The 247,144-nt window shown below is 43.2% G+C and overlaps 1 protein-coding gene and 1 pseudogene across 4 annotated transcripts; both read left to right on the top strand.

Annotated features, from left to right (window-relative positions):
• The first annotated feature begins 11,785 nt into the window (after positions 1 to 11,785).
• LOC308532643 (zinc finger CCHC-type and RNA-binding motif-containing protein 1-like) lies at positions 11,786 to 12,407 on the top strand (annotated as a pseudogene). The gene has a single exon. The product of its transcript is annotated as a zinc finger CCHC-type and RNA-binding motif-containing protein 1-like (transcript).
• Positions 12,408 to 24,044: 11,637 nt separating this feature from the next.
• On the top strand, positions 24,045 to 144,304 carry MAP2K4 (mitogen-activated protein kinase kinase 4). 3 transcript variants are annotated; one of them, XM_081110264.1, is made up of 13 exons: positions 24,055 to 24,224; positions 36,018 to 36,050; positions 59,665 to 59,767; positions 83,965 to 84,139; positions 98,372 to 98,491; positions 103,799 to 103,840; positions 119,191 to 119,310; positions 121,801 to 121,852; positions 125,552 to 125,679; positions 136,133 to 136,210; positions 138,601 to 138,749; positions 139,711 to 139,756; positions 141,673 to 144,304. In XM_081110264.1, the coding sequence occupies exons 1-13, from the start codon at positions 24,113 to 24,115 to the stop codon at positions 141,784 to 141,786; spliced, it is 1,272 nt and encodes a 423-aa protein (XP_080966390.1). In that variant the 5' UTR covers positions 24,055 to 24,112; the 3' UTR covers positions 141,787 to 144,304. The 3 variants fall into 3 exon arrangements, with proteins under 3 accessions (XP_080966391.1, XP_080966390.1, XP_080966392.1); XM_081110265.1 differs by lacking the exon at positions 103,799 to 103,840 and having other exon boundaries at positions 24,045 to 24,224; XM_081110266.1 differs by lacking the exons at positions 24,055 to 24,224; positions 36,018 to 36,050; positions 59,665 to 59,767; positions 103,799 to 103,840 and adding an exon at positions 74,632 to 74,722.
• The last annotated feature ends 102,840 nt before the right edge of the window (positions 144,305 to 247,144 follow it).

The raw sequence follows: 247,144 nt of genomic DNA, 5'->3' as shown, positions 1-247,144 counted from the left end.
GAGGGTCCATCAAAGGAGAAAGAGATGGACGAGCATTGAGGTAGTAGGAAAACAGAGAGGGATGTCCTGGAAGCCACATGCACAGAATGTTCAAAGAAGGAGGAGGGAATAATCACTGGATCAAAGGCTAATGATCAGATGTATGATGAGGATTGAGAATTGATCATTGGTTTTAGCAACAGGGGAAACATTAGTGATTTTAATGAATGTACCTGAGAGTAGAAAAAGTCTGAACGGAGCAAGTTCAAAGAGAATGGGAGGAGAAAAATTGAAGCAACAAATGTAGGCAAGTTATTCAAGAAGTTTTGCTATAAAAGGAAATATCCAAACAAGACAAATTAGGGGCTATTAGAGCATGTTTTTATGTTAATTAGAATGATTCAGGAGGGTGGGGGGGAAATCATGTTGTGGGGGAGGGAAGGGGCAAATACTGAACAGTGTCCTCCAGCAAAGAAGTGGTTGATTCTCTAATAACTAGGTTCTTGGGTATTCCTACAATCGAGGCCATGTGGGGCCCCTAGAGAAAATATTCTCTGATGAAGAGGAGCTTAACGTCAAAAATTAAGAGGCACACCATAAACAATCCATCAAAAGGGACAGTCACCAGTTTCAAAAAAAAGGACGAACTTGTACCCCAAGAATTAGAGATAATAGAGCACTCTGAAAAAATTTAAAATAAATATTCTGAGTTGCTCGAATAGGCAAAGAAAGAGTATAAACTATAAAACAAAAGAATAAAATTATAGGAAAGGGGAGGAGAAAGGATGGGGAGAAGGAAACAAAACTGTGGGGTCAGGTATGTATTTCACAAACTGAAAGATATTCACTTTTTAGAAAAGAAAAGGTCTAATTTTCATGATGGTCAGAAACAGCAAATATCCTTGTGTTGGGGGCAAAAATAGAATATTGGAGACTAGCTATCGTCATAAGAAATATGAATCATGCTTTGTTAAACGTGATTGTTTTATTCTGATTAAAGAAAGCACATTCTAACCTGGCTGGGAGCTGTATGCAGACCTGGGAGCTCACCTGGAAATGCTGCCCATCCTCCCCATCCTGAAGCTGCCTATTATCATGGAAAGATCAACAACCTTGTTGAGGAAAGGAAACAATGCAGTCCCGGATGCCCCCTGCCCTTTGCAAACTCTCCCCTCCCCCTCCACATCGCCCACATTGCCTGTAATCTGTAACCACTATATCCATTCATATTCCTTTTGCCCACTTCCCATGTAATCTTTGTCCTTGTACCCCATATAAGCAGCTGGCTTATGTTGGGGGGTGCAGAGCAGATTTTTATGGATGACCTGCTGTTCTCCTATACTGCCGGCATTATTGGAATAAACGCTCATATATGATTCAACCCCGTCTCTGCTTAATTGGCTCAAGTAGTGACAGGCAGTCCGAACCCATTGGTTGTCTGGTTTCAAATATAATTGGCTGACTCACCCCTCATTTGCCATGTTGAGCAGAAGAGTCACCGTGTGGGAGGTGCTGTGGGGGAAGAGGAGAGATTCCATGCAATCCAGCAGTTGACAGTGGGGTCCCACATTTTCATTTGCTTGCAACATATTGAGACATATTTGAAAGGTGAACATGGTGGTGGGCGTGGGTAGGCTAAGTAGCCATCTCAGGTGGTGATTTAAGAAAAATTGAATTTATTTAAGGAGAAGTGTTGGATTCAGCGGATGTATCGATTATATTACCCAGGTTTAACTAAACTAACCCTAACAAAATGAGCACGTAGTTTCAAAAGTTTTCTGCAAAGTAATCTCAGTTTGAAGTTTATGGTAATAATGCAGGCACAGGTAAAAAAGAAGAAAATGGCAGGAGTGCACTTCTAGTTTGAGCCCTTTTTCCGATACACTGGGGAGCCATGGCCTGCCAAGCTAATCAGACACTGCCAACCTAATGACACTGCCAACCGGACACAAACTATTTTCTTTTTTTAAAATACATATTTTTTATTGATTTCAGAGAAGAAGGGAGAAGGAGAGAGAGAAACATCAATGATAAGACAGAGTCATCGATCGGCTGCCTCCTGCACACCCCCCACTGGGAATCTGCAACCCTGGCATGTGCCCATGACTGGAATCGAACCCGGGACCCCTCAATCTGCAGGCCAACGCTCTATACACTGAGCCAAACCAGCCAGGGCTTACACAAACTATTTTCAAATGTTAAGAAGTCTTCTAGACATGTGTATTTATATCCACTATCATTGTGATGAATGTCACCTTAACTATACATGTGTAGATATGTATACTTATATATAGTATATACACTTATATATACTGTATGTAAGTATGTGTATAATATTTATCTACACTATATGTAAATATACATGTATACTTACTACTGTAAATATGTAAGTATATATACTAGTATAAGTATATATAGTTATATAACAGTATATATACAGAGTATCAAATATACACAAATTATGAATAGATATAGATTCTATGTCTACACAGATTATATATATATCTCCAGACCACGAAGATAATTTTTTAGCATTGTTTAAGGTCATACAATATTCTATCAGGAACTTTATGAAATTTCATTATATCTAATGGAAAAATGTTTGGTAGGGCCAACTGGCATGGCTCAGTGGCTGTCGACCTATGAACCAGGAGGTCAGGGCACATGCCCAGGTTGCTGGCTGGATCCCCAGTCAGAGCATGCAGGAGGCAGCCAATCAATGATTCTCTCTCATCATTGATGTTTCTATCTCTCTCTTCCTCTCCCTTCCTCTCTGAAATCAATAAAAATATTTTTAAAAAAATGTTTGGTAGCCTCTTTGGATCCTAATAAAGGAAAATCAATACACAAAATTGTTCCATAGAAAAGGTTTCAGTTTTATATTTTAAATCTGCAGGCTAAAATGATTAAAATTCAACATATCTTACAACTAGTTTGCAAGAGCCTCTGACTTACATCAGGGACTATGAAAATTAATAAAAAATTAATTTAAAAAAGTATTGTTTGACTAGCAGATGGTATTGGAAAATGAATAGTGTTGCCAATGATGTGTTTTTTCCATTTGGAGGTATTGCAAATTTTCTTTTTTCACTTATAACAACCATTAAAACTAAGTGTGAAAAGCAAACTAAACTGAGAATCGGGCCTGAAAAATCTCTAACAGAGTGCCAAACCAAGATTTGCTCTATAAATAATGAGGAAAATTCTATCTCAGTGTTAATTATAGATTTAGTGGAAACTTTATTCAAAGTCATAAAATACTAAAATATTATTTTTCATTCTTACCCCAGCTTTTCTTGACTTTTATTTTTACATATATACTATGTAGGCAAAATAGTACCTGTATATTATTTGTGGATAAACACATATACAAATAGTGGTTATTCCGCCTAAAAATAATTTTACTTCTAAGGAGTGCTCGATGAAGAACGTGGAGAGCCCACTGCACAGAATGAGGGCCTCTCAAATGTGTGCTTCTCAAACGAGTCCCAGCACATCGGACTCACACAGAGGGCACGCTAAGCTCAGATTTCTTCCCTTCTCCCCTAATCAGATTCTCTGAGAAGCAGAGCTTAGAAATATGATTGGTGAGCATTTCTAAAGTGCTGTTTTGGGCAGTGATCTGAGAGGCATTACAATGCACGGCTATGAATAATTGTCTATGAAATCAAACGTCAAGAGACAAACATATCTAGTTAGTTGCCAAACATTCTATGGGCAGGAATGATGATAACACAACACAAAGAGTAATACAGGTCACTGTAATTGGATGCCTTTGGGAGAAGTTAAAACAGAATAAGCTTTCAGTGCCGACTTTTCTTCTTAGCATAGAAATCCTGTGAGTATACTAGCTCCCCACCTCTGTGCTTCAGTTCTCTCCTCAGTAAAATGAGAGGTATGAGAACCACCTACTTCTTAGGATTAAGAGAATTAAGTGAGATAATATATGTAAGATGCCTGCAATGGTGTCTGGCATGTAGTAAAATCTTGCTGTTACTGATATAGTTTTTGCTTACCATCCATTTTAGAATAGGAGATTCCTGGAGAGAATGGCAATAAAAATTATTATATCTGAGCATAAACATTGTTTTTACCACACTTTTTGCTACAGTGTTGCAACATAATGTCTAGATATCTGAGAAGAAAAAAACTGATTTGTAACTATTAGAAAGGCAATAAAAGTCTCAATTAAATGAATTTAGTTATATAAAAAATTACATATTCTGCAAAGTGTAATAAATATCACATTTTTTTCAAGACTAAAATTAAACCCAAATGAAAATGGTGAGATCATCTCATAGAGATACCTACCTACCACTAATGCAGTTTTCTATGACAGGCCAATCTTTATTTTATTTTATTTCTGTCTTTTTTAAAAAATATATTTTATTGATTTTTTTACAGAGAGGAAGGGAGAGGGATAGAGAGTTAGAAACATCAATGAGAGAGAAACATCAATCAGCTGCTTCCTGCACACCCCTCACTGGGGACGTGCCCGCAACCAAGGTACATGCCCTTGACAGGAATCAAACCTGGGACCCTTCAGTCCGCAGGCCGATGCTCTATCCACTGAGCCAAATCGGTTACGGCTCTGTCTTTTTAAAAAAATATATTTTATTGATTATCTACAGAGATGAAGGGAGAGGAATAGAGAGTTAGAAACCTCGATGAGAGAGAAACATCGATCAGCTGCCTCCTACACACCGTCCACTGAGGATGTGCCTGCAACCATGACACATGCCCCTGACCAGAATCGAACCTGGGACCCTTCAGTCCGCAGGCCGATGCTCTATCCACTGAGCCAAACCGGTCAGGGCTATTTCTGTCTTTTTAGACTGAGCCTGTGCCTCTGAGCTTAATCTCTGGGTTTGTAAATATCAAGATTCCAGCTTGAATCCGTCAAGAAGGGAGTTAGGGCTCCAGTCACAGAGCCTAAAATTGACTGGATGCTGGGATCTCAGCTGGCCAAAACTCTCTCTATCATGTTGATCTCCTTGTTTTGTTGTTGTTGTTAATCTTCACTGAGGATATTTTCCCATTGATTTTTAGAGAGAATGGAAGGGAGAGGGAAAGACAGAGAGATGTGAGAGAGACACAGTGATTGGTTGTGTCCCTCATGCACCTCCCACATGCACCCTGACCAGGGCCGGGGCTCAAGCCTGCAACCGAGGTACATGCCCTTGACAGGAATTGAACCCAGGACCCTTCGTCCATGGGCCAATGCTCTATCCACTGACCCAAACCAGTCAGGGCTTGGTCTCCCTTTTGAACTACAATTCATGACAGAAACTGAGTTCCAGCCTTCAGAAGTAGATCTGGAAAGCTTCTGATTCTTTTTTGGCAGAGAGAGAGAGAGAGAGAGAGAGAGAGAGAGAGAGAGAGAGAGAGACATGGATCGGTTGTTTTCTGACAGGAGATAGAACCTGCAACCTATACATGTGCCCTGGCTGTGAATGGAACCCGCAACCTTTTTGTGGATGGGATGACACTTCAACCAACTGGGCACCCGGCAGGGCTATAGGTGATTTTTTAATTTCATTAACTGACCAAAGCCTCTCCAACACTTGGGGAGTTCTATTCAGGTGAGAGTCTTAGAGGGATTTGGTTGCAGGCCCCATACTCCTCTCAACCTTCTACCACCAGAACTCTCCTTCTGTGGTCCCCACCAATGCCTCGTGACCCCTTTGCAACTGACTTCTACTTTTTCGCATGGTCGTTTGTTGCCACCATGGGCCTCCCTCACTTTATTTTTAATTTTTTAAAAATCATTTTACTTTTATTTTTTTTAATATATTTGTATGATTTCAGAGAGGAAGGGAGAGGGAAAGAGTGAGATAGAAACATCAGTGATGAGAGGGAATCATTGATTGGCTTCCTCCTGCATGCCTCCTACTGGGGACTCAACCCTCAACCCGGGCATGTGCCCTTGACCGGAACTGAACCTGGGAGCCTTGAGTGCTCAGGCTGATGCAGGCTGACACTCTATCCACTGAGCCAAACCGGCTAGGACAGGCCTCCTTCACTTTAAGCTGCTGGACCCTTTTCTGGGCTGATGACTCTGCCAAGTTCGGACAGCCAGACTTTGCCCTTGCTGGGCCTGTGACATTTACCTCGACTAAAAGGCCAGACTCCCAAAAATCCCATCAGCATTGAGCAGTGGGAAGTCCCATCTGTCCCTGCTGTCTGATGCTGGGGAGGCTGGACACCTGCCCACGTTGAGCTTCTGTCTGCCCTGGGTTTTCAGAGTGAACTTTCCTCCCTCAGACAGGAGCCCCAGAACCTGTGGTGACTCCTGAAGGTCTCCCAGATCATTAAGAGACGCAGCTTTTCCTTCCGCTGGGAAGACAGCAAGACCAGTGACTCATGTGTCACTGCTAATGAGCACAAAGGGTCTGAACATTGGGGAACACAGAGAGAAAAGGACTGAGATTAACCAGACACCAGGCTTTTAATTTTTTCCCAGAACACAGCCTATTTGTCATGCGATGTTAGAAGGACAGAGAAAATAAAGTTAACAAGCAGCCGTTGTCTGTTTGAGAAAGTCTTTTTTTAAAAATATATTTTATTGATTTTTTTACAGAGAGGAAGGGAGAGGGATAGAGAGTTAGAAACATCGAAGAGAGTGAAACATCGACCAGCTGCCTCCTGCACACCCCCTACTGGGGATGTACCCACAACCCAGGTACATGCCCTTGACCAGAATCGAACCTGGGACCTTTCAGTCCGCAGGCCAACGCTCTATCCACTGAGCCAAACCAGTTAGGGCAAGAAAGTCTTAAAGAAAGCCACCGCAGAGAGATGTGGGTTGCCCGTGGCGATGTGCAGAAGAAACAGCGGGTAGCCAAAGATACCAAACATAAGCTCCATCTTGGGAGAAACTGGTTACCAAGAATTAGGCTCGAAACGCATTCATTAAAGCTTGCAGAATTCCACCCAAGAGCCTCTCCTCTCATGCTGACATGGATACCCCAAATCAGGAGTTGGTAACTGGAAGCCTGTATTTCATTCGGCAAGTGCAACTTTAAAAATCCTCGCTTTGGTCCTAGCCAGTTTAGCTTAGTGGATAGAGCGTCAGCCTGTGGACTGAAGGGTCCCAGGTTTAATTCCTGTCAAGGGCATATGCCTGGGTTGCAGGCTCAATCCCCAGTAGGGGGCGTGCAGGAGGCAACTAATCAATGATTCTCTCTCATCATTGATGGTTCTATCTCTTTTCCTCTTCCTTCCTCTCTGAAATCAATAAAAATATATATTTTTTAAAATCCTCACTTTGAATGTGAACATGTTTTGTGGTGCATGCAATTTCCTGTTCTCCATAAGTTTGACCTTCCTTTTACATCAGGTTTCTTTACATATTTTACAGTGCTTTACTAGCTGGCCTCCGAAGGCATTTGACCTAGATTGCTCAGTAATATTCTCTAGAAAGCAAAGGAAATGAGAGGCTAATGATGCCCAACTTGGATTCTGGCTTTTGGAGCCCATTAGGGATGCTAGGGCTTGCTGGTCAGAGCTGGTCTAGGGGGATTCAGGCTGACTACTGCAGACTGGGCAGGGCACTGAGCTGTCATAGCCTTTATCCCACAGTACACTCACAGCTTGCATAAAAGTCTGTTGCCTCCACTAGGCACTAGGCATCTAAGAACATTCAATTTCTCAATATTCCCATTTTGGGGGGAACTCTCAAAAGAGAAATACTAAGGAATTGGACAAGGTCAATAACCCAGGTGTACTGTTACTGTATTTCCAGAACCAAAATTCAGATCTCATGGTTCAAACTTGGAAACATAGCATTGGAAACTGTGACTGCCCTGGACAATTCTTCACATATGAGCACTAGAGCTGTATAGAGCTTAGCCACTGTCCAGTGGGGGTTGGGGGTGGTACCTGGGAGAGGGAGACACGTTTTCAGGGTTACACTCGCCTGTAAGTTGGGATCTGGACTTCTTTCTCAGTGAAGAGTACACTGAATGATCTCGGATTTCCTCCAAACACCTGAAAACATACATACTGGCAGAGACATGACTGGTGTAGAAAACCTTTTATGCGGCCTGTGCGTCTCTATAGGTCTACTGCCGGAACCACCCACACCACCCAAGGTTCCGGGACGACAGCCTTGCAAACACATTCCCTTTACTCCAAATTGCATGACTGGGACATCCACAAATAATGACATGAATCCTCTTTAGGCTCCTGCAGAAACCTCTGGTCCTCCCTAATCAGATTCCATCCATCTTTGTGTCATACACTCCTGGCTCTTTAAAGATCCCGTAGCTCCTTGCTCCTTGCCTGGCTGAGAGGGAAAAGAAACAACAAATTCCTTAATTCTGCTTCCTGAAAACCACTCAACTCCACCAAACTATCTAAAAATATGTTTCTGAATTCTAATGCATAGACTTATGAGAGGGTAGAAAAGCTAGCTAAAATAAGGCTTATATGTGTAATCTCAGGAGAGGGTAGTTTAGAAATGACTATAAGAATATCACTTTTTCCTTGACTGCACATGGGGCCTGGCGTTAATAAGACACAATGGACCAAAAGTAGTTGAAAGCACTATAGCAGCACCCATGAAGAATAGGACAGGATAGACAAAGAGATGGGAGGGCCACCTAACAGGACTTTATTCTCAGTCCTCAGGACAACCAATGAAGACTTTTAAGTAAAACAGTTCTATCAATGAATTTTACTCTGTTAATCTAGTAACAAATGTTTACTACTTTAATTCTTACAGGATTAATCATCTATGTATCTTATAATTCTTTGCTATTCAAGAAGAATCTGGGAGAAAATAGAAACTTGGTGCATTCATTTCCTGGTTTAATAAAGGGGGGAAATCATTTTGTGCAAGTAAAAGAGAATCTAGCCCTAGCTGGTTTGGCTCAGTGGATAAAGCGTCGGCCTGCAGACTGAAAGGACTCAGGTTCGATTCCGGTCAAGGGCATGTACCTTGGTTGCGGGCACATCCCCAGCGGGGAGTGTGCAGGAGGCAGCTGATCAGTGTTTCTCTCTCATCGATGTTTCTAACTCTCTATCCCTCTCCCTTCCTCTCTGTAAAAAATCAATAAAATATGTTTAAAAAAAAAAAAAGAGAATCTATACTAATAAAAGGGTAATATGCTAATTAGACCTGGAGACCTTCTGGATGTTCTTCCGGACAAAGCCATGGTGGTGGGGCCGAGGCAGAGGCAGTTAGGGGTGATCAGGCCAGCAGGGAAGGGTGGTTGGGGGTGATCAGACCAGCGGGGGTTGGGGAGGGGAGTTGGGGGCAAGCAGGCCAGCAGGCAGAGTGGTTGCAGCGGTTCTCAACCTGTGGGTCGCGAACAATGAAAATACATCCTGCGTATCAGATATTTACATTACGATTCATAACAGTAGCAAAATTACAGTTATGAAGTAGCAACAAAAATAATTTTATGGTTGGGGGTCACCACAACATGAGGAACTGTATTAAAGGGTTGTGGCATTAGGAAGGTTGAGAACCACTGGTAGGGCAATCAGGCAGGCAGGCAGGTGAGCGGTTAGGAGCCAGCTGTCCCGGATTGCAAGAGGGTTGTTCCACAGGGATCAGGCCTAAACTGGCAGTTGGACATCCCCTGAGGGGTCCCAGATTGGAGAGGATGCAGGCCGGGCTGAGGGACACACCCTCCTTCTCCCGTGCATGAATTTCATGCACCAGGCCACTAGTATATTTATAAGGAAAATACATACCTTTTTATAAAACAGACAGTTCAAAAATAATTTGGTTTTTGCCCAGCTGGTGCGGCTCAGTGGTTGAGTGTCGACCCAAAAACCAAAGAGTCACTGATTGGATTCCCGTCAGGGCACAAGCCTGGTTTGTGGGCTCCATCCCCAGTAGGGGTGCATACAAGAAGCAGTTGATTGATGATATTTCTCTCTCATTGATGTTTCTATCTCTCTCCCTTCCTCTCTCTCTAAAAACCAAATTAAACAAATAATAATAATTTGGTTTTGAGACAATTTTTAAATAAAACTGTTTAAAAGTATATAAATATGTGGTAATAAACATTTTGTAATTGTTTATAAGACTGCTCATCACAACAACAAAAGGACAGCATTGCTCCTGATTTAGCTACATATTCATTTTCATTAGCTATTACCTTCACAATGTTCACAATTCATAAGCGACCAAAGACTATATAATGAAAGGACTTTTTCCCAATCCTGTTGCCCAGTCACCCAGTTTTGCTACCTTGGGACAATCAATATTTTTAGTTTTTGGGGGGTATTCTCCCAAATATATTTTAAAAAAGCGAGTGTATATTAAGTATATTTATCCTCTTTCATACAAATAGAAATATACTAAGCATGGTGTTTTTATCTGGCTTTTTTCACCAACTATACATATTGGCACTCATTCCACATCATAACCTAAAGAGCGTCCTCATTTTCATAGCTTCACACAGTGCTCCCTCTGTATTCACTTAATCATTCTCCTACTAAAGGCCATTTAGGTTGATTTACTATTTTGCTGTAAAAATGCTATCTGCAAGAACCTCTACATGTCTCATTTTGCAAACATGTAAGAATATCTGTAGGAATAAACTTTTAGAAGTATAAATTCTGGATTAAAGGGTATATTCTTTTGTAATTTTGATAGCCATTGCTAAATTGTGCTTTACCAAGTTGCACAAAAATGCATTTCTAATTAGTCCTTTCATTGGCCAGTTCCATAATGTTAATTATTGTAAATTTAAAATATTTTAATATATGGTAGAGCTATATCTCTTTATTTTTAAGGGTTTTTTTTGGGGGGGGGGGGAGAGGAGGACTCTTTTGGTTTATTTATTTTTAATATGAATTTTATAATCAGCTTGTCTAGTTTTATTCAGGCTATGAATATAAAATCTTTTTTTTTTCTATAAAGTGTGACCAACCCATAAAAAAGAATAGTGAGTTATATAAAAAGTAACTTCATTTAGGTTTTATAATAATGACATGTTTAATTTCATTCTCTGAATGAAAGAAATGGATTGAGCCCTGGCCGGTGTAGCTCAGCTGGTTAGGCTTGTCCTATGCACCAGGAGGTTGCCAGTTTGATTCCAAGTCAAGGGCACATGCCTGGGTTGCCGGCTGGATCCCTGGTTGGAGGGTGTGCAGGAGGCAACTGATCGATGTTTCACCCTCCCATTGATGTTTCTCTCTCCCTCTCCCCGCCTCTCTAACTCAAAATCCATATACTATTTTTAAAAAAAAAAAAAAAAAGTGGATTGAGCCATGACCGGTTTGGCTCAGTGGATAGAGCGTCAGCCTGCGGACTGAAGGGTCCCAGGTTCGATTCCAGTCAAGGGCATGTACCTTGGTTTCGGGCACATACCCAGTGGGGGTGTGCAGGAGGCAGCTGATTGATGTTTCTCTGTCATCGATGTTTCTAACTCTCTATCCCTCTCCCTTCCTCTCCGTAAAAAAATCAATAAAAATATATTTTTTAAAAAAGTGAATTGATAAAATTCCACTTAATAAATGTAATAAATTAAGAAAATATACTTCAAATCCATATTAGGGAGAATTTGGGTCAGTGTTTCTCAATGAGGGGCAATCTTGCTCCAAGGGACATTTGGTGAAGTCTGAAGACTTTTTAAAAATTTTTTTTTATTGATTTCAGAGAAAAGGGGAGAGGGAAAGATAGAAACATCAATGATGAGAGAGAGGTGCCTGCCTGGCCCATGCCAATATCAAGCAAGAGCCAGGAAGAGGCTGTGCAGCAGCTGCCTTCTTGTCTGGGGTACTGGAACCTTCCCAGTCCCTGAAACCTTCCTAGTCCCTGCGATGATGCAATGATGCCAAGGCCCCTATGAGGGGCAAGGAGTCGTTGTGGCTGAACCCCACTGAGCCGACACCTCACGCTCTTCCCATTGCCCGGCCCGCCCCACCTGAAGAAATAAGTGGTGGATTGGCCCCAAATAAAAGCACAGTGTATGTATCCAACTTGCCCTTTTCCCTGACAAACAATGACTTATACTGGATATTTTCCAAGTATGGCAAAGTTGTAAAGGTTACTGTAATGAAAGATAAAGATACCAGGGAGAGTAAAGGTGTTGCACTTATTTTCTTTTTGGATAAAGACTGCACAAAATGGTACCAGGACAATAGGCAACAAAGTTATTTGCTAGTGACAAAAGCAAGCATTGCTTTGAGAATGGAAGAGCACCTGATGCCCCCCGAAGACAAAAGTGCCTTGATAAATCTAAGGGCTATGAATGTGGGGAGAGTGGACACTTAAGTTATGCCTGCCCTAAAAATATGCTTGGAGAATGCAAACCTCCAGAGAAAAAGAAGAAGAAAAAAATTCCTGAACCAGAAGAAGAAATTGAAGAAGTAGAAGAAAGTGAAGATGGAGGAGAAGATCCTGCTCTTCATAGCCTCAGGCCATAACTTTCCAGCAAGCCGAAACTGAAGAAGAACAAAAAAAGTAGACCCCAGCCTCCTACTTCCCCACCCCTGTAATCCCTACTTCCCCATGTAATCCTTGTCCTACCTTATATAAGCAGCTGGTGTATGGGGGTGGCAGAGCAAATTTTTGTGGATGACCTGCTGCTCTCCCATACTGCTGGCAGTATCAGAATAAATGCTCATATATGATTAAAAAAAAAAGTGGAAACCTACTTAAGGGGATCCCTCAACCTCTAATGATTCAAGACGCCCAAGGATAAAGAAAAGCACATATTTCAGTGATGAGGAAGAACTTAGTGATTAAAATTATGTTTTTTATTATGTAAATACTAGAGGCCTGGTGCACAAAATTCGTGCATTTTGGGAGGGTGGCTCCCTCAGCTTGGCCTGTGCCCCCTCGCAGTCCAGAAGCCCTCAGGGAGCAGGCCTAAGCCATCAGTCGGACATCTTTAGCACTGCCACGGAGGTGGGAGAGGCTCCTGTCACCGCTGTTGCACTCGCCAGCTGTGAGCCTGGCTTCTGGCTGACTGGCACTCCCTCTGTGGGAACACATTGACCACCAGAGGGCAGCTCCTGCATTGAGCGTCTGCCCCCTGGTGGTCAGTGCACGTCATAACGACCAGTCATTCTGCTCTTTGGTCGATTTGCATATTAGCCTTTTATTATATAGGATTAAAAAAAATTTTTTTTAAATATATTTTATTGATTTTCCACAGAGAGGAAGGGAGAGGGATAGAGAGTTAGAAACATCGATGAGAGAGAAACATCGATCAGCTGCCTCCTGCACACTCCCCACTGGGCATGTGCCCGCAACCAAGGTACATGTCCTTGACCGGAATCGAACCTGGGACCCTTGAGTCTTCAGGCCGACGCTCTATCCACTGAGCCAAACCGGTTAGGGCGGATTAAAATTTTTAAAAAATGATGAGAGAGAATCATTGATCGGCTGCCTCCTGCATGCCTCCTATTGGGGATCAAGCTCAGGCATGTGCCCTGACTGGGAATCAAACCATGACCTCCTGGTTCATAGGTCTATGCTCAACCACTGAGCCAAACCAGTTAGGCTGAAGACATTTTTGATGGTCATGCCCAGGGGTAGGGGTGTTGGTGCTCTGAACATCTATTGGGTAGAAGCAGAGATGGTGTTAAACCTCCTGTGATGAGCAGGACCTGTAGTGCACCCACAACAAAGCATTGAAGACAAAAATGCCCATAATGCAGAGGCTGATATACCATGATTTAGAGAGAGAAGCAAGAAGATAGTCTCTTATTTAAAGGAAAATATAAAGGAAGGGGGAAATGGAGATGATCTATGGGAAGGCAAAGGTAAACAAAGGCAATAGGAAGTGTAAAATTCTAGTTCTTTATGAAATTTTAGTTATTTATTCATAAAAAATTTGATGTAGTATCATGTGAAAGTCTAACAACTCTAAATTGGTATTAGAGTGTACCTATATTTTGGGAGCTATCAGGGGCAGTATGCCAATTTCTGTCTGATAACTGACACAGAATCAGGGAGAGAATGACTGAATGAAGGAGTTAAAGATGACCTTTTTTGAACTAATGGGAGCTTGTGTCTGAGATAGTTCATATGTTAGAAAGGTCAAAGAAAAATACATCATCAAATATTTTTATATTTGTCAATTTTTAAGGAAAATATTATACATCATTATTGTTTGTTTTGATGCATGCTACTAATGAGATTCAGAATCATTGATTTATTAGCTATTTACATTTATTTACATTTTACTTATGTCTACTGCATTGTTGGTGTTCATTCATTGGTTATTGTGCTGTTTAGATATTAAAATAAATTAAAGTTTGTGTGCCACTTTTGTATTACAAACAAACAAAAATATGATGTGCTCTTGCAGTATAATGGTTGATAGTTTTCAGAGATATCTTTAGAGCATCTGACTAATATAAGGTAAGTTACATTTTGCTAAGTGTCCACTTTGTCTTTTTGTAAAACCAAATTCAGATTTTTATTGTTCTTATGACATCTTTCCTGCTTATTAACATTTTTGTGCTATGTGTAGCATATAACTTTATTGTCAATTCTGATGTTGAGTAATTCATTTTTAACATTGCAAAAATAGATAAATTTTTGTGCCCAGCAATAATTCTGCAATTAGTCTATGTAGCGGATAAAGTACTTCAGCAAAAATTAATAGGAATTTTTTAGTATTTTATTTTATTTATTTTCCTTTTTAAAAAAATATTTATTGTTGAGAGTATTATAGATGTCCTCCCTTTTTTTCCCTATTGCTCCCCTCCAACCAGTTCCTGCCCCACCCCAGGTTGTCACCACTCTATTGTCTGTGTCCATAGGTACTGCATATATCTATATAAGATCTTTAGTTAATCTCTTCCCGTACTACCCCCTTCCCACTGAGATTCATCAGTCTGTTCCATGTTTCCATGCCTCTGATTCTACTCTATTCATCAGTTTATTTTGTTCATTAGATTCCTTATTCATTTATTTTGATTTTTAGATTCAATTGTTGATAGAAATGTATTTATTGCCCATTTTATTGTTCATAGTTTTTTTTTTTTCCTCATCATCTTCTTCCTCTTCCTCCTCTTCTTAAAGGATACCCTTCAACATTTCATGTAATATTGATTTGGTGGTAATGAACTTCTTTAGCTTTTCTTGTCTGTGAAGCTCTTTAACTGATTCTCAATTCTAAATGTAGCTTTGCTGGGTAATCTTGGTTGTAGGTCCTTACTATTCATCATTTTGAATATTTCTTGCCACTCACTCCCTTCTGGCCTTCAAAGTGTCTGTTGAGAAATCAGCTGACAATTGTATGGGCCCTCCCTTGTAGGTAACTAACTACTTTTCTCTTGCTGCTTTTAAGATTCTCTTTGTCTTCGCATTTTAATTATTATGTGTCTTGATGTGGGCCTCTTTGGGTTCCTCTTGTTTGGAACTTGTTAGTCCATTTCTTTCACCAGATAGGGGAAGTTTTCTGTTATTATTTCTTTAAATAGGTTTTCAATATTGTGCTCTCTCTTCTCCTTCTGGTACTCCCATAATGCAAATGTTGGTACGTTTGAAGTTGTCCCAGAGGTTCCTTACACTATCTTCATATTTTTGGATTCTTTTTTTCTTTTTGCTCTTCGAATTGGGTGTTTTTGCTTCCTCATATTCTAGATCATTGATTTGATTCTCATAATCCTCTATTCTACTGTTGAATAAAAATTATTCTTTATTTCAATTACTGTGTGCTTAATTTCTGACTGGCCCTTTTTCATGTCTTTGTTATTCTCACAAAGATCCTTGAAAGTCTCACTAAGTCCCTTGCAGCTCTCATTAAGTCCCTTGAGTAACCTTATAACCATGGTTTTGAACTCTGTATCTAGTAGTTAGCTTGCTTCCATTTCTTTCATTTGTGACACGTTTCTCTGTCTCCACATTTTGGTTGCTTCCTTGTGTTTGTTTCTATGTATTAGGAAGAGCTGCTATGTCTCCTGGAATTGGTAGAGTGGCCTTGTGTAGTAGGTGTCCTGCAGGGCCAAGTAGCTCAGCCTCCCCAGTCATCTGAGCTGGGCACTCTAGGTGTACCCCTGTGTGGGCTGTGTGAACAGCCTTGTTGTAGTTGAGTCTTAATTGCTATTGGCGTCACTGGGAGGAGTTGACCTCCAGGCCAATTGGCTGTGAGGACCAGCTGTGACTACAGTGGAAGTGCTGCTGTGTAGGAGACACACCTATGGAGCAGGGCTTGTTTCAGTGGGCTTTGGTGTTCATTGAGTTTGCGCCTTGAGTGTATTGCTTGTGGATCTATAGAGTTGTAATCTGGTATAGTCTGAAGTTTTCCATTGAGTGTACTGGCTCTGGGGTCTCCTAGGAGGTGCAAAGTCAGCAACTGCCTGGGGTCATCCAGCAGGAGCTACAGAGAGATCTGCAGATGGCTGCTACTTGCATTGGGCTTGTAAGTGCCCAGGTGAGACCCAGCACCCAGCTGTAAAGAAGGCAGGCTGGTGCTAATGCTGGGTCTTGGGCTGTTTATTGAAAGATTTGGGGCCGCTGATGTCAGCTGCTGCTTGTTTGAGAGATTTTAGCAAGTCTGAAGCCTGAGCCAGGACAGGCCATTCATATGAAAAAGCTGCTGCACATAGCTTGGGTGGGGCTGTAAATTGAATGGGGTGGGGTCTCAGAGAATTATCAGGGCAGAAAGAACAGTGTGGGCCACACTGATGAAAACTCAGATATGACTGCCAGTCAGCTCTGTGATGGGGAGATCCCAGCACAGGAACAATGATCCCTGCGAGCACCCCCATATGGGAGAAAGCCACCCCCGAGTTTTCATCTAAATGCCAGACAACCCAGCTCCTTCTCGTTTGTACCTGGATCCCCCAAAGCAATCACCTGGCACTGGAGCTCAGAGGGAATAGGGACCATGTAAGCCATGCACCAGCCCTTTAAAAGGAACTGCTTGGGTCTCCAGCAGCCTCAGTGTCATTCAGCCACACTCCCTGCTGGTTTTTACAGCTGGTAACTTCTCTTTCCAGCTCTGGAAACTTGGGCTGGAGGTTTGGTGTGGGGCTTGGACCCCTTGCTTCTCAAGGGAGGCCTCTGCCATGGAGATATCCCTTCCAATTAACAAAATGCCAAACATGGGAGTTAGCCTGTTCTGTGCCTCCGTCCCTCCTCCTAGTCTCAATGTACTTTCTTCTTTACTTCTCTTGTTGTAGGACTTTCATTCAGCCAGATTTCAGGCAGTCCTGAATGATGATTGCTCTGTATTTTACTGGTAATTTTGATGTGGTTGTGGGAGGTAGCAAATACCTATGCTGTCTTCTTGGTTCTCTAATAAAAGTTTAGGTACCCATTTCTGATCATTAGAGCAATCCAAAAACTCTGTGTGTAGCTATGGTAAAATAGGTAGATTATAGTAAGTGCTGACTAAGATGTGGAGTAACTGGAACACTCATACACTGCTGGTGGGAATGTAAAATGAATGGTTCAGCAAGTCTGGCAGTTCTTCAAGTGGTTGAACATAAAGTTACCATATGATCCAGCAATTCCACTCTGAGGTATGTACATAAAAGGTTAGAAAACGTATATCCATACAAAAACTTGTACACAAATGTTCATGGCAGAATTATTCATAATAGTCAAAAGGTAGAAACACTCAAAATTTCCATCAGTGGGAATACAAAAAAAAAGTGCTATATTCATACGATGGAATATTAGTCAGCCATGAAAAGGAATGAAGTACTGATACAGGCTATCAATATGGATGAGCCATAAAAATGTTAACTTCAGTGAAAGAAATCAGATAGAAAAGGCCACATATTGTATGATTTAATTTATATAAAATGTCTAGAATAGGCAAATCAGTGGGGACATGAAGCAGATTAGTGGTTGCGTAAAGCTGGAGTGTGGGAGGTTGGGGCCAATGGTTGAGCCCCAACATAAAAAGAGCCTACAAATGGTATAGAGTTTCTTTGGGAGGAGTGATGAAAATATTTTAAATTTGTTTATCATGAGGGTTGTACAACTTCATGAATATACTAAAACTCACTGAATTGTACACTTCATTATATGGTATATGAAATATATATAGCTCAATATACCTTTTTTTAAAAAAACCAATGAAACAAAAAAATGTTACTAAATTCAAACCAGATACTTTTACTTAATCTCAAAAACAAAAACCAAAACCACAATATCTTCCCTTAAGTAGTTATTAAATTCTACGATATTGAGTTAGTCAGAGATGCTTGTGTGGTCTCATGCAAACCCACAGTGACCTATGTCCTCACACATGAGGACCCTGCATGGCTGTCCCTGAGATGATGTCTTTCTTTTATTATTATTATTGTTTTAAAAATATTTTTATTGATTTCAGAGAGGGAGGGAGAGGGAGAGATAGAAACATCAATGATGAGAAAGAATCATTGATCGACTGCCTCTTGCAGCCCCCACACTGGGAATTGAGCCCGCAACGCGGGCATGTGCCCTGACCTGGAATTGAACCATGTCCTCTTGGTTCATAGATCCACACTCAACACTGATCCATTTCCGCCAGTCCAGGCTGATTCTTTTTTTTTTTTTTAATAATTTTTTTCTTTATTGACTAAGGTGGTACATATGTGTCCTTCTCCCCCCATTGTGGCCCCCACCCACTCATGCCCTCACCCCCCCCTGGTGTCTGTGTCCATTGGTTAGTCTTATATGCATGCATACAAGTCCTTTGGTTGATCTCTCCCTCTTATCCCCACCCTCCCCTACCTTCCCTCTGAGGTTTGATGGTCTGATCGATGCTTCTCTGTCTCTGGATCTGTTTTTGTTCATCAGTTTATGTTGGTCATTCCTTTTGTTTGTTTGTTTTGTTTTGTTAATCCTCACTTGAGGATATTTTTTCCATTGATTTTTAGAGAGAGTGGAAAGAAAGGGAAGGAGACAGAGATGTGAGAAACACATCAATTAGTTGCCTCCCACATGTGCTCTGACCAGGGCTGGGGATCAAGCCAGCAACCTGTACATGCCCTTGATCGGAATCCAACCCAGGACCCTTCAGTCCACAGGCTGATGCTCTACCCACTGAGCCAAACTGGCTAGGGCTGATTCCTTTCTTTTAGATGAGGAGTTTCAATATGTCCTGATTTTTATAAGAAAACTACCCAATTAGGCAAATTAGTTAGACAAATTTATTCTTAGTCATTGGAGATTTTATTATTTAGTTTGTAAGATTAGCTCTAGGGGGCAATATAATTTAGCAATATGTTTAATTTTTGTGTGATTTTTAGATTTTAAATTGTTTTTCATTTCCACCTGAAAGTATAAAAAATTCAAACATACAGTTGAAAAAATTGTACTTAACATCAGCCAACCCACCACCTAGATTTTACCATTAACATTTCATTTTGCTGATTTGGGCACATATCTATCCACCAACTTATCTCACTTTTCTTTCATTCATCTCTCTTGTTACTGACATATTTCAAACTAAACTGCAGATAGCAGTACATGTCCTCTTGAATACTTTAGCATCTATGCTATTAACTAGAATTCAATATTTATTTATTTATTGTTTTTTCTTTCAAGGTATAATTTATATACATTGAAGCAGACAAACACCAGCATTATTTGCTGCATTTGACAAGTGCAAACATTTGTGTCCCCCAAACCCCTATCAAGGTGTAGAGAATGATCATTCCTTTTGAAAGACCCTTCCTGCCCCTTTCCAGTCAATCATGCTGCATTCTGTCCCCTCCCCGTCTCCGGCCAAACACATATGCCCACTGTTTTCTTTTTTCCAATTTAGTGCCTTTAAAAAATTACTGCGAATAGAGAAACAGAATACAAAATATGAGGACAGGCTGTAGGCATAGTCTTAACAGATGAGAATCATATCTTCTCTTTGATAGCATAAACCAGTCAAACTTCCTACATGCCCTTTATTTTCAATTACATGCAATGTTCAACCAATTTCCAGAAACCTGCCCAGCGTGTAGCCCTCTGCCTAGAGAGGCAAAAGCAGTCATTGCATGGCCTGGTTTTGAGCTCTCAGTGATTTGGGAATGGACAGAAGATGATGGATTGTGCTCAAAGCCCACTGCTCAGCATTTACAGGGAATACCTGATGATTGTTCCAGCCAAATAGAAGTGTCTGACCCTTCTTATTATCTTCTCAGAGGCTGAAATTGGGATCTTAAGGTGAAATCCAGTTGTCACTTACTTTTAATTTATTTGGAACATGAATTGAAAAATGACTTCTTGCCCTAGCCCGTTTGGCTCAGTGGATAGAGCATTGGCTTGTGGACTAAAGGGTCCTGGGTTCTATTCCTGTCAAGGGCACATGCTTGGGTTGCAGGCTTGATCCCCAGTAGGGGCCATGCAGGAGACAGCTGATCAATGATTCTCTCTCATCATTGATGTTTCTATCTCTCTCTCTCTCTCCCTCTCCCTTCATCTCTGAAATCAATAAAAAAATATATTTTTAAAAAAGGAAGAAAAATGTCTTCTTAATCTAACCACTGAGACAGATGTATCAAAAAGAACCGGCAAGCTAGATTTCTAAACAGAGGTGCTCTAAGCAGGGGAAATACAGATGTTACTCTCCTCTCCATCCTCTGTCAGGGCAGGACGCTCTGATCTTGCCATCAATTATTGATATCAATGGTCTTAACCTGTTATTCCCATCCTCTAGTGCAGTGGTTCTCAACCTTCCTAATGCCGCGACCCTTTAATACAGTTCCTCATGTTGTGGTGACCCCAATGTCATTGTTACAAATTGAACATAATTAAAACATAGTGATTAATCACAAAAACAATATGTAATTATATATGTGTTTTCCGATGGTCTTAGGCGACCCCTGTGAAAGGGTCGTTTGACCCCCAAAGGGGTTGCGACCCACAGGTTGAGACCCGCTGCTCTAGTGGGAAGGAAAAGTCACTACATGACAGAGCCAAGAATTTTATGCCCATTTGGGGATTTTCCTAAGGAGCTCTTATAAATGTGAATTTGCTGGTTATTGATACACATTACCTAATTGCCTTTCCTTCTCCCCAAAGATTATGCCAATTGTTATTATTATTATTATTACTAAAAAGGCTACACTTCTTTTAAGCCATTCATTGTTTTGAACCATTTGTGAGTTAGGTAGGGCTGCCATAACAAAGTATCACAGACTGTGTGGGTTAAAAAACAGAAATTCATTTTCTCACAGACCTGAAGGCTGGAATTCTAAGATAAAGGTGTTGGTGGGGCTGGTTTCTTCTGAGGCCTCTCTCCTTGTAGATGGCCCTTTCTCCCTGTGTCCTCACACAGCCTTCCCTCTGTGTGTTTGTCTGTGTCTTAGTCTCCTGATAAGAACATCAGTCTTATCAGAATGGGGTTCACTCATATGAGCTCATTTTGCCTCAATTATCTCTTTAAAGGACTTATTTCCAAATATAAGAACTTTCTGAGGTATTGGGAGCTAGGATGTCAACATACAAATATTTGGGGAACACAACTCAGTCTATAACAAACCATAAAATACTTAAGGGAAAAACTTCATAAACCCATAAGAAAAATATGAGCGAAGCAAAAATATGAAAATGTAAAAATCTCATAACTTCATCAGTTTGAACAAGTCAAGGTCCTTTCTGATTTTGCCCATATGCAGACCTCATTGATGGTTCTTTTTCCAGACTCTTATCCAGCAGTTTACAATGCAAACATCAATGCAAGTGTTCTGTCAGTTTTTTTAAGTATATATATTTTTTATTTTTATTGATTTCAGAGAGGAAGGGTGAGGGAAAGAGAGATAGAAACATCAATGATGAGAGAGAATCATCAATTGGCTGCCTCTTGCATGCTCCCTGCTGAGGATTGAGCCCGCAACCCAGGCAATGTGCCCTGACTGGGAATCGAACCGTGACCTCCTGGTTCATAGGTCAACACTCAAACCACTGAGTCACTCCAGCTGAACTGGGTTTTATCACAAATCCAGCATTAGGTATTATTAAATAAAATATAAAAATCCAAATTAGTTATATATCACTCTTTTAATTTTCCTGAATGAATGTCCTAGGTTGAATGCTTTCCTTAAGTTTATTTGTTGTATATATTTTTCTTATTTAAGTTTATTTCACTATATCAGGTTTTTCTTACTTTATTAAATTTCATTTGGACAAACTTAAGTGTAACCTATACATAGTCTAAAACAATATCGGCAAACTGTATGTTTTTTTTTTTTAATATTTTATTGATTTTTTACAAGAGGAAGGGAGAGGGACAGAGAGTTAGAAACATCAATGAGAGAGAAGCATCAATTAGCTGCCTACTGCACAGCCCCTACTGGGGATGTGCCTGCAACCAAGGTACATGCCCTTGACCGGAATCGAACCTGGGACCCTTCAGTCCCCAGGCCGATGCTCTATCCACTGAGTCAAACCGGTCAGGGCAAACTGTATGCTTAAGAAAATTTTTTTTCTGGTAGTTGCCTAATCTGTACCATTGCCTCTAGGATTTCTAGTAAAGAATCAGTAAGTTTCTATTACAGAAATACGTATAATTTGAAAAGGGGGCTTGTAGCACTTTACATAGGCTATGCATATGTTAATTGTCCACATCAAAGAATGGGGAGGGATTCTAGAACTAGAAACAAGAAATGAGACACACACACACACACACACACACACACAACAGTGACATTTAGGCAACAGGAACTGATGGGGAACCCTACTGGCAGGTACTGGAATAAAATGTCAGAAAATGGTTCAAATTGAACTATTTGGCATCTGGTTATCCTGCAATTGGAGCTTAGCGATGACAGGATCCTGCACTGGGTTCATTTGCCAGCAAACTAAGGGGCCACTGATGCTTTTTCTCAGTATATCAAAGTGTGGAAATGCAAGGTGTGTGTTACTCTATTTTTCTGCATTAATCTTTTCTAATCTTTGGCAAGTTGTGTTGATGTTTTGAAAGAAGAATCTCATTTGATTATTGATGGTAGCTCTTCCAGGCACTAAAAAGTAAGCCCCACAGAAAAGAAAGCCATCTACCAATCTTTACTTTAACAGGGGACACTAGTAGGGAGCCAGGTGTCTCCTTTTCTTTTGTCATGTGTTATGTCTCTTCTATCAGCACCAGGCAGATGATGTAGATAGCAAAAAAAAAAAAAAAAAAAAAAAAAAAAAAAAAAAAAAAAAAAAAAGTCTCTACTCTGCGCTGACCAGTCTGAATGGGAAACTTCCCTTTCTGGTTCTGGTAAAATTTCTCCTTGAAGGAGCCCACATTTAGGATCCCCCAGGACCAGCAGGAGCAAGGTGGGCTACTGACTCCTTAGATGGGGGATTTGGCCATTTTTATAATGATTTGGATTTGGACATATTGTTCAGTCAGCCAAACCCTCTGAGGGGAGTGGCAGATGGAATGTAAAGGCTCTCCACTTAAGGACACCTTCCAGCTCTCACCTTCAATTTGTCTTTATTGCTCCTATCTGTAGCCACTGCCAGCATCTGAGCAATGAAGTTGATGGCTGAGGTTGGGTTTGGAAAAAGAAAGCGGACTCTTTTGATTGAGGACCCATTTCCAGCATGCTATGAGGAAGTCCGAGCACAGGTAATGTCTGGGTGGAAGGAGGTTGGAGAAGGAGATCATGGTATATATGTATATTACCTAGGGATATAATTAAATTGTAGATTCTGATTCAGTAGTTTTGGGATGCAGGAGTTTGGGACCGCCCAACTCCCACCAAAAAAGGCAAAGAGAGGGTGGGGTGCTAGGTGGGGCTTCACAGGAGTTTCAGATGGAACCAGAGCTAGAGCCAACTGCCCCCTGGAAGGTCCCTGTAATCGCTTAGACAAGCAACATGATCCCTGGGGTCCCTTTCAGCTTCTCCATTCTGATTTTGGGTTCTGAAATCTAACAAGTGGGTTCTTAAACTTCTGGGGTCACAGACATCTGTGGGAACGATACAAGCTAGGTATCCTCTTGTTTCCCCAAATACACACACACTCCTTATTCTGCAAAGCGCTTTAGGCCCCGCGGGCGGCCCCGCAGCCCGGGTGCAGAACTTCTGCCCGCCCCGCTTTCGGGGGTTGCACCCGCGACCTGGGCGGGTCCAGGGCTCAGCATCTGGCGCGGCTCCGCGTCAGCCCGGGCGTGGGCGTGGCCACAGCGGGCGTGGGCGTGACCACGGGCGGAGACCACGCCCCTCGCCGAGGAAAGGCCGAGCTTGCTGCATTGCAGCCGCCGCGGCGCCGCTCGGCTCCTCACTCCCAACAATGGCGGCTCCGAGCCCGAGCGGCGGCGGCTCCGGGGGTGGCAGCGGCAGCGGCTCCCCGGGCCCCATGGGGTCCCCGGCGCCGGGCCACCCGGCCGTCAGCAGCATGCAGGGTAAGGAGCGCGGCAGCGCCGAGACCCCGGCTCCCCGGCGCGGCCGTCGGCGGCGTCGCGGCCTGTCGCCCCGCGCGGACGCCCCCCGACCCGCCGGGGCAGCCCCCGGAGCCGCCGCGCCGGCCCCCCGCCCACCCCCGCGGCTTCCCGCGCCGGGCCTGCCGCGGCGGCTCGGCCCGGATCCGGCTGGGGCTCGCGCAGGCCCCGGCCGCGGCCTCCGCCCGCGCTCGGCCCTGGGCCTGCCCGACGCCCCCGCGGTCCCCGGCCCACCTGGCGGGAGCGCCCCGCCGCGGCGGCTTACCTGGCGCGCCCCGCCCGCCGGCCCCGGACGCGGGCTCGGGCTGCGGCGGCGGGGGCGGCGGGGGTGGCGGGGCCTGGCCGCGCTCCCGGGGCGCCCAGGTAGGCGGCGGCGGCGGCGGCGTCCCTGCCCGCGCCCTCGGCCCTCGGCCCGCTCCCTCGCTTGGTCCCGCCGCCGCCCGGCCTCGCGCAGGGCCATCTTGGTTCCCTTCGGCCACCGCTGCAGCCGGACCCGGGTTGACCTCCGGGCTCCGCGGTCCGGTGGGACCTGCGTTTCCAAACTTATGCGGGGTCTCGGCGAGCAGGGAGGGGGTGGGGGTTGCTCGGGCCTGTGCCACCTGGAAGGTAGTGAGACAGCCACTGGCCTGGTAGCAGCCATTTATTCCGGCCCGGGGATCCCAGTGTGAGCCTTGCGTGCAGAAAGGAATAGATAAGGAGTGGGTTCGGGTGTTGGAGAGGCAGGAGAGAGGAAGGCAGGGGTCAAGGTGCGCTGTGCAGTGTCTGGACCTCGGAGGCAGCCTCCTAAGGGATGGCTTTCCCCCCTGGAAATGCTTATTAGCCGCGTGTGGCCCTTGACAGCGGTCCTGTGAAAACACCAGGCCCCAGCCCATCAGGGACCGTTTCCTTGACTTTACTGGGGAATTTCGAGGAGCAATGCTATTTTTAAAAAAGGGAATCTCAGAAATGTCTTGACAGCTTTAGCAAACTGCTTAGCTCAATTATTAGCAGAATCAGGTGGAGTGCTCCTGGTAGTGTGACCATAGTTATTCTTTGATTAAAATCTTCCTAAAGGGCTCCTCCTGGGTCCCTCTGAACTGGGTGTCTAGTTAAGATCATTTACTGATTATTTCATGTGTGTGAGAACGTGTGTGATTCAGGAAGCAGAGACAGGGTTGTATTCATTTTTATAATCCTGTCACCCTCCCCAGGAGGCGATTTTAATATACATAAAGAACAGCGATAGATATAGAGAGAGGATGATGTCAGAGCTCAGGACACTTTCTGTGCAGGCCCTCAGGTAATTAATTCAGATTGAATTAGTTATTGGATGCCACTGTGTTGCAAATCACAGCATACAGCCGAAGTGCAATTTGGGTTTCCTGATCTTACAGCTTTACAGCTTAGTTGTTGGTGGGAGATGAAACAGCAAAACGACAATTTAGGATTGTAATGCTTATCCAAAATGGATGACATGAAAATAATGTGATTTTGGGTGGTGGTGGTTTTTTTTGGGGGGGCGGGGAGGGGAGAAGGGGGAGAGAGGAGTTGACCTGTCTCTTATATTGGAGAAGAGACTTCCAATTCTCAGCAGAAAGAACCATTTGTGTGAAGTTTCCAAAGTGGGAAAGAGCTTGGAATAGTCTAGGAATTCAAAGGAAGTCATTGCATTGAGGAATTATTCTGATGCTCTCCATTCTTCCTTCCCCAACCCTGTGTTTGTATCCTAGTAAGCTAAACTTTTTAATAAGCTGAACTCACTTTAAAAGGGAGGAGGCTTCAAACTTTTCCTTTAATTATCGATGAATTTTCTTTTATCAGTACTGTGTGTAGGCTTGATTGATTCAGGAACCTGGTATGTCAGTTCTTAACCTCTTCTGATTATTCAGAATGAAGAGATGTGTTTGAAATTCTCAGGATGTTGTCTAGCTGAGTTCAGGTTATAAAACATGAGCTTAAGCAGCAATTTAGGATCTCTCTTTTTTGTTTGTTTTGTAATATTAAAGCCTACCCTCCAATACTTCATCTACCAAGACCTTTAGCTTTAGGTCAGACTTCATAGAGATGGTCCCTAAAAGATGTATTTACACCCCCTTCCCACCATTTGCTTCTATTTGCCACCCAAATATTGCTTTTCGGGGAGTTGTTAATGACCATGCTCTTTCAAACAGCGGGACTCAGTTTTGGGACGTAATGGAAAGCATTTCATATAACAGATAGTGGTCCTTTTGTGTGATAAGCACTGCATGGGGCACTGGATAACTCTGCACACCTTTTCCCAACTTGGACCATTCTTGATGTTTGTGACTCAGGAGTGGTCCAAGTTAGGAAGTATTGTTTGCTTTTTTAATATATTTTTAACATTGATTTCAGAGAGAGAAAAGATGAGGGAGAAATAGAAATATCAATGATGAGAGAGAAAATCATCAACTGGCGGTTGCCTCTTACATGCCCCTGCTGGGGATTGAGCCCCCAACCCAAGCATATGCCCTAACTGGGAATCATGAACTCCTAGTTTATGGGTCAACGCTCAACCACTTGAGCACACCAGCCAGGCTGGGAAGTATTGTTTTCTTAATATCATAATGCTTACGAGCCAGAGCTCTGGAGTCCTGGATTTGAATCCCATATCAGGACTTAAGATATTTGTGACCATGGGCAAGATATTTAACCTCTTCAAGCCACAGTTTCTCAATTGGAAAGTAGGATTAATGCTTACCTCACTGGTACTCTGAGAATACATATAAATATATGCATGGGACTGGCATATACTAAGGGTGCTATACATGTTAGCCATCATCATTGGTAAAAACAACAATACTTTTATTTATAATGGTCTCATTAATGGTCTCTTTCATTATTAATAGACGAGTCCCTAACCGCTCATGATCCACTCAGTTTCTTAAGCTTCATTATTAATGGGTCCTGTCTTTCTCTTTAACCTGTTGATTTCCATTTTTTCACTATTGAGCATTCCCCTTCAGAATATGCTTGATGAATCTTTATTCTACCTGGGTTCAGGTAACTGTTCTGCCATATACAAGCTCTGTGACCTTGGGGAAATTACCCACCTTTTCTGAACTGAGTATTTCATCTGTTAAAATAGGAATAATACCTACCTTATAGGGCTATCATGAGAATTACAGTAGAGTAATGAATGTGAAAGTGCTTTGAAAATAATAAGTATATAAGAATTGTTATCAGAGATGATAACCTGCTTTAGTTACTAGTCACTTAAAATGTAATAGATGTAAAAGATCTCATAAACACAAGAAGTTAAATTTATTATAGAAGAAAAAGCAGGGAAATATTAAAAAAACTAAGAAATGTCAGTTTTTTAAAACTTAAAAAATTGCTTAGAATCAATAATTGATTCTCAAAAACATGGAGGCATTTGTAAAGTACTTGTTATAGGAAATACAGAATATGTTGTAGGTGCCTCTGATTCTCTTGATATGCTAGTTTAAACAGTTATTCCTTTTTTCTTGGTAGGTTTCAAATATAGATGTATAACAAAACTTAGGGACATTTTATAAATATCAATTGAAGTAACTGATAGTGAGATTCTACTTTTAAAAAACATTCAAAACTTTCAAGTATAATGAAGCATATCTGTTAAGAAAAAGTGAACATTTAAAATCAATATGCTTTTTCTTACAATAATATTGGAATATATACAATATGTATGAGATGCCCTATGTGTGATTCTATTGGACTATCTATTCACCATTTAGTCTGTGGTTTTCAAGAACCACAGGAGGGTGCCTTTATCTTAATTTTAAAGAACTGAATTGTGTGGACATTGGTTATACATAGTTCTAAATCCTAGAATTGCTTGCCTTTCTCTGTATTGCATACTATTTCTTTTACCATTTATTTGCTATAACCTGATACCATTCCAGCTCAGAAAATTAGTTCCCTCTGAAAGCACATATTGCATTCTCTATGTTCCCTTAAAAATGAGAGCAACCCTAGTGTTCAGTTTTTTTTCTCACTTGAGGATGTTTATTGATTTTTTAGAGAGAGAAGAATGGGAGGGAGGGAGGGAAAAACATTAATGTGAGAGTGAAACATTGATCATTTGCTTCTTGTACTTGCTTCAAGTACGGATTGAACCAGAAACCTACGTATGTGCCCTGATAGGGAATTGAATTCACCATCGTTTGGTGTATGGGACAGCACTCCAACCAACTGAGCCACCTGGCCAGGGTCCTAGTGTTAAAAATTAAAATGTAGAAAAACATTGCTTTTAGTATACTTCTTTTATAACATTTCCTTTTAATGTATCTTATCACAGTGAATGTATGCTGAAAGTTGTTGAAAGTGGGATATTAGTTAATCCTGTATTTTGAGTCATGTGTTCTTTTTTTGTGAAGTTCTTTCTTTTTAAAAAAATATATTTTTATTGATTTCAGAGAGGAAAGGAGAGGGAGAGATAGAAACATCAATGATGAGAGAGAATCATTGATTGGCTGCCGCCTGCACGGATCAAGCCTGCAACTTGGTCATGTGCCCTTGACCGGAATTGAACACTGGACCCTTCAGTCCGCAGGCCGACGCTCTATCCACTGAGCCAAACCGGCTGGGCATCATGAAGTTCTTTTTAAAATTATGTTTCTTTTACCTAATTTGAGAAGCTGGATTGATTTGGGCCCATAGAATTTTCCTTATTTTTCGGGGTCTGGAGATCATAATTAACTTCATCATGCATAATCCAGGTCAATCTCTTTTGCAGTCTCCCTCTCTGGAAGATAGAGATGGCCCAAATGATACAACCTGTGAAACTTTAATTCAGACTTATAATGGGAAACTAATAGTTACAAAAGCTCTTTTTCTCTATCCTTACCTAATTTGATGCTCATATGCATCTGTGAAAGGGTAGTTGGCATAGTCTTCTTTCATAGATCAGGGAAGTGACTTTTAAGTAATTTGCTCTAGTAGAGGTGGGTTTAGACCACCTGTATGACTGATAGCTCTTGTTCTTTTTTCTACTCTACTACACAGGTTCACGTGGTTCTCTGAGCTCTTTTTAAGTCATTTTATTTTTTTAAAATATATTTTTATTGATTTCAGAGAGGAAGGGAGAGGGAGAGAGAGAGATGGAAACATCAATGATGAGAGAGAATCATTGATTGGCTGCTTCCTGCACACTCCCCACTGGGGATCAAGTCTGCAACCTGGGCATGTGCCCTTGACTGAAATCGAACCCAGGACCCTTCAATCCGCAGGCCGACGCTCCGTCCACTGAGCCGAACCAGCTAGGGCTCATTTTAACTGTTCAGAGCTGAGAGAAGAATCTTTGCCAGAAGTGAGGCAGATTCCGGAATAGAAGGGTACGATCACTTTAGGCTTCAGTTAGGGGTGGAACGCTAAGCATTTAGCCACACTTGGGTTGATTTTGGAGCTGTGGTGCTTGTTGATGCTCCTGTATGAAACAGATGTGAACTTGTTGGAAGGTTTCCAGCTGCATTTTGAATTTGGAGGCATTTTGACTGGGAATTTACAAGTAAGTAGAAAACCTGAATTAGGCCTTGAGGCCCAAGAGGTCAGTGTAAAAATGAAAGGTAATAGAACTCTTTGAGCACTATATATAATATATAAAAGAAATTCATTTAGCATAAAAGTTAATACCACGTGTTGCCATCCTGGATAAGTCTGCCATCTGCTTACGGGCATGGGTTAACTTCTAGCCCTTCACCCCCAACTCCAGAAAGTCTTCATGTATCTCTTCATACTTTTAGGTTTGGGAACTAATGGATACTTATAGACAGGATTCAAGGGCAAGGAGCGATAAGATTGGCCTAACCTTGCTATACAGTGAAAAGGAGCACTGGCCAGTAGTTAAACAGAACTCAAGTTGGACCTTTTGAAAGAAGATATCAGTCACAGCTTGATTCTTGAGGATCAATACATCATTCTCACCACAGGGAAAGATGATTGATGTGGATACCACAGTAGTTTTCCACACCATATTTTATCTTACCAAAAATCACTCCAAATTTTAAAAAGGGAAAACAAGGTCAGTGTTGCCAGAGATAGCTCTGCTATGTATTTGACATGCCTGTGTCTGTTCATTGCCTGGCTTTGCAGACAAAGACATTAAGTAGTTCCCCTAATATGTTTGCCAGTATTCCTGGGATCTGGTTTAGGTTCCTGTCGGGGAACCTGGGGAAGTGTTTCCTTTTTGGAGTTGTTAGGGTCCTCAGGACACCAGACAGTGACTAGGAAGGGCTGTAGCAGGAACGTAGAGAGCCCTGGCTCAGTGGCTCAGTTGGTTGGAATGTTGTTATACCAAGAAGTTGGGGTTTGATTCTAGGTTATGGCACATTACCAGGCTTCATCCTGGTTGTGGCTCGTACAGGAGGCCACTAATGATGTTTCACTCTCACATAGATGTTTTCCTCTCCCCCCCTCCTTCCTCTTTGTCTCAAAAAAAATCCTCGAGTAAGGATAAAAAAAAAAATACTAAAAAAAAAAGAAGATGACGTGTAGAGAGTGGTTTGGGGATCCCCAGGCTCTCCAGAGTTCTTCCTTTTTAACTGTCTTAAGTTGACTGGGAATGTAAGGAGAGGGAGGGACTGGCTTTGTGTAGGTTAAGCTGGTCTGGTAGGGAAGGTGCCACAATCATTGCTCACCTGAGGGAGAGGCCAGGAATTATAATGACTGTGATAATATTAACCTGCTTTATTCCAGGCTCTGTGTTGGGCATTTTAGATATATTGCCTTACTTAATCATCACAAAACACATTTCTGTAGTACTATTCTATTTTACAGATGAGAGAATTGAGGCTTGAAGAGGTTAGATACTCTCCCTGGGTGTCCTAGGCTTCATTGAAAAGGCTTGAGGTCCTCACTGGGTAGCTCATTTGGTTAGGCTAGAGCATTGTCCTGAGACACTAAGGTTCCGGGTTCGATCCAAGGTCAGGAGGGCACATACAAGAATCAACCATCAAGTACATAAAAAAGTGGAACAACAAATTGATGTTTCTCTTTCCCTTCTTCTCTCTAAAAAAATTAATTAAAAAGAAAAGAAAAGAAAAGGCTTGAGATGATAATACAGCATTAAAGTTACATAACCAGAGTCAGTCTTTGGCTACAGGGAGGAAAAAGGACTGGCATATTTGACTAATATTTATAAAATCATGAATGGTTCTGGATGATGCAGACAATCTGGAGTTACTAAATTAAGGTGACTCCCTTTTAAGTTTGAGAGAGGTGCAAGGAAAGTTAAAGAAATAACACAGCAGGAAATAAATCGTGTGGAGCCCATTCTGAGTACAGCGGAAGTAGACATTTTGGATAAGCTTAGATAAATTCTTAGCTGAATGATATACTGCGAGTGATTTTGCCAGCATTTTGAGGTTGAAGCTTTAAGGCAGCAAACAACTAGACTTTTCATGTTTGTGTCAGAAGGAAGACTTGGTGGATTGGTCTCTGAGCATGACCCAATAAGGCAGCTCTGAAATTCTTACATTAGTGTGGCTTATTCTGTGTTCACAATCCATTTTCAGTAGTGCCAAAATCCAGGATGTCCAGGAAACCATAAGGAACTACTGAGAAGGTGGGAAACCACTTATGCCCGTGCTTTGCACCTTCCTGGATTATACCATCAGCCGAGAGGAAGGGGAACGGGGGAACTGTAACACCCCATGAGGGCAATTACTCAAGCAAAATTAGGTGTTCGCACACTGTTTTCAAATTCTGAGATAAGATTATGATTTAAGTTCACACTGTAACTAGAACCCTGGTCTCCTGGAATTCATTTCATTTTCTGCTTTATCAAACACTGTTTACCTTTATTTTTGTATATGCTCACACCCATCCTAAACAGCCTTGTAAGCCAGTATGGGCATGCTCACTTTACTTGGTAAATACAGTGGATTGTAGGTTTCCAGGTATGGCCAAGTTAAGTGCTCTCAAGATAGGTAAGAGGGTGAGAATGAGGGGAAAACGTGGGAAAGAGGCTGGGAGAGGCCTAATGACAAAAAAAGGGGGAAAAAGCCCCACGTAGCTTTATTTCTTTTATAGGCATACTAGCTAGCACTCTGCCCAATACATCATTATTTTTAAAATCCTCACCTGAGGATTTTTTTTTTTTTTTGGCATGTGTGCGGTTTTTCTTTGATTCTAGAAAGAGAAGAAGGGAGTGGGGGAGAGAGAGAGAAAGAAACATTAATTGATTGTCTCCTGCACACACCCTGACCAGGGATCAAACCTACAACCTGGATATAGTGCCCTGACTGGGAATCAAACCTGAGACTCTTCAGTGCATGGGATGATGCTCTAACCAACTGAGCCCACCGGCCAGGGTTACCCAATACATCTTGATTTAATGAAAATAAACTTGCCTGGAGCCAGATTAAATGAGACTCAAATTTGAAGGAGAAGATTGTGTGAAGTTAAGTCCCAGGGTACTGGTAACTCAACAGGATAAAAAAGAGGCATCTAAGATTTCAGGAAATAACTGCGTATTAGCAACAGATTCAGCTGATATTTAGTACTTCTGGAGATGTGGGACTTGAAGGATGTGAATGGAAAGACGTCATTTAGACAGAATTTTTGATACAAGGAGACCTAAAAAATCGAACATCTCTGAATGAGTGTTAATGGACTAATTGTAGCATAGCCACAAAGTTGATTTTTATAAAATTGAGGCTAGTGGAAGGTTTCCTCTGCATTACCTTCCCACCCCATCTTTCTCTTTGCAAGAGTGCTGGTTGTCCCCTACAGCCCTCCCTGTCCCTCGGGTGTGATGAGGTAGGAGAGCTCTTTGGTACTTTCCAAATCTGTACTGCAAGCACCAACTTTCTGATCTCTGCAGGTGCTTTTTCATATGTACATAAAATCTCTTTATGAATATAGTCATATAGAGAGTCTATATATACATAGTCTTTTAGAGGTCTAGAAAGATTTAGCTAAATAGCTTTTTATCTGATTTAATTGATACAATTAAACGGAATTCCAAGGAAAAGGTGAGCTATTATGTTCCATTTAGTTTAGCCCTTGCTTGCCTGGTGGACTCTGGGTCAGTTAGCAGTTTAGGAAGTTTTTTCTGAGTGAGAAATAATGCAGACATGGATGTTGGGATGAGGCTTAGAGTCCGTTTACCTGGTTACTTCATCCATAATTAAGTAAAAAGAGCAAGTCTGTAGTTATGCTTTGAGAATTTCACCCCCTTCCTTTTTAGCTACTTGCATTGTTTCTGTACTGGCAGGACTTAAAGTTTTGAGAATTTTTAAGACTTAAAAAAGTGTGCTTAGTGAGTCAGTGGTTGAGCATTGACCCATGAACCAGGAGCTCAGTTTGATTCTCAGTCAGGGCACATGCCCAGGTTGTGGGTTCAGTCCCCAGTAGGGGGCATGCAGGGGATAGCCGATTGATAATTCTGTCTTATCATTGATGCTTCTAGCTCTCCCTCTCCCCCTCTCTCTAAAATCAATAAAAGCATATTTATAAAAAAAAGAAAATGAGGAGCATGGATTTCTCTTATTCCCAATTCATTATAAAGAAAAAAGTGGGCTTAACCTCTAAATGTTAGAACAGTAATTGGTGACATTTTAACATCCTCAGTTACATACACCTTTAAAATTTGTTTCAATTTATTTTGCTTTATTCTGTCACTTATTTTTATACAACCATATGTATAGATCCAACTTACTCTTTTTGTTATTAATCCTCATCCGAGGATGTTTTTCCATTGATTTTTAGAGAGAGTGGAAGGGAGGGGGAGAGACAGAAACATTGATGTGAGAGAGACACATCGATTGGTTGCCTCCTGCAGGTGCCCCCGATCAGGGCTGAGATCGAGCCTGTTACCAAGGTATGTGCCCCTGACTGGAATGGAATCAAACCTGGGACCCTTCAGTATGTGGGCCAATGCTCTGTCCACTGAGCCAAACCAGCTAGGGTCCAACTCAATCTTTTTCATACTTTTCAAATTCTTGTTCCTTTCCCTATTCATATTGCTGTTTTATTTACCTTTTTCCCTCACCTTTTGTTTTTGCTACCTAGCAGCAACTGTTAACTCTGTTTAGAGCTAAAAAGAGAAGAGGGCAAAGGTTTGCCCCTTATTGCATTAAAATTGTTTGTGTTTCATCAGTTCCCTCTCCAGGAAAAGAGGTGCAGCGTCTCTTCCTTCTAGTTGGAGAAGGTGGGCATTCCGCTTCTGCTCTGTGGCTCAGGCTCCTCTGCGCTTGATCCCACTGCTGCTTCCAGAAAGCCAGTTCCTTTTCCTCCTGCCTTGTTTGTGCTCTGCTCATTTATTCAGGAGGCTGGCTGACTTTTAGCTTCTTAGGTTTATAAGACCCATGCATGGGTCTTTGATTTTTTCCTTTCTGAAGTCTTGCTGCTGCTCATCTGGTAAGGTGTCACATACCAAGCTTCAGTGGTGGTGTCTGTGCCCTGCCTCCAGGTTTGCCCCCAGTACTTCTGCCCCATGCGGTCTGTATTCCCACCTCCTCCTGTGTTGCCATTTGTGCCGTTAGGCAGTAAGCAGTGGGTTACTTTTGTCAAAGTAGCTGCACTAGCATTTTTCAGGTTTTCTACATTATCTTTTTGGAATCCCAAGCACTTTCATAACTAGATGGGAAAGACTACTTATACATATTCCTTTAGTCCTGGTTCTTTTTCCTGCAAGTTTTGGCTGAGTTCGTATAAATACAAGCTTGAGTGATACTCATTCTAAATTTACTTTCCCTGTTTTGTTCCCCAAAGCAGTAATAAACACAGGCATAGGTAGACTACTGAAATGAGCTATCCACCCAGTGAACTGGCAGGTGAAAGAATATTTTGAAATGGCTATTTTTTAACTTAATTTTTAAAAAGTGTTTTAATATTGATTTCTAGAGAGAGACGAAGGGAGAGGGGGAGAAAGACAGAAACACCAATGAGAGAGAAACATCAATTGGCCGCCTCCCGCAAGCCCCCAGTGGGATTGAGCCCACAACCTGGGCATGTGCCCTGACCAGGAATTGAACCAGCAACCTCTTGGTGCGTAGAACGCTGCTCACTCAACTGAGCCACACTGCTGGGCAGAGAGGCGTTTATTTTAAACAGCTTATTTTAACTGGGTGTAGTTTACAAAAAATTTTTATCTGTATATACTGTATGCATAAGGTACAACTAGATTCAATTGGTTTTGAAAAATGTGTTCATGTTTCTAAGGCGAAGTTACAGGTTTTTTTTCTTATAACTAACTTCCTACTCTGTCTTATTCCTAGGGACGTGGTCTCTTTTTAAATCAGGCCTATTCTAGAGAATTTCAGCACCTCTGAAATAGTTCATTGTCTTGTCATTTAGAGGTAGCTAATTGTCTAGAAAATGTTTAGGTTTCACAATTTATGAACCACAAAAGTTTTTGAATCATAGGTAGTTAATCATGAGCAGTTCTAAGTCAGTAATTTGAATTAATAAAATTGTAATATTTTGAATTTACAGAATGAAAGAATTGACAGATATATCTTAAAAAATACTCTTAGCTTCCAAGAGTTAATAGCTATTCTTTTTATTGAATAGATCTGAAAAATAAAGGTAAAGACAATGTAACTCTTATAATTTAAATTTGATTTCAGTTCTATAATAAAGTACACCTACATCAGAAAAAGCTGAATTATTAAAGAATCGTCTTATAGTTGTATCTGTGATAGTGGGGGCTATGTGATTTGAACTGTTCTTAAATTACTTTTATTCAAAATGTAATATAAAAATGCAATGTCATGTTCTAATTTTGGTTTGTTTGATTTACAGTAAATGAACTGGAACTTATCTCTTTTACTTTAGGCTTTCAGATAAACTTCTGTGAAAAGGCACAAAGTAAGCTATACATTTTATGATACTATGCTACTTATTTCTTTCATATCCATCTTGGTATTGGGAATGTGTCTACTATTGTTTTAACTAACCAACCATGGCAATTTTACATTAAAAGAGCTTCCATTTTTCATTCTTTTTCCAAATGTAAAAAAAATTTGTTATGTTCTTATATTCATTTGAAATTGAAATACAAGACATACATATTAGGAATTCAAAAGTATATGGGTATAGAAAGATTTTTATATATACTGCGTGTGTGTGTATGTGTGTGTGTGTGTGTGTATATATATATATATATATATATATATATATATGGTCCCAAAAATGTATACACACACTTTGAATAATTATAAAGGTAGTGTTTATTAACACACATTTCATTTTCAAAATTGAGCTATCAGTTGTTAAAAGTGTGTATACATTTTTTGGGGACACCCTGTATATTCAGATGTATATAGGTATAGAAAGATATGCTGACTTTAGAAACGTATGTGGTATAGAAAGGTATATATAGGTGTTCATGTGTAATAGTGTTAGAAGGATGTACACAAGTATTTGGACTTAACTATAATTTATGTTATATTAATTAGGTCACAAGTTGAGAAAAGTTCACTTTTAAATTTGCATTGCAAAAAGTATATAACTCTATCAAAGGTCTCATGCTTTAAAATTAATTTATTTAAACCATACATTTAATGCATTTTATTTTTTCTTTAAAACAAAGCTGTTCTTCCTCCTGCCTCTCCCATCCCCCCAAATAGACTAGTGTTTTATATTCTTACACTAGTTTTCATAGAATACAGAATATGGTTACAGCATTTATAAATCTAAAACAAATGCATTTTAAGCTTAAATATCACTGTATAAAATTCTATTTAAAAAATCCCAACTCAAGGAGACTATTCTCCAGTTAACATAAAAATATCAAAATAAATGTAACTAGTTTCATCTGCTTATTTATTCATAGAGTGGGGAAGACTGACCACTTTTTTAAAAAAGTGTCTTTGCTTTACTCCCCCCCAACCCTCCCCCCAATATATTTTTATTGATTTCAGAGAGGAAGAGGGAGAGAGAGAGGAAGAGGGAGAGGGAGGGAGAGAGAGGGAGAGAGAGAGAGAGAAAGAGAGAGAGAGAGAGAGAGAAACATCAATGATGAGAGAGAATCATTGATCAGCTGCCTTCTGCATGCCTCCACTGGGGATCGAGCACGTGACCCGGGCATGTCCCCTGACTGGGAATTGAACCTGTGACCTCCTGGTTCATAGGTCGATGCTCAACCACTGAGTCATGCTGGCCGGGTGACCATTTTTCTATATGTATTATTCCTTTCCCCTCCTAGCCTATCTATACTAATAAAAGGGTAATATGCTAATTAGACCAGGTCAACCAGACATCTTCTGGTCAGTCCTGCCTTCCTTCCAGACAAAGCCACGGTGGCGGGGGCTGAGGTAGAGGCGGTTAGGGGCGATCAGGCAGGCAGGCAGGTGAGCAGTTAGGAGCCAGCGGCCCCAGATTGCGAGAGGGATGTCTGACTGCTGGGTCCCGGATTGGAGAGGGTGCAGGCCGGGCTGAGAGGAACCCCTCCCTCCCCCCACCCCCCCCCCACCCCCCGCACAAATTTTGTGCACCGGGCCTCTAGTTGAAATATAATTGACAGTTAACATTGTGTAAGCTTAATGTGTATAGTGTTGATTTGACACACATATATTATGAAATGATCATAACAGTAGGGTTAGTCAACACTTTCATCACCTCACATAATTTTTGTTTGAACATTTAAGATTATTCTTTTAAGTATAATATATATATATATATATATATATATATATATATAATATATTTTTATTGCTTTCAGAGAGGAAGGAAGAGGGAGAGAGAGAGATAGAAACATCAATGATGAGAGTCGTTGATTGGCTTCCTCCTGCAAGCCCCCCACCCCAGGGACCTAGCCTGCAACCCAGGCATGTGTCCTTGACCGGAATTGAACCTGGGACTCTTCAGTCCACTGGCTGATGCTCTGTTCACTGAACCAAACTGGCCAGGGCTGCTTTATGCTATCTTTTAATTTTAACATGACAATTTTTAGCTTTTATTTACCTTTTAATATAAAATATTTCTGTTTAATATTTAATACAATTTTTAGTTTTTATATATTGACATAAAATCTATACAAATGTGCCAACAATTTTAAAATTTAAAACTGCATTCACATTGTTGCTCTTATTTTCTTAGTTCCTATTGTGGGCATAAAACAAGAGAAACATATTGATTTTATTAAGTTTAAAATATGTACACATTGTCTATAAATAGCTTTGTAGGTAGATTAAAAATGCTATTAGGTTGTTTAAATGGTCCTGTCTCTTTCCCATTGTTATAGGAATGATGATACGTTTGTGTCATTGCCTACTTTAATACACAGGAAGAATCTAACACAGGAGCACGTATATTTCCACTTTGGATTGCCTTCACTACCATGTCATACTGTCACTACTTTCTCACATGTCTCTTTTTATTTCTACCTCTCTGGGAGGTCCTCTTTATTTTTCAGCTTTTGGGATTCAACAGTTTTATACATTCATTCACAAAGCACATATTGGACACCTAGGTACCATAAAGTGAGGAAGGTTATTGGTACAGAAATGAATAGAATTGGTGCCTGCCCTTAGTGGGCTCACTCGAGTTGATCCTGGTTGGTTGTTCAGTGCTTCACTACTGATGCTGCATTGATAGTACCTAGGGCCTGAGTGAGGCGGTGCAGGAGCCGCCGTGTCCTGGGCACCTTGGCTGCTGCTGGTCTCTCATGAGAGAGGACAAGTCTGAGGGCGATTGGAGACCATGGCTCAGGGCATTGGGCCTGCCCTGCTGTGGAGTTAGCAGAGCCGCCTGTGCTGGCTGGACTTGAGTGGAAGACTCTAGAAAAGGGAGCACACATATGAGGAAGGGTTGGAGCTGTTTTGTTGGTGGGGATGGCTAGCTCTAAGTTGACAGCATTTGTGTTTGCATTGTTGGTACCTATATTTTAGGACAAGTTTTCAGTTGTTTACATATATTAACACTTTCCCCCCAAAACTGGTCTTGTGATTGATATGACTTAAAAGTTAAAAACTGCGATTTTGTAATGTTTGCAGACATTCAGTGTTCCAGTTTGCTCTGGAATATAGACATTAACTTTACCTTAAAAGTAGTCACTCATTTCTATAAAAATAGAGGGCTTGAAATGACCAAAGCAGTGTTTTCTCACCTGTTAGGGCATACTGTAGTGTCAGAATCTCCAGTTTTGTTTTCAGGGTGTTTTAAGATGATCAGAAAAACTTATATTTACTTCATTAAAAATAATTACACAGGGTGGGCAAAAGTAGGTTTACAGTTGTTCATATGGAAGATAATAAACTGTTTTGCGTACTCACAACTATAAACCTACTTTTGCCCCCACCCTATATCATACAGCAGTTGTAGGGGGAAATGGGGCGAAAGAGTTCAAAATTAGATATTGTTAAAAGTCCAATAAGTTTGACTACTGCTGCTTCAAATGCTCAGTTCTCCATCACAAATCAAAGAGACTTGTAAGATAATTCTGATGACTAATGGAAGCTCTGAAGGTTTAATTTTTTCCATTGTTTGACTTTCACATAGTTATTGTTTTTTATATTGCTACATCACTATTGCCTGTTATAAGTTAGTGGAGTTTTATTGGAGATGTATGTGTAGGTATTTACACACACAAGCAAATAGTGTGAGATTATATATTTAATTTTGGAACCAGATTTTTATAGAAATTCAATAAAAATCCACTTTGTACCTCATGTTCTTCTTTATCAATTATAGTTTGCATTTATTGCTTTATATATATATATATTTAAGAATATATTTAAGATAATAAGTAATAGAGTTATAATTATTATTATTTTAAAATCTTCATTGTAGAAAGTATTACATATGTCCCCTTTCCCCCCATTGACCCTTTCTAGCCCTCCCCCACCCTTCACCCCAGGCCTTCACCACCCTATTGCCTGTGCCCATGGGTTATGCATCTATGCTAAGTTCTTTTGTTGCTCTCTCATCCACCCACCCACCCCCTCTTTTCCTCTGTGGTTCAACAGTCTGATCCATGCTTCTATTACTCTGAATCTATTTTGTTCATCAGTTAAAGTTATAATTATTTAAAAAACATTATATTTCTTTTAACAACTTAAAACAACTTAAGGGAAAACATTATGATATAGAGCTACATTTAGAAGGTTGATTAAGTAATCATTTATCATTTGAAGATGATAATTTTGTATTTTTAAAGATGTTTATGTGATTTATGGCCAAGTTTGAATGATTATATCTCAGTGGCTTTAATGAGCTAACTTGTAAATACTGTTGTCTTGAATATGATTTAATTTGCTTTATAAAACCAGTTTTTTGAAGGGGGTTATAGATTTGCCTAGAAACAAAGTTTTTGAGGAATTACTTTATAAATGTCAAATTTACCTGAGTTGTATCAGCATTCTGATTTTTTTATTCAGGCGGAAATTGTGACCCATTAATCTTCCAGGGGCATAGGGCTTCTCCTCAGAAAATGCCTGACAATCCTGTGCTGATGCAAGTGAGTGCAGGTAGCAGTTTGGCAGCCTCTGTTGATAGTTCTGTTTTCACACAAGCGCTCTCGTAGCCCTTTCCCTTCTGTACTGCAGTATTTTTAGCTCTCAGCTGAAGAGTTCTTGAGTGCTAAAGACAAGTTTGGATAGTGTTGACTTTCTGTAGCTTTGCCTTTTACACTTTTGGTAGTTTTAAAAACTTTTAGTGGCTTTAAACAATTGTTTTACTTGGAGATGTTTGCATAGCAGTGGGGTCTTTATTTAGAAAGTTATATGCTCTAGAGCAGTAGTTCTCAACCTTCTGGCCCTTTAAATACAGTTCCTCATGTTGTGACCCAACCATAAAATTATTTTCGTTGCTACTTCATAACTGTAATGTTGCTACTGTTATGAATTGTAATGTAAATATCTGATATGCAGGATGGTCTTAGGCGACCCCTGTGAAAGGGTCGTTTGACCGCCAAAGGGGTCGCGACCCACAGGTTGAGAACCGCTGCTCTAGAGGAAATTTGATTGCAGATAGTGACTGCTTTTGCACACTGCACATCAGAATATTTGGAGAAAAAATGAAGGTATCCTAATGACAGGTTCTCATTTTATTGTGAAACTGTTCTTTCAGGTTAAGTATCCCTAATTGTTTTTAAGTTGGTAATAATAAAAAAGAAACAATAAAGAGGAAGAAGGATGTTTCTTAAATCTTTATAGAAATTTGAGTATGTCACTAATAAGTTTACTGACTTAATAAGAAATGTCTATAACAGATAATATTGGGGGTTGGGGGAGAAAGGGATCCTCATGTAAGGTGACAGTAAGGTGGTGGGCACACAGTGCAATATACAGATCTTGTAACATAGAAACCCACACCTGAAATGTATGTATATGTCCATGTTGACCAGTTGTCACCCCAATCAATTTAATAAATAAATATTAAAACATAAAACATACTAAACATGCATTAAAACAAAGATAATGTTTTGCTCAAGGAAGTATTTGACTTTTTTGGAGGTGGCATATAAAAAACCAGGGAAGGTAAGGAGCAAAGGACAGGGACAAACCACCCTGCATTTAAAATGAAGAGCTTGCCCTGACTGGTTTGGCTCAGTGGATAGAGCATCGACCTGTGGACTCAAGGGTCCCAGATTCGATTCCAGTCAAGGGCATGTACCCTGGTTGCGGGCACATCCCCAGTAGGGGGTGTGCAGGAGGCAGCTGATCGATGTTTCTCTCTCATCGATGTTTCTAACTTTCTATCCCTCTCCCTTCCTCTCTGTAAAAAATCAATAAAATATATTATAAATAAAAAAAAAAATGAAGAGCTTAGCCCTAGCCGGTTTTGCTCAGGGGGTAGAGCATCGGCCTGCAGACTAAAGGGTCCCAGGTTCGATTCCAGTCAAGGGTACATACCTTGGTTGCAGGCTCCCAGCCCTGTCAGCATGCAGGAGGCAACCAATCGATATGTCTCTCTCACATCGGTGTTTGTCTCTGTCTTTCCCTCTCCCTCCCACTCTCTCTAAAAATCAATGGAAAAATATCCTTGGGTGAGGATTAAAAAAAATAAAGAGCTTAGAAAATTCAGCTGGCTAAATCTCCAATTTCCCAGAAAAAGAATGACCACATTTGCTACTGCTGGAGTGTTAACAAGGCTTATCTAAATTAATATAGATGCTGAAGTAAGTTGAAAATAAGACTTTTGTGGGACTTGCCATAAGCCCAGCTAGCATCCAAAGACAGTCATCACTATCTTTGTGGACCATGATGAACTGCCAGAGGAAAGTCCATCTGCTTGGAAACAGCTTTTATACTAATTAAAACCCAAGGATGGTAGTATCGGAATAGGCAGAGCTGAGATTTACTAGTCCCTTTATACGTTATGCCATTCCAAGGGGAATGTTGCCTAATTATCTCTTATCTTGAGGTGGTAGAAACATTAATTTCTCCTAAAAAATGGTTTTGGTGCTAGAAGAAGGAAAGTTTCATTTCAAACAGCTATTGAACCTTTAAAATAATTTGGAGAAGCTTAATGTGTGATGTTTTGAGCGATAAAAAAATTAGTAATGCACCCACATTGCAAAAAGTTTCCTTTCAGCTGCCAGTTGAACTTGACTCTTAACAATGAAGGGATATATGACAGAACTTTCGAGGTTGAACAGATATAGGGCAGAAATGGTTTGGAAAGTTTCTAGAGAGTTTCCCAATTAATCAAAGTGGATTTTAATTTAGCTTATAAATTTAGGGTGATAGTTTTCAAATAAGGTGTAGGAAATGCTTGAATTCTCACTAAATGATTTTGAGTGCTTTCAAAATCCAGTCACAAGTGTCCAGATGAAAAGATTAATACTAGCCATGTTGGTGTTTATCTTCTCATTAGGTAGAATTAAGTGCATATTAATCAGAAATGAAACTCAGGTGTATTCAAGCATATTCACTCCTTTTTAGGGAACCTTTTGTAACATTAAATAAATAGAGGCATAAATGTAACACTTAACAAATATCTGTGCATCACTGATGGTCAGAGGTATTGGGTTTTTTATGATGAATTAAATCTAGAGCCTACTCTGAAGCAGCTTATGTTTGAGAGATTGAACATGAGACAGACTATTTGGTGGTAGTAATAAATAACTTATTTACTGCATGCCAAATCCCATTCTGAACACTTTATATTAACTCCTTTAATTCTCATAACAACCTTAGGAAGTGAGTATAATAATTATTTAAATTGAAACACAAAAAGATGAAGTAAATTTTCCAAAGTCATACAGTTAATGAATGACAGAATTGTGTGACCTTAGTCTAGTCCAGTGATGGCAAACCTATGACACGTGTCAGAGGTGACACGCGGACTCATTTTTTTGGTTGATTTTTCTTTGTTAAATGGCATTTAAATATATAAAATAAATATCAAAAATATAAGTCTTTGTTTTATTATGGTTGCAAATATCAAAAAATTTTTATACGTGACACGGCACCAGCGTTAAGTTAGGGTTTTTCAAAATGCTGACACGCTGAGCTCAAAAGGTTCGCCATCACTGGTCTAGTCACAGGTTACATGCTATAAACCATAGTGTTTTATGGACTCTTGAAAGAAAGCACTGGGCACTCATCGGAATGGTTTTTGAGGGGTGTTCACTCGCAAAGGCTTATGGGAACAGGACTTATGATTGATAATAATTTTTTTATTTTCTGGCTCCAGAGAATTTGACATTCCTATCTAATAAGCCTGACAGGACATTAAATGCAAAGATTTCTTGTTGCTCTAAAGCTAAGGGACATAGGGGATCTATCAATAGGGAAAAATGTTTAATCAAAAACTCCAGGTTATTCTGGCCTAGACAGATGTAGAAAATGAATTGCCTTGGGATCCTCCGATGACTTAGGTGTGTCTAGAAAACAGCTGATCAAGATAAGTGGTCAGGAGACTTGGTAGTCAGTGAACAAGATGGCCTAGCCATGCATTGCATGGGGATGGACTTGTATCCTATCTAATAAAAGAGAAACATGGTAATTAGCATACGACCGCTACCCTTCCCATTGGCTAATCAGGGCGATATGCAAATTAACTGCCAGCCAAGATGGTGGCCGGCAGCCAGGCAGCTGGAAGCGAACATGAGGCTTGCTTGATTCAGTGACGGAGGACTCCAACGTTCCCCGCCTGCCTTGCCGGCCTCTGAGCTTGCAGTTTGAAACATTGTAACAAATATAGAAGCTAAACAAAACCCCAGAAACCTGCTTTCAGCGAGCCGGGATCTCAGAGCTGGAGTTGATACAGTGTTTCGATTATAGAACACAAACCAGATACCTGCTTTCAGCAGCATAGGCCTCAGAGCTGGAGTCAGAGCTAAGCTGGCCCAGAATAAAAAAAAAAAAGGAAAAAAGAAGCGGTTGGGAGCTTCAGTCACCCGCCAGCCTGAAAACATCCCTCAGCCTCTCACCCAGACTGGCCAGGCACCCCAGTGGGGACCCCTACCCTGAAGGGTGTGTGACCAGCTGCAAACAGCCATTGTCCCCTCATCCAGGCTGGCCAGGCACCCCAGTGGGGACCCCCACCCTGATCCAGGACACCCTTCAGGGAAAACCAGCCAGCCCCCACCCGTGCACCAGGCCTTTATCCTATCCTATAGAGTAAAAGGGTAATATGCCTCCCAGCACCAGGATCAGCGGAGCTGCGAGGCCTCCTGGCACCGGGATCAGCGTGACAGGGGGCAGCGCCCAAACCCCCTGATCGCCCTGCGGCTCTGTGTGTGACAGGGGGCGGGGCCACAACCTCCCTATCCACCCTGCTCTGTTCGTGACAGGGAAGGCGCCCCAACCCCCTGATCAGCCCTGCTCTGTGCCTGATAGGGGGTAGCTCCCCAACCCCCTGATCGCCCTACGGCTCTGTGTGTGACAGGGTGTGGCGCCCCAACCCCCTGATCGGCCCTGCTCTCTGTGTGACAGGGTGCGGCCCCCCCCCCCCCCACGGGCCCTGCTCTGTGTGTGATGGGGTAGAGCCATAACCTCCCCATTGGCCCTGCCCTGAGTGTGACAGTGGCGGCGCCCCAACACCCTGATTGGCCCTGCGCTGTGGGTGATAGAGGGTGGTGCCCCAACCCCCTGATCTGCCCTGCTCTGTGTGTGACGGGGCGGTGCCCCAACTCCCCTATCGGCCCTACTCTGTGAGTGACAGGGGGGAGCTCCCCAACCCTCTGATTGACCCTGTTCTGTGCGTGACAGGGTACAGAGCCCCAACCCCTCTGATGGGCTCTGCTCTGTGCGTGACAGGGGGCAGTGCCCCAACCCCCTGATTGGCCCTGCTTTGTGCATGACGGGGTGGCGCCACAACCTCCCCATTGACCCTGCCTTGAGTGTGACAGGGGGCAGTGCCCCAACCCCCCAATCGGCCCTACCCCGAGCATAACTGAGGGTGGCATCACAACCTCCCAATCTGCCCTGCTCTGTGCATGACAGGGGGCAGCGCCCCAACTCCCCAATCGGCCCTGCCCTGAGCCCGACCAGGGGCTGCACCTAGGGATTGGGCCTGCCCTCTGCCACCCGGGAGCAGGCCTAAGCCAGCAGGTCGTTATCTCCCGAGGGGTCCCAGACTGCGAGAGGGCACAGGCCGGGCTGAGGGACCCCCCTTCCCCCCCAGTGCACAAATTTTTGTGCACCGGGCCTCTAGTATATATATATATAGACCCTCTTAACAATGAGTTGATGCTTTTAGCAAAAATACTTATGTCCCTCCTACTTTCTTTTACTTAGAGGTGGAAGAGAGAACATTATTTAATTTTTAAAAACTTTTAATTATGGAAGTTTTCGAACATATAAAAATAGAATAGTATAATGAACCCCTATGTGCCCATTACATAGCAACAGTTATCAATATATGGCTAATCATATTTCATTTGTTCCTTCTCCTGCCATCTATCTCTCCTGAAATATTTTTTTTTTAAAATATATTTTTATTGATTTCAGAGAGAGGAAGGGAGAGGGAGAAAGAGATAGAAACATCAGTGGTGAGAGAGAATCATTGACCAACTGCCTCCTGCATGCTCTCCACTGGGGATCAAGCCCACAACCCAGGCATGTGTCCTGACAGGGAATTGAACTGTGATCTTCTGGTTCATAGGTTGATACTCAACCACTGAGCCATGCCAGCTGGGCTCTCTGGAAATATCTTAAAGCTGATTCTGTTTATCATTATTTCATCCACATATCTGTCAGTCAAAAAACTTCTAAGTGATGAAAACTCTTAAATACAAAACCTAAATACCATTATTACATCATTAAAAACCCCCAAAATATTTCAGATAGCCACTCATGTTCAGATTTCCTTCAGTGCCTTACAAATGCTGTGTTTATAGTTGATTTGTTCAAGTCGAGATCTCAACAAGGTCCACACATACTGCACTTGGTTGATTATCTCTTAAGTTTCTTTAGATCTAGAGCAGTTTCCTCTTTTCTTTTTTCTTGCCATTTATCCATTGAAAAAATTGGGTCATGTGTTTTGTAGCATTTTGCACATTTAAATTTGGCTGATTATATCCTTTTAGAAATTAGTGTTTCACATGTTCCTCTTTGTCCTGTATTCCCTGTTAATTGGTAGCTAGATTGAGACTTGATCACATAGAAGTTAAAATAGATAGAGCTGTGTGTTTTTTGTTGCATCATATCAAGAAGCAAATGATTTCTGGTTGTTGGTCATGTTAAGATTGGTCAGTGGGTGTAAGAGCTGTCAGTGTGATTCATATAGGCTAACTTTCCCCATCACCTTCAACCTGGTCGTTTGGCCACCATCAGGGATTTTTGTCTAAATTAAACATGGTTAATTTGTGTTTCCAAACATTTGTGGACTCTGCAAATAGTAGCTGTAGTCAGCTCAAAAAAAAAAAAAGTTTGTGTTTGGGGCATACCATCGAATGCAAATTTTAGAGGTAAGCATTGACCATTTGTGACTTAAATGTGAAATTATGTGTATATATGCACACATATATAAAAACATTTATCATGATTTTCTGTACTTTGAGATGTGGACAAAAGGGACCACATGCTAACCTGACAAGCTCAGGGAAGGCCTGCATGCATTCTTGCAAACTCAAAGACCTAAAGTAACCACAAAGGATGCTGAAATTAAACTTTAACTAAAAGCGGTTATGATGGATAGTCAAGCCCTAGGCCAGTAATCTTTCCTGACAAGGCCAATCTTTACCTTGAGGCTATTTTTTTTGCATCTATGATAACATATTCTTGAAATGTCAGGGTAACTTGAAACTTCCCTTTTTGCTGGACCCCTCAGGGCACAACCAAATGCCCTGGGCACCAGGACACAACCATATATTCCTTCATTGTTATTGTTACCATGTTAATTGTTGACTGTTAACTATTCTGTACCCACCTAAGTAAAAGAAGTATGTGTCTATCATTTTATCTTTTATCCAATCCCAGAGGTTCCTCCCCCACCCCCCACTTTGCTTTCTCCCGCCTCCCTAATCTATCACCAATGGATTTCATGTAACCCACTTAGTCTCCTCCTTTGATGCAATGTATAAAAATAGGTGAAAAACCACCATTCTTCAGAGCATTATCCCAATCCATTGAGATTCTACTTCCTGGCAATTGTCGACAGTTTGGCTCAAATAAACTCAAAAATTCTTTACAGGTTTGAATGTTTTTATGTTAACAGAATTAAAACTGGACATTTATCCTTCATACCCTGGAATACGAGTTGACATGTTCATTAATCAGGGTTCTTTTTTTTTTTTTTTTTTTAAATATATTTTATTGATTTTTTACAGAGAGGAAGGGAGAGAGAAAAAGAGTTAGAAACATCGATGAGAGAGAAACATCGATCAGCTGCCTCCTGCACTCCCCACTGGGGATGTGCCCGCAACCCAGGTACATGCCCCTGACCGGAATCGAACCTGGGACCTTTTAGTCCGCAGGCCGACGCTCTATCCATTGAGCCAAACCGGTTTTGGCAATCAGGGTTCTTTTTAACTTTTAAAAATCTTCTAATCTCTGAAGATAATGAAAAAACATGTCAAATAATAATTCTTGATATTTTTGATGAAGTTGTAGAACCAGTGGGTATGTTAGACTAGATCTATTAAATTAAGATCAATCTTAAACTGGTATAAGCTTTGTTTACCAATTTATATTCAGTGCTCAGAATGCTCAGGTCCTTCCAGTCATTACCTTCCCCAGTACTTGGGATCCAGAATTAGTCATTGAAGAGCAGGCACTTTGGTTATAGTAGAAGTCAGAGTTCTCATTCTTTTCAGTGACTGGTATATTCTTGTCCAACAGTGTAATTATTCACCCTTCCGTAGTAACAATTTCTTAACCAGTTCTCCTTGTTCACTATTCTGTTTAGTCACCCATCTTGTAACTAAATTATTGAAGTCTCTCCTTCATAGTATTCTAAAACGGACTTGCTCTTGCACAATTTGTAAATAACAAATTCGAGAAAATTCAGTCTCATGTACTTATACATTCAGGAAGTAGATAGAATACAACAGACCTCCTTGAGTGCAATTTACTCTTGATTAATATAACTTTAGTCTAACTTTTAAAAAACTTCAAATTATAGAATATATTTATGGGCAACAAATAGTACTTGTGTTCACTAAGAAAAGAAAGTGTTATTCACATCTTAATGATTTTTAAATTGGGAGGTGGTATTCATTGGAATCCAAAGAAGCTATTCAGACGCTGGTGAGAGGAGTATAATAGTGCTGTAGTTATTGCTTGTATATATACAATATGAGCTTTGTGTAGAAGATGCTTATTCGTTTTCCACCTCTGTTATTTGCTTTGGTAGTGACACAGTGGATCTGAATTTAAATTGTAAATCATAAAATTTCTTAAAAAGATATATAGTATAATGTAGCAGCGAAATGGAAAAAGTTGAGTATACCAAAGATTGTCACATGCCGTGCAATTTGAGACAATTAAAAATGGCAAATTATCTTTTTAAAAGCCAGAAGATGGCTGACTAACACATGTCATGAGGTTCTATCAGTAAGTAGCATTTTTTCAGTCAAAGCTTCTGGCTAACTTTTTCAAAGAACCTACATAACTTCTATTTGTGCATATTCTGATTGAGAAAAAAAATGAAGCAACAAATTAGATATACCAAGAAAAACAGATAAAACCCCCAATTGAGATATCTGTGTGAAAACTATTTGTTCTAAAGTTGTTAAGTCAAAAACTTAAGCTTGGATTATTAATTCCAGAATGTTCGAGTTGCTGTTATACTCCAGGTGCTGTTATGTAAAGTACTGAGTCACTGGGCTGCTGTATCTAATTTCCAGTGGACAGAGGCATCCAGTGAATGTCAGGTTCTGCATGTGAAGAATGCATATGCTCAAATGCTGACTGTGTGCCTGAAAAAGAAAGGGCTTATTATATAGATACTAGGGTCCCTCGGCCTGGCCTGCGCCCTCTCACAGTCCAGACCCCTCGGGGGATGTTGGATAGCCAGTTTTGGCCCTATCCCCGCAGGCCCGATCCAGGCAGGAGGGAGCCCGATCCTGTGTGTTGAGCATCTGTCCCCTGGTGGTCAGTGTGCATCATAGCGACCAGCCATTCTGGTCGTTCCAGTCATTCCGCTGTAAAGGTCACTTAGGCTTTTATAAATATAGATAGCTAAAAATTACAGGGTGTGATTTTCTGCGTGCCCCTCCTCTGCAGTTGTTAAATTATTGCTAAACTGTTGATGTGCTTTAGAATTGGGAAGTCATCTTTGAAATAAAGCTTTACTTCTGCTTTAGGTGGGACAAGCTACCAGAACACAGCTTATATCCTATTGCTTCACAGCAGTGACTCGCTCTCCTGTTTGAGTGCAGGTTGTCTCCAGCCACAAATGGTCAGGAAAATTGAGCCTTATTGTCATTTAAAGGTGCCATTTAGTGGTAAAAGTTTACAGGAAGGCTTTCCAATTTATCATAATTGCATTAAAATATATGCAAATTGTCGTGTATGAACAAAATTGATTCCTTTTGTCTTTCTGAATTCCTAAGGAGTATGCTATAAAGCAGGGTTATTATAGGTAAAGTTTTATATGGCGATGGTATTTGCTTTGGGGATAAGGTAATTGGGTAGTAGGATGAGGGAGTCAAATGTTCCCTGGAGAGTAGAGAGAGGTCATAGTTAATGTGAACCATTATAGAGCCAAGTAGAAAGGAAAAAAAGTAAATAAGACCCTCTTTGATTTTCCTGAGTCAGCATTATGTGGTCATGTTCATGTTTTGCTTTAAAAAGACCTTTATGAAATCAGGAGTTTGAAGGATTTTTGACTTGATAATTCTTGATAATGTGTTATATTTGTTTATAAATCAACTATTGATATATGAGAGAGAAAAATATATTTATGAATAATACCTTTCCACTTTATCTCTAATTGGATTGGAATATTTTATACTTGTTTTTAGGCTTGCTTATAGATTTTGATAGTATAAAATGTCAATTACAAATATTAATGGAAATAAAAAGATTTCTTGAAACTGACTTCTGTTGCTTTTAGAAAATCTTAATATTCTTTACTTCTCAGTATTCCAGATGTTAGCACTCAGGTGTTTTCTGACACCAACTGAGTGTCCAATAGTTCACTTCAGTTCTGACACTATCTACCTGGAGTTAGCATAACATCTCATCAGTTAAAGGGTTTTGCCTCACAAAACTGCCCCTGCTTCAGATCCATCTGTTACTTGCTTTGCTAGCAAATGTGGTGCTCCGGTTACCCACACTTCTGCTTGGTTCTCTACAAATCAGAGGATTCCCTTGATACCCCCTCCTTTGCCTCCTGCACCCACATTCAGTTATTTTCTAGACCAGCTCACAGAACTCATGTTTACTCTGTATTAGAAAAGATACAACTCAGGAACAACCAAATGGAAGAGATACATAGATCAAGGTGTGGAGGGAGAGGTGGTGCAGCACTTCTTTGCCTGCTTTGGGTGCAGCATTCTCCTAGCACTTTGATGTGTTCACCAACCAGAAAGCTCCCCAAATCCATTGCTTAGGAGTTTCAATGGAAGCTTAATTACCTACTCAGGATTGATTAAATCATTGGTCATTGGTGATTGAACTCCATCTCCAGCCCTTTTCCCCTCTGGAGTTTAGGAGGCGGGGCTAAAAATTATAACTCTCTAATCACTTAATTGATTTCTCTGCAGATCTGCCCCCACCCGGAAATTTTGTAGGGTCTCTCCTAACCCTCATCTCTTATTAGCGTAAAGTCTGGTTTGGTTGAAAGGGGCTTGTTATGAATAACAGAAGACATTCCTTCACTTAGGAAATTCCTTGGGTTGCTGCAACCTGGGACTCATACCAAATATGGGGTTCCCTGTGAACATATATGCTTTTACTAAAATGATAATTTATTAGACACATTTCTTATTGTCTGATTTAAAAAACCCCTACTATTTATTAACATTTTCTGGTGTCAGTAGGCATCTACCTGTATTTTTTTTGTGTGTGTAGTATTCCGTTTTTTTTTTTTTGTGTGTGTGTAGTATTCCATAATTTTTATAACTAATCTAGTGTAAATACATATAACTAATATCATAGTAATTATTTTTTCATAACTACTCTTTTTAAAAAAATATATATATTTTATTGATTTTTTTACAGAGAGGAAGGGAGAGGGATAGTTAGAAACATTGATGAGAGAGAAACATTGATCAGCTGCCTCCTGCATACTCCCTACTGAGTATGTGCTCGCAACTAAGGTACATGCCCTTGACCAGAATTGAACCTGGGACCCTTGAGTCCGCAGGCCGATGCTCTATCCATTGAGCCAAACCAGTTAGGGCTCATAACTACTCTTTACCAGCCATTGTATTTTTAAGGTATAGTGATCCTCACCACAGCAGTACTGCCAAGTAAGGAATTGTTTTTATCTTGGGTTTACAGATGTGTAAATGACTATACTGTAGAAATATCCCTGTTTTTATTCTTACCAGTATTTCAGTGGTGATCATTTAGCATCTAGCAGAAATAAAATTTCCCCCTATTCCTATCCTTTAGCCTCCTCCTACCACATTCCTTTACAATTTTGGCAGGATGCCAAACAAAAATTTTGTGGATAGGTCATTTTGTTTCCACTGCCTGGCATACTACGATTGTGTATAATTGTGATATTTCTGCATGTATGGCTATGTAAATTATTATATTGCACTTCTCCAAAACCCATCTTATACTAAAGTGTTAAAATATGTTAAAAGGGTAGCTGTTGGCATATTTACTTGGTTTCTTAAACTCAGAACATTCAGTTTTCAAAATGCATAGCTGCATGGATCAATAACAGTGTTTTATTTTATTGATGGAGTTCAGAGTTCCAAGGGAGAGTTATGAATTTTTGCTCACTGTTAGGTATCAAAGATGGAAGAGGAGCGGGGCAATATAATATTAGCTGATAGTTGCTCATTTAATATTTGGAATGCCTGAGATTGCAAGTGTAAGATAGAACTGACAGTTTTCCATTTCTTATATTCCAAGCCCAACCTACTTCCTCTCTTATTCTCTGGAACTTATGAAATAAATTAGGGCACTCATTACTGTAGTAATTTAGGCAGCAGAGTAAATGAAATTAAGTTCTTGTCTACTGTTCTATTTCCTCATTTCTGAAATTGTTTGAATATACCTAGTAATGTTGTAGTTAGAATTGTGTATTCCTCATTTCATAATGAGTGATTACAAATAATTATTTACATAAAGTTATTCTGGATTCTTGTTCTGCTTTGAAAATAAGGTACTAAGAATGAAAGCCAAGGGAGAAATGAGAATTTGAGAATTCAGTGTTACCCCCCCCCCCCCCCCCCCCGCCCACACACACACACCTTAGGTGGGATGCTCTGAATACTTGCAGGTCAGTCACCAATATTCTTGAAGGTATTATATGAGTGACTCGTTCATTGTACTGCAAGTTCTCATTTTCTGCTATTCTGGGTTCCATGGAATTCCCGTGGGGGCAGTGGGGGCACTTAAGAGGGACTGACTATTCCTACCTAGTTCCTTTGGCCTGTGAGCAGTGGTGTAAAAGAGCAACTATTTAATTTTTAAGATTCTATTAGCTGAGTGGCAGTTCTGCTGTTCTCTCTTGAGCTCACTCACATGTCTGCATTCAGTTAGTAGATCTGTTAGGGCTGACGAAGCTCAGCTGGGATGGCTGGTATTTCTGGACCTCTTCCCCCTGTGGTCTTTCATTACCAAGGAAGCCAGACCGAACTGCTTTGTGTTTAGATTCTGTCACTTTCCAAGAAAGTAAAAGTGGAAGCCACAGGCCTCAAAGGCTTAGTTTTGGAAGTCATTAAACATTCCTTCTGCTTGCCATATTTTTCTGATCAAAGCAAATCCCAAGGCCAACCCAGATACAAGAGGTAGGAATATAGACTTTACCTCTTAATGGAAGGAACAGTAAAGTCATATTACAAAGAAGTATGGACACAGGGAGCTTTGAATCATTGGTGACTAGTTTTATAAGGGTCTACCACATAACACCCAGTGATTCCTTAGTATTATATAAAAAAAACGTTCCTTTAGAGGCAGCTATTACACAGTACAGGTCCTTCAGTGATCTTTATTGCCATCCTATATAATAAAAGCCCAGCGACTGAATGGCGGAACAGCCATGACTGGTCGACCAGTCACTATGACGCACACTGACCACCAGGGGGCAGACGCTCAACGCAGGAGCTGCCCCCTGGTGGTCAGTGCACTCCCACAGATCAGCCCGCAGCGGGAGCAGGCACTCAGGGCGGGTCCACAGCCACTCGGCTGACCAGGATGAACGACGCCCCCCCAATAGTGCACGAATCCCGTGTACTGGGCCTCTAGTCAGCAATAAGAACTTTGCTATTTACTATTTCAAATTTGGTGAGATCATCGGTGTTGAAAATATGTAGATTGACTAAAATATTTTACAGATGGTCTCCATTCTTACAGGTTGGGTGGGAGCATTCTAATCATTATGGTAACAATCTTGCTTCCCTATCTATATACATAAAAGCCTAAGTGACCGGCTGACCATTCAACTGGCCAACTGGTATCTATGACGCACACTGATCACCAGGGGGCAGACGCTCAAAGCAGGAGCGGTAACCACAGGCATGGAAACATGGGACAGACTGATGAATCTCAGAGTGAAGCGGGGAGGGGGCAGGGTGGGAAGAGATTAACCAAAGATCTTATATGCATACTAGAGGCCTGGTGAATGGATTTGTGCACCGGTGGGGTTCCTTCGCCTGGCCTGCACCCTCTCCCAATCCAGGACCCCTTGGGGGATGTCAGAGAGCCAGTTTTGGCCCAGTCCCTGCGGGCCAGGCCGAGGGACCCCACTGGTGCACAAATCTGTGTACCGGGCCTCTAATGGTACAATAAAAGAAAAGCCCACTAGCTTGTATGAGAGGGTAGTGCAATTTTTATTAAAAAAACAACCTAGTAATTCTAATTCAATAAATACTGGGTGTTCACAAAAATGTATACACACTTTAACAGCTGACAACTCAATTTTGAAAATGAAATTTACTTAATGAACACTGCCTTTATAATTATTCAGTGTGTGTATATTTTTATGGGACACCCTATATTTGTTGAACTGCTATTCTAGTTACCTATTACAGATGATTTGCAGAGCTTAAAGATAAATCAAAATAGTTAAACATTTAGAACAGAAAATAGTACACAATTTGATGATGGGAACAGCCTTGAGGAGGATGAGAGAGGACCCAGATAAAAGTGGACCCAGTGTAAACATAGTATCTCTCTGAGGATGGACTGGTTTTGGTGGTTTTGGAAACTACATAATGCTGCTGCTTAATAAATAACAGGGAAATGACACCTTTTTCTTATCTATGGAAGGTGGGGGAGAGATGCTTTTGGTAATCTAGATTGCAGAGAGTGGTCATCTTCCATATTTGAGTGGTAGACTCTCTACTGCCCTTCGTGATATCTTTGACCAAGGCTGAACTCAACTGTTGGCTCAGCTTAGAATATTATGAAAGTGATGTTAAAGGTTTGTATTACTTGAGAAGATAAATGGAGGGATAATATTCAGGGCTCTTTATCTTGCTTAAGGCCAAATACAGCTGAAAGATACCTTCCTTCTAACTTTAATATTGTGTGACCCTGTGAGATGCTCTGTAGTCAGAATTACAGCAAAAGATATTCTTAGGCTTGAGTGAATATGGATATGCTTGGACAAATTTTTGTTCTTCAGTCATAGTTCTGAATATTCTTAAAGATCCCATGCTTGGGAATGCTTCTCTCATGAGAACTGTTGAAGAAGAAATTGTCTTAGATGATGATGTGAGCAAGGTTGTTTAAATTGTACTGGGTGTTCTCTTAAGGGAGAGCTTTGAAACCAGAATTTCAATGGTGGTGCAGAGATTGGTACCCTCAGATCTTGGAATGGCTGAGTGGGGCCTGAGGCTGCTGATCCACTAGGCCAGCCTCTGGACTAGCTATGACTCTAATTTTCCCAGTGTGTTGAACAAACGTCCTCATTTTCTCCATAAGCCAGAGCATGAGACAGTTAGGCAGTGCTGCCCTAAAGGATATAGCCATGCTTTGCAAACATTTTGGGTTGAGGACAGATACTGTTTTTTTTTTATCAGTCGGGGTTCTCGGTGGCAAACAACAGAAACTTATTCTAGCTAATTTAACCCACACTGAGTTGTCTGGGGCTGTCCATGTCAAATTTATTTTCAGATCAATAAACATTTGAGAGCATTTTCTACATAAGGCACAGAACTTAGGCTTTAAATATATAAAGACAATCTTTTCTTTTAGGAGAGAAGATATTTTCTCCTGCCACTTAAATAATTTAAGATGTTTGATCATACCTGGTTTCTAGCCTGTTGTAGATAAAGGGGAGGATCTGTTTATCTCTGCTGACTGGTTAGGAATTGGTTATTTGGTGACAGTCTCACCAAAGGGGTAATTATAATCACAAGTTTATAATCTTTCTTGATCAAGTACTTTAAACCCTGCCGTACAAATATTTTAATTCCTCTTAGCTTCTAACAGTCTCCACAGCCCAGTTATAGTATCACTTCTTTCCCTGTACCCTTTTCTTCCTATGGAAGTTGTTGCAGGCTTTTGGAAAAAATTCATTTTAGTCTAATGTCTTATTTATAGTTTTGCCATTAAAAATATCTGAATACATGGTGACAAGTTGCCTTTAGGGTTTAGTTTTTGTGGCCTTTGAGAAAGAGAAGTAAAGACGAGAAAGACCAGTACTTGAGGTTCTTAGAGAAAGTTAATGAGAGGAGAGATGTTTTAAACAAACAAACATAAAAGGCTCATGCCTACAGATCTACAGATAGCCAGGAAACTCCTTTCCGGAGTGTTGTAGAGTTGCCTCTTACTGTCCTTCCCTGAAGCTCACCTTTGATTGACTTTCCGGGCTGTTCCTTTTCCTCCTCACGCTGCCTTGTGAGTTCATCTTAACTCATCATTTGGAGAGTTGGGGGCACTATGGAGAACAGGTTATGTAACTTGATCTTATCCTAAACTCCCTGGCACCAGCTTTAGGCTCTCAGTCACCTCTGCTTAAAGGAGCTTTGAAGTTTATAGAATTATTTAATGTATTTTGCTAGTGAAAGATCAGGATATATACTGGGTAATTTTCAAGATAGCTGCAGGTGTTTCTGAAGTATAGAGTGTGTTTACATCTAATTTATGCAAGTTAAGTCATATTCCATTACACATGTGCTTATTCATTTTTGCAATAAATGTCCTTTGAAGACCCCAATTAATTTTTGTTTAAATGTGATTGCAATGTTGAAAAAGAACCTGTGTTGTGCATTATATATAAATATTTATTTTCGATAAAACAGTTTGAGTAAGTTTTAATTGTAGTAATATATTTTGTTTGCCTGCAGAGGTGAGCTACTCTCCTCTAAAATTAGGCTTTTGAAGGAAGGACCAATTTTGATTTTTTTCTTTGGGTAGTTTTCACAATGAATCTTTGTTGTGTCATTGTCCTGCATTTGATCTTAGTCTTTTATCATTTTCACCATATAGAGGTGATGGACCATGTACTGGGTGGTTTCAGATGTACTTCACATGATATGTGGTGTTCAGCTTTGATTTGGGGTGTTTGTGGACTTTGAGCTTATTCAAATTTATGATTGCAAAAGCCCTTATATTAATTTTATCTTCAGGAACTTTACTATATAAAGTAACATTCATAGGTTCCAAAGATTAGGACCTGTTATCTTTGGGGTCCACCATTCAGTTTGCTACAGTCTGCCTTCTGGCTCCCAAATATTCACATCTGCCCCAAGTGCAAAGTACATTCACCCTACAGGTCCAATCCAGATCTCACCTGGACGTAATCAGCTCCAGCGTCTGAAATCTGACCACCAAAATCCTCTGCATCAGGTATGGGTGAGATTGAACGCGACCCATTTTTATATATAAACAAGAAGGCCAGTTATCTGCTTCTAAGATACAGTGGTGGGTCAGGCATTGGATGAAATTGAAGGGAGAACAGGAGACAATTGAAGGAAGAGAGGAGGCAGCAGTCCCAAGCAATTTCAAAATCCAGCAGGGCAAATTCTGCCAAGTTTCAGGGCCTGGGAATAATCTGCCTTTAAATATTTCCTAAAGACAGATTTCCAAGAAGTAGAAGAGCACATTTATTTAAAAATCTTTCTTGTATATTGCTGAACCTCTCACCAGAAAAGATATCAATTTACTTTTCCACCAGCAGTGTATTATACTAGTGATTATTTGACCTAGTCACTTTGATCATATGTTATCATTAAAAATATATATGCATATGTGTAAAATAAAACCTCTAAACTTTGCCAATTTCACATGAATAAAATTTTTAACTGTTTTTGGTATTAGTGCCTTTAATAATTCTTTTATAATTTTTCTTTACTGTTTATACCCTTGCCAATTTTTAAATTTTTATTGATTTGTGTGATGTTTTTGTATATTTAGAGTTTCTGATTTTGTATTTATTTTCCCAAGTTTTTATTTTCATTTTAAAAAAATATATTTTTATTGATTTCACAGAGGAAGGGAGAGGGAGAGAGAGAGATAGAAACATCAATGATGAGAGAGAATCATTGATCAGCTGCCTCCTGCACACCCCCCACTGGGGCCTGAGCCCACAACCTGGGCATGTACCCTTGACCAGAATCGAACTCAGGACCCTTCAGTCCACAGGCTGACGCTCTATCCACTGAGCCAAACCAGCTATTTGGTAGATATTTTGTAACTGAAAGGCAAATTATGTGGAAAATTCATGTCGTACTGTGCTTATCTCTGAAAATGATGTGTCTGGTCTTCGGAATTCACGTCTGTAGAAGGCCCAGCCCTGAGAGCTGATCGGAACCCTGCCAGGAGTTCTGTGCATTCTGCGGTCTTGTCAAGCTAGTGTGCACACTCAAACTTCCAAATCCCATCCAAGTACCGGGCTGCACAGGTTGAGTTCTCTAATTCATCTTTTGAATCCAGAGAGGTGGGAAAGTGTTTGGATTTCAGAGATGTTTGGGTAGGGAGACATATGTATAATATGTATAATAAAGTGTGAAGAGTGAATGCTCGAACAAGTATCCTTAAAATGTAATGAAACCAAGATGGGCTTAAAAATGCTTAAAATCCCAACTTAGTTATAGTTTCCATATACTAGAATCCTAAAGAAATGGTTTATAAGATTTATTGAAATAGAAAGAAACATGGTCAGTGGGTGAAGCATGCTATAAAACGGTATTACGGTCTGATTTTAATTGTAGAGAAAAAAATATATGTATAGGAAATAATCGGAAACAGACAATGATTAGTTTGGGGTAATTGGACTTTTAAGTGTATATAAATATTTCAAATATGTATTTTATAGATGTATGTATTATATTTTATATATTTTTTGTTTTATCACTTCTGATATTTCTGGCTTTTTATAATGGACATGTTTTGTTAGTTTGATGTAAAACATTGATACCTTCCTCCTTCCCAAAGAAATTGCTCCAAATAAATTATTATTTGGCATACCTTTATTATTAATTTGAAGTTGACCCTACCATGATATTTTTTAGCCCATTGTGCTTGCGAATGCTTCAGATTCTACTCTAAGTTGTTTATAGCATATTTGAGGGAAAATGATTTTTATTAAACTAAAGCATTAAAGTATAACACTGGAAAGGTTTAGCATTTTTCAGTGTCACTGCTGAGGTAAATGATTTTCATGTTGGTATTTTCAGTTGCAAAAGTGTTAGCATCTCTGAACAATATAAAGGATGCATTGAGCATTGTTTTCTGTTTTACTGGAGCATATTGAGTGATTTATGGATAGTAACAACTTTAGATCATTTTGATTTACTTTTCCTTAATTCTGAAAATTCTTGGTTGCATTTTAGAACATTATGCTCTAATATTATGTCTATTTTATTACATAATTATATTACATATGTATATATATTACATATAACTATATGTTAAAGCAAATTTTTCTGCCTTTTGATAATTAATTTCTTTTGCCCTCAGAATAGTACCTGTTTTATAGTACTTGAAACTTTTACTTTTTATTTGTTATTTCTTAGGTAAACGCAAAGCACTGAAGTTGAATTTTGCAAATCCACCTTTCAAATCTACAGCAAGGTTTACTCTGAATCCCAATCCTACAGGAGTTCAAAACCCACACATGTGAGTATTTCTGTAATAAATAAAAGACTCAACTCAAGCAAAGCTTTTAAAAGTTAATGCATTTTATGGATTATTTCGAGTTGAGGGATTGGTATTTCCATTATTTTTATGGGCCATTAGAAATATTACTATTTGAACTTCAATAGAAAGGTATTGGTGCTGTAGTTTGAAGTAGGTAAACACAATTTTTCTTTTTAAAGTTTACTTGAAAGGAAAAAATAACTAAAGATTTTGATATATTTATATCTTTTTAATTTCTTTCTTACTGAACTGAGAATATTGTTTATACCTTTCTTTCTGGATTTCCATTTAAATTGTAAGTGATTTTTAGAAAATATAATTTTTTCCTGTATATCTGCATTAGCCATCTCCACTGACTAGGTGACAAAATAGATTCCTACTCCTAATAAACTGACTTTCTGTGAGATTTCTATGTCGCAGTAAATCGAAACGGTGTGTACAGGTGTCAGTGATTATTTTTAAAATTTGTTCCTTAAATATTTTTTATTTAAAAATAGGATGTTGTAACATGTCACTGAAATTATTAGAAACATCTGTTAATTTAAAATAATACCTTCAGAATAATACTTCACAGAAACCTTTGATTGAGTTGAAGTTATGTATTAATAGATAATGTCTATCTAACAAAAGTAGTGGCTTTACATTTATATTTATGTCCATAAAAATAATTTTCATCCAGTTCTGGTATTGAGAACTCTAAAGCAAGTGGTGAAAGATATGGTTAAAAAACCTGTCAGAATAAATTATTTTATAGTTTTTAATAATTTCTCAATAATTTGTATTAATACCTTATTAGACTACAAGTATATTTATTCTTCCTAAAGAGGCACATTTATTGCTCTTTTCTTGTCTTTTGATGTTAGGTATGCATTGTATTTACAAATACTAACAAATTGGTAGAAGGAAGAGTATATTGCAGTAGAAATGCTGAAAATATTTTATTTTTAAAACAGCAGTCTAGAAGGGAATAATGTGTGCCTGTATATCTGCTCTTATGCTTTCACCTATAAGTTTAAAGGGAGTGAAAAATATTTTAAATGAAAACTGGAGTAACAGTTTATTTGACTGGGAATAGTGTCTGTCAATTTAATTAGACTGATGTTCATAATGGAATTTCTTGTCAGAGCTCAGCCTGACAGGTGGGGGCTATAGCATTGAGGAAGGAAACTCTTAGTACTGCTTGATTAGTCAGAGCTCAGCGCAAGGAAACACTCAGAAGTATCTCCTTCCTCCTTTCCTAGAAATTTTAGTGAAAGTTGGTTCTTGAACATAGTCTATTAACCTTGGTTGCTAGATGAACCATATGTTTGAAGTCTAAGAAAGAAAGGCTATGCAGTAATTGTCAAACTTAAGAGATATTCTTTGTACTTTTTTTTTTTAAATCACTTTGGACAAAGACAACCTGATTTGTATTAGAACTGGAAAACATTCACATATATTGGAACTTCCTTCCTTCAAGAGTTTCTTCATGTATAGGGATTCATAGACAAAAATCTTTTCTTTTTTTTTAAAAATTAACAGTAAACAATAAAGAGGGTAAAAAAAAAGCTTTCTTGCAAAATTTGAGTCCATCAGGTGTTTTCTGTTGTTGTTGTTAAATCTACTTCATCATAATCCTGTAACCAGTACGTTTCTTATCCTTTGTTGCTTCCCAGCAGGTATTAAAAGTTTGAGAGGGCAAGGTTATAGGCATTTTTACTGTTTGATAGAATCTCTAGAATTTGATTTTGGTGTATAAAATTTTAGACCCAGACTTTGTTTGAATTTTCTTACTGCACTGGCTTATTATCTGGGTCAGAATAGCTACTGCCTCTTAGATATTGGTCCAAGACAATTGTTTCACTACTCAGGGCAGCATATCTCCTCTGTCCTCCCACCCCTTCCATAGAGGAATCCTTCTTTGTTCTTCCTCTGAATTGTGTGCTGTCAGCACTGAAACTACTGTTGGTCCCTGTTTAGGGTAAGTAGTTGCAATTAGGAAATATAACTTGAAGTTTGTGGGGGTTTCAAAAAAGATTACCTCTGTGCTATTTATATGTGTTTCCTCCTAAAAGTTCCTTCAACTTTACCTACATATATATACTAGAGGCCTGGTGCACAAAATTCGTGCACTGGCATGGGAGGGTTGTCCCTCAGCCTGGCCTCTGCCCGCAGGGTAGTTTGGGACCCTTCGCTCCTTACCGCCTGCCTACTCACTGCTCCTTACCGCTTGGCTCTCTGCTCCTCGCACTGCCGCAGAGACAGGAAAGGCTCCCACCACCACTAATGAGCTCACGAGCTGTGAGCCCGGCTTCTGGCTGAGCGGCGCTCCCCATGTGGGAGCGCACTGACCACCAGGGGCAGCTCCTGCATTGTCTGCCCGCTGGTGGTCAGTGCGCATCATAGCAACCAGTTGCTCTGTTGTAATAGTCGTGTGGGCTTTTATTATATAGGTAATACTTTTTAATGAATTTAGGAAAAGATAAGATGAACTATAAGCCATTGATGAAGTTAAGATTATGTCCTGAGAAGAAGTTTCAGGTCTCCTGGCTGCAGGATTCTGTAAAAGATTTTAAAAAGAAATTAAGACTGTTCTTACTTCCTGTGAACCAATAGTTTAAATAAATTCCAAGAAATGATAACTGGCTACAGCAATTCAGAAGTAAGTAGTAATACAGATTGAATTTCAAATGAATGAGTGGTGCAGCAAGGTTAAGACCACAGTAGATAAACAACTTGATGAAAAGTTTAACAAAGGGAACATGATTTGAATGGGATTTTGAAAGACAAATAGAGAATAGATAGAAGGGAGAATGGCTTTCTGGTGAGTGTAAGTACAAGTTAAGTTTTGGATACGTGTCACGTATAGATCTGTGTAATTGTAGCAGAGATGTTATTTATATATTACCAATTTCTATCATTGGAAACTTTTAGCATTTTTTTCTTTATTTTTGGTATTCAATAATTATATGAGAATATGCTTAGGTTTGGATCATCTTACTCTGTGTACTGGAAGAACTGTTTCAGTTTTAAGATTCATGTATCTGTTTCTGAAAAAATTTCTTTTTTTTTTTTTTTAATAGATTCCTTCATGTTTTTCCTATTCTTTCTTCCTGAAATGTGTGTTTTTTGGATGTCGGACCTCTTGAATTCCCTAGTTCTCTGACTTTTCTTTCATATTTCCCGTCTCTATTTTTTACTGTATAACCTAGGAGATTTCCTTTCTATTGTGACTCTAATATAGAAAATTTTATTTTAATTTCTATGAGTGATTGTGGCTTTTTCTTAGTATCTTATTCATGGTTTATGGGTGTCAAATCTGGAATGTTAAAGTCTCTTCTATCATCTAGGGAATTTATTTCCTAAAGGGTCAGTTTTTCTTTTATCTTTGTCTTTCTCCTTTGTGTTAGTTTTGCCACTACTGCCTTAAAATTCTCTATTATCCATAGATGGTTGAGGATGAGGAAATTAGAAGGCTGATTGGAGGTTCTGGTTATTGAAGGTCAACTGGTGAGCTTGACTTTATTTAGTTTTCTGCAAATGGTTTGAGAGCTGGCTGTCAGGCCGTGAGTATTCTAGATGCCAGAGTAATAAGTAGGACCAACAGTCACCCTAGGAGGCCTAGTTCTTTCCATATAGTATGTTTATTTTCTTTAGAGACATGCTTTTTTTTTATTGTTATTATTTTGAGGGGCGGTTAGAGAGGAAAGGAGGAACTGACTAGACCTTTCTTCTAAAAGACTTTTAACTCATTAGTCTAAAAGACTAATGAACTCATCTGTTTCTAGGCCTCCATACCTTCCTACTGTGGATGCCCTCTGAGGTTCTGCTGGGACCATTGCTTATCTCTCATCTCTGCCGTATGCTCCCTTCCACCTTGTGTTATGGGCAGTAGTTTTCTTTATTACTATTTTTTTTTTTAAAAAAACCTTTTATTATGGAAAGTTGCAAGCCATACATACAAAACTAGAGAGTGGTAGGAGAATCTGTCTGTATTTATCAATCAGCGTTAGCAGTGTCCGCAGCTAACGTGGCCAATATTGTTTTTATCTATTCTTCAATTTCCCTCTCCCCACCCATCCAGCCCCTTAGTTTTAATCAAATTTCAGACATACCTTTCATCTACATTTCAGGATGTATTTCTACAAGGCAAGGACGCCTTTAAAAAAACATAATAACAATACCATTGTTATATCTGGTAAAATAAATAAATCTTGAATGTCATCAAATAAGTATATTTGATGTATTAGTTTTGATACAAATAAGTATATTTTTTCAGCTTTATTTTTGAGTAGTTTGAAGCAGGATCTGAACAAGGTCCTCCCTGCAGCTGGCTGATAAGTCTGAAAGCATTGAGTCCCTTTTCATGGAATTAATCAGTTTTGCTTTGTTTAGACATTTTGTCTGCTTTCAGGCATTCAGAAAATTTGTTTAAATCCCTTAGTTTTTCCATTACTTTCTTTAAAAAAAAAAAATTCTTTTTATGCAAGTCCTTAGAGAGTGAGGAGAGAACCTGAACAGGAAATCTTTGTTTTTAATTATCATTGGTTAAAATTATTATAAATGTTTCCAACATGTAAGACATGAGTTTATTATAGACTCTTGTACCTACTACCTAGATCAAGCATGTCAAACTCGTGGCTGGCAGGTGGCATGTCTTGTTTAAATAAACGAGTTTGACATGTTTGACTCAGATGTAACAAATGTTAACATATGCTCCTGGGCTCTTTAAGTGAAAGATTAAGCTGTAAAAGTAAAGAGTGAAAGGAAAAACTAAAGGAAAATGTGTGGCTACCTTTTAAATTTCCATCAGGATTGGATTATCTAGGCACTATAAGTTTTTATAATAGCCCAGGGGTATTTTTATAAATGTGTCAGGCTTGTTCTAAAATCATGTTCTGTATATAAACTTGACATGAACAGTAGCAGGTATTCTGTTATGGTCTGTGTTTTCGTCATGCTGAGTAGGGAGTGAATGCTCTCAGTGTACTGCATCATTTAGAATGCACCAAATACAATTGTGACTCTGAACGAACAGTCCCTTTATCTTCACAGCATATCGGAATGGTACAAGAAGAAACACTAGCTTAAAAGCTAACATTTGAAATGAATAATGATGCATACAAATACATTTTGGGCCTTAAGCTAAATATTTTGGAACCATATGTTCTAAGTTTGTTGAGACCAAGAGAATCTCTACTAGCTCATTTATCTTTATTACATTTGAGCAGAAAATGGCTTAATTGTGCCACAGAACATCTAGGAACGTTTAAAGTCCCCCCGTTAATCATTACTATTCTTCATTCTGTGATGTGCCTACTCAGGAGAGCTTCATCTTAAAACTAGAACACTAATTATAAATTATCTAGGCACTTATTGCTGGTTAAACTGTGGAAGCTTTATCTTTTATACTTTACTAGAGGCCCAGTGCATGAAATTTGTGCACGGTGTGTGGGAGGGGGCCGTGGGGGGAGATTGCCCCTCAGCCCAGCATGCACTCTCTCCAATCTGGGACCCCTCAGGGAATGTCCGACTGTCCATGGGGATCGGGCCTATACTGGCAGTTGGGACATCCCTCTCACAATCCAGGTTTGCTGGCTCCCAACTGCTTACCTGCCTGCCTGCCTGATTTCCCCTAACCGCTTCTGCCTATCAGCCTGATCGCCCCCAACTGCCCTCCCCTGCCGCCCCCCTCTGCTGGCCTGGTCACCCCTAACTGCCCTCCCTTGCTGGCCTGATCGCCCACAACTGCTCTCCCCTGCTGGCCCTCTTGTGGCTGTGGGCACCGCCATCTTTGAGGGCGGAGCAGTCAATTAGCATATTCCCTCTTTATTGGATAGGACTAGAGGCCCGGTGCACAAAAATTTGTGCACTTGGGGGGGCTCCTCAGCCCGGCCTATGCCCTCCTGCAGTCTGGGACCCCTCGGAGGATGGGGGCATCGGGCCCAAGCTGGCAGTCAGACATCCCTCTGGCAACACGGCAGCCCTCGGGGGATGTCCACTTGCCAGTGGGGAGCAGGCCTAAGCTGCAGTCGGACATCTTTAGCGCTGCTGAGGAGGCGGGAGAGGCTCCCACCACCACCGCTGTACTGGCTTGTGGCTGAGCAGAGCTCCCCCTGTGGGAGCGCACTGACCACCAGGGGGCAGCTCCTGCATTGAGCGTTTGCCCCCTGGTGGTCAGTGTGTGTCACAGTGACCAGTCATTCCCAGTCATTCTGCTGTTAGGGTCAGTTTGCATATTACCTTTTATTATATAGGATAGAGGCCTGGTGCATGGGTGGGGGCCGGCTGGTTTGCCCTGAAGGGTGTCCTGAATCAGGTTGGGGGGTCCCGCTGGGGTGCCTGGCCAGCCTGGGTGAGGGGCTGATGGGTGTTTGCAGGCTGGCCACACCCCCTTTAGGGTGGGGGGTCCCCACTGGGATGCCTGGCCAGTCTGGGTGAGGGGCTGAGGGCCGTTTTCAGGCTGGCCAAGCGACCCCCCCCCCCCCGCCCCCGGCAACAGAAGCTTCCAGCCTCTCCTTTTTTTCTTTTTTCTCTTTTTTTATTATGGGATTTATTTACCTTCTATAATTGAAACTTTGTAGCCTTGAGAGGAGCTCAGAGCCGGCGAGGGCGGGCAGGTGGGAAGCTTCCTGCTCGCTCCAGCTCCGTGGCCATGGCTGGCTGAAAGCAGGTATCTGTGGTTTATTTACCTTCTATAATTGAAACTTTGATTGAGTGGAGCTCAGAGCCCACCGCAGCAAGCGGGAAGCTTGGCTTCCTCCATCATTGGTGCAACCAAGCCTCCTGCTTGCTCCAGCTCCGTGGCTACCGTTCGCCATCTTGGTTGGGTTAATTTGCATATAGTCGCTCTGATTGGCTGGTGGGCGTGGCTTAAGGCATAGTGATGGTACAGTCAATTTGCATGTTTGTCTTTTATTAGTGTAGATTATCGTGGATTAATCATTGTAGTTAATTTTGGAGTTCTGGCTTCTATCCCAGCCACTTAACTCTTATTTTAAAAAAATATATATTTTTTATTGATTTCAGAGAGGAAGTGAAAGGGAGAGACAAAAACATCAATGATGAGAGAGAACCGCTGATTGGCTGCCTCCTGCACACCCCCCACTGGGGTTCAAGCCCCCAACCTGGGCATGTGCCCTGACCTGGAATTGAACTGCGACCTCCTGGTTCATAGGTCGACATTCAACTACGGAGCCACGCTGGCTGGTCATGACTTTCATTATTTTATACGATGAGTTAGAAGAGAGGGATTTGTTGTGTGTGTGTGTGTGTGTGTGTGTGTGTGTGAGAGAGAGAGAGAGAGAGAGAGAGAGAGAGAGAGAGAGAAGAGAGGAAGGGAAGGGAGGGAGGTATTGAGAGAGAGAGAGAGAGAGAGAGAGAGAGAGAGAGAGAGAGAGAAGAGAAGAGAGGAAGGGAAGGGAGGGGGGTATTGACCCAGGTGTGTACTACTTCATGTAAAATCTCATACTTAAGCTTCATAGGCTAAGTGTTTGTAAGGAGGGAGAGGGCTCTGTAGTCTTGCGTGTTCTCATTCCCCAGAGATGTGCCTAGGACATCTCTGGTTAATTCCTAAGTGAGAAAGCCACTAGTATCCATGAGTTTAAAAGATGCTGTTTTTTGTTTTTTATTTTCCATCTCTGAAAATTGTTGACACAATCTCAGTAATTTGGAATTACTATAGTGGAGCACTTTCACAAAATGATAGTAATGGAAGAAATATTTATAGGTATAGCTCTAGATGGTTTGGATCAGTGGACAGAGTGTTGGCCTATGGACTGAAGGATCCCAGTTTCGATTCTGGCCAGGAGTACATGCCTGGATTGCGGGCTCTATCCCCAATGGGGGGTATACAGGAGTTGGCTGATCAATGATTCTTTCTCATCATTGATGTTTCTGTCTCTCGCTCCCTCTCCCTTCCTCTCTGAAATCAATAAAGAAATGAAAAAATATAGGTATAAATTATTACCCCAAAATTTAAAACACCAATTTAAATACTACGAGATTTTTCCTTTCACCCACCCCCCCCCGTCCCTCCCAAGCTGGTTTAGATTTACTGCTGCATACTTTTTCTTTCTTTTTTTAAAAATAAAATATGTTTTTATTGATTTCAGAGAGAGGAAAGGAGAGGGAGAGAGAGATGATGAGAGAGAATCATTGATTGGCTGTCTCCAGCACATCCCATACTGGGGATCAAGGCCACAACCTGGGCATATGCCTTGACCTGGAATTGAACTGTGAATTCCTGGTTCATGGGTCAATGCTCAACCACCGAGCCACACTGGCCAGCCCAAACTTTTTCTTATTGTGGCAAAGCATACATAATATAAACCTAACCATTTCTCAGTGTACTGCTCAGTGGTATTAAACACATTCACATTGTTGTGCATCTGTCACTACCATCTATCTTTAGAACTCTGTCATTTCTCAAACTGAAACTCTGTAGCCATTAAGCACTAACTCCTCATTCCTCCTCCCTACCCCTGCCAGCCCCTGTTCTCTTTCTGTTCTATGAATATGATTACTTTAGGTATCTCTTATAAGTGGAATTACACAATATTTTGTGTCTGACTTATTTTACTTAACATGATGTTTCTATACTCCATGTATGTTGTAATATATGTCAGAATTTTCTTTATAAGCCTGAATAATATTTTATTGCATGTGTATATGACCTTTGTTTATCATTTGTCTGTGGTGGACATTTGGGTGTGTCTACCTTTTGAGTATAGTGAGTAATGCTGCTATGTGAGATAATGTTTTAAAGCTTTCGTATGGTACTTCTTCAAGTTCAGAGCTATTTAATATTTCCTTCAGCCCCACATTCTGCCTCCGTGTACCTGCCAGCTTGGCACATTCCCCGAGTGAGAGATTCATGGAGAAGTGATTCTCAGCAGAGGGTGTGGATGACCTGACTGTCTGTGTGGCCCCTTACCCCTGGAGATTCATGGTATCGTCTCCTTAACCTGGATGTTTATAGGCGAGGGATCGAGCGTTAATTCTGGAATGTTTATTGAAATAAATTAATGATAAATAATGTTGAGTTTCTTGTCTGCTAAAAATGAATTTACTTTTGGTATTTTAAATCAGTGGTTGCCAGCTGGTGGTCCGCAGACCACTGATGGTCAGTGAGGTCTGAAAGGTTGGTGACTGCTGTTTTATTTCATCTATGTTCTTGAATCAGAGACTTAGGCAGACATTTAAAAGATTTCCCTGTTCTTTAACCTATAGTCTAGCAAAGTTCTGATTTTTAAAGGAATGTCTGCTTTCCTTGCTTTTGTTGAGGTTTCCAACCATTTCTAAACAGGCAGCAAGTTAAATAAATAAATAAATAAATAAATACACATATATTAATATATAAAATATTTTTATTTATTTTAGAGGGGAAAGGGGAGGGAGAGAGATATAGAAACATCAATGATGAGAGAGAATCACTGATGGGCTGCCTCCTGTATGCCCCCCTACTGGGGATAGAGCCCACAACAGTCATGTGCCCTGACTGGGAATCCAACCATGACCTCCTGATTCATACATAGATACTCAGTCACTGAGCCACGCCGGCCAGACCCCATCCCCACTTTAGGTGCTGGTCAAAAGACTGTACTTCTGACCGACAGGCTATAGGTTCCAACTGCCTCCTCAGGTTCTATTAATTTGCTAGATTGGCTCACATAGCTCAGGGAAACACGCTTACCAGTTTATTAAAAGAAATGATAAAGGATACAGATGAACAGTCAGATGAAGAGATCTGGGTGAGATCATAGGGTGAGATCTGGGAGAGTCCAGAGCAGGAGCTTCTGTCCCATGGAGCTGGGTGGGATACCAGCACCCAACTGTGTTCCCTGCCCTGAAAGCTCTCTGAACACCCTTTGGAGTTTTATGGAGGCTTCATCACACAAGCACGATCAGTTATTAGCTCCATTTTCAGCCTCTCTGCACTTTGGAGGCCTGGGGCTGAAATTTCCAAGTTTCTAATCATGTCTTGGTCTTTCTGGTGATCAGCCCCCATCCGGGAGTCCCCAGTCACTTCATTAGAACAAAAGATGCTCCTAGTGCTGTTATCACTTAGGAATTTACAAGGGTTTTGGGAACTCTGTGCCAGGAAGGGGGGAGTAGGTATATATAGGGTGCCCCCCAAAATGTATACAGACTTACAAAGTTTATCAAGTATCTTTTTAGGGCTAATATAGAACACCAGTCAAGTTACATAAGCTATGGTGTACTCCTCAGTAGTCAGATTCTCCTAGGAAATGTGTAGGAACATGCTGTTTTTTTTTTTTGTTTTTTTTTTAAATAATATATTTTTATTGATTTCAGAGAGGAATGGAGAGGGAGAGAGAGATAGAAACATTGATGATGAGAGAGAATCATTGATCGGCTACCTCCTGCATGTCCTGAACTGGGGATCGAGCCAGCAAGCTGGGCAGGTGCTCTGACCAGGAATCGAACCGTGACCTCCTGGTTCATAGGTTGACGCTCAACCACTGAACCATGCTGGCCGGGCAGGACATGCTATCTCTATTGTGCTTTTATTGAAAAAGAACATTTACTAGTCTTTCTAGCTCCCTATCACCCCCCACCCCCCACACCCCTCTGGTACAGAAAACTATAAAGAAAGCCCAAATGGTCCATAATTTTTCCATTCAGATAGTTCATATTACCCTTTAAACCAGTGGTTCTCAACCTGTGGGTCGCGACCCCTTCACAGGAGTCGCCTAAGACCATCAGAAAACACATGTATAATTACATATTGTTTTTGTGATTAATCACTATGCTTTCATTATGTTCAATTTGTAACAATGAAAATACATCCTGCATATCAGATATTTACATTACGATTCATAACAGTAGCAAAATTACAGTTATGAAGTAGCAACGAAAATGATTTTATGGTTGGGGGTCACCACAACATGAGGAACTGTATTAAAGGGTCACGGCATTAGGAAGGTTGAGAACCACTGTAGTAGAGGTTAGGTATTCAACAAAAACTTGCTAAATGCATGAAAGAAAATGTGTTGGGTTGCTTTGGTTTCTGACAGCTACCAGTTGCTCAGAAAGCTTTGATGCACTCCCTGACTCTGAGATATCCTTATTCCATTTCCCAAGCTCCCCTTTTTTGTCATCCACTCAAACCCCAAGATAAGGAGGAACACACCTTTTATTCCTGAGGACTTTGGCAGTTCCTCAGTTAGGAGAGAGGTAATAGTAACCACCTGTGTGAAGCTACAATGTTCTCTGTACCAGTGGTCCTGGATCATGGACAATTTTGCACCTCAAGGGTCATTTGTGCCTGGAGACAGTTTTGGTTATTAAACCAGGGGAGGAGGGTGCTCCTGCCATCTAGTGGGCTGAGTCCAGAGATGCTGCTCAGCATCCTACAATGCATAAGACTTAAAAGAATTATCCACCCTAAAATGTCCAATAGTGCCAAGGTTGAGAAGACACAACCACTTTCACAGTCTCCTAAGATAGGAGGGTCAAAAACTGGCACTGTGAAGGATTAAACAATTTTTTAATTAAAAAAAAAATACATTTCACCAAAAGTTGCTCTTTAAAACACTGTTTTCAATTTAAAAATGAAAATGATCTAATGGCTGTCAGTAAACTAGATAAATATATAACACATCTATACAATGTAATAACAAATATATAACTGATTGAAAAAGAATAGAGTAATGTGCTAATTCAGAAGTATCCTCAAGATGTACAAAGTGAGCCCTAGCTGGTTTGGCTCAGTGGGTAGAGCATCAGACTGAAGGGTCTTGGGTTTGATTCTGGTCAAGGGCACCTGCCCAGGTTGCAGGCTTGACCCCCAGTAGGGGGCGTGCAGGAGCCGGCAGATCAGTGATTCTCATCATTGATGTTTCAATCTATCTCTCCCTCTCCCTTCCTCTATGAAATCAATAAAAATATATTTAAAAAAAATAAAAATAAAGATGTACTAAGTGAAAAAATCAAGCTACAAAGCAGCGTACAATAAGACTGCTTTTTATATAAATATTTTCATGGATTTATACAAATTATATATTTTGATATTTGAACAAGTTTTTCTGCCAGGACCTATTACACTTATAGGGTTTAATCTTCAGAGAGAAATATTAAGGGCATGAAGCTTACTGTTTTATAACTTTCTGCACCAAATGAATTCTCTTACCAGAAGCACGCATTACTCATTTTTAAATTTTTGTTGTTGTTACTCCTCACCTGAGGATATTTTTCACCTGAGAATATTTTTGCCTCCTGCATACACTCCAATCGGGGCCTGGGATTGAACCTGCAACCAAGGTATGTGCTCTTGATCAGAATCAAGCCTGGGACCCTTTAGTCTGAGAGCCAGTGCTCTAGCCACTGAGCAAAACTGGCTAAGGCCATGGCGCATTTTTAATTTTTTAAAAATATGTCTTTATTGTTGAAAGTATCCATTACTCCAGCGGTTCTCAACCTGTGGGTCGCGACCCCTTTGGGGGTTGAATGACCCTTTCACAGGAGTCGCCTAAGACCATCGGAAAACACATATATAATTACATATTGTTTTTGTGATTCATCACTATGCTTTATGTTCAATTTGTAACAATGAAAATACATCCTGCATATCAGATATTTACATTACGATTCATAACAGTAGCAAAATTACAGTTATGAAGTAGCAACGAAAATAATTTGATGGTTGGGGGTCACCACAACATGAGGAACTGTATTAAAGGGTCGCGGCATTAGGAAGGGTGGTTCTCTGCTCTACTAGTTACTATGGTGGACACAGGGTGTGTCACATTAAAATAAAGAAGTGTGATTGCTACTTCATAAAGATTAAAGTATAGAGGTAGACACAGCCATTCAGCAAAATATACAGGGATGGGCAAAAGTAGGCTTACAGTTCTGAGTACGGGGGTCAGTTTATTCTTGTATTATTTATTAATTATTGTATTTTCCATACAAACAACTGTAAACGTACATTTGCCCACCCCTGTATATTTTTTAAAAATTATATTTTATATATGATTATAACTAGAATATGGATTATTTAAGGAAAAGAACCAGATACTCTGAGAGAATGGAAGAGGAGCCTGCTTTAGAGTGGAGATGTTGAAGTCATTAAAGACTTGAGCTTGTGTAGTTTTTAGTAGATTTGAGGAAGGGACTGTGATAGAGTGTCAGTGCAGGGAATAGCTTGTCTTTGAAGTTGCAAGATGTCAAGGTGGGAAAGATTCAGCTTTTCATGGAATTGAACGAATGGCAATTTAATTAGAGAAGGATTGAATGAGAAGGGAAAGTGGATTTAAAATAAGTGTGGAGAGGTAGTCATGGGCCAGATAATGTATGGCCTTATTGGTAAGGCTTGGGATAACATCTAAAGTGCTGAGGGAAGGTCTCCAGGGTTATGAGACGAGTGACATGATTTGATCGATATTCTAAAGTGATTATTCTGGTTGCTGTGGAGTATGTTTTGGAAGGAGGCAAAAATGGACTTAGGGAGTCCTAGTAAGGTTGTGGTCATGTAGCTGAAACATAATGGGCGACAATGAATGATAAAGGTTGATGACAGTGGAGATAGAGGGAAATGGACAGATTCCAAGAAATTGTGAAGGTAGCATTAACAAACATTGATACTATTTTGTTTTGTTTTTTTTTTTAAAATATATTTTATTGATTTTTCACAGAGAGGGAGAGGGATAGAGAGTTAGAAACATCAATGAGAGAGAAACATCGATCAGCTGCCTCCTGGACACCTCCTACTGGGGATGTGCCCGCAACCAAGGTACATGCCCCTGGCCGGAATCGAATCTGGGATCCTTCAGTCCGCAGGCCGACGCTCTGTCCACTGAGCCAAACCGGTTAGGGCAACTATTTTGAATGTGGGTGGTGAAAGAGGGGAAAGTGTTCTTAGTGACTTCCAGAATTCCGGGTCAGATGATGGGTTCAGTTGCCATTACTGAGATGGGGACCCTGGGTATGGGTATCTGTGGATGAGGGAGTGTAGAAAAACAAGAATTTAGCTACCCAAAGGAGAGTGTAGATCGGGAATTACAGGTTGAGAGTCCTCAGCATATAGATGATATTATTGTCTAGGGAGACAGAGTATCTTGATGAGAATTGGATCCAGGGCTTAGTCCCCAGGAAATCTAGTATTTAGAGGTGGATAGAAGAGGAACAACAGGCAGAGATGGGAAAGACACTTGAGAGGGTAGGAAGCAAGTTAGTAGGGTGTGATGTCATAGAAACCAAGCACTGTTTCAAAGGGCAGGTGGACGGGGTGGTGGTCAGCTGTGTCTAAGGACAGGATGACTCCTGGGACGCACTTTAACTATTCTGACTTATGTACTTGTGGGAAGGAGTTTTAGCTACCAGTTGAGATTGGGCTTCAAACAGGGAAAGATCTTAAGAAAACTTGTTACTTGTTGGTTTGGGCAGCTTTCTTGACTTTGTTTTGTAAGAAACACATCCTAGAAATACTATTTATTGTAATGGTAAGTTCTGAGTACAGCTGACCCTCCGTCAGCTCTTATTGAATGTGCTGTCTATAGCAGCGACATCCAAACACCAATGTTTACCCTATTCTCTCTAATATACCCTTTTCCTCAGTGGTAAAAATGCTTTCTATTCCATAAATCTGTACTGCTTCAAAATACTGCAGATATGTATGGTTAATGCAAATTATTCTGTTCACTGAATATGGACATCAGAATTTGAAAATTTATATTTGGAGTGTCTGAGCAATTTTTTTAGACATCTTTTTTCCAGTTTTCTTCCTTTTGCTTTACCTTAGATCTTAGCAGAGATACTCATTTTGTTAGTAATGCCAGGAAGCAGGCAGTTTCCATGGCAACTGGCAGACTGAGGTTGCTGTGGAAATTTCCGGAATTAATAGAGCTGCATTGCAGAAGGATGCATAAAGCAGTATTCTTCTAGACATCCTAACAGTATGGACACAGAAGGATAGTTGCAGTGGTGTTCAGGGTATGTGTTCCATTTATTTTCCTGTCTAAAGAGCTTTGCTGGTTATATATACATATGGTGAAAAGAGTAAGAGCTTCAGGCATTTCAGTATATGTTGGCTCGATAAAATCAAGGATGCTTAGGGGAAAAAAAGGGAAGAAATTGGGAAGCATTTCTAGGAAATCAAGATCAAGATAAATGAAGTAGGAGAATGTGATAATGAAACAGGAGGAGAAAATGCACTTCAGGTTGATTAAAGATTCTTATGGATGGTGGCTCTAGAATATATATTACAGGAAAATCAGTAGGTATTGGAAAGTTTCAGGAATCAAGTTTTCATGCCTAGGAAGAAGACAAAGATAGGGGAGGTATTAAGGAGGTTGGCTGCTGACTTAATTACATAATTATATGTATATTATGCTATACATATATCGTAATGTGATAGAATCAGGGGAGGGATATCAGACCCTTAATTTCATTCCCTGTTGTTAGTGGGGGATTTTTAAGAAAAAGCTTGAAATGTATCTTGAGTTTAAATTCTGGAAATACTGGGTTTGGGTGGATAAGTGAAGTTTCTTATCTTTCAGAGCTGATTATAAATTTGAAAGAGAAAAGGTGAAAAATGAGTAGGTATAATTTAGATCATTTAAAAGATATATAATTTAGATGACAGTTATTTAGATCATGTGATCAGCAAACCATAACTCAGGAACCAGATGTAGCAGCTGCTAATTCTTTTCTCTCTTTTTATTGTTAATCCTCGCTCGAGGATATTTTTCCACTGATTTTAGGAAGAGTAGAGGAGAGAGGGAAAGACAGAGAAACATCAATGCGAGAGAAACACATTGATTGCTTGCCTCCTGCATGAGCCCAGACCAGGGCCCGGGGCAGGGAGGAGCCTGCAACCAAGGTACGTGCCCTTGACCGGAATTGAACCCGGGACTCTTTGATCTGTAGGCCAACGCTCTATCCACTGAGGCAAACTGGCTAGGGCCAGCTGCTAGTTCTTGTAAATGAAGTTTTATTGAAACATAGTCACACCCATTTGTTACATAGTTGCAACAAAGACTGTATGACTGGCGAAGCCTAAAATATTTACTATCTGTCCCATTACAGAAAAATTTTGGTGACTCGGTTTGGATGTTGTATTTGATTCCTGGGGCTGTCAACAAATTACAGATTTGATGGCTTAAACAGAGATTTATTCTCTTGTAGTTCTGGGGGCCAGAAATCCGAAATCGGGGTGTTGGCAGGGCCTTGCTTCTTCTGAAGGCTCTAGAGGACCCTACCCTTTCTTCTTTCAGCTCTGGTAGCTCCTGATGTTCCATAGGCTTTGGTAGCAGAATTCCAGTTGCTGCCTCCAACCTCTTTTGGCCTTTTTCTTGTATCTTTCTGTGTGTTCTGTCTTCTCCAGTTCTGTCACTTATAAGGGTATTAGAGGCCTGGTGCACAACATTTGTGCACTGGGGGCCGGGGAGTCCCTCATTCTGGCCTGTATCCTCTCGCAGTCTGGGACCCCTGAGGGGTCCTTAGCACTGCCGTGGAGGTGGGAGAGGCTCCCACCACCGCCACTGCCACTGTGCTCACCAGCCGTGGGCCTGGCTTCTGGCGGAGTAGCGCTCCCCCTGTGGGAGTGCACTGACCACCAGGGGGCAGCCCTGCATTGAGCGTCTGCCCCCTGGTGGTCAGTGCGCGTCATAGCGACCTGTCGTTTTGCTGTTCAGTTGATTTGCATATTAGGGTTTTATTATATAGGATTTGTCATTGTATTTAGAGCCTACCCTAATCTGCAATGATCTTTTCTTGAGACCCTTCTGAGGTTCCAGATGATCTATCTTTTGGGGGAGGAGGGCCTACTGCATATGGTTTTGAAGACTTGGTTTTGGCTTTTTAGACCACATTCTATGTTAAGAATAGCTAGCTACTGGCAAGTTTCCTTTGGAAACCTATGAAGAATGTATTCTCAGCAATAGGTTTGTTGACCTGCTAGGGAGGGTATTCAATTTACTTTTCAAGGACAGGATGATATAGGCATAGTTAAAAATCATAGAAGACAGCCTCTATGATGCAAATATAGGCAACAGGGTGGGAATAGTACTAGAATATCACAGAAAAAACAACACTAAAATATTCACAGGAAAGTGATGAGGAGTAGTGTCTAACACTTCCTGTTTTCATCAGTATCACCTCAACTCCCACTTGCCCAAAATAGCAAAGTGAATTTGAAATTTGAATGAAAGATAATTGGCACCAAAATAAGATTCAGAGTTTTGAGGGGTTGGACTCATGACTAGATTATGACAGTGGTAAGTTTTGACAAATGGTGAATGATTCAAAATTAGTAGATCTCCTAAATGAATGGAGGAGTGGCAATGTAGAATGTGTACAGTGGTGAGTGAAGCTATGAGTCTGAGACTTGACTCTGGGGAGAACCTTTGTGTCACTATGGGAATGAATACACAGGCCCATGCAGGAAGGGTCTGTGCTGTGTTCTTCGTATGTGAGCTCATGTGTAAGCCATAGTAACCGTAGTAGATATCTATCCTTCCATCCCTTGGAAGTTTCATTTAGCATGTTGGTATATTTGGAAATGTTTAAGAAGTGATATATGCCCATGGCAGAGTCAAATAGTAGACACAGGATTCCATTGTGGGTGCTGGAGCTGCAAGGAGAACCTCTTCATTATGTAATTTGAGGGATCCTAGCCTAATGCCTATATCCTCACCTGTGCACCTTAAAATGAAACCTCTGATTTAGATTTATGGAGATAATCATTAGAATAATTAAGCAAGAATGGTTAGAAGTGGATTCAACTTAGGGTATAAGCAGTACAAACTAGTGTAATATACTTTTAAAAAAGTGATTGTGACTGTAGATCAGGGATTTGCCGAGGACTGGGTGTTTCTTGATTTCAGTATATGTGGATGCAGAGCAGTAACACTGAGTCCAGGCCAGGACTTTCAGGCAGCTTCCTGGAGGACAAGACTGGATGGTCTGTTTGCTTTCTAATCAGATTCTCTTGTCTGTGACAGTGTATGTCCTGAGCACCAAGCTGGGAAGTCGGGAAGCCTGGGGGTGAAAGTTTTCTCTAACAAAGGATTGTGTGCATTAAGTGCCACCCAGGTTGTCATGTACGCTTAAGCTTAAACAGTTTCACAGAAGGATTAAAATCCAACTACAGTTAGACTTCAATGTTCTATATTTTTGTTGGCAGCTATCTAGAATATACATAAGGAAATTAAATGGGATAAAGTTTAAAACATTTAGCATCATTAGCCTCTAGCCCAGGGGTGGGCAAACTTTTTGACTAGAGGGCCACAATGGGTTCTTAAACTGGACCGGAGGGCCGAACAAAAGCATGGATGGAGTGTTTGTGTGAACTAATATAAATTCAAAGTAAACATCATTACATAAAAGGGTATGGTCTTTTTTTTCAATAGTTTTATTCATTTCAAATGGGCCGGATCCGGCGGGCAGTAGTTTGCCCACGGCTGCTCTAGCCGCTAAATGCGCATAGCAATGCCTAATCCTCATGATGACTGAACTGCTACCAATGCCTGCCCTCCTCCCCACTTAGATACTCAGAGTGTGGGGTAGCACCCCCTTCTGTGAGGATCACTGGGAAATGAAATATTGTTAGGGGCTGTATTAGAAGTGTATTTGCATGTAAACAATAATTGCAGTAGAAGTTAGGCATGAGCACAATAGGAATGTCACCAGGGCAGAAAGCCCCTGGTACGTAGCAGCGGACAAAACTGGGAAAATAAGGACCTGGCTCCCAGAGTGACCTTTCCTCCCCTAGCATGTCCTTCGTCATTTGGTAGCCCCCCTTAGGGGAGGAACAAGGGGGTCAGAGAACAGCCTCTTGTAAGCCCCATACAAGCCCTTGCACGAGCACACCCTTAAGCCACATCTAAGTCAAGTCAGTGAGGTTCTGGTCACATCAGATAATCTTAGGAATAAAGCCTAGGGTCTGTTGGCAGAGCTGTGGTCAAAGCAGAGAGAACATCTAGGTCTCAGTTGCCGTTCAGTTTCAGGCCCGGAAAGGCACTAAGGCCAGGTGGGGTGGTGCCATGGCTGACATCAGGACCAGCTTGATGACTGATGCTCTGCCCTGGCACCCACCAACTAAGGCCAGGTGGGGTGATGCCATGGCTGACATCAGGACCAGCTGTGGTGACTGATGCTCTGCCCTGGCACCGACCAACTAAGGCCAGGTGGGGTGATGCCATGGCTGACATCAGGACCAGCTTGATGACTGATGCTCTGCCCTGGCACCGACCAGTCAGTAGTGAACAGGACTCTGAAAGGACATACCAGGAAAGCTGATGAATATTCTATTGAGATCCTCCCCTCAGATCTCACCTTTAGAGAGTGGATAAAACACCTCAGGACAGAGGACCCAGCAGGCTCATTCTCTCCTTCTCCCCCCCATATTATTGAAGACTACAGACAAGCCCCAGCGCCTTTCCCCAGGGAACCACACCTAGCATAGCTCTGCCTTTCCCTCCCTTCTCCCAGGTGCATTCTCTCTACTTTTCTTTTTCTTAAACTCCTAGGGCCCTTCTTTTGCCTCTGTAACTTGTTTCCTGAGTCCAAACAGAGCTCAGATAAGAGACCAGGTTCCTCTGCACAGAAAGAAGAGATTTGGGGGAATAAGTGTTCCCTTAAACAATTGGGAGAGGTAACCCTTAAAATATTGGATATTTTCCAGTCATTCTTATGGCATCCCTCTATACCAGTAAAGCTAGGGAATGTAGTCTTTTGAAAACAAAAGTGAACATATTAACTCATGGGACATACACCTAGTCTGTTTATATTAATTAGTGAATGTGGTGGTAAGATACAATATGTCCATGAATTGACTTTCAGATTTGATTCAAATCAATCAATAAGGTTGATTGATAGATACTAGTATATTTTTAAATATATTTTTATTGATTTCAGAGAAGAAGGGAGAGGAAGAGAGAGATAGAACTTAAATGATGAGAGGGAATCATTGATTGGCTGCCTACTACCCCCCCCCCCCCCCCAACCAAGCCCGCAACCCAGGCTTGTGCCCTTGATTGGAATCGAACCCGTGGCCCTTGATCGGAATCGAACCCGTGACCCTTCAGTCCATAGGCCAATACTCTATCCACTGAGCCAAACCAGCTAGAGCTGATACATTTTTTAGATTTTAATCCTTAGTGTCGGTGTCTTTAGATTTCAAGTTCATATTGCCACTAAAATTCTATTTAGCTTTATGTAGGAGGAAATATTTTAACGGGACATCAGTCTATATCAGGGGTGGGCAAACTTTTTGACTCGAGGGCCACAATGGGTTCTTAAACTGGACCGGAGGGCCGGAACAAAAGCATGGATGTAGTGTTTGTGTGAACTAATATAAATTCAAAGTAAACATCATTACATAAAAGGGTGTGGCCTTTTTTTTTTTTTAGTTTTATTCATTTCAAACGGGCCAGATCCGGCCCGCGGGCCGTAGTTTGCCCACGGCTGGTCTATATCTAAACAGTGTCCCTGATGTTAATATGTATCCAAAAATGCATACTGTTCGAAATACTGTATTCAAGAGATACACTATTTAATTCAGATTTCTGATTTTAGGCATTAAAAAAATGTTAGTATAGCTGAGTTTTAACTGGAATATGTGTCATTTGATAGTCCAATTACAACTTCTGTTATAACAAGAACTACTGAAACTTGTTTTCATATTAAAGACCTTCAACTCCAAAGGAGAATGTTGCTCATTTTTCTGTGAACTTTTTTCCCTCCTGGACTGTTTTATGGAGAGGGTTCGCTGGGGGGTTAATTTGAAACTTAGAACATCAGTCCCTTGTTTGTTTCCTGAGTGGGCAAAAAAAGGGAATGGTGGGATGTCTTCGTTAGGAATTACCCATGTAGGGACTTAACATGTATTTTAGGAGGAATATAAATTCATAGGCAGAACTTATTTACTGATAGGGCAATGGCCCCGTGGATAACTTCTAGGTCAGTGATGGCGAACCTTTTGAGCTCGGCGTGTCAGCATTTTGAAAAACCCTAACTTAACTCTGGTGCCGTGTCACATATAGAAATAATTTGGTATTGCAACCATAGTAAAACAAAGACTTATATTTTTGATATTTATTTTATATATTTAAATGCCATTTATCAAAGAAAAATCAACCAAAAAAATGAGTTCGCGTGTCACCTCTGACACATGTGTCATAGGTTCGCCATCACTGTTCTAGGTTTATGGAATCATTGAATTTTCAGGTAAGAAATTAATAATGAAATGATTAGGAATTCCTGATACTGAATAGTAGAAGTAACACTTAAATCTTGTTGGACAAATTTTCCTCAGATGAAAAACTGCAGCTAAGGTTTTGGCCACTTGGTACAGTTGCCTCATTGATGCACTGCTAGAGTTCAGTGGTGACGGCTCAGGTTGGCTTCTGGGCTAGTCTCTAGAGCACTGTGTCTGTTCTACGCACAGTCCTTTGGAAGCCATTGTGGTTGGAAACACTTAAAACAGTAGCTGTGAAATTGGTTCAGGATCACTGAAAAGATGGCCAGCCCATATTATTGAAGACTACGGACATGCCCTGGTGACATTCCAGAGCATAGTTTTCTGTGGTTTTCATGACTCTTTTCCTGTTTAAATGAGAAATGGAGCTCTGGGTAGTAATCACATCTTCCTGTTTATCTAACTTTTAGCAGCTTTATTGACATATGTAATTCCTATACTACACAATTCACCCATTTAACTCTCCAATCAGTAGCTTTTAGTTATTTGGAGTTATTCATCTGTTACCTTAATCAATTTTTGAACATTTTCATTAGCCTAAGACGGTAACCTGCATAGTTCAGCTATCAATCTGTTCACTTTACAAAAGAAAAAAAAAAGGACTTTTTCTGGAAATCACATAGCAGCCTATATATAGTAAGCTAAACTATTAGCAAAGATAGTGTAGCTGTTGTGTGATTTTACGTAGTAATGAAATATCATTCATTTTGTATCTGAGTAATAGTAGCAATAAATGTTCTATAACACAGTGTGATCATGAGCATGATATCTGTTGCCATATTTTACTGGTTAGAAGCAAGTTACAGGCCCCATCTGTGCTCAGAGAGGAGCTTACAGAGAGATGTGAGCACCAGGAATGTAGAGCTTAGGGACCACTGTAGATCCTCTCTGCCATTGCCCTGAATTAGTGAATACTTCAAAATGCCGCTTCCAATTTACACACAATTTTAATTACCTTTCTTCAGCTCCCTCAGCAGTAGGCTGGTGCTGTATATTTCACCAGTGGTTAAACTGTGCCGTACAGATGGTGTTTACTTGCCATTGATCATAGAACAGTAATCACTATACATGGGACTTTTTGATGCTAGAATGTTTCCTGGCTTAATTTGTATACTTCATGGAAAAGATTACTGAGGAAATTAGTCTCTGGGCTTGATGTACTTGCCTGGATCTGATTTCCATCTTAAAAACTTCGTTCAGGCTTCACGGCTGTTCCTGACTGGTCACTTAGGCCACTGATTTCCAGGCTCCTGTGACTCTAGATTCTAGAGTCTGAGGTACACCGGTGAAAGTATTTGGAAACTGGATGAATGAAGGCTGGTGTTATGACATGTTCATATTGTGATTTGAGAATCTGGCTTTTGGTATGCTAGTTCACTAAGTTGTTACTTTGACAGTGTACTAATCTTTGAACAATAATCTTGAATCTTGGCTCTTGTTACGTTTTCACCTTGAAGAGGTTTTATTTATTTTTATTGTGGTATAATTGGCATTATATTCATTTCAAGTACATGATTTAATGATTAAATATTTGTGTATATTGTGAAATGATCACCACAGTAAGTCTAGTTAACATCCATCACCAACTACAGTTACAAATTTGTGTATGATTGGAACTTTAAAGATCTATACTCTTAGCGACTCTCAGATATATAATACTCTATTAACTATAGTCACCATGCTGTACATTACATCCCCAGAACTTGTTTATTTTATAACTGGAAGGTTTCACCTTTTCACCAAATCTTGGTTATTATTAATATTAGTGTACCTGGTTATTCTGGAGCACTTTTAAAATTCTAAATATTTTGAGAACCTTAAAAATAGCTACAAAAACCAAAAAATCTGAGAAATGTTCATAAATGTTGGAAGAAGAAAAATAAAAAAAACCCAAGCATATAAACCTTTGTTTGTATCTCCAGATGAGATTTAAAAAGAGATTCTGATCATTTAATATGAAATTAAAAAAATGTAGATGATACTTAGTGGAATGTTTTTCTTTTATGTATGTTTCACTCTAGTTGATGCAGTTTATTCCTGCACATTGCAGTGTATGTGATAAAAGAGAGAGAGACACACACACAGACAGAGGGAGTGAGAAATGAGATTGATTTTTTAGTTTTAATTGTTTTTTTTTTTTTTCTTTACGAAGCATGATTAGAAGTTAATATGTTCTCTCGGTTGGAATTTTGGAGGTGAAGTTTTTATTTAATGAAAATCTGTAATGAGTAAGCGCTCTTGTCTATGAATTATTTATGTTCACTCCATTGCTTTATCTAATGAACAAAGGCTAAAAGTTTCAAATTTGAATTGCACATGGCAGTTTCATTTTAGAGCCAGCGGAATACTCATTTAACTATCCCCCTCCCTGAGCATGGCATTATCATGAACACGGCAGTACACTGAGGTGCTAGTTCCTAAACTCTGCCAGAATCACCTGGGGATCTTTAAAAATATGGTTTCCTGCCTCTTGTCCCTAGGTTTTCTGATTTAATTGCTGTAGGGTCTAAAAAATTCTCCCCAAATGATTCGAATGTGCAGCAGTTTGTGAATAGCTGCACCAGGATTGTGAACCTGGAATAAATAATATTGGGTGAGGTAGGATGAGAACTTTCTGGAAATGGGGCTTATAGCTCTTGGGATTCCACATTTGATAATATAGTTTGCAAAGTTTGGAAAAGATCTGTATTTGGAAATAAAAACTGGTGTGCAGAATTAGTTTCTTCAATAAATGGAAATTAGTTTTATAAATCCCATTAAAGCTGTGTTTATGGATTACCTAAATTTCAGCCTTTCTTAATTCAGTGTGTGAAAAACCAAGATAATACAAACACAAAACTCCCAAAATCTGGAGGTCAGACTGTTTTAGTAAATTATGAGAAAACAAATTCTCCACACATTAATCGCTGCTAGCTAAAATAAATAAGTCAAACCATATTTAAAATGTGGAAATTGCTTTTCAATATTTTAACAGAGAGAGACTGAGAACACACAGCATTGAATCGTCAGGAAAACTGAAGATCTCCCCTGAGCAGCACTGGGATTTCACCGCAGAGGACTTGAAAGACCTGGGAGAAATCGGACGAGGAGCGTATGGTTCTGTCAACAAAATGGTCCACAAACCAAGTGGACAAATAATGGCAGTTAAAGTAGGTGAAGCACATAATTATTTTTGGAACTTTAATCTGTGAGGTGCAGTTTCTCGATGTTGTAATACTGCTATTCTGTTCTTACTTTGTGGTAAATGTGGGTGTCCATAAAATTGTTTCTTCGAATTCTTTGAGGGTGTTTCGTACAGAAGTTGTCTTATGGTGGCACGTTTTCTCTCTCTCTGAAACCATGGGTGTATGAAGTATGCATGTTCACTGCACTTTTGGCAGGATGCATTAACATGTTTTAAACTTCAGGCCCTTCCACGGCCCAGGTGAGTTCAGGCCGGGCGGCTGCACCCCTGGGAGCAGGGCAGTGCTGCACTGAGCCAGGCGGGGAGCTGGAAGAAGAGGCAGCGCACTGGGTTGGGCAAGGTGCGGGGCTAGGGCTAACAGCAGTCTTACTGAAGGTTTCCTGGAAACCACGCACATGCTGTTGCCACTAACCTCAACCTTACTCGGCCCTGACCGGCTCGGCTTCTGTTTGTTTATTTCATCTCCACTCAGTACTGCCCTGTTCCCTGGTTTGGAAGATGTATTAAATGTATACCTTGTGATAATGCTGTCACATTCTGTCCTTATTGTGAGTGTCATGCCACTTAATATGTTCATTTAAAAAAAAAAAATCAAAGAGTGGCCAGAAATGGAGATTGGCCCATAGATTGTACCTGGCAGGCTTATGTTGGCACCTGTAATGAACTGATGGTTTCCATCCCACTCTTAGTTGGCCCATATAATTGTAATTTGTTCACTTGTTTGTTCCGATGTTTAATGAATATTTGCTCTGTGTAAGATATTTTAGGAAAATTGACAGTTGGGGTGGAGGGCAATTTAAAGAAAAGTAAAAAAAATAAGATATGGAAATATTGTCATTGAATTTAAAATTCTTAGAGTGATAAATAATGTTCGAGTTTGTAAGACTTGAGTATGGGTTTGCAGACTAAGCTGTCTTCCTGTTAATTCCCTATTTTGAGAGTTTATCAAAGTAGTTTGATGAGAGGGGAGCCTCAGTTTCTTGCTTGATTTTGGGGAGTGGATTTATATTACATTAATATAAAAGGCTGCCTGTGTTGAAGTTTATTGTGAGCAAAATGTTACTATTTTAGCCTCCTTCATTTTTGAGCATTTCTCCTTTCTGGGTCATTAAAACTAGTGAGAAATTAATGATGGAAAACTGATTTCTCTCTGTGGGTTCTTATCTTGGTCATATTTTCCTATGTGATGAGATCTATACTTTTTCTCAGAAAGGCGCAGACATGTATGAAATTTTGCATATAACCTATAGACCTCTAAAGATGAAGATGCTAAGACTTTTGCTCTGGATTATCTGTTGAAATAAAATGTTGTTTTTCTTAGAATGAATTGTTTCTCTTTTGATTTTGTGCCACTGCAGAGAAGTGGAAGGAAAGTCATTTTATTTAGACTCTTCTGCATGAGTATTGCATTGCCCCACGTTGTCTGTTCTTAACATCCGCTTTTGCTTAGCTGGGCCTTAAGGGAAATCTGCCCTCTGTAACTAAGTTCTAACCACCCCCCCCCCGCCCCCCCCCCCCCCCCCAACACTAGAGAAAGCACTTTTAAGTAATCATGTCCTGCTGTTTTCAGTGTGTGCTGTGTGTGTTCCCCTGTGCTAATTCACATTGGGATCTGTTTTAGTAATCTGGACTGGCTTAGTCACAGTTAATCGGTCTTAAAGGTAAATAAAGAAGGTACTTCATTTTGACATTAAAAACGTTTTTCTTAATTTGATAACCTTTGGAACTGTATAATGCTGGCTCAAGTTTTGAAGAAATTTAAAAGTGAGAATAGGAAATTGTCGCCATTTGTAATTTGACCTTATTTTGAGAGCCTCTGTTGGGATGCTATTATGCATATATCCATAACCCATTGACACAGACAGTAGTGCTGTAGGAGAAGGGGGTGCGTAGGGAAAGATTAAAGCGGGGAGAAAAGGGGACATATGTAATACTTTGAACAATAAAGATAAAATTTAAAAATCCCAACTCTTGCCCTGGCCGGAGTGGCTCAGTTGGTTGGGTATCATCCCATGCACCAAAAGGTTGCTGGTTTGATTCCTGGTCAGGACACATGCCCGGACTGTGGGCTCAATCCCTGGTGAGAGCATGCAGGAGGCAGCCCATTGAGGTATCTCTCTCACATCAGTGTTTCTCTTTCTCTCTCCCTCTCCCTTCCTCTCTCTCTAAAAATCAGTAAAAATATATATTAAAAAACAACCCAACTTTTAAGAAATACTTTTAAGGCAGTCTTGGGACCTACAGACTGGTAATGGTCACATTTATGACCACTGTTTGATACCCTGAATTCTTGAGCATGTGTGATAGTTTAGCATGAGGAGGGTGATAATATACATATTAACCAATGTATTGATAAGGTGTACTTGATGACTGATATATGCCATCTATTATTATATAATACAATATATAAATACATATATTGTTGGTCTCTTTGAAAAAGCTTAACCTCTCATCACACCTAAGACAGTTTGTTCCCTCATTCCTTAGGCACACAAGCCAGATTAACAAGTACAAATACATAGAAGCAATGTATGAGTAAGGAGTTCGATTTGACCTTGTACATGTAGAAAGTGAGTTACTGAGCACCCACTGTATTTAGCTCTGAAAGTGGGACTGTAGAGATACATAAATGAACTGTGAGACCATGGTCCACAGTGCTGTGAGTTTCCATTGCAGCGGGTGAAATGAGACATACACTTGAAGTAGCCCCGTACCAGTGTTTTAATGTGCACTTTGGGACTTTAGAAGGATTACTTTGTTAGATATTAAGCTTATCCTGGAAATCATCCTTAAGATTTACTTGCAGTATCTATACAAAGATGAACTGTGATATTAACCTGATAGTTAAATAATTATTATCTCTCATTTTTAATTTTGAGGGAGGCAGCCCTTCCCCAAGTTATTTTACCAAATATAAGAAATGTTTGAAAAAATGACTTCTTAATTACCAGAAATAATTACCTCCAAAACTTAATCTAAAAATCAGTTCAGACAAAATAAATCAGATTCAATAAGATAACATTGTAAAAGTTTTACTTAAAATAATGTTTTGACCTTTGACCTGAGGACAGTCTCCCCAAGCTGCCATTGTCGTACTGTGTTAGGACGAAGAATTGGAAAATTTTAACCCTTTAGTTTTAACTGCACACATCTGAGGAAACGGCCTTCTTTTTTTTCCGCATGGTGGTGACAGGCCTGGTTTACGTCTGCCTGAATGACAGCGTCACAGGGCAGCCGTGGGCAGAGCCCTTGTCACCAGAGGGTCTTCTAGAGCTCAGGAAGGACAAACTTCAACTGGCTTGGTATTCCAGACTTTGATCAGCATCCTTTGCAGATAGCATTTTATGCCCATTTTGCATGATAGTGGGATAGCCACTGAATGAAGACAGACATGTTCATCGCTGTCCTATAACGGTAAAGCAGGTGCCTGGCTAGCTCTCTGGCAGGGTTAATCATAGAAAAAGCCCAGCATTCAGAGCAGATATCAGAGGAAGCACTCGGGATTAGCTCTCTGAGCCAGGATTAGAGACACCCAGGAGAGTTAGGTCCACGGGTGATCAGAATCAGGACACAGGAGTGAACAGTTGGAGAGAGTAGCTGAAGTTCTGTGGTTCAGGCCTGTGGGCTGGACTTGAGTAGAGTGACACACACATTGCTGACAGGGAGGCATGATCTTCGGGCCTTGACAGGGAGCCCCCACCTGGCCCTGCCTGCAGTGTAAATCCTGCTTGCGTAGACTACCAGCTTTCCTAATGTTTCCTAACAGACTCATGTCCAGGTTGATTTCCTGAAGGCATGCATGCCCTGTTCCTATTTGTAGGCTATGAGAGAAGAAACAGAGGAGAGTAGAAAAGAATGAAAGTGAGAGGGAACATAAGGGAATGAAATTGCTGAGACTAAAAACGGAAGGCAATGGGATTGTTATTTGGAGGGTTAATGCTGAAATAAAGCTGTGATCTCCTTGGAGATTGGAACTAATATTGGACAGGTGGGTAGGGCTAGGAAGTTATGTTAAGGCTGTCACCATTGATCATTATGAGGACCTTTTAGTCTTTTACTTGTGAAGTTACCTGGGTTAATCAGAAAGTCAGATTTGCTGTCTGAAATTAGACCAGACTGTGTAGGCTAGATTGAATTTGTGATGTGACCTTGTATTTAAGGGTTCAGATGTGTTCTGTTTCTTGATGATCTAATTTTTCTTATTTCTTCAACACTCTGTTTTCTCTACTCTTCCATCTCTCCTGTTGCTTTGATTTAAGTCAGTGGTTCTTAACCTTCCTAATGCCGCGACCCTTTAATACAGTTCCTCATGTTGTGATGACCCCTAATTTCATTGTTACAAATTGAACATAATTAAAGTATAGTGATTAATCACATAGGCGACCCCTGTGAAAGGGTCGTTCGACCCCCAAAGGGGTCGCGACCCACAGGTTGAGAACCGCTGATTTAAGTGTTCCTGATCCTGGGCTGGTAACCTGACCTCGATTCTGCATTCCTGCTTCTCTTTGGTGTTTGGATCTTGACTTCAGTGTCCTTGACCTGGAATTGAGACCTGTGTTAACCCCTAGGACTGCTGGGAAGGATCAGAGCCCTGCATCTGACAGTATCAGCATCCCACCGCTCAGCCCTCCCCTGAGCAGTGTGGGTTTTCATCTCCTCATTAGGAAGGCCTCCTTGGTGCAGGTGGTACTGCCAGTATGGGACGGCAGGGGCCAGCAAAGTATAGCTTCGTTTGTTTTCCCCACCACTGCAGGGGCCCTGCCATTTCTGTTGGAAGTTCCATTACTGAATAATTTAGGTGGGGAGTGTGAGCATTATTGGAGAAGGTTCATTTTAGTCTTTAAACATTGGTGTTGCACATTGTTTCGAAAGTGCTAGGATGATATTGGAAAAGCTTTTTTCTGACAGTATGGAGTGCTTTGTTAGGAAATTTGGTTGAGTTTCGAAGGCCACAGTGCTAGTGTTTGATTATCCAGATCACTTGTGGGATACACAAGTCATGGCCATCTTGTTTTGAATTCAGACTGACTCCAGTGTCTTAGGCTCTCATTTGATTGGCTAGGTCATGTGGCTTAATTTAGAAATACATGATTGATTGAGCCATATTATTTTATGCTTCCTAATGTTGCTTAAAGTTGTGGTGTTGCAAATGAAAAGTGTAAGTGGATCTCTGCCAGCACTGGGCTACCCTCTGGTCAGCCTTGGTTTTGAACTCAGGTCCCTTGTGTATTTGGGATTGGAACTCCTAGTATACATGTGTTTTTTTTGCTGTTGCTCTTAGTGGTTTTTAGAGTGTGGTTTCAGAATTATATATTCACCCCAATAAATTAAATAGACAAAATTAGTACGATTCTGGTTGATGTAAGGGGGCAAGAGGCGGGAAATCTGCCTACCCCTACTGAAAGTCCTTTTGGCATGACCTCTGAGAAAACCTTTGGGGTCCAAGTAGGACAGTTTGGACATGGTGGCTCTAGGGGAACTTTAGTTCACCATGCTGTGTTTCTGAACTTTCTGGATATCTAGTTTCGGAAACTCTACTATCACTGGTTGATTTGACTGAATTGTGACATAGTACCACATAGTACCATAAATCCCAGCTTATATAGTTACTTGGAGAAAAACATGTCTTATCACACTTCATTCTAAATGAGGGTCCTCTAACCAATATTTGATAATCTTGCACATTTTTCTGTCATTCTTTGTTGTCTTATGGCCGTGCCTCTAAAATTGGTTATACATCACATTTTTACTCTTATCTCACTTTTTTGTTGTTGGTACTGAAGTAATGACCTATAATTTATGATCTGTATGTAAGCCCTTAATTTTAATGCTAAGATTAACATTGTGTCCTTTACATGTGGGTGATGTAATAGGAAAGAGGAAGAAGATGATACCACCCTTATCAACATATATCAAGCTTGTCCCATTAACTTTGTCCTCAGGGAAACTTTCCCATGATGTAATATTGCATATGTGTTTGGAACTGCTCTCCAAAGTTCTCCGATGATACATAGCAGAAGATATATAAAAGCAATTAATTGGGCCCTGACCAGTGTGGCTCGGTTGGGTGTCGTCCCGTGCACCGAAGGGTTGCCAGTTCTATTCCTGGTCAGCGTACATGCCCAAGTGGCAGGCTCAATCCCTGGTAGGGTGTATGCAGCAGGCAGCTAATCGATGTTTTACTCTCATATTGATGTTTCTCTCTCTGTCCCTCTCCCTTCCTCTTTCTCTTAAAAAAAGCTCAATAAAAATATTTTTTCCCCCAAAAAGCAATTAATTAGGCCTCAGTATCGTCAGAAGAATGGGAGGTACCATTATTACATAATTAATTAGTTAATTATTTAGACTAAGATACCATTGAGAGTTCAGTAAATTGACTCTAAAGACTTGGATGGTTTTGCAGTTAAGATTTAGTATCCTTTCTGCTTTAGTGAAAGCATGTATTGCCATAAATTCATACAATGGATTTAACAGACACTCTTTGACATGAAAACCATTTTTGCACCTATGATCAGCATTCCAAATACTTTTTTTTTTGGAAAATATATTTTATTGATTTTTTACAGAGAGAAAGGGAGAGGGATAGAGAGTTAGAAACATTGATGAGAGAGAAACATCGACCAGCTGCCTTCTGCACACTCCCCACTGGGGATATGCCCACAACCAAGGTACATGCTCTTGACCGGTATCGAACCCGGGACCCTTGAGTCCACAGGCTGATGCTCTATCCACTGAGCCAAACCGGTTAGGGCCTAAATACTTTTTTGTTCATTTGTTTGTTTTGGCTGATGTTGGCTCTGGATGGACCTTATTAGTGATGGCATGTGAGTTGTCATGGGCATCTTTGTTTGTGGCCTATTTAGAAGACTCTTTAGCAGCGAAGAATGAACCTGAGCAGCAGGGATAAGAGCCTTGCTGAACTTGTGGGATATAGAATCTTAGTATGGAAATAGGGAAAGTGAGGATGCCTAGGACTTTCTGTAGCCCAGAAGAAGGTGATCGCAAAGTGATGTGCTGTGGTGGTTTCTGGGGTTTCCCAACTTTGTATTAGAATGGAATTCTGGGCATTTCTGTGGGGAAAGCAGCCTCGTTGTAAGGATCAGAATGTTTGTTAGGATCCAAGGGGACACTTAGGGATCTGGGTGTAATCCTTGCTCTTTTACCCCCTACATCACTAATGGAAGTTGATCTGAAGTCAGCCACTGACTGGCGATGGACTCCCCTTCACTTTATTCACAGACACTAACCTTAGGAGGGTTCTTTAACAAGGAATGCCTCATGGCCAAGGGTGCATTTATGGCAGGAAAGAACTAGTGTTTGTAGATCCCAGAAAGAGGACACATTTTCAAAATACCATTATTATAACTGTATCAGTTAACATATGGTACTTTTTGTTATTTTCATCTTTGGATTTTAAAGCAAAGACTGTTGCACCTTCACTATCTCACTTTTATTTTCTGTGGTGAGGAGTTCCACCTCAGCTCTAATGTGATATGGTCACTCATGTCCTTGTTCTAAGACTTCCACATGGATGACATTTATCAGTGCCCCCTTGGCACAAACTCAACACAGGGAGCTTCTGATTCATTCTGTCCTGTGAGTGGTTGCTTTGACATCATACCCACTGACAAGATGTTTGGACGTTACTTGGAATATGGAATACAAGTACCTTTGGAACCTTAGATGGTGAGAGGTACATATGTAAAGGAAGGAGCCACAGCCACTGAGAGATGAGTTTTAGCTACCTGCAGTGATAGCAGATCCCACACAGCTTTGCTGGAAAGTAAATACCTTCTGGTGTCTGATTTGGGTTGGTGGTAAATTGAAAATAACACTTTGGTCCTAGCTGGTTTGGCTCAGTGGATAGAGCAATGGCCTGTGGACTGAAGGGTCCAGGGTTCGGTTCTGGTCAAGGGCACATACCTCGGTTGCAGGCCAGATTCCCAGCCCTGGTTGGGCACGTGTGGAAGATGTATCTCTGTCACGTGGCTATTTCTCTCTGTCTCTTCCCCTCCCTTCTACTCTCCAAAAATCAATGGAAAAAGGTCCTTGGGTGAGGATTAACAAAAGGAAAATAACGCTTTGCACTACTAATGGCCAAAATACTGATCGCTTGCTTTACCTTATCCCATGTCAAATTGTTTTAATCAGTACTTAGAATAATGTTTAAAAGCATACATTGAGTTTCTCCGTATTTGCTGAATTCTTCCCTCTGCTGGGTTTCATCATGTCCATGCCTTAATTTCTGATCGGGAATTTGGCCCTCTGTCACTTTTGCACACTTGCACCTTATTCCTCACTTACTCTAAGCAGCTAAAGGTAAACGTGCAGCAGGGATAAGAGTCACCTATCTTGCTTGAGCCCTACAAAGAAGAGAAGGATTTTTCATGTGAGAATTTGTCTCCAGGATTAGTGGTTATACCCTTCCACGTTAGTTTTCCCATTTCCTCTTTCCTCTTATTTCACTCCCCATATATTCACTCCATTTCAAAACAGAAACAAACAAACAAAAAAGAGTATCTGTTGGAAATGATAGACATTTTGTAAGTATATTTGACTATACTTAAAAAATGCTGTGTTCGAGTCTGTCTTTCTCAGAACTCCTCAGTTCTTGATTCTTGATACGTTTGCAGGTGACTTGTATCTTTTTTTACCTGGAATGCTCAGGTCCTAGGAATTAACATCTGTTATACACTCTGGAATTACTGTTTTTTTTAAAAATATATTTTTATTAATTTCAGAGAGGAAGGAAGAGGGAGAGAGAGATAGAAACATCAATGATGAAAGAGAATTATTGTTTGGCTGCCTCCTGCACGCTCCCCACTGGGGATTAAGCCTGCAACCTGGGTATGTGCCCTTGACCAGAATCGAACCTGGGACCTGTTAGTCTGCAGGTTGACTCTCTATTCACTGAGCCAAACAGGCTAGGGCTGGAATTACTGTTTTGTTTTGTTTTTTAAACAAAACCCAACAACTTTTATTGTTTAAAGCAGCGGTTCTCAACCAGTGGGTCGCGACCCCTTTGGGGGTTGAACGACCCTTTTACAGGGGTTGCCTAAGACCATCAAAAAACACATATATAATTACATATTGTTTTTGTGATTAATCACTATGCTTTCATTATGTTCAATTTGTAACAATGAAAATACATCCTGCATATCAGATATTTACATTACGATTCATAACAGCAGCAAAATTACAGTTATGAAGTAGCAACGAAAATGATTTTATGGTTGGGGTCACCACAACATGAGGAACTGTATTAAAGGGTCGCGGCATTAGGAAGGTTGAGAACCACTGCTTTAAAGTATTACATCTCCTTATTTCCCCAATTAACCTCCCCTCCTACCATGCCCACCCCTCCCACCCCCGAGGGCAAGCCCCCACCGCCGCAGTGTCTGTGTCCATTGGTCATGCTAATATACATGCATGCAAGTCCTTTGGTTGATCTCTAACCTCCCCTTCCCCGCCTTCTCCTCGAGGTTGGATGGTCTGCTCAGTGCCACCTTGTCTCTGGATCCATTTTTGTTCATCAGTTTATGTTGATTATTATATCCCATATATGAGTGAGATCATGTGATATTTGTCTATCTCCAACTGGCTTATTTCACTTAGCATAATGCTCTCCAGTTCCATCCATGCTGTTGCAAATGGTAAAAGTTCCTTCTTTTTTACAGCAGCATAGTGTAGATGTACCATGATTTTTTAATCCACTCATCTGCTGATGGGCACTTAGGCTGTTTCCAAATCTTAGCTATGGTAAATTGTGCTGCTATGAACATAAGGATGTATATATCCTTTCTGATGGGTGTTTCTAGTTTCTTGGGATATATTCCTAGAAGTGGGATCACTGGGTCAAATAGGAGTTCCATTTTTAACTTTTTGAGGAAACTCCATACTGTCTTCCATAGTGGCTACACCAGTCTGCATTCCCACCAGCAGTGCAGGAGGGTTCCTTTTTCTCCGCATCCTCGCCGGCACTTGTCGTTTGTTGATGATAGCCATTCTGACAGGTGTGAGGTGGTACCACATTGTCGTTTTCATTTGCATCTCTCGGATGATTGGAATGACTGTTTTTAATCAAGGACATACATGACTTGTCATCAGTCCTTCTCACTCTGAGTCTTTCAAGTCTGTGACGACCTAATTTTCTCCTTCTCGAAGCAGGAATGGGATCAGGTGACTCAGCGGGCCTCTCCATGAACACACTGTTTAAGAGAGAGAGAGCTTGCCACCTGCCTGACCTTTCCTTAGAGCTTGAGTTGGTGGGAAGAAAAGCTCTAGGTTGGTGAGAGGCAGGAGTTCGCACAGCAGGACACAGACAGACACAGATGGGTCATTTCAGGACAAGCCCTTGCCGGTGCTTTCTGTTTATATACGGGACGCTCTTTGGAACCACGTATAACCCTCACAGCCATAAACCAGAGAACTGGGAATTCAGTTGATCCTTTTCCTTGTATCTCTAAGTGACATTTCATTGAAGTCATTTTGGCATTGCTGGTCTGTAGGTACATGCTGTTTTTATTGGCATTTACCTGTTTTGAAGCTTTTTTAGGAGTGTAAGACCACCTTGAATACAGATTTGGACAATAATTAGAAAAATGTTTTTAGCTTTAAGCATATAAATTTCTTCACTGTGGAAAACCACTTATATATGTAGGGTAGTAAGTCTCATTTTGATTTTAAATATTTTCTCTACATTTTCTTCCAAATAAAATAAAACTTAAAATACTTTGAAAATACTGTATTGCCAAAAAAGCAATATGGATTGATTTTCAAAAGAGATAGTTTAATTTATGAGAGCATGCACATACTTACTTAAGCTAGGTTAATAAAATAGTGCTAAATAAAAGAGTTCAGTATCCTCATAGTACAGAAACAAGTGATTTAAATGAATTCTAACAGTTGGATGAAAATGAAACTTTCTTTGAGATGATTTTTAAAAATATTTGTGTTCTTGGATGAGATTTTCATCCTTACCCTTTATGAGAAAATAGTTTGTTGAACACAAATAAATATCAGCCTTATTGAACTTTTAAATTTATTATATAAATAAAAAAATTTCCCGTGATTCAAGGCATTTATCAATACATTTGACTTCTGAACATTATAATTACAAGAGACTTTCCAGTAGTATAATTGGCTTCACCTTTGCACTTTCATTTTCCAGTGCCCTCAGTTAAGGACAGCTTTCTAGAAGGAAGAGAAGTTTTCTTATTGATGTGTTCCATTTTAGGTGGTTATGCTTCCTTAACATTAGAGAACTTGGGCCTTATTTATTCAAATCTTTTTCATACACATTGTTTTGATGTTCCATTAGAAGAACTTTCCTGGTAGTGACTTTTGTTACTAAGTATTCGCTCATTTGAATAATTATCATTAAGCAGTCTCCACCACAGTGTACAATGATGGGTCATAGAACTGTACACACTGGAATCTGTATAATTTTGTTGACCAGTGACAACCCAGTAAAATCACTACAAAGGAAAAAAATAAAGTTTTAGAATTAAAAACAAAATCTAGTGTAAATTTTGCCCTGAAAAAAAGTTCTCTCTGACTTTAATCATTTATTAAAATATTGACTTAATTTCAATATGAAGTTATTGTAGGTGTATGTGTAGTTAATCTCCTTTGGAGTACTTTAAGCCTTTTAAATTATTTTATTAAGTGCTCACATATAAGAAATGTTGCAATACAACCCTAAAACTTTAGTATAATTGAGAGTCAGCTATACTTGCTTAATCCCAGATGATTCAGATGTAATAGCAGCAGCATGAGGAGGTCTTAGTCTGTTGACAAGCATCCGGGAGCAAAATCAGTTTCATGCTAGGCCCTCCAGCAGCCCCATGTCCTGTGTGTACTAGTAGTGGTATTAAATAATATATTAAAGATGAATAGATTTTCCTGCTATGCTGATGATCTCAAAGGTTAGAGCTGCACCAGGAATTATCTCTACATTCTGGTTAATAATAATCCTGACAGGGATTGAGTATAGATATTAATCAGATGCTGGCACTTCAGTTCCACCTCCAATTCACATAGTAACAGGTATTCTTTCTGTAGCTACAGCAGTATTTTTAGAAATAGTTCCCAGTAGCCCAGCTGGCCTGGCTCAGTGGTTTAGCGTCGAGCTATAAACCAGGAGGTCATGGTTTGATTCCCGGTCAGAGGACATGCCCATGTTGCAGGCTCGATCCCCAGGGTGGAGCGTGCAGGAGACAGCCAATGAATGATTCTCTCTCATCATTGATGTTTCTGTCTCTCCCTTTCCCTTCTCTGAAATCAATACAAATACATTTTAAAAAAAGGAATAGTCCCCAGTATTTAGGTATTGATAATAACTATTAAGCTTTTGACTGTAATATGCTTTCTAGTAGTTGAAAATAAGCATTTGTACAAATGTTAAATATAGAAAACCATATAACCAGTTTAGGGAAACAAAAAATAAACTAGCAAAGAGGGTATCTTTTAAGATAGTATCTCATAAGTGTGTGTGCTAGTATATTTACACTTGCCAATATAAACATACAAATAAAATAGCAAAAAAATATGTTTTTAAAACTTTTAATAGTGAGAATTCTTTAATAGAGGGCCATTTGCTTTTTCTTCCCTGTTTGTTCTAATTATCAGGTCTCTGTCTTTTAAATTTAGATTAAAAAAATAATTGTCTTCCCAACTTAGTATTTTTACAGCTGTACTTTTAAAGTTATATATTTAAAGCAGGAATACAAGTAGTTGAAATGTTTATAAGAATTACCAATGTCAAATTTTGAACAAATTTGCACCAGTAGGCTATTTTGACGTTTTAATAGTATCATTTTTGAGTGCACATGCTGATGTTGATTTACAAGCAAGATTGTTTATTCCAGAACTATGAAAAGATAGGAGAGAGAGAGAGGGAAGGGAAATATTTTAATTTTGAAAGTACTACTCTTATTTTGTTTATATTTTTTATTATGTTTTCTTGTTTATGCATTGAAATTTCATGTCAAAGTTTTAAATAAATCAACATATATGGATGGATGCCAGTAGTAAATTTTATTTGGTGTGAAGTACTATAGCTAGGAGGCTCTACATTTTAAATAGCAAAATTAAATTTGTTGTATTTGAAATGCATGGAATTCCTATTTAGTGTGGAAAAGTGAAAATGAGAGAACCTACTTCTAGTCCTTATGTATCTGCTTATTGTCATGTCCCATGGAATACACCTCTTGTATTCTCTCTGTGCCTCTGGTTTCTCTTCTGTAAAATGGGCTCAAGAACTTATTGACGCCTTCATCCCTTTCAAGAACATTGAGGACAGATACCTTGAAGTCTTTGGAAGACAAAATGCCACCTTATGTATTTTTTGATACTAATTTGCCTTGTAAGTATGTGCTATGTATTACACACAGTGGCGCGGTGTGACATTTTGAATATTTTTATGAGAACAAAAGTTGTTTGTATGCCTTAATGTTAAACCATAACTTCGTTGTTAATGTTTTATAATTTCTGAACTTCTATCTCTGTAGTGCAGTGAGAACTCTCCCTTTGGCCATCTCCATGCCCTATACTGTTCATGGGTAGAACACGGGGATACTAATTTTTTGTGGCAGTATTTTAGGATTGTGCACAGAAGTTGTTCTGTAGATGGGTTAGGAATATACCCTAGGTCTGCAGTGTACAGAGCAGGGCCTCGTCAGCTTAGGAAAAGACAAAGAGCCCTCTATTTCCTCAGTTTTAGGTTCTTTTTCAACATGTTTATGTTGTCCTGCATTCTGACTCACGGTTTGGAAAGTCAGGTAGAACTTTTTGAGTTTACCATTCAGGAAGTAGTGAATGGGGAGAATTCCAGGTCAGGATTATGATTTAAAGTAGAGTTCCTTATGATTTTCTTTTGCACATGGTTAATTTTCATTACCGAAGAACTTTGTTGCATAATTTTCAACATCGTCAGTGAATGCTTGTGTTTAGAGAGCCTGGGTCCTTTAAAGAGTTATCGAGTACTATTTTATTAAAAATAAAAATTCCTATGTCCTATTTTGTTTTTCTGTGGTAAAAATTGTTCTTGTAAAGTATAACAAAGATAATCACTTTCATGTTGGGTTAGTATTTGCAAAGTTTGCTTAGAAATTTTTGATCTTTCTGTGGTAGTGGTTTTCTCAAGCTTCTGTAGTTGTTTTATGTTATTATGACATCTTCTGTCATTCTTTTACAGAGAATTCGGTCAACAGTGGATGAAAAAGAACAAAAGCAACTTCTTATGGATTTGGATGTAGTAATGCGGAGTAGTGATTGCCCATACATTGTTCAGTTTTATGGTGCACTCTTCAGAGAGGTAGGAATGAACTATCTGGGTTTTTAGCTGGCGAATGAATATCTAATTGGGATAAATAAAGGGGTGGCAGGCTTCAATCTTAATGTACAGTTAAATGCTATATATTAGTAATAAGTTAATTTCTCAGTAGTTTAATATATAGCCTTGATAATCTATACCAGTGATGGTGAACCTTTTGAGCTCAGCGTGCCAGCATTTTGAAAACCCTGGCTTAACTCTGGTGCCGTGTCACATATAGAAATTTTTTGATATTTGCAACCATAGTAAAACAAAGATTTATATTTTTGATATTTATTTTATATATTTTAATGCCATTTAACAAAGAAAAATCAACCAAAAATATGAGTTCGCGTGTCACCTCTGACACAAGCGTCATAGGTTCGCCATCACTGATCTATACATAAATTTCTACCACTTATTTTTCCTTTTGTTAAGGTGTGAATCTTACACTTTAAAAAAAATGGCTGTCATTTGTGAATCCCGTATTTCCTTGCTTCATTTATAAATACTTTCTCTTCTTTAAGGGGATCTAACCACAACCTTGGCGCATTGGGACGATGCTCTAACCAACTGAGCTACCTGACCAGGGCTTGATGTACCTTTTCTTCTCCCCTCCCCTCCCCTCCCCTCCCCTCCCCTCCCCTCCCCTCCCCTCCCCTCCCTTCCCTTCCCTTCCCTTCTTTCGTTTCCATTGCCCAACAAAATGCTTCAAAAAGAAACCTGCTAAGACAGATGTCAGAGATTTTACTGACTTTGTTTTTCTTCTAGGAGTTTTATGGTTTTGAGTCTTACATTTAAGTCTTTAATCCACTTTGAGTTTATATATATATGGTGTAAGAAAGTGATATACCAGTGTACCGGTTAATAATGCGGATTTTGTAATCAAAGAAAACATGATAATTTCAAGAGAAACATCAAAAGTGCTTTATTCTAAGTAATGTCCATCGCTAGCTACACATTTCCCCATCTTTCAGGTAATTTATGGATACTGTCCCAATAGAGCTTTTCTTGTTTTGAGGCAAACCATTCAGAGACCCAATTTTCCACTTCTTCATATGTTTTGAAGTGCTGCTCAGAAAGTGCGTGTGCCATCGATCAGAACAAGTGGTAATCTGAAGGAGCAAGGTTTGGTGAATATAGCGGGTGGGTTAATACTTCCCAGGCAAGATCTTTTAACGTGTCTTTAACTGGTTTTGAAGTGTGTGATGGTGCGTCATCATGAAGCAAAATTACTTTGCTGTGTCTTCTGGCACATTCTGGTTGTTTCACAATCAAAGCGTGGTTCAAATTGATTATTTGTTGTCACTAGTGATCAGGATTAATGGTTTCACCTGGTTTTAGAAGCTCATAATATAGCACACCTTCCTGATCCCACCAAACACAGAGCATTGTCTTCTTTCCGAAGCGATTTGGTGTTGCAATCAGTGTTGACGGTTGACCTGGATCAACCCATGATTTTGTGCATTTGGGAGTCTCAAAATAAATCCACTTTTCATCACCAGTCACAATTCAATGCAAAAAAGACTTTCTTTCGTGCTGTTGAAGCAACATTTTACTGATGACTTTTCAGTTTTCCATTTGTCTTTCGTTCAGTTGATGTGGCACCCATTTTCCTTCCTTTAAAATCTTTCCCATTGCTTGTAAATGATTGGAAATTGTTTGTGGAGCAATGTTTTAATCTTTCTGCAAGTTGTTTTTGAGTTTGACATGCATGTTCATCCAATAATGCTTGTCATTGTTGGTCTTTAAACTTTTTCGGTTGACCTGGACGTTCTTTGTCTTTCACATCAAAATCATCACTTCTAAAGCGTTTAAACCAGCGTTCGCAAGTATCTTGAGATATGGAGCAGGTTCACCATAAGCTTCCCGAAGTATTCAGAAGCAGTTTTCTTCAAAATAAAGCATTCCTGCAAATGCTCTTTTTTTGGCATGAAATTTGACATTTTTAAGTGTAAAAATATCTATGATGTTAACACCTTCAGCAAATTTGACATATGAAGTTTTGAAGGTCGTTGTCAATACAACAAAATAGCATACATATCAAATCGCATATATATCAACATATGTGTAACTCCCATCTATTGAAAAAAATCCACATTATTAACCGGTACACCTAGTAGTTTTATTTTTTTGCATGCATCTGTTCAGTTTTTCCAATATCATTTATTGACTAGACTGTCTTTACTCATTGTATGTTCTTGCCTCCTTTGTCAAATATTAATTGACCATATAGACATGGGTTTATTTCTGGACTCTCTGTTCCATTGACTTACGTGTCTTTTTCTATTCTAGTATCATGCTGTTTTGATTACAATAGCCTTATATAATTTCATATAAAGTAGTGTGATACCTTCAACTTTGAACTCTTAAGCATTTTAAATGCTCATTAGAAATGCCATTCTCATTTTGAAAATGTTCAGATGTGCTGAAACTGTATCACAAAGCCTTAGGGTTTTTATTGTAGTTATTGAAACTTAAAATAAACTGTGTTATAAGACAGAACTAAATGTATACTGACTAGAAGTATGAAATCTTGTGATTGGAGAAGACCTTAGAGGTTAATCAATTAATTCTCCACCCAACCCTAAAATTTATTTATTTGTGTGTGTGTGTGTGTGTGTGTGTGTGTTCTTAATAGGTAACTCTAGTAACTGGAAGAATACTACTTCATGATAAAGCCTATTTCTTTGTTCAATTACTAATTAATCACTGTTAATTCTATACTTGTAGTTTCTTCTTCCTCCTGTCCTTGTACTTTTTAATGAGTTGAATATTCATATATTTTTTTACCCAATACATTGAATTTCTTAGCTTACTTCACTATTTCACATCAGTATGACATTGTATCTATATATATATAGTCATGCATTCAGGTACATAACTGTATACTGGGCCTAAGTATTACATCAAGTTATTCTGTTAGTAAGGTCATGCGTCTGGAACTTGTTTAGGTTGCACAGGAATCTTGGTATCTCCTCTCCCCTTCTTTTACCAAACCATAACTTTATTCTTCATAATCACTAAATCCTTTTTCAATCTTACGCAAAAGAGTTGTTATTTAGGATTGGACTAGATCTTCTCTCCTAACTGGATTCCGTAGTCAGCTTTTCCAGTGCTGTGTTCACTAAAGCCTCCCACTGGCTCTACCTTCACTGGAATTCACTTCCCTAGTGCTTGAACATGCCAATTTAGTGCTCCTGTTCATTTATTTAGTCCTTCATTTAAGCAACATTTAAATATCTAGCCCCAGGCTAAGTAGTGTGGAAGTCTGATTTCATGAAAAGAAGGGTAAGTGATATCTACAATTGAGAACTTACTGATCATAAAACAAAAAGCTTTTTATAAACAAAAAGAATAGGATCTGAATGGTATCCTTATGGTTTCTCACAAATAGCTGAGTACAATTTAGTTTTACATCTCAGGAAGGTCGAAGGGAGTTGAGATAAGCAGTTATAAGCACTAGCATCTATTGAATGCTCTATCGTTTTCACATATATTATCATCACAACGGTCTCAGGCAGTTTGGTGGTATTATGCCCTTTTTCCAGAGAGGAAACTGAGATTAGAGGACTAATTTGAAAAAAGTCACACAGCCACTAAGTGTCACAGTTGGGAATTCAGAGACAAAGTTCTCACTGTTCATTCATTATATACCACAGGTGGTCTAGGGATGAAGAACTTTTAGCTTAATTTAAAATATAGCCTTTTTAAACATTACAACTTTTGACTATGATAAGATGAAATCTTAAGAACTATACAGTTAAGCTGTATATAGTCATAAAATGCCGAGAGTGAACTTGAACTTCTCCCCCAAATCTTAGAATAGGAGAAATAATAGGTACTTTCTCAATAATAAAAAATGAAGTTTTAGAAGCAGAAAGTTCATTTAAAGAGTGCATAGTCAGCCTATCTGGTTTGACTCAGTGGATAGAGCATCGGCCTGCAGACTGAAGGGTCAAGGGCACATACCTCAGTTGCAGGCTCAGGCCCTGATTGGGCCTTTGCGGGAGGCAGCCATCAGGTGTCTCTCTCACACCAGTGTTTCTCTCTCTCTGTCTCTCCCCTTCCCTTCCACTCTCTCTAAACAAACAAACAAAAGGCAGCCATCAGGTGTCTCTCTCACACCAGTGTTTCTTTCTCTCTGTCTCTCCCCTTCCCTTCCACTCTCTCTAAACAAACAAACAAACAATAAATAAATAAATGGAAAAATATCCTCTTGTAAGGATTAACAAAGAAGTGAATAGTCAAAGTTTGTTTTCTCAAGTTACAAAGGGTAAAAATGTTAAACAGATTTAATAAGGGTTTAGAGAAACACTTTTCTTTTAAGATTGATAACTTAAAAATAAAGATCTCTTTTGGCTACATGACCTTCAGTTTTAGTAATAGACCCAAAATTCTGGGTTTATGACAGGGAAGAATGGAAGTGTTTGTGCGGTCAGGACTTTTTGCCTTACATCACTGTGTGAGAGACACGTGCTTTTAATTCTGTCACTGTGAGAAACCCTCCAGAATATTTCACATAATTTAGTGTCCATAAGACATCAGGTTTTGGTCTGGTTCAGTCACCATCCATCAAGGGACTTGAGAAAAGGTATTTTTCTTCTTGTAGCTACTATGTAGAGATTAATCTTGCTATTGTGTAATTTTGAGCCTTTGTAAGTTCTATAGCTTTATTTAGAGCAGTGAATAAATAATACTTATTACTGAAGTTGGTAACTTATATGTTGCCATTGTTTCCAACCATGTATACTTCTTTCTAGGATGGACCTAAACTCAAATAAAAAGCCCCAAGTTCAACTTGGATTCAATTAAGTAAGTTATTAAGACATCCAATTGCACAGGTTTCTAAATTTGTTTTCAGACTTTGTAGACTGCGAAAAGAAGAGCTTGGTAGTATTGAAAAATTAAAGTAAATTTTAGCCTATAATTTACTTAAAGGCTTTTAATATATAAATTGTCAGAATTTAATAGCAAGGAAATCCTTAGGTTGAGGTTGGAGAAATTCTAGTGTAGGAAATACTGCTGAGTAAGTTCTGATTGTAGAAATTCATCAGATTATATAAAAGTGATATTAGCTGAATATAGTCACCTTCTCTTTCTACTCCTTCTTCTCATGTTCTTCTTTCTCTTTCCTTCCCCCCTTGCAAGTTATAAATACAGCTTATGGAGCTAATGTGACACATGATAAACCACACATATTTAAAGTATACAATTTGATATGTTTGGACAAATGTATGCACCTGTACAGTTATGACCATACTCAAGATAATGAACTTCATCACTCACAAGTTTCCTTGTGTCCCACAGGTAATACACACTTCCTTTCTGCTGTCAGCATCCTCAGCAACCGTAGGTCTGCTTTCTGCCACTATAGATAAATTTGCATTTTCTAGAATTTTGTGTAAATGGAATCAAACAGTATGTACTCTTTTTAAAAGAGATTTTCTTTTACTCAGCATAATTATTTTGCAATTCATGTTGTGGCATGTATAAATAGTTTGTTCCTTTTGATTGTGGAGTAGTATTAGTTTTCCATTGCGTGGGCGTACCACAGTTTGTTTATTCATTTGGGTTGTTTCCAGTTTTTATCTATTACAGTAAAACGGCTGTGAGTATTTGTGTACAAGGATTTGGGTGGACGTATGATTTTATTTCCCTTGGGTTAAATACCTGGAAGTGGGATGGCTGGATCATATGTTTCAGTTTTTTAAAAAATGGGCAAACTATTTTTAAAAGTCCAGTTGACTTTTGAACAACTTGAGGGTTGGGGCGCTGACCATTGAAAATCTGCATATAACTTTTAACTCCCCACAAACTTAATGAGAGTTGTCCCTCAGTATCTGCAGAGGATGGTTCTAGGCACTTCACCAGTACCCAAATCCAGAGATGCTCAAGTTCCCTATGTAAGATAGCATAGAACAATGCATGCAGTCGGCGCCCTGCATTCTCAGATTCCCCACTGCAGAGCCAAAATAACTGTTTTTGATCCACAGTTGGTTGAGTAGGAGGATGTGAAACTAGGGATATGGTGGGGTGACTGTATATTGAAAAAAAAAATCTGCATTTAAATGAACATTTGAAGTTCAAACCCATGTTGTTCAAGGGTCAACTGTAGTTGCATTTGCAGCTTCCAGTGGTGGTAGATGAGAGTTTATTTCTTCCACATCTTCTCAACAGCTGGGGTTTCCGTCTTTTTAATTTTTAGCCACTCTACTAGATTTAGAGTGGAATCTCATTGCATTTTTAATTTTCATTTTTCTAATGACAAATACTGTTTAACAGCTTTTCCTGTGCTTACTTGCCAGCTGTCTCCTTCGATGCAGTTTCTATTCAAATCTTTTTGTCATTTTTTTAATTGTTTTGCTTATTTTCTTACTATTGAGTTTTGGGAGTTTTTTAAAAAAAATGTTATTCTGGATACAGGTTTATTATCTATATATATAAAAAAGCCTGTGGTCGTGATGCCCTCATGCCATAACGACCAATCACCAGGAGGCTGTGTATTTGGCAGGCATGCACGGGTGGATGGGGCTGCATGCTCAGTGAGGTGTGCAGGTGGGCTGGGACTTGATGCTGTGTCCCAGCGGGCACCGGCCCAGACTCTGACAGGAGGGAGAAGGGAGCCAGATACTCGCATCCAGGACTTGACTCGGTCTTGTAGCACCAGTGGGACTTGATGCTGGGTCTCTGCGGGCACTGACAGGGACTTGACGCTGTGTCCCCTTGGGTGCCGGCCAGACTCTGACAGGAGGGAGCCAGATACCCGCAATATTAAAATATTTTCTCTAATTCCCTTTTAATGTGCATGAATTTCATGCACTGGGCCACTAGTCAGATATATGATTGCAAATGTTTGTCCCCCCCCCATGTCTGTGTCTTATCTGTTACACATTTTAAGTGTCTTTTTTTTGGTCTTTTTTTAAAAATATATTTCTATTGATTTCAGAGAGGAAGGGAGAGGGAGGGAGAGATACAAACATAAATGATGAGAGAAAATCATTGATTGGCTGCCTCCTGCATGCCCCCTACTGGGTATGAAGCCCGAACCCAGGTATGTGCCCTTGACCGGAATTGAACATGGGACCCTTCAGTCCGCAGGCTGACGCTTTATCCACCGAGCCAAACCAGCTAGGACTTAAATATTTATTTTAGAAAGCGTAAGTTTTTAATATTGATGTAGGACAACTTGTCTGTTTTTTTCTTTTATGCATTGTGCTTTTGGTGTTGTATCTAAGGAATTTTTGCTGCACTCAAATTTTCTCTCATGTTTTTCTCTCATACTTTTATAGTTTTAGACATCACAATTATATTATCCATTTAGAATTAGTTTTTATGTGGTGAGAGGTGTGGATTGATGTTTGCTTTTTTTGCATTTGGATATCCTTTGTAGTTTTGCCAGGAATCAGTGTGTGGGTCTATTTCTGGACTATCTAGTTTGTTCCATTCATCTGTTTTGTCTCTCTTTGCACCAGTTTCACACTGTCTTGATTATTCTAGCTTTATAGAAAGTCTTGAGATCATGTAGTACTTACTGGTCTTTAAAATTCATTTTTCTTAAAAAATAAGTTTTAGCTATTTGAGGCCCTTTTCGTTTCCATATAGATTTTGGTATCTGCTTGTCAGTTTTTATAAAAACAAATCCCCAGAATTGTTGATTGGGATTATTTTGAATCTATACATCTGTTGGGAGAGTATCAATATTTTAACAGTATTAAGTCTAATGACCGATTAACATGGTATTTTATTTCATTTATTTACATCTTTAAGACATTTTTCAGCAATATTTTACAGTTTTTACCATATAAGTCTTTTCACATTATTTGTTAAATTAAGTATGTGATATACTTTGATGCTTTAATAAATGAGATTTAAAAAAAATATTTCCTCTTATGTTATGACTAATATGTAGAAATACAATTGATTCTTGTTTTCTTTTTAGTCCCCCCCCCCCCCCCGAATTTATATCTCCAACCCTGACTTCTCCCCTAACTCTAGGCTCGTACAACTGCCTAACCAATATCTCCATTTTGATATTTGATAGGCAACTCAAAATTACTATGAGGACAAATTGAGAACTCTCAACTTACTACCTCACTTCCCAAACCCTCATCACCCCTAGGATTTATCTCCACAATTGGTCATATCAGCCTAAGTACATAGGCCAAAAGGTCAGGAGTTATCTTCATTCCTCTTATTTCCTTACATTCCAGTCAGTAAGTTCTACTGGCTCTACCTCCAGAATATAACCTAATACCTGCGGTGGCCTTCCTTGCCATCTCACTGCTATAATCTTGGCCCAAGCCACAGTCTAACCAGTCTTTCCATATCCAGTCCTGCCCCTCTGGGTTCATTCCGCATGCAGCAGCGTGATCTTAAACGGTACATCAGGTAACCTGACCCCGGAGAATTGCACTGAGAATAAACTTTGCACTTTACTTGCAAAGCTTCTCACTATCTGATTGCTGTTTATGTCTCCTTTATGGTTCTGCTCTTTGCCTACTGTGTTCCAGCAACAGCAGACAGCAACCTTCTTTCCATTCCTAAACAGATAGGAACAGGTAAGCAAGCTCAGTCAGGTTCTTATGACTTCATACTATCTATTACCCTTACGTGGGATCCTGTTCCCTTGGACAAAAAAAAAAAGAGAGAGAGAGAAAGAGAAAGGAAAAGAAAGAAAGAAAAAGAGAAGGAAAGGAAAGAAAAGAGAAAAGAAAGGAAAGAAAAAAAGAAAAAAGAAGCTGGCATTTTGGCTGGTGTGCTCAGCGATTAGTGCATCACCCCACACACTGAAGAGTCTGGGGTTCAATTCCCAGTCAAGGGCACCGTACCTGGGTTGCAGGTTCCATCCCCACCTGGGTTGAGGTGCCTGTGGGAGGCAACCTATTGATGTGTCTCTCTCACATGGATCTCGCTGTCTCTATTCTTGTTTTTTTGTTTTTTGTTTTTAATCTTGTGTAGTGTAACCTTATTAAACTCAATGAATTTTGGAAGCTTTTTGTAAATTTTATCATATTTTCTACATAGATTATCGTGTCATCTGTGAATAAAGAGCCTTTATTTCTGTCTTTCCAATTTGGGTCTCTCTCTCTCTCTCTCTCTCTCTCTCTCTCTCTCTCTCTCTCTCTCTCTCTCTCTTCGCTCTCGCTCTCTCTCTTCGCTCTCGCTCTCTCTCTCTCATACTCTCTTTCTTTTCTTTTTTCTTCCTTCACTCCCTTCCTCCCTACCTCCATTTTTGTTGTTGTTTTGTTCTTTTTCTTTCATTTCTTATTGCACTAGCTAGAATCCTCTGGTGCACTGCTATTGGATAGAAATGGTGAGAGTGGTCATCCTTGTTATGTTTCTGATCTTAGGAGGGAAGCATTCAGCCTTCCACCATTAATTATGTTAGCTGTAGGTTTTTCATAGATGTTTTTTGTTTGGCTGAAGAAGTTCCCTTCTGTTACTAGTTTGCTGAGAGTTTTTTTCAGGAATGGATATTAGAGTTTTGTCAAATTGTTTTTATACATTCTTGAGATGATTGTATGCTAAATTTTTCTTTTTAAAATATGGTAGTTACATGGATTGCTTTTCAAATGTTAAACCAGCCTTGTCTTTCTGGGCTAAAACCACATGATTATTATGTATTATTTTTTTATATATTGTTAAATTTGCTAAAATTTTATTTAGAAGTTGTATATGCATGCCATGAGAGATATTTATCTGTAATTTTCTTATAATGGTTTTATTTTTTTGCCTTGTATCAGTATAATGCTAGCCTTATAGAATGAGTTGGGAAATATTACCCCATTTTCAGTTTTCTGGAAGAATTTATGGAATTGGTATTATTTCTTCTGTAAATATTTGATAGAAATCACCAATGAAGCCATTTGAACATGGAGTTTTTTGTGTGGGAAGATGTTCAACTACAAATCAATTTCTTTCAAAGATAGAATTCTTTTTTTTTTTAAATATTTTTTTATTGATTAAGGTATTACATATGTGTACCCTCTACCCCCCCCACCCCCCCACCCCCCGCTCATCCCCTCACCCCCCCGTTGTCCGTGTCCATTGGTTAGTCCTATATGCTTGCATATAAGTCCTTTGGTTGATCCTTCCCCCTTGCCCCCACCCTCCCCTACCTTCCCTCCAAGGCCCGACAGTCCAATCAAAGCCTCTCCGTCTCTGAATCAGTCCTTGTTCATCAGTTTATGTTGTTCATTATATTCCACAAATAAGTGAGATCTTGTGGTATTTATCCGCTCTCCAGTTCCATCGATGCTGTGGCAAATGGTAAGAGTTCCTTTTTCTTCTTCCTCTTCTTAAAGAATACCTTTCAGCATTTCATATAATGCTGGTTTGGTGGTGATGAACTCCTTTAGCTTTTTCTTATCCGTGAAGCTCTTTATCTGACCTTCCATTCTGAATGATAGCTTTGCTGGATAAAGTAATCTTGGTTGCAGGCTCTTGCTATTCATCTCTTTGAATATTTCTTGCCACTCTCTTCTGGCCTGCATGGTTTCTGTTGAGAAATCAGTTGACAGTCGGATGGGTACTCCCTTGTAGGTAACTGACTGTCTTTCTCTTGCTGCTTTTAAGATTCTCTCTTTATCTTTTGCTCTTGGCATTTTAATTATGATGTGTCTTGGTGTGGTCCTCTTTGGATTCCTTTTGTTTGGGGTTCTCTGCGCTTCTTGGACTTGTAGGTCCATTTCTTTCACCAGGTGGGGGAAGTTTTCTGTCATTATTTCTTCAAAAAGGTTTTCAATACCTTGCCCTCTCTCTCCTTCTGGTACCCCTATAATTCTGATGTTGGTACGCTTGAAGTTGTCCCAGAGGTTCCTTACACTATCTTCATACTTTTTGAATCTCTTTTCTTTTTTCTTTTTCGGTTGGGTATTTTTTGTTTCTTTGTATTTCAAATCTTTGACTTGATTCTTGGGATCCTCTTGTCTGCTGTTGGATCTCTGTAAAATATTCTTTATTTCAGTCAGTGTATGCTTAATTTCTAGTTGTTCCTTTTTCATGTCCTCCATGGTCTCACTATACTCCTTGAGGGATTCATTAAATTTATCTGCGGTTTCCATAAAATTCTTGACAAACCTTATAAACGTGGCCTTGAACTCTATATCCAGTCGTCTGTCCTCCTCCGTTTCTGACAATTGTGACCTGTTTCTCTGTCTCCGCATTTTGGCTGCTTCCCTGTGTTGATAGAGTGGCCCTGTGCGCCAGGTGTCCTGTAGGGCCCAGAAGCTCAGCCTCCCCAGTTACCTGGGGTGGACACTCTTGGTGCACTCTTGGTGCCTTGGTTGATGTAGGATCACTGGGAGGAATTGACCTCCAGGCCAATTGGCTGTGGGAAGCAGCTGTGTCTGAAGTGGGAGAATGGTCCCCCTCTGACCACTGGGTACAGTGGCTCCTGGATCTAAGGAGGTGCTAATTCAGCCCCTGCCTGAGGCCTCACAGCCGGGCCAAGAAGAGGCTCAGCTGTGAAGCAATGCAAGCCGCTGCAGGGCCTTGGGCCTTCTCTTGGAAGTTCTGGGTCTGGCTGGCCCGGCTGCAGTTAGGTAATTATCAGGTTGCAAAGGGCCGGGGCATTCACATGCAAAAGCCTCTGCCCCAGCCTGGGTGGGGCGGGGTCTCAGGGAGTCAAAAGGCCGGAGAAAGAAGCAATGGCTGATTCTCCGCGCCCGGAGTCGCACGTCTCAGTGTCCCGGTAATGGCTGCAAGCACCTCTGAGGGAAATCCGCCCTCAAGTTCGCCCGCTGCCGCCTGAGAGAGCAGCCTCTCCCCGTATGTGTCCTGGGTCCCCAGAGACTTCCCAGAACCGGAGATCAGAGCAGTCGGGAGCTTGTGATTCAAAAAGACAGCCGCGTCCTCAGGTGCCACCCCCTTTCCGCGCGCGCGAGCCGCCGCCGTACCTCTGCACTCAGCCTCCGCAGCTCCTCTGGCTCTCAGCGTGCTTTTCTTGTCTTCTAGTTGTAGAAATTACACTCAGCCAGCCTTCCTGTTTTTCTGGACGATGTTTGCTCCGTCCTTTGGGATAATTTTCAATTGCTGTGGGAGGCGACTATTTCCCGGTGTTTATCTATGCCGCCATCTTAGTTTTTTTCCCCAAAGATAGAATTCTATTCAAGGTACCTGTTTCTTCTAAAGTGATCTTGGTGGTAAATTTACTTGAAGAAATTTGACCCTTTCATCTAAATTGTCACATTAATTGGCATAGAATTATTTATGATAGTCCTTTATTATCATCTTAATATTTGTAGAATCTATTGTGATGTTTCCTCCCTCTCCTTCTCTCATTCATGATGTAGGTAATTTGCACCTTCTCTATTTTTTCCTGATTAGTCTGGCTAGAGGTTTATCAAATTTATTTTTATTTTATTTTAAAAATTTATTTTTATTGATTTCAGAGAGGAAGAGAGATGGAGAGAGAGTTAGAGTTAGAAACATCAGTGGTGAAAGAGAATTATTGGTCAGCTACCTCCTGCATAACCACCACAACCCCAGGCATGTGTTCTGATCTGGAATCGGGCGTGACTTCCTTTTAGGTTTCTAGGTCAACCACTGAGCCACACCTCGGCTCGGCTCATATTTCTTAATCTTTAAGTGATTCAACATTCAGTTACATTAATTTTCTGTATTTTTCTATTTTCTAATTTAATTTTTTTATTCTGGTCACTTCTTTTCTTTTTTTCTACTTATTTTGGTTTATTTTGCTCGTTTCTTATGGTAGTTCTTACTTTTTTTAAAAACTATGAAATATTTCAAACATACAGAAAATTGCAGGGAATAGCAGTGTAGCCACATCACAGATTAACATTTTGGCTTATTTGCTCTTTATTTGTGTTTAAATTATAGATACAATAGAAGTCCCCATCCCATTTCCCCTTTTAATCTCCCAATCTAAACACTGCCTTGAAATTAATGCTTCCTTCAACTTGTTTTTATTTATTATTTATTATTTATTTATTATTTATTATCCCTCCTAAGTAATACATAGTATTGCGTTATGTATTTTCCAAGTTTACCTAGATGGAATCATCATAGTATTCAAAATTTGTCCCTGCAAATAGAGCTCGCTAATACAGGGTGAGGCAAAATAGGTTTGCAGTTGTGAGTACACGAAATAGAGTTTATTCTTGTGTTATTTATTGTATTATTTCCCCTATGAACAACTGTAAACCTACTTTTGCCCCATCCTGTATAGATTTGGTTAATTTATTTGAACAGCTATGTAATATTCTGATGAATAAATATACCACTTTTTAAAGGTTTAATAATTTTAATGTTGGTAGTTTCTAATTTTTTGCAATTATAAAAGTAAAAATGAACTTCCTTTTGCATGTTTCCTTGACAACTTAGGTTACAGATTCTGTAGAATCCATACCTAGAAATCTAGGTGCTAGGTTAAATGATAATGAAGATCTTCAACTTTAGTGGATGTTGTCGTATTTCTGTTATCCTAACTTATATTCCTACTAGTCAGAATGATAATTTCTCTGTCAGGAATTGAACTCAGTTGTCAACACTGGAGACTCATAGTGGCTTACCTAGTGTGTGGTTTTCATGATTAAGATTGCCTTGTCTCTTACCTAGTGTGTGGTTTTCATGGTTAAGATCGCCTCATGGTCCAAGTTGACTCCTAGAGTACGGCTGTCATGGCCACAGGTGGCAAGAGAAGCAGGGAGAACTAAAAGGGCTGCCCTGGAATCAGCAACCCTTTGCGCTGACATTTCATTGGCCACCCTACTTTACATGGAAGACGGATATGTAGCTCTATCTGGGCACATTGTACAGAACAAAGGGTGGCATGTTGGGTAGGCCAGGTGCATTTGTTGTCACTGGTCTCCTTGCTAGTATCTGGTACTATTAAATGTTTCAGTTTGGGCAGTCAGGTGGCTTTGAAGTGGTATCTCACTTTTAAAATTACATTTACCTAATCACTGGTGAAGTACAGAATTTTTTACTTGTGTGTTCAGGTTTTCTTTTCTGTGACTTGCCTCGTCATATACCTTTGCCATTCTATTAAGTTTTGTCTGTTCATAATAAATTTAGCATATGCTTTATTATCCAGAGTATCCTTTGTTTCTTTACATCCAAATAGATGTTCTTGTCTTATTTTTGAACTTTTGGTATGGTATCCGTTATCATACAAAAATATTCATTATAGTGGAGTTAAAGTTGACAGGTCTAACTCTTTTTGATTTATTCTTTTCACATATGTACGTGTATGGGAAGAAATTTTTTCCCCACCCTGAAGTCTTAGACTTTCAAAACAAAAATGTTTTAAACGTTTGCTTTTTAAAAGTTGCATTTGGGAGTTTTTGTATTTTTGTTTGTGAATAACTTGACGTAATGACCTAATTTAACATTTTTTTATATGGAAGGCTACTGGTCTCAGCAGCATTCATGGAATAGTCCATCCTTTAGTCACTGCTTGCTTTGCTAGCTCTGTCATAAATCAAATTGCCTAGGTGCACGGGTTTTTAATCTGATCCACTGGCATATTTACCCTGCCCCCATATTAATACACCATCTTTTATTGTGAATGCTTTACATAAAGGTCTTTGTCTAGTAGATCAATCGTTTTTAAAAATTGTGTGAGCTATGCTTGGCTCTACTTTTCTACATAAGTTTTAGGATAAGCTTGTCCTGGTGCATGATAATTTTGATTAGAATCTAACTAAATTCTTAGGTTACTTTGGAGGGGAATTTGGCATCTTTAATGATTTGAGGCTTCACATTTGTAAGCATGCTTTTCCTCTGTATTTAGTCAGATTGTTATGTCCTTTAGTAACATTTCATACTTGTTTTTATAAACGTTTTGCTTCTTTTGTTAGATATATTCTTAGGTGCTTTATAGGTTTCCTTTTTATTGTTAGTGGTGTCTCTGTAAACATTTTTCTAAGTGGTTACTGGTGATACATAAGTATGTTACTAGTTTTATCTAGATTTTGTCTTTAGGAACCCTTATCTCGATCATAGGTCAGGCATGAGGGGAAGATTAGTGGTGGACAGTTTTGGAGGTACAGCTGGATCCATAGGTTAGTGACAACATACAAAATAATTTTTTAAAAAAATATATTTTATTGATTTTTTACAGAGAGGAAGGGAGAGGGATAGAGAGTTAGAAACATCGATGAGAGAGAAACATCGACCAGCTGCCTCCTGCACACCCCCCTACTGGGGATGTGCCCGCAACCAAGGTACATCTTTCAGTAAATCCACATTCAGTAATTTCTGCTTTTGTTTTTTGGTCACATGGCCATTTCATCTTTCATGTGAACATGAGAGCTATGCTGCCGTCCCTGGTTTTGAGGCAACTCAGGCCATTCCTTTTTATTTTTTATTTAAATGTTGCCTATTCTCAGTTATGGCCAAAAGGAACTACCAGAAGAAATAAGAAATTTACATTAGGTTATGTGCCTTAGAAACTATAGACATCTTCCTCTCTAATGCTAATTGCTCCTTTGTGCCTGCTCTTCTCATCCTTAGTCCTTCATTTACTTCTTACCTTCACTACCCTGGTTCCCGTATTTTTCTTTCTCTTTTGGTTGCCTTTCTATTTTTCCACCCGTCCCTCTCCTCCCTTTATTTTCTTAGCTACAGTTTTTACCACATGCCAGGCACTTTATTTTGTGTTTTGCATATGTTAGCTCGTTTGATCTTTATCACAGTTCATTGAGGATGGTGGAGTGATCCATTTCCTAGATGAGGAATTGAGGAGCCCAATCTTATATAAGCAGAAAGTGGGAGAGTCTGGGTACTAAGTCAGGCCTGCAGACTCTAATATCAGTGGTCTTTCTGCTTCACTACACTACTGATGTTCAATTCCTTTCTTACTGTTTTTCTAAGTAGATGAGTTAAGTGTAATAAAAATTCTAGTAAATCTATTGAGATGATGTCTTTAGACTAAATTAATTCAAGTGTGTGTTTTGAGTGAAGGGTGTTACTCAATCCTTTGTGAGAGTCATTCTGTAAAAGCACTCAAAATGAAAAGAGAGAGAGAGAGAAGAGACTTAAAAAAAAAGAAATAGAAGCAAAAGTTCATGTCAAGTATGCTTTACCATAAGTATTCTGCGAAGCCCTGGGCTACATGCGTGCTCCAGCAGGTGGTCCTGTTGTGAGAGCGCTGTGCTCACCTGTGTCCTCGAAGCATAGGCCCTTTCTGCTTACAAGGTTGGTGTCCTTGCACTGTAGGTGTTGATAGGAGAAGGGAGTAAAGTACACTGGATTCTATTTATGACTATATCACTAATAGCAGTGTTGTTCTGGGCAAGCCATTGTCCTTTTAGGGGCATTCATCTCTAATCATTGTAGGTCAGGCATGAGGGGAAGATTAGTGGTGGAAAGTTTCGGAGGGTACAGCTGGATCCATAGATTAGTGACAAATACAAAATAATTTTTATTTATTTTTATTTTTTTAAATATATTTTATTGATTTTTTACAGAGAGGAAGGGAGAGGGATAGAGAGTTAGAAACATCAATGAGAGAGAAACATCGATCAGCTGCCTCCTGCACATCCCCTACTGGGGATGTGCCCGCAACCAAGGTACATGCCCTTGACTGGAATCGAACCCTGGACTCTTCAGTCCACAGGCCGACACTCTGTCCGCTGAGCCAAACCTCTCAGGGCCAAAATAATTTTTAGGTAATTTTTTTGTATCATCCTGATAGTTGTTTTCACTCTTACAAGGTACTTTGTAGTACTTGTTCATGTGTGCAAATACTTTTATCTATCCTATCTAATAAAAGAGAAACATGGTAATTAGCGTACGACCGCTACCCTTCCCATTGGCTACTCAGGGCAATATGCAAATTAACTGCCAGCCAAGATGGCGGCCGGCAGCCAGGCAGCTTGAAACTAACATGAGGCTTGCTTGCTTCAGTGACGGAGGACTCCAACATTCCCTGCCTGCCGCTGCAGGCCTCTGAGCTGCAAGCAACTATGTAACAAACATAGAAGCTAAACAAAACCCCAGAAACCTGCTTTAGTCCCCGGCTTCAGCCAGCAGGATCGCAACATTGTTTCAAATACAGAAGGTAAACAAAGGCCAGAAACCTGCTTTCAGCAGCGGAGGCCTAAGAGCTGGAGCCAAGCCTCAAAGCTAAAGCTGGCCCAGAATAAAAAAGAAAAAAGAAAAAAAGGAGCGGTTGGGAGCTTCAGTCACCCGTCAGCCTGAAAACAGCCCTCAGCCCCTCACCCAGACTGGCCAGGCACCCCAGTGGGGACCCCCACCCTGAAGGGTGTGTGACCAGCTGCAAACAGCCATCATCCCCTCATCCAGGCTGGCCAGGCACCCCAGTGGGGACCCCCACCCTGATCCAGGACACCCTTCAGGGCAAACCAGCCGGCCCCCACCCGTGCACCAGGCCTCTATCCTATATAGTAAAAGGGTAATATGCCTCCCAGCACCGGGATCAGCAGAGCTGCGAGGCCTCCCGGCACCAGGATCAGCGTGATAGGGGGCAGCAACCAAACCCCCTGATCGCCCTGTGGCTCTGTGTGTGTGACGGGGCGGGACCACAACCTCCCTATCAGCCCTGCTCTGTTCGTGACAGGGGAAGGCACCCCAACCCCCTGATCAGCCCTGCTCTGTGCCTGATAGGGGGTGCTCCCCAACCCTCTGATTGCCCTGCGGTTCTGTGTGTGTGACGGTGCGGCGCCCCAACACCCCCCCCCCCCCACGGGCCCTGCTCCGTGTGTGATGGGGTAGAGCCATAACCTCCCCATCGGCCCTGCCCTGAGTGTGACAGTGGCGCCGCCCCAACCCCCTGATCGGCCCTGCTCTGTGGGTGATAGAGGGCGACGCCCCAACTGCCCCCCACGGGCCCTGCTCTGTGTGTGACGGGGTGCAGTGCCCCAACCTCCTGCTCCGCCCTGCTCCATGTGTGACAGGGGGCGGTGCCCCAATTCCCCTATTGGCCCTGCTCTGTGAGTGACAGGGGGGAGCTCCCCAACCCCCTGATCGACCCTGCTCTGTGCGTGACAGGGTACGGAGCCCCAATCCCCCTGATGGGCCCTGCTCTGTGAGTGACAGGGGCCAGCATCCCAACCCTCTGATTGGCCCTGCTCTGTGCATGACGGGGTGGCGCCACAACCTGCCCATCGACCCTGCCTTGAGTGTGACAGGGGGCGGTGCCCCAATCCGCCAATCGGCCCTACCCTGAGCGTGACTGAGGGTGGCATCGCAACCTCCCGATCCGCCCTGCTCTGTGCATGACAGGGGCAGCGCCCCAACTCCCCAATCAGCCCTGCTCTGAGCCCGACCAGGGGCTGCACCTAGGGATTGGGCCTGCCCTCTGCCACCTGAGAGCAGAACTAAGCCAGCAGGTCGTTATCTCCCGAGGGGTCCCAGACTGCGAGAGGGCACAGGCCGGGCTGAGGGACCCCCCTCCTCCTTCCCCCGAGTGCACAAATTTTTGTGCACCGGGCCTCTAGTCTACACTAATAAAAGAGAAAAATGGTAATTGGCGTACGGCGATACCCTTTTCATTGGCTAATCTGGGCTATATGCAAATTAACTGCCAACTAAGATTGGCAGTTAACTGCCAACAAGATGGCGGCTAATTTGCATATGTAGGCACAATGCAGGGAGGCGAAAGGGAAAGCAGGAAGAAGCCCCCTGCCACTGATAGTGATCTGAAACCCAGGGGGGAGCCAAGAGCTGGGGGGTAGGCCATGATCCCAGCCATGATCGGGGAATCAGGTGCCTTTTCCGCCCTGGCCAGTGATAGCAGGAAGTAGGGGTGGAGCCAACGATGGGAGCTGGGCACGGTCAAAGCTGGCAGTCCCAGGAGCTAGGGGTCCCTTGCCTGGGCCTAAAGCGAAGCCCACGATCGCGGCGCCCCCCGCTGCCACTGCAGGTCCCCGCTGCCCGGGCCGGACACCTAGGCCAGAGGCAATAGGCCTGGGCAGGGGCGGAGCCTGCAACCGCGGGGAGCTGGGGGTCCCCTGCCCAGGCCTGACACCTCTGCCGGAGGCCTCAGGCCTGGTCAAGGGGCCGATCCGGTGACTGGTGATCCGAGGGTGATGAGGGTCAACTCCTCTGGCCGAGGCATCAGATCTGGGTGAGGGCCGGAGTCGGGGATTGGGGGGATATGATGGTCCCCTTGCCCAGGCCTGAAGCCTGGGTCAGAGGCGTCAGGCTTGGGCGGGGGGTGGAGCAAGCGATCAGAGGGAGATGGGGGTCCCCTGCCCAGTCATGATTCCTGGGCCAGAGGCCTCAGGCCTGGGCCGGGGCCAGAGCCAGTGATCGGGGGGAGATGGGGGTCCCCTGTCCAAGCCTGACACCTCTGGCGGAGGCGTCAGGCCTGGGCAAGGGGCCGATCAGGCGATCGGAGGGTGATGGGGGTCAACGCCTGAGGGCTCCCAGTATGTGAGAGGGGGCAGGCTGGGCTGAGGGACACTCCCCCCCCCCCCCCACACACACCCAGTGCACAAATTTCGTGCACCGGGCCCCTAGTATATATATAAAAACCTAAGTGACCGTCCAGCCGGTAGGGGGCAGGTGCTCAGTGCAGGATCAGAAACCACAGGCATGGAAACATGGAACAGACTGATGAATCTCAGAGGGAAGTGGGGAGAGGGGAGGGCGGGAAGAGATTAACCAAAGATCTTATATGCATCTTAGAGGCCCGGCGCACAGCCTGGCCTGCGCCCTCTCGCAATTTGGGACTTCTCGGGGGATGTCGGAGAGCTGGTTTCAGCCTGATCCCCGCAGGCCAGGCCGAGGTTCCCCACTCGTGCATGGATCCGTGCACCGGGCCTCTAGTAGTGTTATAATCATTGTATTACTTAGGGTCTGCATTTTGCTCATGCATACCTCTCATGAACTGTACCATTTTAAAATAATTAATTTTAGATAATTCCTTTAATGATGTACCATTTCCTCTTGCGGGATAGTTCAGTGGTTTCTAGTTTGTTTTTGTTCTTGTAATTTCTGGACTGTTTCTTTAAGTTAGATCCCAGTCATAATTCTGTCAAAGGGTATAAATACTTTTATTTCTCTTGCTTTATTGTCCAGTTGCCTTCAGACTGTTTTAAAACCCTCTATAATGCTGCCATCAGTTTTTGAACGATTCAGTTTAATTATAGCCAGCATTCATTCATTTAAGGAATGTTCATTGAGCCCCTGTCCTGGTGGAGTGTAGGAAATGTAGATGAAAAACATAATAAAATAAATAAGTTATATTTTATATTAGAAGATGATACAGGTCATTCAAAGAACAGCAAGGCAAGGCAAGGGGTTGCTGAGAGTGGGATGACTTGTAAACTGCTCCAGAGAGCATTTGAGCAATAACTTTTGAGGCATTGGGTTTGCTTTATGTATTTTCGTCTGTCTCTCTTTTATTTTATTTACTTATTTAGAAGTTTTTATAGTATATCAAGGTAACTGTAATCTATTTGTTAGTGAGAATGAACAGTTTTCCACGTTTTCTATTTGTATATTTAATTATGGCAATATTTGAAATTCGTATAAAGCTCAAAAGTTTTCTATGTAAGACTGTTCCTGCCTTTACAAATTGGGCAAATCAGTTTGTGTTTAAGCATGAGGAGAATGTTCTGTCCAGAGCTTTAATAAGGAACCAAAAATTTCTACAAGTTTTTTTTTTAAATGAAGATTGCTTTTTTGTTAATTGTATTTCTGTTTTAAGTGAAGGAAAAATGGTACATAATATGATGTATAAGAGTAACATATTTGTTATTTTATAGGGTGACTGTTGGATCTGTATGGAACTCATGTCTACCTCGTTTGATAAGTTTTACAAATATGTATATAGTGTATTAGATGATGTTATTCCAGAAGAAATTTTAGGCAAAATCACTTTAGCAGTAAGTACCTGGTTTTCAAATTGTTCATTCTCTATGTGCTCATGTAAAGATGCTGCTGGCATTTGAATGCACATGCCCAGATATCCTTCACAGAATTTTAGTGACTTTCCTGGAGGGTCACTGGTAAAGGGACAGAGACTGAACCACTTCTTTGGGGTAATTGACACAATCATAAAGAACTATTTTCAAAATGTGGTCCGTAGTACAGAATCACAATCAACCACAATAGATTGTGCTGTCAGTAAGATTAGAACAAGCAATTTTCTGTTCCCTTTTCCACGGTTGGTTTAACTATTTTTAAGTATGTTCCCTTTTCCACTGTTGGTTTAACTATTTTTAATATGTTTTAAAGATGTATTATCATGCTTATGCCTAAATTAATCAGAATCACAACAGTATCCTTGAAGTCTCTTATTTAAAACTCTTCGTGGTTTAAGAGTTGGGCTATGCAGACTAAACTATTTAAATTTTTGACCAGCAATTTCAGTAACCAGCATTATTGCTTATTTGGTCAATTCACTTTTACCTGAATACCAAAACGAAAAGAGGTACTTTTTTACTTATGTTCTTATAGTCTTGAAAGTGGGGTCATGATTATTTCCTTTCTTGCTTTGAATCTTTTAGTTCAGCCGTGGGCAAACTACGGCCCGCGTGCCGGATCCGGCCTGTTTGAAATGAATAAAACTGAAAAAAAAAAAAAAAAGACCGTACCTTTTTATGTAATGATGTTTACTTTGAATTTATATTAGTTCACACAAACACTCCATCCATGCTTTTGTTCTGGCCCTCCGGTCCAGTTTAAGAACCCATTGTGGCCCTCGAGTCAAAAAGTTTGCCCACCCCTGTTTTAGTTGACAAAGGTTGTTCATAATTATTTTTTCCGAAGATAATTTTCTGTGATAGCGTAAAATTAATAAGATTCTTAGAAACCCCTGAGACTCTGATCACAATCTGGCTTAGTGGATATGTCAACTAAATTTTATAGGAAGCTGTAAGATACCTAGTTGCATTTAATTTCTCTACTCTCCCTTTCCTGCATCCTCAATATCCAGCATAGGTTGTCTGTCCATTGCATTTTATCCTACTTAATCATTAATGTTTAATGTTAGTTTAAACATTAGTTTAAAAATTACAGGTCTCTTGTTAATGTTTTAAGTTATTTAGCTTATTTAATGCTTAAAATTAAACGTTTAATTAGCTAAATGTTAAGATATATAACCTTACATATATTTTATAAAAAGAAGCAGAGTTTTACTAGAAACTTGTTAATTATTCTGACTGGTCTAGGAAATTTTATATTGATCAATTTAGTCATCTGTCTCCAGTATACCATAGCCAATATTATCTTGGAATTTGTTAGTATTCATAGAAACAATAGTAGCATAATGAAAACAGCTAGTGATTACTGAATGTTTATTTATATCAGGCCAGATCTTATGACATTTTATCTTCATAGCAACTCTCTATGGTAAATAGTGTAACTTGTTTACAGATGACAGATCTGAAATATGGAGAGATTGAGCAATTAATTTGCTTTGAAGTTTATATAATTTTAACTGGTAAATGCTTTAAGCCCAGGCAGCCTAATTCCAGAATCTTGTTTTTAACCACTGTACAAGGTGATTATGAAGTTAGAAAACATAGATATAATTATTTTATTGTATAATGAAATATGTGTAGTATATGTATATTAATAAATAATGTATTATGTATTTGCCTATGTTACTAGCCTTGGTGATCACCTTGTATATTAAGCACAACATTTAAAATTACTTTGATTTAAATCTCTCTTTTAAAATTCTTACCTGAGGATATGCTCATTGATTTTTAGAATGAGAGAGAGAGAAACTTTGATGTGAGAGAAACATTGGTCAGTTGCCTTCCTGTTTGCTACCAGACTGGAGATTGAACTCCCAACCTAGGCATGTGCCCTGAATGGGAATCAAACTCGCAACCTTTGGGATGGCGCTCCAACCAATTGAGCCACCCAGCCAGGTTGATTAATCTCTTCTTGCTAATTAATAACTCTATGAACTCGAAAGCCTGACTGTTTGAGACATTAGAGACCCATGGCTCTGCTGCAAAAGTTACTTTGAAGGCTCAGCACCCAATGAGGGTGAATGATTGTGAGAAACTGAGACTTTGGAAGAACTTAACTAAGTCAGGGTTGATAATGGATCCAGCCTGTTGGACTTTTCTTATACCACATATTTCTATTCTTGAAGAGTTTGAAGAAATAAGAAATATTATACAACTTGTTAATGACTTACTAAAAAATTGTAAAGGGTTTTCTTTTTAGCTGTCAGGGCAACTAAGTTTTTAAATTTAAAATCAACATTCAGCATCTTCAGTTAACAAAAATTGCACAGGATGTTGAAACATTAAGCTTACAAGAATGCAATGGGCTATGTGGGCTGTTACTTAAGATAAACTATTGTGCTGTTTGGTTAAAAGGAAATTGTTTATCCTATCTCTGCTTTTTCTCCACAGACTGTGAAAGCACTAAACCACTTAAAGGAAAACTTGAAAATCATTCACAGAGGTGGGTACAGAATTTTTTTTTATAGAACAACTATTCCTTAATAGGGAAAAAATATTGAAAATTACAGTGCCACTTTCAAGCAAAACCTACTATATGTATCCTAAAACTTCACTATTAGAGTTTTTTCCCTTTGGGGCTCTATAAATTTTAGTCTACCTTATTAATATGTTGGGCTTAGTAATTGAAGGAGATTTTGCTGTAAATTCTTATTATTCTTAGTTGAAAAGTTACTATTTGCCGATAGATAATTAGTGTTTCTCTTGTATACTACTAAGGCGTGAAGGTGGTCCCTTGGGCAGTCAAAGGAGAATCAGAGGGTAACTGCCTTGTGTGTTACAGGCACACTACTGTCCCTGTGAAGTGCTGCAATCAGAGATTCCTTTAATTGTAATTGCTGTAAAGCATTTGTGTTTGTGAGAATAGTGATCTTGTCCTTATTAAACACACATTAAAATTTTAAACATTTGATGTAGATCTATTGCATGACAGTGGGAATCCTGGGTTTAATTCAGCACATAGACTAAATAGTTGCTCTGGTATCATGACAGACCTAAGACAATATGTGACAGTATGTGATTCATCCTGATAGTAAATAAGGAGGAAAGTCAAAGGTCATATTCAGAGAAGTGCAAAACCTTGAATTCTAAGTATCATAGTTTCTAGTGGTTAGAGAAATTACTAATTGGGACATTTATTTAAGTAATTTTAGTTTGAGGTTGACCCTGGTCCAGAAATTAGTAAACCTTGAACATCAAAATAATTCATTTATTTTTGCCTACCTGATATTTTTAACATAAAATAATGAATTTGTCTTCATTATTTTATGTTAAAATAATATTAGGTAGGCTCCTAATTTCCTTTTTGGCCTAAAATCATGTAGTATTAGGTCCCTAAACAAAATTATTTTATTCTTCTCATAGTTCATCTTGTTCTTGTTTTGGGGTTTTTCTCTCCCTTTTTGCTGTGTTCTGTAATTATGAGAGTATTAAAGGCCTGGTGCACGAATTCATGCACAGGTGGGGTCCCTCGGCCTGGCCGGCGATAGGGGCCGATTGGGGCCGGCTGGCCCGGGGGAGGGACTGTGGGAGGTTGGCCGGCTGCGGGAGGTTGGCTGTGGGAGCGCACTGACCACCAGGTGGCAGATCCTGCGTTGAGTGTCTGTCCCCTGGTGGTCAGTGCACGTCATAGCCACCGGCCAGTTGTAACGGTTGCTTAGGCTTTTATATATATACTAGAGGCCTGGTGCACAAAAATTTGTGCACTTGGGGGGGAGGGGGGGTCCCTCAGCCCGGCCTGTGCCCTCTCGCAGTCTGGGACCCCTCCCTGGTGGCAGAGGGCAGGCTCAATCCCTAGGTGCAGCCCCTGGTCGGGCTCAGAGCGGGGCTGATTGGGGAGTTGTGGTGCCGCCCCGTCATGCACAGAGCAGTGCGGATCGGGAGGTTGCGATGCCACCCTCAGTCATGCTCAGGGTAGGGCCGATTGGGGGATTGGGGCACCGCCCCCTGTCACACTCAAGGCAGGGCCGATGGGGATGTTGCGGCGCCACCCCCTGTCATGCACAGAGCAGGGCCAATCAGGGGGTTGGGGCATTTCCCCCTGTCACTCACAGAGCAGGGCCCATCAGGGGGGTTGGGGCTCTGTACCCTGTCACGCACAGAGCAGGGCCAATCAGGGGGTTGGGACGCAGCCCCCTGTTCATGCACAGAGCAGGGCCCATCAGGGGGTTGGGGCGCTGCCCTCTATCACCCACAGAGCAGGGCCGATCTGGGGGTTGGGGTGCCGCCACTCTCACACTCAGGGCAGGGCCTATGGGGAGGTAATGGCTCTACCCCGTCACACACAGAGCAGCGCCTGTGGGGGCGGGGGGTGTTGGGGCACCGCACCCTGTCACACACAGAGCAGGGCCGATCAGGGGGTTGGGCGCCTCACCCTGCCACACACAGAGCCACAAGGCGATCAGGGGGTTTGGCTGCTGCCCCCTGTCACGCTGATCCCGGTGCCGGGAGGCCTGGCGGCTCCGCTGATCCCGGTGCTGGGAGGCATATTACCCTTTTACTATACAGGGTATAGGCCTGGTGCACGGGTGGGGGCTGGCTGGTTTGCCCTGAAGCGTGTCCTGGATCAGGGTGGGGGTCCCCACTGGGGTGCCTGGCCAGCCTGGATGAGGGGATGATGGCTGTTTGCAGCTGGTCACACACCCTTCAGGGTGGGGGTCCCCACTGGGGTGCCTGGCCAGTCTGGGTGAGGGGCTGAGGGCTGTTTTCAGGCTGACGGGTGACTGAAGCTCCCAACCGCTCCTTTTTTTCTTTTTTTTTTTTTTTATTCTGGGCCAGCTTTAGCTTTGAGGTTTGGCTCCAACTCTTAGGCCTCTGCTGCTGAAAGTAGGTTTCTGGCCTTTGCTTACAATGTTGCGATCCTGCTGGCTGAAGCCGGGGGACTAAAGCAGGTTTCTGGGGTTTTGTTTAGCTTCTATGTTTGTTACATAGTTGCTTGCAGCTCAGAGGCCTGCAGCGGCAGGCAGGGAATGTTGGAGTCCTCCGTCACTGAAGCAAGCAAGCCTCATGTTAGTTTCAAGCTGCCTGGCTGTCGGCCGCCATCTTGGCTGGCAGTTAATTTGCATATTGCCCTGATTAGCCAATGGGAAGGGTAGTGGTCGTATGCCAATTACCATGTTTCTCTTTTATTAGATAGGATTGCCTTTACCGTAGAGCGATTCAAATACCTTAGGAATACTCAAGGTATCACAGAAAAGCACTAAGGCAGTGCCTGAGGAGGAGTAAGATAAAAGGGAAACTCTTCAGAAATAACTTTTGTTTTCCTATTAGTAAATAAAATGATGAGTTTATAGCAGTCTTTTTATCACTTCAAATTAGTTAGCTTTTTTTTTTTTTTTGCCACAGGTAGAGTGCTTTGATTACAGGTTACAGAAAATTCTGATAATTGGCTTAAACGCTAAGGAAATGCATTATCTGTGGTAATAAAGTCCTGGCACAATTTGGTTAGAGTTCAAGCTCCTTCTTTAGGCTGTGCCCTCCTTACTCTGTTGGCTCCATCCTCAGGGTAGTAACAGCTAAAGCGGTCCCCAGTGTCACATAGTCTTTTGACACATATTGTACAGTAGCTTAGTATACTCTTATAGGTTAAATTCATTCTTTATAGTATGACTGTTAAGTAATGAATTTAAAGCAAATAAATGAATATGTCCCTTGAGGAGAACAAAACAACATAATAGAATGCCTAAATGTATTGTATAGTATTTTTTTTAATACACTTGTAGTTTTTTTGAAAAATATAATTTTATTGATTTCAGAGAGGAAGGAAGAGGGAGAGAGAGCTAGAAATATCCGTGATAAGAGAGAATCATGGATTGGCTGCCTCCTGCAAGTCTCCCACTGGGGATCGAGCCCACAACCCAGGCATGTGCTCTTGACCGGAATCGAGCCTGGGAACTTTCATTTCGCATGCTGACACTCTATCCACTGAGCCAAACTGGCTAGGGCTGTAGTATTTTTTGATACTGAGTTTTTAAGCATCGGTCTTCAGAGAAATTTCATGTTTCTCATCTTCTCATACATCTGAATATTAAGGACTTGATCACTTATGTTGTCTAAGGTTTTTCAGTATTTTTACTTAAAGTACTTTAGAATGTAGCTCATTTGATTGATTACTTTTACACTGAATGGTACCTGTCTCTTTCAGATATCAAACCTTCCAATATCCTTCTGGACAGAAGTGGAAATATTAAACTCTGTGACTTTGGCATCAGCGGACAGCTTGTGGACTCCATTGCCAAGACCAGAGATGCTGGGTGTAGGCCGTACATGGCAGTAAGTGAAAGGCCCAGCCCTTTTAGAAGCCTGACGGTCATTGCAGTGGGAGACCACCTTTGGTGCTGTACTTCTGAGGACTCTGCCATTGGTCGGTCATGCAGTCTCACCAGGCTAGAATCCTTTTCTCTTCCCTCAAGACCAAATTCAGGTTCTAGCTGCTCCATGAAATGTTGCAAAATTGTCCCAGTGAACTCCTGTTTGATTGTCTTACTCTGTTCGTCTTTGGTACTTAGCTTGTGGTCTTCTCTGACTCTACTAATCAACTAGATCGTTAGTGCTCAGCAGGCCGCTTTGTGTTTTTAGCACTCCATTTGTTATCTTGACTGTAATAGGATTGGCTGCTTCCTCCAAGTCCCCCACTGGACATGTTGATAATGTTTCCTGGCCATTAAGTGATACTATTTCCAGCTAGAGAAGAATGGAAAACTCAAGTTCATGGTAGAACTCAGTATATCTATAAATCTGAGGCTTTGTTTTGTATACTGTTGATCTCTTTAGAGGGGGACAAAGCACACTAACAAATGCAAGAAAGATGCCTTGGGTACTTGCCAACCTGGAGTCTCTTTCCCTTCAGGGAGACAGAGCTCCACTATCCTTCTGCACACCTCATCCTCATCTTCTTTTTTTTTTTTAAATTTTTATTGTTGAAAGTATTACATGTCTCCTTTCCCCCCCATTGACCTCTCCAAGCATGCCCCCGCCTGTCACCCTCATCTTATTCCAGGGCTGCATACACTGCAAATTTAGTGTCTGTATTGTAAACATTCTCCTAGTGCGTTGGTGTCTTTGGTTCTTCGGGGACCGGTTTTGCGTCGTTATTAAAGCAGTCCTTCTCATCAGTAGTTTCTGTTTCCGTCTTTAGGACTTTTAAACTTTAGGTTAGCTATGAGCTGAATACAGTTTTTCTCTCCTTTTAATTGTTATCTTCTTTCTTGATTTACACATTTCCAAACCCAGTGCTGTAAGCACTAGAAAAGTAAGTGACATCATAAGCTACATGTTACAACTTTTTTATCTTGCTTGTGGATAGGCAGGCTCAGTGCTACATTTATGTACACTTATTTTAAAAACCTGAATATATTGTATTTTCAGTGTTATTTAAAAGTAAATTTTTTTCTTTTCACTTTTCTCTCAGCCTATAAATAGTTGAATGCACAGGATTACATGCATTTTTTATGTATGTTTTGTTGCTTGTACTTTGGTCATTGCATTTGAAAATGATTGTATTTGGAAATTTTCCATTATTAACCCTATTTTAGAATTTTTGTTTTCAGTACCTTGTTTTTATTCTGTTACATCTTTTTATGTCATCTTTTCCACCAATGTCAGAGGAGTGTGTGTGTGTGTGTGTGTGTGTGTGTGTATGTATGTTAATATGTACAAAAAGATACCTTCATTTAGACTTTGGACTTTGTGGATGGTGACTGTCTAGGCAGAGTCTTGGGGAGACTTGGATGATCTTGCATTCATCATGATAATTAGGGATAAATGCAACAACCAGATCAAAAGCAAGAAAATAAATTAAAATATGGAGTATTTGGGAATTCATATAATTTACACATTTAGCAATCATGCCCTGAGAATTAAGTGTAAACTGTTTGTACTTTTAAGGGCTTGTCTCAGCACTAAGGTTGACTAAGTGTTTTTGCTGTGTAACATTGGTTAAAAATTATATTTGATTTATGTGGATGTTAAAGGTGCAGTTGCAGCCCTGATACAGCTGATACTTGCATTCAGGTAACTTTTAGAAAGAAGTAGACTTTCGGTTTCTGTGTAGAAGTAAGTAAGGTTCAAGGCCTGGGAGGGACAAACTTTTCTCTTCCTGCCGACCTGCTTCAGCTTTGAAGGAAGCAGGCTGGTGGTAAACTCTGCCTCTGATCTTGACTGGACTGAATGAAGCGTTTCTCTCCATTCCAGTCTTCTGAGGCTTGTATGAATGGACAAGAATATAATCAGCATTCATCCTATAAGCCTCTGAGTAACTTGACTTTCTTAATGTATCTTGACAGAAGATACCAGCAATGCATCTTGTCTAGTCTATAGGAATTGTGATTTCTTAGATTATATTTATTATAGAAAGTGTACAAAGTGTAGAGTTTAAACTTAACTTTTCTCATAAACCAGTTGTTAACATCTTGTCACTTCCCTACCTTCTCATCTAGGGAAGTCTGTATTTATTCACATACACATAAACATAGACAGAGGTGGGCAAAAGGATGTTTACAGTTTTGAGTGCATGAAATGCAGAGTTTATTCTTGTATTATTTATTCTTATATTATTTTTTATTCTTGTATTACATATTTTCCATACGAACAACTGCTAACCTACTTTTGCCTACCCCTGTATATGTACATTTAGGGGTGTGTGTGTGTGTGTGTGTGTGTGTTCTGGACCATTTGAAAGGAAGTCACAGATATGATGAATTTCATTCTAGACACTTTAGCACGTCTTCCCAAGAAAAGGGCATTCATCTGTGTAACCACAGTATCATTACCATACCTAAAACATAAGCCTAAAAAGTTAACAAGAATTTCATAGTATCATCTAATATACAGTTTATGGGTCAAAATTCCCAGTTGTCCAAAATAAATGTATGTTATAGCTGTTAGTAAGGATCACATAAAGATACATAATATATTACTTTTAGTTGTTACATTTTTGCATTTTAATCTAAACTGGTCTAGACCATTCTTTTTCTTTTTCTTCCTCATGATTTTGACATTTCTGGGAGTGTTTTTTAAAATGTCTACATCCTGGATTTGTCTGACTGTTCTCATGATTAGTTTCAGACTACATTTTTTTGGTATGGATGCTTCATAGATGAGGTGTACTTTATATTGCATCACATTGCAAGAACATAATGCTAGGTTATTTCACTAATTGCTTTGTTTTTTAAGCACTTGAAACATTTGTAAAATAGAAACTCATATCCTCAAGATGTTTCCTGTTTTTCTTCCCCAAAGGAGTAATTGATAATCTTCATTTTCAAAGGATTCCTTCATCCAGGATCCTCTCACCCTTCCCTCTGGTATCCTCCAACTTGAAGAGGCTTCTAAAAAGTAACTTCAGTTTCTCTATCTTTACCTCTTCTTCTTACAGGATAGAAGCCTGTCCGTGTTAGTTTGTAAGATAGTCTTTCTTTTTTTTTTTTTTTTTTGCAAGGCCAATATCTTTACTTCTACATAGAAGGATGCGCACACATGGTCTGGAAGCATGCACACACCCAGCAGGTGCTCTGCTCGGCTTTATAATCCCTGATGCATGTGACCTGCCCCTCACTCTTGATTAGAGCTCAGGCGCACGGTCTTTCCCAATTGGCTAATTCAACGGGAGGGGTTGACTTTTGCCGTTTCAAGATGGCGGCCCCGGGGGAGCTGCAAGCCATGCGGCCAACTTAGGCTCAGTGACGGTCCATGTGCTGTGTTGTCAGGGATGAATGTGCAGCACTGACCCCAACATTACACATCTTCCTCCTTTTTCTGCCAGAATCAGATCCAAGGCCAACCTGTTCTCCCAGGTCATCCTGCTGCTGGCATCTAGCTGTTCAGCTATCCCTTTAGCTGCGTCTCGAGCATAGTTAACAAGCGTTTGCTGGTTCTAGTAAATATAATTAATCCACCGCATTCTTGTTCACAGTGGCCACCAACACAGGACAGACTCAAACCTGGCAGCAATCTGATTTCTAGCCTTAGACTCCTTGGGACTCCTCCTGGAACCCCAGTGGGATCTGTGTGCATATGGGGATCAAAGGAGCCCCCTGGACTCTCTCCTCTTCCTAGCCTGGCTGTCCATTGGAAAAAGTTTACGATGTGCCAACGTGAAAGGGATAATAGCCAATTGTATCAGAGCACAAGGTCCACTCCAAATGCTGGGCAAGGCCCAAGCCAGGATCCCCGTGACACCACCAGACATCAGCACGGGTACCGACAGTGCAGCATGATGGGCATCCGGATACATTTCTCATGAACTCCAAGCACTGTCCCCGCCCCTTGAGAGGCAGGAGGCATAGTTTATGTCGGAGGACGGACCGGATTGTTTTGGGGGGTCCTTGCTCTTTACCTCTGTTGGATGGGAACAATAGGGCGAGAGTCTTACAGCAAGCGTATCCCCAGGCTGTTTCCTCCTGGTACAAGGCAAGCACACCTTCCATCCTGTTACTGTCTGAGGTTCATTCGAATGGGAATGGGACCACTTGGGCCTCTAGCCTTCCTGCCGCTCTTGCATAACAGTAGCTTTTATTTAGGGTGTGAACAGAATATCTAATCCATTCCACCCAGGCATTCGTTCCCTTGTATCCTACTTCTATTTGCATGGTGGTGGCAGTAGCCTAGGGGATCTTGTCCCGTGACATCTACTCCTATATCTAGTCCTAGCCAATCTTTTGACTAAAGGCTGAAATATCCAAGTCATTTGAGTTATCTGTAATCAGTAACTTAACTGGGTAAGCATGATCCACATTGTATACATTTCTCCAGCCCACATTGTAAGCCCTTGCAATTTGCCAGATTCCTAAAGCAAACAGAGCCCAGTACATGATGGTTATTAAGACAGCTCACAGTTTTTAGCGTCGATTTCAAGGGGATATGTCCTGGTATGGCCGATCAAGTTGAGGTGTGTCTGCCCTTAACCGTGTGTGATGGGTCCAACCTCGCTCTCCAATCTGAACAGCAGTCTCTGTGGAAAGCAAGACAGGTAGAGTCCTCTCCAGGAGGGTTCCAACTTGCTTCGCTTCCAAATCTTGATTAGAACAAACATAGTCTTCTGGTCGATGGCAATGAACCGGAAACTCAAGAGGCCTTCTAACCTGATTGCCGCGGGTCTTGCTTGGGCCCTTCCTGCGTTGCTGGCTGACTCTCGATCCCGAGCTCATAGTCGGCCCAGGGATGATGGCTGTCCCTCCTCACCGAGGCCGCCGCAACTTGGCAGTGGGGCGCACCTCCTCAGGGGAGGGGTCCAGTTTCCCTGTGACGACAAACGGTATCCCAGACTAGCCCACAAATTGTAAGAAATAAGGCGAGCCCCCAAATTCAGGGGTCCTGGTAGAACACAAAACATACTCGGGAGCCAGGCAGCAAGGCAGATATCTTTACTTCTATGTAGAAGGGTGCACACACATGGTCTGGAAACGTGCACACCTGTAAGATAGTCTTAATCAGTAATAGAAATAATGCATTTCATAGCAGTACTTCATGAAATATGTCCATCCATTTACCTGGGTCATTTCTCAAACCCTGACATAACCTTTGTTTAAAATATGTGCAAGCCTATCAGGCATGAAAATCTAATCAAGTTATATCTAATCAATAGTGAGAAATTGTTGATGTGTGTACTTCCTTTGATCTTTGTTCAACAAATTTAAAAGCATTCATTCATTCATTCATATTCTGCTTTCTCTTTTCTTTTGGTTTCTAAAGAACTTAATTCTTCAGGGTATAATTTTCATTTTCCTCTTGTATACAGGCTGAAAAAATGGTATTCACTTTTTTCCCTTTGTTTGACAATTTAGATTTTCAAAATGTCTGGTAAAGAAATTATTTAGCAGCCCAGCCAGTGTGGCTCAGTGGATTGAGTGTCGTCCTGTGCTCCAAGAGGTTACCAGTTTAACCTCTAACCACTGGGCAATGCTGGCCAGGACTCAGCTAGTGTTTTGACAGATTTCTTTTGGGGTTGCGGGGGCCGGGGGTGCAATACCAAGCTCCAAAAATTTTTTTTCATGAAGAAAACAAAGGGGGAAAAAACCAAAACAACTATTCCAGTTTTTGCAGATTGGCTTTGCGTTGAGACTCTCCTTCAGTCCTTAGCCAGGTCGCTTACAAATCTGCCTTAACTTTCACTTTCTACTTGCCCTAAGCCAATAGATCAGCCAGAAGTTAAAGTTGTGGGTCTTTTCTGTCTTTTGTGTCCTGCCCTGGGTATATACTAGTACATGGCTTTCTGAATTTCTCAATATATACAGGTAATTTTGAATAGCCAAATTTCCCAAAGAATCTCTTCGCTTCAATCCTTCAGTTTTCTCCCAGGCTTTCTTTTGTATCTTGTTTTTGTTTTTTGGCTAATCCTGACCCGAGGATATATTTTCCAGTGATTTTTAGAGAGAATGGAAGGGGGAGAGAGAGAGAGAGAGAGAGAGAAAGAAAGAAACATCAATGATGAGAGAGAATCATTGATTGGCTGCCTCCTGTATGCCCCTACTGGGGATCAAGCCCACAACCCAGGCATGTGCCCTTGACCGGAATTGAACCCAGGACTCTTCAGTCCCCAGGCTGACGCTCTATCCAGTAAGCCAAACCAACTAGGGCTTGCCTTTTTTCCTTATATTTGGCCACTTTAATGCATTATTCTTTGTCCATTTTTATTAGAATGTTAATCTTTTATGTTGATATAAAATATATGGAGAATTATGTTACACTAGAGGCCCGGTGCATGACATTTGTGTGCGGGGGGAATCGGGGGTGTCCCTCAGCTCAGCCTGTGCCCTCTCGCAGTCCAGACCCTCAGGGGCCTAAGCTGGCAGTCAGACATTCCTCTTGCAATCTGAGACCCCTTGCTCCTTACTGCCCACCTGCCCACCTGCTCACTGCTCCTTACTGCTCAGCTCTCTGTTCCTTAGTGCTGCTGTGGAGTCGGGAGAGGCTCCCGCCACTGCTACTGTGCTTGCCAGCTTTCTGGCTGAGTGGCGCTCCCCCTGTGGGAGTGTACTGACCACCAGGAGGCAGTTCCTGTGTTGACCGTCTGATCCTGGTGGTCAGTGCACGTCATAGCGACCGGTCATTCTGCTGTTTGGTCAGTATGCATATTAGCCTTTTATTATATAGGATAGTTTTCTCAAAAGTTGTCATTTGTCTTTAAATTTTACATATTTTTGGCTCAATTACAGAAATATAAAATTTTAATGAGATGAGCTTATAAATTGCTAACTTTGAGGTTTCCAGCTCTTGTCATATCTTGAAAGATTTTTGTCATGCCAAGATTAAAAATAGCTTTTGGGGTTATTAGGCAGAAGTCATTTGCATCCCTAATGTACAAAATTTTGCAAGTTTTCATGTAACTTAAGTGTCTGGGCTCATGAATAATAAGTAGCTTACAATGAAAATTTATGCAGCCACAGTACTCATGTTCAAAACAAAATATGTAGGTGTCCAAACTAGTTTTTGACAACAGTAATCCTACCTAATAAAATAGTAATATGCAAATTAACCATCACTCCATCAGAAAGATGGCGGCGGCCATGGAACTGGAGTGAGCAGGAGGCTTGAGTTTCCCTGGCGATGGAGGAAGCCAATCTTCCTGCCTGCCCGGCCCTGAGCTCCGCCCAAGACTACAAAGTTTCAATTATAGAAGATAAATAAATCCCAGATATCTGCTTCCAGCCACTGTGGTTTCTGCTCAAGGAGGGGCTTCAAGCTGGACCAAGGCAACAAAGTTTCAATTATAGAAGTTAAATAAATCCCAGATACCTGCTTCCAGCCCACAGCCGTGGCCAGCCTCAAAACGGCCATCGGCCCCTCACCCAGGCTGGCCAGGCACCACAGTAGGACCCCCCACCCTGAAGGGGCTGTGGCCAGCTTGAAAATGGCCCTTAGCCCCTCACCCAGGCTGGCCACACTCTCATGGGGTGAGGGTCCCCACTGGGGAGCTTGACCAGCCTGCAAACAGCGATCAGCCCCTCACCCAGGCTGGCCAGGCACCCCACTAGGGACCCCAACCCTGAAGGGGCTGTGGCCAGCCTGCAAACAGCCATCAGCCCCTCACCCAGGCTGGCCAGGCACCCCAGCAGGACCCCCCCCCCCCCCAACACCCTGAAGGGGTTGTAGCCAGTCTGAAAACAGCCCTCAACCCCCTCACCCAGGCTGGCCACACTCCCATGGGGTGAGGGTCCCCACTGGGGGGCTTGACCAGCATGCAAACAGCCATCAGCCCCTCACCCAGGCTGGCCAGGCACCCCAGAGGGGACCTCCACCCTGAAGGGGCTGTGGCCAGCCTGAAAACGGCCCTCAGACCCTCACCCAGGCTGGCCAGGCACCCCAGTACAGAACCCCCACCCTGAAGGGGCTGTGGCCAGCCTGAAAACGGCCCTCAGACCCTCACCCAGGCTGGCCAGGCACCCCAGTACAGAACCCCCACCCTGAAGGGGCTGTGGCCAGCCTGCAAACAGACATCAGCCCCTCACCCAGGCTGGCCAGGAACCCCAGCAGGACCCCCCACCCCCAACACCCTGAAGGGGCTGTGACCAGCCTACCAACAGCCATCAGCTCCTCACCCAGGCTGGCCAGGCACCCCAGCAGGGCCCCCCCCACCCCCAACACCCTGAAGGGGCTGTGGCCAGCCTGAAAACAGCCCTCAGCCCCTCACCCAGGATGGCCACACTCCCATGGGGTGAGGGTTCTCACTGGGGGGCTTGACCAGCATGCAAACAGCCATCAGCCCCTCACCCAGGCTGGCCAGGCACCCCAGTGGGGACCTCCACACTGAAGGGGCTGTGACCAGCTTGCAAACAGCCATCAGCCCCTCACCCAGGCTGGCCAGGCACCCCAGTGGGGACCCCCACCCTGAAGGGGGTGTGGTCAACCTGAAAATGGCCCTTAGCCCCTCACCCAGGCTGGCCAGGAACCCCAGTAGGGAACCCCCACCCTGAAGGGGGTGTGTCCAGACTGAAAACAGCCATCAGCCCCTCGTCTAGGCTGGTCAGGCACCCCAGCGGGACCCCCACCCTGATCTGGGACACCCTTCAGGGCAAACCAGCTGGCCCCCACCCATGCACCAGTTCTCTATCCTATATAATAAAAGGGTAATATGCAAATTGACCCTAACAGCATAATGGCTGGAAATGACTGGTCACTATGACACACACTGAAAATGGCCCTCAGCCCCTCACCCACGCTGGCCAGGCACACCAGCAGGACCCCCCACCCCCCACCCTGAAGTGGCTGTGGCCAGCCTGAAAACAGCCCTCAGCCTCTCACCCAGGCTGGCCACACTCCCATGGGGTGAGGGGGCAGACACTTAATGCAGGAGATGCCCCCTGGTGGTCAGTGCACTCCCACAGGGGAAAGCTCTGCTCAGCCGCAAGCCAGGCTGCCAGCTGCCAGCACGGTGGTGGCGGGAGCCTCTCCTGCCTCCTCAGCAGTGCTAAGGATGTCTGGCTGCAGCTTAGGCCTGCTCCCCGCTGGCAAGTGGACATCCCCCGAGGACTCCTGGGCTGCCAGAGGGTTGTCTGACTGCCAGCTTAGGCCCAATCCCCCGGGGAGCGGGCCTAAGCCAGCAGGTGGACATCCCCCGAGGGGTCCCAGACTGCGAGAGGGCACAGGCCGGGCTGAGAGACCACCAACCCCCCCCCCCACCCCCCACCCTGCCACCCACCTCCCAAGTGCACACATTTTTGTGCACCGGGCCTCTAGTAGAATATAATACAGCCACTGGTATGCTTCTCTAGGCACGCCTTTCAACAGCAGTTACTCAGTCTTAGGATCCATGGTCTGCTCTGCCACCGATGTGCGCACGCTCTCTCTATCTCTGTTTCTGTCTCTCGTCTTCTCATCCTTGACACATTGTGTAGATAATGGTCTCTGATTTCACAGAAGTTACTAAAAATGATGTTAGCTATTTAAATGATAGGGTGATACATTACTATATTGACAATGTTTAATTTGATTAAAATGACTAATAGAAATAATGATAAATTTAGCTTTATGATGAAGAATGGGTAAAATAATTATAATTTGACTCATATTTGCTTTTGTATCTCAATATATAGCAGTAGGGCCTTATTCATGGAAACAAACTTAGTCTTTTCCCCCCCATTTGCCACTACTTGCTACTAAGCTGACCCTGCAATTCTTTATTTTTTACATTTATCCAGTTTTCTTCCTATTTCTCCCTTTGGCTGTTCTCAGCTTCAGTGTTGTAAGTGCTTGTGAGTACTTAGGAGGAAAACTAGGAGAGTTGCTTTGTATTCCCTTTAGGGAGGAAGGGAATTGAGGTTTTCTTTTCTTTCTTTTTTTCTTTTTCTTGCTGTTGGTTGTTTTTAATGTTGGCTTTCTACTACTTTTTTTGTTGTTGTTGTTAATCCTCACCCGAGGATATTTTTCCATTGAGTTTTAGGGAGAATGGAAGAGAGAGGGAAAGACATAGGGAAACACTGATGTGAGAGAAACACATTGAGTGGTTGCCTCCTGCATGAGCCCTGACCAGGGCCAGGGACAGGAAGGAACTTGCAATCAAGGTACATTGCACTTGACCAGAATCAAACCCCGGACCCTTTGGTCTGCAGGCCAGTGTTCTATCCACTGTACCAAACTGGCTAGAGCCATGACTCTTAATCTGACCCCAGACATGGGTTCCTGTAAGGATTATGCTGGCATTTGGGCCACCTGCCCAGCTGTTGCTTCCCTTTCCCTGCTCCTTAATCATGTGACTAATTACTGACTGTGACTTCCTTTTGTGTTCCAGCCGGAAAGAATAGACCCAAGTGCATCACGACAAGGCTATGATGTCCGCTCTGATGTGTGGAGTTTGGGGATCACGTTGGTATGTTGATGTCCACCCAGCCTTGTCCTAGTAGTGTACCAAGAAATTTAGAAGTGAAAGTAAATTTCATCAGTTTTCCACCCCTCATAAGAACTGCTTCTTGTCTCTTCTAGTCTTTGATTTTATTTACCTATTTTTTTCCCTCATGGCTATGATCACAGGGACTGTGTCTTCTAGTTGTTGAATAAATATATGTTTTATACTTTAAAAATCAAACCGTAATTGATTATTTCTCTCAAGGTTCTCTGAGGTGCCTAGGGCTCTGTAACATTGCAGCTGTGGATGTCTTGGTCACACACACAGGAGACTCATACACTGAGAATGGAACGGGGTGGGGCAGCTCCTGTGCAGTCAGAGTCCTGGGAAGGCACAGGCTCCTCCACTCAGCCTGAGTAGTGTGTCCAGTAACACTGTGCAGGGTGTGTATTAGAGGAATATGTTCATGTCACTGGAGTCTTCCAGTCACGGAATAGAAAAGTCAAAGAGAAACTGAAAGTAATTCAGTTGTTGAGAAACAAGAACTGCTTAGGTGACAGTTCTAAAGTAGAGTTCTACCTTAGAACAACACAGAAGGAAGTAAGAAAGCTGCTTGCTTTGCAACTAAGCACAATTAAATAAACTCTTCTTTCTTGGCTGTGTTGAAATTCTGGTTCTATTTAAAAAGCATTTTTATTTGCTTATTTCTTTAATTAGAGGCCTGGTGCACAAATTCGTGCACATTGAAAGAAAATTAGAAGAAATATTTTAGAGGCCGGGGAGGGACCATGGGAGGTTGGCTCCAGGGCGTATCTGGCCCATCTCGTCCAGTCCCAATCGGCTGAACCCCAGCAGCAAGCTAACCTACTGGTCGGAGCATCTACCCCTGGTGGTCAGTACACGTCATAGCGACTGGTCGAGCAGTTGACTGAATGGTCGACCAATCGGTTGGACACTTAGCACATTAGGCTTTTATATATAAAGATACCAAATTTTGTTTTGAAGTTTTAGGTTCATTTTCTTGTGTTTGCTGTTTTACCAGGCTTGATGGCATTTTTCTGATTTTTGACAGCTTTGCCTACGTGGGTGTGAATCTTCCGCCACTAAATGGGGCTGTGTTAGTTATCTTGTTAGTTAGTTATCTTTGTAGTTATCCTTTAGTTATTCTTGCAGTTGTCCTTGTTATTTATCCTTTAGCTGTCCTTGTTGTTATCCTTGTAATTTCCTTGTAGTTGTCCCTGTTAGTTACCCTTTAGTTATCCATGTAGTTATTCTTGGTGAGTCATGTTGCCAGCCTGTTGAAGTCTTTGAGTAGAGAGTTGAGGCTAACAACTCACCTCTGCCGAAGACTCCTTCTAGTTTCTCTTGTGACCAGATCTGGGAGGCACCTTCTGAGTCTTTTTCCATTGTGAAGCCAACTGAGCAAAGGAGAAGGAATCTTTTTTTCAGTCAGGAGAGAGCATGAAACTTGGGTATTTTTTAGGTCTTGTGGCTGATGCCAAAGACTGCAGCAAGACTCTAGCCTCTAGCTGAGGCTACTGCTCGCATAGAAGGGATACTAACGGTTCAGAAATACCTATCTGTGTCCAAACCAGTTATGTTAAAAAGCAAGTATTTACTTAATTATACGAGTAAAAACAAATTTTTGTTCTGTGAAAGGTTCTAACATAGAAAAATTTTTTTAGCAAGTTTCTTTAGTACTATGCCTTTGTTTAAAGCAAGGTATTTGGTACTTATAATTGCTTCATAATTTGTTTTTTTTTATATGGATAATCTCATAAAATTATGAAATGTGTGAAATTAATTTCTAGGGTCCTAGATCCTTCACCTTATACCTTCTCTTAAGCATCATTATTGGGCTTCAGGGTGAAGGCTTTGACCCTGACTTTTTCTTCAGCAGTGGTAACATCTGGTTGTGGTTGGAATTGTAGTAACTGCAGAATGGCAATCAAACTTTGTTTCCTGGGAGCTCATTGGACGTTTTGTATGTTGAATGTTATTTTACCTTAAAAATGAATTTGGCAACAGTTCTGGACATGGCTTTCCACTCAGGTGACTATAAATAGTGAAGACATTGTACTAAAATAGTTCTAAAGCCAGCCTTGCAGAATCCTGTATACAAGGGAGTCAGACTTGAAGCATGCACTATGGGACTTGGGGCTTAAGTTCAGTGTTTCCTTGTAGTCCAAGTTCTTGGATTTGGTTGATACAGAATACTTTATATTATCTTGATTCTAATATCACTTCCACTTAGCCTTAATACTTCTGAAGATTCCACCTTAACCTGATATGGACTTAATGCCAAACTTTTAGAAGAGTTTTGCTTAGAGTTTAGATTTTCAACATGGCCATTTCAGTGAGGGGAAATAAGCATTGCCTTAGTGTATTTTGCTTTTTCCTCTGGGTTCTTTCAGTACGAGTTGGCCACAGGCCGATTTCCTTATCCAAAGTGGAATAGTGTATTTGATCAACTAACGCAAGTCGTGAAAGGAGACCCCCCGCAGCTGAGTAATTCGGAGGAAAGGGAATTCTCCCCGAGTTTCATCAACTTTGTCAACTTGTGGTGAGTACTTGAATTACGAATGTTCAAAAATACGCAGTGAGAACAGTGAGGTTGATTTAACCTTAGCAACACTGGGGCAGGGGAGCCTTCTCCTGTTCTTCTGTCTCCTGAGCTGGGACTCTGCAGCTACATGGGAGGTTCCAGGCAGCCTGGAGGGCCCTGCTCTCTTGTTCTACTGCTCAGGCACTGATGAAAACAGCTGGGGGTGGTAGAGAAGCGCTGCCTCCCGGTTTCTAGTTCTCTGTACAAGAAATACAGCCCAGGTGAGACTGGCCATCTCATTCAGATGTGGTTTTTATCGTGAAATTGTACCAAATCACTTGGAAGCTTTTACCAAGTGAAGATCCTACCAGGCCATACTTTCAGGGGTTGATCTCTGCTCTGACATAACATAAAACATGGTTAGGTGTGTGGAGTCAAGTTAGGCCTAAAGTCCAATTGGTAGAACCCTAGATTATCTCTCTGAAACCTATTCCAAGGAAGGTGAACTCCACACCTCATGTCTGTCCACCTTTTAAAGGTGCACGTTTGTGTGTGTAGGTGTGTGTGCCTGTGTGAGCAGCTCCTGAGAATAAACTCATGCAGAGGTGGTGATATATAATCTTGCTTCATGCTGTTTCAATCTGTATTTTAAATACAACAGGTTTTGTTATTATTTGACTATTTTTAATAATTATTGTTTATCCAACATAGTTTAAAAATTTATATTTACAAGCAAAAAGCCAGAGTGTTTAGTATATCTTCTTTACTATACATTCCTGAAACTGCTTTGCTTTTCTCTTCTTCATAGATTGCCTAATTTTTCCTGTTTTCTGAGATTGGCAGGTTGTCTGCTATGTCACCTTTGCATCTGAAGGAAAAAATTACTCGATTCTGTATAATACTTCTTTTGTGAAAAAAAAAATCCTTGGGGTAAATGTGTCTTCATATTAATAATGTTTGCTTTGTTTTGTTATTTTAGCCTTACAAAGGACGAATCCAAAAGGCCAAAGTATAAAGAACTTCTGGTGAGTATGAGACCTTGGCAATGTCAGCTGTCTCCTCAGCCTTGGTCTGCTCAGCGTGCTGGCTCACTGAGCAGGCAGTAGCCTCTCATAGACAGACAGACAGACAGACCGACCGACCCACCTCACTGAGCAGGCAGTGGCCTCTCATAGACAGACAGACAGCTCCACCTCACTGAGCAGGCGGTGGCCTCTCAAAGACAGACAGACAGACAGACAGCTCCACCTCACTGAACAGGCGGTGGCCTCTCAAAGACAGACACACAGACAGACAGCTCCACCTCACTGAGCAGGCGGTGGCCTCTCATAGACAAACACACAGACAGCTCCACCTCACTGAGCAGGTGGTGGCCTCTCAATGACAGACAGACAGCTTCACCTCACTGGGCTTTTGTGAAAGGTTCTGAAACAAAAGTGTTTGGAAAGAGAAAATTTGAAGTTATAACTTCCCTACTGATTTACTCGTTATGTTCTCATGGAAAGTTTTGACCTTGACATGTCATAAATATTAACCTGGAAAATTTATTAAAAAATATGTTTTTATTGATCTTTTAGAGAGAGAGGAAGGAAGAGGGATAGAGAGATAGAAACATTGATGAGAGAGAAACATCATCGATAGGCTGCCTCCTGCACACCCCCTACTGGGGATCGATCCTGCAACCCGGGCATGTGCTCTGACCGGGAATTGAACTGGTGACCTCTTGGTTCATAGGTTGATGCTCAACCACTGGGTAACACTGGCTAGGCTCCCTGGAGAATTTTAAGATTCACTTTAAGGAGTCATTTTTATTTTACCATGTGGTTTATGTATGTTTAACACATCCGTAAGAATTTATTGTGCTTTCTCTGCCTTTATAAAATGTTCTCATGCAAATAAATCTAGACTCATACAGCCAATTCCCATTTCTTTTAAAACTTCTCACCCACCCCATGGAACCTGGGCCTTTTAAGTAGTCTCCTGGATGTGTCTTTGGTCTTAGTGGTGAACAAAGTACTGTGATCTGATAATGTGGGAATATTTTAAGAAAAAGACCACCTATTTGTCACACTTAGCTTCTATCTCTCAGACTTATGGTCAACCCCAGGTGTGACTAAAGATAACCAGTCTGGCCTGGCTGGTGTGGCTCAGTGGTTAACATCGACCTATGAACCAGGAGGTCACTGATTCAATTCCCGATCAGGGCACATGCTCAGGTTGTGGGCTCGATCCCCCGTTGGGGGCGTGCAGGAGGCAGCCAATCCATGATTCTCTCTCATCATTGATGTTTCTATCTCTCTCTCCCCCTCTCTCTTCTTCTCTGAAATCAACAAAAATATATGTTAAAAAAAAATAGCTATCTAGTCATTGTGCTTAGAGAAACTGTTAAAGAAAAATACTGCTGGAGATGGAGTATGAAACGGTGGGTTGTGAGGCAGATATGGGCTCCAGGCTTTGGAGAATGTGGTGCAGGAGTTCATAGGGTAAGTTTCTATTGAGTTTCCTTGGGAGTGGGGGTGAGAAGGTTTGAAACAGTTCTTTTTGTTCAGGATTCACTTTGCGCCTGGGGGAACGGGCAGTTGAGTTGGTGTCTGTCCTAAGACTAGCACCTGGTGGTCATGTAGTTCTTGGTTCTCAGATGTTCTGTGCAGAGGAACAGCAGTGCTGTCTGCATTAGCAAATGCTCCCTGGTCCACAGATGAGTATCCAGACCTCACCTCCAGGCGGCTCCATATCCCAGCCTGAGCATCACGCTTGGCAGACCACACCCACTGACACGCCTCCTGGGAATGCAGGCTGTGCTCGCAGCGCTGAGCCGGTGCTGGAGTTTCATGGCCCTGCGTGGTTGAACTCTGGTTCTGTTCTGTACCAAAATTGGGAAAAGCCCAGCGTGGGCTCTGACATAAATTTTGATTTGTTTTTTTCTTCCATTTTCTTGCAGAAACATCCCTTTATTTTAATGTATGAAGAACGTACTGTAGAGGTTGCAAGCTATGTTTGTAAAATCCTGGATCAAATGCCAGCAACTCCCAGCTCTCCCATGTATGTCGATTGATGCCGCTGCTACGTCAGACTCTAGAAAAAAGGGCTGAGAGGAAGCAAGACGTAAAGAATTTTCACCCGTATCACAGTGTTTTTATTGCTCGCCCAGACACCATGTGCAATAAGATTGGTGTTTGTTTCCATCATGTCTGTATACTCCCGTCACCTTGGACGTGCATCCCCGAAGTATCCGACTGATCACAGTGTTCGTGCTGGTCAGAGACCTCATCCTGCTCTTTCCCGATGACATACTCATGAAACATGGAAGTCAGTACGATCAATTTGTTGACTGTGATTAGATCACATCTTTAATTCATTTCTAGACTCAAAACCTGGAGACGCAGCTACTGGAGTGGTATTTGTCAGACTTCCGGTCCTGGAAAAAACGCAGTGATGGATGTACTGTGTCTGAACGTAGGGACTCGGCATGAGTGAGAAGAGCTTGCACAGCCAGCGAGACGCATTGCCTTCTGGAGCCGGGAGACAGGAGGGTTTCTGTTCTTCACCAAGTGCAATAGACTTACTGATCTGAGGTCCTGTTGCTTTATGGTCACAGTCGATGTTCGGGGATCGATGTGCTCGGCCAAATTCCCGTTTGAAATATCATTTTAAATTAGAATGAATTTATCTTTACCAAAAACCATGTTGTGTTCAAAGAGGCGAACAGTAAAATATCGAGACAGGACAGAATGTGCTCTTTTCTCCTTGACCAGTCCTTCTGCTCTTCACTGGTAGACTCGGGATTCTGCCCCTTGTCAAAGAAGGTGCTGATCCTAAGAATTGTCACTCAGCATGTGGTGTGCTGCCAACCCGAGGTTCCACCTGCCACCAACCACCGGGACTGAACGAAGAAAAATTACGGAGGGCAACGTTTACAGACGTTTTCATGCGAGCATCTTCTCTGGGACAGCTCCTAGCAGCTCTCTTCCCCCTTTGTCCCGAGCCTGATACTTTAGCCATCGTAACTCACTACCAGGGAGGAGTAGCGAGGAGCAATGTGCCTTGATTGATTAGGTAGATAGAGATTTCTCGTAGGCAGCAAAAGACCAAATCGCAGCTGTTTGCCGTCACTGGTCCAGGTCTTCGGTTTCTGAACCTCTTTCCCTCCCCTATAGTCTCTTGCCACTGTGTGTCTTTTGCTTAATCCAGTACTTTGCCTCCCCCCACCCCCTCTATTAAAAACCTTTATAATACCAGGGATGTTCCTTACCAAGGATTTCTAGCCCCAAATCTCTCAGATGCGCCAGTGTTTAAAAGGCTGAACATCATGGGGCTCAGTAACGTGGTAGGTGATGAGGCAGCATCTTTCTAGAAACACGAGTGACCCAGGGAGGACCTGAAACGGCAGTCCGAGGTGAGCTCAGCACCTGCGAGAGCTAACAGGTCATCATTTCTTGGAATTGGAATTCTACAGAATCAACCCCACAACCCAAACCCCTGAATAGTGATAAGCCCACTTAAGCCTGCTCTCTTTGCTGTGCTCCCTCACTCCCCCACCAGCCAGGTCCCCCTTGGGTTTGCTCTGGCCTCCCTGGCACTGAGCATTCGGCTCTGTGAGCAGCACTGTGAGTGGTCCCAGCACGCGGGAATATAAAACAGCCGTGGTCCCAGACCAGGTGAGGCCGTTCCAGAACCCCCCGGGCAGGTACTGCTGTGTCTCCTCCCAGAGTGACAGTCATCAACACTATACAACAATAAAGGGAGAATGGTGCTGTTTTAAAGTCACTTCCCTGTCAATTTCAGAATTCAAAAATGATTTATTGCTTTGGTCCATTTGCCTAATTTTCCCATTTTCTCCCCTATGGCATCATAAACCTTAGACTTCCCAGTGTTCTCAAAGGAAGCGTTGTTATGTGTCTTCCTTCAACCGCACCAAGCCATCATTCTCCGTATCTCCCGGGGACTCAACTTCCTGTCTGCTGTCAACTTCCCGTCGGGCTCGCGCAGGGTCACTTTGCCATTCTACAGTGGAGATCAAAGCAGTTCTGACTGTCCAGGAGCTAAGCTGATCTGACTGTTCTGTTGTGTGGATGACCACATCAAAGCAATTTTAGTGTATTAATCATAGATTATTATAAACTATAAACTTAAGGGCAAGGAGTTTATTACATTGTATCTTTATTAAAACAAAAGGGTGTATAGTGTTCACAGACTGTGAAAATAGTGTAAGAACTCTCCATTGTGAGCTCTGGTTATTTTTCTCTTGTATCATAGAAAAATGTATAAAAATTATCAAAAAGCTAATGTGCAGGGATATTGCCTTATTTGTCTGTAAAAATGGAGCTCAGTAACATAACTGCTTCTTGGAGCTTTGGAATATTTTATCCTGTATTCTTGTTTGAAATCCTCCTCTATTTAAGATATATACATGGAATCGAAGTGTTTATGTAATAGTTCTATCCTTTTGCCTGCAGGTCAGTTGTAATAAATCTAGGATGTGATGATGACTTTGTAATTTGATTTTCTGAAGTCAGACCCTGAGAGGGGAAGATTAAGTAAATTCCATTAAATTATCTGTGAGTTTCACCTTGGGAGAGAGTCTCTTCTGGACGTGTTCATGGCTTTTCTTTCTCTGCTCTCCTGTGGTTGCTGTATGGCTTTGCCTTCTCTTTGAGCAGGTGGGAGGCTGGGTCCCCTGAGTTGTGTTCTCTGCTGGTTTCCCTGTCCTGCCCAGTGTTCTTACTGCTGGAGGGAGAGGGCGCAGTTCCCCCTGGGATGGGGTGGAGTCTAGTCTGCTGGGCTGGGTGCTTGGTCACCAGCCACTCGCTCTGCTCCTGGTTCTGTGGCTGCTGGTGAGTCTCCATGTCAGCGCAGTCACTCACGGCTGCCTGGGCTAAAGGAGGGGGAGGGAGGGGATTTTTGCCTCTCAGACCTGAGAGGTTTATGAATGGGAGGACTTGTATGTGGGCAAAAGCCTTGGGACCCTGGGAACTGTTGGAGAGGACACTGAAGCCTGGGCACTGGATGTGCCAGTGATACTCCCACCTCTTGGTCAGTGAGCAGATCCTCACTCCTGACCATATGTTAACTCGGCACCTTACCATTCTGTGCCCGCATCTGATCTGACCTGAAGTGCAGGAGGGACCACTGTAGCACCAGGTGTGGTAAGGAGCAGGCATCCTCCAGGGGAGGGTGTGGCTGTAGGAATCCTGGCCTCTCCCCTTGAGCCTTAGCTGCCTCCATGGACCTCCAGGTCCCCGCTGAGCACCAACCTGGTGCCATGAGAGCCAGGCAGGCTGCACTCCATGCGGTCTGGACAGTGCAGTATTTGTTCATTAGGTTTGATTCTGACTGTAGCCTTCAAAGTCAGGTTGTGGTGTCCCGTTGGGCAGATGAAGAAAACACAGGGAACCGCAAAGCAAGGCTTCGGGAAGTGAAGTGCTGACCCTGACAGCTGTGGGGAGGAGAGCGAGATGCAGATCCAGGCTGTGCCACTGGTTTCTCGTGGAATTAGAGATGAGAAATTACACTGATTTAAAATACCTGACAGCAGAGAAGTGTGGCGTTGAGAAGAGTGAACTGTAGTTGGGAGCCTGAGTTTGTAGCCCTAACCAAGGCCTGGCTAGTTATCTTGGAGATGAGTTTAAGCCTGAGATCCCGGAGTCTCAGTGGCCAACATAAAGGGTAGGAGATGGTTACCTTAGAACCAACCAGCGTGGCTCTCGCTCCTAATTCTTAAGTGGGACACCTGAGCATCAGTGCAGAGGCCGCTGTGTCCTGTTAGCATGATGGCGTTACGTTTCAATCGCTGAGAAGGCGGTTAGCGGGAAAGAAATTGGAGGTGGCTCTAGTTAGTATTCAAGTGCCCTCTGCTCATTCGTTTCTCACACCTGCCTCAGCTGCAGGAGGATCAGGTGCCCTGGGTCCTGGCTGTCCTCCTCCCAGGCCCGAGGTGGGTCTCTGTCCCGGCCCCTGGCTGCCCTGCCTCAGGTCCCAGGTGGGCCCATGTCCTGCTCTGGCCCGGCTGTGCATCAGTCACATCGCGGCACCTGTGCTTAGTACTCGGCATGTGAAGATAGACCTAAAAACTGTTGATTTTGAACTTGGTGGTTTCCTTAAATACCTCATTAAGTGGTTTGAGAGGAGACCCCGATGAGTGACTCTCCGGGTACACCATGGGAACCACGTGAAGTGGACAGTTGGTATTGGACCACCTGGTGTGAGGATCACCTTTAGTATGCAAAGCATCAGCTTCCATATACCTTCTGGGAGTTTGCTATAGACAGAAGCAATGTATTTCCTGGTCTTCCCCACCTTTCAGAGAAATGAACATCCAGGAATTCTCATCTCAAACCTCGGAATCAAGGGTTAGTAGTTCAATATCCACGGTAACATTTTTTTGTTGTTTTCCTGATGATATGCCAAAGTATATTTATACTTAAGTGTAAAATGTGATTCTGCTGTTTAAAATTGTCCATCCCTACAGCATAGTGTAAAGTCACAACTGAGTAATCGTAATGTATAATGAATCAAATTTTTATCTGCATTTGAAGTTTCCATCTACATCTATGTTTTACTGAAGAACTGCGAAATAGAACTACCTTTTTATAACACTTGTGAACCCAACTTTGTGAGGCTGGCAGGCTATTGTTGCCTCAGTCCTACACACAGGGCACCCTCTTAACTAATTAGGCAATTTGCTTAAGGCAGAGCATGGTTCGAGGCAAGCGTCGGCCAAGCGCCAGGTCTCACTGCTTTCTTGAGATCTTTCTCCTGAAACCATTTGACAGTTACATGGATTGCAAGGGTTTATTATAAAAATGCTAGATTTTTTTTTTCAAGCAAGTGCTTTCTACATACACATGATTCCTGCCTATTTCGTGGGCTCTACACTTAATCCACGCCACATGGCATTTCATAGTTTAATTTCAGTTTTTGCAAAACTGGGCCCCAACCCACTTTTGCCTGTTTTTAGAAAGTAAATCCGTTTTCAAAGGATGAAGAATTGCTTCAACTGAGGGCAGAGAAAGTGTAAGAACTCATTAGAAAGGGCTTTGAGACCTGCCTTCTCCTAACACCCTTCTCCGCCTCTGCTTCCAGTTAGAAACCAAGTCCTTTCGATTATATCCCTGCATGTGCTCCGTTCTCTCCTCCCATTGCCTCTGCCACTCACGTCTCCCCTTGTGTCTCTGCCCCTCTGGTCTCCCTCCCTCTGCTTTTACCCCCCCCTCAACCCCCCCCCCCCCGCCCTTTCCCACTGATGCTCATCTTTTTAACATGCTGATCTAATCACATCGTTCTGGTTCAAAGTCTGGGTCCTTGGGACGGACATGCAAGGAAAAGGCCACCACCCGCTTATGGCCCTAAATGCATGGTTTTAATCTTCCGCTTATGGGTAGGAGCTGTTATCCCCATTTTAAATGGGCAGAAGTGGGCTCGCTGCCTCTGGTGACCTGTGCACCATCTCGGAGCCGGGAGGAGTCTGGAGAGGGGGGTCGTAATTATACAGGGAATCCTACATCATGCCGAGGGTGAGCTTTATCGCGGAAGTGCTGGCAAACCAAGTGGGATTTTAAGTAAGAAAATGGTTTGATCTGATGCATACTTTAGAAAGATCATTTCACTGCAGGCTACAATGGAAGTGGGGGGATTTGAAGATCAATGAAGAAACCTGCAATAACCCAGGCAGACGTTGAGGAGCTACAGGAATGGAATCAGGGATGGAGAAGAGAGACCTTAGGCGATAACTTAGGGTGTGGAGTGAGCTAGATTGATCCCTGACCACATGTGTGGGGTAAAGGGCGGGCGGAGGTCTGGAAAAAATATTTTCTGGCTTGGTGGCTCAGGTGGCTTTACAGAGCCTGTCCCACCTTTCACAGCCTTCTCGGTTTACCACACCGGTGCCCTCGTAGGCCTGTTCTAGCCTAACCTGGTTCCTTCTGTCTGAAATGCTTTTCTTGTCCTTTGAAAGCACCTACGTATTTAAGATCTGGGTTAAATGTCACACCCTCCAGGAAACCTTTCCCAATTCTGTCTTCTGGGCTCAGATCACTTCTCTCCCCCCCACCCTTTTAAATCTTTAATAAGAAGTCAAATTAAGGACTAAAATGCAAGTATGCAAATCCAGCAGAAACTGACCTGGTTTGCCTATATCAACAAGGAAAATTTTAATGAAAGGAAGATTATGTAGTTTCCATAAAAGATAAGTTTAAATAGATCACTTCTTTTGAAACATAAATCTGTGGAGCATTTAATCACATTTAGTTACATTTACGTGTCTCTTTCTCGACTTGATTGTGAGTTATTTGAGGTCAGTCTTCTATGTCATCTCTGTGACCCAGTGGAATGGTCAGCTGGCTGTCATAGAGTGATAGCACTTTTCTCTTAGAAGGCCTGCTTTTTCACACTTGGTGAAGACCGCATGGAATCCTTTTGATTCTACAGGATTTGCCCTAAAACAATGCACAATACCAGTAAATTGGATTTCTATGTCAATGCCATATCTCTGCTAAAAGAAAGGAAATGACTAGAGGTCATAGTCGGGACAGTTATACTAGTCAACAGTTAGCAACTAAACAGTAGGTGCTCAGAAAACAGAATCCACTTCAAAGACAGTACATCTGACAGGATGTTAGATTGGGTGCCAGTAAGAAACCCCTAACTGCAGTGACTACATTGGTAGTTACAAAACAAAACTATTTTTAAATGCTTTCCTGAATTGGCCCAAAAGGAGTCCAGGAAGCCCCTGGCACTCCCTGAGGGAAGCAGGAGCTCTTGATCCCAACCATCTTTTCTGTTTCTGGAAAGTAGATCCATTTTCGAAGCGTTTGGAGTTGTACCAACTGAGGACAGAAAAGAGAACCTGCCAGGAGCAACTTTTGTTCCCAAAGGTGTCAGGGCCTTTGGAGGTTGCTTAACAAATGCTGGAAAAAAAAAAAAGTCTTTTGTGCCTGGAGTTTCTTTGGAATCCTGGAAACCTTGCGCTGTTGTATTTGAAATGAGGCAGTGTTTAGGGTTCAGGGCGTGTTTGGTGTGAAGCCTGTCCATGCGGGATGTCCACCTTGACCCACACAGTCACCAGGGTTCAGACCCGGACGAGACTGCCTGGGTTTGAGTCCTGGATCAGCATTTATCACATAAACTTGAATCTGTGCCTCGGTTTCCTCACCTGTAAGATGGGGATAAGAAACCATCTGCCGCCACGTGTTTTGGTGAGGATTTAACAAGAAAATGTACCCACCTGCTTACCAGAGTGTCTAACCCAGGGGTGGGCAAACTTTTTGACTCGAGGGCCACAATGGGTTCTTAAACTGGACCGGAGGGCCGGAACAAAAGCATGGATGGAGTGTTTGTGTGAACTAATATAAATTCAAAGTAAACATCATTACATAAAAGGGTACGGTCTTTTATTTCAATAGTTTTATTCATTTCAAACGGGCCGGATCCGGCCCGCGGGCCGTAGTTTGCCCACGGCTGGTCTAACCCATGGGTAACCTGTACAGGAGCCCAATGATCAATAATCACTGCCTAACATGCAGGTTGCATTCATTCTATTGACCACTTGGGGGAGCCATGTAGCTGGAAAACACCGAGTTCCGGGGAAAGCCAAGTACATTTTCGTCTCTGCCTGCCTATTAGGGAGAATCATGTTTGCATTTGGAGAAACAGAGACTCAAAGAGAAATGATTCGCTCATAGTCATGCAAGTAACTGGTCATCTGAAGAGTAGAGTCTTTTTATTTCATCAATGAATCACTTGACAAACCAAGATCAACTTGAGCCACAAGCCTACAAGTTTTCAAGCATGGCTAAGTTTACTGCTCTCTGTGGCCTGTCTGGGCAGAGTTAAAAATAATCCTGCCCTTCTCAAGTCCTCGGCTAAGTTTGTGTCGTATTTTACTTTATTTTATCGAGGCCTATGTTTAAATGGCAGTAGTGTAACAGAGATTGTTTAATATATACGATGCTCTGGCATATACATAGTTTTTATAAAGCACAGGCAACAGGCATTGCTTTCAAGAAACGTACTTCTATGCAGGAGTAAGGACACATACACTTCCCTTGGTGATGGCATTGAATTTCAAAGCTTCGAGTACCCCCAAAAGCAGATAACTCTCAAATTTATATTCCCAACCTCGATCTTCCCCTGGACTCCAGGCTCATGAATCTAACTTCTTACACGAAGTTCCCACTTGGAAGCCTGGGTGACAGCTCATGTTCTCATTATGTAACGCTGAGCTCCTTATCGTCCGTACTTATTCTTCCCACAGACCTTCTTACTAGTGTTTCAGTAAGTGCGACTCCATCCTTCCGGGTGCTCAGCCAAAACCTCTGAGTGGCCCTGAAACCCTCTCTCTCATTCTTCACACTGAACTCATCAGCAACCATGCTGGCCCTATCTTCAAGATAAATCCAGAATCCAGTCACTCCTTCCCACCTCCAGAGCTCCCATCCTGGGCCGCGCCACCACCTCATCTCGGGCTGTTGCCATGGCTGCCACACTGACCCCCCCGCTTCCACCCTTCCGTGGCTGCTCTGTGGAGAGGCAGACGGAGCTGGTAACTCTCAGCAGTGTGGCATCCCATCTCACTCAAGTCCTTATAGCTGCGCTTTCCTGTGGTGTCTCCAACCATCCCCAACATCTGCTTCTCCCTGCCTTCCTGACCCCAAATGCCTACAGAGCTCCCTCCCTCGCCCCCTTCCTGTTAGCACCGCATGTCACCTTCCCTCTCACCTTTCAGCACTGCAGGTCACCTTTCCCCTTGAAAGCTTGGAGGAAACACGGAAGGGCCAGCGATACTTCCCTGCGAAGAAGGAGGCACCGTTATCAGGAGAGTGGGAGAGGCAGTGGGATTGGGCTCGCGAGAGGGAGGAACTGGCACAGACAGTAATGGCAGAGCAGGGCCTGTGGCTCAGAGGTCTCTCCTGACCGACACGTATTAAATGTCCTCATCTCTGCGTGGCTCTCTGTGCCCTAGCTCTGCTTGCTTACTTGCTTGCATTTGTCACTATGTGAAATCATTTATTTATGACTCACTTATGTCTTCCTCTTCACAATGGACAGAGGGGTATCTAATGTGTGAAGGCAACAGTGAGGATATTGGCAGGAGCGAAGCTTGGGTGCCAATAACACCTGGGACCTTTAATCTATTGCTCTTACCGTCTCTTCACTGTCCCTCATCCCGCTCGTGTTCTTGCTTCCTTCCCATCTTGCTTAAGTCCATGGTCAATCATTTCAATCACTTCCTTGCCCCTCTTCATTGTATTCTGTTGTTGCCAGACAATAACTTGGATGTAATTGGACTCATCACCTTGATTTTGCTTGTTAGGCCTTTCAACTGATTGGATGAAATCCACCCACATTACCAAGGACAATCTCCTTGACTTGGAGCCAGTTGACTTTGGACATTAATCACATCTCTAACATACCTCACAACAGAGTCTCGATCAGTGTTAGACTGTGTAACTGGGCGGCCTACCCAGCACGGTCCACCTCTTATCAACATGACACCCGTATTCATCTCCTTAATCATACTTAATATCCAAATAAAAACAGTAGTAAAGTCATACTTTTGCCTAACATGGTACCACTATTCTGATACAACCCAAGGTGTGCTTACCCTCTCTACAGAAGAGGAGGCAGTCTTCAATCTTCTTCATATCCTGAAATTTAAGTAATGTGATTAAGGTTAACTATTATTAATATATCTATGTTATAGGGGACAAGAGAGAGTGGAACATAAAGATATTTGATACATACACACAGACATATTCATCTATATATATATATAAAGCCAGCAACCATAACACTATAACGACCACTCGCTATGACGCCCACTGTGGCCAGTGAACCAGCTGATCAGGAGGTGGGGCCAGGGGGCCAACCTCCCGTGGCCCCTCTTCCAAACCGCCCTGCCCCTGATTGCTCCCCCAAACCCAATAGGGGGTGGGGCCGGCCGGCCAACCTCCCGCCATCTCCTCCTCCCGACAGGTCCAGCCCCAATCTGCCCTGATTGTTGCCCGGCCGGCAGATCCCACCTGTACATGAATTTGTGCACCAGGCCTCTAGTAATAAAATAAGGAAGAAACACTTATAACAATTGTAGTCCTCATATCTGCAGTTAGTCATGTGATTGTAGCTGGTAATTGTAACTTCCTGCTTTTATTATTCATCCCATATCCTCTCCGCTAGCACCTCAGCTGGTCATGGCCCTCTGCCTGGTGAGGGGATTGGAACCTTCAATTCTGGAAGGACTAGGCCAAACATGTCAAACTGAAAGGCTAACATGGGCCAAATAAACGAGGGATGAGGCCCACGGGCTGTGAGTTTGACATGCTTGGACTAGGCCATAGTGGTCCTGCCTGAATTGGATTGTTGTTATTTTCCACGAAAATCCCTGAGCCTTCCTTTGTATGGGCCTATTCATGTTTACTATTTCTTGTGTCAATTTTCATAGTTTGTATCTTTCTAGGAATTTGCCTATTTCATCTAAATTACCTAATTTGTTGGCATATAGTTGCTCATAGAATTCACGTATAATTCTTTTTATTTTGGTAATGTCATTAGTGATGTTGCTACTTTTACTTCTGACTTAAGTAAATCAAGTTTTTTCTCCTTTATGTTTAGTCCGTCTAGCTAAAGATTTTTTTGGTCAATTTTCTTGAACTTTCAAAGGACTAAGTTTTGCTTTCATTGATATTCTCTACTGTTTTTTTTTTCCTACTCTCTTCTATTTATTTCTACTCTAGTCCTTAAATATATTCTTTGTTCTGTTTGCTTTTGGTTTAGTTTGATCTTCTTTTTCCATTTTTTTTTTTAAGGTGGAGAATTAGGTTTTTGATTTGAGGAATTTTTTAAAATTTAATTTTATTTGAATATATTCTTTTTAAAAATTTAAATTCTTTATTGTTTAAAGTATTATATATGTCTCCTTTTTCCCCCATTGACCTCTCCCTGGCCGCTCCCACCCCCCAGCACATGATCTCACCCCCCTACTGTCTGTGTCCATGGGTTATGCATGCATACAAGTCCTTTGGTTGATCTCTTGGCGCCCTTCTATGCCCCCCGCACCCCGCCATCCCTCCGAAGTTTTATGTTCTATTTCGATGTTTCCCTGTCTCTGGATCTATTTTTGTTCATCAGTTTACGTTGTTCATTATATTCCACAAATGAGTGAGATCATGTGATACTTATCCTTCTGACTGGCTTATTTCACTTAGCATAGTGCTCTCCAGGTCCATCCATGCTGTTGCGGATGGTAAGAGTTCTTTCTTTTTATAGCAGCATAGTATTCCATTGTGTAGATGTACCACACTTCTTTTATTCACTCATCTGCTGATGGGCACTTAGGCTGTTTCCTATTTTAATATATTATTATTGATTTCAGAGAGGAAGGTAGAGGGAGAGAGAGATAGAAACATCAATGATGAGAAAGACTCATCAATTGGTTGTCTCCTGAACACCCCACACTGGGGGTCCCTCCTGCAACTCAGGCATGTGCTCTGGCTGGGAATCTAACCAAAACCCCCTGGTTCATAGGTCAGCGCTCAACCACTGAGCCACACCAGCCAGCTGATTTGAGGAAATTTTTAAATTAACATAGGCATTTACAATTATAACTTTATTCTAAGCTCTGCTTTGCTATATTCCATAAGTGTTGGTATGTTGTAGTTTTCATCAGTCTTAAAATATTTTCTAATTTCTTTTATGACTTCTTCTTTGACCCATTAATCATTGAAGAGGGTGTCGCTTAATTTCCAGTAATTTGTGAATTTTCCAAGTTTCCTTCTGTTCTTGATTTATAATTTAATTCCCTTGTACTCAGAAGATGTGCTTTATATTATTTCAATGATTTTTAATTGAATGTAGCTTGCTTTAGGCCCTACCCTCTGGTCTATCCTAGAGAATGTGCCATGTGTATTTCAGAAGAATATGTATTCAGCTGCTGAATACCTCTCTACAGATTCTATTAGGTCTGTTTGGCTTATAATGTTTTTCAAGTCTTTTATATCCTTGTGAATCTTCTCATTGTTTTCTTTTATTGAGAGAGAGAGAGAGAGAGAGAGAGAGAGAGAGAGAGAGATTGAAGTATCCAACAATTTTTGTTGACTATATATTTTAGTCTTGTCAGTTTGTATTTCATGTACCATGAGGTTCTGTTAAGTTCATATTAATTATAACATTTATATATTCCTGTTGGATTGACCTTCTATTATAATATGTTTCATTATGATATGTAGCATTTTTGTTTTAAAGTATTTGTTATTAGTGTAGCTCTCTTGTGGTTGCTATTTGCATGGTATATGTTTTTTCCATTCCCCCCCTTTTAAACTTATTTGTACCTTTGAATCTAAAGTGTATCTCCTTTAGTCAGTGTATAGTTAGATCTTGTCTTTTCATTGGACTGTTTTATCCATTCACATATAGAACTCTTACTGATATAATTTGCTTTTTGTCTAATACTTTGTTTTCTATGTCTCTTGTCTTTTTCCTTCCTTTGTTTTCTTTTTACTGCTTTCTTTTTCTTTTTTAAAAAATATATATTTTTATTGATTTCAGAGAGGAAGGGAGAGGGAGAGAGAGATAGAAACATCAATGATGATAGAGAACCATTGATAGGGTGCCTCCTGCACACCCCCGACTGGGGATCGAGCCCACAACCCGGGCATGTGCCCTTGGCCAGGATTGAACTTGGGACCTTTCAGTCTGCAGGCCCACATGCTATCCACTGAGCAAAAATGGGTAGGGCAGCATTTTGAATATGGCCACCCCACTGCTTTGTGGTCACCATTGTTTCTGATTGAAAGTCAGTTGTTAATATTATTGGGGTTCCCTTGTATGCAAGGAATTATTTTTCTTTTGCTGCTTTCAAAATTTTCTCTTTGTCTTTTAACACTTTGACTATGATATGTCCGGATGTGAATTTCTCTGTGTTTGTTTGGAGTTTGGTGAGGTTCTTGAATGTATAGATTAATGTTTGAAAAATATTTTTGGGAAATGTATTTTGAGGTTCTATTCAGTTCATTATATGTTTATAATGGTTATATATCCTATAGGATTGACCTTTTTATTATAAAACTAGTGGCCCGGTGCACATATACTGATGGGAGTAGTGGTCATTATTTCTTCAAATACATTTTCTTGCCTTTTCTCTTTTCTGCATCTGATGTTAACATTATGCACATATTATCACACATAATGGTGTCTCATATTTCTCAGGAGCTCCACTTATTTTTTCTCTTCCTCTTTTTTCTGTTGGCTGATTCTTGTACCAGCTGAAATCTACTATTGAACCCCTTTAGTGAATGTTTCATTGTGTTTATTTTACTTTTTAATTCTAAAATTTTTCATTTGGTCCTTTTTAATAATTTCTATCTCTATTGATATTTTCTATTTAATGAAACATTATCATCATATCTTCCTTTGATCCTTTAAACATTGTATTCTTTCGTTAGTTTAACATATCTATAATAATTGTTTTGAAGTCTTTGTCCAGTCAACATCTGGTTGTTCTCAAAGGCAGGTTCTTTTAATTGCTTTTATTTCTGTGTATGGATCACACGTTCATATTTCTTTGTATATCTTGTAATTTTTTGTTGTTGAAACTGGGAATTTGCTTTTGTGAATATATTGCTCTACAATTTATCAAATTAAAGTCAGGCCCTTTGCAGAGGTGAATTTTTGAGGCCAGACTTTGAGATTTGTTTCAAGTCCATGGTAGCTCTTCTTAGCCGTCTCTCTGTCTTCCCTGATTCTCTTTACTAAACTTCCTGCTGATCTACCATTTTGCTGATCGCTATCTTGAAACTACACATCTCTAATTGCTTAACAACAAGATCTTTACTGCCTATCAAAGTGCCTTTTGGCTTGAACGTCTCCACCCTCTGTTGCAAGTGAAGTCAGTCTTTTGAGGGAGATCTATGGAGCTGAGCTCTCTGTTCTTACAGCCTGCCTCCCCCACGGACAAGACTTTTGCACGACTGCTCTGGAGCTGGGGCTGGGGACCATGATCCCCGTGAGCACAACTGTGGGCCTGGCGGTAATCCCTGGTTTTCTCGTCTTGCTTCTCCAACTCAGAGCCTCCACCCTACAAGTGAGCCAGGGGTAGGGCGATCTGGGCCCAGTAGTATTAGCCTGCCGTACCTAGGGTAGAGTTTCCACTTAAGTGTGGGCTGGGTGGAGGAGGGGAGCCCCGGACCTCCAGGTTTTATTCTTCTTCAGTAGAGCTTCTGAAACAAGGAGCCGGGGGGAAAAGGACTGTTGTCAATCTGCTCCTCCCGAGGGGAAACTGTAACCCTAGGCTGAAAGTGGGGTGAGTAGTAGTAGTAGAGCTTCTTTCACACAGTGCTGGTGAGGAGACGGGGTGTGGACAGCCAGGTAAGGGTGGATCATAACTCAGACATCACAGACTCTCACTGTCTTGCTGAGATTTCATAGATTTTCTTGAATAAATGTTTCTCCACTTGATGTATGCCTTTAGAACAATTTCCAGACAGAGACTTTAGACCATTTTTTAAATTAATTTTGACCAGTTATGGTTATTTCACTGGGGAGAGTGCTATGGTCTGAATGTGTCTCCCCAAAATCCATGTTGGATCCTAGCTCCCAAATGTGATGGTATTAGTAGAGGGGGCCTTGGGAGGTGATTAGATGGAGCCTGTGTGGATGGGATTCGTGCTTTATGACAGAGGCTTCAGAGAGATCCTTTAGCTCCTTTCATGATGTGAGGATACAATGGGAAGTCGGTGACCTGGTAAAGGATCGTCACGACTATGCTGGCACCATAATCTTGGACTTCCAGCCTTCACACTATGAGCGATAAATTTCATCGTTTAAAAGCTACCCAGTCAGAACAGACTGACAGAGAGGGCATGTGGAGCTTGTAAATCTGCTATTCCAGAAGTGCTTCTTGAATACTATTGTGTTTATGTATTGAATTGTGTCTAGAAATCTTGCTGAACCATCTCTTCATTCATTCATTCATTCATTCATTCATTCATTCATTCATACATTCATCAATTTAATACAAATTTATTAGTTTAGTTACTTTGAGCTTTCTAGGTAAATGAGCATTACTTTTCCAAAGAATAGCAACTCGTTCTATTTTTTTTTCTTCCAATCTTCTGCTTTAAAAAAATTCTTAGTGAATTAGGTAAGACCTTCCCAACCATGGCCAACATGGTAGTGATTAAAGCATGTGTATTTGCTTTGTTCTCTACCTGGTAAAGTATCTCCATCATGTATTTTGTTTGCTATAGGTTTTTTAAAAAAATATACTTTATTGATTTTTCACAGAGAGGAAGGGAGAGGGATAGAGAGCCAGAAACATCGATGAGAGAGAAACATCGATCAGCTGCCTCCTGCACACTCCCCATTGGGGATGTGCCCGCAACCAAGGTACATGTCCTTGACTGGAATTGAACCTGAGACCCCTGAGTTTGCAGGCTGACGCTCTATCCACTGAGCTAAACTGGTCAGGGCTGCTATAGGTTTTTGAAAGATAAACTTTATGTCCCTGTCTTGTGAAGGTTTTAATAAGAATGTGTTGACATATGTAAAATGCTTTTTCATTATCTATTGAGATAATCATGAGTGTTCTGTTTTAAATTTTGAATCAGATTGATAGATGTTATATTGTTGAATAATCCTCCAATATCTGGGGTAAATTCTGATTATGATGGATTATTTTAAAGTGCATGTTGGATTCTGTTAGTCAATATTTAATGTAGGACTTTTATTTATATTTCTAAGTGAAATTGGCCTATAATTTTCTTTCCTTATATTGGCCCTATTTGGTTTTGGTATATAGGTTATAATTTTTCCTTCTTAAATTTTTTAAAACTTTTTAATTGATTTTATTGGGATGACATTAGTTAATAAAATTATATAGGTTTCAGGTGTAGAATTCTATAATCATCTGTATATTATACTGGGTGTTCACCACCCCAAGTCAAGTAAAAATTTTTTGCTTCTTGTGAGGCAACTTGTATATTGTAAGGATTATTTGTTGCTTGAAGTTTTGATAGCACTCAGTTGTAAGGCCTCTGTGCCCAGTTTTTGTGTCTGGGTATGAATATGGACAAAAGGCTTTTTATTACTTTCTCACCTTAAATTTTATTTGTCTAGATAAGTTTTCCATTCTTTCATATTAAAACTTTTGCATTTTATACTATTAAAACAACTCATCCATTGCTTCTGGATTTTGAAATGTGCTGGTGTTTTCTTGTTTATAATATTTCTTTAAAGTTATTAAAACAGCCTGGCCTGCATGGCTCAGTGGTTGAGTGTCCACCTATGAACCAGGAGGTCACGGTTCAATTTCTGGTCAGGGCACATGCTTGGGTAATGGGCTCGATCCCCATTGGGGGCATTCAGGAGACAGCTGATCAATGATTCTCTCCCATCATTGATGTTTCTCTCTCCCTCTCTCTCCCTTCTTCTCTGAAATCAATAAAAATATATTTTTAAAAAGTTATTAAAATATCATCTACGTCTGTAGTTATTTCTCCTGTTCTGTTTTCTATAGTGTTTATTTATATCTTCTCTTTTTTCGTGAACATTCTTTCCAAAGTGCTATCTTCATTTTTAAAAAAATATATTTTATTGGTTTTTTACAGAGAGGAAGGGAGAGGGAGAGAGAGTTAGAAACATTCATGAGAGAGAAACATTGATCAGCTGCCTCCTGCACACTCCCTACTGGGTATGTGCCTGCAACCAAGGCACATGCCCTTGACCAGAATTGAACCTGGGACCCTTGAGTCCAAAGGCCGACACTATCCACTGAGCCAAACTGGTTAGGGCCTTCATTTTTAATTTCAGAGAGGAAGAGAGAGAGAGAGAGAGAGAGAGAGAGAGAGAGAGAGAGAGAGAAACATCAATGATGAGAGAGAATCATTGATTGGCTGCCTCCTGCATGCTCCCTACTGAGGATTGAGCCTGCAACTTGGGCCTGGGCCTTGACTGGGAATTGAACCACGACCTTCTGGTTCATAGGTCGACACTCAACCACTGAGGCATGCCAGCTGGGCCAAAGTGCTATCTGAATAGGCTTTTCTATGAACCAACTTTTGTTTTGTTAACCATCTATAATGTTTTGATGGCTTTGTAGACCCTTCCCGTTAGGATTTCCATTATCCTTATTTCTTTAAAATGGCCTCTATTATTCATCCTCAACACTGATGAGTTACTTAGACTTTTTTTGGGGGGGTAGAGAATGAAATCAGGGTTTATTTGGGGGTGGGGTGGGGAGGAGCAGGCAGGGTCTAAAGACACTTGGGAATTTGAGCAAAGCGTAGGCTGACCTCGGGCAGGGGTTGGGTTTGTAGGCGGCCTGAATGAGACTAATTAGACGAGTGGTTCTCAACCTTGGCTGCACATTAGAATCACCTGGGAATCTTTTAAAAATCCTGATTTCTGGGCCTCATCCTCCCGAAATTCTGTTTCTTTGTTACTAATGTTGTGGCCCCACCCCATAACAAAGAAACAGAATTTCCGGAGGATGAGGCCCAGAAATCAGGATTTTAAAAAAAGATTCCCAGGTGATTCTAATGTGCAGCCAAGGTTGAGAACCACTGAATTAGATTCTTTCATACATGAATATGCTCCCTATTGAAGAGAACCACAGGTGTCTTGAACCACTGATTTATTGAATTGTAATAGTCTCTAGAGAGCATCTACCCCATTGAAGGCAACTATCTGATGTACTTATTTTGAAAGCGGTTTACCACGCTCACCTTCCCGCACCGAGGCTGAATGGCCCGCAGAACTTCCACACAGCTCTCTGAGCAGCTTCGCCAACGGAGCACGCGTGTAATGACAGGTAGCCACCAGGGGAGGAGCCGTCGTCATCCACAGGGTCTGGGATGAACAGTGCTGAAATCACCTGGAGTCGGTTAGAAATGCAGGATCATGAGCCCCACCCCTATATTCTGATTCTAAATCAGATTCTGTGTTTTAACAGCATCCTCCGGGGGATCATTTGCACACTCAAGTTTGAGAAGCACCTGCTCTTCCACCTTTACATGGCAGGTGAGAAAATGAAGGGCCTGAGAGGTAAACTAACTGACTCCAGATTATGCACAAGAAGGGGATTTTCACAGGAAAATTAGAGGAGGAGGGAAGAACAAGAAGGGGAAAGCGGGACGGGGGAGAAAGAGGAGGAAGAAGCCAAGGTTGTGGAAAAGGAGAAAAAACAAGCAAGAAGAGATGGGAAGGCGATCTTCACCCACACACGGTTCCTCTAAGGCCACCGCTGGGCAGAGCACAAGAGCAGACATTTGTCTAGTGTTCTTCCATCAGATTTGAATGCCAGTAAGAGAACACACCCAGATTTCACCGAACCTCAAGTTCTTTCTCTGGCAGTAGGAGTAGCAGCAGGAAAGCTAGAAAATGGCAAATGTCCTGTGGCCCCTCAGGTGCCCGGTGCGGCAGCCCGAGGGCCAGCTGTCCTTCTGTGTCGTTGCTGCCTCGGACCTCCCACAGCCTCAGGGCCTGCCGGGGGGCTTCAGAGCCTGCTGCCTGGGAGACGCGCTCATAAATCTGCAGTGACCCTCCCTGTCTGCACACGCAGCTCCTTTCCAGGAACACCGGGGTTATTTATTGCGGCCCACGGAGTTCTCTGTAAGGCTTCAGCCCGAGGCAGGAGATGCGTGTTCTATTTCTGTTTGACATCCCGTGTCAGGAGCGAGCCCTGGAAGAGGCGTGAGCAACTCGGCGTTGTACACGGAGGGCGAAGTTATGTGGTTATATATCAACACCAGGCACTGGAAGTCCTTGGAAACCAGGAGGGTATAATTTTAGAATGAACGTAATGAAAACGTTAAAAAGCGATCCATTTTTCTCCTCTGCTTCTAAGATGTGCTAAAAAGCAATTGGGAGAATGTTTCAGGGATGGATGAATGCCTTATGCTGCAGTTACCTCCTGGCGGAAAACGCCGAGGTGGGACAAATACCTCCATCTCGCCAGCCGTGACCTCTGGGTAGTTCCAAGACCAGATTTCTAGCTGCTTCTCAGACGCCCTTCCCCAAGGGTCCTGCCAATAGCCCCTCCAATTCGCCATGTTTGAGACTGAACTCATGGTTTCCTTCCAACTCCCTCCTCCTTCTCTACTTGGCACCCAGCTCACTGGCACCAGGCAGCCACCTGTGGCTCAGGCTCTGCCGTTAGTTTCCCCCTTGACTCCTCTCCTCCCTCCACCCCTGCCTCCAAGGACAGCTGGTTCCCGTCCATGCTGCCCCCACAGAGCTCTCAGATCCATCCTCCTTCCACTCCAACCACAGCTCTCGTAACCCAGGCCTCCCGCTGTCACGTGAGTGACTGTAAAGGCCTCAGAAGGTCTCTAGTCTCTGCCCACACGGTCCAGGTTTACCCCTGAAAGTACCCAGCGGGCCACGTCGCTGTATCCTCAGGGAGCGCCCCACCGGCCAGCAGGGTCACGGGTCAAGGACACGGTCAGAGCACTGCAGACAGCCGCCCTGGGGGCTCGCACCGCCTGCCTTTGTCACTTTCTTTGCTTGGGCCACATCAGCCCACCTGCCTTTGATCCTATGCTCACCCCTTTAATGCCATTGGGCATCCCATCCCCCAGGTCTGACTGCCCTTGCCTCTGCCTACATACTAAAAAGCTATCATTTTAACAACTTTATTCTCCCCTCCCTGACACTCACACGTTGACACAGTCCCGGAAGCCAGCGTCGGCTAGCTCATTCTTAAGAATGAAATAGTTCTCTGGTCAGCTTTCGCTTTGAGAAGAGTCATTTTAGAGAGGAATATACCCAGTCCACGCACATGAATATATCGGCACACACATTGGGTGGGGAGGGAGGGGAGGCTTCTCTTCTCTTTCCCTCCCTCCAGCCCTGCCCCCCGCTCACCAGATGAGGTTTCGGACCCTCCAGGTCTGAACCGAGGAGGGAGGAGAGGTGAGGGACAGGCATGGTCTGGCGTGTCTGGCATTCACGTCATCAGGTGTTGAGCACTTCTGACCAGGACACGTTGGCAGATGAGCAGAGCCGACTTCGTTTCTTGTGGGTCGCTTTGGGTGTGTCCTGGGGATATGTAATTAGACTTCCTGTAGCGTATGTGACATATCTCCTTCCAGCGCCAATTAGGTCTTCTCCCCCTGCTCTTAGGAACCTGGGTCTAACCATCTGCCTCTGCTTGGCATCATCATGCCTCCGGGAAGATCTCTTGGGCAGCATTTTGTGGTTCCACGAAGGACCTCTCCTACGGTCACGTCTGATCCATCAGACACACTCGTGTAGCTTTGCCCGAGAGAGCTGGGGCCTCACTACCCCCCTGGCTATCAATCGTGCCTTCTCTTACTCAGGAAGAGGCGCTGGGATAGGGCGGCTGCCGTTCCTGAGCACAGTCCCTGGTGCTGCTCGAACTCCAGGGGGTGTAGGGCGACAGTCTAGATAAGAGGTTCTCAACCTGTGGGTCGCGACCCCTTTGGTGGTCGAACGACCCTTTCACAGGGGTCGCCTGAGACCATCCTGCATATGAGATATTTACATTACGATTCATAACAGTGGAAACATTGCAGTTATGAAGTAGCAACGAAAATAATTTTATGGTTGGGCCACAACATGGGGAACTGTATTTAAAGGGCCAGAAGGTTGAGAACCACTGATCTAGATGGTTCCTTCCATCCCTGTCACTGGGCTTAGGTGAAGGGCAAACCCCTCTCCAGCATGGGGCCTGGTTGGGGGTACGGTTCTCACTGCCACTGAATACTCTACAGAGACAATTCCCCCCTCACTTCCAACTTCCACTGTTTCGAGCTTCTGGGTAGGTCAAGGTGAGCTGTGGGTCGGAGAACCATGTGGGTATTCCTGAGCGAGTCTTGCGGCGTTGGTGGAACCCTCACTGGAAGTGTGGGAGAACTTGCTTTCAGTGCCCTGGGCACCTGCTGACGCACAGCGGCTGACATCCACCTGCGCTGTCATGACAGTCCCCGCCCCCCCCCCCGCCCCCCCTCCCGCCCGCCAGGGTCCTTCCTTAGCGAAGTGAGGCTGCCTGTGTTCCTCAGTGGAAGTGATGGTGGTGGGGGCTCCCGGGCATGAACCAGAAGTTTCTTGTACCTTTAAGAGACCTGGGAACAGCAGAGCACGGCTTCTGACTGCCTTCAGTAGAGCCTGCCTTTTCAGGTTATTAACCAGGGCCCAGGGACGCACAGATGTGCCAGGTGTGCCCCCCACAGGGTTACCAGACCAGAAGTGGGGCTTGTCCCAGGTCCCAGGCTCGCTTGGGGCCGCAGGGAGCCAGGTGAAGACCACCCAGCCAGCCATTCGACAGAAGTTTGGGCACGAATGTGCCAGGCTCTGGGCGAAGAGCCGAGGATGCTGTGATGAACATAAAGCAGAAAGACAGAACTAGCTCCGGCCTCCACGAGAGGTGTGAATCCCCAGCCCAATAATGAAACGCTACTGCTGTTTCTAGTGTTTTCCAGACCAGAGCTAGTTAGTGCCCTAGAGGCAAATCCAGGCTCTCGGGCGCCCTTTGGTCCACGCGGTGCTATAAAATGGACGGGGTTAGCTGATGACATGTAGTAATTGAGGGATTTTATGTAAAAATCTGTTTCCCTGGTTTTTCTTGAGAATCAGCAGATCAGGCAACTCCGGGCTCTCCAGCGCCCCCAGCCACAGCTGGAGCAGCTGCCCTGGAGGCTGCCACGCCCCCACCCCGTCTTTTATAAACTCTTCGGCCTGCTTCCCTGTTTATATTCCTTTCATTTTTGGGTAGCTCTGAACTAGTCATTTTCAAATTGTTTTTAGTAAGAAAACGCTGTTTTTTTTAAAAAAATAATTCTTTATTGTTGAAAGTATTATACATGGTCTCCTCCCCCCCCTCGCCCTTAACCTCCTTCAGCCCACCCCTGCGCCCTGCCCCAGGCCCTCACCGCCTGTCCCGTTGCCATTGGCTATGGGCCTTGCATATGTGCATACAGGTTTCTTGGTTGATTACTTCCCACCACCCCCTTCCCCCCCTTCCCTCGAGATTCTGCACTCTGTAGAAAATGCTTTTTTAAAATTAAAAACAAAGTACATATGTAAAATACAGAAAAGCAGAGCTGCTCTGTTGAAGCCCACACCCCCTCATGTCCCTGTGGGAGCCTCGAAGCTCCACAGGAGGGAGAGGGAAAGCCCTACCCCAGACCCCGGAAGCCTGTCTGAACTCTGACCCTAGTCACCTGTGGATTCTGGCTGACACTGTAACCATGAGCAGCAGCCACCAGCCCCTCTGATCCGCCTGCATCCCTTCTCCCACCCCCGCCCCTCTCCCACCCCCGCCCCTCTCCCACCCCAGCCCCGACCAGCACACACTGCTCTCCCCACTCTGCCACTGTGATGAGCAGCCCCGTGGGCCTGGGTCTGTGGCCTCCGGCCGCCGTGAACAGGGAAGGACTTGCAGGGAGAGGTTTTGACAGAACACCCGCTGCTCTTTGGGTTCCTCCAGCTTTTCATAGAACTATTTGGTTTCACTGGGACCTCGGTCACTGTCTAATGAATTTAAACAGACGAGGCAAACGCGAATCAAATACTCACATGAAATGGAAACAATTTGAGAGGAGAGCCTTGGTCTGCACACAGCACAGGCCCATCCTCTCGTCGCCTAAATATTTGCCATTCTGCACACCAAGGGGTGAGCAGGGGATAGAGAACGCGAGCTAGAGAGTCTTCTCTCTTGTTTTTAAGCTGCCTTGAGGCTATGCCAGCAGGAGGCCCGGCCTTTCACTGGGCTCAGGTGGTGGGAAAGCACTGGTTTGCCCTGGGCCTCAGTTCTGCCTCTGTCTCCCGAGGGCGTGTCTTGGGAGGAAACATCGCTTTTCTGTCCGTCTGACACCCTCTGGGTGCCTCCCCAGAAGGCCCGAGGCCAGCTCAGTGGTCCTGCCTGTCCTCCTCGTCCTCCCCATGTGGCTGAGAGGCTGTGGGGATGCAGAACTGTATGAGCTTTGGAAAATAGCCTGGCAGTTTCTTACAAACATTCACCTGCCCTGTGAACAGGCGTTTCCCCAAGTGAAGGAAGACATGAGTCTATCCAAGGACCTGCACTCAATGCTCACAGCAGCCTGAGTCACCATGGCCCAGACTGCAGCTAGTCCAAGGGCTCACATACAACCGATGAACAAGGTGTGGTATATACACACCACGGAGTACACTCAGCTAGAGAAATGGACTCACTTCAGAAATGTGCAAGGGCCTGGGTGAATCACAACTGTTAGTCTAAGCAAAGAAGCCAGACACAGAAGACTATGGACTGTGTGATGCCACTTCATGTGCATTATTTCTTTTTAAAAGCAAAACTACAGGGACTGAAAGCAAGCAGAGGGTTGTCATGGGTAGACTGCGTAGGGCTATGAAGGAGCATTTTGGGATGAAGTTATTTTAGTGTTAGCTTTTATATTTAGGTCTGTGGTCCATTAACAGTGAAATTGTGTGTGCAGTGTGAGGTAAGGCTTGAAATGTGAGTTTCCCCCCCATATCCAGTTGTGCCAGCATCACTTATTGAAAGTTCTCATTTCCCTGTCAAATTCATTTTTGCACTTTAATAAAAAAATCAATTGACCATATGTATCTTTCTATGGGTTGTAGTTATTTTTTAAAAATCATAGATTTGATTTTAAATTTGTAATTTTAAAAATCTGAGTTTTCTCCCATTGCAGACTCTGCCCTTTACATCACTGCTGCATAACAGCAATAACGAGTAATAATTATAACAATTATTGAGCAATCATCATTGAAACCTTTACATCTAGTAACTAATAAGCCTCACGACTGCCCTGTCAAGGATGTTTTGTTATCTCCATTCATAGAGGAGGAAGCTGCAGCTCCATAACATTAAATAATTTGCCCAAGTTCTAAACCGAAGGAGTAGGGCTGAGGGTGACTCCCAGCAGCCCCACGACTACACTCGGCTACATATGGCTCCATTCCACGCCGGAGTGGCCCGTCTCCTTCAGCTCCTGGCATACAGCGAGTACTAACAAAATTAATGGGAATCAATGATTATAGTTATAACACTGCCTTTTGATTGTTTACCTGTTTATCATTACAACCTGATCATATGCTACTTTTTTTTTTTTTTTTTTTAGGAAAGAAAACGTGCCATTTGTTAATTGTAAAACATTCGGTGAGGCTTGCTACTGCTTTAAGCTCTGTGCCAGATGGAGGAATACAAAGGTTAGCAAACAGATAGATGATTAAATGGATGAACAAGCACATCGACTTCAACTGGTAGATTTCATCCGCCAAATTGGTTGACCTAACTCGAACATGTTCCCTGATTTAGAGTCCAAGTGGGAACCCCATTGCTTGCTGCCTTTTCAACTTTCTGAGCGTCTGTGTGATCACCCACAGCGCGGGCTCACAGGCCTGCCCTCTGTACCTCTCGGGTTATTGGGAGGCCAACGTAATGCCACCCAAGAAAGAACTGAGCAAAATGTGCAGAGCTAAGCAGATGCCAGAAGCTACGGCCTTGACTTTAGACTTGTTCCAGGTGTGAGGCCCAGTGTGTGACCCGCTCCGATGTGTGGTTAGTAGCTTTGGTCTGGGGGTGGGGGTGGCAGGGGGTTGGAGGGCAAATCTAGGGATGGTGCACAAGGATCCACAGGGTAGAAGAGGAATCTGGCCTGGAAAGTGACCAATTGATGGTGTGCTGGCCACTGGGGCAGGGACAACCCAGCACTTCCCGTGCACCGGCGCCACCTGGCCCTCTGATGTCGTGCCCTTCCCTGGCTTTTGATCTGAGTTTCCTCATCTCGGCAGGCTCTGCAGGGTGTGTGTTGGATGTGGCCAGGGCCTGGCTGTAGGAAGCACAGAGGGTGGCAGAGTCTTCAGGCTGGTGGGAAAGCAGCAGGAGGTGTGGTGACGGTCCCCTCGTGGGGCACAGAGGCCGACTTAGTTTCTCCAGGGGCAGGGACAGTTCATCGGCCCACCTTGGTTTGTGGTCTGCATATAATTCCAGCCATTGCAGTCCTAGATGGAGGAGCGCATCAGGTGCCTGGGTGCTGGTACTGCAATGGGCAGAGCGGTGCAAGGAGAACCTCCGAAGGAGCGTGATAGGAGGAGACGGACGGACACTGTCAGTCCTTTGGGCTTTGGGGATGAGCACCAACTCGGTCAATATCAGCAAGCTTTGACTCCTCTCTTGATTGAGAATAATGTAAAAAGTGTTCATCTAAAGCCAAGGAAACTCAATGGGGAAGGATGGTTTCTTCAACAGATGGTGTTGGGAAAACTGGACAGCCACATGCAGAAAAAGGAAATTGTACCCTTGTCTTACACCATTCCCCAAAATTAACTTGAAACAAATCAAAGACTTAAACATAAGATCTGATACCATAAAACTCCCAGAAGAAAACAGGAAAGAGTCTATTGGATACCGATTCTGGCAATGATAGTTTTGGATATGATGACAAAAGCATGAGCAACCAAAGCAAAAATGAATGAGTGATACTACGTCAAGCTAAAAAGCTTTTGCATAGCAAAAGAAACAATAAAAAATGAAAAGGCAACCTATGGAATAGGATAAAACCATATATTGCACAATATCCAAAATATATGAAGAACGTATACCATACAATATAAAACACACATAATTTAATTAAAAAAAAATGGGCAGAGGATCCGAATAGACATTTTTCCAAAGAAGACATCCAAATGGCTAACCGGAACATGAAAAGATGCTCACCATCCCTAATTATCAGGACGCTGCAAATCAAAACCACAATAAGGCATCACCTCACACCTGTTAGAGTGGCTATCATAAAAAGGACTAGAAATAACAAGTGTCGGTGAGGATGTGGAGAAACGGGAACACTTATTCACTGTTGATGGGAATTTAAACTTATGTAGTCACTGTTAAAAACACTATTAAAGCGGCTCAAAAATTCAAAATAGAACCATCTGATCTAGCAATCCCACTTCTGGGTACATATTTGAAGGAAATGAAATCACTACCTTGAAGGGATAGCTGCACCCCATGTTCACTGCAGCATCCTTGGGAAATAACCTCAGTGTCCACCGAAGGATAAATGGATGAGCAAGATATAGTGTACATATGAGCGATGGAATATCATCCAGCCACGAGAAAGAAGAAAATCTTGACATTTGCAACAACATGGATAAACCTTAAGGACATTATGCTAAGTGAGAGAAGCCAGACAGAGAAAGACAAATACTACAGGGCATCACTAATATGTGAACTCTGAAAGCCAACAGAGAGAAAAACAATGGTTACCAGGACTGGGGGATGGGCAAATTGGGGAGATGTTGGTCAAAGGGAAATTTGCATGTAGAAGAGGAATAGGTCCTGGAGACCTAATGCATAGCATTAGTGATGGCAACCAACAATACGGCATTATGTACTCAATGTTGCTAGGAGACCAGATCTTAAATGTTCTCATCATAAGAAAGAAATGATAATTATGTGACGAGATAGAAGTGTTAGCTAACGCTTTAGTGGCAATCATATTGCAATATAGAAATATATCAAATCAACAGGTACACCTTAAACATACACAATGTTGCATATCAATTACATCTCAATATAAAAATCCACCTTACTACAGTTCAATTCCATAAATGTGTATTAAACACCTACTATGTGCTTGGCATTGTATTGAGCACTGCTGGGACCATACAGATGGACCAGACTCCAGCGTGTCCTTTTGGAACAGGTTTGCCCCCACATTACCTGAGGCACAGAGGGACTTGACTTCTAAGGAAGCATCGCCCACCGAAGGTTGTCCTCCAGGCAGGCCTCCATGGGCTCACTCAGCTGTTAGCTTCTTCTTGATCTTGACTTAAACCTTATCCTCTCCTTTGACTTGCACAAGAGAACTAGACACACTAAGCATGAGTCAGCTCAGCGTTAGTAGGCATGCTTGGGCTTTATTGAGGGTTTGTAACGTCATGGTGGAGAGGTTCTGTTCTTTAGCGCTTAGAATTTCCCCGAAACATTCCTGCTTGACAGGTTCCTCCCTAACTTTCCTCCCAGCCCCAGCCAGGAGGCTGCCCCTTCACCCTTCACCCCACTGTCCTCCTTCCTCCTCCTACCTTCCCCCTCAGAGAGATTTCTTTCCTTCCACCTGAACCCTGGATTCCAGGAGGCCCTGGGAGGCTCACTTCTCCTCCCACAGCACACTCATAAATAGCAGGTGTCCTCCTGAGCAAGTGCTGAAAACCCACACATCCACAGGACTTGTTATTTTTATTGAGGTAAATGCATACAGCATTCACCACCTTAACCATTTAAAGATGTACAACACAGGGACTCTGAGTTCATTCACAGTGCAGTGCTACCATCACCACGATCTAATTCCAGATTTTCATCACCTCCAAAGGTGGCCCATTAATCAGCCCCCCATTTCCCCTCTATGACTTACTTTTCTCACTTAACAAGACACCAGGGATACCCTTCTAGTCCAAAGGACTCTTTTTTTGATGGAACTGCAATGTGATTTCATAGTGTGCCAGTTAACCCACGCATTTCCCCCATGCCCCCTTAAACAGAGCGACTGAGGGCTCCTGCTCCCATGGTCCTCATGCATCGCTGCCCTTACTTTTCAAAGGTTGAGTCCTAGGTTCTCTCTCTCTCTCTCTCTCTCTCTCTCTCTCTCTCTCTCTCTCTCTCCCACACACCTCTCCCCCGCTTTCTTTTCTAACTCAGTTACCTTTGTTATCCTTCTCAAGGGCCTCCTGTTGCCTCTGTAACTTGTTTCCCGACCCACGCAGCCCAGCTGGTTCACCTCTCTGCCTCTGTGACTTTCTTGCTAAATACACTCACTTTTAGAGGTTGGGGCCTAGAGTGAAACTGCTTTGTCAAAGGGTGTATGTCTCCTTCAGTTTAGCAGAGAGCAGCATATGACTTTCCGAACAGGGATGTACATTTTTTTGGGTATCAGGTGATATTTTATTTCTTGTTCAAACCACTGCATACCACTGGTATATGTCACACATCTTGTAGGTCTCTCTGTCTCTGCGCCAAAGCGTCACACTCGCGTATCTGAGCAGATCTGGTCTTGGGAAGGAAGCGGACAGGGAGGGTTTGCCCGCCGGGAGCAGGCTCTGGGCCCTCTGAACTCTCTCCTGAGGCAGACATGGCCGGCAGCGACCACCTGTTAATCTCATTTCATCAGCTTTAACTGTGAGGTCCTTCCTGTTCTTGTGTTTCCAATAAATCTTGTATTTTTAGATTTACAGAAAAATGGTAAAGATAGTACAGAGAGTCCCCGTGTACCTTGCACCCAGGCTCCCCTCCTAATACCATCTGTGAGCAGAGGGGAGCCTCCCAGGCCTGCCTGGGATCCGGGGTTCAGGTGCGGAGCGTTTGATACAGTTAATGCACCGACACTGATGGGGCCCAGTCGGTGAAAGCCGCCCTGTGCTCCCAGTGCCCTCCCTCTGCTCAGGACCCACCCAGGGCAGCGCCTGGCATTTAGTCTTCGTGTCTCCTTCGTTTCCTCTTGGCTGTGCCGGTCTCAGACTTTCCGAGCCTGGGTGACCTTCGTAAACATTTTAAGAGAATATTTTTCTCTCTTGACAGAAATAACATGAAGACCAGAGGTAGAGGAGGCCTGCCCGGGACCATGCGAGGAGGCTTTTGGAGAAGGCAGCGCTGAGCATGGAGGAGATTTGGCGCAGCGATGGGTCGATGGGTCGAGCATCCTGCAGGAGAGATTGTGTGAGGGGGGCGGGAGGGGAGGATGTGGGGCGCGCGCTGGGCTGGCGCCGGGGCCCCAGGGCTGAGCGTGTGGGCCCAGGAAGGCTCCTCTGCAGGACGGGTCGTTCAGGGCCTTTTAAAAGGACTCCACCCTCTCTCCCGTCGCTTGCTCACCGTCTTTCCTGGCACAGCAAAGGACATGGCTTGTGCGGGAGAGAGGGGACACTGCTCCCCACGCCTGAGTGTGGTGTTCTGTGGGGGGACCTCCTACACGGACGCGCTGGTCTTGCCTCTCCACATCAAGAACCCCGCCTATTTCTTTCTTGTTGGCAGAGTCTGCGGCCCTGATGGAGTTAATAAGCGACAACTTGGAAACTGTATTAGAGATGACTTTAAAAAGTCATAAAAATGCACAATTTTACTAACATGATATTACAGCTGCTAAAAATAGCCCATGACCATTGGTTAGCTCAGCGCAATAGATATCCCACAGCCTAATTTAATCGCTGGCGGAGGGCCACGCAGTCCCAGACAGGATCGGGATCAAACTGGGGGCTGCTAAATATAGAAATATAAATTTGGGTTTGTTTAGAATCATTTGAAAAGCGAAAGGACACATAAGCCCGCACGCAGCATGGCAGAATAGTCCAGAGCACGCTCTGCGCTCTCCCCTCCTCACCTTGCACGGGGTCTGCTCCCCACCCAGCCCGGCTTTCAGCGTCTCGGTGGAAACGTCAGATGAGCCCGGTGCTTGACAGTCACAGGAGACCTTTGAAGCCGTCTGGGCTGGAAATAGATCCCTCTTCCAGATGCAATACATTCCCAGGGGCCCGCGTGACCCGGTGGTTTCAAAGATGACTGCGCAACCTCGGGCCCTGACGCTCTCTGACACGTTTTTGCACCTTTTCCATCCAGGTGTGAGAATGAGTGTCTACAGCTTTGCCTTGAAGATTCATCCGGAGTCAGGGGAGTAGGGTCCTATAGGGCATGGTGCGTGGGAAAAGGGGATAAAGAAAATGCTTCTTTGCAGCCATTGCATCCTACACATCCCTCTTGTTTGATATTTATGGCCAGAAGGTACCTCAGTGTGCAAGCACACCTACCCAGAGGAGCTTTGCTTACTTAGGTCAGATTCAAGGGCGTGCCGACCAGGTGTGGAAAGGAGACAGGGCGGCTCACTCATCTGACTGTTTGGGCCGTTGCCCCTAAAACACCGAGGACATCAGGGAGAGTTAAGGCCTCTTGAGGATACAGGGCAAGTGACCAGTGTTACCAACCCAGAGTGTGTTCAAGTGGCTTTCAGGGCCTTGCAACCGGCCCTCTGCTGCCTCTCCCATCCTGTATGACTGCTCTCCTCCCTGCCCACAGTGCACCTAGCACGCCAGCCCCTTAGCTGTCTCTCAGACACGCTGGATCCTCCCGCCTAGGCCTTTGCCTTCCTACCTGCCCAGGACGCTCTTCCATCAGATGCTCTCATGGTCTTTGAACGTCACCTGTGCCGAAAAGTCTCCCTGAAGCCATCGCCACTACTGTTATATTCCACCCCCTCCCTGCTGGACCTCTTTGATAGAACTCATTACTACCTGCTATAGACCATATATCAATCATATCATCACATCATATATCATATCATATCATATCATATCATAATCTTCATTCATGGTATACCTCCCCCACTCCAATGCTCAAGATGTAAAGGGGCTAGAAATATTTGTTGCATGCACAATGAGTTACACTTATGCTCATTCCTTATGCTCTGACTACATTTGCATGCAGATACCATGAGGAATTCACACACGCATCCTCTCAGTACATTACCCGCTCCTCCCATTGGACTGCAGCCACACCTGTAAAGTGAATCCGGGCTGAGACGCAGGCTCTGAAGGAGGCAGGCTACACCTGGAGAGGAAGGCCGTCTGGAGGAGGAAACCCTTGAGCTGGCGACTCCAGCGCAAGAAGCGTGAACTCGGGGAAGCGAAGGGAGCGAGCACTCAGAGGAAACAGCACATTCCCATCGCTTCTGACTACGATGGCACATGTTCCCATTCCCAAATTTGGGATAAGTCTTCGCATCTCACACCACTTTTGGGCAGGTGGCCGTCCTGCCATATTGTCATTGCTGGGCACGTGAGAATTCCGTTGTTGCCTATGATGGCGTAACTGGACCATGATTTAAGAGCCACTTGAGCAAAGAATGTACGTCTTGATTGTCACCTGACAACCTTCACTGACACCTTCTGATGAGACCAAGAAAGTGCCGACATCAAAAATCGCAGAATGCATGTCCGAGGCTGGAAGAAAATATTGGAGACAACAGGGAGCCGTCGTAAGAAACCCAGAGTGGCCGGGACTCCTGGAGGGCATGGCAGATGCAGATGCGTGGAGGACGTGATGAGTCTGAGGAGAGAAGAGGTCTGAGCGCTCCACACGAAGAGGCTTCGGAGGGCCGTGACCAGTCAACCCAGCAGGTGGTTCCAGTCTTCCGCAGGCACAAGGGCAATGCACAGTTCAGTCCCACGTCTACAAAGCCGAAAGAACTCTTTTCATGAGGATAAAGTAACAATTGTGAATGGTAAGAAAGCCTCATGCCCACACTCACTGGCAGGGATATTTATTTCAAAAAGTTATAAAATAGTGGTTTGTTTTAGAATCAGCGAGATCTTGGATTTGAGGCAACACAGTAAAGTGAGTTTGAAGATCTGAGAGAACAGCACCAGGTGACAGGGACAGGTGGTGAGGGGCATCCAGGTTTAGGGGGTCTGGGTAGGGGAGCGTGGGGCACTCTGGGAAGGGCCAGCTTCTCGGAGATTGAACTAATGGGCTATTTTCTGCAGCATCAGTGCACTGTCATCGTGATAGCCCTCCGTACAGTGTAAGCGTAAGAATTACTTTACTACTGACACTGAGAAAAAACACATGGCCGATAGACACAACGCTGGCTCTCCAAATTACCCCAAATAAATAAATACCAGGATGTTAAAGGCACCCCCGGGGAAATATAGGGAAGAGACAAGGCCGGGTTTTGTTAACATCTGTGGGCTGGGAGAGGAGGGGAGCCGTCTGCCCGAATACATTTGGCTGTCCAGGTCATTCAGCATTTGAGAGCAGTAAATGGAATCGTGCAAATTTGTTTTCTCATGAAAATGTCAGCTTGAGCGCTTCAAGTGAGTAATTCTTTTCTTACAGCCTGAAAAAGAAGCCCGTTTTATGTTGTTGCCCTCGGGACGCAAGCGGCTTTTTGCTCCTGTTCCATGTTTCCATTTTGCTGGAAGCCTTCAGATCTGCTTGAGCAGAGGGCTGACATGCCTTTCCAGGGGGAGGAACGAGAGGCTGACGTGCTTGGCTGAAGCCAGAGCTGTCCCCCACCTGCATGGCCTCCAGGGGGTGGGGTGGGTGCTGGCTTCCCCTCCGCCTGTTCCCAGGTGAGACCTGTGGCCCACAAATGGCTCTTGCTTTGCGAGACATGTTAATAGGATGGCGCCCGAAGGGGATATGGCTGCATAATTCTTGTTAATAAATGCCTTGTCTGGTTACCTCATGTTAATTATTCACTAGGCGAAGACAGTGGTCAGATCTTGTTTGGGCTCAAGCCTGAAAATGACTTGGGGCTTTTGTTTAAATGCTCCGTTTGCTTCTTTTTTCATCCTTCCCTCCCCTTTCCCTTCCTCTCTCCCCTCTCCCTCCCCTCCTCCCCATCCTCCCCCACCTGCTCTACTCTTCTTATTTCTCGTCCAAGACAAGAACAGAGACCAACATTTACTTGTCTGGCTCCCAAAAGAATGACCAGTCATTGCAGCAGGAAAAGATGTCGGAAATCGCAGACGTGGGTGACTTTCTAGGAGTCTGAGTTCGCCTGGTGTCCAGCCTGCAGGGCGGATGGGAAGGCCTGTGGGTGGGCTTTGCCCCTCCCTCTCCGATTCAGCCACAGTGGCTGGGTTTCTTTTCCTTTCCACGTGCGATTTCTGTGTCTGGTTTTGTAAGGAGAAAAGGATCTGAGCCTGAAAACTGCTCGTGCCAATCAGGCTTCTCATTTGCAGATGAGGACCCTGGAGTCCAGAGAGGCAGAGTGACTTGCCTGAGATACACAGCTTCTAGGTGAGGGAGTGGGACCCGTAGTGCATCCCCCCCGCCCCCCCCCCCCCCCCCCCCCGGGTGGAGAGGAACCATCTGAGAAGCAGAGGTGGGAACCGGGGGGGGGGGGGCGGGGGGGGGGGAGAGGAAGGAAGGGGAGCAGATGCATCTCTTGAAACACCTCGTGGGCCATGGGAGATGGTATTGCCGAGTGGTCCCTGAAGAGAACAGCACAACTGCTGCCCCGGAGGTCTCTCTTGTAATTGGATGACAACAGGTGGAGCCTGTTACCGAGGCTGCAGGGCATGTAATTTCCCACTTTTACTGTAAACAAAGTTTTCTTCTCTATACTTTTGGTTTCTGGGTGAGTTTCAGGGAGGGATTTATGGAAACGCACACTGATTTTACCATATTTCCCAGGGGTGTGAATTTTATATTTAGGGTGGAGTCATACTTAGGTCTATTGACCTAGAGAAAGTTAAGTGAATCATTAGAGGTAGATAAAAATGTCCAATATATTAATTTTTTAAAGCACTGCCTCTGTTGTTTTATTAAAACAGTACAAATTGCTTGAGAGTTAATATAGTATTGTGGTAAGGGTTTTTGGAAAGTTACTTCTGCTCCTTGCTAGCTGTGTGACATTGAGGAAGTCTCTTAACCTCTCTGAGTCTCTAATTTCCTCCTCTGTATAACGGTGATGATAACAATACCTTCCATATAGGGTTGCTGTGTGGATTAAATGTGTTTATGTGAAACCTTTACAACAGTGTCCAGCGTGGGATTCATTGTGCTTCACGGATCTGAACATTGGTATCTCTCAACAATGCCAGACAATTATTGGTCTGTATTGCTTAAGTTTGTCTCTTTGCCATTCTGTTGGGCCTTTTTTAAGACTTAAAAGCATGTCTTTTATGTTTCCACTAGAGGCCCGCTGCACAAAATTTGTGCAAGAGTAGGCCTTCCTTCCCCTGGCTGCCGGCACCGGCTTCCCTCTGGCACCTGGGACCCAGGCTTCCCTTGCAGCCCCAGCTTCATCTGGAAGGTCGTCCGGAAGGATGTCTGGTCTAATTAGCATATTACCCTTTTATTATTATAGATGTCTTTGTCTCTGGAGGGTCTTCAGGATGATTTCTTTGGTTCTATTCTTCAATTCACTGACATTATGATGTGCCAAGTCCAGGACGTTTTATAATCCATTTGTGATGGAGACAACACTTGTACACGATAATGTATCCTCTTATTCTCTGTGTCAATAGTTTTGTAGTTGGACACATGGATGCTCAGCTCTATGGAATTTCCCAGAACTCTGCAGTTGGATGTGGACATGTGACAAGTTCTTTGATGGATGTGAGTGAAGTGATGTGTGTGTGTACCACGTTAGCACAATGGCTGTGTCTCTGCCACACTTTTTCTCCTTGTGAGCTGGTCAAACACAGCAGATTCATAAACTGTCACTGGCATGTGCCAGGAACCAATTCCAGCATGTCATAATTTCAAGAATTTCATCAAAAGGTTGATGAGACTTGGGGACTCAACAGGGTTGAGTCACACATGTAGTCACCTGTTGGGAATGGCTAAAGGCATTTCCCCAAACCTGAATAGGAAACTGGTTGTGGCTGCCAGACAGTTAAAGGGCATCTTCATCTACATGTTATTGCCTCCTACTGGCCAAACACCTGAACAGCCTTAGGCTATTCCCCAAACTGACAATGCCTCTGTACCCTTTGAAGTGTATTATCTCCACCTTGCCTTAGGACAAATTGTGTTAATAAAAGCAAGGGTCCTAGACAAGGAGGGAGTCTTCAGTTCCTTTAGTTGAAGGTCCTCTGACCCCCAATGCCTTTCAAAATTATATCTCATCTCCGGACTCTTTATTAGTCTCTGGACTCTTATGTCATTTACGCACAGTGCCTTTTCCAGATTCCTGAACCCTTTTTGATGCTGGGACAAGAACCCCGGCAGGCGTGCAATGGGATTTATTAAAAAATATAGAGAAAGCATTTAGACACTTTGTAGCAGTTCAGCATTGTCACAATATCCAAGCATGGAAACATTTTTCTGGTAATTTATTTTTTTGTATTTTACAAAAGCAATGTTTCAAAAAGGATTAGAAGAAAAATTTTCTGTTCCTGTGACCAGATGAGGTTAATGTCCTGAGGGATGGCTGAAAAATAAGATGGAAAAAACCGGTATTCCTGAATGATCACCTGGAGCAGGGTTGCCTGCTCACCTGGGATGCTCACCTCAGACATTACACAAGAGGGTGTAAAACTACCCTCTACTTTAACTATTGAATTGTTGTTAGATATCTTCCAGTGGTAGTCAAGCCTCACCCAATTGCATGTCCATCACGTTTTTAATTCCAATTATTACACACTTTACTTCTAGAAATTGTGATTGGTTCTTTTTCAGATATCTCTGTTTTGCTATTTTTAAAATAGATTCTCATTCTTTGATCGTATTTGAAAGCCCCGGTTGTTTTTCAACTATTTCAACATTTGTGAAAATAAAGTCTTGCTTCAGAACCAAGATCCAACAGATAGGAACTTTCATTTTTTTTTTAAAAAATATGTTTTATTGATTTTTTTTTAGAGAGGAAGGGAGAGGGATAGAGAGTTAGAAACATCAATGAGAGAGACACATCGATCAGCTGCCTCCTGCACACCCTCTGCTGGGCATGTGCCTGCAACCAAGGTACATGCCCTTGACTGGAATCGAACCTGGGACCCTTCAGGCTGCAGGCTGATGCTCTATCCACTGAGCCAAACCAGCTAGGGCCAGATAGGAACTTTCAAACAGAGGTGACAAATCCCCACATGCAGCTATTTATCAGGGATTTCTGAGAATTTGTTCTCAACACGTAGATTCGTTCAACCACCTGGAGGATGTAACAGGATTAAGAGGGCAAATAGGAAAAGGTCTTGGTGAGAACGGTCTCTTTAGGAAAGTCAACATTGAGAGCACCATCCTCTCTCCACCCCCAAGAGATGTACCAGTGTTGACCCGTCTGTCCCTGGGCCAGTGAGTGTCCGGGAGATTTGGGCTAATTCATTTACACACTGGTTGAGAATATATTTTGTTTCTCTCTCCTTTTATTGGCTGTGATTGAAAATCATAAAGGTAGTGTTGACTGGTTTTCTAGGGCGTGTGTAACCAAGCCCTACCACCGGGAGCCTTGACAACAGAAACGGGCTGTCTCGCTTCTGGGGGCCGGAAGCCAGAATTCAAGGTGATGGCGGTACAGGTTCTTCAGGGGCTCCTGGGCGCCCAGGCGTTTCCTGGCCGTGGCTGCACCACTCCATCCTCTGCTCTGTCTTCACGCGGCCGTCTTCCCCCTGAGTCTTCATACATAGCTCTTCTCTCTCTCTCTCTCTCTCTCTCTCTCTCTCTCTCTCTCTCTCTCTCTCCACATTCCCCTCTTCTTCTGAGGACCCTGGTCCAGGAAGGCCTCATCCTAATTACATCTGCAACAACCCTCTTTCCAAATACTAAGGTCAGTTTCTGTGATGCTGGGTTAAGATTTCAACCCATCATTGGGGAGGGGGGAGGTGCACCATTGAACCCATAACATAGGGAGAGAAAGTAAAGGGGGTGGAGTCACCAAAGGGTGAGAAACCCACCTCCAGGTCCTGTGTCTGGCACCTGCTCCTGCCTCCACAGCTGCTCTGGGTCTTACCGACTCAACACAGTCTTGGTGAAAGCTTCCTTCTTCAAAGATCCTGACCTCAAACCTCCTACCTGCTCTGTGCCCCATTGTTGAAGGCTCCCTCCCACTCCCTCACTGCCACGTCATGCCCTGGTGGACGTCCTGCTCACCTGCTCACCTTCACCTTCTATCCCAGCCCCCACCTTCCCCACTGGGTGTGCAGACAGTCACAGTCTGACCCCTCTCTCCCTCCACTCCCAACAGCACATGTATCTTGCCTCTCCTGCCTCGCTCCCAGCACACACTGAGCCTCACGTGGCCAGAAGGCTCGCCTGGCATTCCCTTCCTCCTGACCTCCCTGGTCACACCATCTGCTGGGCACTGAGCCCGGGCCAGCTGCTTGAGGACCCGCTTCCAGACTGGGAGCTGGGATCCCGGCGCCAGTGCTGGAGAGAGAAAGCTCTGCGGAGGACCTGGGTTGCCCACAGTTTCCTTCATGCTACATGGCAATGCTATATGTTCGCCAGAGCGCAGGGGTTGGTGCTGGGAGGGGAAGGGAGCTGTGGGAGACATTGGATGTTAGGAGATCTCTGGGAGGAGTGTATGAGATTCAGATGAGGACCAGCATTCACACCTCCTGTCTGATTAATCCTTTGTGTTTCTGCAAAGTCATTGGCAAAATGCAGGCCTAGTCTGTTAGAGAAAACACACCAAGCTTTCAGCCCAGGGTAAGCCAGGAGTGCTGACTGGCCTGCTGCAGGCGGCCTTTCCCCGCGGAGATGCCCCACAAGAGGAACGCCATGCCCTGCAGGACGGCGAGGCTGTGGGCTGAGTGCGGGGAGTCCGGGACATCCACCTCACCTTGGTTCATTTCGGTTTGCTTATCGGCAAAACAAAAAGGTGAGTCAGCCAACAAAAAGCCCTCTCAGCCTCAACATTCTGATGATAAAAAATTAACCATAATCTTCTAACGTGCATTCATGCATTGGACCTATTGGATATCTATATCCCAACTCAATATTTATGTATTTTTGTTGCCGGAGAAAAGTCCGGGACTTCTGATTTCTGTAATAACACTCACTCTACCCCAATCCAGGAGAGAAACAGACCTACAAGTTAGTTACAGAAAATTAAAAAACGGTAGGAATCTGGAGACATAAACATCAAACTATAAAATTCATGTCTTTATATTTCCCCCTAAATACATGAGCCAGTCTGATTTGTTTTTTGTCTGAACATGTTGTCCAGATATATCCTGATCCATCCTCTCCTGGGGAGTGCAGCCAAAAGCTGCTTCCTCCTGGAAAGCAATTCTCAAGATCAAACCAACTTTTTAAAAGATTCAATGTTGGATGAAGCATTTTGTTTGCTTGTGTGTGTGTGTTTTTTTTAAATATATATATTTTTAATTTTAGAGAGGAAGTGAGAGGGAAGGAGAGAGAGAATTATCAGTGCTGAGAGAGAATCATTGCTTGGTTGCCTCCTGCACTTCCTACTGGGGATCAAGTCCACAACCCGGGCATGTGCCCTTGATAGGAATCGAACCGGGGACTCTTCAGTCCAAAGGCCGACACTCTATCCACTGAGCCAGACTGGCTAGGGCAGGTGAAGCATTTTGGATGTTGCAAAAAACCCTTCAGACATGAGGTGGTTCTTCTCATTTGCCCTACTTCGTGGTTTGAAATTTGGAATCAGTTTTTTGAAGATTCTGCATAACTGTACATGTGGGCAGGGCCGTTCAGAGTAGGGTTTTGTACAGTATATTCAGCACATTACAGAGTCTCTCATAAAAGAAACTACTTGCTCTAAAATGTTATTGTATCTTGTTTAAGATACAGTATAGGTGTGCGTCCACTAATAATTAGGCCAGACACTTGTGTGGCCAGTTGGGGACCTGGGGATCTAGTGGTGGCTGGGAAGCCGACGGGGTTGGCTGGTTGCTGTGGACGTTCACTGGTCGTGCACTTGGCTTCCATTTCTCTTCCTCTCCCTTCCAAATGGAGCCTGAGGTTCCTTTGGGAAACCTTCCACCGGCAGTGTGTGGCTGCCCTGGATTGTTTTTGGAGCTCCAGGGCTGAGTGCTGCTTGGAGCAAGCCAGTCCGGGAAACCCCATCGCCTTTGCCTCAGCCCACAGCTCTCCTCTGCCCACGGGACTGGTGTTTCCGTGGGACATGGCTCTCTGTGAATGTGAATGAGGAAGCTCAAAGGCTCAGCTTCTTTGCCTCAGCTCACAGCTTTCCTCTGCCCATGGGACTGGGTCAAGTGTCTGGTCTGGGGAAAACCAGTGGTTCTGTGGGACATGGCTCTCTGTGAAGGTGAATGAGGAAGCTCAAAGGCCCAGCTTCTGCGGCTGTGAAGGAAGCACACTTGCGGGTGAACTCCATCTGGGGAAAAGGAAAAAATGAGTGAATGCAGAGGAATCTCGCAGGGAAAGTGGGGGCAGGGAGGAACAGAAGTAAACATACACAAACAAACATGGTTTGTATGCAAGGAAGTTAAAAAGGGTCTTGGGAGGGGTAGTAGAGGGGTAAGAACCTACCTGTGATCGGAGAGGCAGGGAAGCCTGTGCCTCAGACCCACCGTGGATGCTGGGAATGAAGCCAAAGGGATTTCACACTCACGTGGGAGTTTCCCATGTATCTTTGCTGCAGACTTCCACTTGCATCAGCTATGCACATGCCAGTATCTTGTGTTGTGACCCCATGGCCTGACCCCCTCACTGCCTTCCTGGCCTCGGGTACCACAGGCCTCGTGTGTGTCCTGCTCACCTCCCTGGACCCAAGCTGGCTTGACCACAGGGGGGGATATGAACAAAAGAGAGAAATGCCTCCCGACGCACCCTAGACGCTGTCTGCTGGGAGAGAGGGAGAGGCACGCCCCCTCGCCACCTCCCCTCCTGCCAAGGAATGTGTCTGGGACGGAGGACCAGCTGTGTGCGGGGTGCTCTGGGGCCGGGCCTCCGCTGGTGCTGCTGGGGTGGAAGACTTGGCCGCTGCCGGAGGTCAAGGGAAGCTGAGAAAACGATGGAATGAGGTGGGATGGTGGGGAAGTATGAAAAGAATTGGGACTATTCCTCCTGAGAGGAGGTGGAGGCGGACCATGGCACAGCAGTTTGATTTTGAGGAAGACCCTCTCCTTTCTGGGCCTCCGTTTGCTCCTCCGGGAAATGAAGCAGATGAAGTCCATGAGCCATACCATCACTCTCAGCCCTAAACGCTGTGATTCTGGGAATAATTCTCACATGTATGAAAAATATTTACACGTAAAGTGGTGGCTGTTTCTGACTTCATTGCAAGAAAAGAAAATATGAGCTCCGAAGTGAAGTTTCTAGACCTTGGAGTTGCTTTGGCCAAAGGAGAAAACAATGGCATTTATAATAGAACTGCAGGCCCAGTGCTCGAATTTGTGCAAGGGTGGGGCCCCTCTACCTGTCTGGTGATCAGGGCTGATTGGGGCAACCAGGGCTGGCCACGGGGAGGGAGGGACCGCGGGAGGTTGGCTGGCCGGGGAAGGTTGGCTGTGGGAGCGAATTACCACCAGGGGGCAGCTCCTGCATTGAGCGTCTGCCCCGTGGTGGTCAGTGCACATCATAGCGACCAGTTGACCGGTCGCTCGGTTGTCCGGTCATTCGGTCGCTTAGGCTTTTATAAATATAGATAATCGGAAGAGCCCACTCCCTAAGAATGTGAACTTGAATTGCATGGAGATGAGTATGTTAGCAGGTAATACCCTGACCCAAGGTCTTAAGCGTAGCTTCTTTAACATGCTCACTGTGCATTGTTAACATTGTAGTCGTGAACACCCTTAAAAGAGGGGGTGACTTTCAAGCTGAGCAAGTGGGGTTCATGATGCTGAGAAGAGCAAAGAGCAGAATTTGGGAGAATTAGGTAACTTGTTTTTTGTCAATCCTCACCCGAGGGTATGTTTCCATTGTTTTTTAGAGAGAGTAGAAGGGAAGGGGTGAGACAGAGAGAGAGAGAGACATCGATGTGAGAGAGACACATCGATTGGTTGCCTTCTGCAAGGCCCAACCAGGGTCAGGGATCAAGCCTGCAACCGAGGTACATGCCCTGGACCAGAATCGAATCCAGGACCCTTCAGTCTGCAGTCCGATGCTCTAGCCACTGAGCCAAGCCGGCTAGGGCTGGGTAACTTTGTGTGTGTGTGCGTGTGTTTATTAAGACAATGTTCTAAGTTGTAGGAGTGTGGTAGAAAGTGTAATGGCTTCCCAAGATGTTCAGGTCCTAACCCCAGGTGCCTGTGAATCTTACTTAACGTGGCTAACGAGATTGTGCGGATGAATCACATCACGGGCTCTGTGATGAGTTTAACTAATGACTCAGGTGAGCCCAGTGCAATGACCAGGGACCTTAAAAGACGGCTGTCAGAGGTGCTCTGACATGATCTGAGAGCCAGGTTTTGAGGCCTCAGATCACAGGTGGGGGAGCCTCCGGGGTCTGCGCCCTGGGGAGAGCAGAGCATGATGGCCACATGCGTCTCTGTGGGGCGACACCACGGATTTTTAGATAAATTTGTTACCACAGCACAACGCCACTTGTCCAGACGAATACTGCATCTACCTCCCGGGGTGTTTTTGAGGTTCTAATAATTCTTTTTTTATTGAAATTTTCCACATTTTATTTTCTTTCCTTTCAAACACATTTAAGTGCTTATCCTATGAAAAGAATTGTAACAAGAGTGGAGACACACTCCCTGAAAGAAAAACACCCCCACAGAGGTCCCATGTCTGGTAGCCTGGGGAGGGTGGGTAGAGACTGACAGGTTTCGGGGGACAGGGCCCTGGGGAGTGATGTCAGGCAGTGTGCATTCGCCCTGAAGGGCGGCACTCCTGGGCAGTGGCCCTTCTTCCTTTTAGCAGCGTGTGCTCTGCTCTGTGCAAACAGGAGGGACCCCTGACACCCAGCCTGGTCTCACAGCCAGAGCTGCAGGTCCTTGGCGGGGGGTGGGGGGGGGCGAGGGGGGGCGGGGGGCAGGGGGAGCAGGGGCAGGCCATGGCAGCACACATCCGGATCTGGCTTACAAGTGCCATGTGAGGAAAGCTTCTTCCCCTCACCACTGCCCTTCGCACCCCTCCCTTCACCTCCCTGTGCTCAGGGCGGACAGCTTCCTTCCTGTCCCTCCGAGCTCTCCGAGTGTCCCTGTCTGTTGCAATGGCTCGAACTCCTTCAGCTCAATTCCAGACCTTCCAGGGCAGCCCCCCCATGCTCCAAGCAGCCCGCGCTCCTCTGGCCCAGTCGCTATGAAAGGCTGCTCTCTGAGTTCCAGAAGGACAGCGAGCTAATCAGCGTAGCTCACCTTTGTCATCGCGGGTGCTTGCTGATAGGGGCAGGGGTTCTCAGCACGGCTGAGGGCAGAATCCCTGAGAGATTTAGCAACAACACCAAAACCAAATCCACAGCCCCGTCTCAATACAAAGAAATCAGTTCCTCCTTCCTCCCTCCCTTCCTCCCTTCCTCCCTTCCTCCCTCTCTTCCTTTCATTTTTCCTTCTTTATTCATGTTTGGAGCTGGGTATTTGCAGTCAGTGAATCATGGATAGATCAACATTGAATTAACAATTATTTATTGAGCACCACCATTGTGCACGCACTGTTCTGGAGCTGGGCACATGGCCATGACAGGGACAGAGCAAGCCCCCACTGGCGGAGGTGCATTCTGGGTGAGCGTGAGGGCAGACAGCAGGTGAGCCATGAAGAAGCAGAGCCATTTCCGAGAGTGAAACGTGCTGTGTGTGTTGGAAAGAGACTGAGGGGTGTTGCTAACTTAGTACAGAAGCTTCTGGAAGGCTCACTAGTCCTCAGAGGGCCTGCAGTAACCATCAGGAACTGTCTGGGGCAGAGAGGTCAAGGCCGAGGGAGCTGAGAGTCAGCCATCCCCAGACAACAGTCTGTTTGACACATTTCAGGAGCAGAAATTAAGGCCACCGAAGCTGGAGGAATCAGCTGAGTGCCGAAAACCAAGCTGGAGAAGGAACCCGTGGGTGTATTTTTAGGGGCAGGCTTGCTGGGAGAAGTCATTTGCTTTGATGGCAGTGGTTCTCCTCTCTGGCGCTGGAAGCAGACCTCCTGCTCCCTGCGCTGGCCTGTCTGCAGCCGGAGCAGAGGGGTCTGCACACGGGCTCCTCCAGGGCCCTGCGCTTCCCGAGGTCTGCGGGGCTCACAGCCCAGGGGGGCCTGGAGCCCGCTCTCCACCTGCTCCTCCAGCCTGGAGAAGCGGGGACTCTCTCCTCCAGAGAAGCCTGGGCCTTGGGGCAGGTTGATGCTGCTTTGGGCGGGAAGGATGAGGTGGGATAATGCGGGTGAGCTGGGAGCTGCGGCCCTGCAGCTGGCACCTAGAACGCACCACTGAAGGCTCCTGCCACTCTCTCCCCCGCTCCACCCAGCAAAGGGCAGAGAAAAGACACTTCCCATCCCCAACCTGGGTCCCAGTGAAAGCGAGGAAATTGAATTGATCAATGAGCAACGTGTAACGATGATGACTTTCAAACCTGAGAACTGGCTTCTTCCCACCAAAGAGAACGGAAACACTGTCCTTATCTGACTCCCAGAATGGCTGGCTCCCAGCTTCTCTCTCACGGTAATCTCTTCCCAGATGTGGGCCAGGCCACCAGCGGCCCTGCGCCTCCTTAGCAGCGCCCAGCGGCTCCAGTTCTGCCAACCCGGCGGCTCCTGTCCCAGGGAGGGCTTGTTTTTTTTTGGGGTGGGGGTGGGGTACACATGGGATCTCTGCTGGATTCTGCATGTTGCCCCCTAGAGTGAATACTTCTCCCCAGTTGAGTATTTTCCTGCCTCCAGTTAAAATTATTTTTGGAAGCACGTTGCCCGGAGTGAGTGGAATTCCAACATCGTCTCCGCTCAGTTTGTTGCTCTGGGTCTCACTTTGCCAAACCACAGTCCCCACCCCTCGAGCTGTGAGACATCCGGGCAGCACCCCCTCCCCAGCTGCTGAGCCGAACGCTGGGTGATGGCCATTCGTGTCTGTTGCTCTGTTTGACGCCTTCTTGCTGCGTGTGGTCATTTGCCTGTGTGGACATCAGCCACTGCTTGTCACGCAGGCCAGTGAGCTGAGCCGCCGTGTGGTGGGCAAGCCCTGGGCGTGGGGTCTGACACCTGGCTGGGAGTGTGGCTTTGCCACTCAACACATCCCTCCCACATCTTGGGAGTGGAGAGAGGACCCAGACAACCTCAGTTGAATCAAGACCATGTGAGAATCAAAATCTGAGCGGTGCAAACTCGAAGCGCTCTCGGAATAGTAGGGTTCCTGGCTACAGGGAAGTCAGTGCGAGAAGGTTCTTAGCACTTGGTTCTAGCATAGTGGTTCTCAACCTTCTGGCCCTTTAAATACAGTTTCTTATGTTGTGACCCAACCATAAAATTATTTTCGTTGCTACTTCATAACTGTGATGTTGCTACTGTTATGAATCATAATGTAACTATCTGATATGCAGGATGGTCTTAGGTGACCCCTGTGAAAGGGTCGTTCGACCACCAAAGGGGTTGCGACCCACAGGTTGAGAACCACTGTTAGCAGCTCCAAGGAGCCAGAAACAGAAAAGGGGAAGCTTGGAGAGGCCCAGGCTGGAGTTGGTGAAAGGGGATGGAGAGGAGGCAGCAGACTTTGAAATCCCTCCGACATCTCCGACTGGGGGGGTGGGGACGGGTGAGGGAGGGGGTGGGTAGGGGGGGCCTGCCATGTGGGCTGGCCTGGAGCACTTCCCCTCCTTCCCCCTCCTCTCTCAGAAACTGCTTCTGCCCTGCCCAGGGCCAGGCAGCCTGGGAGTCGGAAGGGTCTCCGACAGGGGAACTGGCCTCCTCTCGAATGCCTCCATCGTCCAGGTAGGAAATGATTGACAGTGAAATGGAGTTTGGACCATCTTAGCTGAGTGCATCGAGATTTCTGTGTTCAGAGGAAACAAGGGCAAATGACGATAGCATCACTGTGAAGAGCGGCCGGACCCTGAGACGTCATGACCCTTTCCGGCTCCTCATCTGACAAAGGCGTGGCCCGTGCCGGGCTGTCCTGGAAAGGGAGCGTGGCCTGGGTGAGAGGGTAGTGGGCCTGGGCTGTGGGCCGGAGAAACGTGGTAGAAGAATCACGTCCTTCAGAATTTCAGCCTCCAGTTTGCAAATCAGGCAGCGGAAGCCATTTGTCCAAGTTCATGTAAATGGTTAGTGACAAAGGTCCTGGGCCCCTGACAGCCTCGCACAGCGTTCATGGGAAATGAGAGGAAGTACATGAGCGCCTCTGACCCCTTCACAGCCGGGGCCGGGACAGCGACAGAAACACAGCTGGGTCTACGGGCCTCAGGAGGTGGGGCTGGCAGGTAAAATGCAGGACACCGAGTTCACCTTAGATGGCAGGTAAACGTGAAGAAATGCTTAGTATAAGTATATTCCACACCTGTGTTTTGGGACATACTTATGCCAGACATATACTCACCATTGATCTGAAATTCTCCATTGACATTTGCTAAGCCTGACAATGCTACAAAGGAAGACGTGCACGCTGACGGTGTTTATGAGGCTGACCTGGGCCGCGTGAGCTTGTGCGGCCTCCGCACAGAGGCAGCCCTGAGAGCTTGCTGGGAGTTCCTAGGACGCAGCTACATCAGCAGCAGGGCCAAGTCTCGTCGTCACGACACCAGCACAGTCCCATCGCTTCCTCACCGCCAGATGCTCGCTCGCCCTGGTAGACACAATACGGAGAGGTTTGGCAGATCTGCTCGCCGTCCTCTGGAAGTCTGGCATCTGGCATCCGTCGCTCTCGAGTTCATCGTGTACTGGGGCCGGATCTCCAACTCAGTTCTCGGATCTACGCTGACCCCGTGCCCCTCTCCCCTCCTTCCCCAACGGGGCCCAGCACTTGCTACCAGCATTTTCAAGGATTCGGCCGCAGTCGGGACGTGCTTTGCATTTTGTTCATATTTTGGCCCGAGACGCTCGTGCACATACAGTTGTTTTACTTCAGTCTGCTGATAAAGCTCAGACTCTGCAGACTTCTTTTTCCTGCTGTTATGCAGGAAGCCCAGCAAGAGAATCGGGTTTTTTTGTTCCCTCTCAGAGCACAGTGAACGGACATAAATCCTGTCCGTGGAATAACACTCTGGCCCCGTTAAGGAGATGGATGGAGAACAGGGCTTTCAAGCCACACTGGAGGCCCCGAGCAGGTTAGGGCTTCTTCGGAGAAAAGGCGCACTCACTGATTTGATTATTCATTCATTCAACCCACTCCACTGGCCCCGGGTGGCGCGGGGAGAGGTGAGCAGCCGAGGGACGCAGTAGTGAGAGACTTCGCCGCTCTGGTCAGCCTGCCTGGGTCTTGGCTCTGCTGCCCATTCGTTGAGCAGGTTTGGAAAAGTTGCTTTGTTTCTCGGCCACTCCATTCCCTCCTCTGCAAAACAGGATTCATACCAGCACTGACTTCATAGGGTTGCTGTGACAATGCAACGAGGGTTCCTGTAACTGCCTGAGAACAATGCCTGACATTTAGTAAGTCCTTCATAAATGTGAGCTCTCACAGTGGATGTGCTTTGATCCTGAAAAGGGCAGGTCCTGTCTCTGGAAGTAAAATGCAGAGTTATTGTTTGGCAGAAGGGCTTCTGAGTCACGGCTGGGGAGCCTCGTCCTGTGCCTCAAAGCCGTCATGATCATCTCGCTCCCCTGGCCAGCACTGGGTCTAGCAATTGGCCACGGTTCAGCATCCTGGCTAATGAGGTACAAATAAATACCTTCTTGCTGAGACTTCTGGAAAATCTCGTCTTCCTGATTAAAAACAAGAGAGAGGATGCCCTTTTGGCCTGGAACATGATTACGATGCTTGGAGGTGCAGCAGCCATTTTGTGACCCTGAGGTCACAGCACAGGGACAAAGGACAACACGCTAAGGGTAATAAAAAAGGAAGAACCCAGGTCTCTAAGGGTATATTCAAGTAACTCTATCACATCACCTACCTCTAGACTGCTTGGTAAGTGAGGAAAATGAACAGTTTTTAAGCCACAGTAACCACATTTTCCATCATTGTCAGCTAAATGGAGTTTTCAATGATACAGCCATATTAACAAAAATGCAGTCTCTGTTTTCAAGTAAATCATAGCCAGATGCAGAAAAAAAAAATACAATGTGTCCTGGTACAATAAGATGAACAAGCCTGTGCACACAGGACAGGAACAACCAGTGAGGTACCGGGGTATCTTATCTATATATATAAAAGCCTAATATGCAAAGTGTCCTCCTGGGAGTTTGACAGACCGGGAGTTCAATCTCTCAGTATGACATGCGCTGACCACCAGGGAGCGGCACGGAATGAAGGGACGCCCTGGCTGGCAGCTGGCAGCCACTAGGGACCCATCCATGTACAAATTTCATGCACTGGGCCTCTAGTTGGATTATAAAAACAGTTCTGCGCTCTACCGCAGACTCTTGACCCCCATGCACAGACCTGTTGTGCATCTCCTGGTTCTCAGCCAGAACACCCTTCTATAGAAAGGAGGAAAGTCCCCCTCATAATGACAGACGATGGTCACACAGTCTTTGTGCTTCCCAGGCAGAGGCTGAGGCAGCTCAGTCTTCTTCCTGTCCCGCTCTCAGGATGCTGACCTTTATGCGTGGCCTGGATCTTGCCTCTTCACTCCTTTATCACTTGCGCTGAAGCCGGCCTATCTAATGACATCCCTGACATAACAAGAAATAGATATTTGGTCTCTGCCCTCCGTTCGGGACACAGAGCTCCTAAATCCCTAGGAATTTTCTGGGAGGTGTCTTTTCTTCCAATGAGGTGACTCCTAGTGAGCTCCTGAATATCTTCAGGATGGTGACTGGTCCCCAGAGAGACCGAGCCATGAGTTTCAGGCCACCTCCCGTCCTCCGGGGAGGGAAGAGGATGGAGAGTCAGCTGATCATGCCTTCATGCTGAAACCTCCATAAATTCCCTAAACAGGGGCCCAGAGAGCTTTCGGGCTGTGGACACATCCATGTGCTGTGGCCCAACCTTATGGGGCAGAAACACCTGCACCTGGACCCTCCCAGACCTCACCCTGGGCACCTTTTCACCTCACTGTCCATCTGGTTAACCGGGAGTGTCTCCCTGAGTTCTCTGAGCCATTCTAGCAAATTATCAAGCCTGCGGAGGGGGGTCCTGGGAACCCTGGCTTATAGCCAGGTGGTTGGAAGTTGAAGTGGCACCCTGGGCCTCGAAGCGAGGGCAGTCTTGGGGAACCGAGCCCTAAAACTTTGGGGTCCGCTCAGACTCCGGGTAGTGTCAGAATTGAATTGTCTGGCTGGACACCCAGTGGTGTCCAGGGAGAACTGGTCAGTGAGGGGAAGTCCCTCACTCATTCGGTGTCGGGTGTTATGAGTAGAGAAGAGAAAGACACGGGTTTCTCAGTTTACCATCTTTATTTATTTGTAACCTGCTAACTGCAGCCGACTGCCTTGCTGGGGAGCCATCTGTGTTTGGTTGACCACAGAGGACAAAAGGATCATAGACAGGAAAAGGATGGGCTGGAGGCTGAGCCATCACACAAACTCTGCTGGTGTCAGGGCTGGGAGAGGAGGTGCTGGAGAGGACACGCCCAGGAGAGGACACACCGAGGAGAGGAGGAGCCAAGGAGAGGAGGAGCCAAGGAGAGGAGGGACGGGCTGCATCTGGCGGGGGTTGGGGGTGGGGGTGGGGTGTGGGGGGGTGGAGTGGCCTAGGGGGCAGCAGCATCGAGTGCCAGCGAGGAGCTGAGCATGGGGGTGAGGGGCACCTGGCCCGGAGAGCCACCTGGGTTCCTGAAACAAGAATGTGGGATTGTGGGAAATCTTTTTGGCAGACGTGGGCAGGCGAGGTGGAAATAGTACTGAGAAAAGGTTTGCAGTCCGGGAAAGAAGAATCTTCAAAACCAGCTTAGAGGGTTAATTGGCTCCTTAAAGTCTGAAGTGGACACAGGGCATCTGAGTCACTCTGGGCTCCACTTTGCTGGCCTCAACCTAAGTCCTGCTGACAGAATTCATCAGTGAGTTTCTGCTCAAACAGCAGATTGAAAAGTGTAACCATCAGCCAGGGAATGTCTTCACGGCACAATTTATTTCCCCTTCAACCTGGAAGTGGTTTCTGTATCTTAGAGCTCACAGTCTGGGAGAGGGTTTCTCTCGGCTAAGTTGGCCTGTCTCTATTAAGAGAAAATCAATTCAAATAAAAAGTTAGAGCCTTGCCAGGTAGCACAGCTGGTTGGAATGTCATCTCTACACCAAAAGGTTGAGGGGTGAATCCAGGTCAGGGCACATATCCAGGTTTCGGGTTGGACCACTGGTTGGGTAGCCATAGGTGACAACTGTCCGATCTTTCTCTCTCTCTCTCTCTTTCTCTCTCTCTCTTTCTCTCTCTCTCTCTCTCTCTCTCTCTCTCTCTCTCTCTCTCTCTTCAAATCAATAAAAACATGTCCTCAGGTGAGGATAAAAAACAGTTAGAGATGTTAGGTAGTATGACAATTTGTATGAGAATTTTTAAACTGATTTAGAGCTTTACATGCATTAATTCTGGGAGGTTGGTACTATTGCGAGCCCCAGTTTGCAGGTGAGACAGCCGAGGCTCAGCGGGGTTAGGATCACAGGGTAGGGAAGTATCAAGCAGCTGCTGAGTCGGGGGCAGCATCTGGACCCCAGCTATAGCACCTGGGGTCTTAAGCACTATAAGCATATCAACCTCAAAGGCTAACACGGGCCAAATAAAGGAGGCATGCGGCCCGCGGGCCATGAGTTTGTCATGCTTGCACTATACTGTGCTGCTTCTCATTGTTTAGTTCAAATGGCTGGAATTGTAGGACCAAGTCCCCAGGGCATATAACAGCCACTTCATAGTCTGGATGTTGCACAGAGATGAAACAGAACATTCAGTGGGAAATGTCTGTCCTCTACACCGGTGGTTACTGGAGCAGTGCTGGATTTCAGCTCCGAGTTCCTACTGTGGGAGTCTGCTCCGGAGAAGTGAGCTGGAGCCCGAGGGCAGCTATGTCCCGGGGGGACAGAGTGGGGGTGGGGGTGGGGGGGAGAGGGAGGTCTTTGCCTGCTAGAAGCGCCTGGAGCCTAGAGGGAGGAGCTGTACAACTCCCTTACCAACAAGTATGGGAGGAGGCAAAGCCCCAGAAGGGACATCATAACATTTATGAGAATTTTCTAAAACAGTAGAAGGCATGTTATGATCTGACTGACACTTAAGCTTTCTGCCTGTGAATGTCAGTTATATCTCAAAAGCACTGATTTTTACATTCAAATAAGCTTTGAAATTTTTAGAGTCAACAGAGGATTGTTTTATGAGAGATAAGGGAATACGCTGGAGCAATGAAGGAAGGGACAGGTACTGCTCATTGCAGGGCAGTTCAGGCCCTGTGGCCAAGGCCAGTCTGAGGATGCACATGACCTCCTGTGAAGGGCCCAGAGATCCCATTGGATATGGAGCCAGTCTCGGTCAGGTAGGTTAATGCCAGCTAAGTGAGGATGAACTGCAGGGGAAAGTCAGGTTTACTCGAGGAGCACTCTGACTCCTTTAGGGCTATGAATTCGAACATCTGGGAGGAAGGGCCTGGTGCTTTAAGTTACACTCAGAGGACCCAGAAGTCCTTGTTCACTGTGCCTGGAGCTTGTGGCCATTGTTAATGTGGGCAAAGAGTCAGCAGAGGGTTGGAAAGGTTTTGTTAATGAAATAAGTAGCTTCATTCAAAATCTACACCCACAGGGCTGTGCACAGATTCCTTTCATTGCTGCTTAAGAAAGAAAAATTGGGTGGAAAGAAGACCAGAGGATATCTACATGGTCAGGAGGACAGAGCAAGGGGGCTCGGGGCTCCCAGCTTAAAGTCCGGCTGAACAGACCCCAACTCTTCGATGAGGAGCAGGTTCAAAATCGGTAAATTCACCCAAAGCAGGAATCACTCCCATCTACTTCCCCGGAGCCAACGCAGCAGACATGGGCTCTGTTCCACAGATTCAAATGAAATCAGCAACGGGCCCTCCTGCTCTTGTGGCAAGACATTCACCTTAGCCAGAGCGGAGGTCTCACCTCCCTCCTCTCCCCGCCGCCGTCACCGCAGTCTTCCAAGGCCCCGCAGGGAGCGGTGTTGGCCAGGTTGCCATGGATTCTGGCCTTCCCTTGCTGCTGGTGAGATGCTCATTATTCGATGGTTCTGCATTTTTCTGAGAATCCCTGCTGAGCTGGGACTCAGTGTGCAGACGTCAGCTCCCCAGCCGGCACCAGGCAGCTGTTCGGAGCAAGGTAGGTGCTCCTCACATTCCTAGGCTACACGCTCCTCTGAGCATTGGTCTGAGGATGATAAGCTGTGCTAAAAAAACCACATTTTTTAAAAAGGGAAGAATTCACAACTACCAAAGAAGCATAAAGCGAGCATGTTTCAAGGATTTTATTGATCTCACTAATGAATGGAGGAACCAGTAAGAGGGTAGCATCAGTTCAAAGGAGAACAGGAAGAGCACACGAGTGTTAGCCCGGAGAAATATGGAAGTGAGTGTGCAATAGGAGCAAGGCTGGCCATATCTACAGACGATGATCAACTACTGCATCTTATGCAGACAACATCCCTTTGTGTGTCTAAGGTCGAGTCACATGCGTCACATACCGAGCGGGACAAGGACCGGCACAGGTCCTGGCAGAGCAGGTAGCTCTGAAGGGTCGCCTAGTGTCTGATTGAAAGGACACGCATGAAGCTTTTCCCACTCATCGCAAAGTCTTTCACAGTTTTTCCTGACTGCTGACTACGTCAACACGTGAGATTCAGGCAGAAGTTGAGCAGCTAGGCAATTCTCAGTGGCTGAAGCCTGTGGCTGTAATAAACGGGATCAGAGGGTTAAGGAGGGCGCCAGGGTCAGGTGTGTGCACAGGGGTGTGATATAGAGGGAATCTTATCAGAGAAGCTTTCGGGGGCAGTAGAGGTGGTAAGAAAGCTGCAGTCCTTGACCTGGGGGCAAGTAAGATGTCAATTTTGATGTGAGAGGGTCAGGAATCCTACACTTTTCATGGAACAATTTCAGATTTGCCTTGATAAGAACTTGCCAAGGAAGAAAAGCAAAAAACTACATTCGGTAGAGTAGTTAGGTGGTGGGTTCCCAAATGGGGGCTGATTTCTGTCCGATTTCCTTAAATTTTCATTCTTTAATGCTGCTTGCATTCGTTTAATGCTCCTGGTGTCCTGGCTTCTTCCCACCACCCTTATCCCTCCCAGTGTCCAGTGCTCTCACCTCCACCCTCCTCCCTCCTGGTGCCAGCTCCCTTCCTGCCACCTATTTGCTCCCACGGATCAGTTTCTTAGAGAACAGTCACACCTCTCGGATCTCACGAGCAGCTAAGTCATGGCTTGTAAAAAAGTGCTCGAAATCTCCCCGTGTCCATAGAAATAATTGTATTTCCCCTTGAACATTTTATTTACGCTTTTGATTTTGAAATAATTTTAGATTTGCCAGATGTTTGTGAAAATAGTGCGGATAGTTCCTGTGTACAGCTCGCCCCGTTTCTTACATTTATCTGATATACTTGTCAAAACTTAGAAACATTACTATTAACTGAACTCCAGACTTTATTTAGCTTTCAGCTATTTTCCCACTAATGTTCTCTTTCTATTCCAGGATCCGATTCGGGTTCCACACTGCAGTCGGTTTCCAGGTCTCCACAGGCTCCTGTGGTCCATCATTCCTCAGTCATTCCTTGTTTTATTGACTGTGACAGTTTGAAGAGTACTGACTATCTTGTTGAATTTCCCCCATTGGGGATTGTCTGATGGCTTCCCATGATTTGATTGTGTTTATGGGATTTTGGAAAGAAAACCATGGATATGAAGCGGCCTCCCTATCACATCACATGGAGGGAACATGACGTCACTGGTGGGGCGGCGAGCGGGGGTGGGGGTGGGGGTGGGGGCGGGACCTTCATCACCTGGCTCAGGTGTTTTGCCAGGTTCCTCCATTGTACAGTTGCTGCCTTCCCTTTTCTTCTTTATTTTTTTGTAATTAAATCACAATGTGATTTGTAATTTCCACCTCCACTCTCTGGAATGAGTTAGACAATTGCTTTTTTCTTTTTTTTTCCATGAAAAGTTCTAACGACTCCACTAATAAAAGCATCTGAGCCTAAAGTCTTTCCGGAAATAATTAAATAAAATTTCCCCCCAAATTTCTCTGCTTATTTATTAAAGTCATCTACATCTTCTAATGTCCGAATTTTTGGTGATTAAAAAATAAAATGATCAATTTCATTGAGATTTTGAGATTGATTAGACAGTGTTTCTATTCTTGTATATTTGAAACTTTTTTTTTCTGATTTTTAATACAGATGTGCATTTTCTTTACATGAGCAGAACAGAAATGCTCCATGTTTTGTTTCAGGTTGTTGTACGTGTGGAGGAAGTGGGAGGGCACTCCACATTGGCCAAGCCTCACGTGTAAAGGCCCAGACCTGGGAATGAATGAGGTGCACATTGAAACAGCGAGGGAGGGACTTCCCGGAGCAAAGCACACTGGCGCCCAGGGGCCGATCCCGGCACTTGAATCAGGTCACGGAGATGGTGAGCCGTTGACTCATAAAGACTAGTTTATCCTCACTTCCCTTAGACCAGCAGTTCTCAACCTATGGGTCGCGACCCCTTTGGGGGTCGAATGACCCTTTCTCGGGGGTCGCCTAAGACCATCGGAAAACACATATATAATTACATATTGTTTTGTGATTAATCACTATGCTTTAATTATGTTCAATTTGTAACAATGAAATTGGGGGTCACCACAACATGAGGAACTGTATTAAAGGGTCACGGCATTAAGAAGGTTGAGAACCACTGCTTTAGAGCAAGCATGTCAAACTCCTGGTCCGCGGGCCACATGTGGCCCACAACTAGTATTTTTGCGGCCCAGCCAATATAACAGTATGTAAGAAACCTTTTAATAAAAATTTCGTAACTTAATTTTTACAGTATCCTGTTATACACAATTATTAATAATGAACTACTATGTTTGTTAATGACTGATGACTATAATTATGTTGCATTCATTTCCCTTACATGCCTTACGCGCAGGCACACCATTTCTCTCCACTAATAGTAGCAGCGAATATTTTAGCAGCCAATGGCTGAATCCTTAGTCTTGGACTGGCTTGTTTGGTGTGTGCAACAGGAAATACTTTGCTTTTGGAGAACAAGAAAAATAGGCTTATTTGTGTTACGCTTATTAATTTGTGCTTATTAATTCAGTGTCTTGTATGTTAATGTTCAAGAAAAAATATTAATTTTTATTAAAATGTTCTATTATTTTATGTTAATGATGACTCATGTATTTCAGCCCTTTGTATTCAGCATGTCTCTATCGAAATAAACCTATGTTTCTATGAACATTGAAGCTTTTGTCTTTTTGGGGCCCACATAAACTTACACCTTGTTTATTTGGCCCATGTTAGCCTTTGAGCTTGACATACTTGGCCAGAGGCTCTTTTTGTCAGGTGTTTGGCTTGAGAGTGGACAAGGAACATCACACCCTGGAGAGAGCACAGAATAAGCCTCCCCCCACCCTCTCCCACCCACACGATTTTCTGCTACATCGCACAAGGCCTGGTTATGCCAGCCACACAGGACTTCCCACCAGTGTGAGAACTAGTGCCCTTTTGCATCATATACTAAAGGGAGTAAGTAGTTTTGGAAGTTTGGGGCAGGAAAAGTCATAGAATATCATCCCCGGTGTGGGACCTCTGGCTCAAAGCTATCTCCCACTCCCCTCACTTTAAGAATATGAAAACCGTGGTTAGTTAAGCAAGACAAAAGCAATCTTCCAAGAGCGCAGAAAATCAGTGGGGACTCCTGGATTGGAATCCAGATTTCTTTCCTCCTGCAGGAGCGCTCGTTCCCGATGCCCCACGGCCTTCTTTTGGACCAAACAGACCTGGAGGCCATATAGAGAGTCAGAGACAAGTTTGAAGGCACTAAATCCGGGGAGATTTTCACAGCCCAGTGTCTCTGCTGTGGCTGTGGTGGGCGGGTGCTCAGGGCCTGTCCTGGTCAGGCCGCTCATGCCCGGAGGAACGCAAGAAGCCCCCAGCAGCACTGGACCAGCCCCGGGAAAACAGCGCACCTCGGAGGAGGGGCTGTATCTCCTCTGTCTACTTCTGAGAAGCCTGGACATTCAAGTTGGAGGCCAAGGCTGGGACGCTTGCCAGTCGGTATACACACTGTCTATCCTCAGGGATGAGCTTGAATCCAGGCTAAAAGGAGATTCCCTCTTTTGGTCCCTGAGTGTGTATCTTGAGAAGGATCCACATTCTTGGCAGGTCAGCTGTGCGATGTGTTTGGCGTTGGTGGAAAGGGCCGCTCTGGGATCCTGCAGGCTTGCTGCTCGCGACTGTCCATGCTCCTGAGGGGCAGGCTTGGACGTGGCCCTGCTGCCAGGGCCAAGTGTATGTAGCCTGTTGGCTCTCTCTCAGATACTGATGGAGGAGAGGCTGACACTGATGGAGGAGAGGCTGACACTGATGGAGAAGCTGACACTGATGGAGGAGAGGCTGACACTGAGGAGGAGAGGCTGACACTGATGAGGAGAGGCTGACACTGATGGAGGAGAGGCTGACACTGAGGAGGAGAGGCTGACACTGAGGAGGAGAGGCTGACACTGAGGAGGAGAGGCTGACACTGATGGAGGAGAGGCTGACACTGAGGAGGAGAGGCTGACACTGAAGGAGAAGCTGACACTGAGGAGGAGAGGCTGACACTGAGGAGGAGAGGCTGACATTGATGGAGAAGTTGACACTGATGGAGGAGAGGCTGACACTGATGGAGAGGCTGACACTGAGGAGGAGAGGCTGACACTGATGGAGAGGCTGACACTGATGGAGGAGAGGCTGACACTGATGGAGGAGAGGCTGACACTGATGGAGAGGCTGACACTGATGGAGGAGAGGCTGACACTGAGGGAGGAGAGGCTGACACTGAGGGAGGAGAGGCTGACACTGAAGGAGAAGCTGACACTGATGGAGAAGCTGACACTGAGGAGGAGAGGCTGACACTGAGGGAGGAGAGGCTGACACTGATGGGGGAGAGGCTGACACTGATGGAGGAGAGGCTGACACTGAGGAGGAGAGGCTGACACTGAAGGAGAAGCTGACACTGATGGAGAAGCTGACACTGAGGAGGAGAGGCTGACACTGAGGGAGGAGAGGCTGACACTGAGGAGGAGAGGCTGACACTGATGGAGAGGCTGACACTGAGGAGGAGAGGCTGACACTGAGGAGGAGAGGCTGACACTGATGGAGAGGCTGACACTGATGGAGGAGAGGCTGACACTGAGGAGGAGAGGCTGACACTGATGGAGGAGACGCTGACACTGATGGAGAAGCTGACACTGAGGAGGAGAGGATGACACTGATGAGGAGAGGCTGACACTGAGGAGGAGAGGCTGACACTGATGGGGGAGAGACTGACACTGATGGAGAGGCTGACACTGATGGAGGAGAGGCTGACACTGATGGAGAGGCTGACACTGATGGAGGAGAGGCTGACACTGATGGAGGAGAGGCTGACACTGAGGAGGAGAGGCTGACACTGAAGAGAAGAGGCTGACACTGAGGAGGAGAGGCTGACACTGAGGAGGGGAGGCTGACACTGATGGAGAGGCTGACACTGATGGAGGGGAGGCTGACACTGATGGAGAAGCTGACACTGATGGAGGAGAGGCTGACACTGATGGAGGAGAGGCTGACACTGAGGAGGAGAGGCTGACACTGATGGAGAGGCTGACACTGATGGAGGAGAGGCTGACACTGAGGAGGAGAGGCTGACACTGATGGAGAGGCTGACACTGATGGAGGAGAGGCTGACACTGAGGAGGAGAGGCTGACACTGAGGAGGAGAGGCTGACACTGAAGAGAAGAGGCTGACACTGATGGAGGAGAGGCTGACACTGAGGAAGAGAGGCTGACACTGAGGAGGAGAGGCTGACACTGATGGAGAAGCTGACACTGAGGAGGAGAGGCTGGCACTGATGAGGAGAGGCTGACACTGAGGAGGAGAGGCTGACACTGAGGAAGAGAGGCTGACACTGAGGAGGAGAGGCTGACACTGATGGAGAAGCTGACACTGAGGAGGAGAGGCTGGCACTGATGAGGAGAGGCTGACACTGAGGAGGAGAGGCTGACACTGAGGAGGAGAGGCTGGCACTGATGAGGAGAGGCTGACACTGAGGAGGAGAGGCTGACACTGATGAGGAGAGGCTGACACTGATGGAGAAGCTGACACTGATGGAGGAGAGGCTGACACTGATGGAGGAGAGGCTGACACTGATGGAGAAGCTGACACTGAGGAGGAGAGGATGACACTGATGAGGAGAGGCTGACACTGAGGAGGAGAGGCTGACACTGATGGGGGAGAGGCTGACACTGATGGAGAGGCTGACACTGATGGAGGAGAGGCTGACACTGATGGAGGAGAGGCTGACATTGAGGAGGAGAGGCTGACACTGAGGAGGGGAGGCTGACACTGATGGAGGAGAGGCTTACACTGATGGAGGAGAGGCTGACACTGATGGAGAGGCTGACACTGAGGAGGAGAGGCTGACACTGAAGAGAAGAGGCTGACATTGAGGAGGAGAGGCTGACACTGAGGAGGGGAGGCTGACACTGATGGAGAGGCTGACACTGATGGAGGGGAGGCTGACACTGATGGAGGAGAGGCTGACATTGAGGAGGAGAGGCTGACACTGAGGAGGGGAGGCTGACACTGATGGAGGAGAGGCTGACACTGATGGAGGAGAGGCTGACACTGATGGAGAGGCTGACACTGAGGAGGAGAGGCTGATGGCTGCTTGGAATGGCTCCTCCCCTCCGCTTTGTGCAGAGCCACAGGAGCCCGCCTACAGGCCTAGTGGTGTGTTCAGTGCCCACTGGAATTCACTGTTCCAGGCTTTACTGTTGGAAACGCAGAAGGAAAGCCAGGCCATCTGTGCTGCTATGGGATGAGAACAAGAACTTGGGGGGGAGACCATTTGTTCTCTTTTCGACTCCTAGGACCTGAGGGCGTGCTGGGTTGTCTGTCCCGCACTCCACCTGTCTGTGGGATTCCACTGTGGTGTATCTGATTTTAGACCCAGATTCTGGGCTCCTGGCATGAGGCCCTGACTAGATCTGGATTTCCCTGCAGCACCAAGTGCTGTAATGACTTCCGATGGCCCGCCTGGAGTCACCTTACACTTCTGCTCATAAGGCAAAGAAACGACCCACCTTTGAGGGGAGGCGTCTGCCATCCTAGAGGACGCACACCAAGGGAAAGACGCAGCCCCGGGAGTGCCCGCACCTGTGGGAGCTGTGCCCAGGGTCCTGGGGCGGCTTTCTGGAGCATGCACCATGCCCTCTCCAGCCTGGCCAGGCAACTTCACCTGGAGGTGCTTCTGCGCCCCAGGAATGCAACAGGTGGGCAGTGGCCGCATTGCACAAGGAAAACCCACGTTCTTTAGCAACATAGGTACAAACTGCAAAGGGGAAAGGGAAAAGGCATGCGATTAAGCAAACGCTCCCTCTGATGGTGTGATTCTGAGCAGCTATAGGAACAAGTTGACTCTAAACAACCCCCTCCCCCCCATGCCCAGCAGCTATGTGTACGAGATAAGATAATCTAATTTCTGTGGCTTCAGGGAAAAAATGAGGGTGAGGATGGAGCAGGGTGGGTAGAGAACACAGGAAAAATGGGGGGGTGGGGTGGAAATGGGTGTTTTCCCAGGCCTAGACTGAGGCGAGCTCCGTGAGAGTTTTCCTCTGCTATATAAGTACAGGAAATTTCCCTGCTCAGAGCCTTAGCTAGCAGCTTACTCAGTCAACCAATATGTAAACAGAAAAAAGTCAACAAGGTCTCCAAGTTCTCTTCTTCTGACTCTAATAACCTCTTATCTACAGTCGTATTTTTTGTTCTTCTCATAAGCCTAAAGTTCAAATCTGCACAGACATGTACACTTTCATGCTGTCATCTTTGGAGCCCTTTATCTCTTCATGAGCCTGCACGTATAAAATTCAAACGCGTGCAGAACCCTTTAAGTTAGAGTTCGACGAGATCCTTGTTCTGTGTTCATATTTCTGTCACATCCGAATCCCAATATACAAATGCAACTATGAGACTTCAGGGAGAAGTATTGAAATAGTTAAAAAAAAAAAAGAACACCTAAAGTTATTTAATATTAATGTCAGAACTTGTAGAGAACACAAAAGAGAGAAGTTACAAAATGGAAAGTCACCTGTGATTCCATCAAGGTTTTATCTATAGCTATAAATCTCTCCTGGTGACACAATTCCAAGAGAGATTGATAGTTATAAAGATCTATGGAGATATCTCTATATCTTTATTTCTGCATATATTATGGAATCACCTAAAGTAGTCTTTTAAAAGTCATTTTTACATACTTTATTACAAACTTTTTCTTTTATTATTTTTTCTCTACCACATCTTAGTGTGTTAATGTTATTTCATCTTATAGAAATAACATGCCGTATTTAAGGGATGCTCCCTATTGTTATAAAATTTAGGTCATTTCAAATAATTCACTATTATTTTTTTAAAATTTTATATTTATTATTGAAAGTATCACAGGTGTTCCTCCTGCCCCACCATTGGATACTTCACTGTTATTGCTAGTGCCACGATACCATGATGACAGTCATTGTAGCTGCATATTCGTTCATGATCATGATTATTTCCTTAGGATAAATTCCTTGAAGTAGTGTTTCTAGATCAAATGTATGCAAAAATTCTAAACACATGCAAACATATTGCCTAAATATCTACATGTTGCAAAGATTCCTTTTCTCACCACTAATCTGTGAGAAGGCCGATTCCCTTCTATAGTTGATGAGAACTGATAAATTATTTATTTTTTGCTAATATCCTGGGTTATAAATATTATATTATTGTTTTAATGAGCCCTTACTTGGTAAATATTGACGATAACATTTTTATGTTTACTGTTAATTTAATGTTTGTGGATTTTAAATGGCCTTTTCATGTTTTTCCATTTCTTAAACCACTTTGTAAATAGTCAACTTATTGAATCATCTTTTTAGCTGAATCAGTTTTTAGTTTTTCTGGGAAGACAATTATCTAATCTTCAAATTATGGTAATTTTTTCTTCTCCTTTCCAATATTTATGCCCTTTCCCCTTAGTACATTAAGACCATTCCTTTGTCCTTTGCTTTAAATCCTAGGATTTTGTTGAGCTGGTTTTAATTCCCTGATGAGTTTTCTTCTGCCTGTAATATGTTGCTCATTACCTCTATCATGTTTTAAAGTTTAATGTTTATATTTTTTATCTTTCGCTATTTTTTTCCAGGTTTCAGATTTTCCCCCCTGTTTTTTTCCTATAGTTTTAAACATGCAATGTCCTCTTCAATCTCACTGAGAAGACAAACCAGAGATTTTCTGAATTTTCTCTTATTTTCTGGAATAACTCATGCTTTTCACTTATCAGTTCCCTTTTTTTGCATTGTTAGGTGTTTTCATTATACTTAGTGATTTTTCTTTGTTCATTCTTCTGGTGGGAATTTTATGCTTGTCCAAAATGAAAAGTGAAGACAATCTTTATCAAACAGAGAGAGAGAGTGGCCCTAGCTGGTTTGGCTCAGTGGATAGAGCGTTGGCCTGGGAACTGAAGGGTCCCAGGTTCAATTCCAGTCAAGGGCACATGCCCAGGTTGTGGGCTTGATCCCCAGTAGGGGGCGTGCAGGAGGCATCCAATCAATGATTCTCATCATTGATGTTTCTATCTTTCTCTTCCTCTCCCTTCCTCCTCTCTGAAATCAATTAAAATATATTAAAACACACACACACACACACACACACACACACACACACACCCCACAGAGAGGGTGTTTGTCCAAATACGTTTGCCCTGATGGTGGGAGCACCCCCCTCTTAGGAACGCGCCCTTTGTGTTGACTGTGAGTTGTGGGGTCAGAGAAGCTGGTTAACAATGACTTTCATGGCTTGCCCACCTCCTAGATGCTGTAACTGAGACTCGGGGCCATCAGTAGTGATTCTTTTGCTTCTGATGTCTCTCTTTCGTCTGTGTTCATGTCAAGGCTCCATGGACTTCCTTAGTCACATTCTTTCCTCTTTCTCCACACTGTCCACCCTCTCTGCTGCCTCATCCTCAGCTTCACTGTCTCCTGGATGCGTAGACTCCCCCCAGCCAGTGAGTCCAGCCCAGACATGCCTCCTGCAGGGAAAGCTAGGCATCTCCAGTGGGAGTTCCTCAGGTGATTTCACAGAACAGGAGCAAGAGCGATCTTATTACAGGAGGCTCCTGGGTAAACCAATACTCTGACGTCACGGAGACAACACCGTAGAGCCCTGGTGAGCTCCGCACCCTGCACGCCTCTGCGCCGGGGTGAGCTCCCGGGCGCCCACTGTGCCCACGACACTCACACTTGCCTGGGTCACTTCTTATTCTGCGAAATAATGAAATTGGAGCAAGGATTTTTGTTGCTACGAAAATGACATTGGAGCTTTGTAAAGAATTTTGTAAAGTTAATTCAATTAAAAAATGCCATTGAATTAGATACGGGTTGGTTAACCATCAATCCCAGGACTTTTGCTTTGACCGCGATGGAGTGACGAGTACCGGGTTTAACCTTTCACCAGAAAACTAAAAATCAAAAACAAAATGTATACAACAATGGTTTTCAGACATTGGAAATCAGGGGCAGGACGCGGGTCCTGGCTGGGGAACAAAGGAGGCGGAGCGAGCCCTGTGAGTGGCCAGCTTACTGCCCGGAGAGGGTTTGCGGTGGGAGGGGCCCAGGTGAAGGCCAGGTGTCCCAGGAGGGACTGCAGGACACAGGCAGGCGGCATCACAGGGCACACGCGAGGGGCAGGGCCGCGCAGAGAGGAAGCGGCAGAGATGTGCACAGGGTGCCCCTCGAGTCTCAGGTGAGCAGCTCGTGCACATGAAGAAACAGCCCCAAAGGTGGAGAGAGAACCACCCGAGGAGCAGGGGAAACACTGCCCGTCAGAGGGTGAGAGCTGCGGGGCGGGGGAAGGGGAGAAGCCACCGGTGCGGATGAGACAGCGGCTGTGGGCTCTCGCTTGGGCAGAGTGGCGACTGGGTGTCCTGTGTCCTCTTCGGAAGTAGATTTTATACTGGAGGGTGACACACCTGCAGCGAGTGCACAGATCATCATGTGCTGGTTGAGTTTTTACTGTCACACGCGGGTAAACCAGATCCAGACATAGACAGCTCCCAGAGGCCTGGTTGTGCTGTCCAGCGCCCCCCCCCCCCCAACACCCATTGCACTAAACTCCTCCCTCCCCTCCCACCCTTCCGCCACCGCCCCATCACTTTCCCGCAGGGGCCCGCTTGCAGCCCTCCCCATAGGCTGCTGCTGCGCTGGGGCTGACACTGACCAGCCAGTGACAAGCCCTGGGTGGCGTGGCCCGTGTCCAAGCTCGGCTCTCCTGGGGGTGCTGCTCGGATTCTTTGGAACACCCTGTGGGGCCTTCCCACCGCCCGGTTCCCTGACAGAGGCCGCTGGCTCCGGCGTCTTTCCTTCTTCAGCTCCATTATTAAAGTCCGCAGGCCTGGCAGGCAGCCCTCCTCGTGGGGTACCGGAAAGATGGCTCCCGCCCAGCATTCCAGTGTCCCTCCAGCATGGGAAAGGCTGCACCCCGGCCCTGTGGCTGGGACTGCAGGCTGCCCGGGACCCCCAACCCCCCCTCCCACATTTCCCTCCCTGCTCTGCTCCTAGACAGACACACCTGCAGCTTAGGATGGGGATGCCGCTGGACAGTGGAGTGCCAGAGTCGTTATGGAGAGATTTCCCTGGCCCTCGCCCCTGGCTTTGGATAAACAAGGGCCCCTGTGTATCCTGAGGCGGACACAGCCGATACCCACAGCTCTCCTCTGTCTCCTCATCTCCTTTTAGAAGGGAGAGGGGTGGGGAGTGTCCCTGGCCAGGGTTTAAAAGGCTTTTGGGATTTGTTCTACCCAGAAATGGTAAGGTCTGCAGAGATGGAAATGACCGCCATGAAAGAAGGTGTTTATTAAACTCACAGATCCCTGGAATCAGGAGGCAGAGCTTATGGGGCTACATGGGGACTTCAGGGGGCCACAGCAGGGTCAGTCGGGGCCGAGGGGGAAGGGGCTGTGGGCAAGAGACACACTGTGGGTGTGGGAGGGAACAGCCAAGGCAGGGGCGGGCTCTGGGGCACAGGGGCTGTCCCTGGTACCCCGCTGGCTCACCGGGTGAGTAGGGCAGGTGGCTAGAGTGTCACATCCTGAAACAGAAACAGCCGGGAGGATGACCTCTGGGTTTGTTTGCATTTGAGTGACACTGGGAAGGGCGATTGTTTACTGTCTGTAGGAATTAACCCCCTTCCTCATCAGCGAAACCCCTTCCTGGCCAGGAACCCCGGGATGGTGGACGGGACGGCGGAGCACCAGCACATAGAAGATACAGGCTCGGCCCAGGTCCACGTGGCCAGTCTCACCACCTCAGATGTCACGCGTTCTGAGGGAGGCTTCTGGTTGGTTCCGGTTCTTTTTAGCATGTCTGATACTTCATAAGTCTTTGCCCCCAGTTTTGGGTCCTGGCTGTCCATCCTGAGACAACTGAAACCTCCCGCCTAACTTCCTGCTACAGAATTATCAGCCAAAACCACACCACAGTTCATACTACCTCACCTTCACATCAGAAATGAAGGACTTAGAAGTTAGAGGCGCCTGTGCTGAAGTGGACTCTACCTTTCACTGGAGCTCACGTTTGGGTGGTTTGGTTGCCAGCAGCAGTGCCTGTGGTTAACGTCAACAAACAGAAAGGGCCAGCCGGGTGGCTCTGGAGTAGCTCATGTGGAAGGAGAAGCTGCCGCCAGGCTTCTGAAAGGGGGGCTGCTGTCCTTGGCATAGACGGGCTCCCCATGTTTTATGTCCAGGACTCAGATTCCCACAAGGGGAGCCCTTGGCCCGAGGTCGGGGTAGGGCCCTTCATCAAGACTGCGCCCGAAGAAAGGCTGGTCCCCCCAAGAAAGCCAGGTGCTGGGACTGAAAGAGGAGGGCGTGGGTTCTGTGCGGGGGTGGGGTGAGGGGGGGTGGGGGGGCGGTGGTTGTGGTGGTGGTGGGGACAGGAACAGAATGTGTTTGCTGTAGGCAGACTGGTGAACATGAAGCCGTTTTTGAATTCAATCTCTGCCGCGTATTATTTCTGTCCCAGTTCGCCTGGGCTCCTGTGTTCTCACCTGTAGCATACAGGGAGACGATAGCTACCTCCCATATTGCCCAAACAAGGAACTGAAAGTGTTAGAAAAACGACAAACCACCACATGGTTCAGCCCCATTCCTACCAACTAGGCCATTCCTGTCTCCAGACCCGCCTTACCCTGCAGAGGGCGAGTGTCTTCTCACTACACAGAGGCCTCCGTCTGAACATACACACTCACAATCAAGTGTGAGACACTGACACTGGGTGGGAAGGCCTACATGCTCTGACACTGGGTGGGAAGGCCTACATGCTCTGACACTGGGTGGGAAGGCCTACATGCTCTGACACTGGGTAGGAAGGCCTACATGCACTGACACTGGGTGGGAAGGCCTACATGCACTGACACTGGGTGGGAAGGCCTACATGCTCTGACACTGGGTGGGAAGGCCTACATGCGCTGACACTGGGTGGGAAGGCCTACAACACTGACACTGGGTGGGAAGGCCTACATGCTCTGACACTGGGTGGGAAGGCCTACATGCACAGACACTGGGTGGGAAGGCCTACATGCTCTGACACTGGTAGGAAGGCCTACATGCTCTGACACTGGGTGGGAAGGCCTACATGCTCTGAGAGGACGGACATCCAGGCCCGGGCCCCCACGTGGAGGGAAGCTGGCGTGCAGTTGTCAGCATCCGCACCACCGGCTGTGAGTTACTCTGAGGGACGCACTCACCCAGACCCCCTGGTCTCTCCGGGATGCGCTGAGTGGACAAGCTGCTGCTTCCCCGTGGGCTGCGGGCCAGGCAGATCTTATCTGACCTTCTGCCACCCCTGCACAGCCCCGGGCGGTTCCAGAGTCTGCGTTGACAATATTCCAACGTGTTCGGCTGATGTGCCAACACCTATGGAAACCCTTGGCCTGGGCAGTGCTAGCAGCACCCTTTAGCATCCTTGGCATCTGGGCCCCTCCTGGCAGGAAAGGGGCCTCGGCAGAGGCTCATGGCTCTCCGAGATGCTGCTGGGTCCAGAGAACGCCTTGGGCATTGTGAGGCTGTCACCCTTGCTCATGGCAGACAAGTACATGCAGTGAGGCCTCAGCTTCACCCTGAGCTGCGTCCTCTGCTGGGGAGCAGGCCTCATCCCAGGGAGCCCCTGCAGGAGGCGCTAGGAGTTGTGGGGAGAATTACCCGGAGGGGGTGCAAGGCTGGGCAGGCGCTGTGGCCTTCAATAGACGCTTGTTGCTGGAGGGATGGGGCCATCCTGAGAACAGCCTGTGAATAGCCTGTTACTCTATCATTTCCTAGCCCAGCCCCCCGTGGGTGGGATGTGGGGAGGTGTGGCTTTCTAATGAGGGCTGTGGTCCTGCAGGAAACCCCACTCCCCCCAGGGCTGGAGTCAGCTCACACAGGGCACTGCTTTGCTGCTGGTGTGACACAGACCACGAGGCAGGCAGAGGTTGGCTCAGGGATCTGTTGCCACTGGACAGTCTATTCCAGAACCAAGAGGCTTAACACAAGCCCCATTTTGTTGGCTGTCATGGTTCTGTGGGTGAGGAAGGGGCAGGGCCTGGCTGGGTGACTCCCGTGCTCCAAGTGGCATGCCTCTATGGAGCCACTCAGAGATGTTGACCTCACGCTTGTCTGGTCCCGGATGGCGTCACCCAAGTCCCTGGCACATCGGAAGGGATGGTTGGGTCTGGGGCAAAGCTGTCCTAGGCTAGCCTGGACCCAAGGGGGCAGCAGTGCTGGGCAGCTGTGGCCCACCAGGCCTCAGGCAGCCTCCAGGTGTCACCGCTTAGAAGAAGGGAATCCTGGTGAACACCACACCCTCTTTACTGAGGCTCAGGCATCACACACGGGACTTCCTGTTCCCTCCTCCCAGTTCCATGAATTGTAGTCTGGACATGCTCCCTTTTACAGATGAGGAAACTGTGTCCTCAGGGTTCGGCATCTTTCAGAAATCGATTTTGAGGAATTCTGCTGAGGCAGGTGTGAGCTCAAACGATTGGCTGGATTCATGGAATCAATGGTGGCTAGACGTTAACCAGGCAACTAGCAGCTGGGCACAGAGATGGCCCATGTCCTTCCCTCTCATTAAACTTCCCTCCCTCCCTCTGTCCCTCCCACCCTGCCTCCTTCCTTTCCTCCCTTCCTCTCTTCCTGTCCTTCTCTTCTTCCTTCCCACACAACTTACCACACCTATAAAAGTAAAAATGCAAGTCGTGGGTAGTCTTATAAAGTCAGAGGCCCTCCTTTCCCGTGTCCTATAAGCAGCCAGACCTGACCCCTCTCCCTCCAACCTTCAGGTGGTCGTGTTTGCACACCATGAGCCTCCACCCATGGCAGATGGTGGCAGTCACGTATCTCCATGGGCGCTCAGGGCCTCCACATGCTGCTACAGCCTACCTTCCCACGTCACCCCTGCCACACCAGCGAAAACCAGACTCTTCACCTTCTCCAAGACTCCTGCTCCTGCATCACTAGTGCTATTCCTCATCCAGAAGGCCCCTCGCTGCCATTTTTAGTCTTCAAACCATCACCCATTGCTCGAAGCCGCACACACACTTCTGTCTTTCCAGGGATCTGTTTTGAATCTGGCAGCCGGCCTGCCTCAGTCTCACCCTGCTCTGTGTCTCACAGCATTTCCTAAGTGCTGCTCTTACAGCCCTGCCCTCCTCACCCCTGCCTGGCACGTGGCAGGTGCTGGCGACATGTGTAGAGTGGCGAGTCATTTATTAGTGCGCATGTCTCATTAATTACTGAAGTTCAGAGACTAGGGTTTTCTCACCTCTGGGACCTTTCCTTAAAACCAGTGGCGCTCAATAATTGTGTGGCATTAAATGACAGTGGGGACCACACATCTTTCTTTCTTTCTGAAATTGCTTTATATCATCCTGAAAACATTTTTATAATTTTCAACTATTTTGATAAAGAGTCGTATTTTTGCTATTCAAAAGTAGACAATTCTTGCTGTAGAAGTTTGTTGAACAGACGGCCCATTGATCCCAGGCACAGATTAGCTCGATCTGAATGCGAGTCTGGCAGCTCCTACCACTTGGTGGCAGTGCGCCCCAATTACAAGACCCTGCTAAGGAGATGGCCGGATCCTGGTAAGTGTTAAAATTACAAACCAGAACTTGTCAAGTGGCAGTCAGGAACAGCCCATATCTAGATTCTATTTTAGGGACAGAGATTCTATTACGGTGCCATACATTTAAATACTATCTAAAGTCAAACTCTTCGGGTATGCCACCCATGTCCCTGAAGAACGTGGCTTGATTTTCTTTCGCCAGTGGGTGACGGCTGGAGAAGGAAAGGCCTCGTGAAGAAAAGCCAAAACACGAATCACCACCAGCAGATTAAGCACCACCACCAGGCCTTTCATTTTTAAGACTTAGTTTTCATTGCAAAAGTGAGAAAGTTTTGTTAAGAATGTTTTGTATGTGTAAGATAAGGCGTTCATACATGACTGGACAGGTTTAGCCCCTCAATGTGATTTGTAAAGTCAGTACAGAAGGAAAAATTCTGTGTAAAGGGATTGAGCTACAATTCTAAAGGAATGGGGCACTTCCATGTCTGCCAACGTCTACCCCACATGCCCAGGAAGCATAAACTGGGAGCGTCAGCTGCAGGGCCAGGTGAGTGGGAGCGGGAAGGGAAAAGGGTGATTTTGGGAACAGGGGTCTGGATACAAATCACATTTTCTAAGCAAATGCATTTGTCTTTGTACCTGCCCCTTAGTCATGTCACTAAGATTGCAACCAGACAAGACGGAGCTGTGTTTGACATTTGAAGGGGGTGTTGGAGATACCAAGACAGAAGCCGCAGCGAGACCCGAGAACCGGAGAAAGGAAGGCATGGGTGAGGAGCTGGCTTGTGGGCCGAGTGCAGACTCTGGTGTCCCCTTTTATGGGACACCCTTGCTGTTGCAGAGGGAGGAAGAGCTGCTTCATGGCACCTTTATTTGCAGACTGAGTTTCTGAGCCAGGGTTGGTGGGAAGTCAGGGTTATTGGGGACACTGGGAGTGGCGGTCATTTAAGTTTTGCAAGGTTGCTAAGGACCTTGCTTCTTTGCATAGCAGGAGGAGGACATGGTTATGTGTTTGTTACTTAGAGGAACTTGATTGCAGGAAACACTCTGGATGACTTTATTTATAATTAAGATTTATTTGTTTATAATTTTAATACATATGTTATATGTGACATATTTTATTTTTTGAAAAGAATGTGTGATTCTTTTTTTAAAAAATAATATTTTTAAAATTGATTTCAGAGAGGAAGGAGAGGGAGGGAGAGACAGAAACATCAATGATGAGAGAGAATCATTGATCGGCTGCCTCCTGCAACCTGGGCTTGTGCCCTGACCAGGAATTGAACTGTGACCTCCTGGCTCATAAGTTGATGTTCAACCACTGAGTCACACCAGCCGGGCATATGTGATCTATTTTATAATTTTACTTTAACCATTTATAACTTATTGATAAGTAAGAGGGCACCTTTATGTAGGGAAAGATGGGGTCTTGCAAGGATAACGTCACTAAGACCATGGTGTCCCAGGTACAAGACCTGCTTTGAGCTCACAATCATTTAGAGTTAGACTTCTGCTTAATGGATGTTGCATTGAAAATTGGAATATTCATGACAGAATTTCCTTCCTTTTAAGGCTGAGTAATAGTCCATTGCTCGTATAGACCTCATTGTGTTGATCCATTCATCTGCTGATGGCATTTGAGTTGCTTCTACCTTTTGGCCCCTGTGAACAATCCTGCTAGTGAACCCGACTTCTTCCTGCCTTGTTTGGTAGATATGTTTTCTCCCAAAAGGAACATTATTGGACCAGGGAAACAGGATTGAACTTCAGGCAGGAGGATGGAGGGACATCGACTGTCCCGGACCAGCGGCAGGTTCTCTCCTGCGTGTTGGCCTCCCCTTCACTCCCTCACACAACAATGCAGAAGCCATGAGTGTTCTCATTCGTCAGCCGTAGTTGTTCTTGCTTCAGGGGAGCTGGACTCAGTGGGTCTTTTTGTGACAGAGGCTGCTTGTTGTGGCACTTGAGTGATGTAGGCATTTGCAACAAAATCATAGTCCAGGAGATGAACTAGAGAGTCCTCTGGGGTCTGTGGTGGTGAAGTCTAACCTCGGCCATGAAGGGCTCCAAGCAGATGTGTAACGCATCTGAGAGAGGCGCAGGCGGTAGAGCAGTGGGAGAGGATCCCCTCTCAGGAAACCCCAAATTCAGAATATGATTTGGCTTTTCTGAGATGGTCAGGCAATCTGTCTCCTCCAGTTATGCCTTTGCTGTTCCCGTGTTCACTTATCAAATCTTTATCGGGGTCTATTGTGTCCTCTAAGAGTCATTGTGAAGAATATTCAAAAGATCTGTGACTTCGTCTTTCAAAGCTTTTATTAAAGTGCTATATGAATGTGATTGAGTGCCAAGTGTTCAAACTTGACGACTTGGGTATACTGCAGACAAAGAAGTCTCTTGCAGATGCAATCTGTGAAAGCTGCTTGGAGGAGGGGACATTTTTTGGTTGGATTCCTAGGAATGCCTCTTTGAGTCTGTACTGGAATATTTCTTTATGAAAGACACTTTGATGATTTCTCAGATAGGAAAAAAAAAGATAACTTTTGACACAATGAACTAACTGCTAGTACAACTGGATATGGCAGTTGGCATTCATTATCTTGTCTTTTAGGTTTAAGATTTGATTTTCCCAGAATGTTCAGAGGGCAGGGACCAAGTTGCAAACTCGCAGTACAGTTGAGAAGAAACAGTTATGGAAAAAGCTTGCAAAGTGTCTCTTTTTTTCCCCCATCAAGTTTATATCAGAGTATTTTCTTTTCACCAGATTCTCATCTTTGAATCTTAATCCAGTAATCTTCAGGGAATTTAAGAAACTAAAGGGCTAGTGCTTCAGCAAAGATGTGACTGGAAGATTTTCAGGCAAAGCGAATTTTATAGAAAGGAGAGAAAACCACTTTAAATACATAAGGCATGGGTGGGAAGGGGGCAGTATGGGTGGGGAATGGTCAGTTAAAGATTCAACAGAAATGAAAAGAAGGTTAATTGAGATTAATTGGTTCACAGGATGCCCTGGGACAGAATCTAAAATAAAAGTAAGAGAACTCTTGGGTTGTATTTCCTTTTATACAACAAGAAAATGGTTTGTCTAGTCTGGAAGCCAAAAACAATCAGGGCATGACTGCCTGGGGAGGAATCCTCAGGTTAAGTATCAAGGAGTTTAGAAGAATTCTGAGGCTGGTGGATCCTAGAGTGTGAGACAGTGTCTGTCTCTAAGTGCATGTCTCTCGTCTTACTCAACCAACGTCAGTGTTGAACTCAGCTCCTTATGTATGCTGTCAAAGGAATTCGTCCAGTCCCTTATGTATTTGTTCAACAAATATTTATTGAGAATGTCCTAGCTAGTAGGCAATTTTTGAAGTTCTGGAAACATTACATTATATATATGTAATAAAATATTTATTTTTGGTTGCAAAGTGTTCTTAAAGAAAAGAAATAAATCTGGGAAGGGGATTGTATCAGTTTCCTTCAGGACTGCTGCAACGAAGTGCTAACCACTGAGTGGCTTAAGCAAGAACAATGTGTTGTCTCACAGTTCTGGAGGCTAGAGGGCCAAGATCAAGAGGTTGGCAGTGCCATGCTCCCCAAGGGCATGAGAGAGGGATCTGCTCCAAGCTCTCTCCCAGCTTCTCTGCCAGTTCCTTGGCTGTGGCAACAGAACTCCAGTCTCACATGCATTCTTTCTGTGTCTCTCCCTGAATCTCAGTTTCTCCTCCTTATGAAGACACCAGTCATATTAGGGCCCACCCCAATGGCCTTATCTCAATTTAATCATCTGCAAAATATTCCCTGGGGTTTAGGACTTTAACATCTTGGGGAGGCACAATTCAACCCATAACTGGGGTTAGGTAGTTGGGGAGCTGCTGTTTTATATGGGTGGTCAGGTGAGGCCTGCTAAGGTGACATTTGACTATGAACTTGAAGGAACCGAGGGAGGAAGCCATGCAGACATCTGCTTTCCAGGCAGTGGCCAGAAATGGAGAGTGCTCTTCATGTTCCAGGATCAACAGGAGACCACCAGGTGGGGGAAGCCAGAAGAGAGAGAGGGGAGAGAAAAGGGAGAGAGAGAGAGAGAGAGAGAGAGAGAGAGAGAGAGAGAGAGAGAGAGAGAGAGAAGCAGAGACAGAGATGGGGCCCAAGTGGGATTTCCATGTAAGTAAAATGAAGAGCCATTATGGATTTGAGTAGCCATGTGGGATGCACATTTTGAAAACTCTGCCATGAATAGATCAAAGAGGACAGGAATGGAAGCAGGGAGGCCATTTCAGATGGAATTGACAGTGGCTGGGGCCAGAGCTGGAGTGACAGAAGTAGAATGAGGTGGTTGGATCAGGATGTGTCTTCAAGGAGCAGGCGATAGACATATGAACAGATTGGAAACAGAGTGTGAGAGCAAGAGGGGACTGAAGGATGATGCTTAGGCTTTTGGCTTCTGCAATGGGAAAAACAGATTTGCCATTTGTTGAAGTGGAGAAAATAGGTTTTGCTGAGATAGATACAGAATTTAATTTAACAGGTGTTAGGTTTGAGATGATTTTTTTGCATGCAAGTGAGTAGGCATTTGGAGACACGAATCTAGAGTTAGGAAGTTGTCAATATAGATGATCTATAAAGCCATGGTTTGGATTTAAGTCAGCTAGGGAATGAATAGAGCTAGAGAAGAGAAAAGGCTTAAGACTGACTCTTGGGTGGTCCAGTAGCTGGGGACTGGGAAGAGCAGCAGAACAAGAAGAGAGCAAATGCGTGGAGGAGACAGGAAGAGTGGACTCCATGACATTAAGTGAAGGAGTGTGGACTGGGTAGGGCAATCTGTGTTGAGTATAACAAGCACTAGGACTTGACCACAGCATTTGGAATGTGGAAGTCAGTAGTGACCGCCATATGAACTTTTTTGGGGAGTAAATTGGCTGTAAACCAGATTATAGTGAGTTCAAGAGAGCCTGGGAGAGTGATTATCCATACTCAGTGTCTACATCTCTCTCAAGAATTTACCTTTAAGAGAAGCAGAGAAATTACTGTAACTAAAGGTGAATGTAGGGTCCAGGAAGGGATTCTTAAAAATAAATCAACGTAATATAGCATTTTATATTCTGACAGAGATGATGTAGTAGAGAGGAAAAAAATTAATGATGGGGAGAGATGCAGAATACTTGATGTGAAAGCTTTAAAAGGTGAGAAGTTGTGGGATCCAGTGTCAACTAGAAGGATTAGCTTTATCCAGGAGCACTGGCAATTAATTTATGTAGACAGGAAGGCAGGCAGATTTTAATAGATATAGACATAGTATCTTGGTAGATGGGGTAGTAAGAGCTTATGGAAGAGTTTTTTGGTTGTTTCTTCTCTTTTGTCACAAAAATTAAAAGCAAAGGCACAAACAGAGCATGAAGGGGGATGCTAAAGATTTGAAGACAAAGGTGATGATATGAAAGAGTCCCCTGGAAGCATGGGAGAATGACTGAACTAAGGAAATGGGGTGGGATGGATGAACAGCACCAAATACCCACTTGCAATGGGTGGCCACCAGTTTATTTACTTATTTATTTATTTTTAATCTTCACCTGAGGATATTTTTTCATTGATTTTTAGAGAGAGTGGAAGTGAGAGGGATAGACAGAGAGAAATATCAATGTAGGAGAAACATATCGATTGGTTGCCTCCTGCAGGAGCCCCAACGCTCTATCCACTGAGCAAAACCAGCCTGGGGGGTGGCCATCAATTTAAAGTGACCCTGGTCATCACGTTGGGTGTTTTTCCCCAGCCATGTTCATGTTCAGATGCTCAGGGTCAGCTCAGTGGAGGGGAAGACGGCAGCATTAAAGAGAGGAGAAGGAACCGAGTTGGGGTAACATGCAAGCAAGTGATTATAATGATGGACTAAGCTAGATGAGAGGGGAAGTGAGGATGAAGAAGAATAAGGGACAAAGAAAGCATGTTGGACGAATGGACTGAGCTTGGTGAGGTTGCAGGTTTATTGGTGTTCGAACAATTCAAAACAATGCACGAGGGCCCTGGCCGGTGTGTCTCAGGCTCAAAATTTTGGAGTCATCTTTGAATGATGATCTTCTCTGTTTCTCACATCTCACATCCAATTTTTTCCAGCAGTCTCTCTTGGCTCTATCTTTAAAAATATATTCACAACCTGACTACTTCTCATCACCTCCTGGTCTAAGACACTATCATCTCTTGACTCAATTATTGCAATAGCTCCTATTGTTCTCCCCAATTCTGACCTTGTCCAACTTCAGTCTATTCACAACAAAGCAGCCAGAGTTATCTTTTAACAATACAAATCAGATCACACCACTCCTCAGATCAAATCCCTATGAATTCCAATATCACTTAAGATAGAAGCCAAAGTCTTTACAGAAACTCTGGTGCCCTTTGTTACTTGTTCTTCACCTTCTAACATCCACCTCGCTCCCTTTTCTCCAGCTACCCTGTTATCATTATTTTTACTCCAACAGGCAGGGAATGATCTTGTCTTAGGACATTTACAATCATGGTCCCCTCTGCCAGGAATGTTCTCTCTGATAATTGCTGGTTTATTTGTTCCCTCTATATATAGATCTCTTTCATGACAACCTTAATCCCTTCTTCCCTCCACCATTTTAGCTTTGTTTTCTCCTTAGCTTAAACATCATCTGACATGCTATACATTTTACCTAGTTTATATATTGTCTTCTCCCTCCACTAGAATGAAAGTCCCATGAAGACAGGGAACTTTGTCTTTTCTGTTACTGCTGCATTCTGAGTCTCAAGAGCAATGCCAAGTACTTAGTAAGCACTTAAAAATATTTTTGAATAAAGCCAATACTCTAAATAGGAGAAGTAATATTGTAATAATTGGAAATGATAGGAGAATATAAAGGAGACTATAAAATAAATGCTGAAAATTATTAAGAGTGAAAGGAGTGAGAAGCATGAAAAAAATCAAAGTATGCTTAAAAGGGTCAGATCTGAAAAACAACTACCAGTTCAAGAAATGAAAAAAACACACACATAGCAATTAGAAACAAAAACAAAACAAAAAAACCCCCATAAGGTATAAATTAGATTTAGAAGACATATGAGGAAATCAATCAGAATGGGGATATGAGATTAAAATTATATAAAAGCAATTAAAATTTTCAATGAGAAGGCCTGGCATGTATTTAATAGGAGCTCCAAGGGGAGAAAATAGTGACAATGGAGAAGAGGTAGTATTTTAAAAGACAATGGAAGAGAATTTTCTAGATTTGAAAAAAAATTAGATTAAAATGAAATATAGAGTCCCAAGCAGAATTCAAAAAATAATCTATACTTAGACATATTGGGGTAAAACTGTAAAACACTGAGGAGAACAAAATCCTAAACACAGTAATAGAATAAATGACAGAATATTCTTAAAAGAACAACTATGAGACTGACAGCAGACTTTTAATATGTAATTTGTCAAAATATAATTATGCCTTCAGTTTGCTAATGGAAAGAACCCTCATCCTAGAGCACTATACTCAGCTAAAAGTATCATTCAAGAGTGAGGGCCAAATAGCATTTTTAAGTAAACCCTCATGTGGCCCTTGCTGAATAGAAACCACTAAAAATGTGTTCATCAGGAAGGAAACAATTAAACATAGAGATTAGGAGAAGGATTAGAGTTATGGTGGTGTGAAACAAATTGGTAAATATTTTAGTAACTCTAAATAAGCATCCTGTATAATAAAAGGCTAATATGCAAATCGACCAAATGGTGGAACGACCAGTTGCTATGATGTGCACTGACCAGCCAGGGGCTGATGCTCAACACAGGGGTTGCCCCGGGTGATCAGTGCACTCCCACAGGGGGAGCACTGCTCAGCCAGAAGCAGGATGCGGGCTTAAGCTGTCAATCAGACATCTCCTGAGGGCTCCTGGACTGCAAGAGAGCAGAGGCTGGGCTGAGGGGCCCCCACCCCCCAGTGCACAAATCTTGTGCACTGGACCTCTAGTTAATTAATAAACAAGGGACTCATTTGGAGAAGAGGGTTAAAATAAAGATAAATTAAAATACTAAAATAAGATGGCAGATAGGAGGAGAGAGATCAGAATTGAGCTGTTTTAAGACCTAAAGAATAGAGATTTTTTTAAAAATATATATTTTATTGATTTTTTACAGAGAAGAAGGGAGAGAGATAGAGAGTTAGAAACATCGATGAGAGAGAAACATCGATCAGCTGCCTCCTGCACATCTCCCACTGGGGATGTGCCCGCAACCCAGGCACATGCCCTTGACCGGAATCGAACCCAGGACCTTTCAGTCCGCAGGCCGACGCTCTATCCACTGAGCCAAACTGGTTTCGGCAAGAATAGAGATTTTTTTAAAAATGTCAAGTATGCATTTTAAGTATCTAAAAGAATAAAATACAATATATAATTTTCAAGCTGGTGAAGTGAAATGAAGATAACTTAATAATATAACAACTATCAGGAAAGAAGAAAAAAGTGTTGAAAATTAAATAGAGAGAATGAAGATGGCAATGTAGGTAAACTCTGGTACTCAGTGTCTCCCACAACCACATCAAAATTACAAATAAAATACAAAACAACCATCATTCAGAACCACCTGAAATCTGGCTGAATGGAAGTCCTTCAACTAGAGAAGTAAAGAAGAGAGTACATTGAGGTTGGTAGGAGAGGTGGAGGCATGGAATGGGCTGGTCTGACACCCATGTGTAGATGTTATTTATTTATTTATTTTTAATTAGAAGGGATAACTCTGCTGCAGAGGCCTCCCATGAGAAGCAAGGTTTCCTAGCCCCACACCAAATTCCCAGCCCAGGGTTCAAGAGCTGGGAAGAGAAGTCCCCATAACTTTGGGCTGTAAAAACCAGAGGGAATTGTGCCTGACATGGAGGCTGCTGGAGACTCAGCAGCTCCTCTTAAAGGGCTGGCACACAGACTTACAGGGTTCTTCTTTTTCTGAGTTCCAGTGCCAGGCAGTGACTTTGGGGGAATCCAGGGACATATGGGGAGGAACTGAACTGTCTGGCATCAGGGAAAGAACTGGGGGGTGGCTTTCTTCCAGATGGGGGTGCTTGCAGACATCATTGTTCCTGTGCTAGGATCTCCCTCAGTATAGAACTGACTGGCAACCATATCTGAGTTTCCATCAACCTGGCTCATATTGTTCTCTCTGCCCTGGTTATTCCCTGAGACCCTGACCCATCCAATTTGCAGCCCCACCCAAGCTGTTTGCAGTGGCTTTTTTGTATGAATAGCCTGTCCTGACGCAGGATTCAGATTTTGCTAAAATCTCTCAAACAAGCAGCAGCTGGCGTCAGCATGCCCCAGACCTATCAGTAAAAGGCCCAAGACTCGCACTAGCACCAGCCTGCCTTGCTTCACAGCAGGCCTTGCCTGGGTACTTCTAAGCCTAATACAAGTAGCAGCCATCTGCAGACCTCTCAAAGGCAATGGCTGACTTTGCACCTCCCAGGATGCCCCAGAGTCAGTGTACCAATAGATAGCTTCAGGCAAAACCAGATTACAACTCTACACATCCACAAGCAGCACAACCAGGGGCAGACTCAGTGAGCACCAAAGCCCCACTGAAGTAAGTCTTGCTCAATAGGGATGTCTCCTGCACAGCAGCTCTTCCACTGTAGTCACAGCTGGTCCTCACAGCCAGTTGGCCTTGAAGTCAATCCTCCCAGTGATGCCATCAGCAACCAAGGTTCAACTACAACAAGACTGTGCACACAGCCCACACAGGGGTGCACCTAGAATGTCCACTCAGGTGACTGGGGAGGCTGAGCCACTGGGCCCTACAGGACACCTACTACACAAGGCCACTCTACCAATTCCAGGAGACATAGCAGCTCTGCCTAATACATAGAAACAAACACAGGGAAGTAGCCAAAATGTGGAGACAAAAAGAAAAAACAAAACACATGTCATAGATGAAAGAATATGAAAGAGAAATAAATGAAATGGAAGGAAACAAACTACTGGATACAGAGTTAAAAACAATAATTATAAGCTTGCTCAAGAATCTTTTTTTTTTTTTTTTTTTTTTTTTTTTTTTTTTTTTTTAATTTTTTTATTGCTTAAAGTATTACAAAGGGTATTACATATGTGTCCATTTTATCCCCCCGCCCTAGACAGTCCCCCAGCCTCCCCTATCCCCCAGTGTCTTATGTCCATTGGTTATGCTTATACGCATGCATACAAGTCCTTTAGTTGATCTCTTACCCCCCCTACTTCCTGCCCCCCAACCCTCCCCGGCCTTCCCACTGCAGTTTGACAATCTGTTTGAGGCAGCTCTGCCTCTGAATCTATTATTGTTCAAAAGTTTATAATGGTCTCTATTATCCATGAATGAGTGAGATCATGTGGTATTTTTCCTTCATTGACTGGCTTATTTCACTTAGCATAATGGTCTCCAGTTCCATCCATGACGTTGCAAATGGTAAGAGTTCCTTCCTTTTTAGAGCAGCATAGTATTCCATCATGTAGATGTACCACAGTTTTCTAATCCATTCATCTACTGATGGGCACTTAGGCTGTTTCCAGATCTTAGCTATGGTGAATTGTGCTGCTATGAACATAGGGGTGCATATATCTTTTCTGATTGGTGTTTCTGGTTTCTTGGGATATATTCCTAGAAGTGGGATCACAGGGTCAAATGGGAGTTCCATTTTCAGTTTTTTAAGGAAACTCCATACTGTCTTCCATAGTGGCTGCACCAGTCTGCATTCCCACCAGCAGTGCACAAGTGTTCCTTTTTCTCCACATCCTCTCCAGCACTTGTCGTTTGCTGATTTGTTGATGATAGCCAGTCTGACAGGTGTGAGATGGTACCTCATTGTTGTTTTGATTTGCATCTCTCGGATGATTAGTGACTTTGAGCATGTTTTCATATGTCTCTTGGCTTTCTGAATGTCCTCTTTTGAAAGGTGTCTATTTAGGTCCTTTGCCCATTTTTTGATTGGATTGTTTATCTTCCTTTTGTTAAGTTGTATGAGTTCCCTATAGATTTTGGAGATTAGGCCCTTATCAGATATGACATTGGCAAATATGTTTTCCCACACAGTGGGTTTTCTCGTTGTTTTGTTGATGGTTTCTTTTGCTGTGCAGAAGCTTTTTATTTTGATGTAGTCCCATTTGTTCATTTTCTCTTTAGTTTCAAGTGCCCTAGGAGCTGTATCAGTGAAGAAATTGCTTCTGCATATGTCTGAGATTTTGTTGCCTTTGGATTCTTCTAGAATTTTTATGGTTTCCTGTCGTACATTTAAGTCCTTTATCCATTTTGAGTTTATTTTTGTGTATGGTGTAAGTTGGTGGTCTAGTTTCATTTTCTTGCATATATCTGTCCAATTTTCCCAACACCATTTATTGAAGAGACTATCTTGGCTCCATTGTATGTTCTTGCCTCCTTTGTCAAATATTAATTGAGCATATTGGTTCGGGCCGATTTCTGGGCTCTCTATTCTATTCCATTGATCTATATGCCTATTCTTGTGCCAGTACCAGGCAGTTTTGAGAACAGTGGCTTTGTAATACAACTTGATATCTGGTATTGAGATCCCACCTACTTTGTTCTTTTTCAGGATTGCTGCAGCTATTCGGGGTCTTTTTTTATTCCAGATGAATTTTTGGAGAGTTCGTTCTAGATCTCTGAAGTATGCCGTTGGTATTTTAATGGGAAGTGCATTGAATTTATAGATTGCTTTGGGTAGTATGGACATTTTAATGATGTTGATTCTACCAATCCATGAACACGGTATGTTCTTCCATCTGTTTATGTCTTCCTCTATATCTTTTTTCAACGTCCTGTAGTTTTCTGAGTAGAGGTCTTTTACCTCTTTAGTTAAGATTATTCCTAGGTAGCTTAGTTTTTTTGGTGCGATGGTAAACGGGATTGTTTTTATAATCTCTCTTTCTGAAAGTTCACTATTGGTGTATAGAAATGCCTCAGATTTCTTGGGGTTAATTTTGTATCCTGCTACATTGCCAAATTCATGTATTAAGTCTAGTAGCTTTTTGATGGAGTCTCTAGGGTTTTGTATGTATAATATCATGTCGTCTGCAAATAAGGACAGTTTTACTTCCTCTTTTCCAATTTGGATGCCTTTTATTTCTTCTTCTTGCCGAATTGCAATGGCTAACACTTCCAGTACTATGTTGAACAGGAGTGGTGAGAGGGGGCATCCCTGTCTTGTTCCTGTTCTTAGGGGAAATGGTGTAAGTTTTTGTCCATTGAGAATGATGTTGGCTGTGGGCCTGTCATATATGGCTTTTATTATGTTGAGGTATGATCCTCCTACTCCCACCTTGCTGAGAGTTTTTATCAAAAATGGGTGTTGAATTTTGTCAAATGCTTTTTCTGCATCAATTGATATGACCATGTGGTTTTTTTCTTTCAATTTGTTTATGTGATGTATCACGTTTATTGATTTGCGGATATTGTACCATCCTTGCATCCCTGGGATAAATCCTACTTGGTCATGGTGTATGATCTTTCTGATGTACTGCTGGATCCGATTTGCTAAGATTTTGTTGAGGATTTTGGCATCTATGTTCATGAGGGATATTGGCCTGTAATTCTCTTTCATTGTGTTGTCTTTACCTGGTTTTGGTATTAGGGTGATGCTGGCTTCATAGAATGAGCTTGGAAGTGTTCCTTCCTCTTGAATTTTTTGTAGTAGTCTGAGGAGGATAGGTTTTAGTTCTTCCTTGAATGTTTGGTAAAACTCCCCTGTGAAGCCGTCTGGTCCTGGGCTTTTGTTTGCTGGAAGCTTTTTGATGACTGCTTCAATTTCTTCCATAGTTATTGGCCTGTTGAGATTTTTAGATTCTTCCTGATTGAGTTTTGGAATGTTGTATTTTTCTAGGAATTTGTCCATTTCCTCCAGGTTGTCTAGTTTGCTGGAGTAGAGCTGTCCATAGTATTTTTTAACAATCATTTGTATTTCTGTGGGGTCTGTTGTTATTTCACCTCTTTCATTTCTGATTTTGTTTATTTGGGTCCTCTCTCTTTGCTTCTTGATGAGTCTCGCTAGAGGTTTGTCAATCTTGTTTATCCTTTCGAAGAACCAGCTCTTGGTTTCATTGATTTTCTGTATTATTTTTTTGGTCTCTATGTTATTTATTTCTGCTCTAATCTTTATTATCTCCTTCCTTCTGCTCACTCTGGGGTTTTCTTGTTGCTCTCTTTCTAATTCTTTGAGTTGTAGAGTTAGCTGATTTACTACCATTTTTTCTTGTTTTTTGAGATAGGCCTGTAGAGCTATAAACTTCCCTCTCAGGACTGCTTTCATTGTGTCCCATAGGTTTTGGATTGTTGTGTTTTCATTGTCATTAGTTTCCAGGATGTTTTGAATTTCTTCTTTGATTTCATTGGTAACCCAATCAATATTTAATAGCATGCTATTCAGCTTCCAGGTGTTTGAGTATTTTGGGTTGTTTTTATTGCAGTTTATTTCTAATATTATGCCATCGTGGTCTGCGAAGACGCTTTTTACGATTTCAATCTTCTTGAATTTGGGGATACTTTGCTTGTGACCCAATATATGGTCTATTTTTGAATATGTGTCGTGAGCACTTGAGTAGAATGTATATTCCGTGGCACTGGGGTGAAGTGTTCTGAAGATGTCTATTAAGTCCATCTGATCTAGTGAGTCATTTAGTATTGCTGTATCTTTGCTGATTGTTTGTCTAGAGGACTTATCCAGTGATGACAGTGGTGTATTAAAGTCCCCTACTATGATTGTATTGTTGTCGATCTCTCCTTTGATATCTTCCAGAAGATTTTTTATGTATTTGGGTGCTCCTGCATTGGGTGCATATATGTTTATCAGGGTTATATCTTCTTGTTGTATTGATCCTTTTAGTATTATGAAGTGGCCTTCCGTATCTCTTGTTATGGCCTTCACTTTGAGGTCTATTTTGTCCGATATAAGTATTGCTACCCCAGCTTTCTTTTCTTTTCCATTAGCCTGAAAGATATTTTTCCATCCCTTCACTTTCAGTCTGTGTGAGTCCTTTCTAATGAGGTGGGTCTCTTGTAGACAGCAAATGTATGGGTCATGATTTTTTATCCATTCAGCCACTCGATATCTTTTGGTTGGAGCATTTAGCCCGTTTACATTTAAAGTTATTATTGAAAGGTACTTGTTTGTAGCCATTTCTTTTTTTGTGTGTGTGGCTGTTTTCTTTCTGGGATTTTTATTTCTTCTTTTTACACCAGTCCCTTTAGCATTTCTTGCATTGCTGGCTTGGTGGTGATAAACTCCCTTAGCCTTTTTTTGTCTGTGAAGCTTCTTATTTCCCCTTCAATTTTGAATGATAGCCTTGCTGGATAGAGTATTCTTGGATTCAGTCCTTTGCTTTGCATCACTTTGTAAATTTCCGTCCATTCTTTTCTGGCCTGATGTGTTTCTGTTGAGAAATCATTTGATAATCTAATGGGAGATCCCTTGTATGTAACTTTCCGTCTCTCTCTTGCAGCCTGTAAGATTCTCTCTTTGTCCTGAACATTTGCCATGGTAATTATGATGTGTCTTGGTGTGGGTCTTTTCGGGTTCACCTTGCTTGGGACTCTCTGGGTTTGTGTGACTTTTTTCTTCCCCACCTCAGGGAAGTTTTCTGATATTATTTCTTCCAATAGGTTTTCTAATCCTTGTTCCTCTTTCTGTTGTTCTGGCACCCCTATTATTCGTATGTTGTTTCGTTTCATGTTGTCCCAAAGCTCCCTTAGGCTCTCCTCCTGTCTTTTAATTTTTTTCTCCAACTGAAGTACCGTTTGGGTGTGTTTTGCTTCCCTGTCTTCTAATTCACTAATTCGGTCTTCCGCTTCTCCTAGTCTACTGTTGATACTTTCAATGGTGTTCTTTATTGCAGCTATATCGCACTTCATTTCTTCTTGGGTCTTAGTTAAGTTGTCGATTTTTTCATCTGTTTCTTCTTGCTTCTTGGATAAGTTGTCGATTTTTTCCTCCATCCGGTGTATGCACTCTAGGACCCTTATTCTGAATTCTTTTTCTGTCATGTTGTATGCCTCTGTATCACTTAGCTGCTTTTCTGGTGAGTCCTCCTTTTCTTTCCTTTGGGGATTTCTTTGTCTACCCATGTTTGATCTCACTGACGTATATAGATATTGAGTCGTTCAGTGGCTGCTCCCTAGGTGGCAGTGGCTCCTCGGGCTGTGGTTGCTCCTTGGGCGGTTGTGGTAGCAGCTGCTCCTCTGTTGTTAGCGGGTCTTCTGATGGGTGCTGTTCACAGCTGTTGTGGCTCTTCTGGCTGGTGGAGGGAGGCTTCACCCACAGCAGCTGTTCCTCAGACAGAGCGTGTGGAGATCAGGAGGCCGCTGTTGCTTGGATCTGCTTTCTGTGGGGAGAAGCCGAGTTCCTCTGAGTTCACGTAGCCGCGCTGCTTGAGAGCCGTTGTTGCCGGGTTAGTAGCTGGTCTCTGGATGCCGGCGACAGTCACCCAAGATGGCACGGTCTCCGCGGCTGTGCCGGCGCACCTGGAGAGGTTTCAGCCTCAGCCTCTAACCGTTCCCTTTATCTAGGATTTCTCTGTCTTTCCTGGCTGCAGACTGTCTCAGCTGAATCTCCTCTGCTTATTCGGGCTGTATGCTACCCGTTTCAGCTGCCCGCCCTTATCTGCTCCGGGACAAGGCACCGACACGTCTGTCTAAACCTCCGCCATTTTCTCCCCCCCTATTTAGTATCTTTTCGCTCAAGAATCTTAATGAGAGCTTTAAGGGACTCTGAGAAAGTTTCAAGGGCCTTAGTGAGAATTTCAAAGACATGAAAATGGACCAAGCAGAGATTAAGTGTATACTAACTGAAATAATGAATAATTTACAGGGATTCAACAGTAAAGTAGAGGATTCAGAGAATCAAATCAATGATTTGAAATATGAGGAAGCAAAAACATCCAATCAGAAGAGCAAAAAGGAAAAAAGAATCCAAAAATATAAAGACAGTGTAGAGAGCCTCTGGGACAACTTCAAGCATGCCAACATTCACATTATGGGGGTGCCTAAAGAAGAAGAGAGAGAACAAGATATTGAAACCCCATTTGAAGAAATAATGACAGAAACTTTCTTTCCCTAGCTGGTGAGAAAAATAGACTTACAAGTCCAGGAAGCCCAGAGAGTCCCAAACAAGAGCAATCCCAAGAGGCCCAACCAAGACACATCATAATTAAAATTCCAAGGATTAAAGACAAAGAGAATCTTAAAGCCAGCAAGAGAAAAGCAGTTAGTTACCTACAAGGGAGTGCCCATAAGACTGTCAGATGATTTCTCAACAGAAACTTTGCAGGCCAGAGGGAGTGGCAAGAAATATTCAGTAATGAACAGCAAGGACCGTCAACCAAGATTACTCTACCCAGCAGAACTATAATTTAGAATTGAAGATCAGATAAAGAGTTTCAGAGCAAGGAAAAGCTATTCATCACCACCAAATCAGTATTACATGAAATGTTGAAGGGTATTCTTTTAAGAAGAGGAGGAAGAAGAGGAGAAAGAGGAAGAGGAAGAAGAAAAGAAAGGAGAAGGAGAAGGAAAAGAAAAGATAAAAACGATGAACAATAAAATGGCAATAAATACATTTCTATCAACAACTGAATCTAAAAATCAAATAAATGAACAAGAAATCCAAAGAACAAAATAAACTGATGAATAAAATAGAATCAGAGGCATGGAAACATGGAAGAGACTGATGAATCTCAGATGGAAGGGGGATTGAGGGGTGGGTGGAGATTAACCAAAGAACTTGTATGCGTTTATGCATTACCTATGTACACAGAAAATAGGGTCGTGAAGGCCTGGGGCAGAACTGAGTGGAGGAGGGCAATGGGGAGAAAAGTGGGGACATTTGTAACACTCTCAATAATAAAAAATTTTTAAAAAGTTTAAACTTAAGAGAAAAAATAGGTATCAGGAAAACACTAAACAAAGGGAATTCAGTTGATGAAATTCTTATCAGATAAAATTAATTTTAAGGCAAAATGCATTGATGCAGATAAAAAAGATTATATTGACTGATAAGTGAAAATATTCACAAGCAAGATCTAGTAATTCTAGTCTAATAATCTAGATTCAATATGTAAGGAAAAAATGTACAGAACGACAAAGAAAAATTAACAAATTTCAATTATGGTAAGAGATGTTAACATGTTGCTATCAGAAACTAATGAAAAAGAAGACAAAATAGTACCAGATATGAACGATATAATTTAACAAAGATGACTTAATATCAAAAGATATATTCCTGAACACAACCTCCCCCATTTTTTAAAGCACATGAAGGCTTTATGTTTATTGACTACAAACACCACATACTTGATATCACACAGAATATATTCCTTGACCACTACACACAGTTTCTAAAAAGTAAAAATAAAAATCCCCTATTATTTGGAAACTAAATAAATATACTTACAAGAAGTGGTTAAAGAAGGAATTGTATTGGAAATTGTGAAATAATAGAATCACATAATAATTATTGCAATATGTGCCCAAACATGTGACATTCAGATTTATATAATAGAGAAAAAAATCATGAAAGATTGAAAAATGAATGAATTACTTATTTAAGTAATAAATTTAGCAAAAGAGAAAACCAAAAAAAGAAATTATATGCAAAAGAAATTAATTGAAAAAAAAGAGAGAAATCATAATAGTGGACAAAAGCAATGTAGTTCAGGAAAGCAGAACAATACACAGAAGAAAATAAAACCACCCATATATCTCATTAGGCACAAATGCTCCTTGTGACTATTTTGGTGCCAGTCCTTTATGTTTTATTTTCTTACTAGAGGTCCAGTGCACGAATTCGTGCGCCAGTGGGGTCCCTCAGCCTGGCCTGCGGGATTGGGCTGAAACCAGCTCTCTGATATCCCCTGAGGGGTCCCAGATTGTGAGAGGGTGCAGGCCAGGCCAAGGGACCCCACTGGTGCACGACTGGGGCTGAGGAGAGACGCGGGAGGTTGGCTAGCCAGGGAGGGACCACAGGAGGGCTCCAGGGCATGTCCGGCCTGTCTTGCTCAGTTCTGATCAGCTGGGCCCCAGCCACAAGCTAACCTACTGGTTGGAGAGTCTGCCCCCTGGTGGTCAGAGCATGTATTAATGAGTGATTGAGAAGCCTTAGCATATCCTATATAATAAAGAGGTAATATGCAAATGAATCCTCATGCCCTCACAAGATGGCTGCCTACAACCAGGCAGGGGAGTTAGTGAGGGATGACCAAATGACTGAACAAGCAGGCTGCATGGGGCGACCAGGCCAGCAGGGGGGTTAGTGAGGGACGGCCAAAGGAATGAACAAGCAGGCTGTGTGGGGTGACCAGGCTGGCAGGGGGGGCAGTTGGGGGTGACCAGGCCAGTAGGGGGGTCAGTTGGGGGTGAGTGATTAGGAGCCAGCAGTCCAGAATTGTGAGCCAACTGCCGGTTTAGGCTCGATCCCCAGGATCAGTTGACCGGACACTTAGCATATTAGGATTTTATTATATAAAATTATTATTCTTTTAGTCCTCACCCAAGGATATTTTTCTATTGATTTTTAGAGAGAGTGGAAGAGAGAGGGAAAGACATAGTGAAATATCGATGTGAGATATTGGTTGCTTCTTGCACGTGCCCTGACCAGGGCCCCAGTCGGGGAGGAGTCTACAGCTGAGGTACATGCCCTTGACTGGAATTGAAGCCAGGTCCCTTTGGTCTGCAGGCGGATGCTCTATCCACTAGCCAAACCGGCAAGGGCTTGTCCTTCCTGTTTTATACAGAGAGATGGAACTGGTGCTGGGACTGTGACAAAGCTGGTAGAAGAGAGTTGTATACATAAAGTTTGGATTCTTGAAGCAGGAAAAAATGATTTGAAAGCAGCAATGGGAGAACGGAAGATTTTTTTGTTGTTGTTTTGGTCTTGGTGACTATGGATTTCGGAGGAAAACACTGATTTGAAAGGACGCAGAAAGAGCAGTATCACCAGGGGACACCAAGGTTTCAGTTGGGCAAGGAAGAGGCCTGGGCTTCTGAGAAGAGGCTGAGGGTATGGGAGAACTTTTGGATAACAAATCAGGAGTTTCAGAGATAATGTTGAGAGGGTTAGAGAATGGTGGTGGGGGTGTGTGGGGGGGTGGGGGGTGGTGTTGTCTTGGATCAGACTGGAGAGAATACAACATGAAGGGAAGAGATTCCCATTGATAATGGATTGTTTTAGCTTCGACACCTGGAAGAGACTGATCCACAAGGAGGCAGGGCATGGCATGATTATTCCTGGAGGGGTCTTGCGAGAACTGGTGAGTAATCAGCTTGAGCTATGGTCTTAAAACTTGAACAAGATGGGGAGGGGTGGGTGGGGTGGCGATGGGGGCTGTGGGAGGCCATACCTGTCCTCTTCTGCCATCTAATTATCCTTGTCTTCCCTCTTGCAGTATCTTTTCTACTCATTTCTGGTCCTCTGAGGGCACCTTTGTTTTTTAGTGTACGAATGAGCTATTTGATTTTCTCCTGTTGATTTTAGGGTTGGGGGTGGGAGGAAAAGGTTGCAGCGTGAGCTCAGTGTGCCATCTAGATCTGCAGACAGAGCTTCCGTTTTCACCCCATTTCCCACCGACTATGGGTTGCAAGGTCTTCTCTCTGCTTAGCTACTTCAAAACTAGTCTTTCCAGGGTACACAGTTACTGACTAACGCTTTCTCAAATGAACAACAAAGCAGGCCAGAATATAAGGGAAGAAAATCTCTAAATGAAGGGAGTTTAGGTACATTGCATTTGTCGTTCTATCAATTTCATTTCTCCTAGCTTCCCATCCTAAATGTCCTCTGGGCTTGACCTCCACGGAGACCAGCAGGAAGAGGGTTATTTCCTCTCAAGACCCGAATGTGTGTACTGTGACCTCATTGGGTAGGAGTCCTATGCCTACCACAGCCAGCGTCTTTGATCCAAAGTCCCTTCTTATAACTCACGACTCAGGCAGGACATGCCTGAGCAGCTTCACAGGTGCCATTTTCCCCAGGGCTCACAAGCTCAATGTTTTACAAGTGCATCTGCTCCTTGTAGACTTTTGGCTGCACTATCAGCCTTGGGCTGAGAAAGAATAGTTGACGCTGGCTATCAAAGTTTTGTCTAAATAAACTGGGACCTCACTATATCTCTCTTGGCTATAGAGCTGGGTATATGGACAATCCATCTTGGATGCTCTCCAAAGAAGGGATAGTTCTTGAAGTAGAAAAAAAGACCTCCTTATAAGGAAGTTTCACCTACGAGGAAGGCCCCCAGCATTGGCTTCCCAAACAGCATGACGGTGGAGCTCCAGGGTATCGGAGCCAAATGCGATTCTCCCTGCCCTCAGCTGAAGTCCCGCCTCGTTTTTATGGGCCAGACATAAATCTGAGAAAGTGTTTATAAAATAGACTGGGTCTATCTGGAAAGCGTAAAAAACAACTTTTATAGGTTAGTTCTTAGGAAATCAATTTGAGGCTATTTAGAGAAATTGCTTTTGTGCAGAATGGGATTCTTCTCACCTTATCTTGCCCTGTCCAACTTGGGTGTGTGGCTCATTCAACAAAACAGCACTATTGATTTTAGGCTCCGCACATTCTTAGCTGCAGGGAGGCCTGCTTGATGATGCCACTAGGAAAGGACAGGGGGAACCTTTATGAAATATTTATTAGTGGCCTTCAAATCTCAATGCTTTTCTTTCTACCTAGTTACACCATTTCAGGTTTGCATTCCCACTTGGTATTCTGGCTCCCAGTGGAAGCAGGATTGGCAGGAATGGCTCTGACCCACGCAACTCTTGTGCTGGTAGTGCCTTTAAAGCAGTCTGCTAAACCTGCCAGTTTTGTAGGTGAGAAGGCTGATGCCCTAAAAAAAGGACTTTTGCCCTGGCTGGTTTGGCCCAGTGGATAGAACATCGGCCTGCGGACTGAAGGGTCCCAGGTTTGATTCCAGTCAAGGGCACATGCCTGGGTTGTGGGCTTGATCCCCAGTGTGGGGCGTGCAGGAGGCAGCCAGTCAATGATTCTCTCTCATCATTGATGTTTCTATCTCTCGCTCCCTCTCCCTTCCTCTCTGAAATATATATGTATATGTATATATATATGTAAAAAAAGGACTCTTTCCTTTTAACAAATATCACTGTGCACAACAGGGTGCTTGGCCGTTGGTGGGATACAAAAATTTAGGGACAATGGTGTTGTCTTCAGGGAGCATTATTTATGACAAAGGAGTCAGAAAAAATAACTGCAACATGTGGTACGATAAGAGCTGTAAATGAGGGGACAAAACAAATTCATTGTGCTGGGGTTTGGGTATTCAGAAGGAAATGAACACTTTGTTGGGGGAGTCCAAACTGGTAATTGTCAGGAGGTACTTGGCATTTAAGGGCAATCTGGGTGAATTGGTAGGATTTTTGTCCAGTGTGGATGAGAGATAAAAGTCAACCTACTGAAATGGAAAACGCTGTGGCATAAGGAGGAAAGAGCAGGAAGTCCAGTTTAGACAGAGAATAAACGACAGTAGGGGAAGAGTAATAAGTAAGCTTGGAGAGTTGGATAGGGGCAAGATGACAGAGGTCCTTGAAGGTTGGAGTGAACCATGTGACCTATTGGCAGGCAGTGCTGGCCACTCAGGAAGTGAAGTGGATGGGATAGGACAGCAGCAAGTACTGCAGGAACAGAAACAACAAAACAAGAGAAGGACCAGGAATGTGTTCTGTTCCAGAAACAAGGACTAAAAGCGGTTCAAAGAGCAGGTCGTGGTTCATTGTGTCCAATGCTCCCCAGAGTAAAGACAAGGATGGAGAAATATTGGGTAAGGAGCCTGATTTCAGGGGTTTGGCAGGGAGTGGTTGATGAGAATCTAGAGACAGACTATGGAAAATTCCTTTTTTGAAAAACATATTTTTATTTATTTTAGAAAGGAAGGGAATGGGAAAGATAGAAACAATGAGAGAGAATCATTGATCAGCTGCCTCCTGAACACCCCCCACTGGGGATCGAGCCCACAACCTGGGCATGTGCCCTTGACCAAAATCAAACCTGGGACCCTTCAGTCCGCAGTCTGATGCTCCACCTACTGAGCCAAACCGGCTAGGGCCTATGGAAAATTCTTATGAATACTTGGCTAGTAAAGAAAAATCAAAGGTGGCTGGAACCCCTATGAGGATGGTGCTAAGCTTCTGAACGCGTTCCTTTTTGTCCACTGGATCACTAAGGCAAGCATTTCCTAAACTCTGAAAACCTAATGGTGCTCTTTCGTTTCCTTATGTCACCATGAACAACCTTAGATTTAGAACTAGACCCGATCTGACCATTATGGAGCTGAGAATTGTCCTAAGTTGAGAGGGGTTCTTGGGTTGATGAGCAGATTGGGGGACTTTGCAGCAGGGCAGGCTCACAGCTCTGTGCTCTCACGTCATCTCAGGACCCCGAGGTTGTGTCTCATGATAGCAGGCATTCACAGGGATCTGCAAAATATAACAAATCGCCATTTGGATTATCCCGACTGCAGACCAGATCAAAGGAGGTTAAACTGACGTGTTGCCCCTTTACTCAAGCATTTGCCAAATGTCTCATTCTTTTAGAGATGATTTTGAGTTTTGTAGAATTAATACTTTTTTTTCCTCCAAGCATATTTCTCTCAGTTTTCAAAAGGTTGGGTACTTGTGGGAAATTTAATCCACATGTTTATGATTCATTTTGACTCCACTCCTTTCAAATTTATCTTTGGAGCATGAGTTGGTACTTGAGAAGCCTTTTAAAGTTCAGGACTTTTAGAACCAGATAGTTATTTTGCGAGTTGTGTCTTAAAAACACCTATCAAAAATTTTAATAAGATCAAAACTAAGAGTTTGGAGGGTCCTTTGAATGTAGCAAACTCCCAGCTCTCAGCAGTGTCTTTTCAACAGTAAATCTGTAGGCAAAGAACGGTAAAAGTACGCAGGGAGTAACTTCGCTGAGTGGCACGAAGGGGTATCTGTGTTTATAGGAGTGTCATCAGGTTGCTTCAAGTGTTCCCCAAGACAGCAGGCCTAGGAAGCATCGTGGTAGCCGTGTCCTCCCTGGTAGGCCCTACTTATTTTTTATAGCTGCTTATGCACAGATCCTTGAGCTGCTGGAACATTCCGGGTCACCTCACAACAAGTTCAACCCCCTAATTTTATAGATGAAGTGGAAGCACAAAAAGGTTAAATGTCTTACTCAAGATCTCACATACCTTAGTTTTAGAACCTCTTTACGCTTCAACCACATCTATTTCATCCCCAAGAGAAGACTATTTGATGGGAGTCCAGGTTACCCCATAAGGACTTGGGATTGAGTCTGGGGAGAGCAGTGGTTGCAGTTTTGGAAAGTGGAGAAAGAGGTTGAACACTTATTTTCACACAGAGAGCCCTCTTTGAGTTTCTCTCTCTTTTAGACTGTTTGGGGTTGCTTCACCTCTTTGTAAGAGTGGGGTGAAAAAGGACTCTGAGGAAATGGGTTTTAAAGCCAGACACCAGGAGGGGGTCACGTGGGAAGAGTGGAATAGTCAGATGGGTAGCAGCCCTGTTTCTACAACCTTGTCTACCAAAGATTCTTACAGCAAGCTGGCTGCTCTGTAAACAGATGTCCTCAGTACTTCAATGGATACACATTTCCTGTTCCAGAACACAAATGCTTATTGAATGAGTCAATGGGTGACCATTCTAAGTATGTTGGATTCACTCAGTCACTGCAGGGGAAATCTATTGACCTTGGATACAAACTTTGGCCCAGAACAACTACACTTGGTTATTTAGTTTAGTTGTAAAAAATGTGGGAAATAGATGCATATCAGCAAAGGTCTTGGTCTTTGTTTAGCAAGGAAACTAGTGATGAAATTTATGAAGGCTTTTATCAGAGTGAGGTCAATAGAACATATTCACACACATGCCATTTAAAATAGCATCTATTTGTTTTATAAATGATTATCAAAGTACTATATGTTCAGGGTGGAAAACTTTAAAAATGCCATAAGTATAAAAGAGAAAAAAATATAATTGCACTACTTAGAGATAACAAATGTTAGTTAACATTAACATTTGAGAGTTTCCTTTTAGTGGGCTTATGTATTCTTTTATTTTACTTTTTGTACAAAACATACTATTTTTATATGCTGTAAACTGTTTTGATTTTTTTAATTGTAAAGGTCAAAAGGAGAAAAAGAGGTTTCATAAGCATCTAAAACCAATGGCTGTGGTGTTACTGGGTCTCTGGCACTGCTAGGAGAGCCAAAGCATTTGTAAGATCCTAAGCGCTGAAGGTCACGGATCTTGATTCTTCACATGTTGTTTCCCTTTCTGTCTGTCTGCTTTTCTTCCCACAACTAATTACCAAGCTCAGTTTTTCTCTACTCGCTCGCTAGCTTCTTTTCACAGGTACTTTCTCATTTCTTATATTTTGGCTCGATATGACTCACACACAGCCCTTTTCTACCTCATGGCTCCTCATTCCACAAACCATTTGTGTGACATTTTCCAATTCAAACTATTCAGGGAGAGAATCTAATTTATTCAGCTAATAACTCATCTCTATTTGAGCACCACTTTGCACACGGGCTCTACTATAAAGTTCTGGTCAGTTGGGTCAGATACTTCTCTAATCTATTCAGGTGTGGCCAGATGATGAGGAAATTCAGACAGCATTTAGAAAATAATATAAAGACAGTAAAAATCACCTTAAATCCTGGTAATCAGTAATAAACACTGTTAATGTTTTCATGGTTTTCAGTCATTCTTAAATATGTGCATATACATGTGTGTATATGCATGTGTGAGTATGTATTATAAAAAATTGATCACATCTCATTTTTTTAGCCAAACATTATATTTTGAACTTTTTTACGGACTTAGCTATTTTTCCAAAAGCTGATTTGTAGTGGTGTGTACAACTTTATGGGCACACCAGCTCTTTATTTTGCAATTCAGTATTATTGGGCACATTTTGGGTCTTGCAGTGGGAAGAGGAACTCTGCTCCTATAAGTGGCACATAGTGACAAAGAGATGTTCACTCACTAGGCAGCTAAAAAAAATGCCTAATATCTTCTACAAGCTTTTCAGGTAAATAATTTAGTTTCATGAAAATAAGGACGCTTGCATTTTGTCTGTCTTTTTTGGGACCATATAGGATTTATTTTGATGTAAGACATATGGAAGAAATATAACCTTTTTCCTAAAAGTTTAACTTATTGCCCTCAAACCATTTGTTCAATATTTATCATTTTTCAACTGATTTGGAATGTCATGTAATTTATTTCCTTGATTCTCAGATACAATTGACTGTGGGATTAACCTCTCATTTAAAACCATCATAATTTGATGGTAGTGTATGTAAATGCATCACTTGCATCGTCCCACAACCACATCAAAATTACAACTAAACCACGGAACAACCATCATTCAGAACCACCTGAAATCTTGCTGAATAGAAGTCCTACAACTAAATATTTAAAGAAGAAGCTACATCAAGACTGGCAGGAGGGACTGAGAGGCAGAATGAGTTGGTGCCATACCCATGTGTGGCAGATAAAAATAGGGAGGGATCTCTCAGCTGCCAAAGTCCCTCCCCCACCCCCGTTGGAACCAGGGATCCCAAACCCACACCAGGCCTCCCAGGCCAGGGTTCCAATGCCAGGAAGAAAAGTCCCCATACTTTATGGCTGTAAAAACCAACGGGGCTTGTGACTGAGTGAGATGGAGGCTGCTGGAGTCCCAGGCAGTTCCTCTTAAATGGTCTGCATACAGACTTACTTGGACTCAGTAGGACATTAAACGTTATGAGAACAAATGAATGGAGAGAGATTAAAAATCATAACAGTTTAAAATTCCTGAGTCACATCCTGATAACAGAATTATTAAAATAAAGAATAGAATCATAGCTCTGGGCAGTGTGACTCAGTGGTTAGAATGTCAGCCTGTGCACCGAGAGTTGCGGGTTTGATTCCTGGTCAAGAGCACATACCTGGGTTGCAGGTTCAGTCCCTGGCCCTGGTTGGGATGCATGCTAGAGACAACCAATTGATGCACCTCTCTCACATCGATGTTTCTCTTTCTCTCTCCCTCCCTCCCTCCCTCCCACTCACTCTAAAAATCAATGGAAAAAATATCCTCAGGTGAAGATTAACAATAACAACAAAAAACAACAGACCCATAGATAGACAGTAGGCAGAAAGCTCTTGTTGGGGTGTGTGTGCTGGGGTTTTGGGGGGATTGGACAAAAAGAAGAAAAAGAGAGAGAGAACTCATGGACATGGGCAACAGTGGTGATTGTGGGTGGGGAGGGGGTAGGTGCAGGTGGAAGAGGGCATAGAGGGGATGAATGGTGATGAAAAAAATTTATACTAATAAAAGCCTAGGTGACCCTTGCGCATGACATCATCACAAGATGGCCTCCACCAGCTGGCACGTGCACAGCAGAGGTGGGGCCCAGCAGCTGCTCTGTGTGGTGAGGCCTGGGGGTCCTGTGGTTCCACACAGCGCAGAGGAGGCCAGTCCCGGCATCTCTGCCACCTTGCACAGAGGAGGCGGGTCCTGGCCGAGGAGGTGGGTCATGGCAGGGGAGGGTACTTGGGGGTGATCAGGCTGGCAGGCAGAAGCAGTTAGGGGCAATCAGGCAGGCAGGCAGGTGAATGGTTAGGAGTCAGAGGTCCCAGATTATGAGAGGGATGTCAGACTGCCAGTTTAGGCCCGATCCTGCAGTCGACATCCCCCGGGGGATCCCAGATTGGAGAGGGTGCAGGCTGGGCTGAGGGACACCCCCCCTTATATGAATTTCATGCACCAGGCCACTAGTAGTAAAAAAAAATAAAAATAACCATGGTACTAAATTGTCTTGTTTCTATCTTCTGGCACTGACCTATTTTGGAGCATATTATTTTAATGGTTATAAGTTAAACTTTGTTTTGGTATATGGTACTTTATTTTATTTATTTATTTATTTAATTTTTTTTTTATTGATTTGAGAGAGGAAGGGAGAGGGAGAGAGAGAGATAGAAACACCAGTGATGAGAGAGAATCACTGTTTGGCTGCCTCCCACTTGCCCCTCACTGGGGATGGAGCCCACAACCCAGGCATGTGACCTGACTGGGAATCGAACTTGACCTCCTGGTTCATAGGTTGATGCTCAACCACTGAGCCATGCAGGATGGGCTATGGTACTTTAATATATATATATATATATATATATATATATATATATATATATATAGTATCTTTGTCTGATCTTGTCCATTTGGACTTCTTTGTAATCGTCAAAATGAGTCCCCTATTCCATTTTATTCTTCAAAGAATTGCATTAAATTTTCAGTTAAAATTGCAATAAACTTGAAAGAACTTACATGTTTACAATATCAAATACTTTAATGATTTGATTTTTGATATTACTTATTATTAATTCTGGTAGATTTTCATCTGGTTCACTTTAATTTTCCACATATGCACTAATTTGCTATTGATTTTAATGGTAAAATTGTTTAGTGTTCATTTGCATCTATCAAGGACATACTATGCTTTTTCTTTTTGACTGGATAAATCATTTTTAAAATACTTAGCCATACTTTAATTTCTACATAAACTCTACTTACTTCTGTGTATTATATTTATTGATGTTTAACATTCTTCATCTATATTCATAAAAGAGAGTCTATAGTTTTCTCAGATTTTTCCTTTAAAAAATTATTTTAGATAATCTCTGGCATAGAGAATTATTTCCATTTCCTATTCTCTTTTCCTTCTCTCCCCCATCCCAAAATAACTATTTTAACATTTTAAATGTGCATTTGATTATTTGTCCTTTGAAAATGTGACTTATTGTCATGTGGTATGTGTTGTTAATATATCATGTTATAGACCTCATTCTGTTTTTACCTTGAAACTCAGCCCCCTGAGTTTAGGACCCTTCACATGCTGTGCCTCTGATGCGGCACAGCACTCCGTAGGTGTGCTCACACGTTCAGCTCCGTTAACTCTTCAGCTTGTATCGCAGTTATGCCAGCTCTGTTAAGTAAAACTTGAGATACATGCTGTCTTAGGCTTTTAAAAATATTTTGCATGTTTTGTTATTGTGAATACAACCTTTTTCATTATGTTATCTAAGCACATGTGGCTGGTATATGGGAACACTGCAGATTTTTGTATCCATATATATTATCTGGGCACTTCACTAAGTTTTCACATTCAAGTAGTTATTGTATTTTCTAGGTGTATAATTATATTTCTAATAATAATTTTGATTTTCTAGAATGATTATAATTTACATCTTACAGCTTATTTAATCAGCCAGATTTCCATAACAATTTAAATAATAACGGTGATAGCCAACATTCCTTTTTCCTGATTCTAATAGGAAAGTGTTCAGTGTTTGATTCTTAAGATAAGACTTGTCAAATCATTTTCTGCTTCTACTTTTCTTTGAGTTTTTATTCTATGTGTTGCATTTTGTTTTATTTTTTAAATATATTTTTATTGATTTCAGAGAGAAAGGGAGAGGGAGAAAGAGATAGAAGCATTAATGATGAGAAAGAATCATCGACTGGCTGCCTCCTGCACACCCCACAGGTCGAGCCAGCAACCTGGGCATGTGCCCTGATCAGGAATCGAGCCATGACCTCCTGGTTCATAGGGTGATACTCAACCACTGAGCTACACTGGCTGGGCTATGTACTGCATTTTAATAAGTGCCTTTTTAGTGTCTACTAAGATTATTCCACATCTATCCAGGAGCTATTTTGTTAATTGGTTTCCTAGTATTGAAATATTTTAGCATTCCTTGATAACCAAAGTTAATTATGGTGAATGACCTTTTAATATATGATTTCATTCAATTGGCTGATGTTTGATTTAATATTTAGGAATTTGTGCTCATGGTGGTTTGGTTTATAGTTATTTTTGGGGTGCTATCTTTGTGAGGTTTTGGTATTTAGATTACCCTTAGCTGTAGTGGACATTTAACATGTTATTTTATTTTTTTACTATTCAGGAACAGTTTATATTGCATGTGGATTATCTGTTCCTTGAAAGTTTGACTTGACTTGACAATAAAACTGTCTGTGTGAACTTCTTTTTAGGACATAATGCTTTAATAACTTCCTCAGTTTCTTTGTTGGGCTTATTTTCTCAGACCAGGTCTACTTCTTGAGCCAACTCTGCAGTGCCTCCTTCAGACTAGGACTTGACTCAGATCTGGGTACATCACTGGATGGAGTGTTTCATCATCTGATCAGACTAGGTTTTTAGCTAAATTCTGCCTCTAGAATCACAGTATTTGCTTGGAGTGAAAAATTTCATGCTAAGTACTAGTCACGTGCCTAAAAGACAGGGGGCTGGAACTTCACCCAGTTGTATGTCTGTTTTTGTTTCTGGTCATTAGTAGTATTTTAATGTGTGTTAGGATTTGACTTGAGACTTTTGATTTCACTGTAACATACATCAGGAAATAAGGTGGGGGCAGATCTAGAGTCCCCATGGACCTCTAATTATTGGAACTTGTTGGTAGTCACCAAAAAGAACCTAGAAATTGTGAGCAGCCATATTAGCTTAGGTTGATGTGTTCTCAACAACCTCTTGCTGTATGTGAATGGAATTGGGAAAAGAGCCCTCTACTGCCTGTAAAAGGTATTTCTTACTCAGTGGAGAGAGACCTGCCATTGTTACAAGTGTTCTTTAAAAATAAAAATGTTGCCGAAACCGGTTTGGCTCGGTGGATAGAGCGTCGGCCTGCGGACTGAAAGGTCCCAGGTTCGATTCCGGTCAAGGGCATGTACCTTGGTTGCGGGCACATCCCTGGTGGGGGATGTGCAGGAGGCAGCTGATCGATGTTTCTCTCTCATCGATGTTTCTAACTCTCTATCTCTCTCCCTTCCTCTCTGTAAAAAAATCAATAAAATATATTTAAAAAAAAAATAAAATAAAAATGTTAATTTTTCAGTTACAGTTGACATACAATATTGTATTAGATTCAGGTGTACCACCCAGTGATTAGACATTTATGTAACTTGCAAAGTGACCACCCCAATAAACTTAGTTCCCATCTGACAGCATACATATGTATCACAATATGATTGACTATATTTCCCTAGGCTGTACTTTACATCCCTATGACTATTTTATAACTACCAATTTGTGCTTCTTAATTCCTTCACCTTTTTCACCCAAACTTCTTACCACCAACCTCAACAACTGTCAAAAAATGTTCTCTGTTTCTATTAGTCTATTTCTGATTTGTTTGTTTATTTTGTTCTTTAGATTCTGCATGTAAGTGAAATCATTTGGTATTTGTCTTCTCGGACTGACCTGTTTCACTCAGCACAACACCTGCTAGGTCCATCCATGTCACAGTTATATTCCATTGTACATATGTTCTTTGTTTATCTTCTCTATCCATGCATCTATTGTTGAGTACTTAGGTTGTTTCCATATCTTGGCTATTAAAACTAATGCTGCAATGAGCATATGGATGCATATATCTTTCCAGATTAGTGTTTTGGGTTTCTTCAGATACCCCAAAGTGGAATTTGTGGGTCCCTTGTTGTCTCTTTGTATAGCTTTTGTTTTAACGTGTATGTTGTCTGGTATAACTTGTTACCCCAGCTTTTAAAAATATTTTCATGAAATGTCATTATTCATTCCTTTTCTTTTAGTCTCTGTGTGCCTTTCAATCTAAAGTGACTCTCTTGTAGACAACATATGTAAAGTCTTGTTTTCTTATCCATTCAGCCACCCTGTATCTTTTGGTTGGAGTATTTAATACATTTGTATTTAAAATAATTGTTGATAGATATATATTTATTGCCATTTCATTATTTCTCCTCCTCCTCCTCTTCCTCCTCCTCCTCGTGCTTCTTCTTCTTCTTCTTCTTCTTCTTCTTCTTCTTCTTCTTCTTCTTCTTCTTTTATTCTTATTTTTTCTTATTCTTGAAGACCCTTTAACATTTCTTGTAATATTGGTTTGGTGTGATTAACTCCTTTAGTTTTTTCTTGTCTTGTCTCCTGAAGCTCTTCCTATGCTCTTTGATTCTAAATGGCAGTTTTGCTGGGTAGAGTAATCTTGGTTGTAGATCCTTATTTTTCATCACTTTGAATATTTTATATCAATCCATTCTGGCCTGCAAAACATCTGTTGAGAAATCAGTTGACAGTCTGATGGCAGCTTTTTTGTAAGTAACTTTTTTTTTTCTTGCTGCTTTTAAGATTCCCTCTTTGTTTTTAACCTTTGGCATTTTAATTATGAGGTGTCTTTGTGTGGGCCTCTTTGGATTTATGTTTGGGACTCTCTGTGCTTCCTGAACCTGTGTGTCTATTTCCTTCACCAAGTTAAGGAAGTTTTCTGTCATTTTATCAAATATGTTTTCAATTCCTTGCTCTCTCTCTTCTCCTTCCATCACCCCCATGATGTAAAATTTGGTAATTTAATGTACCAGAAGCCCCTTAAACTATCCTCTTTTTTTGAATTCTTTTTTCTTTTTGCTGTTTTGATTGGGTGCTTTCTGATACTTTATCTTCTAAATTCCTGATTTGCTTCTCTATTTAATCTAATCTACTGTTGATTCTTCTAGTGTATTCTTTATTTCAGTTAATGTATTCTTCATTTCTGACTGGTCCTTGTTTATTTTTTTTAAATATTTATTTTTATGTTTCCTATATCATTGTTGAAGTTATCACTGACTTGATCCCCTAAACTGAACATTCTTATGACCAGTGTTTTGAACTCTGTATCTGGTAGATTGCTTGTCTCCATTATGTTCAGTTCTTTTTGGGCGGAGCAGCGTCTCAGGGAATCACCAGGGTGGGCCCAATAGTGTTAGCTAGGTTGGTGGAGACTTGTTATAGCACCTGCCTGTGCCTGCAGGGAGGGGGCTCATCAAATGAACAGTGGCCTCTGCCAGCACTTCTGTCTGGGAGAAAGCTGCCTGTCCAGTCCTTGCCCTGAAGCCAGACATTTCAGTTCCTCCTGTATGTCCCTGGTGCCTTCCAAGCTGGCACCCAGTGCTGGAGCACAGAGACAGTAAGTCTATGGGCAGTCTTTTAAGAGACTCAGGAATCACTCCATCTTAGCCACATTTCTACTGGCTTTTACAACCGAAACTTGTGGGGACTTCTTTTCCCAGCACTGGAACCCTTGGATGGGGTCCTGGTGTGGGGCTGGGACTCCTTGACCCTCATGGACCTCTACAGCTGAGATATCCTTTCTGATATTTAGCTGTCACATGTGGGTGTGGGACCAGTCTATTCCAAGTCTCCACCCTTCCTTCTTCTGTGTACCCTTAGTTATAGGATATACCTATTCAGCTAGAATTCAGTTGGTTCTCAATGATGGTTGTTCTGTAATTTAGTTGTCATTTTCTTGTGGTCATGGGAGGATGTGAGTTTTGCATTTACTTATTCTGCCATCTTGACTGGCTCATTGTTTCAAGCCTTAAGTATCTGACATTAGTCTTTTGAGGTTAACATACAAAGTACCACAAACTGAGTGGTTGGAAGAACAGAAATGCATTGTCTCACAGCTCTGGAGGCTAGAAGTCTAAAATTAAGGTGTCAGTTGCTTGGTCCTCTCTGAGGGCTGCAAGGGAGAATCTGTTCCCTGTCTCTCTCCTAGCTTTTGGTTGATTTACTGGCAATCTTTGACTTGTAGTTGCTTCAGTTCATCATGTAATCTTCACATGACATTGACCTTCTGTCTCTTCACTTTGTCTTCCTTCTTCTCTTGTCTGCCTCAGTGTCCACATTTACTCTTTCTAGATGGACACCAGTCAGACTGGATTAGGGCCTATCCTAATGGCCCATTTTAACTTGATTACCTCTATAAAGGCCCCATTTCCAAGGTAACATTCTAAGGTACCAGGAGTTTCCTTACATATCCTTTTGAGGGGACACAATTCAACCCATAACACCGAGTAAGACTGTCAACAGAAGGAAAGTAAAAAGGTCTTCCTTACTGTCATTTGGACTGATGGCACTGTGTCACGCAGCAAGTGGGCATGCCACCACTGTCTTCCTTTATGTATGCCGTCAGTCTTCTTAGTTAGTAGGTAGTTTTTAAAAATTCCATGGACAGACTGTTTTAATCTTCCCAATATTAAGGCTCTGGGGGAACTTGGGGCTTTTTGTTTTTGTCTTTTACAGTGTTTTTCTGGAAAGAGGAGAGGGGCTATATCAGGCCCTGCTAGTTAAAAGCCAAAAGTTGTAAACCAAAAGCTGTTCTGTCTCCAAGATCTTTTTTGGGGACTTTACATTTTCCTTGTCTGAAGGTGAGCAGGTTTCTTCTGCTTGGGGTGCTGGATGAGAGGAGATTACCTCCAGGGGGTCCTGCACCCAGACTGTGAAGGCAGCCTTTCGGGGAGACCATGTGAGGGTTGAGAGCTTCTCCACACACTCGTGGCGTCATACCAATGGGCTCTGTGTAGCCTCTTCAGGGATCCCCAGCTGTCTTTCCTGCTCACAACTCTATTATCTTCTGAAGGCTTGCAGCTTATAAAATAGATATTTTGGCCAAGGCCATACAATAAAGAATCATATTTGACTCTCACATTTCGTCTCCTCTCTTGCTGGCTAAATAATGTGACATTTCGAATTTGGAATCTTCAAGTTTAGCTTACATTTTTGGCTTTTACTAATTTTATCAAGGTCTTACTGGGATGCTTGTCAGTTTCCAAAGTGCTCTGATATGATCTCATCTTATTCTCACAATAAGTTGCTTTTCTGCTCGTTTTTCATGGCGATAACTCACAGAAGTTACTGGAGGCACGGGGGCGACTTGGCCAAAGCCACACAGACAGCCCTAGAGCCAGGACTCAAGTTCAGGTCTGTTGACTCTCAGCCCAGCTCCTTTCCATTAGGTCATCCTGCTCCCTTGCTACCTTGCGGTCAAGCCAAGGCTCGGCTCTCACTCAAGGTCTCAAAATACCACCGCCTCCTCCCCAGAGCCTTCCCAGATTAAACAGATGGGAATAATTGACAGCTCTCCGTTGTACTGTTCTGTCTGTGGAGAACAGAGACTCAGCAAATTGCTGGCTCCATGGCTTGCCTTTGCTGGTCTAAGAATGGTTTTCATATGTTTAAGGTTTATAAAATAAGAAAAAGAAAGAGAAGGAAAACAAGGAGGAGCAGGAGAAGAAGGGTGATAGAGACTTACGTGTGGCCGATACAGTCCCAACTCTTTTATATTTGACCCTCTATAGAAAGTTTGCCAGCCCTGGTCGAGATAACTGTATCTTCCTTTATCTACTTAAAATGTTTATTCACCCTCAATCTGTATTTATGAAACCAATTTTTGTTGTCTACTGAATTATTTAACATGGATTTAGGATTTTTGCTTTTGAATATTCAAAGCTCCTGCTTGCTATTTCCTGATATTTTCCTTTCTCTTTTATCAGGCCCTGAGGAATAGGTACGTGGAATAAACTATTCCTTATTGTTTAGCCGGAGAGAGGGCCTTGGCATCAAATACATGTTAGTTTATTCTGTGCACAACAACTGGTATGCACTGAGTGGCCAGATTATTATGACCACCTGACGTTTGTAGGCAAATTAGCCGTACACTGCATCATATGGGATATGGAAGCCGAAGGCCTGTTCGAACACCTTTGCTGTCTGCAGTTACCAAGATAAAATGTCTCCAATTCTCACAGGAACACAAGGATTGGACAGTCGCGCATTGGAAAAAAGTCATGTGGTCCAATGAATCACATTTCCAGTTACATCATGCAGATGGCAGAGTGAGAATTTGATGGAAACAGCATGAAAGCATGCACCCCACATGCATGAGTACAACCCTTCAAGCTGGTGGGGGCAGTGTTATGGTTTGGGGCATGTTTTCCTGGCATGGTTTGGGCCCTTTAATTTGTGTGGAACAATGTCTGAATAGCACAACATACCTAAGTATCGTTGCTGATCAAGTTCATCTTATCATGTTGATGGCATATCCCAGCGGAGATGGCTTCTTCCAACAAGACAGTGAGCTATGCCACGGTGCTCGTATTGTGCAGGAATGGTTTCAAGAACATGATGGAGACTTTACCTTGCTTAGGTGGCCCCCACAATCACCAGATCTCAATCCAATTGAGCATTTGTGGGATGAAGTTAAAAGAACCATCAGGCAGCTGGTTCCACAACCATCAAATCTCACAGAACTGGACAGTGCTATTCATCAGGCATGGTGTCAGATTCCTCACATCACCTTTCAACATCTCGTGGAGTCAATGCCAAGAAGAATCGCTGCAGTATTGAAGGCAAAAGGTGGCCCAATGAAGTACTGATGGGGTGGTCAAAAAAATCTGGCCACTCACGTTCAAATATATCCCACGTTCAAAGGCTGTTAAATTGCGTTGTTTACCCATATCTTCAGAAAAAAAAATCACTTCTACTGTCGTGGTAAACAACCTGCTTCCCTATTTATAATGGTCTGGCCCTCTAGCAACTTCAGTGCGAGATTATAGCTAATTTGCCTACACACACCAGGTGGTCATAATAAGCTGGCCACTCAGTGTGTATAGTAAGTACTAATGCAGGTCAAGGGAGACTTCTTGAGGACCAGATAAGAGGCCCTATGAGGGCAGGAATGTGTCTTTCTTGTTTACTCTAACCCCAGCATTATCACAGGTGCTGAACAATATTCGTTGACCAACAAATGAGGCTTAAATTAACTGAGGAAGATTTTGGGTAAGGAATGGGACTTTTGCTGAGATTTTCAGAAGGGGTAGGAATTGAACAAATAGGAGTGAAATTGTACTGTGGGCAGGTAGACTGCTTCAAGAAGAAATAGCCCAGTGTATGTCTTCTTCATGGCATTCATTATTATTGAAATAAATTAATAATTGGAATACTTAATTTTTTAATAGAGTTTTTTATTTTTTATTTTTATTTTTATTTTTTAAAGTATATTTTATTGATTTTTCACAGAGAGAAGAAGGGAGAGGGATAGATAGTTAGAAACATCGATGAGAGAGAAACATCGATCAGCTGCCTCCTGCACACCCCCCACTGGAGATGTCCCCGCAACCGAGGTACATGCCCTTGACCAGAATCGAACCTGGGACCTTTCAGTCTGCAGGCTGACACTCTATCCACTGAGTCAAATCGGTTAGGGCTTTAATAGAGTTTTTTAAATTGTCATTTTAGCATCACAGAAAAATGGAGTGGAAAGTACAGCGGTTTCCCATATGCCCCTTGCCCCTACACATGCACCACCTCCCCCATTATCAGCATCCCCGACAAGAGTGGTACAGTTGTTACAATTGACGAACCTACGTTGTTGACACATTATCATCCAGAGTCCATAGTTACGTTAGGGCTCACTCTTCGTGTTGCACATTCTATGAGTTTGGACAAATGTGTAATGACAAGTATCCAACATTATGTGCCATGCAAATGTATTTGACTTTTGATCCAGCAAGACATGGCAAGCTCTGAATGCAGGGAGTTTGTCACATTCCTGTGAGTCCCCACTGAGCACCTGAAACACCTCAGGGACCCGTTGAAAGACATGGTGGTCAATAGATTATGAAAGCAGATAAGGGCCTGGGAGGGGAGAGTCTGTATTGTCAAGCTAAATACCTTGAAATTTATCGTGTCTATAGACCAGGGTCCACAAGGTATAGGCCACAGGCCAAATCCACATATTGCCTGACTGTTCACACACTCCAATGGCAGAGCTGAGTGGCTGCGACATAGTGGTGTGTGATCTCTTGGCCCACAGAGCCTAAACCATTTACTATCTGGCCCCTGTAAAGATAAAGTTTGCCGAACTGTGCTGACTGGCATGGGGAAGTCTAATGGTTTTCTGGAAGTGTCCAGTGGCTGGGAGGGCTGGTGCCGTAAAGCACAACACATCCACCAATGCCCCAAAGCCCAATCCCCCCCCCCCCCGCCCCGCCTCCTGCCCCCACCCACCCAGAGCCTTCTCCTCAGTGGGGAATTTTCATGGGCACATCAGGGAGGCATTCCCTTCTCAGGAAACATTGTGAGCTTTGCTCATGTCTAAATAGCTCCCTCTCAACCTGTGCATCAGCTAATATATAATTTCCTGAGAGATATCAAGTGAGTGATTTCCTCTGGGATTCCCTAGGCTTCTTTATTGCTCATAACTCTCTTATCTTCTGAAGGCTGACAGTTTATAAAATGGATACTTTGGCCAAAGTTGCATAACAAAGAACTCTATTGGCCTCTCTGCTTCCCTCCTCCCTTGGTAGCTGAGGAATACAGCAATTCAAAATTTGAATTGTCACACTCAGTGTACATTTTGGCTTTTTCCAATTTTATCAATAAATTACCTCACAGGCAGCTTCTCAGGGAGTTTTCTCAGTGTCCATTAGGCACTCTTTAAACTCAGAGAGTTTTAGCCTATCAGGTGCAGTTCAGAAGATGCCCCAAAGAGTAGAGCTTCTAAAAAGAAGCAGGTCAGACCCACAGAAACTGACCTTCACAGTCCTGGTTGTGATGTTTTGTATGACTCCCCTTGCTCAGCTATGCCTGATACTCTAGAAATATTTTTTATTTATGTTCCTTTTACTATATTTCTATTATATAGTGCTCTTTTTAAACATATAAATAACTTTGAGACTCCTAGATCGCTCAGTTTTAACCTGTTTGAACAGTTTTTCTCTTCCTACATAAGATGATTTCAGGGCCTTTGTGAACAATAGGGCCCTAATATTTGGGGTAAAAGATACAAGTATGGGATGACTCAGGAGGCCAAGTGTTTGAGCCTGGAATTTCAGGGGGTTCTAAGAACTTCCAAGTTGGTGAACACTTGGAGATTCCGGGGGAGTGGTAGGCTCAGAGAGGGCATGGCAGCTGGGTTCTCTTTTCTCATTCCTTGTTCTACAAATCTCTTCCGTCTGGCTGTTCCTGAGCTATGTCCTTTTATAGTAAGCCACTCCACGGAGGTGGTCAGGGAGAGCCAGGACTGGCATTCAGGTAAAGCTGGGCAGCCTTGACAACCTTTTGGAAGGCATTTCTCAGAAAAGACTGAGTTTCCAAACACTGTGGGGCTGGAGCCCTGAGATTTAGGAGAGTAAATGAAATGAGACCTCGGTTCTCCTCATAGGCCGGGGGAGAGAGGGGTGTTTCAGCGACGTGAGGATTCTGAGGCATCACGAAGGAAACGTAGAGAGAGTGGAGACTGGGAAGAAGAAAAATAGACAGGGAGGCCAGTCATGGCACAGAGTAAAGGTCTCTGCACTGCAGCCTTGGGGAGGATGGAGGAGGGTGAGTCAAGATAAAGGTCAGGCTGCTAACTGTACCTGGTAAGTGCGGGAGGGGCTGTGAGTGGGGACCGGCCGGCACATGTATGAGTCTGAGCTCTGCCATGAGGTCTGTCTGAAATGCACTGACATGACAACATCACAGGTGGAACTCGCTGTGCAATTCCACAGTGAACTAAACAAACATTAATGAAGGATTTTCTTTTTCAAGCAACTAGGATATTCCTCATTCTACTATGTACCTAACACTTTTAGGAACAGCAGAAGATACAAAAGAGCTGTCTTTCTATACCTATGTCTATATCTGTATCTATATCTGTCTATATCTATATCTATATCTATATCTATATCTATATCTATATTTATATATCTATATCTCTACATCTATCTATATATCTATCTATCTATATCTGAAGGGGATTATAATATAATTGAGAAGCAAGCCATATGTGTAGGAATAGCTGCTTAATAGTAGGAGCTGGCAAAAGATTGGACTGAGACACAGGACACTAGCCAGGCTGTTTGTCCTGCTTGTCTTGCTTCCTGCTTACTCTAGGGCTGTGAGG

This window comes from Myotis nattereri, assembly GCF_964212035.1.
Source record: "Myotis nattereri genome assembly, chromosome: 16".
Taxonomy (NCBI): Eukaryota; Metazoa; Chordata; class Mammalia; order Chiroptera; family Vespertilionidae; genus Myotis; species Myotis nattereri.
This window is presented reverse-complemented; position numbering and strand designations above follow the sequence as displayed.

Bases quoted from the DNA above. Each gene is read 5' to 3' on its own strand.
- MAP2K4 (XM_081110264.1), top strand. From the start codon at position 24,113: ATGGCGGCTCCGAGCCCGAGCGGCGGCGGCTCCGGGGGTGGCAGCGGC. The intron at 84,140-98,371 runs GTAGGTGAAGCA...ATTCTTTTACAG, and splicing joins GACAAATAATGGCAGTTAAA to AGAATTCGGTCAACAGTGGA. The intron at 139,757-141,672 runs GTGAGTATGAGA...ATTTTCTTGCAG, and splicing joins CAAAGTATAAAGAACTTCTG to AAACATCCCTTTATTTTAAT.